The sequence below is a fragment of the Canis lupus genome, chromosome 21 (assembly GCF_048164855.1).
Source record: "Canis lupus baileyi chromosome 21, mCanLup2.hap1, whole genome shotgun sequence".
NCBI classification, from domain to species: Eukaryota; Metazoa; Chordata; class Mammalia; order Carnivora; family Canidae; genus Canis; species Canis lupus.
The window spans coordinates 2190380-2409647 of record NC_132858.1 but is presented as its reverse complement, the minus strand read 5'-3'; the positions used below and the strand labels follow the sequence as shown (position 1 = coordinate 2409647).

General features: G+C 39.5%; 3 protein-coding genes, 2 long non-coding RNA genes and 4 pseudogenes across 10 annotated transcripts; 5 read left to right on the top strand and 4 right to left on the bottom strand.

Annotated features, from left to right (window-relative positions):
* Positions 1 to 31348: 31348 nt before the first annotated feature.
* On the bottom strand, positions 31349 to 73071 carry LOC140612322 (organic anion transporter 7-like). Of its 4 annotated transcripts, none has more exons than XM_072789578.1 (11): positions 72945 to 73071; positions 72405 to 72826; positions 71426 to 71529; positions 53562 to 53716; positions 53301 to 53469; positions 52432 to 52555; positions 36586 to 36701; positions 35408 to 35622; positions 33919 to 34027; positions 33255 to 33458; positions 31349 to 31524 (listed from the first exon to the last, which is right to left on the bottom strand). In XM_072789578.1, exons 2-11 carry the CDS (start codon positions 72804 to 72806, stop codon positions 31464 to 31466), a joined length of 1659 nt encoding a protein of 552 aa, XP_072645679.1. In that variant the 5' UTR covers positions 72807 to 72826; positions 72945 to 73071; the 3' UTR covers positions 31349 to 31463. The 4 variants fall into 4 exon arrangements, with proteins under 4 accessions (XP_072645679.1, XP_072645677.1, XP_072645680.1 ...); XM_072789576.1 differs by having other exon boundaries at positions 72924 to 73041; XM_072789579.1 differs by lacking the exon at positions 71426 to 71529 and having other exon boundaries at positions 53562 to 53676; positions 72924 to 73041.
* LOC140612323 (uncharacterized) lies at positions 65943 to 70802 on the top strand. Its single transcript, XR_012013600.1, has 2 exons — positions 65943 to 66261; positions 67714 to 70802. It is a non-coding gene; the product is annotated as an uncharacterized lncRNA (long non-coding RNA).
* Positions 73072 to 85624: 12553 nt separating the features above from the next.
* On the top strand, positions 85625 to 125869 carry LOC140612321 (uncharacterized). The gene is made up of 3 exons (XR_012013598.1): positions 85625 to 85888; positions 125635 to 125735; positions 125771 to 125869. It is a non-coding gene; the product is annotated as an uncharacterized lncRNA (long non-coding RNA).
* LOC140612318 (solute carrier family 22 member 10-like) lies at positions 123614 to 156633 on the bottom strand. 3 transcript variants are annotated; one of them, XM_072789573.1, is made up of 12 exons: positions 155321 to 155474; positions 154379 to 155199; positions 152853 to 152956; positions 135201 to 135355; positions 134933 to 135101; positions 133638 to 133761; positions 132043 to 132158; positions 128296 to 128510; positions 126629 to 126737; positions 125771 to 125922; positions 125684 to 125735; positions 123672 to 124215 (listed from the first exon to the last, which is right to left on the bottom strand). In XM_072789573.1, exons 2-12 carry the CDS (start codon positions 154778 to 154780, stop codon positions 124041 to 124043), a joined length of 1773 nt encoding a protein of 590 aa, XP_072645674.1. In that variant the 5' UTR covers positions 154781 to 155199; positions 155321 to 155474; the 3' UTR covers positions 123672 to 124040. The 3 variants fall into 3 exon arrangements, with proteins under 3 accessions (XP_072645676.1, XP_072645674.1, XP_072645675.1); XM_072789575.1 differs by lacking the exons at positions 134933 to 135101; positions 135201 to 135355 and adding an exon at positions 156532 to 156633 and having other exon boundaries at positions 123614 to 124215; positions 155321 to 155832; XM_072789574.1 differs by lacking the exons at positions 125684 to 125735; positions 125771 to 125922.
* Positions 128528 to 132157, bottom strand: LOC140612319 (zinc finger CCHC domain-containing protein 17 pseudogene; annotated as a pseudogene).
* On the bottom strand, positions 139200 to 139888 carry LOC140613286 (MICOS complex subunit MIC26 pseudogene; annotated as a pseudogene).
* Positions 156634 to 167174: 10541 nt separating the features above from the next.
* Positions 167175 to 170260, top strand: LOC140613585 (steroid transmembrane transporter SLC22A24-like). The gene is made up of 3 exons (XM_072792021.1): positions 167175 to 167208; positions 168858 to 169264; positions 170153 to 170260. Exons 1-3 carry the CDS (start codon positions 167175 to 167177, stop codon positions 170258 to 170260), a joined length of 549 nt encoding a protein of 182 aa, XP_072648122.1.
* A 4248-nt stretch (positions 170261 to 174508) lies between these two features.
* Positions 174509 to 175321, top strand: LOC140613285 (protein lin-28 homolog A-like; annotated as a pseudogene).
* Positions 175322 to 185205: 9884 nt separating this feature from the next.
* Positions 185206 to 193591, top strand: LOC140613584 (vasodilator-stimulated phosphoprotein pseudogene; annotated as a pseudogene).
* Positions 193592 to 219268: the final 25677 nt, after the last annotated feature.

Genomic DNA, 219268 nt, shown 5'->3' with positions numbered 1-219268 from the left:
TATTAAGTATTACATCTACTATGGTCTGTTTCTAGACTTCCTTTGATGTAAATGCATCTGTTAGTATTGTCTCCACTGTTGCTGCTATGATAAAGGCCAGCATGTGCTACCCCAGATACTAGCCAGCCCCTCCCCCATTCCATGATCCTCTTTTATATTTTTTTAAATTTTAATTCCAGTATAATTAACATACAAAGTTATATTAGTTTCCCATGTACATTACAGTGATTCAGCCATTCTATATATTTATTAAGTGCTCATCCATGATCCTCTTTTTTTTTTTTAAAGATTTTCCTTATTTATTCATGAGAGACACAGAGAGAGGCAGAGACACAGGTAGAGGGAGAAGCAGGCTCCCTGCAGGGGAGATCCTGGGACTCCGGGATCACAACCTGAGCCAAAGTCAGATGCTCAATTACTGAGGCACCCAGGTGCCCCTGGTCCTCTTTTTTAAAATCACTTTGCTTATGATTAAATTCTAGATTAATTTGTAGCTATTTTTCAAATTCTTCTTCTTCTTTTTAAGATTTTATTTATTTATTTGGGAGAGAGCATGAGCAAAAAGAGGGGTAGAGGGAGAGGGAGAAGTGGACTCCGTGCTGAGTGGGGAGCCCCACACGGAGCTCAATTCCAGGACCTAAGGATCATAACCTGAGCCAAGGTCAGATGCTTAACTGACTGAGCCACCCTCAAATATTTCTAAAAGTTTGTGGTTTTTCATTGTAATTACTATTCGTTGGGAGAAAAATTATTATTTTTAGTCTTATTCAACATTTCTGTATAGAAGCACACTAGTTATCTGCAAATATTCTAAGTCCTTCTAAAATATTATGGTTTTCTTCACCTTTCTTGTTGTGATTAATTTTAGGTATTTCATTTTATTTTGTTTTATTTTATTTTTTTAATATTTTATTTATTCAAGAGCGACAGAGAGAGAGAAGCAGAGACACAGGCAGAGGGAGAAGCAGGCTCCATGCAGGGAACTGCATGTGGGACTCAATCCCGGGACTCCGGGATCATGCCCTGGGCCGAAGGCAGCTGCTCAACCGCTGAGCCACCCGGGTGTCCCAACTATAGGTATTTTATACTTAGCAATTTAGTACCACAAATGTTAAAAAAATCTTTTTTTTCCATTTTTATTTATTTTACAAATTTTTCCAGTATTTGGGAGTTATCTGTTTTCTCCATTTTTCTCTTGAGTCAGCTCCTAGAATTCTTTAAAACGATGTCACTTTAATGGAAATATCTTCCTCCTTTGCTTTTCTTGGGCCTATCTCCTGGTAAAAATACAATGTGACCAATAAAGTAGCACAAAAATGAAAAGACATCAAATAAGCATATATGTCCTGCATTCTTTAGAACAAGCTAGTTCTTAACCTACCACTTTTGATAAAAACCACCACCCCTGTGCCAAGGGTTTGAGTAAATCTTGTGAAGAAAAAGACCAGGCTCCCAGGGCAGGATCTGGGAAGGCAGCTTGCAGAGTTTTAAACTCTCACCTTTGGATGCCAAGGATCTGGATGACAAAGGGATTTGGAAGTGGCAAAGGTAGTATACAGAAGTTTAAAGATTCTTCCCAATTCTTGATCATTTAAAAAGCCTGTATTTACTACTCTTTTTCCTCTTTGCTCAACAGTTGCATTCCCAGTGGAAACCTGCTAGTCTGGATCTCACCAGCAGCACAAGGGGACTCTTCCCCGAGATGCCTATCATCTGTGGGAGGGACTCAGGCCCTCTCCTTGATCCCCCTCAGACTCTTCAGGGGCCAGGGCAGTCCTCAGACCTTGTGGTAGTTAATTGTATATGTTAATTTGGTTAGGCTGTGTTGTTCAGATGTTAGGTCAAACACCAATCTAGATGTTTCTGTGAAGGTAGTTTTTAGATATTATTAATATATAAATCAGTAGACTTTGGGTAAAACACATCCTCCATAATGTGTGTGGGGGGAGGGATGTAGGGGGGAGTGGAGAGCTCATCTAATCATTTGAAGGCCTTAAAGGAAAAAGAGGAAGAAGGAACTCTGCCTCCAGATGGCCTTCAGACTGAGGAACTCGTCTCTTCTTTCAACTCCTCCCTGAGTCTCCAGGCTGCGGCCTGCTCACAGATTTCAAATGTACCAGCCTCTACAATCTCATTAGCCAATTCCTTCAAATAACTCTCTGTATAGGTACACATCCTACTGGTTCTGTTTCTCTGGAAAATCAGAATCAGATTAATACAGGCCCACAGGAATCAGCGGTCCCAGAGAGTTTCCTGCACTCCCTGGGCTGGAGACTGCCAGGATCTGAGGGATGAGAGCCTGAGAGCCTGGTGTTTAGGTCTGTGCCTGTTTATGAAATACCTTCAGGGTGTGGATCTCGCACAAGGGCACTTAATTTTGGCCTCTTCACCACTCAACCTACAGTGCAGCCTGGGAAGAGAGAGTCTGTGTAGGGAGCCATGGGGAAATGTGAGGCCAGTTTGAGGAGAGATGGGGCTGTAGCTAAACCAAAGGCACTGACCACATAGAAAAGTCTAGGTCTGAGACTGGGGGACGATGGGCTCAACTCATGTTTTGCCTTCTTCATCACAGACCTAGAGCACACAGCTCCCCCCAGGGGCAGCCAGAGGGCTTACTCACTCCTTTTCCGCACCCCGGATGGAGTCAGGCAGAGGCTGATTTCCTGGTTTCAGAAAGGAGAACAAAACCAGTGAGGATGGGGAAGATTCCATACATGATCCAGACAGGTGGGGAGAATAAACGGTTAGGATCATCAAGAGAGAAGCCAGGGCTGTTCCAATATTAGCGGCAATTTTCAAGATTCCTATGGCTATTGCTCTTGGGGTACAAACAATAATACAAAAAATATAGTGAATATCCACACATATAATTTGTGATTTATTATTTTGCTTTGATTGTGGGAGATGGCACATCAGCATGTTTAGACACAGGGAAGGTTGATGACATCTTCTTGCCTTGGAAATCTCTCTTATTTGCTAAGAATTTTTTTTTCAAGTTTAATTGTGCATTAAGACACAATTTGATCATTAAAAAAATACTATTAGCCATAGCGTCTACCCTTTGTGTGATTCAGAAGATCACATGAGATGTTACATTAAGTGACTTAATCTAGTACCTGGCAAAAACTCAACTTTCAACCAAATTTAGGTATAATTTTTGTTATTATTATTGCTATTATAATTGATGCTTTTGATAACCAACTGGCCCTGGTTCTCTTCTCCCAATAACTCAATTCACTGGGAAATTTGTTTTGATCCTGAAGGAGCATCATGAGATTTATGCCTGATTATGGTGGGGATTAGTTCACTTCCATGAGTGGCAGCAGTAGTCACAGTGGTAGAAGAAACTTCTCCCAAAGCTCCTGAAACCACTTGCAGAGTCTGCATTTCTAGAGAGAAGAAGACCAGTGAGACTCAAAACATCTGAGCTGAAAGGATCAGAATCCATCAAATTACAAATGAAAAAGACCTTCCTTGGAGCTGCTTTTGCGTTAGTAAAATACGCTGTAGAGAAAGTGCACAGAAGCAGAACATGTGCGGTGGCTAATGTGCTGAGAAGTGTGACTTACTTACACAGTTTGGTGTGTGGCGAATAAGAGGGTCTGAGTTATTTCATCGACTCTTCCTGTGTATCTGAGACTTGCCAGAAAAGGAGAGAGGAAGCTGAGTCCAGCAGGAGCTGCTTTAATTTATTCTGTCCGGTGTCTTCTCTGCCCTTTATGCAGAAAGCAGGACTGCCCGTGAGCAGTTACTGAGGGCGAAGACTCCTCCATGTCTCTGACTTGAGAACCGAGTTGCTCACACAATGTTGCGGGAGACTAGTACTTAGAAGAGAAAAATAAAATAGCAAGTCCAGGGGGCCTGGGTGGTGCCGACTCCTGATTTCGGCTCAGCTCATTATCTCAGGGTAGTGAGAGGAGCCCCGCAGCAGGCTCTGCGCTGCGCAAGATTCCCTCTCCCTCTGCCCCTCCCTGCAGTTCTCTGTCTCTCAATCCCTAAAAAAGGGGGATCCCTGGGTGGTGCAGCGGTTTGGCACCTGCCTTCGGCCCAGGGCGCGATCCTGGAGACCCGGGATCGAGTCCCACATCGGGCTCCCTGCATGGAGCCTGCTTCTCCCTCTGCCTGTGTCTCTGCCTCTCTCTCTCTGTGTGTGTGTGACTATCATAAATAAATAAAAAATTTAAAAAAATCCCTAAAAAAGTAACTGTGTTACAACATGGGCGTGGGCTCTGTTGTAGGATGCAAGCTTGCGGCATTGCTGACATTCAGTGTGAGATGTGGAGTCCCTGATCTGGGATCCTATAAAAAACACATCTGTGCTGGGAGTTAGGTGGAGCGTGGCGATCGCCTTGGTTGCCCATTCGTTACATATAATCATTGCATTTAAAAAGATGTTAGAGAGCCTCTTAACTGCTAAATGCCTTGTTCCTACTATACATTCCTTTCCTTGAAGACAGGAATTTTTATTCTCTTGAGGTCAGGATAACATCCCCAAACCAGAGTTGCAATTATGGTGGCCTGATGGAGTCACGTGAGTGGTTACGTATATACCAGAGAGTAAATGTTCACCGAAGCTGTAAAAAAGAGCCCAGAAGAGGTGACAGTATTGTGTCTTTACGTGGAATCATGCTTATTATATAAAGTGTTACTGGCCAAAATACAAGTGATCAATTGCTGTCCTAGAGAAACTGCACCAGTTTCCAGATACTTCCAGGTTGTGATGAAGGAAACCATATATCTGAGCTGACCTTTGCTCACCTGTGGTTCTCTTCCCAGCAACTTAATGGCAGAAGCTGTACTAAGCCCCCTGTTTCAGGAAATCCTTGGAACACCATCCTCCCTTTCTTTGGGTGTCAGATCATCAGTGATCCACACAAAACCTGAGGAATGCTGAGAAGCCGTTCCTCACCCGTGCTCTTTTCTCACCTTGGGGCACAAATGTGATGGCTAGAATGGATGATTCCTAAAAATCATCTTGTTTACTCCTGGGCCTGGGAGATTCATTGCCAAAAATCCAACACAATTGCCTGGAAGGTTGATGAAGCCAAAGAGAATCTGGAACAGGAAGATGTTTCCCTCCACGTGCTGGAAGTAGAGAGTCCGGCCATAAGTGAGTATGGCAGTTGCAGGTCTATAGTGAACAAAAGAGGAAAGGCAGATGTCATAAGGTCTAAATTCCCTGTCCTAAAAATGATCATTTGAGCTTGGAAGCCAGGGGTTGGTGTTAAAATATAAAGGCATGGTATAATTTGTAGAATATTTGTGTTGATTATATTTTATTTTCTGTTTTTTTGAAACTCTGGTACTGGGGCCTTGATCCCGAGAGACTGCCTCTCCTGGGGTCAGCTAATTCATAGAAATAGCAAACACTCCCCTATAAGTGCACCTTTGATACACAAACCACTGACCCAGAGCCCATCTCCTTTATCGAACTCACATACCATGCCAATATTCCCCCTCCCCTCAAGCCCCCTCAGTGCCAGGTTCTGAATGATTAGGGGTCACCACTATAACCCAGAGCCCACCAGAATTCCTCAAACCAATGAATCCTAACCTGACTGAGGGACCTACCCTCTTCTCCTGTTCCCACCACAACCGTAATAAAGATGCTAGGCCAAACTTCCACCTTTGTGCCTCCTGTAGGATCCTGGTGCTCTCCACATGGCCCTGTCTGGTATGTCATGCCTTCTCTTTCTAGGGATCTGTGAATATAAACTCCCTTTATGACAATTGTTTCTAAGTCTGCATGTCTTACCACACCTGATTAAAAATAATCTCTGGGGGATCCCTGGGTGGCTCAGCGGTTTGGCGCCTGCCTTTGGCCCAGGGCACGATCCTGGAGTCCCGGGATCGAGTGCCGCATCAGGTTCCCGGCATGGAGCCTGCTTCTTCCTCCTCCTGTATCTCTGCCTCTCTTTCTCTCTATGTCTATCATAAATAAATAAATAAATAAATCTTTAAAAAAAATAATCTCTGGATACAATTTAAACACAATTCCTTTGCAAGATAGTTATTTAAAAGTTATCATAAAATAATGTTATGAAAATGGAGGTTATAAATATTGTTAAGCTTATTTAGGGTAGGGAGTCTTGTTATGGAGGTTACATAATGGGACTTTCTAGAGTTTCAGAGGTTTTTGCTATATCTTCATCTAGGTGATGGTTATGTATTCACATATGGAAATATTAACTGAGCTGCACTTTACTGTTTGTAATTTTACCTCAAGTGAAATGAAAACAAACAAATGAAGGAACTTAAAGCAAGTTCTTTCCATGACTGAAGATCTCACCATCATCTCCAGTGATGAGCCTTGTAGGGCCATGTGATAAAACTCCTTATTGTGCAATTTCTTTTGTGTTGGTCCTTTCATAATCCATTTGGTACCTCCAAACAGCAATTATCTTGTGCCTTCCTCAAGTTTTATTTCAAATCTGTCTCTAGAGCATGTTGTATCCATTGAAATAACAAACAAAAATATTTCCAGTATTTCAGTGCTCTTCCTGTACTGTACAAAGCCTCACAAAGCTTTGTGTGCGGGCTGAGTCACACACAGAAGGTTTTGTGTGTTGCTTCCAGGTCCTCCTGATCTCACAACTTTCAATAACAACAGCAAGAAATCACTTTGTTTTCACAAAATGCTGGCATTGTGAGATTCATAATGGGGGACAAGATAGATGGCTTATTTTTCTGAATATTGGGAAATAAAATACTGGGAAATACAGCCATTAAATGTATATTGATAAGTGTAAAAGTACCATGAAAGGTGAATTGAGGGGCTGTTGGGGACTGAGGGAAATTATATGGTGACAACGACATTTTATTTATTTATTTGTTTGTTTGTTTATTTTAAAGATCTTATTTATTTATTCATGAGAGACACGGAGAGAGAGAGGCAGAGACACAAGCAGAGGGAGAAGCAGGCTCCATGCAGGGAGCCGGACATGGGATTCGATCCTGGGTCTCCAGGATCACGCCCCAGGCCGAAGGCGGTGCTAAACCTCTGAGCAACCGGGGCTGCCCTGACAATGACATTTTAACGTGAGATTTGATTGGGCTGTAGGGCCCCAGAAGAGTTGTGTAGGCTAGAGATTTAGATCAGGATGGGGACTAGATGAAGAGTTACTAGGATTATGATCCAATACTTCATTGATATCAGATGGACATGACAGTTCTGGCAACTGAGCTTGGTTCTCAGTCAGCTGGTCTTAGTAAAAAAATAAATAATAAAAATAAAATTTTAATGTTGACAAATCAAAGTTCACCAAAAAAATAAAATAACAAAATAAAATTTTATTTCAGGAAAGAGGATGATTTCCTGAGAGCCTGTTTTGGTTCTTGCGTTGACCTCTTTCAGAAAAATCTTGGCAAATTGTGCGCCATGAATGAGATGGCTAGAATTAAATCTGAGAATGAGATCAGGGGAGAGCTTGGTGTAGTATGACTTACACTCAGATTTTTATAACCTGGCCTTATACAATGGCTCTGCAACATGCTAGGTATATATCCTGAGGAAAGTAACAGGACGTCTCTAAGCCTCAATTTCCTTGTCACTAAAAAGATGTACAAGAAGGGATGCAAGAATGGTTTCATATCCCCAAACCAATCAGTGTGATACATCAACATTGACAAAGTGAAGGATAAAAACTATATGGTCATCTCAGTAGATGCAGAAAAAGCATTTGACAAAATTCATTCATTCATGATAAAATCTCTGGGCAAACAAATCCACAGGTAACTTCTGCTGCATTTCTGTACATTAATAATGAAGTAGCAGAAAGAGAAATTTAAAAAACAACCCATTTACAATTGCACCAAAAAGAATAAAATACGTTGGAATAAGTTTAACAAAGGAAGTGAAAAACCTATACTCTGAAATCTATAGGACATTGATGAAAGAAATTGAAGACAATGTAAACAAATTAATTCACCAAACAAGCATGGGTTTATTTCTAGCTCTTTTCTGTTCTATTAATCTATGTATCTATTTTTGTCTTATACTGTTTTGATTACTATATCTTTGTAATATATCTTGAAATCTGAGCTTGTGATTCTTCTAGCTCTGTCCTTTCTCAAGATTGCTTTGACTAGGGGCAGGCACCTGGACGGCCCAGTGGTTGAGCATCTGCCTTCTGCTCAGGTCGTGATCCCAGGGTCCTGGGATCGAGTCCTGCATCAGGCTCCCCACAGGGAGCCTGCTTCTCCCTCTGTCTGTGTCTCTGCTTCTCTGTGTCTCTCACAAATAAATAAATAAAATCTTTTTAAAAGATTGCTTTGACTATTCAGAGCCTTACTGTTCTAAAAATAGCCTCTATAACATTAGTTGGAAAGGCATGGATTGGTTCTTTTTATTTTTTCTTACATAGAGTGAAACCAATATATACTCTTTAGAATTGTAAATACTTAGTGATTTCTGCCTCTATTGTGGAAAATATGTGTTCAATATTTTCAGCAACAGCCTGTTCCTTTCTAATGTTAACCCAAACGATGTTGACACCCACTGAGGACCAGGAAAGTGAAATTGGAAGACCTGTGATCTTATCTTTCATTCCCCTTATGGATACTAAGTAATATAGATGTTAGGTTATGTCTTCCCCATATTCTATATCCAGCTCTCTTGGTTAGGGCATCACCAGCATTCTTCCTTCCATTCTTGTGTGCAGCTTTTCTAGGTTTCTTTAAGTCCTCCTCATGTTCATTGGTGATAATCGGCCACTGAGCAGAATCTGTCACCCACCTACTCAGAGAAGACAGAAGTGCAACCAATTCTCATGTCCCCATTTTTCACATATTTTTTGTCTTGAGATGTGGAGGTGCTCAGAACATACAACCCTAAATATGCTACTCTGGCCTATTGATTATTTTGAGCTGAAAGTACTGGAGAAACAGGAAGAACTCCAGTCTCTCTCCTTCTACCTAAAAGTAGATCATAAAATTTCCCATGACAAAGATGTCCTTTCTCTGCCAGGAAAAGAACATTCTTATCAGTAGAGACTGGGAGTTCATGCCAAAAAGGACCTGTACAAAATTAATAGAATAACTCATAATAAAATAACTTTTCTGCTTAGTTTTGCCATATATTTTCTACTCATTGTCTCACAAATTACTGCCCCCAGTCCCAGCCCCTTCATCTTGTCTCATTCTCACAATTTACTATGTGTGTGTGTGTGTGTGTGTGTGTGTGTGTATGTGTGTGTGTGTGTGTGTGCGTGGTAGATTAGCCTTTAGGGGCTAATTGTTTCCTTCAGTCTTCATTTTCCTTCTCTTTCCTTTTTTCCTTTTTCCTTTTTCTTCTTCTTCTCCCTTTATTTTCTTTCTTTTTTTTTCTATTTTCCTTCTGAAGACTCCTGTGTACCTGTAAAAATATTAAATAAATTTGTATGTATTTTTCCTGCTAATCTGTTTTATGTCAGTTTAACTCTTAGGCTACCCACAGAATCTAAAAAGTTAGAAGGAAGTTTTCGTCCCCTGGAGATAGATGCCTTTCCTCTCCCATCTAATAACCACCACTGTTCAGTTATAGCAGAAAGTATTTAATCTACTTCTTTATTTTTTAAGATTTTATTTATTTATTCATGAGAGACACAGAGGCAGAGACATAGGCAGAGGGAGAAGCAGACTCCCTGCGGGGAGCCTGATGCAGGCTCAGGACCCCAGGATCACAACCTGAGCCAAAGGTAGATGTTCCACCACTGAGTCACCCAGGTGTCCCTAATCTACTTCTTCTCATACCATAAAATATGAGGATGACTCCTCCATGCAGTGTACCTTCACTGCTTGGAATACAGACTTGGAGTCATATTGGCTCCCCTTTTATTCAGGGGAGGTGACAATTTTAGCAAGTATAAGTACAGTGTGCCTAGTAAAATTTGATTCCAATAAACAGTAAATAACTTTAGTATAACTATGTTCCATGCAATACTTTGGACATAATTATACTAAAATATTATTTGTTCTGCATCAGAAATTTGAATGGTACATCCTGTATGTTATCCAGGTAGCACATAAAAATACAGAACCTCAAACAAGTAGAAATGTCACACAAACAAAGAATAATTTTCAGAGTAACTATGTGCCATGCAACACTTAAGACATTATTACAAAAAATATTTGTTATTTGTCTGAAATACACATTTAATGTTGGTCCAAGATATTACCTAACAACCCTGTCTTTTCAGCTTCTCAAATCACACAGGTTAGTAAAGTACATGCTCAAGTGTTGACCAAGAACCAAACAGAATTCACATATCCTGATTCCATGCATTTTTCATTCCAGGATCTTGTAAGGCTAAGAGAGAGCTTTTATCTTAAAATCAGAAAGATGACAAATAATGGCACAGAAACCACCAGCTGGAGAGTACACCAGCTTCAAATGGCAAAAGCCAAACCTCTTAAGATAAAATGTCTGAAACTGCTGATATAGATCACCAGTCATTCCCATGGCTTGGCATGAGGGCACTGTACATTCTACAACTGAAATAAAACACAAACAGGATTTGAAGTTCAAACAAAAGCGGAATGTCAATGTCAGAGTCAAGGCTTGGAAAGCGTACAAGGCCAAAGGTGTTGACTTACTGAGCATAACACTATTTGCAAAGATGGTCATGATAGAAAGTCCAGCCAAGAACCACAGTGAGCAGGAAATGAGGAAGGTGAGGTGGTGCAAACACCAAACAAGGAGTAACCTTCTCCCAAACCTGAGGAACAGGTACAGATTAGATTATGGGAATAATAATAGTCTGTGGAAAAAATAAGTGTGGAAAAAAGGCACACTTTGAAATTTAGGTGAGTTTTATCAAGTGAAACTCCGCACTTGAGACCTTAAAGAATCAACAACAGGTAATTAGCAACATATCTTTCCAGAAGCAACCCTCCTGATTGTAAAGAGATACTGAGTATAACAAAGTTTCTTCCCCAATCTATTACCAGTAGATCTTTCATACCAGTTGGAACCAAATAAGACAAGCTACAATGTTGGAAATTTTAGCACATCATAAATATTCCTTGTATGAAAAGATGCATTTAGCACAGGAGAAAGTACACAGTGCCTAGGACATAGTGGATCCATATCCATATCTATACCGGAGTCTCTAGGACCCTGCAAACTAAGGCAAACCATTTCCTTCTGTTACTGATTTCTAGTTTCATACCACTGTGATCAGAAAAGATACTTGAAATGATTTCAATCTTCTGAAATTTTCTGATACTTGTTTTGTGTCCTAACATATGATTTATGCTGGAGAGCATCCCATGTATGCTTGAGAAGAATATATATTCTGCTGCTGATGGGATGTTCTCCATATGTCTATAGGACATTTAGGTCCAGGGGCCCCTGGGTGGCTCAGTGATTGAGCATTTGCTTTTGCTCAGGTCGTGAACCCGGGGTCCTGGGATCAAGTCCCGCATCAGGCTCCCCAGAGGGAGCCTGCTTCTCCCCCTGCCTATGTCGCTGCCTCTCTGTGTCTCTTATGAATAAGTAAATAAAATCTTTCTGTTAAAGAATGTTTAGGTCCACTTAATATAAAGTATACTCGAAGTCCAATATTTCCTTATTGATTTTCTACCTGGATGATTGATCCATTGTTGAAAATGGGGTATTTAAATCACCTACTATTATTGGATTCTTCTCTACTCTTCCCATATCTGTTAGTATTTGCTTAATATATTTAGATACTATGATGATTGGTGCATACTTTCCCCTAGTTTTATTGAGATATAACTGACATAAGCACTGTATACATTTAAGGTATATAGCATAAAGACTTGGGTTCCATATATTGTAAAATGATTACCACAATAAATTTAGTTAACAGCAATCATTTCCTGCTCTGTTGTATTGTTGTATTTGGTGCACATCTTTCTAAATGTCTGTGGGTTCTTCCTGGAAACTTTGGCCCATGTGTTCTGCTTATCCAGGAACGGCCATCTAAACTTGGAACCCTGGGGATGGATGTCCAGAGAGCATGGAAGAGGGGGTGTCATCCCTTCCTTGGTACCTTCCCCACTGACCTGCTGATGCTGGATACTGCAATGGAGGAGTACCTGGAGGGGAATGAGATCAACCACCGGAAGAATAAGGAATACAGAGTCATGACTGAGATCATGCTGCTCCAGGTGGCTGCAGATCATTACAACATAGAGCCCAAGCATCCTTTTAGGGCCTGGTTCCAGTCCGGGAAGTAGCTCAGTGAAGAGGAGAGCTACATCCTGTCCTGCCAGCTGGAGCCCCGATCCTAGCTGGCCAGCAGAACTCAAGAACAGGAAGAACTGGCCACAGTCAACCTCAGGGCTGAGCTGGTGTCCATGGGCAACAATGGGCATGGGACCCATGAGTGGTGCTCAACACCACTTCCTTCCATCTCTTTACTTATTTGGAGGACTAATATCTCATCATCTTAAATAGTAAATGGTAGATTTCTAGTAATGGTATTTCTAGTAATGGTAGTATTTACTTAAATAGTAAATGGTAGATTAGATTTTTTTATTATATTAAAGTCCTTTTTATTTTAGAGTAAAAAAACCAACAATCATTTCATATAGATACAAAAAAAAAAAAAAGAAAAAAATTTTCTTGCAATGAGAACTTTTAGGATCTACATTCTTAGCAACTTTCAAATATATCAGGCAGCAGTGTTAACTATACTCACAATTTTATATTTATTTATCCCCAGTACTTATTTATCTTATAAATGTAAATAGTTCCTTTAACCACCTTCATTCAATCCCTCCCACCCCCCCATATCTGTAACCACAAATCTAATTTCTTTTCTTATGAGTGATTTGTTTGTCCCACATTAAGTGAGTTCGTACAATATTTGTCTTTCCCTGTCTGACTTATTTCACTTAACATAATGTCCTCAATGTCTGTGTATGTTGTTGCAAGATTTCCTTTTTTTTTTTTTTTTTCTGGCTGAATGGTATTCCATTCAACATCTTTATCCATTCACCCATCAAAAACCACTTAGGTTGTTTCCATGTTTTGGCTATTGTAAATAATGCTGCAATAAACATGGGGGTACAGATACCTCTTCAACATAGTGTTTTTGTTTCCTTCAGATATATACCCAGAAATGGAATTTTTGGATTGTATGGTAGTTTTATTTTTAATTTTTTGAGGAACCTCCATGCCAGTTTCCATAGTGGCTGCACCAGTTTACATTCCCACCAATAGTACTGAGAGGTTCCCTTTTCTCTACATTATTACGGGCATTTGTTACTTTTTGCTTTTTGTTTTTTTGTTTTTGTTTTTGTTTTTTTTTTATAATGGCCACTCTAAACAAGCATGAGTTAATTTTGATTTATGTTTCCCCAATGATTAGTGATGTTGAGCACCTTTTCATGTACCTGATGGCCACATTTAATTTTGTAGGAAACCATATAGTTTTGTAAATCTTTCAAGGTGGCCAAACCATTTTGCATTTCCTCCAACAATGAAAGAGAAATTCTGTTGCTCTGCATCCTCACCAGCATTTGGTATTGTTAATGTTCTGGATTTTGGCTTTTCTAATAGGTATGTAGCCATATCTCATTGTTCTTTTAATTTGCATTTCTGTGATGACCCCTGATATGGAGCATCTTTTCATATGCTTATTTGCCCTGTGTATCTTTGGTGATGTGTCTGTTAAGATTTCAGCTCATTTTAAAATCAGACTGTTTTGTTTTCTTATTCTCAAGTTCTAAAATTTCTTTATATATTTTTAGCTAATAATTTTTTATCATATAGTTTTTCAAATATTTTCTTCCAGTCTGTGGTCTGTCTTTTCATTCTCTGCCAGTGTCTTTTGCGGAGCAGAAAATTTGAATTTTAATGAAATTCAGCTTATCATTTCTTCCTTTCATGGGTTGATCACACCTTTGGTGCTCTATCTAAAAAGTTATAATCAAACCCAAGTTTGTTAGCTTTTCTCCTATGTCATCTTCCTGTAGTTTGGTAGTGTTGTGTTTTGAGTGCAAGCCATGATTCATTTTTTTATGTTAATTCAATTATCCAACATATAGCACATCATTATTTTCAGATGCAGTTTCAGTAATTCATCAAAATTTGTATGAAACCCAGTGCTCATCACATCACATACCCTCCTTAATGCCCACCACCCAGTTACCCCATCCCTCTACCCACTTCGGCTCCTGCAACCCTCAGTTTGTTTCCCAGAGTTTAGAGCCATGATTCATTTTAAATTCATTTTTGCAAAGGCTGTAAGGTCTCTGTCTATATTTATTTATTTTTGCATGTGTATGTCCAGCTGTTTTAACATCATTTGTTGAAGACTATCTTTGCTCCACAGTATTGCCTTTGCTCTTTTGTCAAAGATCAATTGACTATATTTTTGTGGGTCTATTTCTGGGCATTCTATACTGTTCCATTTATCAATTTGTCTATTTTTTCACCAATATTATGCTGTCTTGATTACTGCAGCTTTGTCAGCTTTTTTTTTTTTTTTTTTGGAGACCTGTACCCAAGTCTTGAAGTTGGGTACAGGCCTCCAACTTTGTTCTTTCTCTTCCATATTGTGTTGGCAAGTCTGTGTCTTTTGCTTCTCCATATAAACTTTAGAATTAGTTGTTGATATTTACAAAATAATTTGCAAAGATTTGATATTGATGCATTGAATCTAGAGATCAAGTTGGGAAGAACTGACATCTTGAGAGTCCTTTTAATATTGAGTAGGAATAGGGAAGGGCTTTTGTTACAGACATTATGCAGAGTCCCCAGTAAACAGTTTCTACTCTGTGACAGTGAGCATGGCTCATTTCCTTCTCTTTACCCCAATTATTTACTGCTTCTATGATCCTAAAGGAGGCCAGGCAGATAATAATCTGGATGACATTGTACACGACTCAAGGTCAGTATCTCACATCAGGGTTCATAATAAATTTTTCATTATCATCAAAAGGCTTAGATGCATTACCAATGATTTCCTTTCTCCAAACTCTGATATGTAGCCTCTCTCCAGTCAGGAATATGTAGAGTAACCGTAAAGTTTTCATCTCCATTCAGATACTTTTGACACCAAAAGGGGTTGTTATTAATAATTAGGCAAATGGAATTGCTGGTCAGTCAAGGAATAAAGGAATTTGGGCTATTGCAGTAGATACGCAAAGGGAAAGAATTTAAGGAACCAATGCTGAGTAGGTTTGTCTAGGCTTAGACGTGTGTTTAATTGGCACACAACCGTGATCACCAAGGTGGTTGTCTGAGTGTAGAAGCCCATGTCTACACTCTGAGTCATCCTCATCAGGGTGTTTTAAAACTTGTTTCTACAAGGGCATTAGCATGGGCCTTGACTCAGCAATGGAGTGAAGGTGGGGTCTGGCTTGTTTGAGAGATTTAAATCATGAAAACTTTCATTGCTTTGCTTATATTTAAACATTTAGATATTCAACATTTTAAAGAAATGACAAAAGCATGAGACTTCACATTTTTAAATGTTGGATGAAAGAGATATATTCATCTGCTGTTGGGTGAATTGTTCTATGTCTATTAAGTTCACTTGTTCTAGAGCGCGGTTACATTCCAATTTTTTTTTTGTTTATTTTCTGTCTGGCTGACCTATCCATTGTTGATAGTGGGTTATTGAAATCTCCTCTAGTTATTGTATTGTTACCTGTTTCTCCCTTAAGATCTATTATTAATTGCTTAATATATTTCAATGCTTGGCTGTTGGGAGCATATATATTTATGATTATTATATCTTCTTGATGTATTGGTACCCTTGATATTATATCATAACCTTTTTTTGGGTCTTTTTTTACCCTTTTTTGGCTTGAAGTCTGTTTTGTCTGATGTAAGTATGGTTACACCTGCCTTCTCTTTTCCACTTGCTCAGAATATAGTCTTCCACTCTTTCACTTTCCTGCAGGCAGTATATATTCAGGTGTTGTTTTTGAAATCCATTTAGCTACTCTGTACCTTTTGTTTTGTGAGTTCAATCCATTTACATGTAGGGTAATTATCAATAGGTAAGAATTTACTACTGCTATTTCATCTTTTGCCTTCTGGTTATTTTGTCTTCCATTGTTTCTTTTTCTTGTTTTTGTTTACCTTTGTAAGTTGGTAGTTTTCCATGGTGATTTGCTCAGTATTCCCTTCTTTTATGTTTTGTATCTCTGCTCTAGATTTTTGCTTTGTGGTTACGAAGTCTACATAAAACATCTCATAAAATATTCCTTTTTCTGCTGATAGCAATTTATCTTCATTCTTCTGTCAGGTTTCCTTCTTTTTACCCTTCCTCTTTTATATTTTTGATGTCATGATTATATCTTTTTTTTTTTTTTTTTTTGAGAGGCATAAGGGTAGAGGGAGAGAGAGAATCTTAAACGGATTCCATGCCCAGCATGGAGCCTAATACTGGGTTTGATGACCCTGAGATCACAACCCACGCTGAGAACAAGAGCCTGACACTTAACTGACTGAGCCAAACATCCCACGATTATCTCTTTTTATGCTGTTATTTTGTTATCAAGTTGTAGTAGCTATAGTTGTTCTTTATAAGATTTTAAAATTACTTATTCATGAGAGACATAGGCAGAGACACAGATGGAAGGAGAAACAGGCTCTCACAGGGAGCCTGATGCAGGACTCAGTCCCAGGGCCCCAGGATCAAGACCTGAGCCAAAGACAGACACTCAACCACTGAGCCACCCAGGCATCCCAGTTGTTCTTAATGCTCTTTTCCTTTAAACTTTATGCTGTAGTTAAGACTGGAATATATTGTTCTTAGAAAGAGCTACAGTGTTCTAATTCTGACTATCACTATAATCAGAGTTTTGTGTACTTTTGTCTTTTTATTTTGGCTTGAAGAGCCCTTTTCAATCTTTCTTGTAAGGCAAGTCTAGTGACTTCCCTCAGCTTATGTTTGTCTGAGAAAGACTTTATTTCTCCTTCATATCTGAAGGATAACTTTGCCAGAGAGAGTATTCTTGGATGGTGGCTGTTATCTTCTAATATTTTGAATATGTCATTCCACTCTTCCTGGCCTATAGGGTTTCTGCTGAGAAATCCACTGATTGCCTAATGATGTTGCCTTTGTAGATAACTGTCTCTTTTCCCCTGGCTGCCTTTAAAATTGTTTTTAAATCATAGACTTTTGACAGTTTTAATATAATGTCTTGGAAATCTTTCTGTTGAGATAATAGTTATTAGTTTAGTCTATTAGTTTCATGGATTTGTATATCCAGTTCCTTCTCCAAGTTCGTGAAGTTTGCAGCTGTTATTCCTTTAGATATGGTCTCTGCTCCCTTTCTCTCTCTTTTTCCCTTCTGGGATTCCCATTATTCTTATGTTGACCTTTCTTTCTTTCTTTCTTTCTTTCTTTCTTTCTTTCTTTCTTTCTTCTCTTTCTTTCCTTTTTTTTTATGTTGACTTTTCTGATGAAGCTGGATTGTCTCAAAGGATTTCTTCACTTAAAAAATCTTAATTCTCTCTCCTTTTCCACCTGAATCATTTCTATATTTATATCTTCAAGCATGCTAATTCTCTCTTCCATATGATATGCTCTATTTCTTTTTTTTTAATTTTTATTTATTTATGATAGGCACACAGTGAGAGAGAGAGAGGCAGAGACACAGGCAGAGGGAGAAGCAGGCTCCATGAACCGGGAGCCCGACGTGGGACTCGATCCCGGGTCTCCAGGATCGCGCCCTGGGCCAAAGGCAGGCGCTAAACTGCTGCACCACCCAGGGATCCCGATATGCTCTATTTCTAATGCATTCTAATGCACTCTTCATCTTGTTTATTGAGTTCTTCAGCTCCAGAATTTTTCCCCCAGAATTTCAATCTCTTTGTTAAAGTACTCTCTTTGTGTCTGTTAATTTTATTCCCTTTATTCCTGAGATCATTGTATTGACTGAATTTCTTGTAGCTTGCTGAATGTCTTCATAATAGCTATATTAAATTATTATTGATTAGATTGCAATATTCCATGCTTTGGGGCTCAGTTGCTGGAAAACTGTCATTGTCTTTTTGTGGTATCATATTGTTGCGATTTTTCATGGTGCTTGATGGAAAGTGCCTCTGCTGTGGCATTTGAAGTAGCAAGTACCTTTCTTATTTAGGCAAGGTTTTGTTTACTTTGATACAGTTCAATAGGTTGACAAATAAAAGCCTTCCTTTTGTTTTTCAGGTGGCACTATAGCACATGTTTTAGTTTCTCTTACTAGAGGTGACTCTCTGCTAAGGTTGGGAGTACAGCCTTTAAAAAAAAATTTTTTTTTTTAAAGGGAGCCTTCTTCTCCCTCTCCCTCTGCCTGTGTCTCTGCCTCTCTTTCTGTATCTCTCATGAATAAATAAAATCTTAAAAAAAAAGAATTGTTAAATAACCATGTTATATACCTGAAACTAATATAACATATCAACAATACTTCTTTCTTAAAAGATTTATTCACTTTTATATTTTGGAGGAAGGGCAGAAGGAAAGAATCTCAAGCAAATTCCATGTTGAGCATGGAGTCCAATATGGGGCTCCATCTCATGATCTTGAGCTGAAATCTAGAGTCAGAAGCTTAACAAACTGAGCCACTCAGGTGCCCCAATTTTAGTGGATCCTTATTGTGTGGGTCTCAGCATATTTATAGTAATGGCATTATCTCCCATCACTGGGGCACTTGCCTGGCCCCATATTACTTGTGGAAAGCACCCCCCCCCACCCCCGACATTTCCTTGACAGGGGCCAATATTGTGGCCAGACTGGACCTTGTGGTTTTTACTATGATTGCAGGATGCACCTAGGTCTTCTCTAGGAACAGAAGCCATTCTTATCAGAAGAAAAATTTTCGTTTCTTTTTTCTTTTTAATTTAAATTCAATTAGCTAACAATAGTAAGAAGAAATATTTTAAAGAGGAAAGGTTATTTGAGAACCAGGCCTATGAAAAAGCTTTAACATCTTCTCAACAAATGTTAGAAAAGTTTAAGCTATCTGAGCAGATCACCTTGACTTATTCCATCTGCTAGAAACATGATTTGAATCCAACACTTCTTTTATAAACAAGTGTGTTTTGCACCGTCTTACCTGGATCATGGCTAAAACTTTAAAATGAAAGCTATAAGATATCTCTGTGTCTACATGTATGTCTGTGGATATATGTGTGTGTATTATAAATGCAGGCTTTTTTTTTTTTTCTGTTTCCAGATGTACTTGCAAAACTAGTTTGTAAAGTGCTCTACTTGATAAGAAGAGGGGCATCCAGGGGAAAGGTCACTGTAAACCATGGCCTGATATCAGTAAAGGGCTGGAGCCTGGCAGCCCTCTGGGACATTGAGAAGCTAATTGGTTAGGCAGGCGGGCTCCAAAGCTCCCTTTACCCTAGATCCTGGCAATGGAAGGAGGTGGCTGTGCCCTGTTCCTTTTGGGAGAGGCAGTCCCCAGGAATGTGGGTCCAGTGGCACAGGGCCCCGGATCCAAGGGTGCCCAAGCAGACAAAGCCGGGGATCCTCTGTACCCCTCGTACAGACAGAAGTGGGGAGGGCACAGGAAAGTGAGAATTCTCCTGCTGCTGGACGTCCCACAAGCCTTTCAGATCAGTACACCTGTGCCTGTCCCCAGGAGCATCTAGGCTAGTGCGGACTGGGAGACTATGCTTAGTTACTTGTGGGGAGCTTGACTCCAGAGCTAAAAATCTGGCTGCTGCCATTTTTGTTTTTCTTCTTTGTTTCACCTCATTATTGGGAGAGGCGGGGCCTCTAGGGAACAAAGGCCTCACAGGACAAACAGCTCATACTGAGCCCAGCACCCAGCAGGGTGCAGAGCCTTTCTTTTTTTTTTTTTTTTTTAATTTATTTTTTATTGGTGTTCAATTTACTAACATACAGAATAACCCCCAGTGCCCGTCACCCATTCACTCCCACCCCCCGCCCTCCTCCCCTTCTACCACCCCTAGTTCGTTTCCCAGAGTTAGCAGTCTTTACGTTCTGTCTCCCTTTCTGATATTTCCCACACATTTCTTCTCCCTTCCCTTATATTCCCTTTCACTATTATTTATATTCCCCAAATGAATGAGAACATATAATGTTTGTCCTTCTCCGACTGACTTACTTCACTCAGCATAATACCCTCCAGTTCCATCCACGTTGAAGCAAATGGTGGGTATTTGTCATTTCTAATAGCTGAGTAATATTCCATTGTATACATAAACCACATCTCCTTTATCCATTCATCTTTCGTTGGACACCGAGGCTCCTTCCACAGTTTGGCTATCGCGGCCATTGCTGCTATAAACATCGGGGTGCAGGTGTCCCGGCGTGCAGAGCCTTTCTGCCCAGGCACAAACACCTGGGAATCAGTGCAGCAGGCCCCTCCCCCAGAAGGTCAGCTGGAAGAACAAGGGAAGAGCAAGCTTATTGACCAAGCAGCACTGGAAAGCTCCAGGACTGAGGGGAAATAGTATATAGAACTAAAGGGTCTTTTTTTTCTTTTTCCATTACAACTCGTTTTTATATCAGACTAAAAATAGCCAATATTTTTTCTCTTTTCTCACCTTAACTACAATATTTTACCAGCTCTTCATTTTTAAGTTTTTTCCTTTTTGACTTTCATATTTCTACAATTACATATCTTAGATAAATTTTTCACTTCTGGATTCCCTTCAATGTATTCAATTTAATTTTGGTCAATATACAAGATATAGGTATTTGTTTTTTTTTTTTTTTTTCTGCCTCATTTTGTTTTACAATGGTGGGAGTTAGTACCTTCTAAAACACAACCAACATACACTCAGAACCAAGTGGAATACCATATTGGTTCATTCTGTGAGATTATATTCTCTCTTCCTTTCCATTCTGCCCCCTTCTTTTATCTTGTTTATGTTTTTGTGGTCAATGTTGGGGCTTTATATAAGTATTGCTGGTTTATATAAATTTGGGATTGAGCATCTTCTAATATACAGAACAAAATACAGTCAGAACCAAGAGGATCACCCTCAAGGGTGATCAGGTAAACTACATTCTCTCTCTACTACCACTTCCCCCCTTTTTTCTTTTTTCCTCTTTTCTTTCTTTCTTTTCTTTGATTTTTCTTTTTTCTTCTTCTTTCTTTTTGATTTTTGGCTTTTTATTTTTGCTACCTTGTTTTAAAATTTGTTTTTCACTTTAGTGGTCCTTTTGTTTTATTTTGTTCTGTTCTTCTTCTTTTTTCTTTTATTTTCTGGTCTCTGACCTCTTTGGAATCATCTAGGGTGTATTTTACTTAGGTCATGGTTGATATTTTTGACTCAGCCCACTCATACAGCCACTCTGCACTGGACAAAATGACTAGAAGGAATAATTCACCACAAATGAACCAGAAACAACTCTGCCACAGAGTTACAGAATTTGGATTTCAATACAATGTCAGAAATTCAATTCAGGAGTACAATTATAAAGCTACTGGTGGCTCTGGAAAAAAAGCATAAAGGACTCTAGAGATTTCGTTACTGCAGAATTAAGATCTAATCAGGCTGAAATAAAAAATAGATTAAATGAGATGCAATCCGGGCAGCCCGGGTGGCTCGGTGGTTTAGCGCCACCTTCAGCCCAGGGCATGATCCTGGAGACCCGGGATCAAGTCCCACATTGGGTTCCCTGCATGGAGCCTGCTTCTCCCTCTGCCTGTGTCTCTGCCTCTCTCTCTCCCCTATCTGTGTTTCTCATGAATAAATAAATAAAATCTTTAAAAAAATAAATAAATGAGATGCAATCCAAACTAGATGTTCTAACTGCTAGGGTTAATGAAATGGAAGAGAGAGTGAGTGACATAGAAGACAAGTTGATGGTAAGGAAGGAAGCTGAGGAAAAAAGAGAAAAGCAATTAGCTCATGAGAAAAGGCTTAGGGAAATAATTAATAACTTGAAAAGGAAGAATATACGTCTAATTGGGATTCCAGAAGAGACTGAGAGAGAGAGAGTGAGAGCGAGAGTGAGAGTGAGAGAGAGAGAGGACCCCAAAGTATATTTGAACAAATTATAGCTGAGAACATCCCGAATCTGGGGAAGAAAACAGGCATTCTGATTCAAGAGATGGAGGGATGCCTGTGTGGCTCAGCGGTTGAGCATCTGCCTTCAGCTCAGGGCATGATCCTGAAGTTCTGGAATTGAGTCCTGCATCGAGCTCCCTGCATGGAGCCTGCTTCTCCCACTGCCTGTGTCTCTTCCTCTCTCTTTCTGTGTCTCTCATGAATAAATAAATAAAATCTTAAAAAAAAAAATCCAAAAGATGGAAGACCCCCCTAAAAAAAATCAATAAAAACCTTTCAACACCTTGACATTTAATAGTGAACTTGCAAATTTCAAAGATAAAGAGAAAATTCATAAAGTACCTCAAGACAAGAGATTCTTAAATAATATGAGGGGAATATTAGATTAACAGCAGACCTCTCCACAGAGGCTTGGCAGGCCAAAAGGGCTGGCAGGATATATTCAGAGTACTAAATGATATAAGGACATGCAGCCAAGAATACTTTATCAAGCAAGGCTCTCATTCAGAATAGAAGGAGAGATAAAGAGCTTCCAGGATCGGCAGAAACTGAAAGAATATGTGCCCACCAAACTGGCTCTGCAAGAAATATTAAAGGGGACCCTGTAAAAGAAAGAGGGAACCCAAAGAAAAAGTCCACAAAAACAGGGACTAAATAGGTAATATGATGACACTAAATTCATATCTTTCAATAGTTACTCTGAATGTGAATGAGCTAAATGATCCTATCAAAAGATGCAGGGTATCAGATTGGATAAAAAGCAAGACCCATCTATATACTGTCTACAAGAGACTCATTTTAGGCCTAAGGACACCTCCACCCTGAAAATGAAGGAGTAGAGAACTATTTACCATTCAAATGGTCCTCAAAGAAAGCTGGGGTAGCAATCCTCATATCAGATAAATTAAAGTTTATCCCAAAGACTGTAGTAAGAGATGAAGAGGGACACTATATCATACTTAAGGGTCTATCCAACAAGAAGATCTAACAAACATGAATATTTATGTCCCTAATGTGGGAGCTGCCAAATATATCAATCAACTAATAACCAAAGTAAAGAGATACTTAGATAATAATACACTAATAGAAGGAGACTTCAACATGGCACTTTCAGCAAATGACAGATCTTCTAAGCAGAACATCACCAAAGAAACAAGGGCCTTGAATGATACACTGGATCAAATAGATTTCACAGATGTATACAGAACTTTCCATCCAAACACAATGGAATACACATTCTTCTCAAGGACACATGGAACTTTCTCTAGAACAGGCCACATACTGGGTCGCACATCAGGTCTCAATCGATACCAAAAGATTGGGATTGTCCCCTGCATATTTTCAGACCACAATGCTTTGAAACTAGAACTCAATCACAAGAAGAAATTTGGAAGAGACTCAAACACATGGAGGTTAAAAAGTATCCTACTAAAAGATGAATGGGTCAACCAGTAAATTAGAGAAGAATTCAAAAGATTCATGGAAACTAATTAAAATGAAGACACAACCATTCAAAATCCTTGGTACACAGCAAAAGTGGTTCTAAGAGGGAAATACATTGCAATACAAGACTCCTTCAAGAAATTGGAAAAAAAAACTCAAGTACACAAGCTAACTTCACACCTAAAGGAACTGGAGAAAAAACAGCAAGTAAAGCCTACACCAAGCAGAAGAAGAGATATTAAATAAAGATTTGAGCAGAACTCAATGAAATAGAGACCAGAAGAACCATAGAACAACAGATCAACAAAACCAGGAGTCGGTTCTTTGAAAGTATTAATAAGATAAATCCCTAGCCAGCCTTATTAAAAAGAAGACAGAAAATTAATAAAATCAAATTAATAGGGGGATCCCTGGGTGGCACAGCGGTTTGGCGCCTGCCTTTGGCCCAGGGCGCGATCCTGGAGACCCGGGATCGAATCCCACATCAGGCTCCCGGTGCATGGAGCCTGCTTCTCCCTCTGCCTGTGTCTCTGCCTCTCTCTCTCTCTGTGACTATCATAAATAAATAAAAATTAAAAAAAAATCAAATTAATAAAATCATGAATGAAAGAGGAGAGATCACAACCAATACCAAGGAAATACAAATGATTTTAGAAGCATATTATGATCAGCTCTATGCCAACAAATTGGGCAATCTAGAAGAAATGGATGCATTTCTGGAAAACCACAAATTACCAAAACTGGAACAGGAAGAAATAGAAAACCTGAACAGGCCAATAACCAGGGAGGAAATGGAAGCAGACATCAAAAACCTCCCAAGACACAAGAGTCCAGGGCCAGATGGCTTCCCTGGGCAATTCTATCAAACGTTTAAAGAAGAAACCATACCTATTCTACTAAAGCTGTTTGGAAAGATAGAAAGAGATGGAGTACTTCCAAATTCATTCTATGAGGCCAGCATCACCTTAATTCCAAAACCAAAGACCTCACCAAAAAGGAGAATTACAAACCAATATCCCTGATGAACATGGATGCAAAAATTCTCAACAAGATACTAGGCAATAGGATACAACAGTACATTAAGAAAATTATTCACCATGACCAAGTAGGATTTATCCCTGGGACACAAGGCTGGTTCAACACTCATAAAACAATCAATGTGATTCATCGTATCAGCAAGAGAAAAACCAAGAACCATATGATCTTCTCAATAGATGTAGAGAAAACTTTTGACAAAATACAGCATCCATTTCTGATTAAAACTCTCCAAAATGTAGGGATAGAGGGAACATTCCTCAATGTTTTAAAAGCCCTTTATAAAAATCCCACAGTGAATATCATTTTCAATGAGGGAAAAAACTGAAACCCTTTCCCCTAAGATCAGGAAGACAACAGGGATGTCCACTTTCACCACTGTTATCAACATAGTACTAGAAGTCCTAGCCTCAGCAATCAGACAAGAAAGAAAGAAAGAAAGAAAGAAAGAAAGAAAGAAAGAAAGGCATTCAAATTGGCAAAGAAGAAGTCAAACTCTCCCTCTTTACAGATGACATGATACTGTACATAGAAAACCCAAAAGACTCCACCCCAAGATTGCTAGAACTCATAAAGCTATTCAGCAATATGGCAGGATACAAAATCAATGCCCAGAAATCAGTTGCATTTCTACACTCTAACAATGAGACTGAAGAAAGAGAAATTAAGGAGTAAATCCCATTTACAATTGCACCCCAAAGCATAAGATACTTAGGAATAAACCTAACCAAAGAGGTAAAGGATCTATACCTAAAAACTACAGAACACTTTTGAAAGAAATTGAGGAAGACACAAAGAGGTGGCAAAATATTCCATGCTTATGGATTGGAAGAATTACTATGGTGAAAATGTCTATGCTACCCAGGGCAATATACATGTTCAATGCAATCCCAAAAAATACCATGGCTTTCTCCACAGAGTTGGAACAAATAATCTTAAGATTTGTATTGAATCAGAAAAGACCCCCAATAGCCAGAGGAATATTGAAAAAGAAAACCAGAGCCAGGGGCATTGCAATGCTGGATTTCAAGCTGTACTACAAAGCTGTGATCATCAAGACAGTGTGGTATGGGCACAAAACAGACACATAGGTCAATGGAACAGAATAGAGAATCCAGAAATGGCCCCTCAACTCTATGATCAACTAATATCTGACAAAGAAGGAAAGACTATCCACTGGAAAAAGGACAGTCTCTTCAATAAATGGAGCAGGGAAAATTGGACAGCCACTTGCAGAAGAATGAAACTGGATCATTCTCTTACACCATACACAAAGATAAACTCAAAATGGTTGAAAGATAAATGTGAGACAAGAATCTATCAAAATCCTAGAGAAGAACACAGGCAACACTGATTCAACACTTTTTGAACCTGGCCACAGAAACTTCTTACAAGATACATCTATGAAGGCAAAGGAAACAAAAGCAAAAATGAACTATTGGAACTTCATCAAGATAAAAAGCTTCTGCACAGCAAAAGAAACAGTCAACAAAACTAAAAGAAAACCTACAGAATGGGAGAAGATATTTGCAAATGAGCTATCAGATAAAGGGCTAGTATCCAAGATCTATAAAGAACTTACTAAACTCAACACTGAAGAAACAAAAAACCCAATCATGAAATGGGCAGAAGACATGAGCAGAAATTTCACCAAAGAAAACATACACATGGCCAACAAGCACGTGAGAAAATGCTCTGCATCATTTGCCATCAGGGAAATACAAATCAAAACCACAATTAGATACCATCTCACACCAATAAGAATGGTGAAAATTAACAAGACAGGAAACAACAAATGTTGGAGAGGATGTGAGGAAGGGGGAACCCTCTTGCGCTGTTGGTGGGAATGTGAACTGGTGCAGCCACTCTGGAAAACTGTGTGGAGGTTCCTCAAAGAGTTAAAAATAGATCTGCCCTATGACCCAGCAATTGCACTATTTACCCCTTAAGATACTGATGTAGTGGAACATCGGCACACCTGTACCCCAAAGTTTCTAGCAGCAATGTCCACAATAGCCAAACCGTGGAAGGAGCCTTGGTATCCATGGAAAGATGAATGGATCAAGAAGATGTGGTCTATGTATACAATGGAATATTACTCAGCCTTTAGAAACGACAAATACCCACCATTTGCTTTGATGTGGTTGGAACTGGAGGGTATCATGGTGAGTGAAGTAGGTCAATTGGAGAAAGATAATCATCATATGGTTTCACTCATATGGGGAATATAAGAAATAGTGAAAGGGATTATAAGGAGGGGAACTGAGTAGGAAAAATTAGAGAGGGAAACAAACCATGAGAGATTCCTGATTCTGGGACCAAACAAAGGGTAGTGGAAGGGGAGGCCAGTGGGGGGGGTTGGGGTAGCTGGGTGATGGGCACTGAGGAGGGCACTTGATGGGATGAGCACTGGGTGTTATAGTATATGTAAGCAAATTGAACTTAAATAAAAACAAATTTAAAAAAGAAATAAGAAAGTAAAATTATGGTCAATTTCTAAGCTAGTACTCAATGTTTTATCTATTTCAATTTTTTAATTTTAAAGTTTGTTAAAATAATGTGACAAACTACTTTTTTTTAAGGGCTAAAATTTTTCTATATGAGATGATGCATCTTAACTAAATCTAGTGTGGTCATTTTGCAATACATGTAAGGTCAAACCATCATCCTGTATACCTTAAATGTACTCAGTGATGTTTGTCAATTGTTTCTCAATAAAATTGGAAAATTGGGATGCCTGGGTGGCTCAGCAGTTGAGCATCTGCCTTTGGCTCAGGGCGTGATCCCAGTTTGGGATTGAGTCCCATGTCAGGCTCCCTGTAGGGAGCCTGCTTCTCCCTCTGCCTGTGTCTCTGCCTCTGTCTGTGTCTCTCATGAGTAAATAAATAAGATCTTTAAAAATAAAATAAAAATTGGAAAATAAAAAAAATAAAGTGCTCTACTTAATGGCTGGAAGACAGCACTTACATAAATCAAGTATGTTCTTAGATATGTAGAAACTAACCTAAATATTTTTCTTTTTTTTTTTTTAACTTAAATATTTTTCAAATTCACATGGTCTAGAATAATCTTCAGTAAATAAAAGGTAGTTTACATTTGCAGGTTTAATTAAACTAGGCATTTCTTTAGACCTATCAGCATTAAATATAACGCAGACAAACAATTCTTATTCCACCTAAGTTTACTAAAAGTCACATACACTCCTGTTATTTCTGTTACAAGATTTGTCAGCAAGAAAATAACTTAAGATCAGAGCTGTTTAATGTCTCATGAAATCTTCATGAGTGATCTAAACATACTGTTAAAACAAGTAACAAATTCACTAGCCATGAGATAAAAGATTATAAATGACATTTGCAACAATAATTATGTATTATGGTATGTCTACTTAAAAATAGTTTCCAAATTTTTTTTTGGTTTGAAACTTTGAAGTTATCTGAGACAAGTTAAATGATAGATATTCATTAAATATCTGAATAATTTCCAAATGAGATAAAATACTGACACATTATCAGACACAAGTTTATTCTTTTCATAAAAAGAATAATTTCCTTTTACAGAAGAACTAAAGATATTTGGGTCTGTTGTTAAACGTATTTTGTGCTACATTGAAAAATTTTCCTCGAAGAAAAATATACTGCCGGAAATTAGGACATGGATTTATAAATCTGCCAACCCACAGAATGCCAGTGTGACAGACAGACCACAATTGCTAACTTTTTTATTTTCACTGGGAATTAAAGATTATAGGCAAACTCTGCTGAGGAGCTGGAGGTTGGCCCCCAGTTGCCTCTGCACCTCTCTGCCTGGTCCTGCTCCTGGCCTCAGCCCCAGATGCCCAGCCAGAGCCCACCAACACCCAGATAAATTTTTCAGAACATAAAAAAAGAAAACAGTCATTATCAGAGGTGGAGACATTTAGAAGTTGTTCTTGTGAAGCTTGTACTTCAGAGAGTCAGCTTCATTCCTTGGCCTTCATAGCAGCTTGTTGTCCAGGTTCCTTCTGGATGAAGAAGGACCAGCTCAGCCGTACCCTCTGACAAATGGGAATAATATGTGAGTGTCTCTTAAAAGACCATGAAGATAAAATTCAGGAGGAGTATAAGCAAATCTGCAATACAAAACTAGCAGAACGATATGAATCTTTGGTGAAATTCACACATGATTAAATGATGTGATGATATGGAACAAAGCCAACATGCTGGGTATCCTGGAGCTTCCTTGCAGGCCTGGTACCAGGTTTGACCTCCAGAGGTGGCTGCTGTACACTTTTTGCAACTGGTTGGATATATCAGCTCCAACTTTGCATCTTGAGAACACTTAAATGATTCTTCAGGTCCATTTTGTACAACTGGAAAGACCTTAACACTTTCTGCTTGCCAGAAGCGTCTTTCATTTCCGCTCATCCAGGAAACAACTGTGCCCTACTTTGATAGGTTTTTCAAACAAAAATACCCAGAGCAGCAGTTTAACAAAATATAACCACAGTGGCGCTCAACAAATGGCATTACCCTGAGCACAGTTCTGTAAAAAGTATGTGCAAGAGTGTGTGTGTGTATTTTAAGTTATTTACATTGTGCAATTTTTTCTTATTTTGGGGATTTTGAACATAGACAACCACTGTAGCCCCTCCCTGTTGTCACCTCACTATCTTGCCAAAGTATGTGCCTTGAAATCTAGATAGCCCTGATATGAAAGATTTGTGAAAATAACTAACTGGTTGCAATTTTCTGCCAACTGGAGGGGATGGGAGTTAAAAATAAAATTTTGTTGCCCTAAAAAATAAAAATGTGATGTCACACTCGCACATGTGGACTGATCACTGCTACAGCTGCTCTTATGCCTTTTTTCTTCATTTCTTCTTTGTATCCAAGGTTCTCAGCATACTGCTCGGTAATGGTTATATGCTGAATAAATGATTACTGAGTTAATTAAAGGTTTGCAAAGCTCTTTATGATGACATCATCCAGTGTTTTAAGCATTTCTATAGCATGCCCTGTCATCAATTAATACATTTTTATTTACAAGTCTTTTATTTTAGTTTGAATGGCTTCAAATTCCAGTGGTTTTGTACAATTTTGCATTATTAAGAGACTTTTTTCTTTTGAAAATTATATGCTCCTACCTTTTGACTATTTAATATTGAATTATGTATTCTTTTCATGAATATTTATTAGATATACATATTAATATAGATCCATTTTGAATATTTTTTATTTGTCTTTTGCAATTTTTTTGAGGAGGGAGGAGCAGAGGGAGAGGGAGAATCTTTTTTTTTTTTAAGATTTTATTTATTTATTCATGAGAGACACAGAGAAAGGCAGAGACATAGGCAAAGGAAGAAGCAGGCTTCTTGAGGGGAGCCTGATGTGGGACTCAATCCCAGGACCCCAGGGTCACAACCCAAGCCAAAGGCAGATCCTCAAACCACTGAGCCACTGAAGTGTCCTGGGAGAGGGAGAATCTTAAGCAGTCTCCATGCCTAGCTTGGAGCCCAGTGCGGGACTTGATATCACAACCGAGATCAAGACCTGAGCTGAAATCAAGAGTTGGACACTTAACCAACTGAGCCACTCAGGCACCCTGCAATTTATTTTTCATGATTCCTTATAATATTTTAAAATGTTGCATTATCCTTTTTAAACTTAGAATACAGAAACTTACAAAAAAAGAAAAGAAAAATCTCATAAAGGTACACCACTTGAGGTTAACAGTTTTTATCATTTTAATGAATGTTATTCTAGATGTCTTCTGTCTCTAGGGCTGGTCCAACAGAGGTTTTATTTTTTTAAAGATTTTATTTATTCATTTGAGAGAGAGAGAGAGAGAGCATGAGTGGGGGGAGGGACAAGCAGACTCCTCACTGAGCAGGGAGCCCATGTGGGTTGGATCCCAAGACTCCAGGATCATGACCTGAGCGAAGGCAGATGCTTAACTGCCTGAGCCAGCTGGGCGCCCCGCCAACAGAGGTTTTAAATGAGTATTTAGTCTGATCTATTTCTACTTACCTTTCTGGCATTTGATTTACTATTCAGAATATTTTTGTAACCCCAAGATTTTGTAGCCAGGTTTTGTATTGAATAACATGGTTTAATTGTTCTATATATCTTTTTAATCACATGGAGTATTTTTTTAGTTTAGAGAAAGAAGTTAAACTATTAGGCATTTATTTATAAAGTCAGTTAATGGGACTCATTCATCTTTACCATTGATTTACAATGCCCTAATTATAAAATTTATGTGTCATACATGCTACCATATCATTCTGGACTCCTTTGGATTTGTCAATGCATCTGTTATTTGTGTTTTAGGCCTATCACATCTCATTTTAGCATATGCTGCCCCAAACACCTGCCGCACCCTCCCTCCCTGAGCCTCTTTTTGCTCAATCATCTTGTCTATTATTAATTTGTACATTTGTATATTATGTAATTTGTACATACATTTGGAACTCTTTTTTGAGTTGTCCCAGAAGAATGGAGTTTTGCATTGTAATTACTCTGTCAATTACTCTACCAATTAATTGGAACAGAATCAGTGTTTTTAATGCTATTCTATCCTTTCAACCAGAAACATGCTAGACGTCCAACGAAAGATGAATGGATAAAGAAGATGTGGTTTATGTATACAATGGAATATTACTCAGCTATTAGAAATGACAAATACCCACCATTTGCTTCAACGTGGACATCTACAATTTTACACATATTTTACCATGACTCCTTTTAAAATATTATGACTTTTAATTTATAGAATTGTCAAATCACTATGTGGTGCACCTGAAACTAATTTAGCATTATATGTCAATGAGACTTCAGTAATAAAACACATTTTTAAGAATTATGACTTTCCTCAAACTTCTCATGATTAATTGTAGGCATTTTATATATAGTTACTTAGTACTGCAATTGTAAATGGGATCCATGATTCCATTATATCTTTTTATTTTATTTATTTTACAGAGTTTTCCAGTATCTGCGGATGATCCTGATTTTCCTTCCTCTATTTTGCTCTTTGATTAGCAGTTAGTTCCTGGAACTCCTTAAAACTGTGTCACTTTCATGAAGGTATCTTCCTTCTTTGCTTTTCTTGGGCCTTTTCTCCTGGTAAAAATATAATGAGACCAAACAAACCAGCACAAAAATGAGAAGACATCAAATCAGCATACATATCCTGCATTCTTTAGAGCAAGCTGATTCTTGATCCACCAGTTTTGACAAAAACCATGACCCCTGCCCCAAGGATTTGAGTGCATTTTGGAAAGACAGCTTCTGTAGTTTCAACTCTCACCTTTGGAGGCCAAGGGATCTGGATGCCAAAGGGATTTGGAAGAGACAAGGGCAGTATACAAAAGTTTAAAAACCCTTTCTAATTCTTGATCATTTAAAAATACCTATATTTTATTTCTTTTTCCTTTTTTCTTTTTGAGTAGGCAGGCTTGAACTCATGACCCTGGGATCAAGACCTGAGCTGAGATCAAGAGTCTGATGTTTAACCAACTGAGCCATCCATGCACCCTATTTTTCTTTCTCTTTCTTTCTCTCTTTCCTTATCTCTTTTAAGTAGGCTTCAAGCCCAAAAATTACCTATATTTTAAATTGGGTATTCTTCAGTATTCTAGAAGGATAAGCAAACCCCAAAAGAAATATGTACCACATGTGCTATATATCTCAAAATGTGTTTTCAAGAGCATCTGAAATTTTGTTTATACATGTATTTTGATCATTTATGAAGCTACTATGATCTGTAAGTCAAGAAAATTCATTGTCTTACCATTTTTAAAAAATCAAAAATTAAGACATCTGTAATAAAATTTCAAAGTTAGACATTAAAATGTATGTGAAAGAACAAAGAAACAAACTCTTCCTAACATTCTTAATATAGAGAAATTGTTTTACTCGCTCTCTGTTTTCCATTTAACCTTATGGGCAAAAGACTTTGAACTTCATAACATAAGAACTATTAAAGTGAAAATGTCAAGTAAAAAGGAAGTCCTACATCAGAGAAAAGACTGAACAATTATGCCCTCAACCTTTAAAGGTTTTAAAACCTGCCCAGAAATCCACCTCAGTATGTGAAGTTTCCCTCTGCCTTCTCCTCTGATTAAGTTTGTTATTTGTTTGAATGCACCATCATTCAAAATCATAAAATTTCTTGTTCTGTGTAAAACAGACAAACCAAATTATATTTACTCTTCCATTCCCTCTTTTCTCAACAGTTGCATCCCAGTGGAAACCAGCTGGTCTGGATCTCACCGACAGCCCAACAGGACTCTTCCCCTAAGATGCACTGTCATCTGTGGGAGGGGCTCAGATCATCTCCCTGATCTGGCTCAGATTCTTCAGGGGCCAGGGCAGTCCTCAGAGCTTCATGCATTCCCAGGCTGGTGGCTGCCGGGGTCTGAAGGATGAGAGTCTGGTGTCTGGATCTTTGAATGTCTGTGAAATACCTTCAGGGCATGTTTGTCACATTAAGATACCTAATTTTGGTCCCTACAGCACTAAACCTACTGCTGCAGGCTGGGCAGAGCTAATCTGTGTGATCTAGGGAGCCTGAGGTCCATGTGAGGAGAGATGGTGGTAGCTAAACCAAAGGCATTGACAACATGGAATACGTTTAGGTCTAAATCTTTCCCTGGGAGAGGCAGCTGGCTGGTTCAGTTGGTAGGGCAGGCAACTTAGTCTTGGGGTCATGAGTTCAAGCCCCACATTTGACTTATAGCTTACTTAAAAAAATTCATATATCTTTCCCAGGGGACAATGACCCTGAAGTGTCTTGCCTTACTCATCACAGCCTAGAGCAGACCTTAGGGGCAGCCAGGAGATTTACTCACTCCTTTTCCACGTCCTGGATGGAGTCAGGCAGAGGCTGATTCCTGGTTTCAGGAAGGAGGAGTACAACAAGACAAGCGAGGATGGGGAAGGCTCCATACATGATCCAGGGCAGGTGGGGAGAATAAATGGTTAGGATCATCAAGAGGGGAGCCAGCGCTGCTCCAATACTACCAGCAAGTCCCAGGATTCCCATAGCTGTTGCCCTTGGAGTGTAAACAATAGAAAAATAATTCGGTATAAATCCATGTAGGTAAATTTGTGATTTATTATTTTGCTTCGATTATGGGAGATACCACAACAGTATTTAGATACACGAAGTTTGATGAAATACTCTTACATTTCAAATATGCTCTTTTATTTGCTGGCAATTATTTTCAAGTGCACAGGTGCATTAAGACATACTTTTGTTATTTAAAAAATACTCTTATCCATAGCACCTACCATTGAGTGGTTCTGTAGATTAAGTGAGGTGATACAATAAAAAACAACACAGTGCCTTGCCAAAGTCAGATTTTTGGCTGTGATTTTTGTTACTATTAATACTATTATAATTGATGCTTTTGATAACTTTGATAACTAATCAGTGTTCTTCCCACTATAAATGCTAGTTAGCTGGAAAAGGTCTATTTTGGCCCTGCTATGGAGCTTCCATGCAATTTGTACCTGATTACAGTAGGAAGTAGCTCATTTCCATGGGCAGAAGAACACATGACAGCTGCAGAAGAAACACCTACTCCCAAAGTTGACAAAATAACACGCAGGGTCTGCATTTCTGGAGAGGAAGACCAGTGAGACTCAAGACATCGGAACTAAAGGAATCACCATCCACTAAATTATAAGTGAAAAAGACACAACTGGAGATGTTTTCACGTGTTACATACATTGCAGAAAAAGTGCACAGAGGCAGAGACTGTGTAGTGACTAGTGGCTGAGAAATACAACTTATCTGTTGGTTACAACTTAAACAGAATAAAAAACCCAGGCCATTTCATTACCTCTCCCTTTTATATCAGAGATTTGCCAAAGATGGAGGAGAAGGGAATGTAGTTTGCTTTCATATATTCTGTCCAGTGTCTCCTCTACCCTTCATGTATAAAGCAGGACTCACATATGACAATTACCAAGGGATTTAAAACTCACTGATGTCCTTGAGAAGTTTAAAACCTAGGTGCACACACGATATTGAGTTGGGGCTGGTACCACAGCAGAGAGTAATAAGAGAACAGAAGTCTTATGTTATGGATAAGCTGGAGAGCAGCTTGATCTAGAGTAATGTTTGAAGATTTAAGAATAAAGATCCGAATAAAGGGAAAAATTATTGGGCTTTGGAAACCTCTGAAAGGAAGTTTCAGAGGGTCAGTTTCCTACTCAATTTAAAAAAATCTCACAGGAGTGTTAGAACATTGGGGTAAGCTCTGTGGTAAAGCAGCAAATGTGCATCATTGCTGACATCCAAGATGAGAGCAGAGCAACCTGGGATCCTCTAAGATGCACAGCTATCCTGGGAATTAGGTGAAGCACGAGAACCACCTCGGTTCCCCTATTCATTGCATATGATCATTTAATTTCATAAAATTGATTCTAAGAGGGGCTTTAACTGCTTCACTCTTTGTTCCTATTGTATACTCCTCTGCTTGAAGACAAGATATTTTTATTACCTTGAAATCAAAAGGTCTTCCCTAAGCCAGGATTACAGTTATGGTGACCTAATACAAGAGACACGAGTGGACATCAGGGAGTAAATTGTCACTGACAGTGTAATAACAAGAAAGCAACCAGAGAAAGTGGCAGTATTGTGTCCTTGTATGAGATACAATTATCATATATTGGACACAATACTGTCATTTACAATTACAAGCATGATTGGTCAACATCAAAATGGCAAGTGATCGATTGCTTGCCTAGAGAAACTTTTAGGAAGAAATGGCACCAGATGTTTCTCAGATGTGATGAGGACTGCCACATGTCTGAACCAACTTTTACTGACCTTTGACTCTTTCCTAGCCACTCAATAGTAGAATCTATCCTGAATCCTCAAATTGATTTTGGGGAATCATCAGAACCATATTCTCCCTTTCCTTGTGTGAATCCAGTCTCTGAGTCCCCAAGTCCCTGAGATATTTCCTTTCTTCAACCTGTGCTCTTTTCTCACCTTCAGGCAGAAATGTGGTGGTCAGAATGGAGATTCCAAGTACGGACATGAAAAGCATCTGGCTTACTCGACGGCCCATATGATTCAGTGCCAAGAATGCAATGTAACTGGCGGGGAGATTGACCATGCCAAAGATAACCTGGAACAGGAAAACATTGCTCCCCATGTGCTGGAGATGGAGAATCAGGCCAAAAAAGGGCATGTAGCTTGCAAATCTATGGTGAACAAAAGAAGAAAGACAGATGTCATAATGTTTAGACCCTAAGTTCCACAAATGACAGTCATAAGTGTCAAAGTGTCATCAAACAGCCAGTGCTTGGTGTCCAAGTACAAAAGGCATGGTCTGGGGGATCCCTGGGTGGCACAGCGGTTTGGCGCCTGCCTTTGGCCCAGGGTGCGATCCTAGAGACCCAGGATCGAGTCCCACGTCGGGCTCCCGGTGCATGGAGCCTGCTTCTCCCTCTGCCTCTCACTCTCTCTCTCTGTGTGCGACTATCGTAAATAAATAAATTAAAAAAAAAAAAGGCATGGTCTGTTTTGTAGAATATTCTACATGGTGATGCTTTAAAAACTGTCATTAAATATTGCATAATGATGGCGGTCACAATTATTACTTTTTTTGGTGGGTGGGGTGTATTGTACTTAAGAATACATAATGAAGCCCTCGAGTTCTACAGTTTTTTCTATATCCTGATTTGGGTGATGATTGCATATCTACATATGTAAATATTCATTGAATTATATATGTGAGTGCACGTTAAAAATTTTTTTAAAAATTTATTTAAGTAATCTCTACACCCAACGTGGTGCTCAACTCGCAATCCTGAGAGCAAGTGGCACACACTCTTCTGACTAAGACAGCCAGGTGCCCTAACTGTTTGTAATTTTATCTTAATTGAAGTGGAAATAAACAAGTGAAGAAACTTAAAGCTAAAATCTCTACTGTGATTGAAGTCCACAGCCTCAGTTTTCAGATGCTGAGCCTGGTGGTGTGATATAATAAACAAAACTCATTGTACAATGAGTTCTGGGTCAGTCCTGTAACTGAAGAATGCAATTATCTTTATGGCTTCTTCATGTTTTATCTCCAAATCTATCCCCACAACATGTATCCTTTGATATGAATAGATTAATGTCTCCAATATTTTCATTTTCTTCATGCACGGTGTAAAGCCTACCTCACAAAGGATGCAAAATAGATCCTTCTGCGCAGGATAGGTGTGCGGAACAAGTCACGCACAGAAAGTTTTTTCTGTGCTGCCTCCAGCTCCTCTTGCATGGTGGATCTCAAAACCTTCAATGACAATCACAATAAGAAATTGTTCAATTGTCAAACAATGTGAGCATTAGGAGGTCCCCCAGAGAGGATAAGCTATATAACTTGCTGTTGTATTTAGTGGGAAATTGAAACAGCAAAGATACAATGATATGTGACAGGTGGATTAGGGAGTTAAAGGAGCCTCAGGAAAATTATGTAGCAACAAGGACTTTTAAAAATACCTTATTTTATTTAAATCCAATTAGTTAACATATAGTGTCTCATTAGTTTCAAATGTACAGCCCAGTAAATCATCAGTTGCCTAGAACACCCAGTGTTCATCACATCATGTGCCCTCCTTAATGCCCATCACCCATCACCTCCTTAATGCATTCCCTTGTCCCTATCCCCTTCAGCAACCCTCAGATTGTTTCCTAGAATTAAGAGTTGCTCAGTTTTTCTCCCTCTCTGATTTCTTCTATTTAGTTTTTCCTTCCTTTCCCTATGATCCTCGGTGCTATTTCTTATAATCCATATATGAGTGAAATAATATAATTGTCTTTCTCTGATTGACTATTTTGCTCAACATAATACCCTCCAGTTCCATCCATGTCAATGTAAATGGTAAGATTTCATTCTTTTAATGACTGAGTAATATTCCATTGTATATATACACCACATCTTCTTTAGCCATTCATCTTTAGCCACAGACATATGGACATATGGGCTTTTTCCATAGTTTGACTATTGTAGATATTGTGGTGGTAAACATTGGGGTGTAGTGTCCCTTCAGATCACTAAATTCATATCTTTGGGGTAAATACCTAGTAATACAAGGGATAGAGGGAACATACCTCAATATCATAAAAGCCATATACTAAAAGACTACAGTGAGTATCATTTTCAATGAGGAAAAACTGAGAGCTTTCCCCCTAAGGTCAGGAACATGACAAGCATGTCCACTCTCACCACTGTTGTTCAACACAGTACTAGAAGTCCTAGCCTCAGCAATCAGACAAAAAGAAATAAAATACATCCAAATTGGTAAAGAAGTCAAAATCTTTCTCGTTGCAGATGACATGATACTTTATGTGGAAAATTCAAAAGACTCCACCCAAAAATTGCTAGATCTTATACAGTAATTCAGCAGCATGGCAGGATATAAAATCAATGCACAAAAATCAGTTGGATCTCAATACACTAACAATGAGACAGAAAGAAGAGAAATTAAGGAATCTATTCCATTTACAATTGCACCAAAAATGATACATACTTAGGAATAAATCTAACCAAAGAGGTAAAGGATCTGTACTCTGACTCATGAAATAAATTGAGGAAGACACAAAGAAATGGATTGGAAGAATTAATGTTGTTAAAATGCCTATATTATCCAGAGAAACCTACACATTCAATGCAATCCCTATCAAAATACCATCAACATTTTTCACAGAGCTGGAACAAACAATCCTAAAATTTATATGAAACCAGAAAAGATTCCAAATAGCCAGAGGAATATTGAAAAAGAAAACCAAAGCTAGTGACATCACAATTCCAGACTTAAAGCTGTATTACAAAATTGTAGTCATCAAGACAGTATGGTACTGGCCCCAAAACAGACACAAAGATCAATGGAATGGAATAGAGAACCCAGAAGTGGACTTTCAACTCTATGGTGATCTCATCTTTGACAAAGCAGGAAACAATATCCAATGGAAAAAATACAGTCTCTTCAACAAATGATGTTGGGAAAATTGGATAGCCACATGTAGAAGAATGAAACTGGACCACTTTGTTACACTATACACAAAGATAAACTCAAAATGGATGAAAGACCTAAATGTGAGACAAGAATCCATCAAAATCCTAGAGGAGAACGTAAGCAGTAACCTCTTTGACCTCAGCTGCAGCAACTTCTTGCTAGATATGTCTCCAAAGGCAAGGGAAACAAAAGCCAAAATGAACTATTGGGACTCCAACAAGATAAAATGCTTTTGCACAGCAAAGGAAATAGTCAACAAAGCTAAAGGCACCTACAAAATGTGAGAAGATATTTGCAAATGACGTATCAGATAAAGGGTTAGTATCCAAGATGTATAAAGAACGTATCAAACTCAATACCCAAAATACAAAAAATCCAGTCAAGAAATGGGCAGAAGACATGAACAGACATTTCTCCAAAGAAGACATACAAATGGCCAACAGATACCTGAAAAAATATTCAATATCACTTGGCATCAGGGAAATACAAATCAAAACCACAATGAAAAACAAACAAACAAAACAAAACAAAACAAAAAAAAAACAAAACCACAATGAGATATCACCCTACAATCAGAATGGCTGAAACAAACAACTCAGGAAACAACAAATGTTGGCAAGGATGCGAGAAAGAGGATCCCTCTTACACTGGTGGTGGGAATGCAAGCTGGTGCAGCCACTCTGGGAAACAGTATGGAGCTTTCTCAAAAAGTTAAAAATAGAGCTACCCTATGACCCAGCAACAAGGTCTTTTTAAACACAAGATCTGAGTGGGTTGCAGGGCATCAGAAGGGTATGTATGTTAGATATTCAGATCAGGAAGGGAACCAAATGTGAGTTCCTTGGATTATGGTCCAAAACTCCATTTATGCTAGATGTGCATGAAAGACCTAGAAACTAAGTTTGGTCCTCAGCTGGCTCTCCTTTGCAGAGAAACTGTTTATCTCAGGAAAAATGACATTTCCTGAGAGTCTTTATTTTGGTTCTTCATTCAGTCTCCTTGAGGGAAATCTTGTTATATTGTGCCTCCATGAATGAAATGCCTAGAATTAAATATGAGGATGAGACCAGGGTGGGATCTTGGTGTAGAATAATTTATACCCTAGCTGATTATAATCTAGAGTTACTTAATGGTTCTGCAACATGGTAGGTATACACTTTGCAGAAGGTGATTAAGTATTTCTAAACCCCAATTTCTCTGTCATGAAGAAAAAGAAAAGGGAGAAGAAGGGGGGGGAGGAGAATAAATAGGTGGAGAAAAATAATAACACTTTTTAAATGAGGACTTTCTAGCCTTACACGAGGTTGAAAATACGGAGATGGAATTATATCCAGCATATCTCGGATACTTAACCTATTTATTGGTTATTCCAATAATATTGACTTAATTCTCATCCCACCTCTACAAATGAAACAATACCATGAAGTCTATTGGAAAAATTCCATGGTAAAGGACTTTAGAGAGCTGTAAGACCACCTAAGTGAGGCCCTACTGGATCAGAATGTCTTTTTCAGTTGCAGAGCTAGCTCAAGCAGCAAAATGCTGGACTTACGCTTTTGGAAGAGAAGAGTCATGATAACATCTCCTTTCTGCATCTATCCCCAGAAACCCATGATCATGGGCCATTGTCATAGCAGTATTCTAAGAAAAGGCTCCAAGAATACCTTAAACTTGGGCCAGTTGAGGGCTGCCATGCTGGTGAGACTGGCCTCAAATCACATCCAGTATCGGAGTAAATGTTTGGGAGACACTGAGGTTATTTCACCTTGGCCATTCATTTTTGCTAAGCAAGCAGACATGTAAGTAGCATTTCCAGAAAAACTTAGGGAGGTGATGCCAGGTCATTAATGGGAACTCAAGGAGCTCCTCCTACCGGGTAAAATTCTTATTCAAGGAAGAGGAGGCCTATATTCAAATGGGAGCCTGCTGGATCTTTGCTTTTTTAAATGCATCTTTTCTCTCTGTCCTTTGGAAGGGATAAAAAAAACCTCAAAGAACTATTTGTAGTACCAATCATAACACCATGCTGGGTAAAATGCATGAAACAGCCTATTGGTGTCCTGGAATGGGCATTTACAAATTCACAAAAACCCTTTGTTAAATGGTTCGTTTGTAAAGTAGTTGCTATGTTGGTGGCTTTTACTGGCAATGGTGGTAGTATTCATACTACAGAAATTGATAATCACCACAAATTTGAGATATGTGGATATTTTCCCCCTCCTATAATGTTAGGTGCTAAACATTTACTAGCACACTACTGGCTTGGCCCCTTTGCAGTCATTTGGATTGCTCTCATCATATGCCTACTTGATTTAAACCTGGCTAGTTCTACCCTAACCTGTAAGGCCTATTTCAAATACAACTAATTTCAAGTAGCATTCAGTTCCTGCATGTCTGCAATCTGGCTTATGTCTTCCTCCTTGGTATTCACATTCCACCCTTGCTTTACTTCAAAGAGGTTTTATCAAGCCTGTAACCTGGCCTGTCTGTTCATGAACCTGGCCGTGAACATACCTGCAGACCCTGTCAAATGGTCCACAAATCCATGGACCCAGACAGCAGTCCTACTGATGAACCCTGCTAACTGGCATACCCATAATCTCCAGCCAAGATGACTAGTGAAGGGCTTTTCCTGCCAAAGCCAGATTGTGAAAACTAGAAGAGGTGCACAAACACCAGTACAAGGCTATGAAGAATTATTGGGGTGAGGGAGAATTGATAAATTTGAGCTGGGTTTTTTTTAAAGGATGAACAAAGTTAACAAACTTTTAGCTAGACTGACCATGGAAAAAAAAGGAGAGAAAATTCAAAATCAGAAATGAAAGAGAAGACATTACAATGGATGCCCAAGAAATGAAAAAGATCACAAGGGACTATAATAAACAATTATATACCAACAAAGTGGACAACTGAGAAGAAATAGATAAATTCCTAGAAACATACACACAAAACTGAATCAAGAATATATAGAAAACCTGAAGAGACCAAAGACAAATAAGATTAAAACCGTAATGAAAAAATATCCCAGAGGAAATATTTGCAAATGTCATATCTGAAAAAGTATTAGTATCTAATCTATAAAGAACTTAGTAAACTGAACACCCAAAAACACAAATAATCCAGTTAAGAAATGGACAAAAGACATTTTTCCAAAAATGACACCCTTGGCTAATAGACACATGAAAAGATGCTCAACATCACTCATCATCAGGGAAATACAAATCAGAACCATGATGAGATACCACTTCACACCTTTCAGAATGGCTAAAATTAATAACACAGGAGACAACAGATGTTGGTGAGGATATGGAGAAGGGGAACCCTCTTGCATTGTTGGCAGGAACGCAAACTGGTGCAGTGACTCAGGAAAACAGTATGGATAGTCCTCAAAAAGCTAAAAATAGGGAATCCCTGGGTGGCTCAGCAGTTTGGCACCTGCCTTCGGCCCGGGGTGTGATCAGGGTCCCTGCATCCAGCTCCCTGCATGGAGCCTGCTTCTCCCTCTGCCTGTGTTTCTACCTCTCTCTCTTTCTCTGTGTCTCTCATGAATAAATAAATAAAATATTTTTTTGAAAAAAAGCTAAAAATAGAAGTACCCGATAATTCAGCAATTGCACTACTAGGTATTTATCCAAAGGATGCAAAAACACACATTCAGAGAAGTACATGCACCCTGTTGTTTATAGCAGCATTATCAACAATAGGTAAACTATGGAAAGAGCCCCAAACCCCATCAACTGATGAATGGATAAAGATGTGACATATATATATATATATATCTCACATATATATAATGGAATATTAGCCATCAAAAAGAAATGAAAAGCCATCAAAAAGAAATGAAAATCCATCAAAAGAATGAAATCTTGCCATTTGCAATGATGTGGATGGAGCTAGAGTGTATTATGCTAAGCAAATAAGTCAATCAGAGAAAGACAAATACCATATGATTTAAAAAAATTTTATTTATTGGAGTTCAATTTGCCAACATATAGCGTAACAGCCAGTGCTCATCCCATCAAGTGCCCCCCTCAGTGCCCATCACCCAGTCACCCCAACCCCCTGCCCGCCTCCCTTTCCACCACCCCTTGTTTGTTTCCCAGAGTTAGGTGTCTCTCATGTTCTGTCACCCTCTCTGATATTTCCCACTCATTTTCTCTCCTTTCCCTTTATTCCCTTTCACTAATTTTTATATTCCCCAAATGAATGAGACCATATAATGTTTGTTCTTCTCCGATTGACTTATTTCACTCAGCATAATACCCTCCAGTTCCATCCACGTCGAAGCAAATGGTGGGTATTTGTCATTTCAAAAGGCTGAGTAATACTCCATTGTATACATAGACCACATCTTCTCTATCCATTCACATATGATTTTACTCATATGTGGAATTTAAGAAACAATGGATGAACATTTGAGAGGGGGAAACAAAACATGGGAGATTTTTAACTATACAGAACAAACAGAGTTCATGGAGGGAGGTGGGATAGATGGGTATTAAGGAGGGTACTATGATGAGCACTGGCTGTTATATGTAAATGATGAACTACTGAACTCTACTCCTGAAACCAATATTGAACTGTATGTTAACCAACTAGAATTTAAAAAGAAAATAAAGTAGCCCAGAAATAAAAGCCTAATACCAGATGGCTTCTCAGGTGAATTCTATCCTATCAAACATTTAAATTATGAACACTGATCCTTCTCAAACTTTCCCAAAAAACAGAGTAAGAGGAAGCACTAACAAATTTGTTTTATGAAGCAGTATGACTCTGATACCAAAGTCAGACAAAAACATCATAAGAAAAGAAATAGGCCAATATCCCTGGTGAACAAAGGTGAAAAAATTATCAACCACATATTAGTAACCAACTTCAACAGCACACTGTCTACCATGACTCAGTGGGATTTACTCCTGGAATGCAAGGATAATTCAACATAAGCAAATTTAAAAAGTGATGCCCCACATCAACAGAATGAAGGTAGAAACCATATGATCATCTCAATAGATGTAAAAAAGCATCTGACAGGATTCAACACACATCCATGATTTTAAAAACTGTTAAGAAATACGGTATTAAAGGAACTTATCTTAAAAGCCATATATGAAAAGCCCCCAGGCAAGAGTATACTCCATGGTGGAAAACTGAAAGCTTTTCTTCTAAGATCTGGAACTAGACAAGAATGACACTTTAATTCAACATAGGATTGGAAAGTCCTAGCAGAACAATCAAATAAGAAAAATAAATAGAAGGCATCAAAATCCAAAAGGAAGAAGTAAAATTATCTCTGTTGGCAGATGACATGATCTTATATGTAGAAAACCCTAAAGAAGCCTCCAAAATATTGTTAGAATTAATAAATGAATTCAGTAAAGCTTTAGAATACAGAATCAAAATAGAGAAATTAGTTGCATTGTTATATACCAGCAACGAACTATCTGAAAATGAAATTAAAGAAACAATTCTGCTGGGGTACCTGGGTGGCTGTCAGTTAAGCATCTAACTCTTGGTCTCAGCTCGAGTCTTGATCTCAGGGTTGAGAATTCAGGCACCACAATGTGCTAGAAGTTCGAAAAACTAAGTGACATACCTATAACAAAAGTTTTGTTCTCCTGGACTTACTTATCACTAAGAGATGCATTACCTATAGGATTTTGCTTACCAATAAAATTTTGGTGATCAATAAAAAAAAAGAGAGAGAGAATTCAGGCCCCACACTGGGCCCCATGCTGGGGATGGAGCCTATTTTTAAAAATTTGGTTTACAATAGCTTCAAAAACAATAAGGTCCTTAAGGAATAAACTTAGCAAAGGAATAAAAGACTTGTATACTGAAAATTATAAGCACTGAAGAAAGAAATTAAAGCAGACACATAAAAAAAAAAAGGAAAGATATCCTATGTTCATGGACTAAAAGAATTACTAGTGTTAAAATACCCATAGAACCCCCAATGATCTATAGATTTAATATAATCTCTATAAAAATCTAAATGGCATTCTTTACAGAAATGGGGAAAAAACAGTCCTGAATTGATGGAAAGGCTTTCAAATAGGCAGGATTCAGGAATCTCCAAAGCACTAGGGCGCAGGAAGGCCAGAAAGAGTCTTGTGGTAGGAATGGCCAGATATAGTTACTCGCCTCCTGGATAAAACACCTTTAACCAACTTTCACTTCTGTCCCTCAACTCACATTCCTGGAGCATCTATTGGCCTTGATCTTAAGACATGCTTGAAAAAAATCTTCCCCCATGCCTAGGAAAAGACAGCGCCTGATTGATGGTTCCACCAGACTGTATCCAATGGGAAAGAGGTGATTCATTCCCTAAAAGAAAACCAGGTTGCAATTAGGAAGTACAAATGGACAGCTCAAAATCAACAATGGCCACTAAAGGCTGTCAGCATCACACCACAAAAAGCTTAGTGGGACATATTGAAGGACATTGACTTTTATCCTAAATGCAAGAGGAAACCTGTAGAGGATGTTAAGCAGGAGCAGCAGGGGTGCTTTTCAGAACCAGGCTTATGTTTCTAAAGTATCCTCTGGCTGTTTCCTTTGTGTTTTTTTTCCCCTAAAGATGTATTTATTTATTTTAGAGAGAGAGAGAGAGACAGAGAGCATGCACAAGTGTGGGGAGGGGCACAGAGGGAGAGAATCTCCAGCAGATTCCTCACTGAGCGTGGAGCCTGATGTGGGGCTGGATCTCAGGACCCTGAGATCACAACCTAAGCCAAAACCAAGAGTTGGATGCTTAACCAAATGAGCCACCCAGGTGCTCCACTCTGACTACTTTCTGAGCAAGGGATGAGAATGGGGCAACAGTGAAGGTGGGAAAGAAGCTAGGCCAAAGAGAAGAAGGATGTGGAGTGTAATGGTAGCAGTAGAGTTGAGAAATGGTTGTATGGATTCAAAATATATTGATGAATATTGTCTATGAATATATATGACTGTCTCCAATCATCTACATTGGAGAATATATATATGTATATATTCATATACATATATGTATATATACACAGATAAATATATAATATATGGACACATATATACATATAGAATATACATATTCATTTATGCATTGGTGTTATTCTTTCTACAGTCTTAATATTTTTAAAATTTTGATTTTTATTTTCTTCACAAGTGATTCACATTTGTGAATGCTATAAATCATCAAATACTTTTTTTAATCATCAAATCCTTTGCAGAATGAAGCATCAAATAAATATTTTTAAAATAAAAAAAAGAAGAAGAAAACTAATCTGGAGTTCCAGTCCAGGGTGGCAACATAGGAAGACCCTGAACTCGCCTCCTCCATAGGACACACTGATCTATACTTACTCATGGAGAAAGTCATCCTGAAGAACTGAGGGCTGACTGAACAGCTTCTACTCAAGAAAAGATAGAAAGACCACACAGAAAATGGCAAGAGAGATGGAGATACAATAACAAAGGGACCCCCACCTTGGACGCTATAAACTGCAGTGAGACTGAGCAGACTCGTCTTCCCTGGGGCACGGGGGAAAAAAGCCAATTTAAAAGAGCATGCGAGGGTTGCCTGGGTGGCTCAGTTGGTTGAGGGTCTGCCTTTGGCTCAGGTCATGATCTCAGGGTCCTGGGATTGAGCCCCACATCAGGCTCCCTGCTCAGCAGGGAGTCTGCTTCTCCCTCTCCCTCTGCTCCTGCCCCTGCTCTCTCTCTCTCTCAAATAAATCAATAAATAAAATATTTTTAAAAATTCTAAAAAGAGCACATGAAATATAAAAAGTTAAGCCCTACAACTCTGCCAAATTGTAGGAGAGCTGCTGGAACTCCTTCCAGTCAGAGTTAAAGAACACAAGAACTGAAATGAAAGACACTATAGGGAATCAACAAAAGATTGGAGGATGCAGAAGAACATATTAGTGATCTGGAAAATATCCAAAGCTTGAGTGAAAACACCCAAGCTGAACAGCAAAAATTAAAAAAGAATTTTTAAAAATGAGGATATCTTATGGGATCTCTTGAATAGCATCAAGCAAATAAATATCCACATGATAGGGATCCCAGAAAAGGAGAGAGAGGAAGGAGCAGAAAACTTATATGAAGAAATAATAGCTGAGAAATTCCCTACCCTACAGAAGGAAACACTCATCAAAGTTTAGGAAACACAGAGAGCCCCAAATACAATGAACTCAAGGAATTCCACACCATGATACATAATAATTAAAATGCCAAAGATTAAAGATAGTCAATTTTAAAAGCAGCAAGAGAGAATCTACTAGTTACGGGACAGGGAAATCCCATAAGATTATGAGGTGATTTTTCATCAGAAACTTCGAAGGCCTGGGGCACCTGGGTGGCTCAGTGGTTGAGCATCTGCCTTTGGCTCAGGTCCTGATCCTGGGATCCTGGAATGGAGTCCCACATCACAGGAAGCCTGCTTCTCCCTCTTCCAATGTCTCTGCCTCTCCTCTGTGTCTATCATGAATAAATAAATAAAATCTTCAAAAAAAAAGAAAAGAAAAGAAACTTTGCAGGCCAGAAGGGAGTGACATGATAGATTCAAAGTGCTGAAAGGAAAAAAAAAAACCTACAACCAAGAATACTTTAATCAGCAAGATTACCATTCAGAATGGAAGGAGAGATAGAGTTTTTTTTTTTAATTTTTTATTTATTTATGATAATCACACACAGAGAGAGAGAGAGAGAGAGAGAGAGAGAGAGAGAGAGGCAGAGACATAGGCAGAGGGAGAAGCAGGCTCCATGCACCGGGAGCCCGACGTGGGATTCGATCCTGGGTCTCCAGGATCGCGCCCTGGGCCAAAGGCAGGCGCCAAACCGCTGCGCCACCCAGGGATCCTTCTTTCTTTAGACCTCAGACTGGAGCTGAACAGAAAAATGGCTTAGGGTTCCTCAAATCATTCTTGAGTCCCACACAAGGTACTGGACCTTTCAGCAAACAAGCAGGTTATAGGTAACAGGACCTGTTAACTCTGGAGACTTTGGGGTAGCATACAGGAAACAAGCTGCTCCATCCTTAATGTTGCTTTTGGAGAGCTCAACCCTGGACAGATCAAGGGAGTACCCAGAAGAAATAAAGCAAAGGTTGCCTGGCTGGCTCAGTTGGCTCAGTGGGGCACCCAACTCTTGATCTTGAGGTCCTGAGTTTCAGCCCCATGTTGGGCACAGAGCCTATGTAAATAGATGAATGGATCACCATCAAATCAACCTGTATTCACTGTGGAGGTCAGTTGGATTCCTCAGGCTTAGAGAAGAGATGCCGGAGCACCGCGGTAATGCCTAGTTCATAGAGACAGGTCTTATCTCATCCTCCAAACTTTAAGGTCTTTGGAGCTGAACCACATTCTAGCAAGTCGGTTCTTTTCCATTCTTCGGCGTTCCCAAGTGCGCCTGGAACCAATTGCCATGGAAAAATGAGGAGAGATAGAGTTTTAAAAGTTCATCACCACTAAGCCACCTGGGTGGCATACTTGGTTAAGCACCTGATTTTTGGTTTTCGTTCAGGTCATGATCACAGGGTCATGAGATTGAGCCCCACATGGAACTCTGCTCAGCACAGAGTCTGCTTAAGATTCTCTTTCCCTCTCCCTCTGCCCCTCCCCCTCTGTGCATGCATGTACTCTCTCTCAAATAAATAAATAAATAAATACATCTTTAAAAGAATGAAAGTTCACCACCACTGAACTAGCCTTGTGAGAAATGTTAAAGAGACTTCTTTAGGTAGAAAAGAAAAGGATATAATTAGAAGTGAGAAAATTTGGGATGCCTGGGTGGCTCAGCAGTTGAGTGTCTGCCTTTGGCCCAGGGCATGACCCGGGGGTCCCGGGATTGAGTTCCACATCCGGCTCCCTGCATGGAGCCTGCTTCTCCCTCTGCCTGTGTCTCTGCCTCTCTCTTTCTCTCTCTGTGTCTCTCATGAATAAATAAATAAAATCTTTAAAAAAATAGAAGTGAGAAAATTCTGGAAGGAAAAATATTTCATGAGTAAAAGCAAACATACAGTAAAGGTAGTGTTTACCATTTAAATGTAAATGGTCTAAATGTTCCAATCAAAAGACATGAGGTGGCAGAATGGATTAAAAAACAAGACCCATGGATCCCTGGGTGGCACAGCGGTTTGGTGCCTGCCTTTGGCCCAGGGCGCGATCCTGGAGACCCGGGATCGAATCTCACATCGGGCTCCCAGTGCATGGAGCCTGCTTCTCTCTCTGCTTCTCTCTCTCTCTCTCTCTCTGTGTGTGACTATCATAAATAAAAAAAAAACAAAACAAACAAACAAAAAACAAAAACAAAAACAAAACAAGACCCAAAGGGATCCCTGGGTGGCTCAGCGGTTTAGTGCCTGCCTTCTGTCTGGGGTGTGATCCCCGGATTGGGTCCCGCGTCGGGCTCCCTGCATGGAGCCTGCTTCTCCCTCTGCCTATGTCTCTGCCTCTCTCTCTCTCTGTCTCTCATGAAAAAATAAATAAAATCTTAAAAAAAAAAAAAAAAAAAAAGACCCATCCGTATGCTGTCTATAAGAGGCTCACTTCAGACCTAAGGACACATACAAACGGAAAGTGAAAGGATGGAAAAAGATATTCCATGCAAATTGAAAGAAAAATAAAAGCTCGGGTAGCAATACTCATATCAGACAAAATAGACTTTAAAACATAGACTGTAGGGGCGCCTGGGTGGCGTGGTGATTGAGCATCTGCCTTTGGCTTAAGTCATGATCCCAGGATCCTGGGGTTGAGTCCGATATCAGGCTCCCTGCAGGGAGCCTACTTCTCCCTCTGTCTCTGTCTCTGTCTCTGTCTCTCTCTGTGTTTTTCATGAATAAACAAAAACTTTTTTTTTAAAGTCTGTAACAAAAGACAGAGAAGGACGTTACCTAATGATAAAAGGAACAGTTCAATAAAAAGATGTAACATGGTGGAAATGTAAATTGGTGCAGAAAACAGCAAGGAGCTTCCTCAAAATTAAAAATAGAGAGGTATACCTGGGTGGCTCAGTCAGCTGAGCATCCCACTCTTAATTTCAACTCAGATCATGATCTCAGGGTCCTGAGATCCAGCCCAGAGTTGGGTTCTATATTCAGCAGAGAGTCTGCTTGAGGATTTCTCTCCCCCTCCCTCTGACTCTGCCCCTGCCCCCACTCACATGTGCACACTCTCTCTAAAATAAATAAATAAATCTTTTTAAAAAATTAAAAATTGAAATACCATGTGATCCAGTAATTTCACTACTAGATATTTACCCAAGAAAAACAAAAACACTAATTCAAAAAAATATATGCACCCCTATGTTTATTGCAGCATTATTTACAATAGCCAAGATATGGAAGCAACATAAATGTCCATTGACAGATAAATGGATAAAGAAGATATGGTATGTGTATAATATATATGTATGTATATAAAGTATATATGTGTGTGTATATATATAATGGAATATTACTCATCCATATAAAAAAGAGTGAGATCTTGTCATTTGTGGCAAAATGGGTGGATCTATAGGATATTATGGTAAGTGATTCCACTTATATGTGGAATCTAAAAAACAAAACAAAAAGCAGAAACAGATCAATAAATACATAGAACAAACATGGTTACCAGAGGGGTGGGAGGTGAGGGGATGGGCAAAATGGATGAAGTGGAGTGGGAGGTATAGGCTTCCAGTTACAGAGTGAAAAATTCATGAAGTAGAAAAGCGTAGCACGGGAATATAGTCAATGGTGTTGTACTAGCATTGCATGGTGACAGATAGTAGCGATACTTGTGGTGAGCACAGTAGAATGTATAGAATTGTTGAATCACTATGTTGTGATGTAATATTTTGTGTCAATTATTCCTCAAAAAAAGAAGGAAAAGGCAATCCTAAAATTCATACGGAAACACAGAAAACCCTTAACAATCAAAGCATTCTTGAACAGAAACAAAGGGGTAGATGTTGACATGTTTGACACCATGTTCTGGTGTCAAAGTATATTACAAAGCTACAGTCGCCAAGAGATGTACTGGTATAAAACCAGACATGTATCCCAATGAAGCAAAACAGCAATAAACTCAGCATATGTGGTCACTTGATCTTGGACACTGGTGCCAGAAATTCACAGTGGGGACAGGCTAGTGTCTTCAATAAAATAGTGTTGTGGAAAACTAGATATTTACATGTAACAGAATGAACTGAAAACTGATCTTACAGTGTACAAATACTACACTATATATTGCAAATTTGCTATTAATAGGTCTTATATTAAGTTTTACCACAAAACTAATGAATAAAAAGGGCAGGAGAAAGCTTTAGGAGGTGATGGATATGTTTATTGCATGGGTTGTGATGCTGTTTGGTTATATCAGATTCATCAACTTGTATACGTTAAATCTGCACAGCTCTTGTATGTCAATCATACATCAATGAAGCTGGATATTTTTAGATTTTATTTAAGTTCAGATTAGTTAACATATATGTATTATTGGTTTCAGGGGTAGAATTTAGTGGTTCATCACCTGCACAAAGTTGTTTTAAGAAAAATCCTTCAGATGTGCCATTGAACATGTTCAATATTTTATTATTCCTCTTTGACCGTCTAGATCCTAATCTTCTCCTTTTCCAATTAAATAAGGGTAGATGATTTTCCCTCTTTTAGAATTCTTTCCATCCGCCTATCATTCCAAACAGAAAAGCTAACAATATAAATACCACACAATCTGGCAGTACCATTTCTGGTTATATACCCCAAAGAATCATAAACAGGATCTTAAGATATTTGCATATACATGTTCCCTGCAGTACTAATCACCATAGCCAAACCAATGAAAACAAACTAAATGTCCATCAGTGGATGAATGGGTAGAGAAATGTGGCATATACATACAACAGAATATTATCCATAAACAGAGGAAATCCTGCTATATGCTACAACAGATGAATCTCAGGGACATTTTGTTAAATGAAATAAGGCAATCACTGGACAAAATACTGCACAATTCCACTTATATGAAGTATATAAAATATTAAAATAATAAAACAATAAATAGAAAGGTGGTTACCAAGGAATAGGGACAAGAGATTTGAGAGATTGCTGTTCAAGGAGTACAGAGTTTTAGTCAAGGAAGATTTACAGATCACTGTATTTAATTATACTGTATTGTACAGTTAAAAATTTAAGAAAATAGATTTCATAATATGTATTAACTTTAAGACATCTTGATTTTTCTCTTATTAATACTAAAGTTTCTTGAAACACATCTGACCTATACTACTATTTAGGATCAAGCACCATGACTGGAATGTTACAATCTTTTAATAAATAATTTATATGTTCATGACATGATATATGGTTTACTTAATGATTCACAGCAATATCTGCCTTCCAGACCCAGGGTAGGGGAAAAAGACATCTCTGAGGCATTTCCACTCAGTCATGCTTTTGGAACTTGTAATAAGTAGAATGTAAATTCCACAAAGCAAAGACGTGTACTCTTGTGGCCAATGCCATATTTCCTGTAAGGAACAGTAGTGGCCTGCCCCGGGGAGCACTCAATAAATACCATTAATGAAAGAGTGTACGCCCAAGTTAACATGCTCTATTCTGTGTTGTCACTAAACCTCCCTTCTACTGGTCTTACTGTCCTGGAAAAAGGCCATCAGAATATTAATGGAATAAAAAAAAATAAAATAATAAAGTCTTTCTTATTTTTTTAAAAAAGAATATTAATGGAGAGAAATGGATTCACTTTTGTTACTTTCTCTAACAAATATACAATCTTTACAATCGTCAACACTGAGAGCTATCTGATCCTGTTGAGTAAAATTATCTGTGTTCGGCTCCCAGTAACAGGGTATTCTCTCTTTATATTAACCCAGACAATGTGGACAGCCATTGAGAACCAAGACAATGAGGTAAGAAGATCTGTAGCCAGAACTCCATCCCACCCTTTATTCACCTTACTGATACCAATGAGTGCTTATGTCATGTCACGTGTTCCCTACATCCCATAACCAGCTCCTTTTCCTGCTCACCTCCATGGTGAGGGCTTCTCCAGCATTCTTCCTTCCATTCCTGTGTGCAGCTTTTCTAAGTACCCTTAAGCCCTCCTCAGGTTTGTTGGTGATAATCAGCCACCGAGCAGACTCTGCCAGACACCTGATCAAAGAAGACAGAGGTGCAGCCAAGTCTTTCACATGCCCATGCTCTTTGTCCTGAAATGCCTCTCTCCTCCCCTCTAATACCTGCCTCTTGTTTTGTTATACCAGAAAATATAAATTTATGCTCTCTTGTACCACTAAAAAACTGGGAGGATGACCTCTCTATGCAGCACATTTTCACGACTGGCAATATAGAGCAGGAGTCATATTGTCCCTTGACTCTTATTCAAGGGACTATTGCCAGGTTTGGCAAATAAAGATAGTGTGCCTAGTTAAATCTGGATTTAGATAAACAGTGAATATGAGTAACTCTTGAGTGAAACTATGTCCCGTGCAATGTTTTGGACCTACTTACACTGAAAAATATTTACTGTTTATTTGAAATTTCACCTGAATGAGACATCCTGTGTTTTATCAGGCTAGCAAATAAAAATACAGAACTCTCAGATAAATAGAAATTTCGCATAAACTATGAATAATTTTTAGTATAGCTATACTCCATGAAATATTTGCAACATTATACCAAAAAGTTTGTTATTGACCTGAAAATCAAATCTAACTGAGTGTCCTTGATATTATCTGGCAACCCTACCTGTTCAGCTTCTTGAATTGTACATAGGACACTTATTAGGAGAACATGTGCTCAAGTGTTACCTAAGAACCAAACAGAATTCTTAGAACCTGATTCCATGTATCTTGGATCCCAGGATCCTCTAAGACAAAGGAAAAAAGAAAGATTATACCTTGAGAAAAGAAAAAAGACAAATAATGGTACAGAAACCACTAGCTGAAGGGTGTGCCAGTCTCGAATGGCAAAAGCCAGTCCTCCCAGGGTCATCTGTCCCACACAAGCAGCACAGATAGTCATTGCTATTGCCATGGCTTGCAGTCGGGGTTCTGTCCATTCTACAACTGAAAGAAAACACAAACAGGATCTTGACTCCAAAGTTGGAATGTCAAAGTCATGGCTTGGAAAATGTCAAAGATCCAAAGTGTTTACTTACACAACATAGTAGTATTTGTCAAGATGGTCATGGTAGAACAGCCAGCCAAGATGCGGAGCACACAGTAAATGGCGAAGGTGGGAGCAAAGGCTGCGCAGGTGTCAGCAATGGCCAGCTGGAGGAAACACCACCTGAGAATTAACCTCCTCCCCAACCTGAGGAATGGGAACACGTTAGACATGGGAATAGCAATCCGATACAAAAATTACTAAAAGAAGGCACACTTTGAAATTTAGGGCATGTTTTAATAAGTGAAACTTTGCCCTTGAAACTTCAAAGAATCAACAAGTAGTCAACAGGAGATCGTCCCAGAAGCAACCTTTCTGTTAGTGAACAGATGCTGAGTATAACAAAGCTTCTTCCCCAGTCTGTTACCAGATCTTTGAGACCAACTGAAGCTGCCCAAGACAGGTTGCAATACTGGAAATTTTATCACATCACAAATGTCCCTTGTACTAACGCATGCATGTAACTCAATAGAGTCTATGCAGTGTCTAGAACATGAGGGGGCTGCTATGGACCAAGTTGCGTCCTTTCCCCTCCCTCCAATTCCTATATTGACTCTCTAATACCCAGTGAAATGGTATTTGGAGATGGACTTTGAGGGAAGTAATTAGGTTTATATGAGGTCATGAGAGTGGGGTCCTTAGGATGGTGTTAATGTTCTTACAAGAAGAGGCACCAAAGTAAAGAGATTGCTCTCCTTATCTTTCTGCCATGTGAGGCTATACCAAGAAGACAGCTGCCTTTAAGCCAGCTGGTGTTTTAATTTGGCAGCCTGAGCTGACTAAGACAAGATCTAAATCTGTACTTGAGGCTCTGAGGCCATGCAGGTCATAGATAAACTCTATGAAAGGAACATCCAAGGAACAATACATGAAAGTTGCTGATGGGTTGCATTAGAGTCCATCTCTGCTAAATTTGGCTTTATAGGCCTTGAACAACGTTTCCCTGAAATAAGATAGAAGGAAGCCACAGCTCAGAGAGGTTACAGTAAGTTCTCAGAGGAAAGGATTAGGCAAGATGAGCATAAAGAAACAGAAAAGGAGAGGATCCCTGGGTGGCTCAGCGGTTTGGCGTCTGCCTTTGGCCCAGGGCGCGATCCTGGAGTCCCGGAATCGAGTCCCACGTCGGGCTCCCTGCGTGAAGCCTGCTTCTCCCTCTGCCTATGTCTCTGCTTCTCTCTCTCTCTCTATGTCTATCATGAATAAATAAATAAATAAATCTTTAAAATAAGAAACAGAAAAGGAGAAGGTATTTTTATTTTATTTTATTTTATTTTATTTTATTTTATCTATTTGAGAGAGAAGAGTGAAAGAGCAAGCAGAGGCAGAGGGAGATGGAGGGGGAGCCAGAGAAGTAGACTCCCCACTTGGCTCCTCCTTCCTTTCTAAAAATATCTTCTCCAGGGACGCCTGGGTGGCTCAGCGTTGGGAGTCTGCCTTTGGCTCAGGGCAGGATCCCGGGCTCCTGGGATCGAGTCCCGCATCGGGCTCCCTGCATGGAGCCTGCTCCTCCCTCTGCCTGTGTCTCTGCCTCTCTCTGTCTCTCATTAACAAATAAATAAAATCTTAAAAAAAAAAATCTTCTCCAGGTGTCTGGGTGGCTCAGTCAATTATGTCTACCTTTGGCTCAGGTCATGATCCCCGAACCCCCGGATCAAACACCACATTGGGCTCCCTGCTCAATGGGGAGACTGCTTCTCCTCATACCGTGCTTGTGTGTTCTCTCTCTCAAATAAATAAACAAAATAAAAATCTTTAAAATATAGTGATATTTAGAGTGGCAGGCATTTGGTAACAATCTGGTTGTCCATCACCAAAAAATGGATTAGATGCATTGTAATGGATCTTCTACTGGAGCACCATGCAGCAATTAGAAGAATGAACTAAAAGTACACATAGGAACATGTATATACCTCAAAACCATAGCAGTGGGTGTACAAAAGAAAAATAATGAGATAATAATACATTTACATAAATATGTGCATTAAAATATATGTAAACCAAACAATGTCATTTCTTTTGTAAAAACACATATCAATTTAAAGAAACATAGTCAATGCATTATATTGATCCCTATTGGGAAGAAGGAAATGGGATTGGGGCATCCGGAAAAAAATGAAACAAAAACATACATACATGAAAGGAATTTATGGCCAAATTAATGAGGACACTGTCTCATGAAATGAGTATGATAATTCAACCCCATCAGTGGTTTGATATTCAAAGGAAGAGAAATTTGTGCTGTGCAAAATATAAAGACTATTGTTTTATCGGTTATTAATTATGCAGTTTGGCTCTATGTTCACCATTGCTTTTTTTTTTTTTTCCAGATGCAGAGGAAGATTACTCTTCCCAGCCTTATATTTAAGTTAGAGCCACTTGTCTGCACTCTGACCATGGACTAAAGACAGAAGTGGCCAAGACCACTTCCAGGCCTGTCCATATAAGGTCCACTTGGGTCCTGCTCATTTTTTCTGACAATATGGCTGGAAACAAAAAACATGCATATTAAAAAGTTATACAATGGATGTGTGGTTCCCTGAGCCACTGCCTAGAGGATGAGGGCCACATGACCCACACCAAACTGAGGACAGTGAGAATCATGATTTTATTAAAATCACCAATTACGATTCTTGGGTTCTTACAGTAACTAGCTACCTTGGCTAACACGTTAATGTTTGAATAATTGTGTTTGATGAAGAGAACTAGGAAAGATTTATATGTACTTCTTTTTTGGTATAGGTTTCTCAAATTTATTTGAAAAAATATTTTATTTAATGGGCACCTGGGTGGCTCAGTCAATTAGGTGTCCTACTTTTGATTTTGGCTCAGGTTGTGATCTCAGAGTCCTGAGATCAAGCCCTGAGTCACAGTCCATGCTAGGTGTGGAACCTGCTTAAGATTCTCTTTCTTCCTCTTCCTTTGCCTACCCCAACTCTGTCTAAAAAGATTTTTTATTTTGAAAATAAAACGTGATGTAGAGCTGTAAACATGTGTATAAAGAGATTTCAAAATTACATATACATTTTTATCAATTTTACTGAAAACATATATTTGCGATGGATATAAATATAACAGTGTTGGCTCCCACTCAAGTGGACTTGTTCTTAGCTCTTTATTTTGAAAATTGTCAAATATGAAAGTTTAAATGAATACTTTGATGAACATTGCTATAAATCTCAAGCAGATTCCTCACTAAATAGCATTTTGCTATATTTGCTTTATTTCTTTGCCTGTGCGAACACACACACACACATCCACACAAACTCTTTTCTGTTGAACCATCTGAATGGCAATTACAGACTACATGACACATCACTCCTAATTTTTTTTAGCATACATGTATAAAGAATACAAGTCATTTCTAGGGGTGCCTGGGTGGCTCAGTCAGTTAAGCATCTGATTCTTGATTTCGACTCAGCTCGTGATCTCAGGTCTCAAGATCAAGGCCCATGGCGGACTCCATGCTCAGCACAGAATCTGCTGGAGATTCTCTCTCTCCCTCTGCCCCTCTCCCTACTATCTCTCTCTCTCAAATAAACAAAAATATTTTTTTAAAAAAGAATATAAGTAGTTCCTTATATGATTACAATTCTATCATCACACCTAAGAAAACTAACGATAATTCCCTACTAGCCATCAGATGACATTCAAGTTACCAAAAAGGTCCTCCAAAAGTCTTTTTAGATTTTAGTTTTCTTTTTCCCATCTATGCTCTGGTAGTTACACATCCCATATGATTTTTGTGTTTTTGTGAACCTTTCAAAATCTAGAATGATTTCTCCATGTATTTTTCTCATGACATTGCCTTTTGAAGATTCTAGATCAGTATAGAATGTGAATTATGAATGATGTAAAAAGTATTTTTATCTATGTTCTCATTTTTTTTTACCATAAGCAGATTTTTTTTGTCAGAAAATAACAAAAGGTTAAAAAAGTACATATTTGTGTCTTATTTGCTGGTGGCTTTGAGCACCCTTTCAAAATGAGGCAGGAATAGGGAAGGAACATTGTTGCCAATGGGTAAAGAGCCATAAGGAGACAAGTTTGTACTCTATGGTACTGAGAGTACCATTTTTCTTCATCACTTTTCTCCAAACCCTGAAACATAGGTCTTCTCCCTTCTTTTGCAGTCAGGAATAAATAGGGTGAACATAAATTTTTCATCTTCAATAGGGTACTTTTGAGACCAAGAAGGAATGTTATTAACAATTAAACCAAAAATGTACCAGCAAATGGGATGATTGGTCTCTAAAAAAATTTAAAAAAATAATAGAAGATGGGGTATTGCATTGGATATTTAAAGGGAAGGGATTCAAGAAACTGATGTTGAATAGGTCTGTCTAAGATCAGACAAATGTACCCTTAGCATAAGAAAATTGTGATCGTGTTGCTAAGGTAGTTATCTTGCTCAAAGCAAGTCAACTATAGACAGAGATCTGACCTGAGGTTGGAGCTTCTATATGAGAAATAGATTTTAGTTTAGTCCAAGGCTTGAAAATTATTTGCTAAAATGGACTCAGTACTACTGATGAGTATAATGGAAAATAGAATCTTCACAACTTAATATTTATAATATTTAAGATATAATTCATAGTATCCTGCTGTGTGATGAACCAAGAAAATGGAATTCCATTCTCTAGACTATGGAAATATTTCAGATCTTCTGCTGAGAGGAGACAAAGTTTGGAACTAACCAACAAGGATTTTAAAGTGGTAATATAACTATTCTCAAAGACATAAATAAACTACAATTTTGACAAATGAAATTCACAGCTTAGAAACAGGTATTCTCAGAGAGATAGCAACACAGGTAAACCAAAGTTATTGAAATTCAGGAGTGAAAAAGTAGTTTCTAATTAAAAAATTCACTGGATAGACTTAACAATCATGTGGACACAAGAGAGAGACTGTTTGAAGACAGATTAATGGAAATTGTGGAAGGCGAAGAACAGAGAGAAATAATGATTTAAGAAAACGAGAAAAGAGCCCAGGAATGCTATTATACCAGGAGGCAGCAAATAGTTCCTGTAAAAAGCCAAATGGTTATCATTTTAGGCTTTATGAACCACATATTCCTATTTTTTCCTCCTTTATTTTTGTGTTTCTTTTTTTAGAGCAATTTTAAGTTGGATGCAACATTGAGCAGAAAATATAGAGATTTCCCATATATCCTGCCCGCATGCATGCACAGAGTCCCCACCTATCAATATCTTGTACCAAAAGAGACTTTTGACACAATGAGCCTACAGTGATACATCATTATCCCCCAAAGTCCATAGCTTACATTGAGGTACATTTCACAGGAGATGGGTATTAAGGAGGGCACTTGTTTTGATGAGCACTGGATATTATTATTATTTTTTTGTGTGTGTGTGTGTGCTAAGGAGTTCTTTTTTTTATTTTTTTATTTTTTATTGGTGTTCAATTTACTAACATACAGAATAACCCCCATGAACACTGGATATTATATGTAAGTGATGCATCACTAAATTCTACACCTGAAACCAATTTTACCATATATGTTAACTAACTAGAATTTAAATAAAAACCTGAAATCATTTCTTGGTGTCTTCCTCAATTTCTTGCATAACTGTTGTACAGTTTTCAAAGTAGATTCTTTACCTCTTTGGTTATGCTTATTCCTAGGTATTTTATGATTTTTGGTGCAATTGTAAATAAGATCAATTCCTTGATTTCTCTTTCTTCTGCCTCATTGTAAGTATTTAGACATCCAACTGACTTTTGTGTGTTGATTTTATATCCTGTGGCTTTGCTGAACTTCTGTATCAGTTCTAGCAATTTTTTTGTGGAGTCTTTTGAGTTTTCTACATAGAATACCATGTTGTCTGCAAAGAGTGAAAGTTTGACTTCTTTACCAATTTGGATGCCTTTTATTTGTCTTTGTTGTCTGACTGCTGAGGTTAGTGATGACTGGACATTCAAAACATTCCATGGTCATGGGTTGGAAGAACAAATATTATTAAAATGTCTATACTACCCAAAGCAATCTATACTACACATTCAATGCAATTCTTATCAAAACACCATTTACATTTTTCACAGAGCTGAAACAAACAATCCTAAAATTTGTATGGAACCAGAAAAGAACCCAAGTAACCAAGGTAATGTTAAAAAAGAAAACTAAAGCTGGAGACACCACAGTTCCAGACTTCAAGCTATATGATAAAGCTGTAATCATCAAGACAGTGTGGTACTGGCCCAAAAACAGACACATAGATCAGTGGAACAGAATAGAGAACCCAGAAATGGATCTCAATAACTAATCTTTGATAAAACAGTCTCTTCAACAAATGATGTTGAGAAAATTGGATAGCCACATGTAGAAGAATGAAACTGGACCACTTTCTTCCACCATACACAAAAACAAGCTCAAAGTGGATGAAAGACCTAAATGTGAGGCAGGAATCCAACAAAATCGTAGAGGAGAACATATGCAGCAAACTCTTTGACCTTGGCTGCAACAACCTCTTACTAGACACATCTTTAAAGGCAAGGGAAACAAAAGCAAAAATAACTATTGGAACTTCATCAAGATAAAAAGGTTTGCTCAGCAAAAGAAATTCAACAAACCTAAAAGGCAACCTATGGAATGGGAGAAGATATTCACAAATGATATATCAGATAAAGGGCTAGTTCCAGAATCTATAAAGAATTTATCAAATTCAACACCTCCAAAACAAAAAAAATCCAGCCAAGCAATGGGCAGAAGACGTGAACAGATATTTCTCCAAAGAAGACATACAGATGGCCAACACACACATGAAAAAAATGTTCAATATCACTTGACATCAGGAAAATACAAATCAAAACCACAATAAGATACCACTTCACATTGGTCAGATTGGCTGAAATGAACAAGTCAGTAAATAACAGATGATGGCGAGGATGTGGAGAAAGGGGAACCCTCTTACACTGTTGGTGGGAATGCAAACTGGTATGGCCACTCTGGAAAACAGTATGGAGATTCCTCAAAAAGTTCAAACTAGAACTACCCTATAACCCAGAAATTTCACTTCTAGGTATTTATCCAAAGGGTACAAACATAGTGATTTGAAGGGGCACATGTAAACTGCCATGTTCATAGCAGCAATGTCCACAATAGCCAAAATATGGAAAGAGCCCAGATTTCCATCAACAGATGAATGGGTTTTTTTAAAGATTTTATTTATTTATTCATGAGAGAGAGAGAGAGAGAGGCAGAGACACAGGCAAAGGGAGAAGCAGGCTCCATGCAGGGAGCCCAATGTGGGACCCGATCCTGGGACTTCAGGATCACACTCTGGGCCGAAGGCAGGCGCTAAACTGCTGAGCCACCCAGGGATCCCCCAGATGAATGGTTAAAGAAGATGTGGTATATATATTTATATATATATATAATATATAATATATATAATAATATATATATAATATATAATATATATATAATAATATATATAATATATATTATAATATATATAATATTACTCAGCCATCAAAAAGAATGAAATCTTGCCATTTGCAAGGATGTGGGTGGAACTAGAGAGTATTATGCTGAGCAAAATAAGTCAGAGAACAATAAATACCACTCACCCATATGTGGAATTTAAGAAACAAAATAGATGAATATAGGAAAAGGGAAAGAAAAATAAACTAAGATAAAAACAGAGAGGATGGCAAACCATAAGAGACCCTTGACTATAAAGAACAAACTGAGGCTTGCTGGAGGAGAGGTCAATGGCGTAACTGGATGATGGGCACTAAGGAGGGCACTTGATGTTGTAATGAGAACTGGGTATTATATGCAACTGACCAATCACTAAGTTCTACCTCTGAAACTAAGATTATACTATATGTTAACTAAGTTGAATTTAAATAAAAAAATTTTTAACTTGAAATTAAAAAAAGAAAGAAAACATAGTTTCTGTACAATGAGCTGCCATAGCAGCTAAAAAAAGAATGAGATGTAGCATTGTTACAATAGTCAAAATGTGGAAACAACCTAAGTGTCCATCAATGGTTGAATGGATAAAGATGTGGCATACACACACACACACACACACACACACACACACACACACACTCATATACACACACATACAATGGAATACTATTTAGCCACACACAAAAAAAATCTTGCTATTTGCAATTAGATGGATGGACTGTGAGGGTATTATGCTAAGGGGAAGAAGTCTGACAGAGAAAGACCCTATGATCTCATTCATATGTGGAATCTAAAAAACAAGACAAGGAAACAACAACAACAAAAACCAAGCTTGTAGATACAGAGAACAGAATGGTGGGTGGGGGTGGGTGGGAAAAATGAGTGAAGGAAGTCAAAAGGTATAAACCTCTAACAATAAAATAAGTAAGTCCTGGAAATGTGACTTACGGCATGGAGATTCTGGTTAATAATACTGTATTGCATATTTGAAAATTCCTGAGGATAGATATTAACAGTTCACCTCACAAGAAAAGAAACTTCTGTAACTGTGTTTGGTGACAGATGTTAATGAGACTTATCATGGTGATCATTTCACAATACATACAAATAGCAAATCATTATGCTATACACCTGAAACTAATATAATGCTATATGTTAATTGCCCCTCAATTAAAAATAAATATAAGTACATTTTTAAAAGAAAAAAATTTTTAAGAAACTTCAGAAGTCACTGTACAATTTTGCATACCTACCAGCAATGAATGAGAATTCCTGTTGTTCCACATTTCCACCGGCATTTATGTTGACAGTGCTTTAGTTTTTTGCATTTTAATAGGTGTGTAGTGGTATCACATTGTTGTTTTAATTTGCAATTCCCTAATACCATATATATGTATGTTTATTTGCTATCTGTATAACTTCTTTGGTGTCTATTTAAGTCTTTTGCTCATTTTTTAATCGGGTTGTTTGTTTTCTTACTGTTGAATTTTAAAGATTTTATTTTATGCAACCCTTTTTGCAAGTATATATATATTTTTTCCTGGTGTGTGACTTGTCTTCTAATTCCCTTGATTTTGTTCCTTTTTCATTGCAGTATAATATGGAAATTTAATTAGCCATTTCACCATATTTAACTAATGCCATTTCCACTGGCATTAGTTACATTCACAATGCTGTGTAACCATCATCACTATCCACTGCCAAAACTTCAAAATCCTCAACAGAAATTGTGTGTCCATTAGGCAATAATGTTCCAGTCCTCTTTTCCCTACCCTCTGATATCTCTATCTTTTTCTCTATGAATCTGCCTATTCTAAATATTTCATATAAGTGAATATAATATTTGTCCTGTTTTATCTTAGTTCACTCTGCATAATGTTTTCATGGTTCATCCATATCTGTAAATATCTGTTTGAGTTTCTTTTTCAATTCTTTTAGTTTTATACCTAGCAATGGAATTGTTAGGCCAAATGGTTTCTCTGCACTTAATTTTTTGAAGAATTTCCAAAATATTTTTCATAGTGGTGGCACCATCTTATCTTCCTGTCAGCAGACTTCAAATTTCTCTACACCCCTGTGAATGCATGTTATTTCCCATCTTGTTTTGTTGTATTATAGCCACTCTAGTAGGTATGAAGTGGTATTTCACTGTGGCTTTGACTTACATTGTTTTCAATATCATGATGTTGAGCATTTTTTTCACGTGCTTATGTACCATTTGTATGCCTTTTTTATTTTTTTATTTTTATTTTTTTAATAAGTTTATTTTTTATTGGTGTTCAATTTACCAACATACAGACTAACACCCAGTGCTCATCCCGTCAAGTGCCCCCCTCAGTGCCCGTCACCCATTCACCCCCACCCCCCCTCCTCCCCTTCCACCACCCCTAGTTCGTTCCCCAGAGTTAGGAGTCTTTATGTTCTGTCTCCCTTTCTGATATTTCCCACACATTTCTTCTCCCTTCCCTTCTATTCCCTTTCACTATTATTTATATTCCCCTAATGAATGAGAACATATAATGTTTGTCCTTCTCCGATTGACTTACTTCACTCAGCATAATACCCTCCAGTTCCATCCACGTTGAAGCAAATGGTGGGTATTTGTCATTTCTAATGGCTGAGTAATATTCCATTGTATGTGGTATATGTATACATAAACCACATCTTCTTTATCCACTCATCTTTCGATGGACACCAAGGCTCCCTCCACAGTTTGGCTATTGTGGACATTGCTGCTATAAACATTGGGGTGCAGGTGTCCCAGTGTTTCATTGCATCTGTATCTTTGGGGTAAATCCCCAACAGTGCAATTGCTGGGTGGTAGGGCAGGTCTATTTTTAACTCTTTGAGGAACCTCCACACAGTTTTCCAGATTGGCAGAATTAATATTGTGAAAATGTCAATGTTACCCAGGGCAATTTACACGTTTAATGCAATCCCTATCAAAATACCATGGACTTTCTTCAGAGAGTTAGAACAAATTATTTTAAGTTTGTGTGGAATCAGAAAAGACCCTGAATAGCCAGGGGAATATTGAAAAAGAAAACCAGAGCCTGGGGAATCACGTGCCAGATTTCAGGTTGTACTACAAAGCTGTGGTCATCAAGACAGTGTGGTACTGGCACAAAAACAGACACATAGATCAATGGAACAGAATAGAGAATCCAGAAGTGGACCCTGAACTTTATGGTCAACTAATATTCGATAAAGGAGGAAAGACTATCCATTGGAAGAAAGATAGTCTCTTCAATAAATGGTGCTGGGAAAATTGGACATCCACATGCAGAAAAATGAAACTAGACCACTCTCTTGCACCATACACAAAGATAAACTCAAAATGGATGAAAGATCTAAATGTGGGACAAGATTCCATCAAAATCCTAGAGGAGAACACAGGCAACACCCTTTTTGAACTCAGCCACAGTAACTTCTTGCAAGATACATCCACGAAGGCAAAAGAAACAAAACCAAAAATGAACTATTGGGACTTCATCAAGATAAGAAGCTTTTGCACAGCAAAGGATACAGTCAACAAAACTAAAAGACAACCTACAGAATGGGAGAAGATATTTGTATGTCTTTTTTAAAGAAATGTACATTGAAGTCCTTTGTTCATTTAAAAATTGGGGTTTCTTTTTTGTCTTTCTGTTGTTGAGAGTGGAAATTCTTTATATATTCTGAATATTAAGCCCATTTCATTGGTCTATTTGCCTATTTTTATGGCTTATATATAATTTACAAATATTTTCTCTCATTATATAGGTTATCATTTCACTTTCTTGATAAAGTGCTTTGATGTACAAAAGTTTTTAATTTTTTTTTCAAAAGTTTTTAATTTTTGATGAAGACCAGTCCATCGATTTTTTTTTTGTCACTCATGCTTTTGGTGACATATCAAAGAATTCATTGCCTAACCCAAAGTCATATAGATTCACCCTCGATTTTCTTTGAAGAGCTTTATGGTCTTAGCTCTTGTATTTAAGTCATCAATGTGGGACCCAGGAAATTTAACAAAAATCCCCTACCCTTGGACAAGCAGAGCATGACCAACTCCATTTTGTTCTACACCCGCCACCTCCTGTATCACCCCCACATGACCTGCTTAAGGTGCTTCCTCACCCTAGTCAAGCCGCTGGGCACACCCTAATCGGAAATCGGCTCATAACAATGTAACCCTGCCTTGTGCCCACCAAAACTGCACGCCAATTCTGACCAAAGTAATAGGCCAGCTCAAATGGATACTATGGGGTAAGATGTAATTCAATTGGCCACCTGTGTGTGGACCAACATGACTGTGTAACTTTCTGCGTATCCCATGGGCCACTGGCCCCTATAAAGCTGCTACGCCTCTTAGTCTCGGGGTCCAAATCCATGCTCCACTGTGTCGGATATACTTGGACCCAAGCTCGAGGTTGTAATAAACCCTCGTGTGTTTGCATCGGTGTCGGCTCCTTGGCGGTTTGTTGGATTCGCAATCCTGGGCACAACAATTAATCCATGTGGTAATATTTACTATGGCTTTAGGTAAGGATCCAACTTTATTATTTTGCGTGTGGATATCCAGTTGTCACAGCACCATTTGTTGAAGGGGCTATATTTTACCAACTGAATGATCTTGGCACCCTTTTCAAAAAATGAATCAGCCAGAGATATATGGTTTTATTTTTTTTTCTGTAAGTGGGTGATTCTGTGTTATGGAACTGTTAGAAACAGACTCTGAACACTTTACAAGCTACATTTGTGGAGGCCGAGCAAAATTAAGGCCATCCCACCTAAAGTTTAGCATCAGTACAAGAACAGCCATCTTAGGCCCCTGGGAATAAGAGCTGAACTTTACGGGAAAAACTGCAGAATGTCCTCAATGTCCTCGACAGGGAATCCCATATCAGAAAGACAACAGCCCAAGCCAGTGGCAGAAAGTCCCATCTTAGAATGAGAACAGAGCTCAATGCCCTTGAAAGCCCCATATCAGAATGTAAATAGAACTTGAGAAATTCTTCCATCCCTTCTGAAAATCCCCTAGACCAGCCTATAAAAAACTCCGCTGTAACCCACTTTGGGTCCAAGTCCCTGCTCCGCTGTGTCGGGTGTACTTAGACGCAAGCTCGAGCTTGTAAATCAACCCTCGTGTGTTTGCATCGGTGTCAGCTCCTCGGTGGTTTCTCGGATTTGCAATCTTGGGCACAACATTTGGAGGCTCATCCCGGATCTGAGAGACCTCCAGGACCCTATCCGGAGGGTTTCATGCCCGGTGAGTTCACTCAACTTTTTCCACCTTTTGCGTGCATATTCTCTGAGAGCTCTAACCTGTAGGAATTCCAATCTGTATTAGGTCGGTATTGGCTTAGGCGGACGCGCTGGTGAGCGGTCGACCGGGGGTCTTGAGGAGACGTCCCTTGCCCCTGCCTGGAGGACGGGGTTCTCATCCTTAAGGAGGACGGGGTCCTCATCTGTATGGAGGACGGAGGTCTTCATCTGTATGGAGGACGCGGTCCTCATCTGTAAGGGGGACGGAGGTCCTCATCTGTATGGAGGACGGGGTCCTCATCTGTAAGGGGGGCGGAGGTCCTCATCTGTATGGAGAAGAGGGTCCTCATCTGTAAAGAGGACGGGGTCCTCATCTGTAAGGGGGATGGAGGTCCTCATCTGTATGGAGGAGAGGGTCCTCATCTGTATGGAGGACGGGGTCCTCATCTGTAAGGGGGACGGAGGTCCTCATCTGTATGGAGGACAGGGTCCTCATCTGTATGGAGGACGGAGGTCTTCATCTGTATGGAGGACGGGGTCCTCATCTGTAAGGGGGACGGAGGTCCTCATCTGTATGGAGAAGAGGGTCCTCATCTGTAAGGAGGACGCGGGTCCTCATCTGTAAGGGGGGCGGAGGTCCTCATCTGTATGGAGGACAGGGTCCTCATCTGTAAGGAGGACGGGGGTTCTCATCTGTATGGAGGACGGGGTCCTCATCTGTATGAAGGATGGGAGTCCTCATCTGTATGGAGGACAGGGTCCTCATCTGTATGAAGGATGGGGGTCCTCATCTGTATGGAGGACGGGGGTTCTCATCTGTATGGAGGACGTGGGTCCTCATCTGTAAGGGGGACGGAGGTCCTCATCTGTATGGAGGACGTGGTCCTCATCTGTATGGAGGAGAGGGTCCTCATCTGTAAGGAGGACGGGGGTGCTCATCTGTATGGAGTACGGGGGTCCTCATCTGTAAGGAGGATGGGGGTGCTCATCTGTATGGAGGACGGGGGTCCTCATCTGTAAAGAGGACGGGGGTCCTCATCTGTAAGGAGGGCCAGCTGCCAGCCCATTGGATTACTTTCTGTCTTGTCTCTACGGCCGCACTGGAACGTTTGTCTGTTACTGTGTTCTTGTTACCTGTTTGCCCACTGATCTGTGTTGACTGTTTGTGCGCTGGTCTGTTTTACTGTGTTCTTGTTAACTGTGCATTTGACTGTGTTATTTGTTAACTGTCATAACTGTCTGTGCCTTGGTGTGGACGGGGGACATAACGGGGCAGACGCAAACCACACCCTTGTCTTTTATGCTCTCCCACTTCTCGGATGTTAGGGAAAGAGCTTGTATTCTGAGCATAGACATACGGAGAGAGAGATTCCAAATTTATTGCATATCAGAATGGCCAACCTTTGACATGGGATGGCCCCGAGAAGGAACTTTTCACCTACCTATTATCTTACAGGTTAAGGCCGTGATCTTCAGGGACAAACCGGATGGCCACCCTGACCAGGTGCCCTACATCCTGGTCTGGCAGGACATGATCGAGAATTCCCCTCCTTGGCTAAAACCATTTTTACTCCCCAAAACGCACAACTCGGCTGAAGGTAAGGAGAGACTCTGGGTCCACCGCCAGACTCTAGGGGCAAGTCTCCAGGTTGCCGCGCAAGCCTACCAATCTGGCCAAGGTATGGTTATGTAAGACAGGGTAAGGACGAGAGTCCCACAGCCTTCTTAGAGAGAATACTAGGAGAGAAGAGCTTGCAGGACTTATAGTAGCAGAAAGAGTCAATAATAATAAAGTCCGGAAGAGCAACAAACCAAACTAAGTGACCAGCAGACCTGAAACCTAGCCAAGATCCTGCTGGCCACAACCATGAACGACCCACAGGAAAGGCGGAGGCACCTCAAGAAGCTGGCTTCAGGGACAGGTAAGGAAGATGGCCCTGGTCCCTGTCGGGAGCGCCCTAAGCAGAACAAAAACCAATGTGCTTACTACAAAGAAGAGGGCCACTGGGTGAAAGACTGTCTTAACAAAAGACCTAAGGCCCCTGCCAAGATCTAGGAGATGGAGGACCTGGACGACTAGGGGAGCTGGGGTTCGGCACCCCTCCCCAAGCCCAGGGTAACTCTCAGAGTGGAGGGGCAACTTGTTGAATTCCTAGTGGACACTGGGGCACAACATTCGGTTTTATTACAACCCCAAGGGAAATTGGCAAACTTCATGGTGGGTGCAAGGGGCCACGGGCACCAAACAGTACTCATGGACTACCCAAAGAACTGTGGACTCGGCATGGGCTGGGTATCCCATTCCTTCATGGTCAGGTCGGGATTTGCTCACCAAGATGGGGGTACAAATTTGTTTCCACCTGAAGGGGCAAAAATCCTAAACAAGGAGGGGCACCCTATTCAGGTGCTTCTCCTGAGTTTAGAAGACGGATATTGTCTCCACCAAACGCCCTCAGCCCCAATGACTGACATTGACCGTTGGCTGCGGGAATTTCCCCAAGCATGGGCAGAAACTGGGGGAATTGGGCTGGCCCAGCATCGACCGGCCATATACATAGAACTAAAGCGGGGGCAGACCCTGTCAGGGTCCGCCAATACCCCATGCTTCTTGTAGCGTGTAGGGGAATCACACCCCACATACGGCAACTACTGGACTCGGGCATATTGAAGCCTTGCCAATCGGCATGGAACACTCCCTTGCTGCCGGTTCGGAAACCGCACTCTAACAGTTACTTGGGTGACGTCCGTTCCCAGCACCTTCATTTGATATCCTGTTGGAGGAGGAGGAACAGGACACATGGCCTGCGAAGCACCAGGGACTTGCTACAAACCATAGTGGCTCTAGGATATTGGGCCTCAGCTAAAAAAGCCCAGATCTGCAGAGCAGAGGACAGCACAGACGGTGACCAAGAAACTGCTGGAAGACATCTCACTGAGGTATGGTTTTCCTGTTAAGACTGGATCAGACAACGGCCCAGGATTCGTCTCTAAGGTAACACAGGGAGTGGCACTAGTACTTGGGGCAGATTGGAAATTACATTGTGCACATAGGCCCCAGAGCTCAGGACAGGTAGAGAGGATGAGCAGAACATTAGAGGAGACCTTAACTAAATCAGCCCTGGAGACTGGCGGGGACTGGGTGACTCTCCTCCCCTTCGCCCTATATAGGGTGAGGAACTCCCCATATAAGATGGGACTGACTCCCTATGAGGCCATGTTCGATATTCCTCCACCTGTTATCCCCAGTTTAGCAGCAGGTTTCCAAGGTGAACAGCCTCTGGCATGTTGGAACCGATCGAAAGGGAGTCGGGTTCAGATCCCCGAATCCGGAGTGGCGGAGATGGGCGCCGAGGCGTCCAGGGGGGTAACGCAACCGATCTGGAGAAGCAGGCGGGAGCCCCGGGGAGAGCTCTCTTTCCTTTGTGAAGGGCAGGGCGCCCGGGAATGGGCTCGCCCCGAGAGAGGGGCCCGTGCCTTGGAAGCGTCGCGGTTCCGGCGGCGTCGGTGTGGCCTAAGCTGGGGGCCCTCTACGAGACTGGGCCACCCCCGGGCCCCCATCGATACCAGCCAGGTGACTGGGTGTACATGCAGAGACACCGACACCAGACACTTCAACCTCGCTGGAAGGGACCCTACCTCGTGATCCTGACCGCTCCCACCGCTCTCAAGGTCGCAGGATTACTCCCTGGGTCCACTACACCCACACCGGGCCAGCTGCAAGGACTTTGTTAAGACTGTGCCGTTCTCACTTACCCCACTAATGTTGTTTATGCTCTGTCCTCTTCATGCCAGAACCAATCCCCATGAGCCATTTAAAAATGTGCACCCAATTCAGCCTTGCTTTTAAAGTCTTTTAAGGTTTAAAAAGATAGGAGCATCTTAACTGTAGAGAGGCTTTTGCAAGCAAGGGGGGGGTGGTGGTTATGTGTTGCCCCAAATGAGGAGTGTTGCTTCTTTACTGACCACTCAGGAATAGTCCGGGAATCTATGGCAAAAGTCAGAAAAGGTTTGGCTAGACGTAAACGGGAACGAAAACAGCAACAAGGTTGGTTTGAATCATGATTTAATCATTCCCACTGGCTCACTCTGAGGCCAACCTAGACCCATGATTGGGTCCTTCCTTAGGTTCCTCTGAGAGGGGGAAATGGGGAGGCCGAGGAAAATTAAGGCCATCCCACCTAAAGTTTAGCATCAGCACAAGTACAGCCATCTTAGGCCCCTGGGAATAAGAGCTGAACTTTACGGGAAAAACTGCAGAATGTCCTCCATGTCCTCAGCAGGGAATCCCATATCAGAAAGACAACAGAGCCCGCGGTAGAAAGTCCCATCTTAGAATGAGAACAGAGCTCAATGCCCTTGAAAGCCCCATATCAGAATGTAAACAGAACTTGAGAAATTCTTCCATCCCTTCTGAAAATCCCCTAGACCAGCCTATAAAAAACCCTGCTGTAATCCACCTCGGGGTCCAAGTCCCTGCTCCGCTGTGTCGGGTGCACTTGGACACAAGCTCCAGCTTGTAAATAAACCCTCGTGTGTTTGCATCGGTGTCGGCTCCTCGGTGGTTTCTCGGATTCGCAATCTTGGGCACAACACATTTACCATCATACCTTTAGAGTTCACATTTTTGAGCTGATATAACAGATGACATTGTGCTGGTAGGCGATAAGGGGAGCCTTATTTCCCATAACCCTCAGAGGAGACATGTTTGGTGCTGGCAATTGGCTGTCTAATTCAGAAATGGTATCGCCAGGCATAGGATACTCCAATTTCTAACATCACAAGTGGTGACAGTAGTTGTCATTAGATTAATTGCGTGGTTGAAAAGATACTTTTAAAGCGCCGTTTTTGCAAAAACAAAAATCAAGGTCACTGGAAAAAGTTTTTTCTCTACATCATCAAGACACTTTGCTACGAAAAAAAAAAAAAAAAAAAAAGACACTTTGCTACGGACACCACAAGTTTAATAGGAATGTCTACCCATCACACTTGGGAAACGGGACATGATGACTAATCTCTGGAAATACATAAGCATTCAGCTCACAGGGTCCAGGAGGGACTGAACACGCGGTTCTCTGGCCAAAGTCGGCAACACTGTTTTCTGTATCTGTGTCTTCAAATTTTTAATTTGTTAGTTCAACAAAATACCCCAGTGATCCAGAGACACTCACCTGTCTGATAAATGGCCAAATATGATGCCTCCCACCAGCGTTCCAGTCATGAATAAGAATTTGGCCATTGATTTCAGTGACTGAGATTCACATACCAGGTCCCACTGGAAGAGAAGGAAACCAGCAAAGGAGCGCTGCTTAGCAGCTTACAGCCCCTCAGTGGAAACCTGATTGAAACAGCTTAAATGGCTTACAAGTTTCTTTATACCAGGCTCCCTTCTTCTTCTCTAACTTCCTTTTTAAATTTTTTAAATTTATTTTTATTTTTTGCATTAGCTGACTTTATCATTCAGGTATCAGCTTAAGTACAAATCTCAAGGAGGGGCACCTGGGTGGCTCAGTTTTTGAGCATCTGCCTTTGGCTCAGGGAGTGATCCCGCAGTCCTGGGATCAAATCCCACATCAGGATCCCCACAGGGAGCCTGCTTCTCCCTCTGCCTATGTCTCTGCCTCTCTTGTTGTATCTCTCATGAATAAATAAAATCTTTAAAAAGCAAACAAATTCCTTTAGGAGGACTCATTTAAGCCTGTAGGCTATATTAATGGCTTGTTTTATTTCATATGAAGTGATTCTCAACCTTGGCCACAGAATGCAATCATTTGAGAAACTTTAAACATTTACCGCAGATCTCCTATGGCTGCTCAGGGAGCACAGTCTGTGCTTGGAAGTTTTGATCAATATCCCAGATGTTTCTAATTTGCAAGTGTAACATTTTTAATGCATTATGTAAGTCACCTGCTTAAAATTTGGTCTTCTAAGAATAAAAGCCATGTAATTGCAAGGTCACAAGTACCTTTTAGTTCATTAGACTCATTAAATATGTAGATTAGTGGTATTTAATAAAGACATAACAAATGTTTGCTTAAATAATGAAGAATGAACACCTATATAGTGATTAAAGGCTTGAAGCAAGCTCATTATTTGTACTGCCTCTAAACACCCAGACTGTGCTCACAAGAGGTAAACGGAAGCTCTTACCTTAGTCACGATGGTGGAGGGAAAGGAGCTTTGGTCATACACCCAGCCATCCACACAGGGCTCTATGTCCCGCTCACTCATGTTGAAGAAGGTCCCATTCAGGGGAAGGAGCTGCCACTGGGGATGGATGAAGCGACGACATTTCTCTGGCCTCAAGTTTGAGTCCAGTGGGATGGAGATTCTCAGGAGGGCATCTTGGCTGAGAATCCCAGTGCCGTTAGCAGAGACAGTGTCATTGTCGAGGACGTGGACCCAGCAACGGTGACCAGGGCTAGCTGCAGTGAAGTTCTCTAATAGAATATGAGGGTACACTACGAGGTTGGAGATACAAAGGAAAACCATCTGAAGGATCTGGAATCTTCCCAGGGCTCCAACTTGATCCAGGAGGTCCTGAAAGGCCATCAAGGCTGAACAAGTGATCCCTGGTGGAAAGCAAAATGATTTTATTTAGAAAAGTTCAAAGGGAGAAAGGTCTCCATTCACTATGTCACTCCAAGTGTGTGTTGATCCTAACCCCACCTTTGCCTCAATGGGTCCCACCTCAGCTCTGCAGCAGGGTTACGGAAGCTGTTTCTCCAAATTGTTTGAGGATCAGGTGAGTATTCGTTTACTTTAAAGTCACAGAGGAGTATTTTGCTGAGATGCTTCCAGCAGTTGACAACCAGCACTATTTAAAGGTGTACTTTGTGAAAATTCTTATCGTCAGCAGTGCCCTGCAGTGGCACTGGACTTTGATCCCCACATCTGTAAATAAAATAAAATAAACCCACTACATGGAACACAGTTCTTTGCAAATTGTGTTGCTTGTAAGACTCAAAAGTGAACTGTTTTTGATTTTCCTGTGAAAAGTACAGAAGGTTAGTGCTAGGCTTGTTTAGTATTGATTTTTTTTTTAAGATTTTATTTATTTATTCATGAGAGACACAGAGGCAGAGACATAGGGAGAGGTAGAAGCAGGCTCCCTGAGGGGAGCCTTATGCGAGACTCCACCTGAGCCAAAGGCAGACGCTCAACCACTGAGCCACCCAGGGGTCCTTAGTACTGAATTTTAGTTAAAAGAGTTAATGCAAATAACCCTGAGTAAACTAAAGCGAGTGAAATATGGTGTAATCCTTCCCTTGTGGAAAGTGACATTCTGCTCCACTTCAAATCAAACTGTGAATTCACACTAAAAATAAGTAACTTGAAATGCAGGCAGAGTAGGTAGTGACAAAGGGCAGAGGCTAAGCCAGTGATAAGCTCCTTAAGAGATTTACTTTCATAGGTTTATTGATTCCTTCAGACAACGTTGGTAAGAGCCTTTTCCATGCTAGGAATACAGCAATGGATAAGACCAAATCTTTCAGGGTCTTATCCTTCAGTGGGTGACAAATGAACATAAATAATGACACTCTGACATAAAACATATACATGACAAATGCACAATGTGCTAAAGAAGAATGGATGAGAAAATGTGGAAACAACCATGCTTATTTACCCAAGTAAGTTGAAAACTTATGTCCACTTAAAACCCTGCCCACAGATGTGCATAGCAGCTTTCTTCATCACGGCCAAAATCTGGTCGCAATGGACATTCCATGGGTGAATGGATAAATAAACTGTGATCCATCCAGACAAGGGGATATTGCCATAAAAAAAGAAAACAAGGGGAAATAATGAGCTATCAAGAGAGGAAAAGACATGGATGAGCCATACACGTAAATTATTAAATCAAAAAAGCCAATCTGAAAAGGCTACTATTGTATTCCTTAAAGGCCTTTACACTGTCTTGGAAATTCCCTAGTGTGTTTTCTTTCTGCTCTTCCTATAACATAACCCCTCTTGCCCCAGCTTCTTGTTCGAACATTCTGTTTTGCTGCCATTTCAAACCTACCATTGAGGTTGGTGACACTTCCATTGAGCACTGCAGCAATTTTATGTTCCAGGTCACGTATTCTCTCTATTGACAGATGCTCTTTGACAAGTCATTATTCCCATTCCTTTCTTTCATTCTCAAACGTATTTTGTGAACATATGTAAATAGCTGCTTTGGAGTAATTTTTCTGCTAAGTCTAATATCTGGGAAAACTCAGAAACCATAATGATTACCTAATTTTAGAACATTTTCATCATCTCCCCCAAAAAACAGCTCTATTAACTATTAACATGCAATCCTGATTACCTGGACCCGAACTCTGGCAACCAATGACACCATTTCTGCCTGGAGGCATGTGTCTCTTTTGGAAAGAAATCAATCTTCTTAGGGCCTTTCCATGGATTTTGATGTGGTCTTTGTCCTTAATTTGGGAAGATGCTCAGCCACCGTTACTGCCAAGTTTCTGCTGGTCCTTTCCTTCATTCTTCTCTCTTGGCATTCCCGTTACGGTAATACTATACTGTTTGCTGCTGTCTCACAGTTACCGGCTATTCTATTACATTTTAAAATTCTATTTTCACTTTGCATTTAATTTTATTAACCAGCCTTCAAGTTACGGATTCTTTACTTCGCCGTGCCCAGGCTGCTGTTGAGCTCATCAAAGACATTCATCAGTTCCATTACAGAGTTTCTAATTTCCAGCATTGGCATTCTATTGCTTCTTAAAGTTTCCCGCTCTCTGCAGATAGCATCTGTCGATTCCAGCATATTGCCTGCTTTTTTCATTAGAGCCCTTAGCATGTTAATCTCAGTTATTTTAAATTCCTGGTCTTAAAATTCTAAAATCGATGCCCTCTCTGTGTCTGTTTCTGAGGTTCACTCTGTCTTTGATGCATCAGATAGTCAGATTGAGGCAAATAGGCTTTTAGTGTGAGATTTAATGTCTATCTGGCTAGATGATGGGCTGTAGTAATGTTTTCTGTATCTGTATGTGCCAGAGGCTTCAATATCCTGTAGCATAGTTGGTTTTGTTTAGCTTTGTCTTTCTCTCTTAATGCCTTTGGGTATTCTTATATGGAATCTCCTAGAAACCCCTTATATGGAATCTGTGTCTCCCTGGTAATCTGCTGTTTATTGTCCCAGAGCCCTGCTGATGTGATGGCTGGATATCAGGCAAGGAGAACATTACATACTATTATGAATACATTTCCTTATTTCTTTTTCCTTGTTGGGGGCAGGGGGAGTCCCTATGCTGTGATCTTCAGATGAGTTTCATTGTTGTTGTTGTTTTTTCTTTTTCTCTCCTTTTATATGAGATTGAAAGGCTAGAGGGGCTGAAGCTGGTTGATTGCCTTTTTCCACATCAGATAAAGCTTTGTAACCTAGTTTCTCTTCAGGACCCCCTTCTTTACAGAGAGTAGAGCCAAGAGCAGTTACTCTGGATATATTTCAAAATGTTTGTTTTGTTTCTCTTCCTCTTGAAAAAAAGGCATTTTATTTTGATCTGCACAAGGAGAACTTGGTGGGGCCCCATTAATGTGTGGGAGCTTCACAGTCCCAGAGCTTTTAAATCCCAAACTAGTCTACACTGACACTGTGGTAGTTTTTCAATTGGGGTTTAAATGCTCCTGCCAGCTCTACACAGGGTGCTTCTGCTCCTGATAAGCTGTGATTCTATATAACTTTCTGTCTCTCCAGTTTGGGGGGATGGTGGGTGCTCTTTGACCTCAGTTCTCTTATGGATCTAGGAATAGTTGTTTTCATTTATGTAGTTTTTTTCTGATACAAATGGCATCTTTCATAGCCTTTTTTCTTTCATAGCTTTTAATGTCAGAGCAGAAACCTGAAGTCTTTTCCTTTAATTTTGCTAGACTGAGTTCCAGAAGCATAAACAAACAAACAAAAAACAGCCCATGTGAAATTCAAAGTTGACGACTACAACGTATTTTGTTCAACAATACAAACAGTAGATTTGGCAATTTTTGCAGTTTACTTAAAGTAAATGCAATTGTTTGCTCAGTGGCATTGAAATAAATCCGACCCTAATGGCCCGACTTAGACCAAATGTTTCCACTAGATTTTTAGAGATGATTAACAGCATTTGAAGTCAAATAATCCCTAAATTTGTAATATTAGATTATTCATTATTACCTCTAAGAATACCTCCTACAACATAAACTCCTAAACGCTTGTAATAGTATTCATGTGAAAGTAGTCCTCTGTTCAGAAGTAATCCAGCTTCTGTACCATGTAAGTATATAATTAAAGTCATTTTGATAGATGACTGAGAAAAAAATCTTAGTGCATTAAAAATTGATGTATAACTTTAGTTAGTAAGATTTAAATGCTTGCTTTTAGAAAATTAGCCAGAATACATAACATCCTGTGCAAAGAAAACTAGAAAAATTCTGGATGGTCATGATAGATCGCGCCACATAGAATGAAATTGTGTTATTTATTCAAAGTTACTTTCTACTTTATTCATTCCTTTGACAACATTGATTTATGAACCGAAGATTAGATTCTGCCCAGCTGCATTCATGAAATGAACAAGATTTCATGGTCAGAACAGTGGCACCAGTTTTCCTTAATGGTAAGAGCACTCAAATGTCAGCAACAGCTATACTTTTGAAAGGGTAATAATTTGTTGAAAAAATATTTTAGTTGTAATTATTTTCTTCCTTACTCACTATCCACCAGTTCTAATTGCAAAATAGTTATTTTATAGCTGGAAGTTTATTTTATTTACTTTTTGCTTATTTATTTATTTTACAGCTAGATGTTTGCTCTTTTTAAGGCAAGCTTGACTCTTCACTCTGTGAAGAGTGACTCTAAGTCACTCTGTGACTCGGTTACAGAACAAGCCATTGCAACCCCACATTGACCAATGATTGGACATAGGCGGTGTCCCTGGGGTGTAATGTTGAACAGTATACCTTCCTTTGACCAAGGGCAACCCCAAGAGATAAATCCTGCCATGAGTACCATCTGTCAAAACTCCCAGCAGTTCGGGGTATCTAGGTGGTATACCGTAACTACCAGCACTGCCCAACTCTTGTGCTGAGTCAACGTGCATGATATATGTAATAAATTCAATCACCACAGAATAACTCCTTCAGGGAAAACTTGCAAGAGGAAATTAGTCTGTAAACTACGGATGCCACCATTGCAGCTAATCTCAGGTCTATGAGTGTTATTCATTCTCTCTCATTCTCTCTCTCCCTCTGCTATAACATATTCTAGGTACCCCTTACAGTTCTGGTCTAAGACTCACACCAGGAGGAGTGCCTTAATGTTTGAGAGGTCAGATCTTCTCTTTTCAGGTGCTGGCAAGTTCCCATGTCCCTTTACCATCAAAGTTGGGCAAGGAAGTACCATGAGATACCCCAGTGGGACTACTTTGGAGGAAAAGAATATGTAGGTATACTAGAAAGATCAGCTGTACCTCCTGCTGATGCTGAGGGTTTGTTAATCCAGTCCAGTTGATGACTCTTTTCCTTGAGTCCTGGCCTCCTAGTCCAGGAAACTGACATGACAGAGGGATAGGCATAACTTAATATATGATGCTCTTCCTGTGTTTCCTGGTGGAAATGTCTCCATTTCTCAGGACTTCAATGTTCATATACCTACCCTGATTTGCAGGGACTAAGGGAACAAAACCCCAATTGGAGTACTAGGAATTTGGTAAACTTGTTCCATTTTGTTCCCAGAACTGTTTATTCTACCTATGAGAAATAAAAAACCATAAAGTGGTCATTGATTTAGGGTATGTAATTCAATTTGGAAATAATTTCCAGTTTTTGCATAGTATCATCTCCTAGCTGGGTCCTTGGTGCACTTTATTTATTTATTTATTTTTTATTGGAGTTACATTTGCCAACATATAGTATAACACCTAGTGCTCATCCTGTCAAGTGCCCCCCTTAGTGCTCATCATGTGGAGAAAGAGGAACCCTCTTGCACTGTTGTTGGGAATGTGAACTGGTACAGCCACTATGGAAAACTGTGTGGAGGTTCCTCAAAGAGTTAAAAATAGAGCTACCTATGACCCAGCAATTGCACTACTGGGGATTTACCCCAAAGATACAGATGCAGCGAAAAGCTGAGACACTTGCACCCCAATGTTTATAGCAGCAATGTCCACAATAGCCAGACTTGGTGCACTTTAAATTGAACAAAGCTATCCCATTGCTCTGTGGTACTGACAGTTTCTGTGTGGTAGACTGTGAATTTGAACCAGGGGATCTGGTTGTCATGAACCCACTGCCATGCCTTTTTTTCACACTACATGTCTTCTTTGGCTCAATGAAGTGTCATAACACTTCATAAGTTAATGTTGGTGAGTCAAGTGTTTCTCTGTGTCTTTAAACAGTTATTCTAGCTGAGTCATAAAGGCAAGAAAGAAAAAAAAGCAAGAAAGAGAAATATTTAGCCAGAGTATGGGTTGATTCCAGTCAAGATGAATCACTGCCCTTTGATCTTGAAAGAGATCTAATGGGGATCCCTGGGTGGCTCAGTGGTTTAGAGCCTGTCTTCAGCCCAGAGCATGATTCTGGAGTCCTGGGATCAAGTCCTGCATCAGGCTCCTTTTATGGAGCCTGCTTCTGCCTGTGTCTCTGCCTCTTGCTCTCTCTGTGTCTCAAATAAATAAATAAAATCTTTTTAAAAAATTAAAGAGATCTAATATGACCAATTTGGTATCCATATTCTAATTGGTCTTCTTGAGAAATGGCATCATGTTGTTGATTCAGCATTGACAAGTCATTGACTCAGCATTTGGACACTCGGCAGTGGCAGTAGCTAATTTGGACTTAGCGGGAGCCCATGTTGTTGGGTTCATGCATAGCTTCTATCCTTACTGTTCTTTGTACTCAGTATTGGTACAGATTTTGGTACTGTAATATGGAGTTCTACCTCTGGGTAACAAATACCTAAAAGTATAGAAGTAAGTGGCCTTAAAAGTTGGTAATGGGTAGAGGCTAGAAGGGTTTTGAAATGCACACTAGAAAATGCCTAGATTGCCTAGAAGAGACTGTTGGTAGAAATATGTGTGTTAAACACAATTCTTTTGAGAGCTAAGGCAGAAAGAAAACTTTAGAAAAAGTTTTTATGATCTTTAAGAAGGCATACACCATCATGAATAGAGTATTGGTAGGCATGTGTCCATTAAAGATGCTTCTGGTGAGGTTTCAGATGGACAGAACATGTTAATAGAAATTGGAGGAGAAAAAAACTTATTATAAAATAACAATGAATTTGATTGCATTGTGTTCTTACGTTTTGTGAAAAGTAGAACTAGTAAGTGATGAACTTGAATTATTTAACTGAGGAGGTTTCTAAGCAAAGTGTTAAAGGTGTGACCTGGATTCTCCTTGCTTCTTACAGTAAGATGGAAGAGGACAGTGATACATAGAAGAAGCAGTAAGTAAACAGTAACCAAAACTTGAATATTTGGAAAACTCTTAGCATAAGCATATTGCACAAAATGAGAAAGAATGTTTTCTTTTTTAACAATTGTTTTTATTTAAGTTCAGTTTGCCAACATATAGTATAACACCCAGTGCTCATCCGAGAAAGGATGTTCTGGAGAGAACATCAGGAGTGTGACTGGGCTGTCACTTGCTAAAGTGATTTCAGATGTGACTCCTAAAATCAATCACCATCATTGCAGATGTCAGGGGAAAGATGTGGTTAACAAGGAAAGATATGGGTAGGACAGGTTGTCTAATGGCTTGGACTCCTGTAAATTGCTTGGGAAGCCAACACATTTTTACAGAATTTTATGCTAGCAGAAACACTGCCAGCCTGGTTTGAAGATGCAATAAAGATGGAGGAAAGAAAGAATGCTGCTGGACTTCTGGGATTCTACAGGATTGGTCAATGAAACTATCTGGCTATGAATGTGCATTATCCTTAAAGAGAAGGGAGGAATACCCTGAACTCTGTTCAGAGATTGTTGGTGGATGTGTCTTCTGCTTGCTAATGCCCACAGAGAGTGAAATCCCCAGTAGGGAATAGACTTTGGGTATATTTCACAACTCCAAGCACGGCCAACTCTTAGGTAAGTTAACCATGATCTTCTCAAGGTCCTGTTGCATTAGATCATGGCTGGGACATGTGAGTAGCAACCCATGTCCAAGTTTGGGTTGCAGTATAAAGGTGCCAGGCAGTGTTCTTAGAAAGAGGAAAGGAAGACCTCTCTTCTCTGACTGCATGTGTTGGTGGGCTGCACCAGGACTCCAAGTCCTGACCAGTACAGTAGGATCACCCTGGCTAGGGAAGGCATGGCTCCTCACAAAGGAAGTGCAGCCTGGTCTGCAGTTCCTGTTGCTGTATACCTTCCTGCTGTCACACCTTAGTCCCCATCCCAGCCCTTTGGGATATCATGGGTCCCACCCCCCAGAGCATTGTGGTACAAGATCTAATGGTCCAAACCATGAATTGCTTGAACACCTGGTGCTTATACCTAAAACACTCAAGGAAGTTGGTATGCTCCCCACTAAATGTAAACCGCCCACCTCACTGCAAAGGCTCAAAACCAACGGAAAACACTAGATGAGGCCCAACTCTTTCTCCATAAGATTGGTATGGTCCAATGGGTTTCTCTTTTTTTTTTTTAACACAACAACCCAGATGATCTGGATTTTATATCTAATGCTGAAAAGTCCCCAAACCGACCCCAAATCCAGAAAGTTCTTCTTATAGGGACCTGCCCCTGCCCACAATTACAAATCTAGACTCCTTTACTTCTCCTATACTATTCAGGAGTCCTGGAGGGAATATACATGGTGATCTGCCATGAAGGAGATACTCACACAGACTCCCAGATTTTACAGTGCCTCAGCAGCCCACAACCCCAAAGCCAACCCTTGGGTTCTGGGCCTTGAAACACTCCTTGTAGAATACCGTTCCCACTTCCTGGTCCCAGAGCCCCATGCTAACCCCATTGGAGACAAAACTTATGATTCTAAACAGCAGAGCACCTTATACTGGCAGCTCTGACAATTGGGGTTTCTAAAGACCTTATATCTAGATGGTTCTGGTGCAAATTCCACCCCCTAAAACAGCAATTATCTCACTATAGAGCCCAATTTCAATGGCCTAAGGTCTCAAGGTCCCCTCTGCCTCAAATAACTTCTCCCACTGCAGCTTAGCAATCCTCAGAGCATTATCCTACAGCCTCCCCAGAGCTTGTCCCACCTCCTAGGGACAAACATCCACTTACAACTCTGGTGGTCCTATTAGGCATAGGAGCTCAAGTCATGATAATTCCAGATAACTCTCCTCTATTCCCCAAGGGAACCTCACACAGTCTACAAAACATGGCAGGTAAAACTGCAAAGGGAATAAATACTAATCTGGATGTGTCTATTGGCACCATATTTCTAAAACAGTTGTCAGTGGTGGTTCCTCTAGCTCTCTTTTTTTCTGTGAGAAGTACAAAGGCCCTTACTCAGTGACATGTCTGGGAACAAATCCAAATTCCTGGCTTTTCTCTTAGAGGAAGTTGACAAATGAGAACCCGCTCAGTTGTCTCCTCTAGTAAAAATGCTAAATACACCAAAATACTGGCTGAAGCAAAGTACAGAAAGCCTTTGACCCTTCATTAGAGATATGCTTGACCCTGGGGTCATTAGGCCTACCATCTCACCCTTTAAGAGCCCTGGATACTGTTAAACCCCACCACTAATGAATGGAGACTGACATTTGATTATCTAAACTTAAATGCATAGGCTCCTGCCATTAAGGCCCCATTCCCAGTATCATAAAGATAATAGATGGTATGGAAAGGCTCAGAGCCTCTCTCTGCTGCCCTAGCTATAGCCACTGTGCTTTATTGGGTCCCAATTACCAAAGACTCAAAATCTTAATTTGCTTTTGAGGCCACCCAATATATCTTTCCTCAGCTGCCCATGGGGGTCTGAATAGCTCCCCATTGCCCATAGCCCCTGCAGACAAGATCCAAATCCACATAAACTAACCCACTGCCACCTTCTACATTATATAGATGGCATTCTACCACAGAGGCATTCTGAGAAAGCGGTGCAGGAAGACTGACATTTGGTAACACAACATTTACAGCAGAGAGGATGTCCCATTGCCCTACGTAAACTCCAAGGACTGGCCGCCTCTGTCAGGTTTCTGGGCCTAGTGTTGTCAGCTGAGGGCCATGGAGTCACTCTCTCTGGATCACATCAACCCCTCACCATCAAAACTCATTGCTACACTTCAGCAGGCACAACACATGTGAGGTCTCTTCACCTTTGGGGGGCAACACATTCTACCCATATCCATTCTACTTAGGCCTATTTATGCTGTTGCAAGCAAATCAGCCTCTTTCCACTGGGGAGAACCTTAATAAGCTGCCGTACAGCAGGCCCCACCATTAGTCCCTCTGGGTTTAGACACTGGAGTTGAATTACTGGCAACACCTGATGATGCCTTGTGGAGTCGCTGGTCTAACTGTGGCTTTACCTGGTTGCCCGTGGGTTCTGCCCTAGACAGTAGCCTGGTAAGCACCACTTGAGCAGCAAATCTTGGCAGCCTGCTGGGCCCTTTTAAAGAAGCATTACTGTGCTCAGTGCTTCACACACAAGTCCTAGCCTACTTTGGGTCAGAGATTCACCTAGCGGAGGCTTGGCACAAACACTAAGGCCCCCACTGGTAAAAAGGAAATGGTATCTTCAGGAAAGGGCTAAACCTTATGTCAAGGGCCTTTCCAAATTACAGGAGGATGTGGCTTCCCCCCCATGTTGAGCCCCTTGCCCATTGACACTGAGGTAGAGCTAGCACCATCCCCACTGCCCACCCATCTAGCAGGCTGGGGATCCCACTGGAACCAACTGTCTGAAGTGGAAAGGGAATTGGTGTTTTTTGCTGGTAGCAACAACATCCTTATATGCAAGGCAGCCCATTGGAAGACTGCAGCATACCCTCCTAGGGTATACATCCCCTAGGGGCATACATCCAGTCAGGAAGGCTCTCCTGACTTAGTCCACCTAGCAGAATCAGTAGCAGTATGCTTGGCTCTACATAGACCACAAAATGAGATTCCCAAGAACCCTCATTTTTACTGACTTCTGGGCAGTAGCCAATGGTCTCATAGTCTGGCCTAGACAATGGCAAAAGGATAATTTCATGATTTGGGGAAAGCCTATCTGGGGTGCCTCCATTTGGAGAGAAATAGCCAACTCACCCATGCAGATTATGGTCATTGGTGTCTGCACATACACACACCAACAGACAGCAGAAACATAACTACATTGCAGATCCTTACCCAAAAGACATGCCTGTTTCAGAACCTCACATGAACGACCTCCCAGAGTACCAGACATGGCCCCAGACAAAACTATTCCTACAGAGATAGCATACCCATTAGTGGAGTGAGCCCATATCATATCAGGCCACTGGGGAGTGACAGCCCTCACTGACTGGGTATAAAGTATGGCCTGTATGGAGCCCTCACCAGGTCCAGCCAAAGTGTAGATAATTACCTCCTCTGCTCCCAAACAAAATCCTGAGAGTCGTCCAGGTGGAAACTTGGACCCCAGGGTGACAGACTCTGCTAAGAATGGCAAATTTGTTTTATTGGGCCACTGCTGTCCTCTGCTGGAGCTCTTAGGTATGTACTCACCATCACTGATACCTTAGCTGGACTCCTGCCTGGCAGCTCTCTCTCCAGACACGCAGCCTCCCATCATGTAATCTCCTTCTTAACCAGATATATGTTCATCCTCTTTGACCCACCAGACATTATAGATTCAGATCTATTCAGATTCCTAGGTGCCCATTTTACCTCCCAACTGTTCAATCATGGGCTCTAGAACATGGGACCTCCTGCCTAGTTTATGGGCCCAACCACGGCCAGACAGAGAGACACAATGGCCTACTCAAAGACATACTCTTCAAGCTTTTATTTGTTTAAAAAAAGATTTTTATTTATTTATTTATTTGAGAGAGAAAGAGTGCATGAGCAGAGGGAGGGCAGAGGGAGAGGAAGAAGCAGCCAAGCAGGGAGCCTGACATGGGGCTCCATCCCAGGACCTTGGGATCATGACCTGAGCTGAAGGCAGATGCTTAATGGACTGAGCCACCCAGGAACCCCTACGATATTTTTCAAATAGGTTTTTATAAGAGAAAAGTATATAAGTCTAATAACTGAAGGTGACTTTTCAAATTGAAGAAGAAATCTTAGAAATTATGGCAAATTCTCCATCCTAATTGCCAAATTAGAGTTTTTTCCTACACAGGATTATGCAAAACCCCTTGAAAGGAAGCCATGTCAACAATCTACTGAGCAAAGTGGCTACAAATTTTTAATATTCATGACATTTAAAGCATGACTCTATTAATTATATGAAAAGAATTTCCTAGAATCTAGTCACAGGTTCCTAGAACAAAGTGATACATAAAAGAAGTATCGCTAATTCATAAGCCAAAAGGTAATTTATAGCATGGCATGAAAGAGGTGCTCAGTAGTATGATCTCAGCAAGAGAGAGGAAGAGAAATTTTTCAAGACAATAGCCAGAGTCTTTGTAAACCCTAATCCAAGAATTGATGTCCCATCACTCCTGTCTTGTTCTATTTACTAGAAGCAAGTTAAGTCCAGAGAGCACATCCTGAGAGGGAAGGGATTTCACAAAGATGTGAACACCAAGAGGTGGAGATCATGGAAATCATTACTGGGGCCACCTACTAAAATATCCAAGTGGAGGTGTTGATTAGGGAGTCAGACAGACAAATCTGGATTCCAGTGTGTTAATTCAGCTTGAAAATGTAGGTTTATCATCCATCACTGAAGACACATATTTAATATGGAACTGGATGAGAGTCCCTGGGAAATGACTGTAAATAGAGAAGAAAAGAGATCCAAGTACTCAGCTAGCACAGAGATAAGAGGATGATGAATTTGTAAGGAAGGAAGAGAAACAAAAAACCCAGAACGCTAATGAACAATTAAAGAAGAAGAAAACGTTTGTATGAAAAAGAACTAAATCAAGTAAGATAAAAACTTTTGTTTCTGGGATACCTGGGTGGTTCAGCGGTTGAGCACCTGCCTTTGGCTCAGGGCCTGATCCCGGGGTCCTGGGACCGAGTCCTGCATCAGGCTCCCTGCAGCGAGCCTGCTTCTCCCTTTGCCTGTGTCTCTGCCTTTCTCTCAGTGTACCTTTCATGAATAAATAAATAAAATATTTTTAAAAACTTTTGTTTCCTAGGGGTATTTTTTTGGGGGGGGTCAGCAAAGGAGTCTTAACAAGCTTTTTATATTTTCAGATGCTTAGTGATTCTTGAATAGAACTTATCTTTTACATCAGATTCTTGTTTCCATGCCTTGGATTGTCTTGTTTCCTGGAGAGGGGAAGGCATATATTCCAGAATGAGAGCAGAGACAATTTCTATCCACTTTGCCAGGAAGGTTTGCCAGAAGCCTTGGTTTTCAGGGCAGCCTTTTTCCTTAAAGGAAGTTTCTCAACAGTTCAGTGCACTGATTCTTTGTCCCCTCAGTGAACCTGTGTTTGAATACTGGCTTCATCTCCCACAATATTGGAGGATTTTGGAGGGAACCAAGAAATGGATGGGACAGGCAAAAGTCCTATTGTGGAACCCTAATCCAAGGAATCAAAACAGGTAGTTTTGATTGTTACACAACAAGGAGACTGCAGAGCGTATCAGCATAGCATAATCAGAGCCAGCACCCCCAGAACCCAGATGTACAAAAGGCAGTGGAAACTGGCAGGAGATCATTCATGGTGAGAAAACAGGCATCTCCCACAGCTTCCATCCTGGGAATGAGACAGATAATCCTCATGGCACCTTCACAGCACTCTTCTCATACCCTCTTGACGCCATCATTACTTCGTTGAGTGGCTCTTGCTATAAGCTGAACGTTTGTCTTCCCCCTAAATTCTTATGTTGAAAACTAATCTCCAATATGATAGCATTTGAAAGTGGAGCCTTTGGGAGGTGACTAGCTTGCTAATGAGGACAGAGCCCTCATGTATAGGATTAGAGCTCACATAAAAGGAACCCCAGAGAGGTCCCTGGCCTCTTTCCCACCTTGGGGGACACAGCAACAAGAGAACCATCTACAAACCAGGAGGCCGGCACTCAGCAGACACTGAAACTGCTAGTGCCTTGGTCTTGGACTTAAATTTCCAGAATTGTGGGTAATAAATTTCCATTACTAGAAGCCATCCAGTCTGTGCTACTTTGTTATTACTGCAGCCCCAGTCAACTAAAATAGCTGTTTGTAAACTTGTACGTTTTCCTTCTATTCCCTTGTCTACCCTCGACCATATGCCTCATCTTCCACTGTGTGCACAACTTTGAAATTTCTCCCAAAGTTCAAACTCTGTTTTTACTAAAAGAGCCTTTTTCTCTTCTTGTCCATTTTATTTACTTATTTTTGGTCTATGAAAATTTATTGTCATGTTTTTACCATCAGAGCTTAGGAGCTGGGTCTTTCCTTCTTGCTTTTGTCTACGGTTAGAAGAGAGCCATTGGCAACTTTGACAACTTTATTTTATTTTATTTTTTTAATTTATTTTTTATTGGTGTTCAATTTACTAACATACAGAATAACCTCCAGTGCCCGTCACCCATTCACTCCCACCCCCCGCCCTCCTCCCCTTCTACCACCCCTAGTTCGTTTCCCAGAGTTAGCAGTCTTTACGTTCTGTCTCCCTTTCTGATATTTCCCACACATTTCTTCTCCCTTCCCTTATATTCCCTTTCACTATTATTTATATTCCCCAAATGAATGAGAACATATAATGTTTGTCCTTCTCCGACTGACTTACTTCACTCAGCATAATACCCTCCAGTTCCATCCAGGTTGAAGCAAACCCCGGATGTCACCAAAACATGACTTTTGAGGCCAAATGCAGCAACTAGAACCTCAGCATCAACAGAATTTAAACAACCACCATTGGGTGCAAAGCCTGTGATATTTATTTATTTATTTATTTATTTATTTATTTATTTATGCCATTCTTGATCTGCTGGACACTGATGCACTTCCTGGTGTCAGAATTGGCTCTTTGGCTTCAACTCCTACTTCTTCCAGCACAATTCCCTTTGCATGGGAAACACCTCCAAATGGGCTTTCTTGCTTGTACTGTTTATGATGCCGCTTCTGATCTCGTCAGTGGGCTATGGAGCTTTCTGGCAGTACAAAGACTGCAACACTTGCCCATCCTGCTGGTGCCATGGGCTGCACCAAAGAGACTTGGCAGTTTCTTAAAATCTTCTCTTCTATAATCTCATGGATGTGCTAAAGTAAGTGTCCAGTAGTGGCTTATCTGTTGTTCCAAAATGTGCCCTGCTCCTTTACCATCATTATGTGTTATCCACCTTTCCAGAAACTCCCTTTCCCCACACTGTCACCCACCACTCCATTTTGTGAATCAGTCTTCACCATTCTGGTGCTCAGAGCACCTGCTCAGGAGAAAGTGGTGTCATGAACACACATCTTTGTGTAACTTACTCAAAGCATTTGCTCCTCTCTTTCTCCCTTGTTGCTTCCTCGATTCTTCCATAGTACATTGAGCCTTTCTCTATATATGTATCTTATAATATTGTCACATATATGTCTTTTTCTCACTCATAATAAGACCTCCAAATGCCTTGTCTTCCACATTGCTGTATCCCTAGCACTAGCACAGAAAAGATTCTCTATTGAAAATAGAGCTACCCTACGACCCAGCAATTGCTCTACCGTGGATTTACCCCAAAGATACAGATGCAGTGAAAAACCGAGACACCTGCACCCCAATGTTTATAGCAGCAAGTCCACAATAGCCAAACTGGAAGGAGCTTCGGTGTCCTTTGAAAGATGAATAAATAAAGAAGATGTGGTCTATAGACAATAGGATATTATTCAGCCATCAGTAGAGACAAATACCCACCATTTGCTTCAATGGATGGAACTGGAGGGTATTATGCTGAGTGAAGTAAGTCAATCGGAGAAGGACAAACATTATATGGTTTCATTCATTCAGGGAATATAAAAAATAGTGAAAGGGAATAAAGGGGAAAGGAGAGAAAATGAGTGGGAAATATCAGTGAGGGTGACAGAACATGAGAGACTCCTAACTCTGGGAAACGAACAAGGGATGGTGGAAAGGGAGGTGGGCAGGGGTGACTGGGTGATGAGGAGGGGCACTTGACTGGATGAGCACTGGGTATTATACTATATGTTGGCAAGTTGAACTCCAATAAAAATATACAAAAAAATAAAAAAGATAAGAAAAGATTCTCAAAAAAATGTTATATAAATGGGGGTACCTGGGTGGCTCAGTGGTTGAGCATCTGCCTTTGGCTCAGGTCATAATCCCAGGGTCCTGGGATCAAGTGCTGCACCAGGATCCCCGCAGGAAGCCTGCTTCTCCCTCTGCCTATGTTTCTGCCTCTCTCTCTCTCTCTCTCTCTCATGAATAAATAAATAAAATCTAAAAAAAAAAGTTATACAAATGATCAGTACTCTGAGGAAAGAAAGTCCTATGTGAGTTTATAGCTTCTTTCCTCTTTGGCCATTCATCCCTGTCCCTCAATTCAAGGGACTGAGGTCATTGGAAGTTCTCTGTGTGATTCGGCCTAAGATAGAAGGTAAGTTAGCAAAAGTTAATGTTTACAGTGAAAATTTTACTTTTAAAAAATTTAGCCTAGGGCTGTTTTCATTAACTCTCTCTCTTCCCCCTCCTCTTGTTTTTTTTTTTTTTTTTTTTTTTTGAGGATCAAAATCCAACTTCCTTTAATCACTTTATCACTTTTTTCAAGATGAAAAATTTTAGATTTATAGAAAAAAGTCCCCAGATAGTACAGGGTATTTCCATAGACCGACTGCACACCCAATTTCCCTTATCATGAACACCCTACCCAAGTACAGCGTATTCTCAAAATTAATAAACCAATATTGCTACATCGTAGTTAAAGTCCACATTTTAGTCCCTATTTCTTTTGCTTTCACTTTTTTCTGTTGCAAGATCCAATCCGTAATACCACACTCTATTCAGTGGTTATGCCTCTTTAGGCTACTGTAGGCTGCAATGATTTTGCAGGCTTTTCTTGTTTTTGATGACCTTACCATTTTTTAGGAGTACTGATCAAGAATTTATAGAATAATGGAATTTATCTGGAACTCTTCTCATGATTGTACTCAAGCTATGATTTTTAAGTAGTAAAAAAAACAGATAAAGCATTATTATCATTGCATTTCAGCAATGGTACAGACTACTAGTATGACCCTACATTTGCACATTCTTTCTCTGTCAGTCTAGCTAAATACGTGTCAATTGAGTTATTCTTCTCAAAGAAACAACCTTGGGTTTTGTTGATGCTCCCTGTTTTTCTGTTCTCTGTTTTATTTGACTCTACTCTGATCTTTATTATTGCCTTAGCTAGCTTTGTGTTGTGTTTGTTTTTCTTCTTCTAATTCTTCAAGGTGTAAATTTAGGTCTTTTTAAAAAATAACTTCTTGTTTTTTAATATAGACATTAATAGCAATTTCCTTCTGAGAATTGCTTCACTGCACCTCATAAGTTTTGGTTATTTGTGTTTTTTTTTTTTTTAATTCGTCTTTGAGTATTTCCTAATTTCCCTTGTGGTTTCTTTTTTGATTCCTTGATTAACACTGTGTTGTTTAATTCTACACAAGTGTGATTCTTCCATTTTTCTTCTCTCTCTTTTTTAAAAAAGATTTTATTTATTTATTTGAGAGAGAGAAAGATAGTGAGACAGAGCATGAAGTGGTCAGGGGGAGAGAGCAGAGAGCCCAATGTGAGACTCAATTCCAGGACCCTGAGATCATGACCTGAGCTGAAGGCAGATGCTTTACCAAATGAGCCACATATGTGCCCCCGTTTTTCTTCTTTATTGATTTCTACAGCGTTCTTCCATGGTGGTCTCAGAAGACATTTTGTATGATTTCAATATTTTAAAATTTATTGAGACTGTTTTATGGCCTAACATATGACCTATATTAGAGAATATTCCAAGTGCACTTGAGAAACTGGAGTGTTCTGTGTATACCTGTTAGATCTAGTTGACACGTAGTGCTACTTAAGGTCTCCTATTGTCTTACAGACCTTCTGTCTAGAGATTCTATCTATTATTGAAAGAGGGATATTAAGTTTCCAATTATTATTTAGAAATATTTATTTCTCCTTTCATTTCTGTTAATGTTGCTTCATATATTCTGGGTCTTCATTGTTTTGTGCCATATATGATTATAATTGCATCTTGTTACTGAATTGACAGTTTTATCAGTATGCAATGCTCTCCTCTGTCTCTTGTAACAGTTCTGATTTAAAGTCTATTTTGTCTGATATTAGTATTGTCATAAAGATTTCCAGTATTTTTAAAATGAAAAAATTAGGGGATCCCTGGGTGGCTCGGTGGTTTGGCACCTGCCTTTGGCCCAGGGGGTGATCCTGGAGTCCTGGAATCGAGTCCTGCCTCGGGCTCCCTGCATGGAGCCTGCTTCTCCCTCTGCCTGTGTCTCTGCTTCTCTCTCTCTCTCTCTCTCTCTGTCTGTCTATCATAAATAAATAAATTTTAAAAATATAAAATGAAAAAATTAGCCTCCATCTACTTGTACCCCTGATCCCTCCCAAAATAAGAAACAGATAAACTACCAAGTGACAGAGCAAATCTCAAGTGACAGAGCAAATCTCAAAAGCAGGAGTTTGACATAAAAGCCCATGTACCTACCAATTGTTCTGTCAAAATAATAACAGTAAATTACATGTGTGCTTTTTGCCAACTTATTTTGGATTGTTGTTCATGCCCTACGGGAACAGCTGGAGTAATTAATTTAATGGCCAGTAGGGCCAGCACTGGCTCCCCTTTCCATAGACCAAATGATGTATTCTCCTCTTTTTCCCTGGATCATTTATGAAGTCTTTGAAATTTTTTAAATGAAGACATTAAAACTGATACCAGTCAGAAAAGACACATAAGAAATTACTATGAACATTTATGTGCCAACAAACTGTATAAAAAGAAAAAATGGATAAATTCCTAGAAATACACAAACTATCAAGACTGATTTGAACAAACCAATGACAACTAAGGATACTAAATCAGTAATCAAAAGAATTCCAAAAGAGAAAAGCCCAAAATCAGATTATTTCACTGATAAATTCTAGAAAACATTTCAAGAATAATTAATGCCAATTTTTCTTAAACTCTTTCAAAAAATTGAAAGGGAGGGAACAACCCCAAATTCATTTTATGAGGCTACCATTATCTTGATACCAAAGTTAAATAAGGATACTACAAGAAAAGAAAACTGCAGAGCAATATTCCTGATAAATATAAATGTAAAAATGCTCAGAAAAATACTAGCAAAGTGAACTCAAAAGCACATTAAAAGATCCTATATCATCATCACTGGGATTTATCACTGAGATTTAAAGATGATTAGATATATGCAAATCAATAAATGTCATGCGTTATATCAAGAGAGTGAAAGCTAATCATATGATCATCTCAATAGATGCAGAAAAAACCCTTAACAAAATTCAACATCCTTTCATTATAGAAATGCTCAAAAAGTAGATATAGAAAGAACATACCTTAACATAATAAAGGTCATATATAACAAACCAACAGCTAACATCATACTCAATGTGAAAGGTTGAAGTCTTTTTCTCTAAGTTACAACACAAGGTTGTTCATTCTTACCACTACTACTACCATTCAATATTGTACTGGATGTCCTAGCCAGGACAATCAGGCAAGAAGAGGTAATACGATACTTCAAAATCAGAAACAAAGAAATAAAAGTGTCCTTATTTGCAGATAACATGATCTTAAATATAGAAAATCCTAATGATTGAATAAAAAACTGTTAAGAACTAATCAACGAATTCAGTAAAGTTCCTGGATACAAATTCAACACAGAGAAATCAGTTTCATTTCTATTCACTAACAAAATATCTGAAATAGATACAAAGAAAACTATTCCATTTATAATAGCATAAAAAAAAACAAAATACTTAGGAATAAAATTAACCAAGGAGGTGAGAGATCTGTACACTGAAAATTATAAGACTTGATAAATGAAAATGAAGAACATACAAACAAATGAAAAGATATACCATGTTTACAGATCAGAAAAATTAACATTAAAAAAATCATACTATTTGAAAGGATCTATAGAACAATGCAATCTTTATCAAAATTCCAAAGGCGTACTTCACTGAGTTAGAAAAAACAACCCTAAAACTTATATGGAACCACAAAAGATCAGGAATAGTCAAAGCAATCCTGAGACAGAACAAAGACAGAAGAATCACTTCCTGATTGCAAATACTCTACAAACTATAGTAATTAAAACAGTATGGTATTGGCATAAAAATAGACACACAGACCAATAGAACAGAGTAGAGAGCCAGAAATAAGCCCCCATCTATACTGTCACAAAATATTGACAAGGGAGCCAAGAATACTTAATGGGGAAAGGACAACTTTCAATACACAGTGTTGGGAAAACTGGAATTACCACACATAGAAGAATGAAATTGGACCCTAGCCCTACACTACTCACAGAAATTAACTCAAAATGACATGAAGAAATGGAAAATCTGAATAGATGATGGCTAGTAAGGAGGTTGAAACAGTAATCAAAAACCTCCCAACAGGGATCCCTGGTGGCGCAGCGGTTTAGCGCCTGCCTTTGGCCCAGGGCGCGATCCTGGAGACCCGGGATCGAATCCCACGTCGGGCTCCCGGTGCATGGAGCCTGCTTCTCCCTCTGCCTATGTCTCTGCCTCTCTCTCTCTCTCTCTGTGTGTGTGTAACTATCATAAATAAATAAAAATAAAAAAAAACAACCTCCCAACAAACTAAAGTGTCCTGGACCAGACAGCTTCACTGGCAAATTCTACCAGACATTCAAAGAAGATATAATACCTATCTATCTCAAAGTCTTCCAAAAATTGAAGAAAAAGGAAAACTTCTAAACATATTTTATGAGGCCAGCATTACTCTGGTACCAAAACTAGACAAAGACAACACACACAAAAATTACAGGCCTATATCCCTGATGAATATAGATGCAAAAATCCTCAATAGAATACTACCAAACAGATTCCAACAATACATCAAAAGAACCATACATCACCATCAACAGGGATTTATTCCAGGGTTCAACAATGTAAACCATCAACGTGATACAACAAATTAAGAAAATGAAAGATAAAAATCAAATGACCTCAATAGGTGTATAAAAAGCATTTGACAAAATTCCACATCAATTTATGATAAAAATTCTCAACAAAGTGGGTTTAGAGGGAATGTATCTCAATATAACAAAAGCCACACATGACAATCCTACAACTAATGTCATACTCAGTGGTGACATGGTACTATGTATAGAAAATCCTAAAAATCTAGCAGAAAACTCTTAAAACCAATAAGCGAATTTAGTGAAGTTGCAGGACACAAAATCAATATACAGAAATTTGTGGCATTTCTATATACTAATAACAAAGCAGACAGAAAGAGAAAGAGAAAGAGAAATCAATAAGACTCATTTATAATCTCATTTATAATTGCATCAAAAAGAATAAGGTATCTAGGAATAAATTTAACCAAAGAAGTGAAAGACCTATATACTGAAAATTATAAGACACTGATGAAAGAAAATGAAGAAGCACAAATCAATGGAAAGATATTCCGTGCTTATGGATTGCAAGAATTAATATTATAATGTCCATACTACCCAAATGGAGCTACAAATTCAGTGTAACATTGTCAAAATTCCAATGGCATAATTCACAAAACTAGAAAAAAGTAATTCTAAAATTTTTATGGAACCACAAAAGATCCTGAATAGCCAAGCAACAAACGGTGTTGGAAAAACTGGACAGCCATGTGCAAAAGAATGAAACCAGACCACTCTCTTATCCCATACACAAAAATTAACTCAAAATGGATTGATGACTTGAATAGAATACCTGAGGCTATAAAATTCCTGGAAGAAAACATAGGCAGTAAAAAGCCTCTTGATATCAGTCTTGGCAATGTCCTCATGGCTCTCACTCCAAAGGAAAGGGAAACAAAAGCAAAAATAAACAAATGGGACTAAGTCAAATTGAAAAATTTCTGCATAGCAAAGGAAATAATCAACAGAATGAGAAGGTATATATACTCTGTATCAGGGTGAAGAAGTTGCTTCTATTGCTTACTGAGCATTTTTATCATGAAAGGATTTCAAATATTCAATGTTTTTGTGTGTCTATTGACATGATTGTCTGGTTTTTAACATTCTTTCTATTAATATCCTATATTATATTACTTAAATGTATTGTTTAAACCAATTTTGTACTTCTTGGATTAATAGCACTTAATTGTGATTTATAATCCTTCTGTATGCTGGTAGATTTAGTGTGCTAGTATTTTGCTGAAGATTTTTGCATCTACACTCCAAAAGGAAACTTCTCTGAAATAATCAACAAAATGAAAAGACAATCTATGGAACGGGAGAAAATATTAGCAAACCATACATCAGTCATGGAGTTAGTATCCAAAATATATAAAGAACTCATACAACTCATAACAAAAAAAAAAGTGTCAATCCAATTTTAAAAAGAGCAGAGGAACTAGACAGACATTTTTCCAAAGAATTCATTCAAATGGCCAACAGATGCATGAAAATATGCTCAACATCATTAATCATCAGGGAAATTTCAATCAAAACTACAATGAGATATATCACCTCATACGTGCAAGAATAGTTATCATCAAGAAAACAAAAGATAACAAGTGTTGGTGAGGATGAGGAGGAAAAGGAACACTTGTACACTATCGGTGGGAATAAAAATTGGTGCATTGACTATAGAAAACAGTATGAAGTTTCTTTCAAAAGTTAAAAATGGAATTACTATAGGATCCAGTAATCCAACTTCTGAGTTAGATATCTGAAGGAAATGGAAAATGTTGAAGAGATAAGTGCACCTTCATGTCTATTGTAGCATTATTCAAAATAGTCAAGATATGGAAAAACCTAAGTGTTCATCAGTGGATGAATGGGTATTGAAAATGTGGTGTGTGTGTGTGTGTGTGTGTGTGTGTGTGTGTGTAACAGACTAATAATGTTCAGGCATAAGAAAGAAAGAAATCCTGCCATTTGCAATAACATGCATGGACCTTGAGGACATTATGCTAAGTGAGATGAGAAAGAGAAAGACAAATACACTATGATATCACTTATATGTAGAATCTTAAAAAGCCAAACTCATAAAAACAGAGAGTAGAATGGCGATTGCCAAGGGCTGGGGTGGGAGTTGAGGGGATTAGATAAAAGTCATTTAAAGGCACGGACTTGCAACTAGTAGATAAGTAAGTTCTGAAGATCTAATGCAGAGCATAGTGATTAGTCAACTGGACCATAAATTTCAAAGTTGCTAAGAGACTAGATCTTAATTGTTTTCACCACAAAAAAGGAAGTATAATTATGTGACATAATAGAGGTGTTAGCTAACATTATACTGCAAATCACACCGCAATATACAATGTGTCAAATCAACACATTGTACACCTTAAACTTACACAGTGTTATATGTCAATTTACACTTCAATTAAAAAAAAAGAAAAAGAAATTGGTCTGTCTTAGTCCATTTGGGCTACTGTAACAGAATAACATATACTGGTATCATTTCCCAAATTCACCTCCCAAAGGTCCCAACTCCAAATATTGTCACATTGGAGATTAGGTTTCAACATGAATTTGAATGTTCAACAAACACTCAGTTTATAGCATTCCACCCCTGACCCTTCAAAATTCATGTCTTTCTTCCATGTAAAATACATTCATTCCATCCAACAGCCCCAAAAGTCTTAACTCATTCCAACATCAACTTTAAAGTCCAAAGCCTCGGGATGCCTGAGTGGCTCAGCGATTGGGCACCTGCCTTTGGCTCAGGTTGTGATTCTGGGATCCAGGATTGAGTCCTGCATCAGGCTCCCTGCATGGAGCCTGCTTCTCCCTCTGCCTGTGTCTCTGCCATTCTCTCTCTCTCTCTCTCTCTCTCTCTCTCTAGGTCTGTGTCTCTCATGAATGAATAAATAAATCTTAAAAAAAAAAAAGTCCAAAGCCTGAACTAAATATCATCTAAATCAGGTATGGGTGATACTCAAGATATGATTCATTCGGAGGCAAATTGCTCTCCAGAGGGACGCCTGGGTGGTTCAGCGGTTGAGCCTTTGGTTCAGGGCATGATCCCACAATCCCAGGATCAAGTCCCACATCAGGCTCCTTACAGGGAGCCTGCTTCTCACTCTGCTTGTGTCTCTGCCGCTCTATCTCTGTGTCTGTCATGAATAAATAAATAAAGTCTTAAAAAAAATTGCTCTCCAGTTGTGGTCCTATGAAATCCACATGCAATGTGCTTCCAAAATATAATGATGGGACAAGCATAGGATAGACATTCCCAATGAAGAGAGAACTGAGAAAGAAGAAAGGGGTGATAGGCCCTGACTAAAGTTCAAAACCTAATAAGGCAAATTCCATTAGACCTTAAGATTCAAGAATAATTCTTGGGACACCTAGGTGGCTCAGCGGTTGAGCATCTGCCTTTGGCTCAGAACGTGATCCTGGGATCTGGGATCAAGTCCCACATCGGGGTCCCTGTGAGGCGTCTGCATCTCCCTCTGCCTATGTCTCTGCTTCTCTCTTTCTCTCCCTCTCTCTCTCTCTCATGAATAAATTAATAAATCTTTTTTTTTTTTAAAGAATAATTCTTTGGCTCAATGCTTTGCCTTCTGGACCCACTGGGATAGTCCTACTCCTATAGCTTTGCTGGGCAGGGATTGGATCCCTCATGGTTTTGGGCAATCCCTCCCCCACAGTAGCTCTGTTCTTGGGCCTCACCCCCATGGTAGTTCTCTGTGTGGGCTCTGCAGCTCTCCAGTTGTCTGGGGTTGAGTCATAAACCTGTAGCTCTAACAGGAGGCTGCAACCTTTGAAATAAGGTGGAGACAGCGTACTCCCATGGCTCTGCTGGGCCTAGCCTAGGCCCCACCAGAGGCCATCAGATACCTGGCATGGCCAAGAAGCTCAGTGCTGGAATGCTAGGAGTTGAGTCCTCAATACCTGGTGGCACCAGGTACCAGCATATCCTGTATTAGGAGCGGCAGTTGTGATGATCTGGATCACCTTGAAGGTTGTCTTAGACAATAGCTTCTAGCTTCTGTTGAGATGGCTGACCCACATAACTCCTTATCAAACATTCACTTGGCCACACACCTATTCTCTTCCAATGGTGCGCTTCCATTTTTTAAAAAAAACAGGCAGACGAAGGATTTTCAGACCTTTAAGTTTTGCTTCTTTTTTGCTTAATGATCCTATCTGTAAGTCTGTTCTCTTTTCCCACATTTTGCTATCAGCAGTCAGGAGAAGCCATGCCTCACCCTTACCCTCAATACTTTGCTTAGAAATAGCTTCAGCTCAATAGCCAACTTCATCACCCCCAAGTTCTACTTTCCAGAAAACACTACAACACAAACACCATTCAGCCAAGTTCTTTGAATGGCCTTTAAAGTAAGAATGGCCTTTCCTCCCATTTTTAATGACATGTTCTTCATATCCCCCTGAGACCTCATCAGCATGCCCTGTACCATCCATACTTCTATCAACATTCTGTTCAGAATCACTTAGGTATTCTCTAAAATTGATATTTTCTCTAAGCTGTCCTCTTTTCTCATTAAAATTCTATTCGCAAAAAAAATAAAATAAAATAAAATTCTATTTGCAGCAATGTAGACTTCTGCTAGCTTGCCCCTCAAAACTCCTCCAGCCTCTCCCCATTACCCTGTTCCAAAGCCACACGCACATTTCTAGTATTTGTCACAGTGGCACCTCACTTCTCAGTAACAATTTCTGTTCAGATGCTGTAACAGAAATACCATGGCTTATACACAGCAGAAATCTCTTTCTTACAGTTGTGGAGGCTGGGAAGTCTTCTAAATTGCCAGCTGATGCAGTGTCTGGTGAGACCCCATTCCTGGTTCATAGTCACTTTCTCTCTGTGTCGTCATGTAGAGAAAGGGGTGAGGGGGCTCTCTGGAGTCCCTTTTATAAGGGAACTAACCTTTTTCTTTAAAGATTTTATTTATTTATTTATTTATTCATTCATTCATTCATTCATTCATTCAACACAGAGAGAGAGAGAGAGAACAAGCAGGGGGAGTGGCAGGCAGAGGCAGAAGGAGAGGGAGAAGCAGGCTTCTTAATAAGCAAGGAGCCCAAAGCAGAGCTTTATCTTAAGACCCTGAGAGCAGCACCACAGCAGAAACCCAGAGTCAGTGGTTTAATGGACTGAGCCACTCAAGTGCCCCTGGGTTCATTTCTTTTTAAGTGTTTGGTGGAATTCCCCGCAGTCAAGCTCCATGGGCCTCAGCTTTTCTTTGTGAAAAGTTTTTAAATTACTATTTCAACACTTCTCCTTTTTTTTTTTTTTTAAGATTTTATTTATTTATTCATGAGAGATACACAGAGAGACAGAGCCACAGGCAGAGAGAGAAGTAGGCTCCATGCAGGGAGCCCAATGCAGGACCCAATCCTGGGACCCTAGGATCTTGCCCTGGGCTGAAGGCAGATGTCCAACTGCTGCCCAGGAGTCCCAATGTCTTTTGTTTATAGGCTTATTGAAATTTTCTATTTCTTCTCTATGTCAGTTTTAGTAGATCTTCTCTTTCTAGGAATTTGCCCATTTCATCAGTGATCTTATTGCTTGGCATCCAGTTGTTCAGAGCATTTCCTCTCTCCTTACTTTTATTTATGATTTTAGATATTTGAGTCTTTTCTTGTTTTCCCTTCTATTTTATTCATCTTTTCAAAGACCTACTATGGTTTCATTGACTTTTCTCTATTGTTTCTCTATTTTGTCTTTTTTATTTTTGTATCAATATTTTTTATTTTGTTTTGTTTTTTATATGTATATTTTTTTATTGGAGTTCAATTTGCCAACAAATATTTATGTATTCTAATATTTTCTGTGCACTTTCTGTAGGACATAAAACTATATAGAGATAATAAGTGAAGAGTTTATGACCTATGCCTTAAGCTGTTTAGAATCAAGTGTGAAGGGGTGCCTGGGTGGCTCAGCAGTTGAGCATCTGCCTTCAGCTCAGCGTGTGATCCCAGTCCGGGATTGATTCCCTCATCGGGCTTCCTGCGAGGAGCTTGCTTCTCCCTGTGTCTGTGTCTCTTCCTCTCTTTGTGTGTCTGTCATGAATAAATGGATAAAATCTTGGGATTTTTTTGGGTTTTTTTTGTATATTTTTTATTGGAGTTCGATTTGCCAACATACAGCATAACACCCAGTGCTCATCCCGTCAAGTGCCCCCCTCAGTGCCCGTCACCCAGTCACACCATCCCCTTACCTACCTCCCCTTCCCCCACGCCTTGTTCGTTTCCCAGAGTCGGGAATCTCTCATGTTTTGTCACCCTCTCTGATTTTTCCCACTCGTTTTCTCTCCTTTACCCTGTAATGCCTTTCACTATTTTTATTATCTTCTTTCTGGTTGCTTTGGGTTGCACTTTCTCTTTTGTTTTTTTAATTTCAAAGATTGAAGGTTAAGTTATTGATTTGCACTTTTTATTCAGCATAGTCATTCATTGCTATATATTTTCTCTGAGCACAGTTTTAGTGCATTTCATAAGTTTTAGTATGTTGTGCTCTCATTTTCATTAATTTCAAAGAATTTTCGAATTTCCTTGTTATTTCCCCTCTAGCTAATGGGTAAGCACATTTCTTAGTCTCCACGTATCTGTGAATCTCTCAAAATTTATTTTCTAATTTAATTCTGGTGGATTTCTAATTTAATTCTGTTGCAGTCAGAGAACATACTTTGTGTTATTTCAGTCCTTTACTATGTATAAAGGCTTCTTTAAATGGCTAATCTATAATCTATTCCAGAGAATGCTTCATGTGTTTTTGAGAATATTGTGATGTATCAGGGAAAGTGTTGTTATATTTGTTAGGTCTAGTGGGTTTATGGGATTAAGTTTTTTCTGTGCCCTTGCTGATATTTAGCCTAAGTGTCCTCTCTGTTACAGAAAGTGGGTTATGGAAGCTTCCAGCTATTATTGTTGCATTTTCTATTTCTCCCTTTCCATGTTGTTGATTTTTCTTCGTGTGTTTTAGGGTTCTTCATGCCTTTTAGTCTCTGATTAGTAATTATTATATCTTCCTAATGAATTGACCTGTTTATCATTCTAAAATGTCCCTCCTTTGCTTTATTTGTTGTCTTGAAGTCTATTTTTATAATATTTGTACAGTCATATCACCTTTCTTGTAGCTGCTGTTTGAATGGTATGTCGTTTTTACAACTTGTTAATTCCCATCAATCTGTATCTTTCAATCAAAAGCATATTTTCTGTAAGACAGCATGTAGCTGGGTATTGTTTTTATCCATTTTGATTAAGTTACAAATGTTATTGATATGGTTGGAATCACATCAATTACTGTCCTTTTCTTTTCTTTTTTTTTTATGTCTCCTGACTCTTCTGTTCCTCTGATTCCTCTTTCTAAATCACCTTTTGTTTTGAGCAAATATTTCTAGTGTATCAATAAATTAATTTAAGGAGTTTGAACCATTTTTTTTTCTCAGTGGTTTCTCAGAAGTAGCTCTAGAGCTTACAGTACTTGTCATAAGCTATCAGAAATGATTTTGTGTTTCTTCCCATTGGATTCCAATATGACATAGAAACTTCACTCTGCTGTAACTCTATTTCTTCCCTTAACCATATTTATGCTATTGCTATTATTAGACATACTAATATGGTTTTTTAATGATTTTATTTGTTTGTTTATTTGAAGGGGAGGGGCAGTGAGAGAGAGAGAGAGAATCTCAAGCAGACTCCCCACTAAGCATGGATCCCAACCTGGAGCTCAATCTCACAACTCTGAGATCATGACCTGAGTTGAAATCAAGACTTGGATGCCTAACCGACTGAGCCACCCAGATGCCCCGGGGCATACTAATATATTAATAGAATACACTTTTCACAGTCTAAAATTGTTACTCTGTGCCTTCTTTCCTATTTTCAAGATACATTCAATTAAAGAGACTGGATGCAGTCCATCTCCCTCAGGATCAGAACCCTCTTCCTTTCTTAAGGAAAGCCCTGTACCAACACCCCAGCAAACTAGCAGTATCTGTAGGTGGTGTACCTATGAATGCCTTTTTAAAACTGTTTTCTCTCAGGATGCCTAGGTAGCTTAGAGGTTAAGCACCTAGCTTTTGCCCAGGTGTGATCCTAGGATTGAGTTCCACATCAGGCTCCCTGCATGAAGTCTGCTACTCTCTCTGCCTATGTCTCTGCGTCTCTCTCTGTGTGTGTCTCATGAATAAGTAAATAAAATCTAAGAAAATAAAAAAAATATTTTCTGTCAATAAATAAGTTCCATAATTTAAAATGTTTAAATATAAAGAATGGAACAGGAGGGAGAATAAGAAGCAGAGTAACTCATTGAGTTTTGCAACAAAATAGAGAAAGGTGATGAAGGGGGAGAAATTAACAGGTACTCCTGAGGGTCCAGTATTTGAATAGACGGGAGGAAGTGACACCTTTTGTGAAAATGAAGGGGTTGGCTTTGGGCAGGAGAAGATCATGCTGTGCAATAGGAAAAAAGACAGGGTTTGAGGATAAAGATAAAAGTAAGAAGTGAGGTTCTCCTCTGCTACTTTCCCCTCATTGATGTAAGTAACTGGGTTTCCGGCAGTGAGTACACACACAGAAGAGGCAGTGTTATAAGTTTGCGGAGAGAGGACTGGGTATGGAAACTGGTCCTCCTCTAAATTCAGAGTGTACCTTTATCTGGAAGGATAGTAAGATTGCCAGTGATTTTCAAGGGTTCACTTGGTATTTCTAGTTTCACATCTACTGAGAAAATGAGCAACTACATTCACAGACTTGAGTCCAAAATACAAAATGAAGAAAAGTTACTTCAAACAGCATAGCCAAGTCCCCAGAGTTGTATTAGGTGGGACATGGCAGTTTCAAAAGGCATGGATGAGGGATCCCTGGGTGGCGCAGTGGTTTGGCGCCTGCCTTTGGCCCAGGGTGCGATCCTGGAGACCCGGGATCGAATCCCACATCGGGCTTCCGGTGCATGGAGCCTGCTTCTCCCTCTGCCTATGTCTCTGCCTCTCTCTCTTTCTCTCTCTGTGACTATCATAAATAAGTAAAAATTAAAAAAAAAAAAGGCATGGATGAGACAGGATTGGCGTCCTGCTCAGTGTCCTCCCTGACTCCGTGGAATTTCCAGTCTCACAGAGAAGAGCTCATACAAGTGAGGCCAGTCTATTCAGAATTTTTTTTTTTCATTGTGGAGGGTGAGATTCAAGGAGCCTTTGAGTGATCCCTAGCCTTAGTTTTGGTATCCCCAGAGGGATACCTTGGTAGGTATGACAGCTTGATTCAAGGAGGGTTTAATGAAGGCCTGAGGCAAGATGGATCAGGGCTAGGGGTGCTCCACAAGCTGAAGTGAGAAGCCATTGGTAGGAATGGGCACCTAGCCAGTTTGGCGGGATCTCCCTATATGCTGGGGTTTGGGGGTCCCAGCTTCAGCTTTATGGAGGTGGGTAAAGTGGTAAAATGGAGGCTTTTCTAAGTCCCACAGCCCAAAGCCCCTGCCATGGGAAACTACGTCTTTCCCAAAGGTCAAGGGCATTTGCAAATACATACAAATAATCCACCCCCCCCCACACACACACAGATAAATAGGGTTTTTATTTCCTTTCACTATAGAATTAAATGTTCTATACAGGAAACTTTTAAAGTATAAAAGTGTACTTCATTAAGAGCCCTCAGCAATGTAACACACGTAGATACTAATGTTATTTTGGTTAAATATCTAGACCTTTATTTTTCCCCATAAGAATAGTGTCCTATTAGTTTTGTCTTATTAGTGTCCATTTTAGTTTTGTCTTGCTTTCCTAACTTATGTTGTTTTCTCCCTCCTCTTCAATGCATACTGTCATGTTTATCCTTTCTCTTGGTAGAAGTGGAAGCAGGCTTAGTGGATATAGCCTAACTTACTCAACCTGAAAACTAAGGTAGTTTCCAGTTTTTCTGAAACTATTTTTAATGGACAGCCTAATATATGCATCTTATTGCCTTTCATTATTTATTTCTTAAAGATCAAGTTCTTTCAGGTCAGTTTCTTTTTTTAAATTTATTTTGTGTGTGTATATATATATTTATATATTTTTATTGTAGTTTTATTTGCCAACAAATAGTATAACACCCAATGCTCATCTCATCATGTGCCCTCCTCAGTGCCCATCACTCAGTAACCCCATCCCCCCATCCACCTCCCCTTCTGCAGCCCTTTGTTTGTTTGTTTCCCAGAGTTAAAAGTCTCTCATGATTTGTCTTTCTTTCTAACTTTTCCCCACTCAGTTTCCCCACTCTTCCCTTATGGTACCTTTCTCTATTTCTTATATTCCACATATGAGTGAAACCATATAATTGTCTTTCTGTGATTGACTTATTTCACTCAGTGTACTACCCTCCAGTTCCATTCACATCGATGTAAATAGTAGGTATTCATCCTTTCTGATGGCTGAGTAATATTCCATTGTGTATATATATGTACAATATATACATATATATACACATAATACATAATATATACAATATATACAAGGACATCATGGTTCCTTCTACAGTTTGGCTATTGTGGACATTGCTGCTATGAACATTGGGGAACAGATGTCCCATCATTTCACTAAATCTGTATCTTTGGGGTAAATACCCAGTGGTGTAGTTGCTGGGTCATAGGATAGCTCTATTTTTAACTTCTTGAAGAACCTCTACAATATTTTCCAGAGTGGATGCATCAGCTTGCATTCCCACCAACAGTGCAAGAGAGTTCCCCTTTTTCCATATTCCAGGTCAGTTCCTAAAGTAGAGATTATGACCACTGAATTTGTTAAATTGTTTCATGAAGATTGTGCCTGTTGATGGCACAAGAAGCTCCAGAAAGATTGTTTTTCCACATCCTCTATAATACTGCTACACTTTTGTTTACTGAACCTGTTAAGTTTTAAGCGACAAAGTTTTTAAATTTTTAATTTTTTTCTTTTTAATTTGAACATATTTTCATATTTATTGGTGTCTTGTATTTTTCTCAGTAATTGTGCAGCCATGTTCCTTGTGCACTTTCTTTAATCCAGTGTGTTATTCTTGTTGCCTTGAAAGAGCTCATGATATTGGAACATTAGTAATAGTTTCTTACAAATGTTACAAGTAGCTTTCTCATCAATTGTTGGCTTTTAATTGTTAACACTTTTATTTCACAAAATATGTGTGTTTTAAAAAGTCACACAATTAAGAAAAATTGTTCAAGGAATGTTAAAAAAAATTACCCAAATATCCATGACACATAAATTAAAACTGGTATTTTTAAATAGTTTTATTTTAAGTTTTTATTTAAATTCCAGTGACTTAACATATAGCATAATAGTTTCAGGTGTACAGAGTAGTGATTCAACACTTTCACACATCCAGTTCCAGACATCACAAGTGTCTTTCACACTTTCCACCACCTGTTTCACCCATCCTCATAGCCCCTCCCCTCTGGCAGCCATCACATTTTTCTCTGTAATCAAGAGTCTGTTTCTCAGTTTGCCTCTATCTCCTCTTTTTTGTCCCTTTGCTCATTTGTTTTGTTTCTTAAATTCCCCATATGAGTGAAATCATATGGTATTTGTCTGTTTATTCTTCCTAATTAATTTCTAAATAAGTATTTCCTCTTCAAAAATATTTAAATCTTAATGTGAGCAATTTATCTTTACATTGTTGATCACTTAAACTGCATTTATGATATGAAAACACTTCACATTCTAAAGATGTGATATTTATCTGTATTTTTATATAGTATTTTTATTACTTGCTCTTCTTTAAAATTTTAGCTCTTAAATTAATTAGAATTTATTCTGATGTAATATAAAGCTGTATTTCCTCAAAAGACTTAAATATTTTTTCTAGAACTATACTTTCCTTCTTTCTAATTTCACCAATATCATATTCATAAATTCTTCTATATATACCAGGGTTTTTTCTGAACAAAATTATTCCATTAGATTTCTTAGAAACTATTTTGATTCTGAGATTTATAGAGACTCCACTGAGTATTCAGCAAAGGGTCCCTCACAAGTACTCAGTTAAGTATTTGTGCATGTGAGAAAAATATCTAAGGATGGAGAGAGATCCACCCTAGATGATTAGAGGTAAAATTCCCTGGATTTCATACCAAGGTGGGAATAATGCCTGATCCCATCATCCAGAGTAAAAATACCTTATAGTTCACATGGAATTTTGGTAGCATTCTCAGGGTTTGATTCAGAAGTGGAAAAAATTAACCCTAAGCTAAATGCTCTTCTGGTGTCACCTAAAGATGTTTAAAAGCAAGACCCAACAAGATCAGTATTTTAAAGTAACTTAAGTATCTTTCATACAGTTCAATAATATTTTTCGGAATATAAAAATATCCAGCACCCAGCAAGATAAAGTCAGAGTGCTTGGCTTCCAATAAAGAATTACCAGGCAAGCAAAGAAATAAGAAAATAGGATCCATGGTAAGGGGGAAAAAAAAATCACTCAAAAAGAAATAAATAAATTGAATAGTCCTATATCTAGCACAAGAAATAAGTTTATAGTTTAACATTGTCCTACAAATAAAACTACAGATATCTTCACTGAAATTTTCTACCAAATATTTAGTGAAATCTTACCATTTACATCGATGTGGATGGAACTGGAGGGTATTATGCTGAGCAAAATAAGTCAATTAAAGAAAGACATATGGTTTCACTCATTCATGGAATTTAAGAAACAAAACAGAGGATCAAAGAGGAAGGGAGGGAAAAATAAAATAAGACTAAATTAAAGAGGGTGAAAAGCCATAAGAGACTCTTAACTGTAGGAAACAAACTGAGGGTTACTGGAGGGGAAATGGGGTGGAGGTGGGGTAGCTGACTGATGGACATTAAAGAGGGCACATGATGTAATGAGCACTGAGTGTTATATGAAACTGATGAATTTTTGAACTTTACATCTGAAACTAATGATACACTATATGTTAACTAAACAAATTTAAATAAGATAAGTAAAAAAAGAAAGAAAGAAAGAAAGAAAGAAAGAAAGAAAGAGAAAGAAAGAAAGAAAGAAAGAGAAAGAAAGAAAGAAAGAAAGAAAGAAAGAAAGAAAGAAAGAAGAAAGAAGAAAGAAAAGAAAGAAAAAAGAAAAAGAAAGAAGAAAGAAAGAAAGAAAGAAAGAAAGAAAGAAAGAAAGAAAGAAAGAAAGAAAGAAGAAAGAAAGAAAGAAAGAAAGAAAGATGGCATAATTCTAATTGTAACCAAACTCCAGGGTAGAAGAGGAGAGAATATTCCCCAACATTCTATGTAGCCAGAATTATTCCGATAGCCAAAGTTGGTGAAGATAGAAGAATAAAGCACAGACCAATAACTCTTTTTAAGATGGATACAAACTTCTCACTAACATCTTAGCAAATCAAATAAAATAGTACATTTTTCTTTAAGTTTACTACATCCTGACCAAGTAGGTTTATCTTAGTGATTAGCTTAAGATTTAAAAATGTATCAGTGTAATTCCCCACTTGAGACTAAGCAAGAAAATCCATATGTTCATCTCAATATCTTGTCTCAAAATCTACTTGGAAAGGTAAAGAGTTATAAAACTGCAAAGTGAAGCTAGACAAAGGGTGCTTTTCTGGAGACCTAGGAATCTTTTTGAACAAACGAGTGAAAATTACTGACACCTCCTCTTTGTTCTCTGGCCTATAATTTTGGAGTTATATAGGGATGCTAGAATCTTGATACCTTAGATGGAGAGGTTTTGAAGTAACCTTCAAATCACTCTGGAATCCTGCCAACTTAAAGAGCGCTAAGCCTCCAAGTTAAACTCACACATACCTGTAGAACATCATAATATAACATCCCAATTACATTTTGGACTCCCTGATATTTCTGGTTTTATGTTTTTTGTCTCATTGAATTTCTGTATCCACAGGAACAAGCCAAGTCCTTTGTAAGTTGTACATGCTCAACAAGCATTTGCTGAACTAAAAATTGAATAAAATTCTTAATATAATGCTGTTTTTAGCAGCTTTGTAGCATGTTTGTTTTGTTATTATAGCATGCTTTCACCTTTATGAATGCTCATTGCAGCATGCCCTCACTCGCAATGAGAATTATTAGCATTTTAAAATCTGCTGTCATGAAAATGAAAGCTTATATCCAAAGTGTATTTGTCTTAAATTACTATTACATTTGGACAACTTTCCATACGAGCATTTACATCATTTGGAATATAATTTTTAATTTATAGTGATTTTATTAAATATATATTTTTTGAAAATTGCTTATCCTATTATTTACCCTTCAATTTTGATATTTTTATAATATCAAAATATCTAAACTGGCATATGGTAATTATTTAAGCTATGAAAAAGAAAAATTATAAAGAAAAAGTAATAATCACTTAAAATTCCACCATTAAAAGATCACCATGGTTTTCATTTTGATGATTGTTTTTCCAAAGGGCACAAAATCTTTCTATTTGCAGGGTTTTATGATGTCAAAAGTATCAAGACAAACACAAGTTGTCAACTCAACCCTAAATAATTTAAATGAGCTTATGTCAGAAGTAACACCAGTTTCTACTCCATAACAACAAGTATCAGGTATTAAATGCATATATATTGGTATCTGTTTCTGAATATCTTCTGATTTATGGTTGTAGATACTACATTGTTCTAATTGTTGTAGATTTATGATGGAGTTTACCCTATGCTGCTCCATATACTTTAGCCACCTACATCTTTTTTTAACTTCTTTTTTTATTAATCTCCAAAGATATAATAGCTATAGGTAATTGAATCAACAAACTTTTTTCACCTATTTCACCCATCCTCCCAACTCGCTTCCCCTCCGGTAACCATTTGTTTGTCCTCTATAGTTAAGAGTCTGTTTCCTGGTTTTTCTCTCTCTTTTTTCTTTCGCTCATTTGTTTTCTTTCTTAAATTTCACATATGAGTGAAATCATATGGTATTTGTCTTTCTCTGTATGACTTAATTCACTTAGCATTATACTCTCCAGCTCCATCTATGTTGTTGCAAATGGCAAGATTCCATTCTTTTTAGGACTGAATAATATTCCATTGTGTGTACATATATTTTTTCTAATATAAATATATATTAGATAGATACAGAGATGATAGATAATAGATGATAGATAGATAGATAGATAGATAGATAGATAGATAGATAGATATCACAGTTTCGTTATCCATTCATCTATCCATGGACACTTGGGCCGCTTCCCTAATTTGGCTATTACAAATAATGCTGCAATAAACATAAAGGAACACGTAACCCTTTGAATTAGTGTTTTTGAATTTGAGGGATAAATACCCAGTAGTGTGATTGCTGAATCATAGAACCACTGTTCTTTTTTTTAGAAAGAGAAAGAGAGAGTGTATGGTGGAGGGGGGGGAGAGAAAGAGAGAATCTTAAGCAGGCTCCATACCCAGCATGGAGTGCAATGAGGAGCTTGATCTCACAACCCTGAGATCATGGCCTAAGCCAAAATCAAGAGTCAGATGCTTCTCATCATGTATTCCACATATGAGTGAAACCATATGATAATTGTCTTTCTCCAATTGCCTTATTTCACTCAGCATAATACCCTCCATGAGCACTGGGGGTTATACTGTATGTTCGCAAATTGAATTTAAATTAAAAAATTTTTAAAGAGTCAGACGCTTAACCAACTAAGCCACCCAGGGGCTCCTCTATTTTTAATTTTTTGAGGAACTTACATACTGTTTTCCAGAGTGGCTGCACCAGTTTGCATTCCCACCAATAGTGCAAGAAGGTTCCCATTTCTCCACATCTGCACCAACACTTTTTTGTGTGTTTTTTTATTTCAGCCATTCTGACATGTGTGAGGTGTTATCTCATTGTAGTTTTGATTTGTCTTTCCCTGACGATGAATGATGCTGAGCATCTTTTTATGTGTTTATTGGACATCTGGATGTCTTCTTTGGAGAATTGTCTATTTGTCCCTTCGATAGCTCAGCTGGTAGAGCGGAGGACTGTAGCTGACCTCCTGGAGAATTGTCTATTCATGTCTTCTGCCCATTCTTTGATTAGATTATTTGGTTTTTTTGGGTGCTAACATATCACTTCTCTATGTATTTTGGATAGTAACCCTTTGTCAAATATATCAGTTGTAAATATCCTCTCACATGTAGTAGTCTTTTAGTTTTGTCTATTGTTTTCTTTGCTGTGTAGAGGCTTTTTACTTTGATGTTATTTCAATCGTTTATTTTTGTTGTTATTTCCCCTGCCTCAGGAGACATATCTAGAAAAATATTGCTGCAACTGAGGCCAGAGAAATTACTGCCTCTTCAAGGTTTTTATAGCTTCAGGTCTCATATTTAGATCCTTAATCCATTTTCACTTTATTCTTATGTATGGTGAAAGAGAATGGTCCAGTTTCATTCTTTTACATGTAATTATCCAGTCTTCCCAACATCATTTTTGAAGAAAATATCTTTTTCCCATTACATGTTCTTGCCTCCTTTGTCAAAGATTAATGAACTGTATAATTATGGGTTTACTTCTGCGTTTTCTATTGTATTCCATGGATCTACGTGTCTAGTTTTAATGCCAGTACCATAATGTTTTAATACTACTGCTTTGTAGTATAACTTGATGTCTGGAATTGTGATGTCTCCAGCTTTGTTTTTCTTTTTCAAGATTACTTTGGCTAATCAGGGCCTTTTGTGCTCCCATACAAATTTTAGGATTGTTTGTTCTAGTTCTGTGAAGAATACTATTGGTATTTTGATAGACAGTTCATTATGTCTGTAGATTGCTTTGGGTATTATGGACATTTTAATATTTGTTCTTCCAACCAATGAACATGGAATATCTTTCCATTTCTTTATGTCATCTTGAATTTCTTTCATCAGTGTTTTACAGTTTTCAGAGTACAGGTCTTTCACCTCCTTAGTTAAGTTTATTCTTCAATATTTTATTTTTGTGGGTACAATTGTAAATGGGATGGTTTTCTTAATTTTACTTCATTATTAGTGTATGCAACATATGTATGTTGTACATATGTATGTACATTGATTTTGTATCCTGTGACTTTACTAAATTCATTTATCAGTTCTAGTAGTTTTTTAGTGGAGTTTTTGGGTTTTATATATATAGAGTCATGTCATCCACAAATAGTGAGAATTTTACTCCTTCCTTGCTAATTTGGGTATCTTTTATTTCTTTTTGTTGTCTAATTGCCGTGGCGAGAACTTCAGGACTATATTGAATAAAAGTGGTGAGAGTGGACATCCTTGTCTTGTTCAGACCCTGGGAGAAAAGCTCTCAATTTTTCACCATTGAAAAATTTTCACCATTGAGTATGATGTTGGCCATAGGTTTTTCACATAAGGCCTTTATTATGTTGAGGTATGTTCCCTTTAGACCTGCTTTGCAGAGGATTTTTATATAAATGGATGTTGTACTCTGTCAAATCCTTTTTCTGCATCTTTTGAAATGATCGTATGGTTTTCATTACTTTTCTTATTGATATGGTGTATCATGTTGATTGTTTTGCAAATATTGAGCCACTTTTGCATTCTGGGAATAAATTCCACTTGATTGTGTTGTATAATTTTTAACATATTGTCAAAATTGATTTACTAATATTTTGTTCAGAATTTTTGCATCTATATTCATCAGATTAAATCTCTGGCTGTGATCTCTTCCTCTTCTTTCTTTTGGGGTGAATTCCTCCATCTTCTCATTTTGCCTAGGTCACTGAGTGTGTGTATATTAGGATAGCCTATTATATTCCTGCTCCTAGAGTAATAGCTATATTAAGAGGTTCTGTATTGTCTTAAGCCTGGTGCTTCAGTATCCAAGGGATCCTCAGACCATGCTGTCCGCTCCCAGGCCTCCGCCCTCCTTCCCCAATGGAGCACCACTAAGCCTGCCAGGCAGGATCATGGCAGTAATGTGGACTTCTAAAACTTCAGACTTTGAGCTCTGCTGCTTTTGAAGACTTCCAGTAGTCAGCTCCTTTCCTTTTTCCCATCAATGGCTTTGGGGAAGAAATTTTCTTGTACAATCCCCTGTGCATGCTCTCTCTCTCTCTCTCTCTCTCTCTCTCCTCATACTCCTCTCCATGATGAGGGCTCCTTCCCTCAGAGCACCCACAGTTCTTTTCCCTTCAAATCAATTCTCCAGGGCTCCTACTTCCATGATTTGGCCCTTTTTCTCTTTCTAGCTAGGCAGTTGGTTCTCTCAGTCTTCAGATTGATCTCTTGGGACATTCAGAATGATTTGGTATTTATTTGGCTGTGTTTGAGGCATGAGGCAAGCACAAGATCCCCTTTCTACTCTGGCATCTTAACTTGAAACCCAAACCTATATTCATCAGAGATATTGGCTTGTATTCCAATCTCTCTCTCTCTCTCTCTCTCTCTCTCTCTCTCCATCTCTCTCTCTGTCTCTCTGTCTCTCCCCGTTCCCCCACCCCCGTCTCCTTATCCATTTTTTAGTATCAAGGTGATACTGGCTTCACAGAATGAATTTGGAAGTTTCCCTCCCTCTTCTATTTTTTGAAATAGTTTGAGAATGGTATTAACTATTCTTTAAATGTTTGGTAGAATTCACCTGTGAAGCCATCTGGTCCTGGACTTTTGGTTTAGGGGGAGTTTTTTTTAATGACTGCTTCAATTTTATTATTGGTCATCTCTGTTCACATTTTCTATTTCTTCCTGCTTTCATTTTGGTAGATTATTTGCTTCTAGGAATTTGTCTATTTCTTCTAAATTGTTGAATTTCTTGGCATATAGGTTTTCATAATATTCTGTTAAAATTTTTTGTATTTTCATGATGTTGGTTATTTCTCCTCTTTCATTAGTGATTTTGTTTATTTGGGTCCTCTCTCTCTCTCTTTTTTTGATGAGTCTATGAGTCTGGCTAGAGGTTTATCAATTTTGTTGATCTTTTCAAGCAACCAGCTCCTGGCTTCCTTGATTTGTTCTATTGGGTTTTTTTAGTTTCTGTATCATTTGTTTTTCCTCTGATCTTTATTATTTCTTCCTTTTTCTGGGTTTTGGTTTTGTTTGTCCTTTTTCTAACTCCTTTAGGTGTAAGGTTAGGCTGTTTACTTGAGATTTTTCTTGCTTCTTGAGATAAGCTTGTATTGCTATAAATCTCTCTCTTAGAATCACTTTTGCTGCATTCCAAAGATTTTGGACCATTCTGTTTTCATTTTAGTTCTCATGTAATTTTTTATTTCTTCTTCAATTTCTTTTTTTCTTATGATTTAACATTTTTTATAAATTAATTTTTATTGGTGTTCAATTTACCAACATACAGAATAACACCCAGTGCTCATCCCGTCAAGTGCCCCCCTCAGTGCCCGTCACCCATTCACCCCCACCCCTCCTCCCCTTCCACCACCCCTAGTTCGTTTCCCAGAGTTAGGAGTCTTTATGTTCTGTCTCCCTTTCTGATATTTCCCACACATTTCTTCTCCCTTCCCTTCTATTCCCTTTCACTATTATTTATATTCCCCTAATGAATGAGAACATACACTGTTTGTCCTTCTCCGATTGACTTACTTCACTCAGCATAATACCTTCCAATTCCATCCACGTTGAAGCAGATGGTAGGCATTTGTCGTTTCTAATGGCTGAGTAATATTCCATTGTATACATAAACCACATCTTCTTTATCCATTCATCTTTCTTTTTATTTATTTATTTATTTATTTATTTATTTATTTATGATAGTCACAGAGAGAGAGAGAGAGAGAGGCAGAGACACAGGCAGAGGGAGAAGCAGGCTCCATGCACCGGGAACCCGATGTGGGATTCGATCCCAGGGCTCCAGGATCGCGCCCTGGGCCAAAGGCAGGCGCTAAACCGCTGCGCCACTCAGGGATCCCCTCCATTCATCTTTCGATGGACACCGAGGCTCCTTCCACAGTTTGGCTATTGTGGACATTGCTGCTATAAACATCGGGGTGCAGGTGTCTGGCGTTTCATTGCATCTGAATCCTTGGGGTAAATCCCCATCAGTGCAATTGCTGGGTCGTAGGGCAGGTCTATTTTGAACTCTTTGAGGAACCTCCACACAGTTTTCCAGAGTGGCTGCACCAGTTCACATTCCCACCAACAGTGCAAGAGGATTCCCTTTTCTCCGCATCTTCTCCAACATTTGTTGTTTCCTGCCTTGTTAATTTTCCCCATTCTCACTGGTGTGAGGTGGGATCTCATTGTGGTTTTGATTTGTATTTCCCTGATGGCCAGTGATGCAGAGCATTTTCTCATGTGCATGTTGGCCATGTCTATGTCTTCCTCTGTGAGATTTCTGTTCACGTCTTTTGCTCATTTCATGATTGGATGGTTTGTTTCTTTGCTGTTGAGTTTAATAAGTTCTTTATAGATCTTGGAAACTAGCCCTTAATCTGGTACATCATTTGCAAATATCTTCTCCCATTCTGTAGGTTGTCTTTTAGTTTTGTTGACTGTATCCTTTGCTGTGCAAAAGCTTCTTATCTTGATGAAGTCCCAGTAGTTCATTTTTGCTTTTGTTTCTTTTGCCTTCGTGGATGTATCTTGCAAGAAGTTGCTGTGGCCAAGTTCAAAAAGGGTGTTGCCTGTGTTCTCCTCTAGGATTTTGATGGAATCTTGTCTCACATTTAGATCTTTCATCCATTTTGAGTTTATCTTTGTGTATGGTGAATGAGAGTGGTCTAGTTTCATTCTTCTGCATGTGGATGTCCAATTTTCCCAGCACCATTTATTGAAGAGACTGTCTTTCTTCCAATGGATAGTCTTTCCTCCTTATCGAATATTAGTTGCCCATAAAGTTCAGGGTCCACTTCTGGGTTCTCTGTTCTGTTCCCTTGATCTATGTGTCTGTTTTTGTGCCAGTACCACACTGTCTTGATGACCACAGCTTTGTAGTACAACCTGAAATCTGGCATTGTGATGCCCCCAGCTATGGTTTTCTTTTTTAAAATTCCCCTGGCTATTTGGAGTCTTTTCTGATTCCACACAAATCTTAAAATAATTTGTTCTAACTCTCTGAAGAAAGTCCATGGTATTTTGATAGGGATTGCATTAAACGTATAAATTGCCCTGGGTAACATTGACATTTTCACAATATTAATTCTGCCAATCCATGAGCATGGAATATTTTTCCATCTCTTTGTGTCTTCCTCAATTTCTTTCAGAAGTGTTCTATAGTTTTGAGGGTATAGATCCTTTACCTCTTTGGTTAGGCTTATTCCTAGGTATCTTATGCTTTTGGGTGCAATTGTAAATGGGATTGACTCCTTAATTCCTCTTTCTTCAGTCTCATTGTTAGTGTATAGAAATTCCACTGATTTCTGGGCATTGATTTTGTATCCTGCCACGCTACCAAATTGCTGTATGAGTTCTAGCAATCTTGGGGTGGAGGCTTTTGGGTTTTCTATGTAGAGTATCATGTCATCAGCGAAGAGGGAGAGTTTGGCTTCTTCTTTGCCAATTTGAATGCCTTTAATGTCTTTTTGTTGTCCTATTGCTGAAGCTAGGACTTCCAGTACTATGTTGAATAGCAGTGGAGAGAGTGGACATCCCTGTCTTGTTCCTGATCTTAGGGGAAAGGCTCCCAGTGCTTCCCCATTGAGAATGATATTTGCTGTGGGCTTTTCGTAGATGGCTTTTAAGATGTCAAGGAAAGTTCCCTTATCCCTACACTCTGAAGAGTTTTGATCAGGAATGGATGCTGTATTTTGTCAAATGCTTTCTCTGCATCTAATGAGAGGATCATATGGTTCTTGGTTTTTCTCTTGCTGATATGATGAATCACATTGATTGTTTTACGAGTGTTGAACCAGCCTTGTGTCCCGGGGATAAATCCTACTTGGTCATGGTGAATAATTTTCTTAATGTACTGTTGGATCCTATTGGCTAGTATCTTGTTGAGAATTTTTGCATCCATGTTCATCAGGGATATTGGTCTGTAATTCTCCTTTTTGGTGAGGTCTTTGGTTTTGGAATTAAGGTGATGCTGGCCTCATAGAACGAATTTGGAGGTACTCCATCTCTTTCTATCTTTCCAAACAGCTTTAGTAGAATAGGTATGATTTCTTCTTTAAACGTTTGATAGAATTCCCTGGGAAGCCATCTGGCCCTGGACTCTTGTGCCTTGGGAGGTTTTGGATGACTGCTTCAATTTCCTCCCTGGTTATTGGCCTGTGCAGGTTTTCTATTTCTTCCTGTTCCGGTTTTGGTAGTTTGTGGCTTTCCAGGAATGCGTCCATTTCTTCTAGATTGTCTAATTTATTGGCGTATAGCTGTTCATAATATGTTTTTAAAATCGTTTGTATTTCCTTGGTGTTGGTAGTGATCTCTCCTTTCTCATTCATGATTTTATTAATTTGAGTCTTCTCTCTCTTCTTTTTAATAAGGTTGGCTAATGGTTTATCTATCTTTTTTTTTTTTTTTTGGCCTCTCCACCAGTCTCTGCATCGACACCCCATCACACCTTCCTTCTCAAGGAACCATGTGGAAGGCATGGCTGGATGCACACCACCCATACCCTCCATGGGAGGCAGTTTCTCTTGGCTTCTCTTAGGGTGAATCTGATGTGTTTTTTTTTTAATTTATTTTTTATTGGTGTTCAATTTACTAACATACAGAATAACACCCAGTGCCCGTCACCCATTCACTCCCGCCCCCCGCCCTCCTCCCCTTCTACCACCCCTAGTTCGTTTCCCAGAGTTAGCAGTCTTTACGTTCTGTCTCCCTTTCTGATATTTCCCACACATTTCTTCTCCCTTCCCTTATATTCCCTTTCACTATTATTTATATTCCCCAAATGAATGAGAACATATAATGTTTGTCCTTCTCCGACTGACTTACTTCACTCAGCATAATACCCTCCAGTTCCATCCACATTGAAGCAAATGGTGGGTATTTGTCATTTCTAATAGCTGAGTAATATTCCATTGTATACATAAACCACATCTTCTTTATCCATTCATCTTTCGTTGGACACCGAGGCTCCTTCCACAGTTTGGCTATCGTGGCCATTGCTGCTATAAACATCGGGGTGCAGGTGTCCCGGCGTTTCATTGCATTTGTATCTTTGGGGTAAATCCCCAGCAGTGCAATTGCTGGGTCGTAGGGCAGGTATATTTTTAACTGTTTGAGGAACCTCCACACAGTTTTCCAGAGTGGCTGCACCAGTTCACATTCCCACCAACAGTGCAAGAGGATTCCCTTTTCTCCGCATCCTCTCCAACATTTGTTGTTTCCTGCCTTGTTAATTTGCCCCATTCTCACTGGTGTGAGGTGGTTACTCATTGTAGTTTTGATTTGTATTTCCCTGATGGCAAGTGATGCAGAGCATTTTCTCATATGCATGTTGGCCATGTCTATGTCTTCCTCTGTGAGATTTCTCTTCATGTCTTTTGCCCATTTCATGATTGGATTGTTTGTTTCTTTGCTGTTGAGTTTAATAAGTTCTTTATAGATCTTGGAAACTAGCCCTTTATCTGATATGTCATTTGCAAATATCTTCTCCCATTCTGTAGGTTGTCTTTGAGTTTTGTTGACTGTATCCTTTGCTGTGCAAAAGCTTCTTATCTTGATGAAGTCCCAGTAGTTCATTTTTGCTTTTGTTTCTTTTGCCTTCGTGGATGTATCTTGCAAGAAGTTACTATGGCTGAGTTCAAAAAGGGTGTTGCCTGTGGTCTTCTCTAGGATTTTGATGGAATCTTGTCTCACATTTAGATCTTTCATCCATTTTGAGTTTATCTTTGTGTATGGTGAAAGAGAGTGGTCTAGTTTCATTCTTATGCATGTGGATGTCCAATTTTCCCAGCACCATTTATTGAAGAGACTGTCTTTCTTCCAATGGATAGTCTTTCCTCCTTTATCGAATATTAGTTGCCCATAAAGTTCAGGGTCCACTTCTGGATTCTCTATTCTGTTCCACTGATCTATGTGTCTGTTTTTGTGCCAGTACCACACTGTCTTGATGACCACAGCTTTGTAGTACAACCTGAAATCTGGCATTGTAATGCCCCCAGATATGGTTTTCTTTTTTAAAATTCCCCTGGCTATTTGGAGTCTTTTCTGATTCCACACAAATCTTAAAATAATTTGTTCTAACTCTCTGAAGAAAGTCCATGGTATTCTGATAGGGATTGCATTAAACGTGTATATTGCCCTGGGTAGCATTGACATTTTCACAATATTAATTCTGCCAATCCATGAGTATGGAATATTTTTCCATCTCTTTGTGTCTTCCTCAATTTCTTTCAGAAGTGTTCTATAGTTTTGAGGGTATAGATCCTTTACATCTTTGGTTAGGTTTATTCCTAGGTATCTTATGCTTTTGGGTGCAATTGTAAATGGGATTGACTCCTTAATTTCTCTTTCTTCAGTCTCATTGTTAGTGTATAGAAATGCCACTGACTTCTGGGCATTGATTTTGTATCCTGCCACGCTACCGAATTGCTGTATGAGTTCTAGCAATCTTGGGGTGGAGACTTTTGGGTTTTCTATGTAGAGTATCATGTCATCGGCGAAGAGGGAGAGTTTGACTTCTTCTTTGCCAATTTGAATGCCTTTAATGTCTTTTTGTTGTCTGATTGCTGAGGCTAGGACTTCCAGTACTATGTTGAACAGCAGTGGTGAGAGTGGACATCCGTGTCTTGTTCCTGATCTTAGGGGAAAGGCTCCTAGTGCTTCCCCATTGAGAATGATATTTGCTGTGGGCTTTTCGTAGATGGCTTTTAAGATGTCAAGGAAAGTTCCCTTATCCCTACACTCTGAAGAGTTTTGATCAGGAATGGATGCTGTATTTTGTCAAATGCTTTCTCTGCATCTAATGAGAGGATCATATGGTTCTTGGTTTTTCTCTTGCTGATATGATGAATCATATTGATTGTTTTACGAGTGTTGAACCAGCCTTGTGTCCCGGGGATAAATCCTACTTGGTCATGGTGAATAATTTTCTTAATGTACTGTTGGATCCTATTGGCTAGTATCTTGTTGAGAATTTTTGCATCCATGTTCATCAGGGATATTGGTCTGTAATTCTCCTTTTTGGTGAGGTCTTTGGTTTTGGAATTAAGGTGATGCTGGCCTCATAGAACGAATTTGGAGGTACTCCATCTCTTTCTATCTTTCCAAACAGCTTTAGTAGAATAGGTATGATTTCTTCTTTAAACGTTTGATAGAATTCCCTGGGAAGCCATCTGGCCCTGGACTCTTGTGCCTTGGGAGGTTTTGGATGACTGCTTCAATTTCCTCCCTGGTTATTGGCCTGTGCAGGTTTTCTATTTCTTCCTGTTCCGGTTTTGGTAGTTTGTGGCTTTCCAGGAATGCGTCCATTTCTTCTAGATTGCCTAATTTATTGGCGTATAGCTGCTCATAATATGTTTTTAAAATCGTTTGTATTTCCTTGGTGTTGGTAGTGATCTCTCCTTTCTCATTCATGATTTTATTAATTTGAGTCTTCTCTCTCTTCTTTTTAATAAGGTTGGCTAATGGTTTATCTATCTTATTAATTCTTTCAAAGAACCAACTCCTGGTTCTGTTGATCTGTTCCACAGTTCTTCTGGTCTCGATTTCGTTGAGTTCTGCTCGAATCTTTATTAACTCCCTTCTTCTCCTGGGTGTAGGATCTATTTGCTGTTTTTTCTCTAGCTCCTTTATGTGTAAGGTTAGCTTTTGTATTTGAGTTCTTTCCAGTTTTTGAATGGATGCTTGTATTGCGATGTATTTTCCCCTTAGGACTGCTTTTGCTGCATCCCAAAGATTTTGTACGGTTGTATCTTCATTCTCATTAGTTTCCATGAATCTTTTTAATTCTTCCTTAATTTCCTGGTTGACCCTTTCATCTTTTAGCAGGATGGTCCTTAACCTCCACATGTTTGAGGTCCTTCCAAACTTCTTGTTGTGGTTTAGTTCTAATTTCAAGGCATTATGGTCTGAGAATATGCAGGGGACGATCCCAATCTTTTGGTATCAGTTCAGACCCGATTTGTGACCCAGTATGTGGTCTATTCTGAAGGAAGTTCCATGTGCACTTGAGAAGAATGTGTATTCAGTTGAGTTTGGATGTAAAGTTCTGTAGATATCTGTGAAATCCATCTGGTCCAGTGTATCATTTAAAGCTCTCGTTTCTTTGGAGATGTTGTGCTTAGAAGACCTATTGAGGGTAGAAAGAGCTAGATTGAAGTCACCAAGTATAAGTGTATTATTATCTAAGTATGTCTTCACTCTGGCTATTAATTGATTTAAATATTTGGCAGCTCCCACAGTTGGGGCATATATATTGAGGATTGTTAAGTCCTCTTATTGGATAGATCCTTTAAGTATGAGATAGTGTCCCTCTTCATCTCTCACTACAGTCTTCGGGGTAAATTTTAGTTTATCTGATATAAGGATGGCTACCCCTGCTTTCTTTTGAGGACCATTTGAATGGTAAATGGTTCTCCAACCTTTTATTTTCAGGCGTAGGTGTCCTTCTGTCTAAAATGAGTCTCTTGTAGACAGCAAATAGATGGGTCCTGTTTTTTTATCCAGTCTGAAACCCTGCGCCTTTTGATGGGGTCATTAAGCCCGTTCACGTTCAGAGTTACTATTGACAGATATGAGTTTAGTGTCATCATGATATCTATTCAGTCCTTGTTTTTGTGGATTGTTCCATTGAACTTCTTCTTAAAGGGGAATTTTAAGAGTCCCCCTTAAAATTTCTTGCAGAGCTGGTTTGGAGGTCACATATTCTTTCAGTTCCTGCCTGTCTTGGAAGCTCTTTATCTCTCCTTCCGTTCTGAATGAGAGCCTTGCTGGATCACGTATTCTTGGTTGCATGTTCTTCTCATTTAGGACCCTGAATATATCCTGCCAGCCCTTTCTGGCCTTCCGGGTTTCTGTGGAGAGGTCTGCTGTTACCCTAATATTCCTCCCCATAAAAGTCAGGGATTTCTTGTCTCTTGCTGCTTTAAGGATCTTCTCTTTATCTTTGGAATTTGCAAGCTTCACTATTAAATGTCGAGGTGTTGAACGGTTTTAAATTATTTTAGGGGGGGGATCTCTCTATTTCCTGGATCTGAATGCCTTTTTCCCTTCCCAGATTAGGAAAGTTTTCAGCTATGATTTGTTCAAATACATATTCTGGCCCTCTGGCCCTTTCGGCGCCCTTGGGAACCCCAATTAAAAGGTTTTTCTTCCTCAAGCTGTCGTTTATTTCCCTTAATCTGTCTTCATGGTCTTTTAATTGTCTGTCTCTTTTTTCCTCAGTTTCCCTCTTTGCCATCAACTTGTCTTCTATGTCACTCACTCGTTCTTCCACCTCCTTAACCCTCGTCGTTAGGACTTCTAATTTGGATTGCATCTCATTCAATTGATTTTTAATTTCTGCCTGATTGGATCTAAATTCTGCAGTCATGTAGTCTCTTGAGTCCTTTATGCTTTTTTCTAGAGCCACCAGTAGCTGTATAATAGTGCTTCTGAATTGGCTTTCTGACATTGAATTGTAATCCAGATTTTGTAACTCTGTGAGAGAGAGGACTGTTTCTGATTCCTTCTTTTGAGGTGAGGTTTTCCTTCTAGTCATTTTGCTCAGTGCAGAGTGGCCAAAAAGAAGTTGTATTGGGAAAAGGAGAAAAAGAGAGAGAAAGAAGGAAAGAAAAGAGAAAAAGAAAAAAGGAAGAAAAAAAGGAAAAAAGAGAAGAAAAAGAGAAAGAAAAAGAAAGAAAGGTGAAAAAGAAGGGTGGGGGAAGCAATCAGAAATCAAAAAGAAGAAAAAAACAAAAAACCCACGGGGAGTATCTTCTGATTCTGTATACTGTAAGTCCCTTGACTTCCCCTGGAACTTGTCCGTCTAGCTGGTCTTCTGGGGGAGGGGCCTGTTGTGCTGATTTTCAGGTGTTAGCACTTGGGGGAGCTGCTCTGCCCCCTGCCTGGTGCAGGGCTCAGTGGGGGTTGTTTACCCCATGAGGCCGCAGGAGGAACAACCCCAGTGGCTGCGGCAGCTCTGGAACCCTGGATCAGCCCCCACAGGAACTCTGAAGCTCTCCGTCTGCAGGGCCTGGAGGCTCCGGGAGGGGCCGCTGATCTGCTCTGCTCGGGGCAGGAGCGTCCTTGCTGTCCTGGGCCCTCCCGGCCTCTGCCTGTCCCGGGGGAGGCCGGATCCCGGGCTGTGTCCCGGTGCCCTGTGCTCCCGGTCTGCGCTGTTGGATTCGAGCTCCCGCCCCACAGCCCCCTCCGCGGAGCCTCTTCCTCTGCCCGAGCCCCTCCGAGCTGCTCCCGCCCCGCAGCCCCCTCCGCGGAGCCGCCCCCGAGCCCCCCGACCTGCTCCGGGTCCCGCCGTGTGCGCTGCAGCCCTTAGGGAGCTCGGCGCACTCTCCTGGGGCGCAGGTGTCTGTTAGTGTCCCCGGGAGCCCGAGGGCATCCCCGCCCTCCCAGGTCCTGCTCCAACTCCCTGCGAGCCCCTTTCCGCCCGGGAAGGTTGGTGCAGCTCCTGCTTCTCCGGGACGGGGCTCTCCTGTCCTGGGGACACTCGCCCCGGCCTCAGCCCGGCTCCTCGCGGGGCCCCTCCCCCTTGGAGGCCTTTTGTTCCTTTATTTCTTTTTCCCCGTCTTCCTACCTGGATAGAAGCAGGAACTCTTCTCACTGGAGCATTCCAGCTGGTCTCTCTTTAAATCTCAGTCCGAATTCATAGATTTTCAGGATGATTTGAAGGTTATCTAGGTAATTTGGTGGGGACAGGTAATTTGGGGACCCTACTCTTCCACCATCTTGCCCCTCCTCCTCTTCTTCAATTTCTTATTTGACCCATTCATTGTTTAGTAGAATGTTTTTTAACCTCCATATATTTGTAGTCTTTCCGGGCTTTTTCTTGTGGTTGATTTCTAGTTTCATAGCATTGTGATCAGAAAAAATGCATGGTATGACTTCAATTTTTTAAATTTGTTAAAACTTGTTCCATGTGAGCTTGAAAAGAATGTGTATTCTGCTGTTTTAGGATGGAATGTTCTGAATATGTCTGTTAAATCCACCGTTTCCTTGTTGAGTTTCCACTTAGATGATCTGTACCCTAATGTAAGTGGGGTACTAAAGTCCCCTACTGTTATTGTATTTAGTATCAACTGTCTCCTTTATGTTTGTCAATAGCTGTTTTATGTATTTGTCTGCTCCCATATTGGTAGCACATTTACAATTTTTCTATCCTCTTGTTGGATTGTTCCCTTTATTATTATATAGTCCCTTCTTTGTCTCTTATTACAGTCTTTGCTTTGAAGTCTATTTTGTCAATATAAGTATTGCTACCTTGGCATTCTTTTGATGTCCTTTGCATAATAAATGGTTCTCCATCCCCTCATTTCAGTCTTCAGGTGTCTTTCAGCCTGAAATGAGTCTCCTGTAGGCAGCATAAAGATGGGTCACTTTTTTAATCCACTCTGTTGCTCATTGTCTTTTGACTGGAGTATTTAGCCCATTTACGTTCAGAGTTAGTATTGATAGATGCATATTTATTGCCATTTGTGTTGTGTGGTTTTTTCTATAGATTTTCCCTGATCCCTTCTTCTCTTGCTCTTTTTCATGGTTTGTTGGCTTTCCTTAGTGATATACTTGAATTCCTGTCTCTTTATTCTCTTCATATCTATTATTGGTTTTGGAATGGTGGTTACCATTAGGTTGTATATAGTATCACCTGCATATAGCAGTCTATATTAAGTTGCTGGTCATTTAAATTTGAACTCATTCTTTACTTCCCCCTCCACTGACCCATGTTTTACGTATATCATGTCATATTTTACAACTTTTTATTTTATAAATCTCTTGACTGATTTTTGCAGAAATACTTTTACTGCTTTTGTGTTTTTTACTTTTCATAATATCACTTATGATCTTTCTTTTCCACTCAAAGAGTCCTCTTTAATACTTTTTGCAGGACTGGTTTAGTGGTCATGAACCCCCTTAGTTCTTGTTTGTCTGAGAAACACTTTATCTCTCCTTCTATTCTGATTGATAGCCTTGCTGGATAGAGTATTTTTGGCAGATTTTTCCCTTTCAGCACTTGGAATATATCATGCCACTTTCTTCTGACCTGCAAAGTTTCTGCTGAAAAATCTACTGATAGCCTGATGGGGTTTCCCTTGCAGGTAGTTGTCTTCTTTTGTCTTGCTGCCTAAATTTTTTTTCTTTATCCCTACTTTTTGCCACTTTAATTACTATGTGTGTTGGTATGGACATCCTTGGGTTGAATTTGGGGGGAGGGAGGAGGATCTCTGTTTCTCCTAGATCTGGATATCTTCAGATTTGAGAAGTTTTTAGCTATTATTTTTTTCAAATAAATTTTCTGCCCCCTTTTCTTTTTTCTTCCATGCTTTTATTTAAATTCCAGTTGATTAACATATAATGTGATATTAATTTCAGATGTACAATATAGTGATTCAACACTTACATACAACAGCCAGTGCTCATCACAAGTTCCCTCCTTAATATCCACACTTACGTAACCCCTTTTCTCTCTCCCAGCCAGCTACATATTAATTCCATGGTTTTACTTTGTTTCTGAATTATTTTGTGTATTAATGATTTACCCATAAATTTGAAACTTTCCCAAAGATATTAGATTGTTCATAGAATTATGTGTTCCCAAAAATTATTTCTTAAACTGCAAATTAATGCAATAAATGTAAATGAGATTAATTTTCCAGTAATATTTTCTTGCTAGTTTGTAGATATAAAAGGAAATTTCTGTATTTTGTTTTTCTTTCATAGTTTTCTTTTTCCTCACCAGTCAGTTCCTGAAAATATCTTAAACTTTTGTCATTTTTTACAGAGGAATTTATTTCTTTTACTTTTCTTGAGAATTCTTTGCTGGAAAAACAAAACAGAAACAACCAATCAACCAACCAGTCAACCAAAAAAACAAATATTTTTTTAAAAACAGAAAAGATAAAAAATAAGTTTGTGTGCTTTCTGTGCACAAATACAAATTGATTCTCCACCTATCAGCTTTTTATAATCCAATAACATTCATGACGCATTGATATTAATGTTGGAAAAGTCCCTGCTGCCTGTGCAGATCCAAGAAATTCCTGCAATAAGACCCAAGAAAACAGTTTTAAAAGTTGCTACTCTCACTTGGTCTTTTCAGACCTCTGATCAGTGACATCTTTGGAAACTCAAGAGGAGGATTGACAATCCTAAGGGAACTCCCCCATTTGTTTGAGTTGAATTGTGTTCCCTCCACCCAAATTCATATGTTGAAGTTTTAACTCTCAATATCTCAGAATGTGAAATTATCACATTTGGATACAGTTGTTGAAGATATAATTAATTAAGATAATGTCATACCGCAGTCAGATGGGCCTCAAATCAATATGCCTGGTATCCTTACAAAAGGGAAAATTACAACACGTAGGCATGCCTGGAAGCATGCCATATGAAGATTGGAGTTATGTTGCCACAAGCCAAAGATACACCAGAAGATGGAAGAGAGGCCTGGAACAGACTCTTCCCTAAGGCCTTCAGAGGGAGTGTAGTCCTCCTGACACTTGAGCTCAGACTCCCAGCCTCTAGAACTGTGAGGAAATAAATTTCTGCTATTTAAGTCACTTAGTTTGTGGAACTTGATTATGGAATCCCTAGGAAACTAACATACTATTTTTCTCATTTTAAATATTTTGCTAGTTTCTTACTTGAGGGTAGCCTCAATCTTTTCATTACTTGTGGCAGTGAAATTGTCTGAGTACCAAGACACCTAAACAAGATTTTTTTCTTCTATTATCAAAAAAAAAAAAAAACAACTTTAACTCTATGTGATCTTCCTAACATTATTCTTTTACTAGCCAGGGCATTTCTTTCCCCTTCATATCCAAGTTTCCTATGGATCTGAGAATCATGAAATACCACCATGAATGTGTGTCTCTTATGAGGACAGGTAGTATGTGCCATCATAATAGAGATAATTTTCATCTCTTCATCATTCTAATTACCAATGAGACGTGCGCAGAGGGAATTTCTGCAATCTAGATTGGAACTCACAGGGGATAGAAGTGACCTTGCCACTAATAATGAAAGGCAGTTACTGGAGATGGAAGTATCTCAGGAAGTAACTGCAATAAATGCCAGTTAGCTGAGAGTGTCCTATTTTATAAGCCTTGGAATAACATTCATTAACTCATACCTGAGGATTGTGGGGATGAGCTCAGACAAGTGGACAGAAAAACTAGTGGCTGAACTTCCTCAGTGATCTGAGGGACTCATGTGGTGGTGTGCCTTTCTCATCCACAGACCTAAGGCGCATGGTTCCTCTGAGGACGTGGCTAGAAGGTTCACTTACTTATTTTTTACATCGTGGATGGTGTCAAGCAGAGGCATTTCCCTGGTTTCAGGTTGGTGTCAAGCAGAGGCATTTCCCTGGTTTCAGGTTGGAGGAGGACAGCAAGACCAGCCATGATGGGAAAGACTCCATAGATGATCCAGGGCAAAATGGAAAGATATGCCATTAAGGTCATCAGGAGGGGAGCCAGTACTGCCCCACACCTACTAGCCAGTGTGTCTAATCCTAAAGCTCTTGCCCTGAGGGGTAAACATAACAATCTGGTAAAAATCTGCACATGTAATTTGTGATACATTGTTTTGACTTGATAGAAGATGGAAGACACTAGAACACATTGTTAAATACATAGGTTTTGATGATGAGCACTCATATTTTAGATTTGCCCTATGATTTTCTAGCTATCTTTGTCAGATTCAAAGTGTATTAAGACTCATTTTTGTAATTTTACACAAAATGTTATACATTGCACCTACCCTGATGAGTCATCCAAAAGATTAATGAGATGATGCATTAAACTATTGTTCAGTACAGTGCATGGCATAAAGTCAGCTTTCAATAAACTTTGGCTAAAATGTTGTTAGCATATTATTAATGTTGTAATTACAAATTTTGCTTTTATAATAAGTCTTTCTTTTTCTGAGAGAGAGAGAGCGAGAGTGTGTGTTTGTGTGTGTGTGAGTGTGTGTGTGAAGGTGGGCAGAAGGAGGGAAAGAGCGAATCTTGAGCAGGCTCCATGCTGAGCCATAGCAGGCCTTATGTGGTGCTTGATCTCACAACCTTGAGATCATGACCTGAGACAAAATCAAGAGTCAGACACTCAACCAACTGAGCCCCCCGGACACCGCTATAATAAACAGGTCTTATTGTGTTTATTACTGCAATAAATGCCAGTTAGCTGAGAGTGTCCTGCTTTATAAACCTGGAATAACATTCATAAACTCATACCTGAGAACTGTGGGGATGAGCTCAATCAAGTGGATAGAAAAACTAGTGGAAGAAGCAGCAGCAAAGCTGATTCCCGCACTTGCCAAAGCCACACGCAGGGTCTGCATTTCTGGAGACAGAAAAACCAGTGAGACTAAGAATTCTGGGCTGAAGGAATCAGCATCCACCAAATTTAGCCAGAAAAAAAGACCTTGTAAGTATTGGTTTGTTTAAGATATACTGTAGAAAATTTTGTAGTGTCAGAGAGCACGGAGTGGTTGATAAGCTGAGAAATGTAGAATTGTCAACACAGGTGGTAATAAGCACATAAAATTATCTGAGTTAACTGCAGCAAATCTCTCAGCATATTTCAGCTTTTCTAAAGAAAGAGAAAAGAGGTATGTCTGGCAAAAATTTGCTTTTACTGATTCTGTCCCATATTATATCCCTATTATAGAAGGTGGGACAGCCATGTGGACAGTTACTGAGTCTAAGACTCAGCTCTAAAGCTGACAGCATTACAGTTGTCTAAACATTACAATTGAAGTGCAGAATTTAAAGTGACCAGTCATCCTGGTTTTCCTGTGAATTAGGGGGGTTAGCAATAGGGACTTTCACTGATAAAACCAGGAAAATCCCTGGTAAGCCTGGATGTGTCAGTCAACCTAGTATAGATATCGCATTGTCACGGGGCGGGTAAAGCATGATAGAGTAGTAAAGAACAGGACTACTCTGTTAGTGGACAGGCTGAAGAGAAGCCATATCTAGAAGAATGTTAGACATAAGAAAACAAGAATAGAAAATTCTTTTTGGGAAAAAATGTCAGAATTTGGGAACCAATAAGGAGAAGTTTCAGATAATCGATTTTCTGCCCAATATAAAAAGAAATCAAATTGTAGTTTTATGTTGGTCAAGATTCTATTATAGGGAGTAAGCCTGCATCATTAGTGATCTTCTGAGGAGTAGAGTCCACCAATCTGTAATGCTGTAAGGTACATACATTGGGACATAGCTGAAGCATAGCGCCCACTAAGGTTCTCCTGGTCATTTCATATCCATTCTATTAACTTACAAAGTCATCTAACAGGGAATGGACTAGGGTTTTAATCTGCTCAATTCCTTGTTCTTATTGTTCACTCCTTCACTACTTGAAGAAAGGGGAAATTTTTATTTCTTGTAAGCCAGGAAGACTCCCCCAGCAAGGGCTGGTCATGGTGACCTAATATCACACTCACACATGGCTACAGAGCAATCAGGAAGTAGACTAATCTTCAAAGCTGGTAATAAAGAGCCTAACCAGAGCAAGTGACCACATTGTGTCCTCATGTTGATATATAATTGCAGAGCCTAGGCCCTTCATGCATGTTACTAAAAATGTGAAAGGCCAAAGGACAAGTGATCAATTGCTATCCTAGAGAAACTGTCAGGAATAAATGGCACCAGTTTCTAGATACTTCCAGAATGTGATGAAGAGAATATATGTCTGAGCTGCCCCTTGTGGACCTTTGGCTCTTTTCCTAACAGCTTCTTAGCAGGATTTTCTTTAAACCCTCGTTTGGGGGCATATGTGGCTCTTAAAATTGATGTATCTCATTACTCCTAGCTTCAGACAAGTGTGACCAATACAATCCCTAAAGGATGGGGAAAAGACACCTCTTTTCTCTCCTCTTTTCACACCCTTTTCTCACCTTGGGGCACAAATGTGTTGGCCAAAATAGAAAGTCCCACCAGGAACATGAAAACTGTCTGGGTTGTTCGACGGCCCATATGATTCTGTACTAAAAGAGGAAGACATCGGACTAACGCAGTGAGAGCTCCAAAGACTACCTGGAACAGGAAAATATTGCTCCCAAAATGCTGTAGATTAATTGTGATGCCATAAAAGGGTACTATGGTTGCAAATCTGAAATGAACAAAAGGAGAAAGATGCATTCCATAAGATTCAAGGCCTACATGCTGCAGTTGATGACTATATTAATCCAGACAGCTAGTGGTCAGTGTTAAAGAATAAAGGTCCAGTCTGATTTGTATAATACATATTTTAAAGTGATAATTTTAAAGTTACCATAAATAATTGCCTGGCAATTTATAAAACAATACTCCTTCTGTCATTCATTCTTTCTTTTTTTTTTAAGATTTTATTTCTTTATTCATGAGAGGCACAGAAAGAGAGGCAGAGACATGGACAGAGGGAAAAGCAGGCTCCATGCAGGGAGCCCAATGTAGGACTTGATCCCAGGACCCCGAGATCACGCCCTGAACCAAAGGCAGAGGCTCAACTACTGAGACATCCAGGCATCCCTTCTGTCATTCTGTCATTTGAGTCCCTAAGCGGAGAGTTGATAATGACTGGGAAATATAACATGACCCAATTACCAAATCGCATGATACATAGAACGATTAAAACCTGGGGGTAAGAGATGCCTGGGTATCTCAGTGGTTTGGGCATCTGCCTTTGGGTCAGGCCATGATCCCTGAATGCCTGGATCGAGTCCCACATCAGGCTTCCTTCATGGAGCCTACTTCTCCCTCTGCCTATGTTTCTGCCTCTCTTTCTGTGTGTCTCTTAGAATAAATAAATAAAATCTTTTTTTTTTCCATTTATGCCAGGAATTTAGGCAGAGACCTGCAGTGGAACCGATTGACTCACACAGTAGTAAATACAAAGTAAAGCAATGATCTTGGCTTGAGCTATGTGGTTCAGTGGTCTGGCCGAGTGTCCCACACAAGCTCAGGTGCTGCAAACAATTGTTTTCGGGCTGTCCTTGTAGCCTGGTAGAATCACGCTGGGGGAATGGAGAAAGTGAGCACCACTTCTTACCACGTTCTCCCGTTCTCCCTCCGCCTGCGGTCTCCCTCGGCCCCTGGGGCCCCTGGGTCGGACGCCGCAGGGATCACTCACCAATCAACCCAGGGCAGACCCGACAGGGGGCCCCGTCACTGTTCTCTCAACTACAGCCAGACTCGCCTCCACAGCAGTACCTGTGGCTGCAGCCTGGACCCCCGTGCAGGAGTCCTGTGAATCTGGCTCTGGCAGTGGCAGCTGGAGAGGGTAATAGGAACTCCTGCTGAATGAAGGAAGTTGAGTGAATGAATGGGTGAGCTGCAGGGGTCACTTGCAAAGGGACCAGGAATGATAAGTTAACTCATTCAGGCAGATGCTTTGACATCTAACTCCCAAACCTGCCTGCTGCATAAGGGCAAGCCATCTCCCGCGGGTGAAATCAGTGGGGTGAGAGGCCACATTCACACTACTGAGTCTTTCCGGGAGCCAGGGCTTCAAGGCACAAGGCTCCTGGTTCCTCCTCCTCTCACCACCCCCTCTACTCTTTCCACTCTTATTCCCTGTGCTGCTTCTTCTTCTTTGCTGCCTTGCTGTCTTTTGATGTGTGCCTTGCCCTCTTGCTTGTGTCACTCTCAGAGTCTGAGCTGTCAGACTCAGACAACTTCCTGTCTCCATGGGTTTTTTTCTTCTTTTCCTTCTTTCTTTTTCTAGAAGAATTCCTTGTGGAGTCAGGCTTCTCAAACTCTGCTGACTTTGCCTCTTCCTTCTCCTCTTCCTCATCAGGTATCAGAGAATACTTGGTCCCTCCTGGTTGCATAAAACAATCCTTTGCAAAGTGGCCTTTGCAGCCACACTTCTTGCAGGTGGTGTTCAAGACAGCCTCGAGGGTGATCTTCTGCCCAGTGTAATCCTGGAAGGACTGCAGCCGCCTCTCTTCTTGCTCAATGATAACGTTGTTGGGGTCAAGGTCTTTCCCAGTTCCTTGGTTGATGACTTTCATGGATATGGATACTTTTATCCTATCATTTTTCATCTCCCGGCCAATAAGCTTCACCCATACTTTGCCTCCATCATCCACTATCTCAGAAGGCTTATCCATACGACAGGATGACATGTGAGTTCGATGGACCAGACCTTGCTTCTGACAGCCAGGGATTTTGATGAAGGCTCCATAGTCTGTAACCATAGCAATCTCTCCTTGGAAAATAATGTAGAGAGCAGGCAAGTGCTCCATGGTCTCGGGTCTTCCTGAATTCATCCTTAATGTTCTTTGGCTCCTCCATTTCTCTTCTGCCAAAGTTAATTCAAGTGTCTCTGGGTCAGCTCCGGGTCTCCCGGCTGCAGCATTGCACAAAACGCCAAAATAAATAAGTAAAATCTCAAAAAAAAAAAAAAAAACCACCTGGGGGGAAAAATTTCTTTTTTGAATGTTGTCAGTATGCTGTGAGTCCTCTTCTCCTTCAACCCCAATACTGTGAAGAACTTTCCTTTCGCTCAACTAGCGTTTAAGCTTTCAAGAGACTACCTGAGTCCCCTTTATCTTCAGGCACCATATTCTGGAGTCTGACACAGTTCTAGGGAATTTAAAGCTCATATATGATTTCCTAGGGCTAAAAGAAAAATGTCAGAATTCAAGCAAACATGCACCAGCTGTACCAGAGGAAATACAATCAGTTACCTTCTTAAGTTGGCATTTGGCATATATTGTCCTATATGCTTTTTTAAATATCTTCAAAAATTCAGAATTAAATTTAAAATCCCCCTCAGCCCTACCAAAGTAAGCACTTATATGTCTCAAGAGATAAAGTACAACACCTTTAGGGAAGTCCTAGTGCTAACACCCCAAATTGGAAACAAGTACAAGTCCAGTGATATTGAAGTACATCAAGAAATGGTAGAGTGTTCATCTCATGGAATACTGAAACATTAGGGAAGATAACCACCTACTGCTACCTATGACAAAATGGATGAATCTTACATAAATAAGCTTGAGGAAAGGGGGCTGTCACGAAACCATTTTATTATTTATATTATGTGAAAGTCAAGACTAGGCAACACTCTTCTGGGGTGATAGGGAGCAGGACAGCTGGTAAGAGTTATGCAGTGTGCAAGCAAACAGTGAGGAGGGGATGAGAGTTGAGCCACTATAATAATGGTGGTTCTCACTGTAGAGGAACTATGCGAGAATCTTCCGGGGAATTAGGATTTTCTAACTTGATCTAGGTGCTGGTTACATTTTTACACATTGAAATGTTTTTCAAGCTGTATATATTCACTACCTTTTCACATTACTGTTAGTAAGATTTTATTGCACTGTCTGATGTTAACTAACTAGAACTTAAATAAAAATTTGAAAAAAATTGGAAGAAAAAAATGAAGGAAACTAAATGCCAAAATCTGTACTGTGGTGGAACCCCAACATCAATCTCCAGGAGTGAGACTATGAAGCGATATAACACAATTACGTCCTCTTCATATGGTGCATCTTTTTATAATACTTTGCCCATCTCCCAGCACAGCAACATTCAGTATGTTTTCCTCATTTTCTATCTCCAAATCAGCACCCCCACGCCCATAACACTGTTATAACCTTTGAAATAAATAGATGTCTCCACCTTTTTAACATTGTCATGCACTGTGTGAAGCCCACCTTACAAATAGCAGGAGACAGATTCTCTTACGCAGGTCAGGGGTGCAGAACAAGTCACACACAGTAGTTTTGGTCTGTGCTGCCTCCAGCTCATCCTGCATGCTGGATCTTAAACCCTTAAACAACATACATGTATCATTTGTCAACACAGTGCCAGGCATTGTGGCAAGCACCTGCACCCAATAGGACAAAATAAATGTGCTCCCTTTCTTTCCTGCATAATTTATTATACAGGTATGTATAATAAATCACAGGTGTGAAAAGGATATGAAGCTGTAAAGAGTTAAAGGAGACTCCAGGGTATTAAACAGCAAAAAATATATTTTTATTAGGTTCATAGGTAGAATTTATGATTTGTTAGTTGCATATTACACCCAGTGTTCATTACATCAAGTGCCCTCTTTAATGTCCATCATCCAATTATCCCATCCCCTCACCCACCTCCCTTCCAGCAACTCTCAATTTGTTTCCTAGAGATCAGCATCTCTTATGGTTTGCCTCTTTCTCAATTTTCACCTTATTTTTTTCTTTCTCTTTCCCCTATGTTCGTATGTTTTGTTTCTTAAATTTCACATGTGAATAAAATCATATGTTATTTCTCTTTCTCTGACTGACTTATTTCATTTAGCATAATACCTTCTAGTACCATCCATGTCATTACAAATGGCAAGATTTCAATAAAAACAGACGTAGATCAATGGAACAGAATACAGAACCCAGAAATGGGCCCTCATCTCTATGATAAACTAATCTTTGACAATACAGGAAATAATACCTAATGGAAAAAAAGACAGTCTCTTCAACAAATGGTGTTGAGAAAATTGGACAGTCACATGCAAAAGAATGAAATTGGACCATTTTCTTACACCATACACAAAAACAAGCTCAAAATGGATGAAACACCTAAATATGAGACAAGAATCCATCAAAATCCTGGAGGAGAATGAAGGCAGAAAAACCTCTTTGATCTTGACAGCACAAGTGATATTAAGGAGGGCACTTGTGTTGAGCATTGGGTGTCATATGTAAGTGATGAGTCACTAAACTGTACTCCTGAAACCAGTATTACACTATATGTTAACTAAGTAGAATATAAATAAAAATTTGAAAAAAAGCAAAAGAAAAAATAGAAAATGAGATCATGGAGAGGTGCAGGTCATCCACAAGAGTTATAGGTTATAGATTCAGATCAGGAAGTGAACTAAAGGAAGAGGTAGTTGCACAGTGCTCAAAGCTCCTTCGGTGTGAGGTGGCCATGAAAGACTAGAGAATTGAGCTTACCTTCTCTGCTGCCCTTTTTTTTTTTTAATTTTTATTTATTTATGATAGTCAGAGAGAGAGAGAGAGAGGCAGAGACACACACAGGCAGAGGGAGAAGCAGGCTCCATGCACTGGGAGCCCGATGTGGGATTCGATCCTGGGTCTCCAGGATCGCGCCCTGGGCCAAAGGCAGGCGCCAAACCGCTGCGCCACCCAGGGATCCCTCTGCTGCCCTTTTTAGGAAAACAGTTTGTCTATCTCAATAAGGAGAATGTGGAGTCAGCTTATGTCTTTCCTCCAAGTCACTAAGTAACCATCTTCCGTTTCCTGCTCACCTCCATGGTCAGGATGTCTCCAGCATTCTTCATTCCATTTATATGTGCAACTTTTCTAAGTGCCTTTAAGCCCTCCTCTGGTTTATTGTTGATAATCAGCCACCGAGCAGGTTCCACCAGCCACCTGATGGAAGAACAGCATACAAGTACAGTCAACTCTCTCTTATTTATTTGTCATATGATTATTGACTACAGACGCTTTTAGCCTTCCATCTAATATCCACCACTTACTGGGTTAGGAACAGAAACTCAAGGTTTATTTCAGAAATACTAGGAAAATATGAGAAAGACCAAATACATTGAAGTGCATCTTCATGGTCAGGAACACACAGACTTCGGAGTTAACTTCCTCTCTGCCTACTCAGCAACTTTTCAAAGAAGCTTGTGAAGCTTAAGCTTGAGAGTTCCTTATGCATAATTAAGAAGTCTTTAAAAAAAAAAAAGAAGTCCCCAAATTATGTAAGCTTAAAGCCCTAAAAATATTAGAAGTACTCCTGCCACTACCAGCTATGTTGGTAACTTACTACATAAGTCAGTCACTTATTTACATCTGCCTCAGTTTTCTCTTCAATAAGATGGGAACAGTAGTACCATTTTCCTTGTAGGATTATTATAAGGATATAATGACATAATGGATGAGTCTGGCATAAATTATACTCTCCTCTCTCTGAACTCATCTCATTGTATTAAATCTATAGTTGTGTCTCTATGATGAGCTAAATTTGACTCTCCTTTAGACGGTTTTAAGTACAGGGATGAAGCTATCCATAAATGCTTGTTAAAAACATTTAAGGGAAAGGGAGTGCTGAATACATGATGTCAATCATTCAATCTGCATGCCAATTTTTAGTATTGAATAAACCATGCTGCTCTTTTATGAATAAATTTGCTGACTCTTCCTCTTATCCTACTTCACCTACAAAAATGAAAATCTGAAAATTTTTACCAAACCTGATTCATTCCAAAGCCAAAAAAGAATTAAAAGTATTTCTTTTTTAGATATTTGCGTCTATATTTTGTATAAAAGAAAATAGTATTTGAATAACTTTGACTGCTCTGCTGGTTAAGACTTAAAACAAAACAAAACAAACAAAAACCCCCAGAACTTCCAGAAAGGTCATTACTAATTCCTGTTCTGCTTATCAAACTGCACAGACTGAATAGATGAGAAGCATGGGTTTTAGATTCAGACAATAAGAAAGGGTCCAGGAAATAAGAAAATCAATATATTCCAATTCAATCTTCATTTTCACCCCAGGTTCCCATAAAGGCAAGAGGAGAAAGAAGGCTCATACCTTGAGGAGAAAAAGATGACAAGGAAAGGTACAGAGACCACCAGCTGCAGAGTGCGCCACCCTCGAAAGAGAAATGCCAGTCCTCCCAGGATCATCTGTCCCAAACTTAAGGCACAGCTCATCAGGGTGATTGCCATGACTTTAGACGAGGGCCTTATCCACTCTATAACTGAAAGAAAACCCAACTGGGATATTAATGTCAGATAAAGGTGAAATTTCAAGGTCAAATTCAAGCTTGGAAAATGGAGAAGATCAAAATCTGACTTACTGAGCAGAGGGCCATTTATCAGGATGATTACGGAAGCACAACCTGATAAGAAGCGTAGTAAGCAGTATATGAGGAAGGTGGGGGCAAAAGCTGCGCTGGTCCCAAAGATGGTAAGCTGCAGTAAACACCACCTGAGAATCAACTTTCTCCCAAACCTAAAAAACAGAGTCAGATTAGATTATGGAAGCAATAAGAATTTGGGGGCGGGGCGGGGGGGGGGACAAAAACTTAAGAAAACCAAAAGCATACTCCGAAATTTAAAGAATATTTTAACAAGTGATTCTTTGTACCTAAAAGTTTCACAAATCAAGAACTAAAAACAACAGAAATCTCGAAAGCAATATCTGTATCTATAATGTAGACAAACAGTAACAAAACTCTATCATCCAATCACCAGTAGGCCTCTGACACCAAGTGATACCATATAAAAGAGAACAAAATATTGGAAATTGTAATATACTATGAGCATCCATTGTACTACCATATATAGTAGAGAGGCTGTAGAGTGTCTAGAATGCAGGAGAGCTATGTCCTTGGGTCTCTAGGACCTTACAGGCTAAGGTTAGACTGATGCAGGACTGATTGTTACATCAGTAAAACAATCAAAGTTGCTTAAGGGTTGTGTAATAATGTCTCTCTGTTGAATGTGGGTTTATAGGCTTCATGCAATGTGCTTTATGTAGAACAGAATGTAAGAGTGCCACAACCCAAACAGAGAAAATAATGGAAATTTCTCAGAGAAAATAATTACATAAGATGAAGAACGAAGGGAGAAAGAAGGTGAAAAACAAATAAGGAAACGGAAATTCTATGGACTATTGGACTTTAAGAATGTTTGGGGAAATATTCAAATAATTCCCCCCAAAAGATAAAAGGTGTGAAACATAGAAACAAAAGCAACAAATGATCCCAAGTCATGATCATTATCATCACCCAAGAAACAAGATAGAAAACAAAACAAAACAAAAAAAAAAAAATGGGAGACTAAAACAAAACCAGAGCAATAATTATAGTTAATCAAATTAATTTCTAATGGTCCAAACACTCTACCAAATAATAGACATAACCAGAATACATTTAAAAAAGGAACTATAGGGACACCTGGGTGGCTCAGTGGTTGAGCATCTGCATTCAGCTCAGGGTCTGATCCCGGAGTTCTGGGATCAAGACCTACATTTGGATCCCTACAGGAAGCCTGCTTCTCCCTCTGCCTATGTCTCTGCCTCTCTCTTTCTGTCTGTCATGAATAAATAAATGAATGAATAAATAAATAAATAAATAAATAAATAAATAAATAAATAAATAAATATTTTTTTTAAAAAAGGAACTATATACTGTCAAGAATCATACTTAAAATAGTATAGATTGAGAGTAAAGTGACGGAAAAAAATACACAATTCATATCGCAATAAGAACAGGGCAGCCTGGGTGGCTCAGTGGTTTAGCGCCGCCTTCAGCCCAGGGTGTGATCCTGGAGACCTTGGATCGAGTCCCACATCGGGCTCCCTGCATGGAGCCTGCTTCTCCCTCTGTCTGTGTCTCTGCCTCTCTCTCTCTCTCTGTGTCTCTCATGAATAAATAAATAAAATCTTTTTTTTTTTTTAAAGAACAACACTGGAGCCTTTTTTTTTTTAAGATTTATTTATTTGGTGAGGGGGGATGGGTGGTGCAGCAGACTAGATGGGGGAGGGGCAAAAGGAGAGAGAATCTCAAGTGGACTGACTCCCTGCTGAACACAGAGCCGCTTGCGGGGCTCCACCCCGGGACCCTGAGATCATGGCCTAAGCTGAAATCAAGAGTCAGATGCTTAATTGACTGAGCCACCCAGGAACCCCAGCAATTATCTTTTTGTGTCATTCATTTAGCATAGTGTCCTCAATGTTCATATCATAGCATGTGTCAGAATCTCCTTCCTTTGTAAGACTAAATAATATTCCATTGTATGTACACACCACATTTTGCTTCTCCATTCATCCACTGCTGGACACTTGGGTTGTTTCCATCTTTTGAGTATTGTGAACAATGCTGCTGTGAACATGGATCTAGAAAGATCTCTTCAAGACCCTGCTTTCAATTATTTTGGATACATGCTGGGCACCATTTTTAAGAGTCATATTGACAGCTAGGCCATGCTCAGAAGAAGATTCGCATTTTGGACCTTTCAGCCCAGCAATTGGAGGACTTGGGAGCATCTAGTTGGAGAAGCGTGGACAGGAGGCACAGCAGCTATCTGCAGTACTGGAAAGTCTGACGCAGGTAGAAGCCAACTTGAAATGCTGCAAGCGGCAGACAAGGCTCAGTGGGTAGAGGTTACCAGGAAGTTGATTTTGACTCAGCAGGAAGACAAGCTTTGTTTTCATAAGAGCTATTTCTTAATGTCATAGGCTGCCTTGGGGATCATGAGTCCCTGCCAATGAAGGTAATCAAACAGAGCCTGCTGGGACCATTGGACAGGGGCAGGAGACAGGGAGATTCCTCATCCTGGGTGGGAGGCTGAAAAAGGTGATTTCCTAGGAGCCTCATCTCTGAGGCCATGTCAGGATTAATGAGTAGGATGGCAATTCAGGTCTACACTACAGAGAGAATCTAGGAGTCAAAAAAAAAAAAAAAAAGAATCTAGGAGTCAGTTTTCGACAAATGTGATGTTGATGGCACTGATTGAGGATTAGCAGAGCCTAGTGTGCGGGAGTGAGAATGGCATGGATCCATCTGCTTTCTGAACTGACTTCTCCAGTATCAATCACACACATATTTACCAAATGGTTATGGCAAATCAGTCAAGCCTAAATGTCACAGAGTTGATCATCATGCCCCTGGCTCCTTATTATCCTGTCCCTTGCTGTTCTGATGAGTTCAGAGGACCAGCAGTGTTGGCATCACTGGGGAGCTTGATAGAAATTTGGATTCTCAGCTTGCCCCAGACCTTGTGAATCAGAATCTGCAATTTCACAGGATTCCCAGGCAATTCATATACACGATAAGGTTTAATCTATATCTAATAGAGAAACAGTCTGAGGTTAGGCAGAAGCTATCACATATTCTTTCCAGGAATGGTTGCAATACTGTATCACTGAGGAGAAGTGTTGGTTAGTTAAATCTACATTTTGGTTGTCCCATTACCAGCTCAGTGTCATAATGGGAATTCTTCACAGTTATTTATCCAAGTATATGTATATATACTGGCATATACTTTTTAAAAAAAAGATTTAATTACATATTTGAAAGAGAGAAAGTAAGCACAAGCTGGGGGAAGGAGGGGGCGAGGGAGAAGCAGACTCCCCGCTGACTGGGGAGCCCAACGTGGGGCTCAATCGCAGGACCCCTGGATCTTGACCTGGGCCCAAGGCAGACTGACTAAGCCTCCTGGGCACCTCTATACTGGCATATTCTTAAAAAAAAAATCAGGAGGCTTTTAGGTAAAATATGTATGTAAATAAATATCACAACCAAGGAAAATAGAACTAAAAGAAGAAGACCAAGATGAGGGAGGAAAAATAATAAATGGAGACAAGTAGGTTGAGCATAACTACTTCAACTGAGTTGAGAGTTGGATGCTGACCTCACTGACAGCCAAGCTGACCAAGAAAACACAGTCAGCTACAAGATTAACTTTGCTCCTGCAGAGCCTACAAGCTAGTCCCCCAGGTAAAGCAAAGCTTTTCCCAGCGTTTTGTTATAAAAAATATCCACATATGCGTGGGTATATTGTTACAGATATTTGGAGGCCTGGGGCCTTATATATATGGAATGCTGAAAAATACAACTATTTTCTTTTTTTTAAATTCAGACTTTTAATTATGTACATAAATAGCAACATGAGAACCAGGAGTTCTAATGCTGGACATTATCTCTAGGTGAAAGGATTTCCGATTAGTTCACTGGTAGTATGGCATCACCCAAGATAACAAAGAAGCCTGGTATAGTTTTTCCTGAAGAAGAAAGCCAATTTACTACATTCAGTACTGACTTCTCTGCCATTTTTCTGTAGATAATGCGTGGAGTTTCCAATGTTTACCTATAACTGATTAAAATGGGCAGAGCATGGAGCATTCTACTTATTTCCAGGTGAATTCTTCACATTTCCTGGCTTTTGAAAGTTCTCCTTCCACAAATCTTCTACGACTATGTATCCTTGTAAACCCCAGTCATGTAATTTCTCCCCACTGACCTGGACAAATACAATGGCTTGTTGTGGATAATAAAGAGAGGCAGCTAGTCCCATGAACCCAGGTGGATACACCAGCTTCTTTATTTTTGACCCTCTAGCCAAAAGAAGTCAAACAATGCCAGCAAAACCAGTAACACCAAGTCTTGGAAAAAACCCAGGAGGTGCATTTTGGAGATATTCATAGCTGTCTAACCCCCATTGAACCAAGCTCTGCATCTTGGGCTTTGTTTGTGAGTACATTTCCTGACACCAACTTGTATATGGCTCCCAATAATGTCGGAGATGTGAAATGCTTTCTTCAAGCTGGGTCCTTGGCTCCTCCACATATTTAGATTGACCCTCAGGAACCGAGTAGAGTGAAAGTTCATTAACCTTCACAGAAGTTTTGTGAGGTGAGTCCCTTTTAGGTGACGCATAGACTTTAAAGGTGAGCAGACTCAGGCTGGCTGGCCCCACAGACCTCCGAATTACCTTGAACATGTTGCTGACAGAGGTGGCTCCAGCGGGGTCACCCTGGCCAGGCCCCTCCCACTACCTACAACTATTTTCTGAGAACGATATATGCTGGAAATTGAGGGCATGACACCAAAGCGCTGCTCAGGGAAAGCAGGGAGGGTGACAGAACATGAGAGACTCCCAACTCTGGGAAATGAACAAGGGGTAGTGGAAGGGAAGGTGGGGGGGGGTTGGGGTGACTGGATGATGGGCACTGAGGGGGGCACTTGACCGGATGAGCACTGGGTGATATGCTATATGTTGGCAAATCGAACTCCAATGAAAAATATACCAAAAAAAAAAAAAAAAGGAAGATTAGTTAGCTCAGAAAAACTGTGCTAAAAAGGCCCATCTTGGGTTGATCGTTGGACAGGGTAATTTGTGTGTTTTTCGAATATAAACGGTTAAATTGTTAAGAATTCATCCGTAATCATTTCTTACACATGAGAATGTACTCAGTGACTTGATAAATAGTTGCTAAGCAGTTATTTTTTTATTTTATTTTATTTTATTTTTTTAATTTTTATTTATTTATGATAGTCACAGAGAGAGAGAGGGAGAGGCAGAGACATAGGCAGAGGGAGAAGCAGGCTCCATGCACCGGGAGCCCGATGTGGGATTCGATCCCGGGTCTCCAGGATCGCGCCCTGGGCCAAAGGCAGGCGCCAAACCGCTGCGCCACCCAGGGATCCCAGCAGTTATTTTTTTAAAAAGCAAGACCAAACCCACTGTACTAGTTAGGAATCATGTTTGTTTGGGTTTTTGTTTGTTTGTTTGTTTGTTTTCTTTTTTTAGGAATCATGTTTGGATTAAGCAAACTTTCAGAAAGATGTATTCTTTCTGAATACAGGAAAGATCCCCACCCCCACCCCACTCTGCTTTCCCTGGAGTCTTTATATTAATATCAAGTAGAATAAATTTCAAAATAGAATACTTTTCCAGGAATAATGCTTAAAATGTCAAATGTATATAAACTCAACAAAATTACAAAAACACATGAAACAAAATTGACAAAATTAGATATATAATTCACAATAATAGTTGGAGACAGTTTTGAATATATTTACTGTGATAAGATATATATAATATAATACAAAATTTGCTATTTTAATCACTTGTAAATGTACAATTCATCTTAGTTAATTATATTCATCATGTTTCACGATCATCACTACTATTTCCAAAACATTTTAATCTACCCCAGACAAAAACTCTGTAACTCTGTAAGCAATAACTCCTCATTCTACCCTTCACTCTTATCCTTCTAATAATCTCTAGTCTACCTTCTGTCTCCATTTATTTGCCAGATCTAGATATTTCATAGAAGGCAATGCATACATTGGTCCTTCTGTACCTGTCTTATTTCATTTAGCATAATTGTTTTGAGGTTTATTCGTGTTGTACCATGTGCCATTATTTCCTCTGGATGAATAATATTCCATTGGGTATATATCCATATTTTGTTTATCCATTAATCTGTTGATGGATACTTGGATTGTTTCACCTTTGGCTATTATAAGTAATGCTTTCATGAACACCAATGTACAACTACCTGTTGAAGTCCCTGTTTTCCATTTTTTAAAGTATAAACCTAGGACTGGGATTGTTGGTTCATATGGCAATTCTGTTTAGATCTTTGGGGATCTGCCAAACTGTTTTCCATAGTGGCTGCATCACTTTCTATTCTCACCATCAATGCACAAGTGCTTCAATTTCTCCACATATCTATTCAAGTCCTTTGCTGATTTTTGATGGTTTATCATCTTGTTGTTGAGTTGTAGGAGTTCTTTATATGTTCTAGATATTAAGCCCTTGTCAGATATGTGATTTTCAAATATTTTCACCCATTTATAGGTTTTCTTTCAACGTTCTTGATACTGATAATGTTCATTGTTATGAAATCTGATCTACCTATTTTTCTTTCGTTGTTTGTGGGTTTGGGGTCCAAGAATCATTGCCAAATACAAGATCATGAAAATTTACTTCTATGCTTTCTTTTAAGAGTTTTATAAATTATGATTCATTTTGAGTTAACTTTTGTGTAGAATATCAGGTAGGGGTAAACCTCATTCTATTTTGTGTGAAAATTTAGTTGTTCAACACCATTTGCTAAAAAGCCTGTTCTTTCCTACACTGAATGGTTTTTGACACTCTTGTTCAAAAGTCAGTTGGCTATAAATGAATGAGTTTACTTCTGGACTCTCAGTTCTACTACATAGGTTTGTATTTCTATCCATATGCTGATACCATAGTAATTAGTCACTGTAGCTTGAGTAATTCTGAAACCAGAGAGCATAAGTCCTCTGAATTTATACTTCTTTTTCAACATTGTTTGACTGTTTGGAGCCCCTCACAATTTCACATGAATCTGATTCAGCTTTTCTATTTCTGAAAAAAAAATGTTGGAATTTGATAGGGATTTCACTGAAATTATAGATTGCATTAAGTACTACTGAGTTATTGATAATATTACATCTTCCTACTTCATTAACATGGGATACCTTTCCATTTATTTAGGTCTTCCCTAATCCCCCCCCCCTTTTTTTTTCTTTTCTCTTTAGAGAGGGAGAGAGAGAGAGAGAAACTTAAGCAGTCTCCGCGCCCAGCATGGACCATGACATGGGGCTCAACCTCACAACCCTAAGATCCTGACCTGAGCTGAAATCAAGAGACAGACACTTTAACTGACTGAGCTACTCAGGTGCCCCAACCTATCCTCATTTTTAAAAAATTATTTTGCCCTTTGGCTGTTCAGCTTGAGTCCTTTCCATTATTCTGTCTTCCAGATCACTGATATATTCTGACCCACTAATCTACTACTGATTCCCTCGAAGTGTTTTTTATTTCAATTATTGTATTATTCAGCTCTGGCTGCTTCTTTTTTTATTTTTTCTATCTCTTTGTTGAAAGTATCACTGAGTTCTTCCACTCTTCTCTCCAATCTCTATCTTTACTATCATTACTTTAAATTATTTATCAAGCATATTACTTATTTCCATTTAATTTTGTTCTTTTTCTGAGGTTTGTTTCTTGTTTTTTCTTTTAGAGCATCTATTTCTGTCCCCCTATTTTTGCTTGACTTGTTGTGTTTGTCTTTATAGATTTGGCAGAAGAGCTACTTCTCCTCAACTTGAAGGAATAACCTTGTGTGTGGTTGTCCCCAGTGTAGATTGTCACCAGATGCCTGGTGACTTTTGCTGGCTACCTGGACCTGTGGCTGGTGTGGGCTGAGGGTCCTGGGATTTTCCACATAGCAAGCACCCTTTCAAAACAGCTAAAGCTGAAGTAGATGCAACATGGGGTTCTATGTGTTGAGGGCACCCTAGTAGGACAGCTGAAGCTGAAATGGGTACAAACCAGGGTGTCTCGAGCATGCTGTGCAGGGAGTGTCTTGACAGGGTGGCTGGAGTTGATGTGGTATGTGGGCCAGGTTATCCCATGGCTCTTCACACAGAGGGCAACCTGGCAGGAGAGCTGAAGCTTAATTGGGTGCAAACCAGGGAGTCTGAAGGTGCTCAGTGCAGGGAACGCCTGGCCAGGTGACTGGAGCTGAGAACAGTGTGGGTGGGAGTGTTCTGGGGCACTCCATACAAGAGGCACCCTGGCAGGATGGCTGAAACTGATGCAAGCATGGGCCTGGGATTCCCTGGGCACTGCATGCAGGGGGCACCCCAGCAGGGCAGCTGAATCTGAAACATACATCAGCTGACAGATTCTAGAGTGCTCTGCACCAGGGATATCCTAGCAAGCCAACTGAAGCCAAGGTGGTATGGGCCTGGAGTGTTCTGGGGCACTTTGCTCCTGTGTTCCCTTGGCACAAAGGCTGGGGTTATAGTGAGCACTAACCAGGAGCGTCCCAGTGTGCACTGCCCTGTGGCCACCTTGGTGGGATTCTTGGGGCTGATGTGGGCTATGGACCCAGGTCTCACTGAGATAGCATGTCAGTTAGTGTGCCCAGACTGTACTCTCTGCTAAGGTGGAAGGGGAAGTGTGGACAGTGGAGACCATTCTAGCAGCTCCCCTCCGCTGTGTTTGGCAAAGTTCTAGGGCTGGCTCTTTGATATGCTAGTTGTTTTCTTAAACCATGGCTTTTCAAAGAGAAAAGAAGGAAAAAATAAATGAAAGTAAGAAATAAAGGAGGGAGGGAGGGTGAAAAGAATAAAAGGAGAAAGAAAACAAAAAACAAAAACCTGCAGCTCATTTTCTTTACCCTAGCTCCATCAGCTCATTTTCTGTACCCCAACTCCACCCCAGCATGGGCCTGTGGACCCAGGGCTTTCTGAGGCAGCAAGCCAGCAAGTCAGTGATGGCATCCAGACCCTGCACTGGTCTGGGCTTTTAAGGTGGATGGGCAGCACTAAACCATGTCACTCTCCAGTCCCTCTGACCTGGAAAGTGTTCCTGGAGCTCCTCCTCCATTTAGCTGGTGAAAGTCTACTGCTGTCTCTCTCTCTCTCTTTTTTTTATGCTAGCTGCTCTTTTATTTTTTAAATTATTTTTTCAAGTTTTTCTTTAAATTCCAGTTGGTTACCATACAGCGTAATATTAGTTGCCTTTTTTTTCCTTCTGTGCTGGAGGATAGAGAAAGCTCTTCCCTGTCCTTCAGCACTATTCTTTCTGTCAGTGTGGGGCTGGAGGTTCCCTTTGTTACCATGTCTCTATCTCTCTTGTTCTCTGCTGCTTTCTCTGTCTTCTTCAGTGGCCTTCAGTTCTTCAGGAGATATTGTTCTGTATATAGGTGCACTTTGGTGTGTTCCAATGGGGTGAATTCAAGGTCTTCCTATGTCACCATCCTGGACCAGAACCCCCCCCCCAACCCTTTTATAAACTTTAGACTGTTGTTTAATGCCCTTTTGTTTCAACTTGAAGAAATCCCTTCTTGTTAGGCAATTCTAGTGGTGATGACGAATTCCCTCAGTTTTTGTCTACAAAAGTCTTTATTTCTCTCTCATTCTTTTTTTCCCAGATTTTATTTGTTTTATCTCTCATTCATTCATTCATTTATTCATTTTTAACTTTTTTAATTCCAATATATTTGTGTCAGTTATAGAGTGTTATGTTAGCTTCAGGTGTACAATAGAGTCATTCACCAATTCTATACATTAGTCAGTGCTCATCATAACAAGTGTAGTCCTTCATCCCCATCACCTATTTCATCCATCCCTGCACCCATCCCCCATTCTGGTAACCATCAGTTTGTTCTCTACCAATAAGAGTGTGATTTTTGGTTTATCTCTTTTTTTTCCCCTTTGTTCATTTGTTTTGTTTCCTAAATTCTACATTTGAGTGAAATCATATGTTATAAAGAGACAATTTTGCCAGAGAAACTCTTCTTGGTTGGCAGGTTTTTCTTTCAATATCTTGAATACATCATCCCACTCTTTTCTGGACTGTGGGGTTTCTGAGAAATCTACTAAAAGTGTTCTGGGAGCTCCTTTGTATTTGACAAATGACTTTCTTCTTGCTGTTTTACAAATTCTCTCTTTAAGTTTTGATTATTTGATTATTTGGTTCTACAGGACTTGGCATAGACCCTTTTGGGTTCTACCTATTTGGGAACTGTATGGCTTCACAAATCGAGATGTCCATTTCTCAACCAAGATTTGGGGAGTTCTCAGATATTTCTTTAAATAAGCTTTCTGCTCTTTTCTTTCTCTTTCTTTCTTTTTCTTCTTCTTTTTCTTCTTTTTCCTCTCCTTCTCCTTCTCCTTCTCCTTCTCCTTCTCCTTCTTCTTTCTTCTTCTTTTAGGGCACCCATAATACATACATTATCTCACTGGATTTTGTCCCATAAGTCTCATATGCTTTCTGAACTTTTTCAATTTTGTTTTCTTTCTGTTCCTCTAACTGGATAATTTCACAATACCTCTCCTGGAGTTCACTTATTTTTTGTTCTGTGTGATCAAGTCTGATGTTGAAGCTCTCTATTGAATTTTCAGTTCAGTTACTGTATTCTTCAGTTCCAGGATTTCTATTTGGTTCTTTTTTCATGTTTTTTTTTGTTTCTTTATTACACTTCTCCTTTTGTCCATGTACTGTTTTTCCTGGTTTCATTTAGTTGTCCATCTGTGCTTTTTTGTATTTCACTGAGCTTCTTTAAGATAATTATTTTGAATTCTTTCTCAAGAAGTTGATGGATCTCCATTTCTTCAAGGGCAGTTACTGGGGCTTTATTAGTTTCCTTTGGCAGTGTCATGTTTGCCTGATTCTTCATGATCTTATAGCCTTGCATTGGTGTCTCTGCATTTGAAGGAGCAGACACTTCTTGACTCTATAGACTGGTTTTGGCAGGAAAAGACCTTCTCCTCCTGAGTCTCCAGACTGATGGGACTGCCTCTGGGATCATGGTTGGGTGAGGCTGGAGCTGGGCCATGTGGCCACTGTGGGGTCCAAGGTCAGGCCCAGTTAGTGGACCTTCTACTGGTGGTATGGGCTGGTGTGGCTCCTGCAAGGTCTCTGGACTGGCAATATCCCTGAACCTTGGTGTACAGGGTCACAGGGCTGCTTCAAGGTTTACAGTAAGGCCTGGATCAGTGGGTCTATAATCAGGGTCACCAATGAGAATGGCAGTTCCTGGATCCTTTGATGAATGGGGCTTGTGGCAGGGTCACAGAAAAGTTTGGGTTGGAACTGGATCTGTAGGAGGCAGGCTCCTTTCAGGTCCACAGCCAAGACTATGATCAGTGGGCCTGCTACTAGAATGTAGGTCTGCTTTCTTAAGGCTGCCTTTCTCAAATCTGGCCTCCACCAAGCTTTTGAAACCTCTGATCTAAATCCCCAGATTCCCACAGAGGCATTTTTGTCTGTGGATGACTGCTAAATCATTGTTTCTATATGGGGATAAGGCTGCGGATCTCCTATTCTGTCCTCATGCTGACATGTTACCCATATTTTTCTCTTTAATGTAGGTATTTATAGCTATAAGTTTCCCACTGAGCATTGACTTTACTATATCCCATATGTTTTGCCATGTTGAATTTTTTAAATTAAATTTATCTCTGAGTGTTTTCTAATTCCCTTTGTGATTTCTTTGATCCATTGGTTGTCTGTAAGTGTGCTGTTTAATTTCCATGCATTTGTAAATTTTCCAGTTTTGCTTCTCCTATTGATTTCTAGTTTCACTCTATTGTAATCAGAGAAAATATTTTGTATAATTTTGATCTTTTGAAATCCATTGATTCCTTGTTTTGAGCCTTAATAATGCAGTCGGGTCTAAAAATGCCATGTACACCTGAAAAATGTGTGTCTTCTGCTGTTGTCGGGTAAAGGGTTCTGCACATGTCTGTTAACCCTGCTAGTTTATGTTCAAGTCCTCTATCTCCTTACTGTTCTTCTGCTTAGATGTTTACTCCATTATTAAAACCGAGAAACTGGAGGGTATTATGCTGAGTGAAATAAATCAATCAGAGAAGGACAATCATCATATGGTTTCACTCATACGTGGAATATAAGAAATAGTGAAAGGGACTATAAGGGAAAGGAGGGGAACTGAGCAGGAAAACTTAGAGAGGAAGACAAACCATAAGAAACTCCTAACTCCGAGAAACAAAGAGTTGCAGAAGGGGAGGTGGGTGGGGGGTTGTGGTAACTGGGTGATGGGCGTTGAGGAGGGCACTTGATGGGATGAGCACTGGGTGTTATACTATATATTGGCGAATTGAATTTAAATTTTAAAAATTTTTAATAAAATAAAAATATAGGTACACAAATATAGGGCATGGAAAGTAAAATCCTTTGGTATTTCTCTCTTTCTATGACAACTGGTATTAAAGTTATAATGCAGTTCTTGTTTTTTGTCTGTGCATTTTTTAGTACATGTTATGTATTAATTATTCTTTTTAAAAAGATGTCACAATATACATAATATTCAATCTGCTTTGTTTAATTAAAATTAGAATACACAAAAAAAAATAAAACTGAGGCATTGAAGTTTTCAACTACTACTAGAGAATTAATTTGCCCTCCAATTATGCCAATGATCGTTACATATATGGGGGGGTTCTTTGATGCATATATGGTTATAATTGTTATAGCTTGATGAACTGACCCTTGTATCAGTATATAATGTCCTTGTCTCTTGCAACAACTTTTGATTAGTCTATCTTGTCTATTATTATAACCAACCAAGTTCTCTTCTGATTACTATTTTTTAAGGAATATCTCTTTGCATCCTTTCACTCTGAATCTATATGTGTAGATCTAAAATGAGTCTCTTGTACAAAGCATATGGTTGCACCATGTTTTATTGTGTCTGGATCATGTTTTGTTTTTCCATTGTGCTAATCTGCCTTTTGTTAGGATTTTATCTATTCTTATTTAAATTAGTTTTTTATAAGGAACTACTTCCGCCATTTTGCTGGGGGTTTTGTATGTCTTACACCCTTTCCATCATTCATTTCTTCCATTGCTGCCTTCATTTACATTTGGCTGATTTTTTGTTATGAACCACTTTGAGGCTCTTCTTGTTTCCTTTTGTGTATATTGTGAGATATGCTCTTTGTGGTTACCATGGTGATGACATTTAATATTCCAAATTTAAAACAATATGGTTTGAATTGATGCCAACATCAATAGCATTCTAGATGATTTTTTGAAATGTGTAAAATATATGAGACTAAAGAAACTACACATAAGCCCTATAATCTAGTTGATAAAGTTGTTTCCCAAGGAGGATACAGGTTAACAATTTTGATGCTGATGCACATGTATACTAAAATTGAGCAAATGACTATGTGGATGGTGCTTGGTGGAACACAGGTTTTTCACTTTTGGAGAAGGAATTCACAGATAAGCAAGGGAAGGAGGCTAGAATGGACATTATAGTAATGAATTAGAATTGGAAACATCAGCATCAACTCGTGTATATTAATATACACACGGATGGTTCCATGTAGAAACATTTATACACATGTTTATATACATGGGATAGAATACACACATGCATTTCCTTGTTCTGTCAGCTAAGAGGACTTAGAAACAATGGCACTCCAGATCAAAGAGCAGACTTAGTGCCTATAAATTATTTAATTTTTTGCTTTTCTGTTATAGCATACAAAATCTGTACATAATTAATGTTTACAACTAGAATTTGGAAATAAGTATATACCTGTTAAATCATCACTACAACCTATGCCATATAGATTAACTGCCAAAGGTTTCTTTCATTATCTTATATATTACTTTTTATAAGAACACTTAACAATTGGGGCAGCCCGGTGGCTCAGCAGTTTAGCACCGCCTTTGGCCCAGGGCGTGATCCCACATCCAGGATGTGTAATTATTTACACAGGATGTGTAATTATTTACACACTCGACCCAGGATCGAGTCCCACATCCAGCTCCCTGCATGGAGCCTGCTTCTCCCTCTGCCTGTGTTTCTGCCTCTCTCTCTCTGTGTCTCTCATAAATAAATAAATAAAATATATTTTTAAAAAAAGAACTCTTAACAACAAAAACATAGATGAGAGGAAGTAAAAGGTAGAGTTTTTGTATGTGAATGAACTTAAGGTGTTATAAGTATAAAATAAACTGTTATATCTGTATTTTTGTAACCCCCAAAGTAGCCACAAACAAAAAGCTACATTAGATTCACAAAGGATAGAGAAGGGAATCAAAGTATACCACTAAGGAATATGATCAATTCACAAAGGAAGACAGCAAAAGAGGAAGAAAGGAATAAGGAATAACAAAACAGCCAGAAAATAATTAATAAGATGGAATTAGTAAGTTTTACCCATCAATAATTACTCTAAATACAAATGAATTGAATTCTCGAATTAAAAAAAACAAGAGACAGGGGCACCTGATTGGTTCAGTCACTTAAGTGTCTGCCTTCAGCTCAGGTCATGATCCCAGGATCCTGGGATCAAGCCCCTCATATGGCTCTCTGCTCATGGGGATTCTACTTCTCCCTCTTCCTCTGCCTACTGCCCACCCCCACTTGTGCTCTCTCTTTCTGTTAAATAAATAAATAAAATCTTTAAAAAAAAGAAGATACACAGAATGTTATTATATTAATTATAAAGGGCTCATCGCCAACAAGAAATATCAATCATAAATAAACATGTACCTAACATAAGAGCACCTAAATATATTAAGCAAATACTAACAGATCTGAAGGGAGAAACAGACAAAAACACAAAACTAGTAACCTCGTTTTCAACAATTAAAAAATCGAGACTGTAGTCAATAAGGGAACACTGGACTTGAACTGTACTTTAGAAAAAAATGACTACAAAAAAAAGACTACAATAAATACACATAGAACATTCATCCAACAACAGAATACACATTTTCCTCAAGTGCACATGGAAACTCTCAAGACAGTTAGGTCAAGAAAATACCTTAGCAAATTTAAGAAGATTGAAATTATATCAAGTGTCTTTTGTAACCACAATGGAATGAAACTAGAAATAATTACAAAAAAAAAAAAGGGAAAATTCACAAATTTATGGAAATTAAACAACTGGAAAGCCAATGAGTCAAAGAAGAAATCAAGAGAAAAATAAACAAAATCTTGAAACAAATAAAAATGGTAACACAACATACCAAAACCTATTAAATAAATAAAAGCTATATATGGCAACTCCATAGCTAACATTATACTCAATAGCAAAAGGCTGAAAAATTCTCCTTTAAGTTCAGGACGAGGGTACCCACTTGCACCACTCCTATTCAACATAGCACTGGAAGTCCCAGCCTGAGCAATTAGGCAAGAAAAAAAATCAATAAAAGATATAAAATTGGAAATGTAGAATTGTCTGTTTGCAGATGATATGATCTTATAGAGTGAAAATCCTTAATACTCAACAAAAAAAAATTGTTAAAACGAATCTAAAAATTCAGTAATATGGTCAACTAATATTTGATAAAGGAGGCAGTAATACAAAATGGGATAATATATTCTCTTCAATAGTGATACTGGGTAAACTGGATAATTACATGCACAAGAAAGAAATTCAACCCCTATCTATACCACTTACAAAAATTAACTCAAAATGGATTAAAGACCTAAGCATTAGACTTGAAATCATAAAACTCTTAGTGGGGGAAAAACAACAGGGAAAAAGCTCTTGACATTGACTGGTCTTGGCAACAAATTTTTGGATATAATAACCATTCAAACGGTTATAAGTTTATTAGTTCCGTTTCCCTGATGGTCAGCAATATTAAGCACCTTTTCATTAGGCACCTGTTGCCTATTTCCATGTCTTCTTTGGAGAAATAGCTGTTGAGTTCCTTTGCCCATTTTTTAAATCAAGTTATTTGTTTTGTTTTTGTTTTTGCTCTTGATTGTAGTGGTTTCCTAGATATTCTGGATATTAACCCTTTATCAAATATATGGATTGCAGATATTTTTCCCATTCTGTAGATTTTCTTTTTACTTTACTGATTGCTTCCATTGTTATTCAGAAGCTTTTTAGTTTGGTGTAGTCTCAACAGTCTATTTTTGCTTTCATTGCCTGTGCTTTTGGTGCCAATACCATTGTTCAGAAGCTTTTTATCTATGTTTAGCTGTAAGGCTCAGTCCTCTGTCAAATTTTGTACTCTCTTATCGTGTCAAGCACTTCCCCTCCACACACACACACACACACACACACACACACACACACACACCTACTACCCTATGCACATATAAACTCATCAACCAGCATTTTATGGTGAATCATCAAAAAGGACTCAGTCAAAAGTTTGGTCAATATCAACTTTATTTTTTAAAGTTTTTATTTATTTATTCATGAGAGACACACAGAGAGAGGCAGAGACAAAGGCAGAGGCAGAAGGAGGCTCCCTGCAAGGAGCCCGAGGCAGGACTCGACTCCAGAATCCTGGGATCAGGCCCTGAGCCAAAGGCAGATACTCAACCACGGAGCCATCCAGGTGTCCCCAATATCAACACTTTGACCTTGTAATATTTTATGAATTACATTTAAAGCTCTCAATATCCAGCTGAAATATTAGATGAAGTTAGGCTAATAAATAATAAGGGATACTCTAAGTCTCCCATTTCCTCCATGGGAGACCTAAGTGTGTGCCTGCCATGGTTGTCTGCCTACTTCAGGATGGGCATTGTCAGGCACAGGATACCCCAAACTTCTCACAGTACAAATTATGACACCTGAGGTCTTTACATTACTTTATATGCTTGCAAAAATTTACCTCTAAAAAACCTCACTACCCACCTCCGCCTTTTTTTTTTTTTTTTACAAAATCAGCCATATTTAGCCACAATTATTTCTTCATGTAACTTCAATACCACCTCATTATGTACCCAGGTTTTACACAAATGTCTACTAATTACAGTGGGGAAACCACAGTATGATGATCAGTCTGAAAACTAACAAGCACTTAACTCACTGGGTCCATAGGGACTTAACACAGAAGCCCTGGTGAAGGCTTTCAATGTTATTCTCTATATCTGTGTCTTTAAACAAGCTGAACCCCCTGTCCTGGAGTATCTTTCTCTCCCTGCCCATAGGTAACTCCTTATCTCTCTAAATGAAGTATTATGGTACCTCCTGATAAATACTGTTCTGAAATGTCCACAGGTCTTATGGAGATGTCATTTCTGTGTCCTGTACAGAGATATGTGTGGCACTAAAGTGGCATTTTAATCATACAGACTAATTTTCCACTTCCATCTCTAGCTCCATGGGAACCAAGGAAACCCACAACAGTATAAATTTCATATTGGAACTCAATAAAGACTTCTTCATGGGGGATCCCTGGGTGGCTTAGTGGTTTAACGCCTGCCTTCAGCCCGGGGCATGGTCCTGGAGTTCTGGGATCGAGTCCCACATCGGGCTTCCTGCCTGGAGCTTGCTTCTTCCTCTGCCTGTGTCTCTGCCTCTCTCTCTGTCTCTCATGAATAAACAAAATCTTAAAAAAAAAAAAAAACTTCTTCATGAAAGACTTAATCATAAGCTATGAAAACACCATAGAATAAGGGCAGCAGTGATCTGGTCTGCTGTCTCTGTCTGAGCACTCACCTGTCTGAGAGATGACCACCTATGAGTCCTCCCACCAGCATTCCAGTCATGAATAGGAATTGAACAACTGATTTCTGTGACTGATAACTACATACTAGGTCCCACTGGAAGAGAAGAAAACCAGCACAGAGGAATTTTACAGCAGCTTAAAATCCTTCAGTGTCACATACTGTAAAAGCCATCAGTGGACAGCCTCCCCTTTCCTACATTTACTTACCTTTATCACTCAAGTCTCAATTTAAGCATGACTTTCTTTAGAAATCCTCAACTAAATCTTCTAGGTTATTTTAGGGCCAATCTTATATTCACTTAGCACTTCATACCTCAGTGGTTCTCAATCTTTGCCACACACTAAAAACACTGAAGAGATTTTCTAAAATACTGATGCCTGCATTTCCTACCTGGATCAAAACACCTGATTTTCTTCTCTGAGAAGTAGTCAGGGCATGGAGATTTTTCTTTTTAATTAATACAGGCATTTCCAATTTGCAACTAGATTGAGAACAAGTGACCAAAAAATAACTTTGCACACATTATATCAAGTACTTACTTGTCTAATCATCAGCATTCACATTATATTTAGTGGAATTCATGTCTAGTTAGTTGATTTCACTAGCCTCCAATTCAATGTAAGTGCTTAGAAGTTATGAAGGCAAATACCATATGATCTCACTTATATATGTAATTTAAGAAACAAAACAGATGAACATATGGGAAAGGTAGAAAGAAAAAAGAGAGCTAGGGAAACGAGCCATAAGTGACAACTATAGAAAACAAACTGAGGGTTGATAGAGGGAGGTGGATGGGGGATGGGCTAGAAGGAAGATGAGGGTTAAGGAGGGCACTTGTGATGAGCACTGGGTACTGTATGTAAGTGATAAATCACTGAATTCTACTCCAGAAACCAATATTACACTATATGTTAACTAACTAAAATTTAAATTAAAAAAAAGATAAAGCAATCACTATTTGCTGAAAGAATGAAAGAGAGCTAACTACAGAATCTACACAATAACTGAAGACTTGAGACACCTGGGTGGCTCAGCAGTTGAGCGTCTGACTTTGGCTCAGGGCATGATCCTGGATCCAGGGATCAAGTCCCACATCGGGCTCCCTATGGGGCGCCTGCTTCCCCAGCTGTCTATGTCTCTGCCTCTCTCTGTGTCTCTCATGAATAAATAAATAAAATCTAAAAAACAAAAAACAAAAAAACGAAGACTTGAACTATGTTTATCCTGTTATTCTACACACCTGAGTGCCTGAGTGGCTCAGTTGGTTAGGCATCTGCCTTCAGCTCAGGTCATGATCTCCAGGTTCTGGGATCAAGCCCCATGTCAGGCTCCCTGCTCAATAGGGAGCCTGTTTCTCCTTCTCCCCCTGTTGTTTCCCCTGCTTTTGATGGCCCACTTGCTCTGCTCTCTCTGTCAAATAAATAAGTAAAATATTTTAAAAGAAAAGAAAATAAATTCCATATATAAATAAACGCCCACACCTAGTACTCACAAGAGGTAAATGAGGCCTCTTACCTCAGTAATGATGGTGGAGGGGAAGGAACTTTGGTCATACACCCAGCCATCCAGACAGGTCTCTTTGTCTGGCTCAGTCATGTTGGTGAAGGTTCCATTCACATGAAGAAGCTGCCACTGGGGATGGATAAAGCGGTGACATTTATCCGGCCTCAAGTCTGAGTCCATTGGGATGGAGATTCTCAGGAGGGCATCAGGACTGAGGATCTCAGTATCATTGTCAGAAACTGTGTCATTGTCAAGGATGTTCACCCAGCAGCGATGACCAGGAATGGCTGCAGTGAAGTTCTCCAAAAATATTTGACATAATAGCATCATCAAAGTGGGAAAAATTAAAACCATCTGAAGGATCTGGTATTTCCCCAGGTCACCAACTTGATCTAGGAGCTCCTGAAAGGCCATTGAGTACAAACAGGTGATCCTCAAGAGGAGACTTTATGGAGATAAGTTCAAAGGGAGAAAATTGTTTCCTTCTATTAATTCACAATAAGTCAAGCTGACCTCATGCCAGTTTCTTATCAATCATTCCTGCAACAGAGCAGTGGAAGCAGTATTCCCAGTCCTACTGGAATCAGGAGGTGTTAATTTTTTAGTAAAGTCAGAGAGAAAATTATTTACCAGAAATACTTCTGTTGACAAAGAAATCTGTTTAAAATTTTAATCTCCAAATGTGCTTGTCCTAAGTGATCTTCTGAAAGAGCACTGGACTTTGGCATGTACATAACTCTCCAAATAAACTAAAATAAACTTGCCATGCAGTCTTCAATCATTTCCAGGATATGGACTTTGAGAGACAAAAAGTGAATGGCTGTGTGATTTTTCTGTGGAAAGAACAAAAAGCAAGTGTTTATCTTGTTTGGTGCTGAATTTAGATTAAAATAATTAAGAAATACAACCTTTTATTTTTAATTAGAACAAAGTAGAAAGTGGTGCAATTACTACCTTTTGGTGACTGATATTGCACTTCTGTTTAAATCACACCAGGAGCTTGTGATGACTTTAGATTTCCTTGCAATGTGAATTGGATGTGGTAAGAGGAAGGATGTAGTAAGCCCATGCAAGAGTTTATTTTCTCAGGTTTATTTATTCAGTTACCTAATATATTTGAGGATCTTTTCTGTGCTCATGTTTAGAGTCCTTAATTGGTGATATCATCATTATGAACAAGGCCTCTTGTTCTGTCTCTGATAGTGTTCCTTGCCAAACATGTCTTTCTCATGCTGATATAGCAATTCCAAGTTTCTTGCGCCTACAATTTTTGTGGTATAAACTTCTAATCATTTAGGTATTTTTTAACTGAAATGTTTATTGAGGGGTGTCTGGGTGGCTCAGTTGTTTAAGCGTCTGCCTTCAGCTCAGGTCATGATCTCAGGGTCCTGGGATCAAGCAGGAAGCCTGCTTCTCTCCTTCCCTTTGCCGTTTCCCTTGCTTGTGCTCTCTGGCTTTTTCTTTCTCTGTCAAATAAATACATAAAACATTTTTTAAAAAGAACTATTTATTGAGATTATTGTAGAGTCACATGCAGTTTTAAGAAATAAGGAGGATCCCTGTGCAATTCTCCTCATTTCCCCCAATAGTAATAGTAATAGTAATAGTTCCCCCAAACTATAGCACAATATCATAATTGGGATATTGATACTTATAAAATCCACTGGTCTGGGATGCCTGGGTGGCTCAGTGGTTGGGCATCTGCCTTTGGCTCAGGGCATGATCCCAGGGTCCTGGGATCAAGTCTTGCATCAGGCTCCCTGAGAAGGGCCTGCTTCTCCCTCTGCCTACATATCTGCCTCTCTCTGTGTGTCTCTCATGAATAAATAAATAAAAATAAATCCACTGATCTTATTAGGTTTCCTCAGTCATACCTGTACTTGTGTGTGTGTCTCTCTCTATTTAGTACTATATGGTTTTTATCATATGTGCAGCTTAGTGTCCCCACCACCTCAATCAAAATACCAAACAGTTCTATCTCCACTGGCGTCCCTCGTGTACTATTATAAGTATACTCACCTCCCTCCTGCTCCTGTCATTTTCTTTTCTACCTTTGACAACTTCTGAACTACTTTTTTTCAATTTCTGCTAATTAAAAACTGTTGTATACAAAGAATAACATGGGGAAGTGATATCATCAAGATGGTAATGTAGGTTGTTCCTACCTTCAGTTCACCTCAAAAGAAGACCAGCTCTAACAACTGTCCATAGAAAGACAACATTGTGAAAATCCCAGAACCAGAGGTGAGGCTGAAGCATGGGGACTGACAGGATCACATTACAAGAGCAAGAGGAGTGGCTACACTCTGGTCATATTGCCCCTCCTCCACGCAAGCACAACACCACACAGAGAAGCCTCCATCCTGAGCCTACAGTGTCTCCAGTGAAAAAAAAAGAGAACTCAAGCTAGACATCAGTTCCCTCAGCAATGGGAGTTGCTTCCCAGAAGGCCCAGTCAGATCTCACCTAATGGAGATTACTGGGGAAAACTGCAGGGCTCAACCACTGGGAATCAGATGGAGATGATGAAGGGGCAGCACTTACATTAACCAGTGCTTAGATCTTTTATTTTTTTTTTCTAAATTTTTATTTAAATTCTAGTTAGTAGTGATCCCTGGGTGGCTCAGTGGTTTAACGCCTGCCTTCAGCCTGGGGCGTGATCCTGGAGTCCCGGAATCAAGTCCCATGTCGGGCTTCCTGCATGAAGTCTGCTTCTCCTTCTGCCTGTGTCTCTGCCTCTGTGTGTGTGTGTGTCTATCATGAATAAATAAATAAAATTTTGGGGGATCCCTGGGTGGCGCAGTGGTTTAGCGCCTGCCTTTGGCCCAGGGCGTGATCCTGGAGACCCGGGATCGAGTCCCACGTCGGGCTCCCGGTGCATGGAGCCTGCTTCTCCCTCTGCTTGTGTCTCTGCCTCTCTCTCTCTCTCTGTGACTATCATAAATAAATAAAAATTAAAAAAAATTTTAAAAATAAATAAATAAATAAATAAATAAATAAAATTTTAAAAAATTCTAGTTAGTTAACATATGTAGTATTGGTTTCAGGAGTACAATTTAATAATATCCGATGTTCATTACATCAAATGCCCTCCTTAACACCCAACACCCATTTAACCCCTGCCCACCTCCCTCCATTAACCCTCAGTTTTCTCTCTATAGTTAAGAATCTCTAATGGTTTGCTTCTCTCTCTCTCTCTCTCTCTCTCTCTCTCCTTTCCATACATTCATCTTTTTTGTTTCTTAAATTCCACATGTGAGTGAGATCGTATGAGATTTGTCTTACTCTGGTTGGCTTATTTTGCTTAGCATAATACATTCTAGCTCCATCCACATCATTGCAAATAGCAAGATTTCATTCTACTTTATTGCTGAGTAATATTATATATATATAATATTACTTTTTCTTTTTCTTTTAAGATTTTTTAAAATTTATTTACTAGAGAGAGGTGGGAGCGAGAGCAGAGGAAGAGGAAGAAGCAGACTCCCCACTGAACTGGAAGCCCAATGCAGGACTCAATCCCAGGACCCTAGGATCATGACTTGATCCAAAGGCAACCATTTGACCAACTAAACCATCCAGGCACCCCATACCACATCTTCTTTATCCATTCATCAGTCAATGGACATTTGGGCTCTTTCCATAGCTTGGCATTATTGATAATGCTGCTATAAACATTGGGGTGCATGTGCCCCTTTGAATCTGTATCTTTGTATCCTTTGAGTAAATACTTAATGGTGCATATATCTTGACAGAACACATTCCTACTTGCATACTTGCAGCAGCACCAAGAAGAGAACCCACTCAGGGGCTCTACCCATCTGCAGAGTTGAGCTGGTGGTTCCATCTTGACAGGGAGATCAGTTGGCAGTTCTGCCTGATTTGGGTTCCAGCTAACAAACTATACCAGCTATGGAGCTGATTATGTGGCCCTTCCCAGGCAGGGAAGCAAATTCACAGTTCTGCCCAACTGCTGGGTGTAGCCTCCATTCCCATCAACCAGGAAGCCTTGCAAGGGAACCCAGATAGCCATGGACCCCATCCATTTGAACAGGGATAAAAGACCAAGTTTTTCTCAACTGCTAAGAATAACCTCTGGCCTGAGGTAACCAGGGACTCTAGGCAACTTCAAAGCCCTAACTATGGTACCACAGGGCACAGACAAACACTCCATACAACAGCAGAGCCAGCCTATGGCTTTGCCTCATGTAGGCCTTATCTAGTGACCCCACCCAATTGTGGAGCATAGCCCTTAGCCTCACTCAACAAGGAGGCCCAGACTTCAAACCTGCCCAACCATGGCACACAGCCTCTAATCCCATCCAACTATGGGATACACCTAGCGACCCTTCCCCAACCAGAGACTTAGCCAGCAACCTTGCCTAGCAGTAGACCAAACAAAGTCAATGGCCTGTTTGATCATGAATTCTAGCCTCCAAACCCAATCAACTTTGGGCACAGCCTACAGCAGTGCTTAATCATAGAGCACAGCCTGAGGCCTCATCCAACTGTGAAGCTCTGCCTGTGGTCCACTTGAATAGAGTCCACCCAACAACACCATCCAGTTGCAGAGGACTGCCTAAGATCCCAACAATCAGGAGCAATTGTGCAACTCATCTTGGAGCCCTGCTCAAACATAAAGTCTAATGAGTGGCACCATCCTGCCAAAGAACAGTCTGTGACCTCAGTCAACCAGAGATGATTGCAGAACCCAGCCAGTGACCTCACCTGATCACAGTAAATCCAGCTACCTCACCAAATAGGGAGGCCATACAGCATCTCCACTTATAGGTGGAGTCCAACAAGCAGGCCAGCCCAACTGTGGAACCCAACCAGAAGAAGCCCTGTCCCAACCTCAGAGAATAGTCAGTGGTCTTGTCAACTAGAGATCCCAATAACAGGCCCCACCTGCCCACGTGTGCTATCAACTGACCCATCCAGTACCACAAGCTGAGCTGATTGGCAGAGTAAACTTGCCAAAGTAAACCTATAAATCTGGAAGAGAAGAAATTCAATGAAGAAATAGGAATCAGGGATCCCTGGGTGGCGCAGCGGTTTGGCGCCTGCCTTTGGCCCAGGGCGCGATCCTGGAGACCCGGGGTCGAATCCCACGTCGGGCTCCCGGTGCCTGGAGCCTGCTTCTCCCTCTGCCTGTGTCTCTGCCTCTCTCTCTCTCTCTCTGTGACTATCATAAAAAAAAAAAAAAGAAATAGGAACCACCAAAGAAACCAAACAGAAATCCTAGAGCCAAAAAATATAATGAGTAAACTAAAGAATTAAATAGAAAATTTCAGTAGAAGGCTCAACCATGCAGAAGAATCAATGAACTAGAAAGTGAGTCCAGTCAAAAAAGAAAAAAGAATGGAAAAGGGTAAAGAAAGCCTATGAGACTTACGGTAAACAATCAAGGAAGTAATATATATGTATGGGAAACCAAGAAGGGGAAGAGAAAAGGGAAAAAGTTAATTTAAAGAAATAATTATGAAAATGTCCCAAACCTGAGGAGAGAAATGAATGTCAGATTCATGAGATCCAGAAGACCCCAGATAGGTTAAACCTAAAAAAAAAGCTTCATTGAGACACATTATAATGAAATTGTTGAAAGTAAACAAACAAAGGGTTGCAGAAACGGGGGGCGGATGGGTGACTGGGTGACAGGCACTAAGGAGGGCACTTGATAGGATGAGCACGGGGTGTTATACTATATGTTGGCAAACTGAATTTAAATAAATAATAAGTAAATAAAATTAAAAATTAAAAACCAAGAAGAAATTGTTGAGAGTCAAACACAGAGAATTTTGAAAGCAAGAGAAAAGTGACTAATCACATACAATGGAGCTGTCATAGCACTATGACCAGAAACCTAAACTGAAACCCTGCAGGCCAGAGAGTAAGATGATATACTCAAAATAATGAAAGAAAAGTATTACCCAGGACACCTGAGTGGCTCAGTAGGTTAAGCATCTGCCTTCAGGTCAGGTCATGATCTCAAGGTTATGGGATGGAGCCCTGCACCTGGCTTCCTGCTCAGCCGAGAGTCTGCTTCTCCCTCTCCCTCTGCTCCTCTCCTTGCTTGTGCTTTCTCCATATCTTTCTCTGTCTCTCAAATAAATAAAATCTTTTAAATAAATAAAAAATAAGAAAAATATTTACCAAGAACACTGTACTCAGAAAAACCGTCCTTCAGAAATTAAAGAGATAAAGACTTTCCAAAAATAACAAAAGCTGAGAGGTGTCAACATCACTAAACCTGCCTTACAAGAAATGCTATGTATATCAGCACTGGCTTCTTTTTAATGCTAAATACATAGAATGTATATACAAAATTTGGTTTAACCATTTACCTGGTGAAGGTCATCTGGATTGTTTCTAGTTTTTATTTATTTATTTGTCTTTTATTGATATGTAATTGACATATAATACTGTATAAGTTTAAGATGTAGATCATGTTGATTTGATACATTTATATATTGCAAAATGATTACCATCTCATTCATGTCATAAAATTATGATTACTTATTCATGTTGGGAACATTTAAAATCCAGCTTCTTCTGTCTACCAACAGATGAATGGATAAAGAAGATATTTTATATATATATGGAATATCACTCAGCCATCAGAAAGGATGAATATTTACTATTTACATTGACATGGATGGAACTGGAGGATATTATACTGAGCAAAATAAGTCAATCAGAGAAAGAAAATTATCATATGGTTTCACTCATATGTGGAATATAAGAAACAGCATAGAGGATCATAGGGCAAGGGAGGGAAAACTGAATGAGAAGTCATGAGAGAGGGAGACAAACCTCTAGAAAACAGAGGGTTGCTGGAGGGGAGGTGGCTGGGGGGATGGGATAACTAAGTGATGGCCATTAAAGAGACCACATGATGTGAGGAGCACTGGGTGTTACATGCAACTGATAAATTACTGCACTCTATTTTTGAAACTAATGATGTTTGGCTAACTGAATTTAAATATTAGCTAATTGAATTTAAATTTAAAAAATTTATAATACAGTATTTGCTATAATCACTTGAATGTACATTAGAGCTCCAGAACTTATCTACTACTTGCAAGTTTGTACCCTTAAACAACATCTCTCCAATTCCTCCATCACCCAACCCCTGATAATCACCATTTCAGTCTCGGTTTCTAAGAGTTTGGCTGTTTTAGATTTAACGTACAAGTTATACACAACAGCTACCCATTCTCTGAAATATCACTTAGCATAATGTCCTCAAAATTCATCCATATTGTCAAATGGTAGAATTTTCTTCTTTCTCATATTCCATTGATATATATACCACATCTGTTTATTCATTCATCCATTGATGAATAATTAGGTTTTTCTATATCTTGGCTGTTTGAATCATGCTGCAATAAACATAGGAGTGCAGACATCTTTTCAATATCCTGATCTCATTTCTTCTGGATATACGCCCAGAAGTGGGATTGCTGGATATGGTAGTTTTATTTTTAACTTTCTGAGGAACTTCCATATTGTTTTCCATTGTAGCTGCACCAATTTACATTGCTACCAACAGTGTACAAGGGTTCCCTTTTCTCTCCCACCTCACCAGCGTTTATAGCTTGTCGTCTTGATCATTGCCATTCTAGCAAGTGTGAGATGATATCCCATAGTAGTTTCAATTTGCATTTCTCTGATGATTAGTGATGTAGAACATCTTTTCAGTACTTGTTGGGCATTTGAGTATCTTTTTAAAATATCTGCTTTGGGCAGCCCTGGTGGCTCAGCGGTTTAGCGCCACCTTCCGCCCAGGGCGTGATCCTGAAGACCAGGGATTGAGTCCCAGGTCGGGCTCCCTGCATGGCGCCTGCTTGTCCCTCTGCTTGTGTCTCTGCCTTTCTCTCTCTCTCTCTCATGAATAAATAAATAAAATCTTTTTAAAAAATAAAAATGTCCGCTTAGTACTTGTGCCTATTTTCAATTTTTTTTTGTTATTGAGCTATATGAGTTCGTTACATATTTTGGATATTAATGTTTTATCCAATATATTTTCTCCTATTCCATATGTTGCCTTTTCATCTTGTTTAATGTTTCTTTTGCTGTGAAGAAAATTGTTAGAGTAGTCCTACTTGTTTATTTTTGCTTATGCGTTTGTACTTTTGTTGTCATATCCGAATAATCATTGCCAAAGATCTTTGTCAAGGAGATTCCTCTCTATGATCTCTTCTAAAAGTATTAAATTATCAGGTCTTATATTTAAATCTCTGCCCCATTTTAAGTTAATTTTTGTGAGTGGCATATGGGTCCATTCATTTTTCTGCACTTGGTTATTTAGCACCATTTGTTGAAGAGACTATCTTCCACCATTGAGTATTCTCGGTTTCCTTGTCAAGTATTAGTTGACCGTGTGTGTAAGAGAGCTTGTTTCTGGGGACTTTATTCTATTCCACGGTCACTATGTGTCCGTTTTTGTGCCAGTACCATACTAATTTAATTACCCTCTCTTTGTAGTATAGTTTGATATTAGGAAGTGTGATGCCACCAGCTTTGTTCTTCCTCAGCATTTCTTTGGCTATTTAGGGTCCTTTTGGTTCCATATGAATTATAAGATTGTATTTTCTATTTCTGTGGAAAATGCCATTGGAATTTAATTGGGATTGCATTCAGTTTTATTATTTAGTTGCTCTGATGTTGGGTGCATATATATTTACAATTATTATATTTTCTTGATGAGCTTGACCCCTATATCATCATATATATTTGTCTCTTGTTACCCTTTTTGGTTCAAAGTCTGTTTTGCCTGAAATAAGTATAGCTATATTTCTTTCTTTTGGTTTCCATTTGCATGGAATATCTTTTTTCCATTTCTTCATTTTGAACTGAAGTAAGTGTCTGGTAGGTAAAATATAGTTAGGTCTTGGTTTTTATCCATGCCTTTTAATTGATGAATCTATTCCACTTATATTTAGTGTAATTGCTGGTATTAGGACTTATTAATTCAATTTTATTAATTATTTTCTGGCTATTTTGTATTTCCACAGTTGGTTTTTTTTAGCCTCTCTTTCTTCCTTCTTTCCTATCATTTTCCATGGTAGTAATCTCTGATTCCCCTCTCTTTATCTTTTGTGATTATACTATAGTTTTTGATTTGTGGCTACCATGAGGCTTACATAAAATATCTTATGGATAAAGCAGTCCATTTTAAATGGATAACAGCTTTGTATGTTTCCATGTTGCTAAAAGCATCTTCTCATTTCTGCTTGAAAAATTCCTTTCAGTATTCCTTTGAAGGTAGGTCTAGTGATAATAGATTGCCTCAGCCTTTGTTTCTCTGTATAAGTCTCTATTTCTTTTTCACATCTGAAGGTCAACTTTGCCAGATAGAATATCCTTATTTGGCTTTCTTTCCTTTCAACACTTTGACTATATCATTCTACTTTATCCTGTCCTGTAAGGTTTATGCTGAAAAATCTGTTGATAGCCTAAAGAAGGTTTCTTTGTAAGTTAAAATCTTCTTTTTTCTCTCTTAATACTTTTAGAATTCACTTTTATCTTTGATTGCTGACAACTTCATTATAACACATCTTGAGAAGGTAGTTTGAATTGAAATGTTTGAGTGATCTATTAGCTTCGTGAACCTGGATGTCCAAGTCTCTCCTAAGATTTAGAAAGTTCTCAGCTACCAATTATTTAAATAGGCTTCTGCCTCTTTTTCTCCCTCTACTCTTTCTGGAACTCCAATTATTCTAGTATTTGTACATTTGATGGTGCCCTATAGATCATATAGTCTTCCTGTATGAAAGACTTTTTCATTCTTCTATTGTTCTCCTCTGCCTGGGTTTTCAAGGTTCCTATCTTTTGTCTCACTAATTCTGTCTTCTGTTTGATCTATTCTGCTGCAGTTGCTCTCTATTGCAGTTTTCATTTTATCCATTGAATATTTCAGCTTCAGAATTTCTGTATTGTTCTTTTTAAATCATTCCTGTCTCTTTGTTACATTTCTCATTTTGTTCATGTATTGTTTTACTGATTTTGTTGAATTGTCTTTCTGTGTTTGCTTTCAGCTCATTGAATTTCCTCAAAACAGCTACTTTGAGTTCTTCATAAGGAAACTTGCAAAATTTTGCCTTTGAATTCTAGTACTGGAGAATCATTCTGATCTTCTGGTGATAACATGTTTCTTGACTCTTCAAGTTCATTGAAGTTTTGCACTGCTATTTTCAAATTTCAATTAGTAGACACCTCAAATCTTTATTTATTATCTCTTGGTGGGAGATATTTCCATTGGTCCTGCTTATATCTCCCACCTTATATGGATACATCTGTCACACATTTCTTGCTTCTTTCTGTGGCAGAATTCTTAAGCTCATTATGTCTTCTCTGGTTTTTCAAACATACCAGGTTGGCTGCTGGAAACCTCTATTTTGTTTTCCTGAAAGTGACACTACAGCTGAATTTTATGGATTCTCTCTTGCTTGTTGCCCTGGCCTATTTTCTGAGGGTACTCCCATTTACCAGAGCTTACTCTTCTGCCACACAAGCAGTTGGCATCATAATTGAGGAGATATGGGTTTAGTACTTGGGGCACTGGGAGGTAGCCAAGGCCAAGAGGGAGATCCTTGGGTGATGTTCTCCCAGTGGCTTATGGGGCAGGATTCCCCTGGAGCTGAAAGCAGCTAGTAGGAACTGTATCCTTTTAATGCCCTTTGATATTCTTATCTACCTCTTCCTGATCTCCCTCACCCTCTTCATGAAATTCATGCCTCAATATTCTGGATGCTGTGTGAGAGAAGCAGCTTCATTAGCAGAGTTCTGCACAGTTCCTCTTACATTCTCCACTGCATCCAAACTCATATATTTTGTTTTGTTTTGTTTTGTTTGCATTAGAATTTCCCTTTGGGAAGACTGGACTTCTACAAAGGCTCTCTCATCTATGGATATCTGCCCAAATCAGCACTCTCCTGGTTTTCCTCAACCAGATCTAAGAGGAATTGTTGCCAGTTCACAAGTTCCTACAGATCTCACACTTCATACTAAGGCATATCTGTCTGCCTATTATCTGATGCTAACTCCTGTTTCTAATTTTTGACTGATAAATAAAGCTGCTATTAACAGGCATGTGTAGGTTTCAGGGTGGAAATAATTTTTCATTTCTCTGGAGCAAATTCCCCAAAGTGCTATTGCTAAGTCACATATTAAGTGTATATTATTTCTTTTTTTTATTGAAGTTCAATTTGCCAACATATAGTATAACACCCAGTGCTCCCATCAAGTGCCCTCCTCAGTGCCTGTCACCCAGTTACCCCATTCCCCCCACCTGCCTCCCCTTCCACTACCCTTTGTTCATTTCCCAGAGTTAGGAGTCTCTCATGTTTTGTTGCCCTCTCTAGTTTTTCCTACTCATTTCCCCTCCTTTCCCTTATAATCTCTTTCACTATTTCTTATATTCCCCGTATGAGTGAAACCATATGATGATTGTCCTTCTCTGATTGACATACCTGACAGATAAAGAAGATGTGATATATATATATATATATATGAATATTACTCAGCCATTAGAAAAAGCAAATACCCACCATTTGCTTCGACATGGATGGAACTGGAGGGTGTATATTATTTCTTAAAGTGAAATTGTTGGGGAATAGTAACCACATGTTTAGTTTTATAAAAAACTACCAAACTGCTCTCCAGCATGTCTGTCCAATTTTACACTCCTACAAGCAGTATATGAATGTTCCAGTTTTTCTGCATCCTTAATACCATTTGATGTTCTCATTATGTTTTATTTTAGTTCTTCTGATAGATATGTAGTGATATCTCTATCCCACTTCCCCTCTGGCAAATAACACATGGTTCTGTATATTCAAGAGTATTTGTTTGTTTCTTTTTTCCTTAATCCCCATCACTCAATTACCCATCCCCCACCCCCCCCACCCCCGCCACCTCCTCTCCAGCAACCCTCAGTTTGTTTTTTAGAGTTAAGAGTCTCTCATGGTTTGTCTCCCTCTCTCATGACTTCCCATTCAGTTTTCCCTCTCTTCCCCTAGGATCCTCTGTGCTCTTTCTTATATTCCACATATGAGTGAAACCATATGATAGTGGTCTTTAATTGTCTTTCTCTTGATTGACTTATTTCACTCAGACTATTACTCTCCAGTTCCATCCATATCGATGTAAATGGTAAATATTCATCCTTCCTGATTGCTGAGTAATTTAAACGGTAGTAGAGTTACTGGATCATATGGTAGTCCAATTTTAATTTTTTGAGGAATCTCTACACTGTTTTCTAGGGCAGCTGCACCAGTTTGCATTCCCACTAACAGTGCATGAGCATTCCTTTTTCTCCACATCCTCATCAATACTTGTTACTTCTTGTGTTTTATTTTAACCATTCTAGCAAGTGTTGAAATGATATCTCATTGTGGTTTTGATTTGCATTTCCCTGGTGATTAGTGATGTTGTGCAACTTTTCATACACCTGCTATCTACTTCTATGTCTTCTTTGAAGAAATGTTTATTCAGGTTTTTGCTCATTTTTAAATTGGGTTATTTGCGGGGGGTTGCTATTGAGTTGTCTAAGTTCCTTATATATTTTGATTATTAGCCCATTATCAGATACATGATTTGCAAGTATTTTCCCATCCACACTATATAATACTATTCAGCAAAAAAAGAAATAAAATACTGATACAAACAAAAATATACATGAATCTCACATATACTATTTCCAGCAACAAACAAACAAAATTAATTCTTAACAAAATTTATAGTGGAGAAGTGAAGGCTAGGGGATACCTCGACTGAAGAATGAAAACAAAACAATTCTGAGATGATGGAACTGTTGGTAGGATTGTGGCTTCACACTAGTATGTGAATTTATCCAAATATATTGAATTTCAAACTTGACCTCAGAGTCATGAGTTCAAGCTCCACACCCAGCATGGAACCTATTTAAATAAATAAACAAACAAACAAACAAACCTACCTTCTCCCATTATTTCTCTGTATTTCTTTAGCTTCTAACTTTTAAATATCTTGTAAGGGCACAAATATTACTTACTTCTTGCTATAATTGTGAGCTTATTATTCCCTTGGTTAGAAACTTTTTTCCAAACATTCACCCACTGCTTTATTGTCTCAAGAATCTTCCTTCAAGAGTAGTTAAAAGTTCACTTCCATAAAGATCATTTCCTTGGCCCATGGAACCTCCCTGGGAATCATTAAACATTGTTTTTTTTAACTCTTCCACAGCACATTGTGTGTGTTCCTTATAATTATCTTATGACATTGCAGTGTACTTATGTACCTGTCTCTTATTAACTGGACTATGAGAACTTGAAACATTGACCTCATGTTTCATTTATAAGCATAAATAAATATATAATATACATATAAACACATGACATTGTTTTATTTATTTAAGGAAAGTTGGTCCCAAATGGTATATGTTGTGTTTTTTTTCCAAAAAAAAATATTTTATTTATTTATTCATGAGAGACACATAGAGAGGCAGAGACATAGGCACACAGAGAAGCAGGCTCCAGGTGGGGAGCCTGATGCGGAACTCAATCCCAGGACCCCAGATCACCACCTGAGCTGAAGGCAGATGCTCAACCACTGAGTCACCCAAGCGTCCCCCAAATGGTATTTGGATGACTCAATAAATCTAGTAAAATAAACTGTTACAGAAAAATATTATTTCCTTCCTCTATTTTGAAATTTTCTTATTTTGAAAAGCTTAAAATCACTGTTATGGTATGATCTTAGCTAAAGCAGAACTTCAGTTACCAAAAGTTAGCGTTTATTCACAACATTCCAGTTTGCTTTACTTTAACTAAGGTTGGTTCTAAATTAACCTTTAACCAAAATTCAGTCTTTTTTTTTTTTTTTAAGAATTTATTTATCTATTCATGAGAGACACACAGAGAGAGCCAGAAACACAGGCAGGAGAAGAAGCAGGCTCCATGCAGGAAGCCCAATGTGGGACTCGATCCCGGGACTCCAGGACCACTCCCTAAGCCAAAGGCAGACGCTCAACCACTGAGCCACCCAGGCATCCCTAAAATTCAGTCTTAATGAAGAAAAATGCTTTCTCTGTACTCTCTTTGCACAGAAACATCACAAAGCAGTTCACCTTTGAATCTCCATACATTCCTTCCTTTTCTGAAAATAGTAGCAGCTTATTGAACAGGTGTATTTCCACCTAAAGTCTACTGACTTCTCAGGAGCCTATGAGGTCATGGGCATTCACTGAGCAGTATTTTAAGCAAATTTAGTAGTCAAAGTGTTTTGCCCAATAATTATATTTGTGACTTTATTGAATCTAGCTGCCTCAAAAGATTTGAGGACAAGTCCTCCTGCTGCTTTTCTGTTTTGGTCAGTCAGGACCCACTAAGGAGAAAGTGGGGTCAGGATCAGGATGCACTTAGTGTGATGTAATGAAAGGAAATATTTTCTTCCTTTGGACTTATTTCAGTAAAGTCATTGTGCCTTCTCTTGGTGATCAACTCTTCAGCCTCAGTGGCCTTTCAGGACATCCTGGATCAAGTTGGAGGCCTGGGAAGATTCCAGATCCTTCTGATGGTTTTCCTTTGTATCTCCAACCTCATAGTGTACCCTCATGTTCTATTAGAGAACTTCACTGCAGCTATCTCTGGTCACTGCTGCTGGGTCCACATCCTTGACAATGACACTGTCACTGCTAACAGCACTAGGATCCATAGCCAAGATGCCCTCTTGAGAATCTCCATCCCACTGGACTCAAACTTGAGGCCAGAGAAATGTAGTCGCTTCATCTGTCCCCAGTGGCAGCTCCTTCTCCTGAATGGGACCTTCCCCAACATAAGTGAACCAGACACAGAGCCCTGTGTGGACAGTTGGGTATACAACGAAAGCTCCTTCTCCTTCACCATCATGATTGGGGTAAGAGGTCCTGTTTACATTTTCCACTTATATGATAGAAGTGTTCAGAGTCAACACAAAAGGTAGACTTGCCTTATGTGTTTAGTTCCCACATAGACCCTGCAGTGCACCTTTTCTTCATTCCTTCAGCAGACAGTAATTGCTTATCTACACTATGACATCCAAGAGTATGGGTATCAAGGTTAACAAGCAAAAAACAAAACAAAACAACAACAACAACAATAACCCAACTATAACCTGCTATTACATCATTCAAGATAGTGAAAGAGACCTATAATTTATTTTTTTTTGTGTGTTTTTTTTTAAGAGACCTATAATTTAAAAAGCAACGCTACACCAGGTCAGTGCTTCTCAATACTCACTGAAAACTGGTTTCCAGAGTAAAGCAAATCAGAATTTCTGGGTGAAGGGTCCAGGCATCAGTATTTTTGAAGCTTTTCAAGTGATTTGATGTGTGGCCAAAGTTAAGAGTTACTGTAGTAGTTGAATACGGACTGCTAAGTGAAGTCAAAGGCAGAGCCTCTGTATTACCTATAGAAGGAGGGTAGGTTTCCTGAAAAAATAGTTTGAGGCAGTACTGGAAGAATGCATGTAAGTTAATGCAACAAAGGGAATTGGTGGTGTAAGAGGAAAATGAATAAAGATATACAGACATATGGATGCAGATCATTCTGAGGATACGAGGCACAAGAGAATGAACCAGCCTCCTTGAAGTATTAAAGTAAGCTCAGTATTTTAGCTGTGAGACACCAGGGAAGAATGGTTGGAGAGGAAGGCAGGACCATATGGGAAAGGATCACATTCATTACATGTAGGAGTTTGGAGTCGAGGTCAACTAAAAAGTTTAAGCTCTTCTATAACTGCTGTGCTGCTTTCCTTCTCTTCCAGGGGGACCTGGCATGTGAATCTCAGTTACTAAAGTCAGTGACTCAATTCCTATTTATGGAGAGGGTGCTGCTGGGAAGTCTGATATATGACCATTTTTCAGACAGGTGAGTGTTACCTAACTTTTTTTCTTATCAGCTGTTGTATTCACTCTTTTATTTTAGAAATGTTTACTGAGCTCTAACTATAGGTTCTGCATTGTGCTATGTGCTAACCTCTGTCTCTGACTCTAGGGAGCCACAACATAATAAGGGTGCTTGATAAATTATAGTATGGTGTGACAAATGTGTTCATTATATTGTACTAAAAGAAACAGAAAAAGACATCTAAATCGGATTCAAAGAAGTTTCAAGGAGGGATTTTCTTTCCTTTTTTTGAATATTCTTTTATTGGAGTTTGATTTGCCAACATATAGTATTTACCAACATATAGTGCTCATCCCGTCAAGGTCCCCCCCTCATCACCCAGTCACCCCATCCCCCTGCCCACCTCCCTTTCCACTACCCCTTGTTCGTTTCCCAGAATTAGGAGTCTCTCATGTTCTGTCACCCTCACTGATATTTCCCACTCATTTTCCCTTTAATCCCTTTCACTATTTTTTATATTCCCCGAATGAATGAAACCACATAATGTTTTTCCTTCTCCAACTGACTTATTTCACTCAGCATAATACCTTCCAGTTCCATCCACATCAAAGCAAATGGTGGGTATTCGTCGTTTCTAATGGCTGAGGAATATTCCATTGTATACATAGACCACATCTTCTTGATCCATTCATCTGTCGATGGACACCAAGGCTCCTTCCACAGTTTGGCTATTGTGGACATCGTTGCTATAAACATTGGGGTGCAGGTGTCTTGGCATTTCACTGCATCTCTATCTTTGGGGTAAATCCCCAGTGGTGCAATTGCTGGGTTGTAGGGCAGGTCTATTTTTAACTCTTTGAGGAACCTCCACACAGTTTTCCAGAGTGGCGGCACCAGGTCACGTTCCCACCAACAGTGCAAGAGGGTTCCCTTTTCTCCACATCCTCTCCAACGTTTGTTGTTTCCTGCCTTGTTAATTTTCCCCATTCTCACTGGGGTGAGGTGGTATCTAATTGTGGTTTTGATTTGTATTTCCCTGATGGCAAGTGATGTGGAGCATTTTCTCATGTGCTTGTTGGCCAGGTGTATGTCTTCTCTGGTGAAATTTCTGTTTATGTCTTTTGCCCATTTCATGATTGGATTGTTTATTTCTTTGCTGTTAAGTTGAAGAAGTTCTTTATAGATCTTAGATACTAGCCCTTTCTCTGATATGTCATTTGCAAATATCTTCTTCAGGGAAGGATTTTCAAAGCTAACGCCAGGATACAAGGTTTATGACTAGGAGTTAGTTCAATGGAGGGAGAGGATGGGATTTTGAGGCAGAAAGTACCTACAATGTTATGAACTACCTAGACCAATAAGATCAATGGTTGTGGATACTTCCAGCCTGGTCATCACTGCCTACCTGCAAAGCAGGCACACATGTACAATAAGTAATCATCATTGCACAATCCGTGGGTTCTGTAGCAATGTGGCACAGATGGTATGGTAAGATATTGTACCTGTCACCTCACTGCTGATCTTTGTGAAATGGCTTTAATAGGTAATATTTGTAACCATAAAAGCAAATAATATTAAGAACCTAAAATGACATGGCTTGAGAGAATGAGAAGTTTGAGACTTCCTGAGTCTTCCTGCCTCTGAAAGAGGTAGATAAACATTGCTGTCACACATGAGGGCACTAGGGTACTTTATTGGTCCTTCAGCCCAATGCCATCTGGTAGTCTTAGCTGAAAATTATGACCTCTTAGTTGATCACAATTAAATATTATCTATGAAAAAAAAAGAAAAAATAAATAAATAAATATTATCTATGTAGATCTTTGGATCAGAGTCTAGCCTCTAAGCCAGTCTATACCACTTTCCTCAGTATTCAGACTCCTGCTAAATAAACTTCAATGAAATGTTTAATAAGGGATATAATATAATGGAGATGTGATAGCTGGATTGGAAGGATAATTGAGTAGGAGACGATAGTGACAGTCCTAACACCATCCCTATCTCTAATAGGGATATCTATTACATAATATCTCTTGATGCATGTCCCTTTACCATGAGAACTTTTTTTACTAATAGACTTTAATTTTTAGAACAATTTTAGGTTCACAGAAATATTAAGTAGAAAATACAGAGTTCTCATTCCCCTCTCGTTCATACTTGCCCATATTATTATTAATGTCTTACATTAGTATGGTACATCTGTTACAATTCACAGACCAACACTGATACCTTATTGAATAAGTTGACAGTTTAATAGGCACAGTCTTTGTGTTGTACAGTCTTAGGGGTAAATGTATAATGTTATGTATCCTCTATCACAGTGTCTCTCTAAAAATACACACACCTAATTATCCTTCCCTCTGATCCATGAGAGTTTATTTAGGACATATAGACTCTTGTTATAGTTACTGTAGTTTTATTTCTCAGTTTTCCAATGATTGCCTTTCCATCATGTCCCCAATCATAGCCCTTTTGAAAAAGCAAATTCTAGAGGCATCTGAGTGGCAAAATCAGTTAAGCATCCAACTCTTGGTTTTGGCTGGGGTCCAGATATCGGGGTCATGAGATCAAGTCCTGTGTCATGCTCCACACTTAGCGAAGAGTCTTCCTGGGACTCTCTCTCCCTCTGCCCCTCCCCGCCTAAAATAAATAAATAAATATTTTTTAAAGTTCTTAAAAATAAAAAAATAAACATAAAAAAGACAATTCTATTCTATCCCAAGTTCTTTTTTTTTAAGATTTTATTTATTTAGTTATGAGAGACACACAGAGAGAGGCAGAGACGTAGGCAGAGGGAGAAGCAGGCTCCCTACAGGGACCCCAGTGTGGGACTCAATCCCAGGACTCCAGGATCACACCCTGGGAGAAGGCAGGCACTCAACCACTGAGCCACCTAGCTGCCCCTATCCCAAACAAACACACTAATATAATATATATAGTAAAAATACTCAAAAAGTAACACATTTTACAAGACTTACAATGACTTAAATATACTACTAAATCAACGAATGTTTCAGAGCAAATATCCAAAACTAAGGTTTGTCCATATGTTAATATTACCAGGAATCTTGTATCAGTTCATGTGATTTTGTCCAAGCTGACTCCAGAATGCATCCCTTTCCGGCCACTCCTTGACAATATAGAATTTTCTTCTTTTTATTTATCTTCCCTTTTTTCCCTTATTCTTTGTCTCTCCACTGTGAATTTTCTATCAGTTCCTGCACTGAAAGGAATGCTTTTGGGATTATCTTCTTTTTAAGCTGAAACATATTCCTCAAAACCTTTAAACCCAGACATAGCTGAGGGGCTCTTATGCAATCTATCTGCAACTTGGATTTATTGTAACCCCACATTCCTTTCAAATAAGTTTAGTCTTTATCTTGGTAACACAGACCTAGGTACAAATCTCTTTCTCTTAGGTCTTTTTTTATTGAAGTATAGTTGACATATAATATTATATTAGTTTCAGGAGTACAATATAGTGACTTGACAGTTCTATACACTATGAGATGCTCACCAGAATAAAAGTAGTTATCAAGTGAGGGGAAGGGATATTTGAGGTGATGGCATCAAGGACAGCACTTGATGTAATAAGCACTGAATGTTATAGGCAACTGATGAATCACTAAATTCTACTTCTGAAACTAATAAAAATAAAATAAATAAATGTAACTACCATCTGTCACCACACAAAATTATTACAACGTTATTGACTATATTCCCTATGCTGTATTTTTCATCCTCATGGCTTATTTATTCTAAACTGGAAATTTACACCTCTTAATCCCTTTCACCTATTTCACCAATCCTTTACCTTCCTCTCCTCTGGCATCTACCAGTTTATTCTCCGGTATTTCTGATTTCTATTTTTTTTTATTTGTTCATTGTTTTATCTTTAGATTTCACATATAAGTAAAACCATATAGTATTTGTCTTTTCCTGTCTGACTTATTTAACTTAGCTTTAGCTTTAACTTAATATTTAACTTAGCATTATACCATCTAGATCCATCCATGTTGTCATAAATGGCAAGATCTCATTCTCTTTTATGGCTAATATTCCACTTTTGTGCCTAATTAGGCATATAAAATTGCCTGATAATATGCCTATAATTGCCTAATATATGCCTCTAATATTGATCCAGCAATATTTTTCTGGATCTGTCCCTTCAGGCAAGGGAAATAAAGGCAAAAATGGCTATTGAGGCCTCCACTCAGCTGGAGCCAGCAGCCACCCGACCAGGGGCCCGGGGCTGCGGGCTCAGTCGACCCCCATGGGCTCTGTGTCAAACCAGCAGTTTGCAGGTGGCTGCGCCAAGGCGCAGGAGGAGGCGGGAGGACGCCGCCCCGGTGGCAGAGGAGCCGCAGCTGCTGCACCGGGCGGGTGCCGGCATCTGCAGGTGGTTCAACGTGCGCATGGGGTTCGCTGGGGCCGCGCTTGACCCCACCCCACCCCCCACCCCGTGGATGTCTTTGTGCACCAGAGCTGCACCTGGAGGGCTCCCGGAGCCTGAAGGAGGGAGAGGGTGGAGTTCACCTTTAAGAAGTCTGCTAAAGGGGGATCCCTGGGTGGCGCAGCGGTTTGGCGCCTGCCTTTGACCCAGGGCGCGATCCTGGAGACCCGGGTTCGAGTCCCACATCGGGCTCCCGGTGCATGGAGCCTGCTTCTCCCTCTGCCTGTGTCTCTGCCTCTCTCTTTCTCTCTGTGACTATCATAAATAAATAAAAATTAAAAAAAAAAAAAGAAGTCTGCTAAAGGCTTAGACTCTATCCGGGTGACCCGGCCTGGTGGGGTATTTTGTATTGGGAGTGAGAGGCGGCCCAAAGGGAACAACATGCAGACGCACAGATCAAAGGGAGACAGGTGCTACAACTGTGGAGGTCTAGACCACCATGCCGAGGAACGCAAGCTGCCACCCCAGCCCCAGAAGTGCCACTTCTGCGAGAGCATCAGCCGTGTGGTGGCCTCGTGTCCACTGAAGGCCCAGCAGGCCCCCAGCTCACAGGGAGAGGAGAGCCAGCCTACTTTCAGGGAGGAAGAAGAAGAGATCCATAGCCCTGCCCTACTCCCAGAGGCCCAGAATTGAGCTGCAGTGGGTGGGGGCAATTCTTTTGTGATCAGGAAGTTTAGAGGAGGAGGCATCAATCAGCAGAGTGGAGAAAAGTGGGGACAAGGCGGGTAGGGAGCAGCTGGCTCTGCCATATATCTCAGGCCAGGGTCCCACAACATCACCCCCTCTTCCCTCTTGGCAGGGTAGGGGTCAAGGGATGAGGCAAATGAACTACAACTGTGCTCTAACCAAATATTTGTGAGGGTTCTAGAGAAAATCCCTCCCCATGTGCTTTACCTGAGTCTCCACCCTCAGATCTCCAGCTTTTGAAAGTGGCCTGGATAGGGAAGTTGTTTTCCTTTCAAAAAAGGACATGTAATAATAATTTTTCCCATGCCAGAGTGTAGAGATGAAGCATGAAACCAGATTGATGGGCCCAACCCACGAACCACTATATCCTGTGGAGAGGGAATCTCTAAGGGGTAAGGCAGGGTTTTTCCACATCTTGTCTCATAACCCACTCTTGGGATAGGGTGCTGAGGACTGTCCCAAGCAATGGATTGTGACAGTAGCCACAGGGATTGTTGAGGGTAATAGCTACAGACCTCCTGCTCCTAAGCTTAATCCCACCCCATTCAGGGCCGATAGGATTTTATTTATTTGCCCCATTGGACAACCGCACCTTGGGCCCCACTTTTTCCAGGATGCCGACTGCACTAGCTGTGTGCGAATAACGTATCTTGTGTATTTTAACTTTTTTTTCATAATATAAATATTCTGGCTTTTGTATTTTAATCTTAAGGCCCTCGTTCCTGCACTGTGTTCTCCCTGAGCACTGAGCAATCTCAGGGATAAGTCAGCAGCAGCTCCAGGTCTGCACAGCAGGAATACTTTTTTGTTTTATCACCAGGGAGAACAACTATTTGGAGTGCATAGCCTATTGAACTGCCTCATTTTTGCCAATTAGAGCTGGCTTTTCTGCCATAGTGTTCTCTTGAAACCCCTCTATCTTCAGTGTTCCATGGGAGATGAGGTTTTAACTCAGTTGCCCCATGACTTGATCTCCTTCTACTGGAATATTGGAAATTGGTCTGAACAGGAAAAGCTAGTACAGGAAGTAACGTTAGGAGAGGCCGCACCAGCTGAAAGGTGCAGAGGGGAAGCCAGGATTAGTCGAGGGTTGTCTATATGTGTAATAAGGGATTCCTGTTCTAGACTTCTAATCCCAGGGCATGGTACTCACTTTACATACCAGATCTGTCCTTCTCTGGATTGGGCTTGGCCTGCCATGCACAACAGGGTGTGTGTGTGTGTGTGTGTGTGTGTGTGTGTGTGTGCTCGCACGCACGCATGTTTTTTAAAGATGAGTTAGTAAGGATAGGTTTAAGAATAGTAACTCTGGAACCCATCTTGAGCTGCCCAGGGATGTGGTGTATGAAGCAAAGGCTAACTTTCTTAACCTTTATAAATTCTGGGCTTTTCTTGTTGGCGTCCAAAGAGACCATAAGCCATGGCTTCTTTGCAGTGTGCCCAGAGCAAGTGTCCTGCCCTGCTGCAGCAGTGATTAGTGTCGTGGTAGCTAAAGGATAAAAGGTTTTATTTAATATGCTGGGAGATCACCACAAACCTACCTCACTGTATTGAAATGGGGAAGATGCAGTAGAACACATTGGGTGATGTGTGTCTGATCCTGGGTTCTTGTCTCCCCTGCTTGCTGCCCCTGCTAGTGATTGTATTTGTCTGGGTTTTCTAGGTCTTCATAAATAGCTGATTGGGTGATTGCCAGGTGGCCTGGTTTGTGTAAATATAATGTGTTGGTCTTCAAAAAAAAAAAAAGCTATTGAGGCTACATCAAACTAAAAACCTTTTGTACAGTGAAGGAAACATCAACAAAATTAAAATTAGCCTTTATGGAATATTAGCCATAAAATATTAGCCTTGCCCAGAAGTGGAATTACTGGGTCATATGGTAATTCCATTTTTAATTTTTTCTGTTTTTTTAAGTCTTTAACTCCAATTAGTTAACATACACCCTTATATTAGTTTCAGGTGTATAATACAGTAACTTTTTAAGTTAAAAAATAACTCAGTAGTGTTTTACATAGTGGCAGCTCCAGTTTACATTCTCACCAACAGTGCATGAGGGTTCCCTTTTCTCCGTATCTTCACCAACACTTGTTATTTCTCGTCTTTCTGATACTAGCTATTCTGACTAGTGTGAGGAGATATCATTGTGGTTTAATTTCCACTTCCCTGATAATTAATGATGTTGAGCATCTTTTAATGTGTCTCTTAGCCATCTGTATGCCCTCTGGAAAAACGCCTTTTCAGGTCCTATGCCCATTTTAAGTGGATTGTTTATGGAGTCCTTTGGTGTTGAGTTTTATGAGTTCTTTATATATTTTGGATATTAATTCCTAATTGGATATATCATTTGCAAATATCTTCTCCCATTCAGTAGGTTGTCTTTTCATTTTGTTGATGGTTTCCTTCACTGTACGGAAGGTTTTTAAGGGCAGCCTGGGTGGCTCAGCGGTTTAGCGCCACCTTCAGCCCGGGATGTGATCCTGGAGACCCAGGATCGAATGGAGTCCCAGGTTGGGCTCCTTGCAGAGAGCCTGCTTCTCCCTCTGCCTGTGTCTCTACTTCTCTCTCTCTCTCTCTCTCTCTCTCTCTCTCTCTCTGTGTCTTCCATGAATAAGTAAATAAAATCCTAAAAAAAAAAAAACACCAACAACAAAAGGTTTTTAGTTTGATGTAGCCTCAATAGCTTATTTTTGCCTTTGTTTCCCTTGCCTGAAGGGACAGATCCAGAAAAATATTGCTGAGACCAAAGTCCAAGAGATTACCGTTTTCTTTTTTTTATTATTTTATTCAAGTTTAAGTAAGTCAACATAGAGTGTATTATTAGTTTCAGGGGTGGAGGAATTTAGTGATTCATAGAACACTCAGTGCTCATTACATCAAGTGCCCTCCTTAAAGCCCATCACCCAGTTACTGCATCCCCTCACCCACTACATGCTCCAACAACTCCATATCTTCTCTATAGTTAAGAGTCTCTTATGGTTTGCCTCTATTTTTAGCTTATTTTATTTTTCCTTCTTTTACCCTATATTCATCAATTTTATTTCTTAGATGTGAGATATATATATATGAATATTATATATATATAATGGAATATTACTCAGCCATCAAAAAGAATGAAATCTTGCCATTTGCAACACTGTGAATGGAACTACAGTGTATTATGTGAAGCGAAATAGAGAAGGACAAATATCATACAATTTCACTCATATGTAGAATTTAAGAAACAAAACCACCTATGGTTTCTTTAAGCAATTTTATGCTGCCAGGTCTTACATTTAAGTCTTTAATTCATTTTGAGTTTATTTTTGTGAATGGTATAAGAAAGTCGTTCAGTTTTATTCTTTTGGGGTCTATTCTGGGGTCTTTTTCATTTTAATATAATTGATTTTATCAATATTTTTCTTTTTTTCTTCTTTTAAGTTCAATTTGCCAACATAATAGTGTAACACCTAGTGCTCATCACATCATGTGCCCTCCTTAATGCCCATTATTCTTTTGTATGTAGCTGTCCAGTTTTTCCAACACTATTTCTTGAAGAGACTTTCTCTTTACAATTGTACATTCTTGCCTTTTTTGTCATAGATCAGTTGACCATATAAGCTTTACTATTGAGCTCTCTGTTCTGTTCCATTGGTTCATGTATCTATTTTTGTTCCAATACCATACATTTTTTTATTACTAAATCTTGGTTGTACATCAAACTATCCCAAAGATTCCTTAATTTTGTTAATGCAGTGGATTTGATTGATTTGTGAATATTAAAACATCCTTGCATCCCTGGAATAATTACCACTTAATTGTGATGAATAATCCTTTTAGTACACCATTGAATTAATACACTGTTGAACACACTGTTGTATTTTGTTAAGAAGTTTTGCATCTGGGCACCTGGGTGGCTCAGTGGTTGAGCATCTTCCTGGGTGGCTCAGTGGTTGAGCTCAGGGCATGATCCTGGGATCTAGGATGGAGTCCCACATTGGGCTCCCTGTGAGGAGCCTGCCTCTTCCTCTGCCTCTCTCTCTCTCTCTCTCTCTGTCTCTCATGTGTGTCTCTCATGAACAAATAAATGTTTAAAAAAATAAGAAGAATTTGGAGTCGAAATGTATAGCTATGGTGAAAAATTCACTAGAGGGTCTCAAAAGCAGATATGAGCAGGCACAAAATAAACAGTGAATTTAAAGAGATCAATTGAAATTATCCTGTTCAAGGAATTTAAAAAAAAAAAGAATGAAGAAAATTGAACAGAGCTTCAGATACTGGTGGGACCCATCAAATGTATCAATATACACATAATGGGAGTCCCAGAAGGAGAGAGCAAAGTATAGAAACTATATTTGAATAAATATAGCTGAGTAGATGTCAATAAGATGGCAGAAGAGAAGCCTCAATCCTCAACACCTCGATAGACACAGGACAAGTAATTTGCTCATGCAGGAAGTTTCCAATATACATGATAGAAACGTAAGTCCAAAGTTTGTAGGGCAGAAACTTACCATAATTTGGAGGCCCTCCTATAAGAAAGAAATGATACAAATTATGAATACAATTTCCTAAGACTCCTCTTATGTCCTTGAAAGGGACCTATAAAAATAAGACTCCCTCAAAATCCACCATTATGTGCTTTATTTTTATTTTTTTTATTCATGAGAGACACACAGAGAGAGACAGAGACTAGGCAGAGGGAGAAGCAGCTTCCTGCAGGGAGTCTGATGCACGACTCAACCACAGGACCCCGGGATCATGACCTGAGCCAAAGGCAGATGCTCAGCCACTGAGCCACTCAGATGCCCTGTGTGCTTTTTGATAACTCTTATCTGGAGATAAGTGGTGGTGTTGATCTGACTGACTCCACAGTTGGCAATCCTAATCATACTTAATTATCCCCTATACTGCCTGAGGACGTCTCCAATATTTTCCTGCTGTCAATTTGTTTTTCCTAATGAGAACATAAGTTTCTATCCAAGACTAAAGCCTGGGCATTGGTCTGTAGTAGATGAAAGGAGAAAGGAACCTAAAGTTAAAGGTTATGTGAAAGATAATTGTTTATTTCCCTCGTGTCATCTTCTTTCTTCAAGAGGCTGATGCTAGAGACACCTAACTCTGGGAAATGAACAAGGGGTAGTGGAAGGGGAGGTGGGCAGGGGGTTGGGGTGACTGGGGGATGGGCACTGAGGGGGACACTTGGCGGGATGAACACTGGGTGTCATGCTGTATGTTGGCAAATTGAACTCCAATAAAAAATTTTTTTTGAAGTAAAAAAAAAAAAAGAGGCTGGTGCATTCTGCAAGGTGGCTGATTATTACCAATCAGCTAGACGAAAGCTAAGGAACCTAGAAGAGTTGCACACATAAATGGAAAACAAAACATTAAGGAGCCCCTGACCATTGAGGTGATCTAGAAAGGGGGTTGGTTATTGAGATGAGATGAAGACATGACCTGACAATCACATTAGTCTGGTTTTCTATGGTGACGATCGGGTCAGAACCAGAATACTGTGATGAGGTCTCACATCTTTGTCCTAGTTCCCTATGGAGAAGCATTGAAAACAAATGTATCTTACCTTTGTCATGAATTTGGACCTAGATATTGCAATTCACTGGCAGCAGAAGTGACCTTAATTATTTAAATAAACAGGTCCTATTCATGTAATGATAAATTATATATATAAATATAAACATATATATAAATCATAAATAAACAGATCCTATTCATATATTCAAAACACAACTCATTTCTCACTACTTCACTAATTCATGGTCCTATTAAGGGGAAATTTAAAAGTCAATAAAAGGAAGGGCAATTTGGGGCACCTGGCTGGCTCAGTCGCTGGAGCATGTAAGTTTAAGTGCCATGTTGGGTGTAGAGATTACTTAAAATCTTTAAAAAATTCACAACACAGAAGATAGCATGGTGAATTCAAGAACATGGTTTTAGCCTTCATGTATTTAATATTCAGTAATTTAATAAATACTTATTGAGGAGCAAATATAAGCCAAATGCTATTCTATAAAACATTATATGGCACATCTAAATACATAAGATGGAACAAATACATAAAAGTCCTTTTTGTCACTTACAATCTCCTTATCAGAAAGTACTAAGATTGTGCCTGAATAGAAAGTCTCTAAGAAGTCTTTTTTTTTTTTTTTTTAAGTTCTCTCCTCATGCCTGGAAGCCAGATCATGGCTTATTCAACCACTCTCTCAGTCATTAATTTAAAACCACTAACATACCAACAGTGTACCAGCATGGTACTAAATATTAAGTTTATTCCTAAGCATTTCATTATTTTTGAAAGCTACTACAACCCAGAGAGGGCCACAACTGAGAGCCATCAGCCAGCAACATCCCCAGAAGTGGGAAACTTTGAACGCCTAAGTCCTAAGTGGGAAGTCTGAGCAGCATACAACAGCATCCATGAAATCGGGGATTAAAAAATTATGACCTGGGGGCCAAATCCAAACTAACACTTGTTTTTGTGAGTAAAATTTTATCAGAACATAGCTACATCCATGTATATTGTTCATGTACTGTCCATGGCTGCTATTGTGCTACAATATCATAATTAAGCTATTGTGACAGAAACTATTGCCTGCCCACCTAAAATATTTCCTTTCTGGAGCTGTACAGGAAGTGTGTGACATCCCCTGCACTGAATCACTGTAGGTTTGGTATAAGAAATAATATTATTTTGAGAAAAAAAATATGTACTTACCCCCTCTGCTGGGTATATTTCAGATTTATATGTGTGACTTCAGGTAATCCTTAGATACCCGCTGTGAGAAAGGTACTCATCTCATTTTTTTTTTTTTAATGATAAGGAAACTGAGGCTCTGGGGTATAAAGTGACCTATCAAGTGGTAGGGATGAAATAAATGCCAAGCCAGATTTGTTCAACTCTAAAACCAAATCCTTTCCAACCAATATACTTCACTTTTCATAGCATCTGGATAGGCACAAATCATATCCAACAACCTACCTCTGATTTTCCCTCTGCCTTCTACCCTGTATACTCCAATCATGAACGGAAACAGATCACCTGGCATACCTAGAAGATTGCTCTGAATGAAATCATCAAGCGGACCAGTTTTCAGGAAAGTCGTTGACTTAGGAAGACAAACTCCCCATTCCAACAAGGGAAGAACAAATTCTTTCATGCCCTCTGGGTAGGAAAGAAACCTGGGACCCTTAAACAAATACCTTGCCATTGGTTCCAATTTATAGTGTAAATCATCTTGACAATGCTCTTTAACCTTTCACTAGCTCAGTATTTAAACTGGCCTTGTTCCTGTTAATTCCTCCAAGTTCCCAGTTCTCCCTAGGCTTTTTGTAACTCTCCTCACAGAAGATAGTTTAATGATGTTTCCCACTAGATGGAAATTGACTTGAGGATAGGGAATGACTTGTTCATCTCTTTTTCTAACACTTAACCACCGTACCTGTTACTTTACTAGCATCTCATAAAGCCTTATTGTTATTTTTGTTGCTGCAGTTTATGGAATCTACCATGCAGGAGGTGTTGGATGCAGTCCAGATCAAAGTATTGCCTTTTGATTTATTCCGTACACCCAAACTGTAAAAAAAAAAAAAAAGTGCGGTCTTTTGTGACATAAGCTTCATTTGGTGATGATTAACTTTCTTAAAATTTTAATTCCAGTGTTGCTAGCATATAGTGTAATATCAATTTCAGGAGTACAATATAGTGATTCCAAAATTCCATATATTAATCAAGATGAGTTTCTTCTTAATCCTCTTCACCTATATCACTCATTCCCCACTGACTTTCCTCACCTCTGGTGATCCTCTGTTCTCTATAGTTAAAAGTCCATTTTTGGTTTATCTTTTTTTTTTTCCCCCTGTTCATTTGTTTTGTTTCTTAAGTTCCACAGATAAGTCAAATTATATAGTATTTGTCTCTGACTGGCTTGTTTTGCTTACAACTATACCCTCTAAATTCATCCACATTGTTGCAAATGGCAAGATTTTGTTCTCTTTTATGGCTGAATAATATGTTATGTATATATACCACATCTTCTCTATCCATTCGCCCATCAGTGGACACCTTGGACTGCTTCCATAGTTTGGCTATTTTAAATAATACTTCAATAAAGGCAGGGATGCATATATCCTTTCAAATTAGTGTTTTCATATTCTCTGGGTAAATACTCACCAGTGTGATTACTGAATCATAGGGTAGTTCTATTTTTTAATTTTTGAGGAACCTCTATACTGTTTTCCATAGTATCTACACCAATTTGGATTCCCCCACCAAAAGTACATGAGGGTTTCTTTTTCTCCACATCCTCACCAACACTTGTTTCTTCTGTTTTTTGTTTTAGCCATTCTGACAGGTGTGAGATGATATACCATTGTGGTTTTGATTTGTATTTCCCTAATGATGAGTGATGCTGAGCACCTTTTTATGTGTCTGATTATCTAGATGTCTTCTTTGGGAAAAAATGTCTGCTTATATCTTTTGCCTATTTTTTAATTAGATTTTTTGTTTTTTGGGTGTTGAGTTATATCAGTTCTTTATATATTTTGCATACTAACCCCTTATGGGACATGTCATTTACAGATATCTTCTCTCATTCAGTAGGTTGTCTTTCAGTTCTGTTGACAGTTTCCTTTGCTATGCAGAAGCTTTTTATTTTGATGTAGTCCCAATGATTATTTGTGTTTTTGTTTCTCTTGCTTCAGGAGAGATAGCTAGAAAAATGTTACAGCTGATGTCAGAGAAATCATTGCCTTTGCCCTCTTCTAGGATTTTTATGGTTTCAGTATCACATTTAGGTCCTTAATCCATTTTGAGTTTATTTTTACGTATGGTGTAAGAAAGTGGTCCAAAAAAAAAAAAAAGTGGTCCAGTTTCAGTCTTTTGCATGTTGCTATCCAATTTTCCCAACACTATGTGTTGAAGAAACTGTCTTTTTCCCATTTCATATTCTTACCTCCTTTGTCAAAGATTAACTGACCAGATAATTGTGGGTTTATTTCTGGGGTGTCTGTTCTGTGCTATTGATCTATGTGTCTGGTTTTTTATTTATTTATTTTTTATTGGTGTTCAATTTACCAACATACAGAATAACACCCAGTGCTCATCCCGTCAAGTGCCCCCCCCAGTGCCCGTCACCCATTCACCCCCACCCCCCGCCATCCTCCCCTTCCACCACCCCCTCCCAGAGTTAGGAGTCTCTATGCTCTGTCTCCCTTTCTGATATTTCCCACACATTTCTTCTCCCTTCCCTTATCTTCCCTTTCACTATTATTTATATTCCCCTAATGAATGAGAACATACACTGTTTGTCCTTCTCCAATTGACTTACTTCACTCAGCATAATACCCTCCAGTTCCATCCACGTTGAAGCAAATGATGGGTATTTGTCGTTTCTAATGGCTGAGGAATATTCCATTGTATACATAAACCACATCTTCTTTATCCATTCATCTTTCGATGGACACCGAGGCTCCCTCCACAGTTTGGCTATTGTGGACATTGCTGCTAGAAACATCCGGGTGCAGGTGTCCTGGCGTTTCATTGCATCTGAATCTTTAGGGTAAATCCCCAACAGTGCAATTGCTGGGTCATAGAGCAGATCTATTTTTAACTCTTTGAGGAAGCTCCACACAGTTTTCCAGAGTGGCTGCACCATTTGTGTCTGTTTTTGTGCCAGTACCATACTGTTTTGATTACTATAGCTTTGTAGTGTAACTTGAAATCTGGAATTGTGATACCACAATCTTTGTTTTTCTTTTTCAAGATTGCTTTAGCAATTCAGAGTCTTTCATGGTTCCATACAAATTTTAAGATCGTTTTTTCTAGTTCTGCGAAAATGCCGTTGGTAATCTGATGGGGATTGCATTAAATCTATAGATTGCTTTGGATAGTGTGGACTTTTTAACAATATTTGTTCTTCCAATCCATGAGCATGGAATATCTTTCCATTTGTTTGTGTCATCTTCAATTTATTTCATCAGTGTTTTTTTGGGTTTTTTTAAGATTTTATTCATTTATTCATGAGAGACAGAGAGAGAGAGAGAGAGAGAGAGAGAGAGAGGCAGAGACACAGGCAGAGGAAGAAGCAGGCTCCATGCAGGGAGCCTGTCTTGGGACTCAATCTTGGGTCTCCAGGATTAGGCCCTAGACTGAAGGCAGCGCTAAACCGCTGAGCCACCTGGGCTGCCCCTCATCAGTGTTTTATAGTTATCAGAGTACAGGTCTTTAACCTCCTTGGTTAAGTTTGTTCCAAGGTATTTTATTATCTTCGGTGCAATTATAAATGGGATTGTTTTCTTAATTTCTCTTTCTGCTTCTTCATTATTAGTGTATAGAAATGCAACAGATTTCTGTACAAAAACTTTGTATCCTGTGACCTTACTGAATTCATTTATCAGTTCTAGTAGTTTTTTAGTGGAGTCTTTAGGGTTTTCTATAAATATTATCATGTGATCTGCAAATAGTGAAAGTTTTACTTCTTCCTTACCAATTTGGATGCTTTTTATTCCTTTTTCTTGTATTATTGCTGTGGCTAAGAGTTCCAGTCTATGTTGAGTAAAAGAGGCCAGAGTGGACATCCTTGTCTTATTCCTGACCTTAGGGGAAAAGCTCTTAGTTTTCACCATTGAGTACAATGCCCTATATGGCATTTATTATGTTGAGGCAGGTTTCCTCTAAAACTAGCATATCATTTTTTTAATTACTCCTAAACCTTCAATTATACCTTTCCTTTCTACATGGATATTTATGCATAAGTAATATGCAGTATTTGTTCATATTTATAAAAAATGTTTGTGTAAATTCTATCATAGTCTATGTATTTTTCTAAAACATGTTCTTTTTACTTAAATTTTTCAGTGACAGTTATCACAATAATTCATATTACATAATCAAATACAGATAGTCATATTAAAAAAGCATAATCCTCACCTCATACCTCCTAACCCTTCATCTTAAACTTGCTGTTTCTTTCCCTATCTCTGGATGAAACCTCTGACAAGCTATATTCAGTAATAAAAATCCCCCATCCTTGTGCTCACAAGAATAGCCTCATTTTAGTAACTAATATATTTCAGCCAAGAATAAAAATTAAACCTAAGGCCTTTGTTCGGAGTTTTGGCTTCACTATCTTTCTAGCTTGGGCCTCCCTTGGAAGCCTTGGAGTTTAATAAGGCAATGGGGAAAAATACTGTTGATTATTTCTACATTTAGTTGTGCTGTGCTGCCTCTCCACCCCTCTAATTTATGGGCTAGGGTTCTGAATTCCACATACTCAGCGTTTGGGAAAGAAGAGTTGATGGGAAGGACAGGTGTGAGTATTGGTAAATGTCAGAAGCTGGACATGACGAACAGTCAAAGCAGATTCCTTTCCTTGGGGTACTTTTATGTAGGCTCTCTAGAGCTTTCCATTGGGACCATTTGGCATTTTATCCCATCTCCTACCTTGTAAAAAATGCATTTTCCTCTGCATTTTTTGCATACATCTTCCCTCTAAACCCTGCAAATTTGTCTATGTAGTGCCCTATTATTGGTCACCTTGCCCACTCCAACTCCCTTTCCCCTTCCCTCTTCTCACACAGAAATTAAAATGACTCCAGACTAGCTCTCCCCTCCATAGGAAGCCTAAACTAACCTAATAGCAAATCCATGCATCCTTGCCTATGTCACTGGAAATATAGTTAGATGCCAGTTCAATCTAAGAGCCAATTGATTCTAGCTCTTATTACTCAGAAATGTAATGCCAGTGTACTCTTAAAGCCAGGAAACAAATATCAAGCTCTCCCCTACAGTATCCTTGACGTTTCACTCACTCAAATTAAGGTTAAGAAGGCCTCCATACTGGGAAGCAAAAGAAAAAGAATCACACAATGCTGAACCTCTGTAAAGATATTCCTAACTTTCAATATCTAGCCCTATCATTTTCAGCACTTTATACCATCCAGTTGAGTGATGAGCTCAGATCTCATATTACTTTTTTCTGCATGGGTGGTTTTATAACTTCACTAGAATATGTATGTATTTGCCATCTCTTTTCTCACAGCCTCAGTAGAAATTATAACCATAAAGAGCATATTTTAACATGATATTCCATACTAATTTTATGCTAATTTAAAATTGTTGCATTAAAAATAAAAGTTCAGTGAAACTTAATAAAGGGAACCCTCACTAAAGTGGACTCAGGCTGCTAGAAGGGAAGGCTGGAAGGGGGACCTGTACTGCTCAGTGTCAATTACAGATCCCCTAACAGAAGAATCTCAACAGGAAAGAATCACCAGTTACAGGCCCCAACAGGGAAAGATGTACATGGCATCTTCTATAAGAAACTGACCACCTCTGCAACTCAGCCAATGAGAAACTATCATCACCCTGAATTCTTGCTTCTCTTCAATGGACTTCGTTCTAAACAGCCTCTCTCAACTTCCTCTTCTTTCTCCAGAAAATAACATTCTTCTCCTTTATTTGTTGGATTTCCCTATAGTTTTGCCAGAGCTTGCTTATCCCAGATTGCAATCCTCTGCTATTCTTGAGCAAACCCATTCTTGCTGATAAAATAACTGCCGGTTTTATTTTTAAGTTTTATAAAACAGGATGAACGTCTTTCTTGAATACTGACCATAAACCACTTGAGCCGGTGTTGTCATCAACTCTAAGACTTGTCTTAGAAATCCTACAGCACTTGGGAGCAATATTTTTCTGCTCCAGTTTCTCTTTGGAGTTTTTGCCCTCACATCTTGATATGCTGCTCTTTTGACAACAAATAATATGGGTCATCAAATAAGCCAGATATTGTTCATGTACCCATCCCTGGTTCCCAGGATGACATTATTTCCAAACAGAATTCCTAATGCTGGTTCCTTTAATACTGAATTATTACTCTAGAGCTTGTTTCTCTTCACACTGTACACTCCCGAAAAGTCCAGTCCTTTTACCACCATATGATACCTGTCCCTAGTCAAAAATTGCTCCTACACACTTGATTCTTTTTTTTAAGATTTTATCCATTAAGGGGGGCAGGGCAAGATGGCATTAGATTAGGGGTCCTCAACTCACCTGGTCCCACCAACTTACCTAGATAACTTCCAAATCATCCTGAACACCTACGATTTCGACCTGAGATTTAAAGAGAGAACAGCTGGAACGCTACAGAGAGAAGGGTTTTGGCTTCTTGCAAGGTAGGAAGGCGGAAAAGAATTAAATAAAAATGAATCAAGTGGGGGAGGGGCACCGCGAGGATCCTATGCTCACCCCCGGGGCAAGCGGAGGCCAGGAGGACACAGGGCAGCGAGGACCCTCCTGCCGCAGGGCGCCCCCGAGCCGTGCAGATCAGCACCCCGCCCCCGGAGCATCCAGGCCAGTGCGGACTGGGAGACTGCGGCAGTGACTGCGGGAGCTGACTCCAGAGCTGGAAGGCCGGCTGCCGCCAGTGTGGTTGTTCCTCCTGGTGTCACCCTGTGCCTGGGATGGAGCCGGGCCGCCAGGGAACAGGGGCCTCACGGGATAAACAGCTCCCACTGAGCCCGGCACCTGGCAGGGGGGCGGGGGAGGCACAGGGCAGCTCCCCCAGGTGCACACACCTGAGAATCAGCACAGCAGGCCCCTCCCCCAGAAGGTCAGTTGGAAGGACAGGGGAAGAGCAAGTTCTTGAGCAAGCAACACTGGAAAGCTCCAGGGGAAGTCAAGGGATTTATAGTATATAGAACTAGAAGGTACCTCTCCCCCCCCTTTTTTTTTCCTTTTTTTTCAGTACAGCTTGTTTTATATTAGACTAAAAATTTCCAATATTTTTTCTTTTTTCCCATCTCAACTACAATATTTTGTTACCTCTTCATTTTCTTTTTTTTTTTAATTTTTATTTATTTATGATAGTCACACACAGAGAGAGAGGCAGAGACACAGGCAGAGGGAGAAGCAGGCTCCATGCACCGGGAGCCTGACGTGGGATTCGATCCTGGGTCTCCAGGATCGCGCCCTGGGCCAAAGGCAGGCGCCAAACCGCTGCGCCACCCAGGGATCCCTACCTCTTCATTTTCAAATTTCTTCATCTTTGATTTTCATATTTCTACAATTACATGTCTGAGATATATTTCCCACTTCTGGATTCCCTTCAACATACTCAATTTAATTTTGGGAGATATATGAGATTTTTTGTTTTGTTTTGTATTTTTTGTTTTCTCTGCCTCATTTTGTTTTTACAAGGGTGGAAGTTAATATTTCTAAAACATGACGAGCATGCACCCAGAACCAAGTGGTATACTGTGCTGGTTCATTCTGTGACATTATATTCTCTTTTCATTCCCATTCTGCCCCCCTCTTTTATCTCATTTATGTTTTGGTGATCAATGTGAGGGCTTTCTACAAGTATTTCTGGTTTATATAAATTTGGGACTGAGCATCTTCTAACATACAGAACTTAATACATTCAGAACCAAGAGGATCACCCTCTAGGACTCATCAGAATCATCTAGGGTGAAATTTACTTAGGTCGTGGTTGATAGTCTTGATTTAGCCTGCTCATACAGCCACTCTGGACTGAGAAAAATGACTAGAAGGAAGAACTCACCACAAAAGAGAATCAGAAACAGTACTCTCTGCCACAGAGTTACAGAATATGGATTACAATTTGATGTCAGAAAGCCAATTCAGAAGCACAATCATAAAGCTACTGGTGGCTCTAGAAAAAAAAGCATAAAGGATTCAAGAGACTTCATGACTGCAGAATTTAGATCTAATCAGGCCAAAATTAAAAATTAACTTCATGAGATGCAATTGAAACTGGAGGTCCTAACGATGAGGATTAATAAGTTGGAAGAGTGAGAAACATAGAAGACAAGTTGATGGCAAGGAAGGAAGCTGAGGAAAAAAGAGAAAAACAATTAAAAGACCATAAGGAAAGGTTAAGGGAAATAAATGATAGCCTCAGAAGGAAGAATCTACGTATAATTGGGGTTCCAGAAAACGCCGAGAGGAACAGAGGGCCAGGAAGCATATTTGAATGCTAAGAATATAATATAATCATATAATCATATAATCATAGCTAAGAATTTCCCTAATTTGGGGAGGGAAACAAGCATTCAGATCCAGGAGATAGAGTGGTCCCTCCAAAAAATCAATAAAAACCGTTCAACACCTTGACATTTAATAGTGAAACTTGCAAATTCCAAAGATAAAGAGAAAATCCTTAAAGCAGTGAGAGATAAGAGATTCTTAACTTATATGGGGAGAAATATTAGACTAACAGCAAACCTCTCCAAGAGACCTGGCAGGCCATAAAGGGCTGGCAGGATATATTCAGGGTCCTAAATGAGAAGAACATGCAGCCAAGAATACTTTATCAAGCAAGGCTCTCATTCAGAGTAGAAGGAGAGATAAAGAGCTTCCAAGATAGGCAGACACTGAAAGAATATGTGACCACCAAACCAGCTCTGCAAGAAATATTAAGGGGGACCCTGTAAAAGAAAGACAAAGCCCAAAGAAATAGTCCACAAAACAGGGACTGAATATGTATTACAATAACACTAAATTCATATATTTCAATAGTTACTCTGAACGTGAATGGGCTAAATGATCCCATCAAAAGACGCAGGGATTCGGACTGGTTAAAAAAGCAAGATCCATCTATTTGCTGTCTACAAGAGACTCATTTTAGACCTAAGGACACCTCCAGCCTGAAAATGAAAGGGTGGAGAACCATTTACCATTCAAATCATCCTCAAAGGAAAACTGGGATAGCAATCCTCATATCAGAAAAATTAAAGCTTATCCCAAAGACTGTAGTAAGAGATGAAGAGGGACACTATATCATACTTAAGGGTCTATCCAACAAGAAGACCTAACAATCATGAATATTTATGCCACTAATGTGGGAGCTGTCAAGTATATCAATCAATAACCAATATATCAATTAATAACCAAAGTAAAGATATACTTAGAGGACAGCCTGGGTGGCTCAGTGGTTTAGTGCTGCCTTCACCCCTGGGGCCTGATCCTGGAGACCCAGGATCGAGTCTCACATCAGGCTCCCTGCATGGAGCCTGCTTCTCCCTCTACCTGTGTCTCTGCCTCTCTCTCTCTCTCTCTCTCTCTCTAATAAATAAATAAAGAATCTTTTTTTAAAAAGATATACTTAGATAATAATACACTAATAGTAGGAGACCTCAACATGGCACTTTCTGCAAATGACATATATTCTAAGCACATCACCGAAGAAACAAGGGTCTTTAATGATACACTGGACCAGATGGATTGCACAGATATATACAGAACTTTCTATCTGAACGCAACTGAATACACATTCTTCTCAAGTGCACATGGAACTTTCTCCAGAATAGACCACATCCTGGGTCACAAATCAGGTCTCAATTGATACCAGAAGATTGGGATTGTCTCCTGCATATTTTCAGACCACAATGCTTTGAAACTAGAACTCAATCACAAGAAGAAATTTGGAAGAAACTCAAACATGTGGAGGTTAAAGAGTACCCTACTGAAAGATGAATGGGTCAACCAGGAAATTGGAGAAGAATTAAAAAGATTCATGGAAACTAATGAAAATGAAGATACAACCATTCAAAATCTTTGGGATACAGCAAAAGCAGTCCTAAGAGGGAAATACATCACAGTACAGGCATCCCTCAAAAAATTGGAAAAAAAACCTCAAATACACAAGCTGACCTTGCACCTAAAGGAACTGGAGAAAGAACAGCAAATAAAACCTACAACAAGCAGAAGACGAGAAATAATAAAGATTTGAGCAGAACTCAATGAAATAGAGACCAGAAGAACTGTAGAACAGATCAACAAAACCAGGAGTTGGTTTTTTGAAAGCATTAATAAGGTAGATAAACCATTAGCCAACCTAATTAAAAAGAAAAAAGACTCAAATTAATAAAATCATTAATGAAAGAGGAGAGACCACAACCAATACCAAGGAAATACAAACGATTTTAAAAACGTATTATGGGGGGGGGTAGCATTTAAGGGAGGAAATTTGAGAGAATCTATGCTTAACCAGAGGATCCTTTTCACACCCCTCTCCCCAATTGAGCAGAATGTGAAGAAATGGAGAAGTTGTTGGTAAAGTGAGAGTAGTCTGCTCCAGTTGGGCCACTGTGATGCTTTAGGATGACAGCAACAAGTGATGGCTGCTGACAGGAACGGGTCCCCCAGGGTTTCAGTGCATCCAGATATACCACAACACCACAGCCAATTCTTTCCAGGTTGTGGGCAGGAAGGTGCAGCCAGACCAGCAGGTGGTCATCAACTGTGCCATTGTCTGGGGTATCAAGTACAACCAGGCCACCCCCACCTTCCATAGGTGGTGCAACACCCGCCAGGTCTGGGGCCTCAACTTTGGGAGCAAGGAGGATGATGCACAGTCCGCAGCAGCCATAACCAGTGCCCTTGAGACTTTGGAAGGAGGGGAGCCTCCACCACCCCCGCCACCTGTGGCACCTTCCACCTGGTCTGTCCAGAACGGTCTTGCCTCAGAGGAGATGGAGCAGCAGAAAAGGCAGCAGCCAGCCCGCCAGAGCACCTGGAGCGCCAAGTCTCCAATGCAGGAGGGTCTCCTGCTCACCCAGCTGGGGGATCACGCCCCCCTCCAGGACCTCCTCCTCCTCCCTTGGTATGTCCCTCTCAGGAGGCTCCGTGGCAGGGCACAGAGCAGGGGCAGGCCCACCGCCTGCGTCCCCTCTTCCCACAGCACAAGGCCCCAGGGGTGGGGGAACGGGGCCCCCGGCCTTGCAGCAGCCATTGCGGAAGCCAAACTCAGGAAAGTCAGCAAGCAAGAGGAGGCCTCAGGGGGGCCCTCAGCCCCTAAAGCAGAGAGCACTCGTAGCACGGGCGGGGGGCCAATGGAAGAGATGAACGCCATGCTGGCCGGGAGAAGAAAAGCCACACAAGTTGGGAAGAAACCCCCAAGGATGAATTTGCCAGTGAGGAGCCAGAGGCCAGAGGCCAGAGGCCAGAGGCCAAAGTCCCAGTCCCAGCCCAGAGTAAATCTGTGCGGAGACCCTGGGAGAAGAACAGCACAACCTTGCCAAGGATGAAGTCCTCTTCTTCCTGACCACTTCTGAGGCCCACCCCTCCACTCCCAGCTCCAGTGACGAGTGGAGAGAGTGAAACAGGAGCTTCTGGAAGAAGTGAGGAAGGAACTGAAAACAGGAAAAAAAGAGATCATTGAAGCATTTGTCCAGGAGCTGAGGAAGCCGGGTTCCCCTTGACCACAGGGCCTCAGAAGATCCTGTATCTCCTTTCTGCACACCTCGCTGTCACCCGCTTTCTCTGCCTCAACTCGACTTGGAATTGGCTAAATACCACACAGGAATGCATCTCCCCCACTCACCTCCTACTTGGAAAATCAAGGGGTGTGGCTTCCTTGGTCTCCCCCCAGGGTCACAGCCATACTGGCTGCTGATTGGCTAGGGAGAACCCCACCCTTTGCTCCCTTTGGTCCTTCCCCTTTGCCATCCCTTGGGGCTGGATCCTCTGTTGGTGATGTACCAAGTGACCCCACAGTAAGGGGGAGGGAAGGAGGGAATTCCACATTCCCTTGTTCTAGATTCACTTTAACGCTTAATGCCTTCAATTTTTTTTTTAAGGAAAAAATGTATATATTTAGGTTTTGGGGGAGAAGGGAAATTTTGCTTCTCTTTCATTTTGATAAAATTGGGGTATAGGAAGTTTTTATTTATTTATTTTTCTCAGACATAGACTTTATTTTTATTTATTTTTTATAATAAATTTATTTTTTATTGGTGTTCACTTTGCCAACTTACAGAATAACACCCAGTGCTCATCCCATCAAGTGCCCCCCTCAGTGCCCGTCACCCCTTCACCCCCACCCCCTCCCTCCTCCCCTTCCACAACCCCTAGTTCGTTTCCCAGAGTTAGGAGTCTTTATGTTCTGTCTCCCTTTCTGATATTTCCCACACACTTCTTCTCCCTTCCCTTATATTCTCTTTCACTATTATTTATATTCCCCAAATGAATGAGAACATATAATGTGAAGTAAGTCAATCGGAGAAGGACAAACAGTATGGGAAGTTTTTAAATGCTGCACCCAGAGCTTGTCCCCTTTTGGGCAGCTATGTAAGGGGATATCCCACCAGGCTGGGGGCATCTCCCTCACCCCACCCCCATCCCAGGGAGCTCCCTTCCCTTTGGCTCCTTCCCCTTTTCTATGAGGAATTAAGATGCTATAACTTTTAGGTACCTCAGTTTTTTGGTTTTTAATTTGGGTAGGTTTTGGAGTCCACCTGGGGAAAATAAGATGAGGGAGAAAGGAAAGAGGGTGGAAACCTCCCCTCTCCCACCTTCACCTTTAGTTTCTTGAAAATGGTCCCCTATGGAACAAATCTGCCAGTTTTTTATTTAAAAAAAATATTATAAGCAGCTATATGCCAATACATTAGGCAATCTAGAAGAAATGGACACACTTCTAAAAACCACAAATTACCAAAACTGGAACAGGAAGAAATAGAAAACCTGAACAGGCTTATAACCAGCAAGAAAATTGAAGCAGTCATCAAAAACCTCCCAAGACACAAAAGTCCAGGGCCAGATGGCTTCCCAGGGGAATTCTATCAAACATTTAAACAACCTATTCTACTAAAGCTTTCCGAAGGATGGAAAGGGACGGAATACTTCCAAACTCATTTTATGAGGCCAGCATCACCTTAATTCCAAAACCAGACAAAGACTCCACCAAAAAGGAGAATTATAGACCAATATCCCTGATGAACATGGATGCAAAAATTCTCAAGAAGATACTAGCCATAAAAAAAAAAGAAGATACTAGCCAACAGGATACAATAGTACATTAAGAAGATTATTCACCATGACCAAGTAGGATTTATCCCTGGGATGCAAGGGTGGTTCAACACTCGTAAAATAATCAATGTGATAGATCACATCAACAAGAGAAAAACAAGAACCATATGATCCTCTCAATAGATGAAGAGAAAGCATTTGACAAAATACAGCATCCATTCCTGATCAAAACTCTTCAGAGTGTAGGGATAGAGGGAACATTCCTCAGCATCATAAAAGCCATCTATGAAAAGCCCACAGCAAATATCATTCTTAAAGGGGAAAAACTGAGATCCTTTCCCCTAAAGGCATTCAAATTGGCAAAGAAGAAGTCAAACTCTCCCTCTTCACAGATGACATGATACCGTACATAGAAAACCCAAAAGACTCCACCCCCAGGTTGTTGGAACTCATGCAGCAATTTGGCGGTGTGGCAGGATACAAAATCTATGCCCAGAAATCAGCAGCATTTCTATACACTAACAATGAGACTGAAGAAAGAGAAATTAAGGAGTCAGTCCCATTACAATTACACCCAAAAGCTTAAGATACCCAGGAATAAACCAAAGAGGTAAAGGATCTATACCCTAAAAACTACAGAAATTAAGGAGTCAGTCCCATTACAATTACACCCAAAAGCTTAAGATACCCAGGAATAAACCAAAGAGGTAAAGGATCTATACCCTAAAAACTACAGAACACTTTTTTTTTAACAGAACACTTCTGAAGGACATTGAGGAAGACATAAAGAGATGGAAAAATACTCCATGCTCATGGATTGCAACAATTAATATTGTGAAAATGTCAATGGTACCCAGGGCAATTTACACATTCAGTGCAATCCCTATCAAAATACCATAGACTTTCTTCAGAGAGTTGGAACAAGTCATCTTAAGATTTATGTAGAATCAGAAAAGACCCCAAATAGCCAGAGGAATATTGAAAAAGAAAACCAGAGCCAGGGGCATCACAATGCCAGATTTCAAGTTGTACTACAAAGCTATGATCATAAAGACAGTGTGGTACTGGCACAAAAACAGACACATAGATCAATGGAACAGAATAGAGAACCCAGAAATGGCCCCTCAACTCTATGGTCAACTAATATTTGACAAAGCAGGAAAGACTATCCACTGGAAAAAAGGACAGTCCCTTCAATAAATGGTGCTGGGAAAATTGGACAGCCATGTGCAGAAGAATGAAACTGGACCATACACAAAGATACACTCAAAATGGATGAAAGATCTAAATGTGAGACAAGAATCCATCAAAATCCTAGAGGAGAACACAGGCAACACCCTTTTTTAACTTGGCCACAACAACTGCTTGCAAGATACATCTATGAAGGCAAGGGAAACAAAAGCAAATTGAACTATTGGGACTTAATCAAGATAAAAGCTTCTGCACAGCAAAAGAAACAGTCAACAAAACTGAAAGACAACCTACAGAATGGGAGAAGATATTTGCAAATGACATAAACAGAAATTTCACCAAAGAAGACATACACATGGCCAACAAGCGCATAAGAAAATGCTCTGCATCACTGGCCATCAGGGAAGTACAAATCAAAACCACAATGAGATACCACCTCACCCCAATGAGAATGGGGAAAATTAACAAGACAGGAAACAACAAATGTTGGAGAGGATGTGGAGAAAGGGGAACCCTCTTGCACTGTTGGTGGGAATGTGAGCTGGTACAACCACTTTGGAAAACTGTGTGGAGGTTCCTCAAAGAGTTAAAAATAGAGCTACCTTATGACCCAGCAATTGCACTACTGGAGACTTACCCCAAAGATAGAGATGCAGTAAAGTGCAAGGACACCTACACCCCAATGTTTATAGCAGCAATATCCACAATAGCCAAACTGTGGAAAGAGTCTTGGTGTCCATAGAAAGATGAATGAATAAAGAGGATATATATATATACACACACATACAATGGAATATTACCCATTAGAAATGACGAATATCCACCATTTGCTTTGATGTGGATGGAACTGGAGGGTATTATGTTGAGTGAAGTAACTCAATAAGAGAAGGACAAACATTTTATGGTTTAACTTATACAGAGAATGTAAAAAAAATAGTGAAAGGGATTAAAGGAGAAAGGAGAGAAAATGAGAGTGAGAAAAGTCAGAGAGAGTGACAAAACATGAGACTCTTAACTCTGGGAAATGAACAAGGGGTAGTGGAAGGGAAGGTGGGAGGGGGGACGGGGTGACTGGGTGACGGGCACTGACTGGGGCACATGACAGGATGAGCACTGGGTGTTATACTATATGTTGGCAAATCGAACTCCAGTAAAAAATATACAAAAAAACAAAACAAAGATTTTATCCATTTATTCATGAGAGACACACAGAGAGAGGCAGAGACACAGACACAGGGAGAAGCAAGCTCCTCGCAGGGAGCCTGATGTAGGAATCGATCCCCGGACTGGGATCACACGCTGAGCTGAAGGTAGATGCTCAACCACTGAGCCACCCAGGCGCCCCTTCACACTTGATTCTAAACAGCTTAAGGCGTAGATCATAATCTCTTCACTTATTATCTCTATATAGTTTTATGTCCTACAGAAAGTACACAAAATATTAGACAGAATACATAAATATTTCCTGATGCTCTCTACCCATTCTTTCACTGGCATTACTCAAATTCACAAAGAGATTGGTTTAGATCTTTTCATTCATTGTTGAAACCAAAAGTTATTTCTACAGCACTTTCCCAGCTTATTAGCCATTCCATAAGGTCTAGCATGTTGCAGTTTGTTTATTGTGTTTCACACTTGCAAACCTTTTCAATACGATCTTTTCACAGTTATTTGGAGATTGACAGATTTGTTCAGCCAAAATGTTCTGGATCTCACTGGTCTCCCTCTCTTCAGAAATACAGACCCTTCACCACATTTCAGCAGTGTTGGAAATTAGTGCTACCTCTGTGGCTGTGGATCTCGCCAGTTCTGCCATCCACCAGATGGAACTCATGCCCACCATGATAGGGTACATGAACTAATAGATCATCTGTCTGGTTTCAAAACAGAATTTTCTTTTTTTCCTTCAAGTTTTTATTTTAAATTCTAGTTAGTTAACGTATAGTGTAGTATTGCTTTCCAGGAGTAGAATTTACTGATTCATCACTTACCACTTACATACAACACTCAGTGCTTATCACAAGTGCACTCCTTACCACCCATCACCCAACCAGCCCATCTCCCAACCACCTCTCTCCACCAGCCCTCAGTTTGTTCTCTATCACTAAGAGTCTCTAATGGTTTGTTTCCCTCTCTTTTTTTTTTCCCTTTCCCCTATGTTCATCTGTTTTATTTCTTAGATTCCACATATGAGTGAAATTATATGGTACTGTTTTTCTCCAATTGACTCCTTTTGCTTAGCATAATACACTCTAGCTCTATGCATGTCACTGCAAATGGCAAGATTTCATTATTTTTGATGGGTGAGTAATATTCCATTGTGTATATATAATATGTATTATATATAAATAAATATTTATAAATACATCTTTTTCTATTGATCAGTCAATAAATAGGATTTCCTAAACTAATTGACAATTATTGTAGGGATAAAATAGAATGCTTAGGTATCAGAAGAATGAATTACAATAGAAATTAAGACAGCAACTGACAGCCAACACTGTACCAAATCCTTTAAGGCCACCATCTCATTTAACCTTGAAAACCACTCTACATTACTTATGAGATGGATATCCCTATTTTAGTAACAATGAAACCAAGGTTTGGAGCAGTTACTTCCATGATACTATTGAACAGTTTAGGAAACAATAGAGGTGAAACTTAGGGCTTGATGTCAAAGCACAAGTGTTTAACAGCTCTGCTGTATTGACCCCCGATAAGGAAATGGTAAATAAGAACTTACATGGACAGATTTTTACAATATTTTCTTTGTATTATTATCTTCACCCTGAGATTAACAGCTTCAAAAAAGCAGTGTAATGGTCAATGGGTGTGGGGCAACTCTGGCTCCCCTCTTTGCCCTGGATCATCTATGGAGTCTTCCTCCATCCTCGCTGGTCTTGTCATCCTCTTTCCTAAAACCAGAAATCAGCCTCTTCCAGAATGTAGAAAAGGGGTCAGTAAACCCTCTAGCTGCTCCAGAGAGGCTGTGTGCTGTAGCTTTGTGATAGGGAAGGCAAAGGACCATTTGGAACCCTCTGTTCTTCATGCTGGCCCAGACCTGGGCTATTTCCAATTGTGTTCATGTCCTTTAACTCAGTAGCACCTTCATCCCTGCTCACAATGGTGTCACACTCCTCTTGAGGCTCTCTAGACCCTACAGACCACCTACCAATGGTAAGTTTAGTTAGAAAAGGCCAAAACTAATCCTATTGTGAATGATGCATACTTCCTGCCCCTCTCACATAGGAAACAGAGGCTCCTAATGTTTTTTTTTTCATCAATCTGCTAAGACTGTATGCCTCGTTATCATCCCTATAGTTTTATCACCCATCAGCCCAAAGGGGGTCTGATAAATTATGGGGAAGGGAATGAGATTGTCTCATAGGTACAAACCTGATCATTGCTTCAGGCAAGAAAGAATGCAGGAACTAGAGCATAGAAGAAGATCCTTCTTGTAAAAATGATAGTGTATCTTGTTGGGGTAACTGTGAAATTTAGCTAAATTTTCTGCCATGAGTAATGGAAGTTTGGAGAAGAGAGAGAAATTAAGAAAATGGGAAACACTTTGAGGAACCTCCACATAGTTTTCCAGAGTGGCTGCACCAGTTCACATTCCCACCAACAATGCAAGAGGGTTCCCCTTTCTCCACATCTCTCCAACATTTGTTGTTTCCTGTCTTGTTAATTTTCACCATTCTCAATGGTGTGAGGTGGTATCTCATTGTGGTTTTGATTTGTATTTCCCTGATGGCAAGTGATATACAATGGAATATTATTCAGCCATCAGAAATGACGAATACGCACCATTTGCTTCAAGGTGGATGGAACTGGAGGGTATTATGCTGAGTGAAGTAACTCAGTCAGAGAAGGACAAAACATTATATGTTTCATTCATAAGGGGAATATAAAAAATAGTGAAAGGGATTAAAGGGGAAAGGAGAGAAAGTGAGTGAGAAATATCAGAGAGGGTGACAGAACATGAGAGACACCTAACTCTGGGAAACGAATAAGGGGTAGTAAAAGGGGATTGGGGGGGGTGGGGATGAGGTGACTGAGTGATGGGCACTCAGTGGGGCACTTGATGGGATGAGCACTGTGTGTTATTACTATATTTTGGCAAATCGAACTCCAATAAAAAAATATACAAAAAAAAAAAAGAAAATGGGAAACAGAATTTGAAATGAGGAAATGTAAGAAAATGCCCTTAAAACTTTTAATTGTCCCTTTGATTTTTCTAAGAGATCATTGGTCAAAGATCTGAAGAGACAGTGTTGATAATAGCAATGCTCAGAGCTGTCTTCTCAGGTATGCCCAGGTATCAAGGCCTCTTGGGTTACAAAGCTGGCAGGCAGAGGATCAGCTGGTCTTCGGGCATGTAGCACATGTACATTTATTTTAGATCTTTGGTTTTTTGTTTGTTTGTCTTGTTCTATTTTTCTTTCTTAGATTTCTTTTTCACAGCAGTAAAGATTCAAGAGAAACCAGGAGGATTCTTACATGAAAGTAACCCAATTTTAAGGTGTATTGCTTTCTACAAATAAGTATCCCCTTGTTTTAAAAAGAAGACAGTCAGGGCAGCCTGGGTGGCTCAGCAGTTTAGCGCCACCTTCAGCCCAGGGCCTGGGATCAAGTCCCACGTCAGGCTCCCTGCATGGAGCCTGCTTCTCCCTCTGCCTTTCTCTGTGTGTCTCTCATGAATAAATAAATAAAATCTTTTAAAAAAGAAGAAGACATTCATATTTAAGTAGTTTCATGATTTGACTTGTTTGCATTATAGGAAGCAAGCTGGTGCTAAGTATTTTTAAATGATTACGTAAGCAAGCAGAACTATAAATCTTCCTTCAGGAGTATGTATTAAGATTATGGAATGGGTGAAAGACATGGGAAAAGGTGGGTATGACTAAATGTATCTTTATGGCCCTATAATCTCTCCTTTCCTTGAAAGTTCTGAAGAAAAAGTGGAAAGATCATTCTGCTGCATTCCTCCATTCTTATTTTTTAAAAAAACAAGTCCCAAGCGCTACAAATGGCTTGTATTGAACTTTCACATTTGAATTAAAGATTGTTAAACATGAAAAAATTTTAAAGTTAAAATAAAAAAATAAAGTGTTCCCAAGAGCTAATCAAAATCAGAGCAAATAAGGGGGAAAAAATCAAGACTGCAGCTTTATACCTGAAATACTAACCAAAAATATAGTAGACAGATGGATACTATTTAAAATGTAGCACTAAATATATCCATTTTTCCCAAATAAACTATGAGTGTAAGTACTTCAACCAAACGACTGCATGGTTTTGGAAAGAAGTTGCAAAAATCATTCCAGATTCATCTGGAAATTAATAATAACCAAAATAAAGATTTAGAAAAGGAGCACCACAAGGTAATAGTGGAGCTGGCTAGTATATGATGAAGCATATGGAAGACTTCGTTGTAAAACTGCAATCATCACAACAGTAACAGCGACAACCACAAATCAAAATTATTCCAGAAACACACCCAAGTATGCATAAACATTTAATATATAAAATTTTGGGCCCAAAATTATTTACAAATTAAAAGATTATGCAATAAACAGTATTACTTAGCTCTATATAAATAAACTTACAAAATTGCATTGCTTTTCCTTTGCATTCTCTCTGGATTTGTATTTTAAACAACGTGAATTGTTTTAAAATAGTATAAACGCTGGGATGCCTTGGTGGCTTAGTGTTTGAGTGTCTACCTTTGGCTCAGGGTGTGATCCTGGGGTCCTGGGATCCAGTCCCACATCGGGCCCCCCACATGGAGCCTGCTTCTTCCTCTGCCTATGTCTCTGCCTCTCTCTGTGTGTCTCTCATGAATAAAATAAAATCTTTTTAAAAATAGTATGAATACTATCAAGTATTAAAGGCCAATTAACACAATAAATGATTTTAAAATGTAAAAGGATATGTATGTGTACATATTTAATAAATATCATTACAAATAAAATCCTACTTCAACACAAAAAGTGAACAAAGAGCAAGAACAAATAATTTTCAGGAAGGAAAAACCACACAAATAATGATCATGTGAAAAGATGTTCAAATTTAATAGTGATAAGAGAAATATACATTAAAATGAAATGCCGGGCAGCCCAGGTGGCTCAGCGGTTTAGTGCCACCTTCAGCCCAGGGCCTTATCCTGAAGACCCGGGATCGAGTCCCACGTCAGGCTCCCTGCATGGAGCCTGCTTCTCCCTCTGTCTGTGTCTCTGCCTCTCTCTCTCTGTGTGTCTCTCATAAATAAATAAAATCTTTTAAAAAAAAAGATTTTCATTTACCAAGCTGCAAAGACTTAAATATGCTGTTCATTCTCAGAATGGGTGAAGTACAATATGGTCACTCAGATATTACTGAGGGAAGTAGAAAGCGAAGTATGGGATAGAGCTGAAAAAAAAAGTGGGACTCCTGGGCTCAGTGATTGAGCGTCTGCCTTTGGCTCAGGTTGTGGATCCTGGGGTCCTGGGATCCTAGGATCGAGTCCCACATCCGGCTCCCTGCATAGAGCCTGCTTCTCCCTCTGCCTGTGTCTCTGCTTCTTTCTCTGTGTCTCTCATGAATAAATAAATAAAAATCTTTTTTAAAAAAATAAGTAAAAATTTAAAATATAATTTTTATTTATTTTTTATTATTTATTTATGATAGTCACACAGAGAGAGAGAGAGAGAGAGGCAGAGACATAGGCAGAGGGAGAAGCAGGCTCCATGCACCGGGAGCCGATGTGGGATTCGATCCCGGGTCTCCAGGATCGCGCCCTGGGCCAAAGGCAGGCGCCAAACCGCTGCGCCACCCAGGGATCCCCTAAAATATAATTTTTAAAAAAGTAATGTGACATTCTTTTTTTAAGATTTATGTTTTACAGAGAGAGACAGAGTGGGGGGAGAGGGGGAGGGAGAGAATCTTCAAGCGGATTCCCCACTAAGTGCAGAGCCCAAGGTGGGGCTTGATCTCAGAGATCAAGACCCATGAGATCATGACCTAAGCTGAAACCAAGAGCTGGGCACCTAACCGACTGAGCCACCCAGGCACCCTATAATGTGAAATTCTTATCAAAAGCTTCAATACATATGCAAAAAAAAAAAAAAAGCTTCAATACAATCTTTATTCACTCAGCAAACCCTGAACCTGTACAACCCACTATGCTAGTTCTGCTCACCCACCAATAGTTTTTCATTCCAGATGCCCTTTCTTTTCTTTGCCTTATTGCTCTGGTAGGAAACACCAGCACAATATAGAATAGAAGTGAGAGTAGAAATTCTTGCCTTGGTGCACCTGGGTGGCTCAGTTGGTTAAGCATCTGCCTTCTGCCCAGGTCATGATCTTAGAGTTCTAGAATTGAGCCTGGTGTTGGGCTCCCTGCTCAGTGGGGAGCCTGTTTCTCCCACTCCCTCTGGCCCTCCCCAGGCTCATGCTCATTCACTCTCTCTCAAATAAATAAATAAAATCTTAAAAAAAAAAAAAAAGAAAAGAAAAGAAAGAAAGAAAAAAATTTTTTTAAAAATGAAATCCTTACCTTATTCCTGATCTTTGTGGGGTGGGGGGTGGGGAGCTTTCAGTATTTACTATGATATTCGTAAATTTTCTGTAGGTTCCCTTTATCAGTTTGAAGAACTCCCTTTTATTCCTACCATGGTTCAAAGTTTTTATCAGAAACAAATGTAATTTGCCAGGTATGTTGAAATGATTTTTTTTTCTTTTTTAGTGTCCTAATATGCAAATAGTACTGCTTCATTTTCAAATGTTAAAGCACCTTTGTGACTCTGGGATAACCTCCACTCCATCATGATGTATTATTTTTGCACAATGCTGGATATTCTTTTCTTAAATTCTATTGAGATATTCTGTATGAACATTCATGAGGTATTGCTCTGCAACTTCCTTTTCTTGCAATATGTTCATCTTGTTTTTGTATCAGTAATTCTGGCTTCACAGAATTCATTTCAAAGTGTTTTCCCCTCTGTGAGAATTTGTATAGACTTGAAATTATTTCTTCTTTACTTTTTGTTGTTTTTTGTTTTTTGGGGGTTTTTTGTTTGTTTGTTTGTTTTGTTTTTTGTAAAATTCACCAGTGAATATATCTGGCCCCATAGAGTTGCCTTGTTACATTTTGTTTTGTCTTTTTTTTTTTTTTCCTTAATTAGGCTCCAGGCTGGGGAGCATGGGCTCAAACTCACAACCCTGAGATCAAGACCTGAACTGACATCAAGAGTCAGGCGCTTAACTGACTGAGGCACCCAGATGCCCCTGTTTTGTATTCTTTTTTTAAAAGAATAAGAGGAGTTTTTTAAACTACAAATTTCACATCTTTAAGAGATGAATTAGACTATTCAGGTGACTGCTTCTTCAGTGACTTTTCTCATTAAAGGTCATCTGCTCTGGCTTATTTGTTTGCCTAGTAATTTTTTATTTAATGATTTTATTCACTTAGATGCTTGATTTTTCTTCTTTTTTTAAGATTTTATTTATTTATTCATGAGAGACACAGAGAGGGGGAGAGAGAGCTGAATCCTTGTGGGGCCCTCCGCTGAATACTTGTGATGGATCCTATGCAGATCTCTAGAGCTATCTCTTCATGCAGGTCTCTCCTTTCTGTAGCTATCTGCTCCAACTCTGGCCTTGTGGGTCTTCCAAGGCAGGAACAAAAGTTTTCTCACTGTGAATTTCCTAACTTCAGCATCTTTTTCAATCTAGATAGGCTGAGAATGTCCATAGTTATCAAGACCTGGCTCCTCTGTGATTAAGTCAGTCTCTCTCTCTCTCTCTCTCTCTCTCTCTCCCTCCCACCCCCAACCCCCTCATTATTATGAGCAACAAAAAGAAAACAGCAAGTACCTTAAACATTTTGCCTGGACATCCCCTCATTGATATACCCAAGTCTGTCACTTACAAATACTGCTTCCACATAACCGTGGGACACAACTCCACTAAGCTTTCTGACGCCACACATGAAGGATCCCCTTCCCTTCCATTTCTGGTAACATGTTCTTCATTCCATTCTGAGTCTGGCTACATTCCTATCAAAGTCTGTTTATAAGAAAGTAGGAGTTTTCTAAGATGACACAGGTTTTTCCCACCATGTTCTTCACATGCTCAGTCCTCACCAGAAGTCTCATTAACATCCATATTTCAACTAATACTGAAGGCAATTTCACTTTTCTTTTAAAAAAAAAAGATTTTATTTATTTATTCATGAGAGACAGAGAGAGAGAGAGACAGAGAGAGAGAGAGACAGGCAGAGAAGCAGGCTCCATGCAGGGAGCCCAACGTGGGATTCGATACCGGGCCTCCAGGATCACACCCTGAGCTGAAGGTGGCGCTAAACTGCTGAGTCACCCAGGCTGCCCAATTTCCACTTTTCATATCATCCTCCTCAAAATTTTTTCAGCCTCTGCCCATCACACAACTAAGGCAAGAACATTTTTAAACAAAGAAAAAAAAAGGAATATTTTTAAACAAAGAAATAAACCACTAATTCAATATAGTATGAAGTGGAAAGTGCTAAGATGTTCTACACTGATGTTGGTAAAATTAAGACTTCTTGCCTTATGCCATTTACTCAGTAGCCTTAAACACTGTCTAACTCTTCTACAGCACGCTGAGAATACATCATACATGGCACTTCTGATTAACTCTTTCTCTGGTGATGGACCAGGAGACCATTAAGGACACTCAACATATTCTGTATATCACTGCGTTCCTTTTTTCCCCTCCGATTTTTAATTTTATTTCTAGTTAGTTAACATAATTGTGTAATATTGGTTTCAGGAGCAGAATTTAGTGATTCATCACTTACATCTAACACCTAAATCTCAAAACGAGGCCTTCCTTAATGTCCATCCCCCACTTACCTCCCTGCATCAACCCTCAGTTTATTCTCTATTGTTAAGAGTCTTATGGTTTGCTTCCCTCTTTTTTCCTTCCACACATGGGTGCAGTCATGTGGTATTTGTCTTTCTCTGCCCAATTTATTTCTCTTAGCATAATACTCTCTAGCTCTATCCAGGTCATTGTAAATAGCAAGATTTCATTCTTTTTAAAGCTAAGTAATATTCATATATATATATATATATATATGTTTTATATATTACATCTTTATCCATTCATCAGTCAGTGGAAATTTAGCTCTTTTCATAATTTGGCTATCGTTAATAATGCTCCAAAAACATCAAGGTGCATGTGCCTCTTTGAATCTATATTTTTGTATCCTTAGGTAAATACCTAGTAGTGCAATTGCTGAGTCACAAAGTAGGTCTATTTTTAACTTTTTTGAGGAACCTCCATACTGTTTTCCAGAGTGGCTGCACCAGTCTGCATTCCCAACAACAGTGTAAGAGGGTTCCCCTTTCTCCACATCCTCACCAACACCTGTTGTTTCCTGTGTTGTTAATTTTAGCCATTCTGACAGGTGTTAGATGGAATCTCATCATGGTTCTGATTTGTATTTCCCTGATAATGAGTGATATTGAGCATCTTTTCATGTCTGTTGGCCATCTGGATGTCTTCTTTGGAAACAATGTCTATTCATGTCTTCTGCCCATTTCTTAACGGATTATTTGGTTTTTAGGTGTTCAGCTTGATAAGTTACTTATATATCTTGAATAATAACCCTTTATCAGATATGTCATTTGCAAATAACTTCTCCCATTCTGTAGGTTGCCTTTTAGTTTTATTGACATTTTCCTTTGCTCTGCAGAAATTTTTTTTATCTTTTTTATATATTTTATTTATTTATTAATGAGAGAGAGAGAGAGAGAGGCAGAGACACAGCCAGAGGAAGAAGCAGGCTCCATGCAGGGAGCCTGACGTGGGACTCCATCCCAGGTCTCCAGGATCAGGGCTAAAGGCGGTGCTAAACTGCTGGGCCACCTGGGCTGCCCGAAGTTTTTTATCTTGATGAAGTCCCAATCATTCATTCTTGCTTTTGTTTCCCTTCCCTCTGAAGAAGTGTCACTATTTCCTCCATCTCCAGTGGCAGCTCCTTCATCTGAATGGGATCTTCCCAAACATCAACGAGTGATATCATTTGAATAAGAAACTGGGCATGGGCTCAAGGATTTGAATTTTTGAAATTTACCTAGGAAAATGAAATATGCCAGAGTTAGGAATCATTGTGCTACATGACAGATGGATTCTAAAATGGTAATGTAGTAGGGTTCCTAATATAATCTACAGAGCCTGGATGGCTTCCTGGAAAAACGTATGTTTAAGATGACACTGGAAAGATATTTGTCAGTTACTGAAGTATTGAGAGTTGGTGGGGTAACCTTACTCAGCTAAGAGAAGCAGGTTGTTTGAAGGTTCAAAGGTGGGAGAGAGAGACTGGGCATTTGAATTTCTGGCAGAAGTCACTGTTTAGAATGTGGGATGCAGAGAGAATGACTAGAGCTGGCTCTAGGGAAAGAGAAAAGGTTGTGTTAGTTTCCTACAATTTCCATAATAAAGTATTACAAACTTGGTGGCTTAACACCAGAGAAATTTGTTCTCTCACAATTTTAGAGACTAGAAGTCCAATTCAAGGTGTCAGCAGGGCCATACTCCTTCTGAAGTCTCTAAGAGAGAATCATCCATTGCCTCTGGTTGTTGCTGGCAATTTTTTTATTTCTTTGGCTTGTAGACACAGCCCTCTCAACCACCAACATCACATGGTAATTTTTTTTTAAGATTTTACTTACTTATTCATGAAATAGAGAGAGAGAGGCAGAGGGAGAAGCAGGTTCCCCCGGGGGGAGCCCAATGTGGAACTCAGTCCCAGGACTCCAGGATCACATCCTGAGCAGAAGGCAGATGCTCAACCACTAAGCCACCCAGGCGTCCCCACATGGTATTTTTCCAATGTGCTTCTATGTCCCAAATTTCTCTCTTCTCATAAGGACACCAGTCATTGGATTAGGGCCTACCCTAATCCAGTATGACCTATCTCTATTTGATTACATTAGCTAGAAGAAAAGAGGAGGAAAGCTCCTTGACAATGGTCTTTGGATATGATACTAAAAGCATGAGCAACAAAAGAAAAAAATCAACAAGTAGGATTCTATCAAACTATAGAGGTTCTTTTTTTAAAGATTTTATTTATTTATTCATGAGAGACACAGAGAGAGGAGGGGGGCGGGCAGAGACACAGGCAGAGGGAGGAGCAGGCTCCATGCAGGGAGCCCGATGTGTGACTCGATCCCGGGACTCCAGGATCACCCCCTGGGCCGAAGGCAGGTGCTAAACCACTGAGCCACCCAGGGATCCCCTAAAGGTTCTGAACGGCAAAAGAAACAATCAACAAAGTGAAAAAGCAAACTCTTGGTTGGCTGGAAGAAGAGATTTGAAAACCACACATCTAACAAGGGATTAGTATCCAAAATATATGAGTCTTATACAATTGAGTAGCAAACAATCACAACAATCCTATTAAAAATGGGCAGAGGACACAAGTAGACATTTTTCCAGAGAAAACATAAATGTGGCCAAAAAGTATACAAAAAAAAAGCTCAACATCACTCATCATCAGGGAAACTCAAATCAAAGCCACAATGAGATATCACTCACACCTCCTGGAATGGCTATTTTCAAAAAGACAAGCTATAATAAATGCTGGTAAGGATGTGGAGAAAAGGGATCACTTTTGTACTATTGTTGGGAATATAAACTGGGGCAGTCACTATGGAAAACAGAATAAAGGTTCCTCAAAAAATGTGAAACAGAACTACTACATGATCCAGAAATCTCACTTTTGAATATATAACCAGAGGAGATCAAATCACTATCTTGAAAAGATATTTGTATACTGTTTACTGCAGCCTTACTCACAATAGCCAATACATGGAAACAGCCTAAGTGTCCAGTGATGGGTAAATAGATAAAAAATATATATATAGTATCTGTGTGTGTGTGTGCATGTGCATGTAATGGAATATTATTTAGCCATAAAAAATAAAGATATCCTGCCATTTGTGATAATACAGTGGACCTTGAGAGCATTACAAAAGTGAAATAAGTCACAGAGGAAGATAAATACTATATAATCTCATTTATATGTGGAATCTAAAAATGTTGATCTCAGAAACAGAAAGCAGAAGATGATTGCCAGCAGTGGGGGGTGGTGTGGAATGAAATGAGAAGATGTGGTCAAAGGATGCAAACTTCCAGTTATAAAATAAATCCCAAGGATCCAAGCAAGGTACAGCATGATGACTATACTGTATTATATACTTGAAAATTGCTATGAGAGTACAGCTTTAATGTTCTCATCAGAAGAAGAGTAATTACACAACAGTGATTATGTAGAGAATATGTTAACTTAAGAAATTTATCCTCTCTCAACAAGATGAGATTTATCTTATTGGGATAAACATTTAACAATGTATACATATACCCAATCATCACACTTTGCACCTTTAGCTTACACAATTTTACATGTCAATTATACCTCAACAAAGCTGGTGGGAAGGATACGATGTGGAGACAGGGAAACGATCCACCCTAAATAATATGTGTCTTCTTCTTGGGCAGAGCCTATTCATGCACTTGCCTGCGAATTTATACACTCATGCTCTGTAATTCAGCCACCTTGCCTCCTCAAGAGTTTCTCCCAGGTTTTATTGGGAGATTTATTGGGTTTAATTGGTTCGTTTATCCATGAACCTACCTCTCTTACTTACACTTCTTAGTCCACTTTAAGGGTGGAGTTGAGAAATAATACCAATAGGACATACTAGTTTCAAATCTTATCTAAAACTGGAAACCCGTTTTAATTTTCCTCTGTCTTAATTAACACAATAGCTTTAAAGTGTTTGTTTTTTTATTTAATGTAACAAAAAGAATTCCGCCTAATAAACTAGAGCAGTTGGTCAAGATCAGATGAGTGCAATCACAACTTACTGGATTTCTCACTCAGCTGAATTGCCAGTGATGGTGATGGTTTGGATTGCTTGGCATTTTGTTTATCTTTAATCATACATTGTTGAATTTATACATATAATTGACTGATGGTCAAGTACAGAAAGCATTGGAGAAACTGATGTTGAAATACAAGTTAATAAGTAGCATGATAATGATAGTAATTTTGCAAATTCATTTCAAGATTATTTTAACTAGATCTTCATGGAAATTATCTAAACAAAATTCTGACATAGCACATAGCCAGATGTCCCAAGTATTTTGAAATCCAATGCTAAGAAAGAAAAATCTAAAATGATTACATCCAGTTTGTCTTTTCATTTGTTGAGAATTAATTCTATCCACACCTGCAATGAATAGAACATAGCATCTTGAAAGTCTCTTTATTTTCAACATTTAGAGACTATTTTTTTAACCATTAGTATCAGCCAAGTGATTTTTCTAGTGTTTTGAAGCAAAAATGCCAGACATCATTTTTGAAAGCTTTATGTCTAGTTTGGATGCCCCAAAACCTATTTAAATAAATTTATAAAATGAAATTAATTATAAATCATATTAATAATATCTATTACAACCCCAGACTATTTTCAAATTTCTTACTGAAAAAAGTGTATTTGCTTGCACACACACACACACACACACACACCACCTGTCTAGAGAAAAGAAAGAAAAAGACTCAAAGATGTCAAAGTCATTCATAGAAAGAAGTCCAGATCTTTAATTGAGGAGAGCTGTCAGGGAAAGCTGCCTAACCTACAGTACTGACTTTATGAGTGAGCAAGAAAAAATTTTATAATATTAAATCTCTTGAATTCGAAAATTTTGTTAGAACTGCTAGAGTTCAACTTAACTAATACAGTTTTCTTCCTGTATCCTTCAGATGGCTCATTATTTTTCACTAAGATCTCAGAGAACTCTGAATCCAATCTGCTGCCAAATACATCATTTATATTTTTCACTTCTAAAAGCCCTACTTTTTTCATAATTATGCTATTTTATAGTTTTCTTATTCCTGCAAATATTTTTAATCTTGTTTTTACTTAGATATAGTAAGGATCATTGTTCTTCTCATGTGTCTGATAACTTCCAACATCTGAAGATTTTTGAAGATCTCATCTTGTTGAGAGAGGATAAATTTCTTAAGCCAAACTCATTGTTACTAGGCTCCTAAATGTGATGTATTAATGTATGCTTGTATGTGTAGTGATTATCCTTCACTGCAGTGAAATATGTGTAACATAAAATTAACCATGTTGGGCACCTGAGTGGCTCAGTGGTTGAGCGTCTGCCTTCGGCTTAGGTCGTGATCCCGGGGTCCTGGGATTGAGTCCCACATCGGGCTTCCCTGCGGGGAGCCTGTTTCTCCCTCTGCCTATGTCTCTGCCTCTCTCTCTGTGTCTCTCATGAATAAATAAATAAAATCTTTAAAAAAATAACCATGTTAATCATTTAAAAGTGTACATTCAGTGTCACAAAGTACATTCACAAAGTTGTGTAACCATCATCACTATGTAGTGAGACTATGTCAACCTAAAAAGCTTCTGTGAAACAAAAGAAATAGTCAACAAAATGAAAAGACAATCTACAGACTGGGAGAAAATATTTGTAAATCATATATCTGATAAGGGGTTAATTTCCAAAATGTAGAAGGAACTCACACAACTCAATAGAAAAAAGAAAAAATCCAATTAAAAAATAGGCAGAAGAACAAATAGGCATTTTTTTCGCAGAAGATAACCAGATGGCCAACGGTCACATGAAAAGATGCTCAACTTCTTCATCCATTCATCTGCCCATGGACATCATGGCTCCTTCCACAGTCTGGCTATTGTGGACATTGTTGCTACGAACATTGGGTTGCAGGTGCCCCTTCATTTCACTATATCTGTATCCTTGGATAAATACGTAGTAGTACAATTGCTGGGTCGTAGGGTAGCTCTATTTTTAACTTCTTGAAGAATCTCCATACCATTTTCCAGAATGTTTGTGCCAGCTTGCTTTCCCACTAACAGTATAAGAGGGTTCCCTTTTTTCCACATCCTCGCCAACACTTGTTGATTCCTGTTTTGTTAATTTTAGCCATTCTAATTGGTGTAAAGTGATACCTCGTTGTGGGTTTGATTTGTATTTCTCTGATGACAAGTGATGTGGAATGTTTCTTCATGTCTGTCAGATGTCTTCTTTGAAGAAATGTCTGTTCATGTCTTCTGCCCAATTTTGACTGGATTATTTGTTTTTGGGTGTTGAGTTTGATAACTTCTTTATAGACCTTGAATACTAGCCCTTTATTTGATATGTCATTTGCAAATATCTTCTCCCATTATGTAGGTGACTTTTTAGTTTGGTTGACTGTTTCCTTTGCTGTACAGGAGCTTTTTATCTTGATGAAGTCTCAATAGCTCATCTCTGCTGTTGTTTCCCTTGCCTTTAGTGATGATTATATATACCATGGAATATTACTCAGCCATCAGAAAGGATAAATACCTACCATGTACATCAACGTGGATGGCTTCATCGTTCATGCCCTAGGAGATGAAATTTCCATGTGTCTTTACTAACATATAATAAGATGCTAAGTGGACAAATAAGAGATTTAAATAATGCTAACAGACCAGTTCTGCATAATCATAACAACAGGATGCCAGGCTAAGAGGATTCCAAAAGAACATGGGGCAGGGATGATGAAGGATCCAGGTTGTAAAATCCAAAAATCTACCTGATGTAACACATTAAACTGCAAACAATGAAGGAAGCTAAGCCTAATAACTAGTGTCTTGGATCTGAATCACCTCGGGAGTCTCCTGCTCTAACTAAAAATCATTTCATTGCTCTAACTAAAAATCAGCCCATTTGTTACCCAGATTGCTTCTTTAACCTCAGCTGGTTGACTTGTGGTCAAAACTGGCAGTAAGCCTCCAATATCCATTTTCCCCCTCTTACATACTACAGAATTTTGGCCATTCAGGGAAAAATGCTAAAAATCCTGCCTTGCAGAAAAGTGTGGCCATGTGAATCCTTAGCAGCAGTGTTTTCTGGACAATGAGATGTGAGAAGAAATAGTGTGCATAACTTCTAGGCTGTCTTCAAAGAGAAGAGATATGCCCTCTCCTCTCCCACTTTTGAACCTCCATAGGTGGCCCACCTCCATAACAAAACAAAACAAAACATAGAAAAACCCCTAATTCTGAACCATCATGTTATATGTCATATTGTTACATTGCCACTGGCTCCATCTTGCTCTTCTGCTATCGCCACGCTGTTGCCTTCCTTCATCATCATGATCCAAAAGGAATCCTTCCTCTGTCTTGCATTCTAGAACCTCACCTGGAAGGAAAGAGATGCAAACAGGAACGCCTTCAGATCCCAAACTCTTCACACTGTGCTGTTGCCCTCTAGTGGAGAGATCTGGTGTTTGATGTAATGGTTGAGGCACTGCTCTGGCCCCAGGACATCCTGTGAAAATGAACCCGGGCACCAAGGGTCAGTGTGGAACGAGAACATTGTGGGGATACAATAACTGGTCAGTTAGCATTCCATTATCGGGATACCTAAAAGGATATCAGCCGGAACCTAGAAGAACCCTGATAATGCCCTCTACCACCTGGCTCAGCACTTTTACCACTTCTTCAGGAGAAAGGACCAAAAGCGAATGTCAAAACTAAGTACAGAATTACCATGGTTCCTCGCCTAAATTCATTTATGTCATCTGCCTTGTAAACATGTTGGCTGAGCACCCACAGGACACCAGGCACAGTTCTCTGTCTTGTGATCAACACGCAGATAAGCTGCTTGCTCTCAGATTTACATTCTAATGAGGGGAGGAGTAGACGGGGGAAGTAACAGAGATGATGACCAGGGACAAAGGAAATCTTCAACTTTTAATGTTTGTGGGATCTGCTCCTGGGCTCCCAGGAAAGCTATCCTTTAACCAAGGCCAGAATGACTTCACCAAACTTCAAAGCATGGGCTCTCTTTCTGCTCTGAGCACACATTGTACATCTGTTAGCTTAGCAAATAACCTGAAAGAAACATTTCAAACTAGAGAACTCAGGGAGAAAAAAAAACCTCCCTGAGTTCCATTCCACACCTCTGAGACCTGCACATACTAAAACCATGCACATACTAAAAGCATAAGATACATTTCTCTCTATATAGATAGATAGATAGATTAGATACATAGATACATAGATAGATAGATCTCAAATGTCTCAAGTTTTCTGAAATGCCCTTCATCATAATGATTTTTAACTCTTGAGGTAACAAAAAACATATGTAACCCTGTATGATACATTCCTTCTGTGGAGCACACTCCTTTGTACAGGTTGTATATCCCTGGGGAGCTGTCCTCACTTGAGCTCCAATAAAACTCACTTCCTTTTTTTTTTTTTTTTTTTTTTTGGAATTCTAAAAGTTTTGTTCATCGTGCATCAACACAATAAGAAATAAATTAATACAAGTGGTGTCAGATGAGGATTAACAGGGACCAGTTTGTGTAGGACTTTAGAGGTCAAGAGTAGTGAGTAGACGTTTTAAAGCAGGGGCTACATGGTTGGAATCAGGTTTCTAAAACTCCACTCTAGCTGCTTGGTGGATACTGGACTGCAGGGAGCAAGGATGGGGGTAGGAAGACCAGTCAGAAGATTATAGCAGAGGTCCAGAGGAGGGAGGAAGATGACTTGGATTAGGAAGGAAGCAGTAAAGGACAGAAGAAGTGGAAGGATAGGGCTTCACTGTGGATGTGAAGCCAATAGCATTGCTGGTGGATTAGATGGGGAGGAGCTGAGAGAAAGGGAGAGAAATCCAAGATTTTTGCCTAGTTCTCATTTCAGGCCAGTGCCCCCATCACTCTCAATATATTCTCTTGTTCTCTTAATAAAATCCCAATCCAAAGAACTCTCCAGGTGACTAGAGTGAGTGGATCCCACCTAACACCAAGATGATTCTTGATCCAAGAGCAGGCAAAGCCAGATAAGAAGCCTTCTTCCAGAACTGGCTTATTTTTGCTGCATGTGCCTATATGGCGCCTGGCCTGGAGCAGAGTAAGATGAGCCAGCTTCCACGGGGTTCCAGCACCCTCCACTTGTACAGGGGCTTCTGTCCCTCTGTCCCTCTGTCCCTCATCCAAAAACGCCACTGCCCAAGAGACTTTAAAGATGCTGTGGAATAAACCCTCCCCATGTGTCCTAAGGACATCCTCTCCTCCCAGCCCCAGTCAACAGCTCAGGATTCTGTGATAGGAACCCTTGCTGAAGGAAACACCCCTCCAGCCCCTGGGCCCTTGTCTCATACCAGAGGGCAAAGAAGAGTCCAGGTGAACTGATCCGCCCATATGGCAGCCCAATTAAATGCCTCCCATAACTGAAATTGGAAGCTCTTTTAACCTATTTAGGCACACCTTGGAGTCAAAAGTCATAAAGCTGAATGAAAAACTTCAAATACCTCCTGTCATTAGGTCAAATGAAAGTAATTTTCTTAATGAGTCCAAATGTCTTAAATTCTTTTCAGTTCTGTTCAAAGTCTGTTATGGCTTGAGTTGTGTCTCCCCACCCAAAAGATATGTGGAAGTCTCAGCCCCAATGACCTCAGAATGTGTCTTTATTTGGAAAGAGGGTCATTCAGAACAAGAGAGACTCCTAACTCTGGGAAATGAACAAGAGGTAGTGGAAGGGAAGGTGGGCAGGGTGACAGGGTGACTGGGTGACAGGCACTGAGGGGGACACTTGACAGGATGAGCACTGGGTGTTATACTATATGTTGGCAAATCGAACTCCAATAAAAAAACACATACAAAAAAAAAAAGAAAGAAAGAGGGTCTTTACAGACATATTTAGTTAAGATGAGGCTATACTGGAATAGGGTGGGGCCCTAACCCAGCACAAGTGGCATCCTCATAAGAAGAAACAGACACACAGGGAGGATGTCAGGTGAGGATGGAGGAGTGGGTGACACATCTAGAAGCCAAGGAATGCCTGGGGCCACCACAAGCCCAGAGGGATAGAACAGACTCTTTCTAAGAAGAAATTAACCCTGCTGATACTCCTATTTTGGCCTCATAGCCTCCAGCACCATGAGATGATTTCTGTTGTTCCAAGCCACATAGCTTGCAGTACTTTGTTACAACAGCCCCAGTAGATTGATACCCAGTCAAGTGAGTAGAGAAGAAGCTGATGACAAATAGGCAGTTGAGGGTTCTAGATAAAATCCAGTCTCGCCTCAAGAAGTATCACAGCCCAATAGAAAGGGCACATCTAGGGTAGGGAACTGAGCAGACCTGGGTTTAAATGCTGGCTTACTGACTACATTTACTTCAGAAACAGTTTTAACTTCTCGAAGTCCTTCCTCATCTACAAAAGCAAAGGGAGGAGAGGATAATCCAGTCTAACTCAATGTCTTGCAGAGGCATTGAGGTCAGTTTAATTGATGATTCAGGAACATAAACATTAGTTTTTTAATATTTGGGTTAAACAGAAAGCAGCAAAAGTGATACGCTGTCATTTCTGAGATTAGGTTATAAAAAGGCTATAGAGGGTTGCCTGGGTGGTTCAATCACTTAAGCATCTAACTTTGGCTCAGGTCATGATCTTGGGGTCCTCGGATCAAGCCTTGCATCACACTCAGCACAAAGTCTGTTTCTCCCTCTCCCTCTGCCCTCTGCTCTCACTCTCTCTGTATCTCAAATAAATAAATAAAATCTTTAAAAATAAATAAATAATAAAAAAGCTAAAGCTTCCATCTTGAGTCTATGTCTCTATCTCTCTCTCACTCACTATGGAGGAAGCCAGCTGCCATATTGTGAGGTTGCTATGAGGAGAGGCCCACATAGTGAGGGATGGAGACCTGAAAACAACCACATGGAATCAAATCCCCTGTCCCCAGTAGAGCCTTCGGATGAGACCCTATCCCTAGCCAGCAGCTTGGCTGCATCTTCATAACAGACCTTGAACCCAAGGTATCCAGCTAAGCCAGGTCCACCAGAATCCTGACCCACAGAAACCGTGAGCTAATAAATGTGTTATTTTAAGCCACTAAGTTTGGGGGCAATTTGCTCCACAGTAGTAAGTGACTAATAGAATAGGTTCCATGGGAATCTGAGTTTGTGGAAGGATCTGGAATGTATATTTTGGTGACCAAAGTTTAGACTTCTTTTCTCATGATATAGGATGTACTGGGCAGCATAGGCAATTTCAGTAAAATGATGAAGCATGCATTTTGAGTCTGTGTGCTTTCCTCCATCGAGGAAAGTTCCCGAATCACATTCACATTCACAAAGCCTTCCAGTGGCTCCCTGACAAACTTTCTCCCCCCTTGAAATCTCCTGGTGCCTGCTCACTCACCCACCTATACCCTCTTTTTCCATCTTTACAAAATTTAACGAGATAAATCCAGTTTTCTGAAACCCACTTGTAGTGAACTGAATGGTGCCCAGAAAGATAGGTCTACATCCTGTGACTTAAAACCTGTGACTATTGCCTTATATGGTAAGACTTACTCTTCCCTCATATGACAAAAGATGTGATTCAGTTAAGGGTTTTGGGAGTAAGGGCTTATCTAGATTATCTAGGTGGGCCCTAAATTCAATGACAAGTATCCTGAATTTGTTTTCACTGGAAGTAGAGGAGAAGATTGACAATGTGACCATGAAGCCGAGAACAGAGTGATGTGGCCAAAAGTCAGGGAGCACCAGGAAGAGGCAAAGAACTCATTCTGTCCTAAAGCCTCCAGAGGCAGTGTGGCCCTATGACGCCTTGATCTCAGACTCCTGACCTTCAAAATTATAAGAGAAAAAATTCCTATTGTTTTAAGCCATGCAGTTCATGGTGTTTTGTTACAGCAGCCTCTGGAAACTACTATATCACTCTATCTCCACATATGGATGTCCTCCTTGGTTCCTGTATGTTGTGTGTCAGTTTGTATCCTCCCTAAACTCATATGTTTGAAGCTCTAACTCTCATTGTGATGGTATTTGGAGGTGGGGCCTTCAGGAGATAATTAAGTTTAGATGAGGTCATGAGGGTGGGGCCCTCATGATGGGATTAGTGCCCTTATAGCACGAAGAAGATAGGGATATCTGCCTCCCTCAGTGCACACACTGAAGAAAGGCCACGTAAGCCCATAGAGAGAAGGTAGCTGTCTACAAGCCAGGAAGTGAGTCCTTACCAGACAGTGAATCTACCATTCTGACATTGGACTTTCCAGCCTCCAAATCTGTGAGAAACAAATTCCTATTATTAAAACCACACAGTCTATGGTATTTTGTTACAGCAGTCTGCACAGACTAAGACACTGTGGTTGACAGTGAATATGACCACAAATCCTTCCCGCGACCCACTCTGCAACTATAGCCTTGTAATATGACATGATCTTCCCATCAAGAAGTGGAGTCTGGGGGCTCCTAGGTGGCTCAGTCAGTTAAGTGTCTGCCTTTGGCTCAGGTCATGATCTCAGGGTCCCACACCAAGCTCGCTCTCCCTCTGCTGCTCCCCCTGCCTGTGCTCTCTGTCTCTCTGTCTCTCCATCTCTCTCTGTCAAATAAATAAATAAAATCTTTTTTCATTTTTTTTTTAAAAGAAGAAGAAGAAATAGAGTCTGACTTCCAGGTTGGGGAACCAGAACATTTTCACATGCTGCCATATCAAACCCTGAACTCCATGAGGACAGAAGCTCTTTTGTTTGGACCTTGCCCTATGTATTTCTTCATCTGGCTGTTAAGTTGTATCTTTTAATATCCTTTGAAATAAACTGGTAATGAAAGAAAAGGAAGAAGAAGAAGAAAGAAGAAGAAGAAAAGAAGAAGAAGAAGAAAGAAGAAGAAGAAGAAGAAGAAGAAGAAGAAGAAGAAGAAGAAGAAGAAGAAAGGAGAGGAGAGGAGAGGAGAGGAGAGGAGAGGAGAGGAGAGGAAAGGAAAGGAAAGGAAAGGAAAGGAAAGGAAAGGAAAGGAAAGGAAAGGAAAGGAAAGGAAAGGAAAGAAAGAAAGGAAAGAAAGGAAAGGAAAGAAAGGAAAGGAAAGGAAAGGAAAGAGGAAAGGA

Excerpts from the sequence above, each read along its gene's own strand:
- LOC140612322 (XM_072789578.1), bottom strand. The coding sequence starts at position 72,806 with ATGGCCTTTCAGGACCTCCTGGATCAAGTTGGAGCCCTGGGAAGATTC. Across the intron at positions 34,028-35,407 it reads CACCACATTTCTGCCTGAAG|AAATGCAGACCCTGCGTGTT; the intron begins GTGAGAAAAGAG and ends CTTCCTCTCCAG. Across the intron at positions 31,525-33,254 it reads ATCCAGGACGTGGAAAAGGA|GAGAAAAGGCCCAAGAAAAG; the intron begins GTGAGTAAATCT and ends TATTTTTACCAG.
- LOC140612318 (XM_072789573.1), bottom strand. The coding sequence starts at position 154,780 with ATGGCCTTTCAGGAGCTCCTAGATCAAGTTGGTGACCTGGGGAAATAC. Across the intron at positions 152,957-154,378 it reads CCTCCACCATCATTACTGAG|TGGGACCTAGTATGTAGTTA; the intron begins GTAAGAGGCCTC and ends CTTCTCTTCCAG. Across the intron at positions 125,736-125,770 it reads TCTTGCTGTCCTCCTCCAAC|CTGAAACCAGGGAAATGCCT; the intron begins CTGAAACCAGGG and ends CTTGACACCAAC.
- LOC140613585 (XM_072792021.1), top strand. The coding sequence starts at position 167,175 with ATGGAACTGTTGGTAGGATTGTGGCTTCACACTA. Across the intron at positions 167,209-168,857 it reads AGGATTGTGGCTTCACACTA|CCTCAGTGGCCTTTCAGGAC; the intron begins GTATGTGAATTT and ends TCAACTCTTCAG. Across the intron at positions 169,265-170,152 it reads CCTTCACCATCATGATTGGG|GGGGACCTGGCATGTGAATC; the intron begins GTAAGAGGTCCT and ends CTTCTCTTCCAG.